This window comes from Megalobrama amblycephala, linkage group LG11 (genome assembly GCF_018812025.1).
Source record: "Megalobrama amblycephala isolate DHTTF-2021 linkage group LG11, ASM1881202v1, whole genome shotgun sequence".
Lineage (NCBI taxonomy): Eukaryota > Metazoa > Chordata > Actinopteri > Cypriniformes > Xenocyprididae > Megalobrama > Megalobrama amblycephala.
This window is the reverse complement of record NC_063054.1, coordinates 369,678-621,329: the sequence shown is the minus strand read 5'-3', so window position 1 is coordinate 621,329 and position 251,652 is coordinate 369,678. Positions and strand designations below refer to the sequence as shown.

The following is a 251,652-nucleotide window of genomic DNA, read 5'->3' as shown; positions in this document are numbered from 1 at the left end:
TTATTAGGTAATGCAGGTTTCCTCCTCGATGATGCACTAGCAGGGGAGAAGATAATCCGCAAAGTGGTGAGTGCGAGAGTGTTGTCACAAGTCTCAAACTCCGCTAACTCGCCCTGCGATCCCTATGACCTGAAATGCCGCACTGACTCGGCAGCAGTGAGACCCGAGCCATGGGGTACAGGCACTTGACTCTCATCTTTCAGGAAGAGTCAAGCGGGATCGGAGCTTACGCAAGTTGAACTTATCGCATTGAACACAGTTAGCCCCCTCAAGGACTGACCTAGCATGATCCTCACCCATACACATCACGCAAATGTTGTCTGAGTTGTCCGCTGTAATGAAGCAAGGCACAGCGTCACACATCTCCTGTACTTTAGTGCTGACATAGATTCTCTAACTCCTGACTAAAGACACAAACACAGGAACAGACACATGCTCAACAAACGTGACTTCTGAAGACAAAGAAGCTGGCGACTTGCTCAAGGGGACCACAGTATTGAGGGTGGAATACTCCCCCACATACATTTTCCTGCTGGTATTGAGAATCGAACCCGCAACCTTCAGGTTACCAGTCTGACTTTCTAAACAGGCTATGGCTGGTCATTATGGTCTCATTGTCATGTTACGCTATGTCGCCACGTCAAAATGTCAACACGCATGCTTCAGACACCGGCTCATGCAGGAGCTTTCCCATAGCGCCAATGGCATGACGCAGCGTTGAAGTTCCACATCAAAGGGGAACTCATTACTGTCACAATGCAAAAGATCTACAGGCACTGAAATAGGTTTGTTTTTCTATTGATTTTGTGGTGAAATGTGACCTGAACAAGTTTTAGAAGGGAACTGTAGATGCAGTTATAGTTTGTTCTAATCCTGAACAGCTGCTGTCCTCTAATCGGGTTGGATTAAGTGCATGAAGTATTAGCAGTTCCTCAGGAACACGCCACCGCCTCAGGATAGTTATGGTGGAAAGCATTACCAAATTGCAAATTGTGTCCATTATATGGTGTATTTGGTGATCTCAGCACCCAAGATACACATCTATATATGAAGAGATTCCACACACAATCAGGTCTTTCAGAGGGTTTATACATTCAAGCAGCTATTAAATGATTATTAAATGAAAATAGCAAAGAACTTTTGCACGCAATGCAGTCTGTGTTCAGGTTCTGTGACTGAGGATTCTCTCTTGGTGTCAAAATTTCATTAAACATTTAATAAGATTATGCATAGGCGGAGCGAAGGGAAGGGCGTTTGGAAGCAGGTCAGGTGCGTGTGGACTGTGCTCACTACATGCTGCTATACAGGGGTCAAAAAGCCCTCTGACCCCGGCCTGAGGTCATGGTAACCAAACTGGTGTGCTACCTGCAGCTCTGGTAAGTACGCCGGGCTTTTCTATTCTCTGTGAGGCTGCTGGGATTATCTAGAAAATTAGGTTTATGTACAGTGGCACAAAAACTATTTAGACACTTCTGGCTGTTTGAGTCAAAGATGTCTTGATTGTAAAGTGTGTTTGTGCATGTTTATTTACTATCAACAACACTTGTTTTGATATAGGCCTATTGTTATATACCGCAACAGCATTCAGACAAATTTCAATACTTCAAATATCTACATATTATTACCAAAACTTTTTCTTTACAGTAGTGTTTGTGTGAAATAACTATGACTTCTTCTCTGGCTGAAACTGTAAATGCAATTGAATTGATTGTCGGACATCATTACAAACATTAATGTATTTGATGATGTTAATGAAATGTGATGCGTGTGCTAACTACACGACAGGTTATGTAAACTTCACGAAAGGAGCAAATGTCGCACATACTCTATCAACAAGAAAAGTCAGCAAAAACAGCACCAAAAAACAGACGCTCATTGAAAATGCATGAAAACCAGCAGCTCTAGCGCTGCAGCATGTGTCGAGCAGCTCCAGCACTGACACCTCTGCTATTAACAGATAACATTTCAGTCTATTCTTCAGCCGGCCTGTATCCATTTCACCCTGAGAAATGAGAAGTGCTGTTTCCTCGAGCAGAGCAGAAAGATTTCTACGTTTAAGCTGAACGCACTGTGCTGTTTATATATTTCAGCCGTCTACCTTGTGATTTGAATCTGCGAAGCTTTACTCTTTTGTGATGTGATGTGTTGCACTGTTGAGTTTGAGTCTAACTGTTGATAATGGCTGTATCTAGTGAACGCACTTTCCACTTTACACAAAAAAGGGTTGCTCTTCACAAATATTACAATGATTATCTCATTGAAATTCAATTCAGTATAGAAAAAGATATCTGAAATGAACTTAATGTAATGACCAAAAATGTGTACAATAGCTGTGTCCTTAACTGAGCAGGCAACCCTGTTACAACATAATGTTCCCCCTATTAAAAAAATGGAGTGTTCCATAAAATTGTGACACACAGGAAGTGAATCATTTGGACTGTTTCTGCAGCGTGACAGGAAGTCAAATAAATAATCTAATTCCATTTTCACCATTTTTTCACTAATTCTACAGCTGTCTGCATTCATTAAGCTCAAACATTCAACCCTGTTATGCATGTTATTAAAGAAAAATGATCCCAGGACAAATAGTTTTCTTTCAATTAAAAATATATGTACATAAAATGATCAGTAAGTACAAACACTTAGTCTCAATAACTAGCCCCTGCTACGCTTAATTTAATTAAAATCGAAACCCTTTACTTAACCCGGTTACCACTCATTATAACACATATATATATATTTTATTAGAACCAATAACATAGGATTGTGTTCATATATTTGATAACACTTTACAATAAAGTCTCATTTGTTAACATTCGTTACTGCATTTGTTAACATGAACTATAAGGTGGCAATATATTTTACAGCATTTATTTTGTTAATGTTAGTTAATAAAGATACAGTTATTCATTATTTGTTTATGCTGGTTAACAGCGCATGTTAACACAGGAGATCTTATAGTAAAGTGTTACCATATGTTTATTTAAAATGTACATATATTTAAGGGTTATTACTTGAAAATAATGAAATCAAACAAATCAGGGTTGTAACTGTATTTAGACACGTCAGAAATGTTGTTAACAGGGTTGCAAAAACGGCAAATCTCATTTAAAGTAAATGTCAAATACAATGTTTAACCTCATTATATAGAGTTTGAAGCTCTATTTTGTTTCCTCGCTGTGGAAAGTGCCTGTAGTGATGCTGGTAATGCTGAACCTGTAGCTCATTTACTCAAGAGCTCAGAGCATTGAACGGAGCTGAGCTTTCCATGATGATGATGATGATGATGGTGCCATCTCTCCTAAATCTGCCCTGAATTTGAAGCTAGAATCTATAGAGCTGATACAGCAATAACACACACCCTCGAACCACGACACCAAACAAATGCTGTGATCACATGTAGCTTCAGAGCTCATGTCATGAGGGTTATGATGTGGACAGACACAAATATAATAATTTAAGCCTATTAAGAATGATAAGGACTCAGCGATGCACCATTATGATAAAACTGACCTGTTACTCTCTAAAACTGACCATGCTGTGGCTTCTGACTGAAAAACGGATATAGATAAGAAGATCTGTAGAAGCTGTAATCTCACTGTTTCCTGCTGTCAGAATGTGAGCTGTGAACACTAGAGGGCAGCATCACAGCTGAAGAGCTGAACGAGCCTCAACCTCAGGTCAAATGTTCTGTGTTTATATGCGTTTTTCCCACGATCAATCAACTATAAATAAGAAATAATAATAGATAGACCTACTGACGATTGTAAACACTCAAAATATTGCACTGATTCAAGTTGCCCAAGATGTCACATCTGGCCTAACTGAAGAACACCAAAAACTCACTGCACTAAAAAACAGACCAAATGCGTTAGCCAAAATAATCCAAATAGGCGAAAAGGCATGCATGATATGAATGCAAGATGAAAAAAAGAGTACTAAAATCCTGTAACTCATCCCATCATGATTCGGACACAAATGCTTCCTCAGATCATGTGTTGTTGAGGATAGTGTGCCGTTACTGATCATCTGCTGAAACAATCTCACAGATGCACACTGAAGGAGGAACACGAGCCACAACTACAGAGCAGATCACTGAGACTGGAAGACTATAAAATAACGCATAAATATAAAAATAAGTAAATATAAAAAAAGAGTCCAAATATGCTGTATTTATACAATGTTATTTGGCAAGCACCCTGATGAGCTACTGTACTTCTGCTGAGCATCCAGTGTATATCTGAATGCTCCCTGTGGTTAATGGTTATTATTGTCACATCCATCACATTTGTAAATGGCAGCGAATCACATCATGACAGATGTTGGAGGTCACATGACGATTTCAACCTGGTGCATGTAGCATGTCCGTACTCACTACATTGTTAGTCTGTATGCAAACTACTCACATACATGCTTTCAACTTAACAAATACAGTTGTAAGAAAAAGTATGTGAACCCCTTGCAGAATCTGTGAAAATGTGAATAATTTTAACAAAATAAGAGAGATCATACAAAATGCATGTTATTTTTTGTTTAATACTGTCCTGAGTAAGATATTTTACATAAAAGATGTTTACATATAATCCACAAGACAAAACAATAGCTGAATTTATTAAAATAAGTATGTGAAGCATTGATTCTCAATACTGTGTGTGGTCACCTGATGATCCACGACTGTTTGTGTGTTTTGTGATGGTTGTTCATGAGTCTCTTGTTTGTCCTGAGCAGTTAAACTGAGCTCTGTTCTTCAGAAAAATCCTCCAGATCCTGCAGATTCTGCAGTTTTCCAGCATCTTCTGCATATCTGAACCCTTTCCAGCAGTGACTGAATGATTTTGAGATTCATCTTTTCACACTGAGGACAACTGAGGGACTCAAACTCAACTATTAAAAAAGGTTCAAACATTCACTGATGCTCCAGAAGGAAACACGATGCATTGAGAGTCGGGGGGTGAAACTTTTGAATTCAAATATCAAGGTAAATTGTACTTAATTTTTCTGCCAGGAAACATGCAAGTATCTTCTGTTGCTTCTGAATGGCAATACCAAAATGAAAAACAATGATATTTAAACAAAATAAGAAAAATTGTGACATCTTCATCCTGTTCAAAAGTTTTCACCCCCCGACTCTCAATGCATCGTGTTTCCTTCTGGAGCATCAGTGAATGTTTGAACCTTTTTTAATAGTTGAGTTTGAGTCCCTCAGTTGTCCTCAGTGTGAAAAGATGAATCTCAAAATCATTCAGTCACTGCTGGAAAGGGTTCAAATATGCAGAAGATGCTTGAAAACTGAAGAATCTGCAGGAGCTGGAGGATTTTTCTGAAGAACAGAGCTCAGTTTAACTGCTCAGGACAAACAAGAGACTCATGAACAACCATCACAAAACACACAAACAGTCGTGGATCATCAGGTGACCACACACAGTATTGAGAATCAATGCTTCACATACTTATTTTAATAAATTCAGCTATTGTTTTGTCTTGTGATCTAAATGCAAACATCTTTTATGTAAATATCTTACTCAGGACAGTACTAAACAAAAAATAACATGCATTTTGTATGATCTCTCTTATTTTGTTAAAATGTTTCACATTTTCACAGATTCTGCAAGTGATTCACATACTTTTTCTTGCCACTGTATGTGTTCTAAGAACATTTTGCTTACGTTCACATTAAAGTCCCCCTGAAGTCAATAATTTTATCCCTTAAAACTCATCTTTGATCACCAAAATTACATATTTAAATGATTTTTCCTTGAAAAAAAATCTTTATGCCTTAAAATAGCTTGAATGTAACTCTACACTCTTGCCTCATTTAGTATACGTGGTTCTATGAATATGCAAATTAGCCCCGCCTCCACTGACTCGCACCAGCTCAGAGATCCACTTGTTGACGATCACACATTGACATGATTGGTTAAAAAGTAGTTTGTGATGTCAGAAACACCAGAGATTTCAAACAGCGTCTGTAGTTCACTGCATTTTTAATGAGAAAATACTTAGCAATGGTGTTGACTGATGAATTTGCCTTAAAGCACATTAAAAACACCACATAGACATATAAACAACATTAAAAACGTGATTTTCATCACAGGGGGACTTTAAGTTAGAAGTTCAAGGCAAGCGTGTAAACCTACTTTTGCGAACTAGTCCTAGGTTTTTGGCCCAATTGGAACCAAACCAATGCAGCAAGATTCTCTGGCTTCTGATTGTAAATAATTATCAAAAGAAAAAAAAAATTTGATTTTTGAATTTCAATTCACGGTCCCTAGGGGCCGCCAAAATGTTAGAAGTGGGCGGAGCCTCTTTTACTAAAATGGCTATAACTTGTGAACGGAATGAGATGTTTTCACCAAACTCAGCACACCTGTGTAAGAGCTCATTCTGTGGTCACATGAAAAAGGAAGTGGAAACTGGCCACTTGGTGGCGCTATAACACGGAAAAAATTAATAAATAAACTTAAATTAAAAAAAAAATACCTATAACTACGCAACCCCGAAGTCTGATGGACATGAAAATTGGCATGCGGTGTCTTTGTCCAGGGTGCCAAGGACATTTTTGAGGACATTAGCGTTTCTTGAAAAACGCAGCCAGTGGCGGCCAATGAAGTTTGAGCATCTATCAGACAAGGTTAACGGAAGCCGATCATAACAAAACTTGCTGGGCCTGTTTGACTCACGACCCTAGAGGCCTGTGAGAAATTCAAAATAAATCAGCCACCGGGGGCGCCTTCACGTTTTTCACACGCGTATAGGATTGTGTATCACTTTTTCACACACCCACGACATTCACACCACATAGTAGAACTCCTCATTCTGAGCGACTTTTCCTCTAGGACCGACGCTGTCCATCGAATCGCTCGTTAAATATTGGAGATTATTTCAAAAACCAACTTTGGCGAACTAGTCCTAGATTTTTGGCTCAACCCCGATAACTGTTAAACAGCTTTATAAACCATATATTTCCTATGGTATATATTAGCTTATTGCACTTCATTATCAGGCGAAAAGTAAATTACAAATTTTCAGTTCACCTAAGGCAATTGATGCTTAATTATTAATTAGTCAGTATTTTAATTGTGTCACTGACACACCATGTATGGTTGTCTTCAAAAACCTCTAAAATAATTACTTATTTTAAATTAGTTATTGTGTTTATGATTAGTTATTATAAACACAATCGTAAAACCATACGAGACGATGTGTGTTTTCTGTCGTTCTCAGTGTTCTCTCAGGCATTATTATTGAAAATCGGTCTGATAACAGATCAGCTATCAAAATAAGCAAGCTCTTCTGTTTTCACTGCACCGTATGCTCACACATGACAACTCCAGCAGCTTGCAGACGCTCATAGAGTGACAGACATGCTGAACAAACAGCTCTGATGGTAATGGAAACGTGTGATTGTGTTCGGAAGAGCGTTAAGGAACTAAACTAAATAAATAATGGTGTCCAGTGTACCTGTGTATACCTCCACTCTCAGCTCGGCCTAAACACAGCCATCAGCGCTCATGGGAACTTCACTGTGGGACGTTTTTCCGGAAGGAGGATGTAATTTAATCTCGACCCTGGGGCACTTTGTTGACACACAAAAGGCAAATTACAGGCAAACTTCAAACCTTCCAACAAAACGCTTACATGTTTCAACTTTAGGTTTGTATTGACTCACCAAATCTTCTGATATGCCCAGAGCTTTTGTGAAATGCTCTTGACTTTATCTACATCTGTATAACAATGACATCAGCAAAAGTATGTTTCTGACTGGAAAATCCCCAGGTGTGTCTGAGATTGAAAACATTCTAGTTATCATTTTGTCTCCAATTTCTACAGAGTACAGTCAGGTTTTCACAACAAAATCCACCCAATTGCTCCTCAAAACTGGGCCAAAACGAGCCCAATCGCATTTCAGGGGGGGTCCCATGGTAAAAATCGCGTTTGGGGGGTAAAATTAGCTTTTTTGGCGGGGATCCCCTGGTAAAATTTGCATTCCAGTGACTAAATATTGTGTTATTTTGGGTTGATTCAACCCGCTGACATGAAAAACAGTGTAAAAGTAGCCCAATTCCACGTGAAAACCGCGGAGCCCAAAGAGCTCAGAACCCAAGAGGCGACACTTTGATACTTTTTGGGAAACAGTCACTAGATGGCGCTCCGGTAGCGCGGCCGCCATTATGGGGTGAAAATACTAACTGGACCATTGAATCCTTCACATCTCACGCACCCAAAATCTGCGAATTTCACTGTCAAATCAGAAGCGCAATAGAACAGTTTTTTAAATTAAGTCATCAGTAAATTGTATGATCCTACAGTAAATGTTGTATTGTCTTAATATATATGTTTGATTTTACCAGTTGTGGAATCCAAACATTCATCCATCTGAGGTAACGTAGTTAGCCTACTTTATTGAGTATTTCTATTTTATGCAACTTTACACATTCATTAATAGTAAATTAATGATAAATTTAAGATCATCATGTTTGCAGCGAACAATATATTTCAGACCTAGTGGAGTAATAATAATAATAGTATCACTAGGTCTGAATTGAAATAGACTATTGTACGTTTTAATGGATCACGCTACAAACATAACGATCTTATAATACATGATGCATTACTGTGTCCGTTATCCCATAATTCACACTTTTGGACACTTTTGCTTTAACGGACATTAGACAACACTGCAAAATCAAGCTGTTATATTCATATATTTATTGTCCAACATTCCCAATTTTTCTGATGCATGTCCTTAATTTAATTTCACATGTTGGTATTAATTCAGTGTTTATAAGCCTTTTAAAGAATTTTAACCCAAACTGACTGGGTTTCTAGAGAGCAAAAGTGGAAGACTTAAACACAAAGTGTGTAAAATAAACTGTTAAAAGGATTTGATGATCACTAGTGATAGTATTTTATTCTGTGTTGTCATCATTCAGGATTTCAGCTTTAATGTACGTTTTGTTTTAACAAAGCAGCTGATATTGCCATAGAAACTAGTGGTTGGATTCCACAACTGGTAAAATCAAACATATATAAGACAATACAACATTTACTGTAGGATCATACAATTTACTGGTGACTTAATTTTAAAAACTGTTCTATTGCGCTTCTGATTTGACAGTGAAATTCGCAGATTTTGGGTGCGTAAGATGTGAAGGATTCAATGGTCCAGTTAGTATTTTCACCCCATAATGGCGGCCGCGCTACCGGAGCGCCATCTAGTGGCTGTTACCCAAAAAGTATCAAAGTGTCGCCTCTTGGGTTCTAAGCTCTTTGCTTCTTGTTAGTGTATATTCTTTGCTGAGCCAAAAGTTGCGCCCCAAATGACGCACTATACACTATACACTTATACACTATGTTTATGCACTATGTACTCATCCATGTAGTGCGTTCTGTATAAGGTTATTTTGTCATTTAACATCAGAGTCTGATGCCCCTTCCCCTCCACTACGTTATTAAAGCTGCGACAGTTGAGTGCATGAAGTGTCCAATATTCCACACTTCGTTTTTTCCGTTAATTTAGTGCATCATCCGGGTATTTAAAGTGTACTTTTTCAATTTGGTATTTTCAGTGTGAATGCACTACTTACACTATTTATACTTAAAAATGTCATAGAATAGTGCACAAGTACACGAATTGGGACGCACCTAAAAATTTCACTCGGCGGCCATCTTAGAAACGGCATTCAAGTGCAGCTCTCCTATCTCTTTGAATGAAGAAACATCAAATTGTCCAAAGCTCATATTTTCATATTTGAAATCACCAATAAAATCAGACAACAACTGTCTCATAAATTTAGTTTCTAAACGCTCGAATCATGACAAAAACGGTATTTTTTCAGGCTGGATCGAGCTAATGCGCCTAACGGCCGCTGCAGTGTCGTCATGACTTTACCAATCAGCGATTGGCTCTTATTTAGAAGGCAGGAATTATTCCGCCATATTGCGCGTTGCACTTTCTTCCATTCAAAACAATACATCTGCCTTATTTTCTAATTTATCCCATTTATAATTATGAAATAATAGTACTGAGAGAATATTGCTTTATTCATAAGTTATTTTTCATAGATATGAGGTGCCATTATTAATTAATGGAAACAAAGTCATTAAATTAACACACATCAGCTGAGGTAAATCACTGGGGATCATGTGCAACAGTATATAAACATGATTTAATCTCTGAGGGACTGACTGAAGTTTACTGAAACGCTTCATCAGTTTTTTTAGAGCAGCATCCACCGAATTCTACTACGATGGATATTATGTGTACGTAACGTTATTAATATTCATGAGCCAAACCAATGTCTGCATTTCAGCCAATCAGGTGGGTAAGCGTGACATAACGTGATTAATATTCATTAGCCGAGTCTTCGCCACGCCAGGATTGGTCATGACACCGCCCAGGGGGTGGAGCTGCATGACTCTGATTATTTATGTTGTTAGGGGAGAGTCGAGCGGCAGTTCGTCCGAAGTTACACCGAAACTTCCTCAATAATGTGGAGCTGAAGATGAGTCGCCCGCAGGACGAGCAGGGTGTCGTGTTAACCGCGTACACCAGCAACACTGAAGCCGTGCTGACCGCCGGCTGTAGAGAGCAAACGGAGTTTCCAGGAGTGAGGTGAGGATCGCTCATTTATTACCCAGAGCAGTGTGCACTATTTATGGCAACCGTATCCTAGGGCTGTGTCTCCAAACCTAGTGCTCAGCGTCACTAGATAGGCAGCTCACTAGCCTAGTGTTCGTCTCTGAAGGGGCTTCATCAGGTGGACAGATCTGTGGAGAGTTTGTGGAACAGTTTGTTAAGCTGGTAATCTAATAATGCTGAGCTTTTAGTTTTTGTGTGGTCAGATCTACTTCTGAGGGATCGTGTAGTATTTTGGGAGCTTTCTTAAACCAGATCGTGTCACTTCTACTACAGGCTGTTTTGTGTTTGCTGCATTTTTAAAAAAGATGTAAATTCTTGTTCCACTTTCTCTTAATGTTGACACAATTTTCAGGTTAAAAGCATTACTTAAACCATAAAGATAACAAAAAATCTATCTATCTATCTATCTATCTATCTATCTATCTATCTATCTATCTAATTTTCAAGCCATTTCAAGTTTGAATGTGCCGTGTCACGTGACATAAAGTAGTGATATCAAGTGGGTGGGTTGTTTACTTTTTTTTTTAAACCAATATTTTTATTAAGCTGGACTTATCACATGACTTTCAGTCCCCTCAAACCAAACCCAGAATGTGTGTGTGAAGTTTCAGCTCAAAATCCCCACAGATAATTTATTATAGCTTGTCAAATTTGCCCCTATTTGGGTGTGAGCAAAAACACGCCGTTTTTTGTGTGTGTCCTTTAAATGCAAATGAGCTGCTGCTCCCGCCCCCTTTCCAGAAGAGGGCGGAGCTTTAACAGCTCAACAACAACAAAGCTGGAGAATCTCACGCAGCCAAAATGAGGATTGTCAGTAACGGTGTTCAGCCTTACATTGTTCAAACCGGAGTCGACACTGATGGAGAGACTCAGGAAGAAGTTACAACTTTTAGACGTTTCTGAATGGTTAGTGGATAAATTGATGTAGTTGCTGTGGAGTTGATTCAACTCATCCACTAGCATGTGCCGTCATGTTCATCTTTTGTATTGAATTGACCCTCGTTTGTGAAGCAGTCCGGCGTAAAATGACGGCATGTCAACAACACTCGACTACAACAACTCTTCCTCTTCTCTAAAGCAGCCCAACATGGCCCCGCCCCCTTTGTTGTGTGTTCTCGGGGGCGGGGTTTATGTAAATTTTAGGGTTTGTGATGTCATTAACCCAGGAAGAAGCTCGTTGTAGTCCCTACCAGCCATTAAAAAGTGATTTCTGTAAAAGAAAATATCTCTCTTTGCATTGAACTTTGAGTGCCGTAACTTTGCAGATGTTGTTTATGATCAAACAGCAACATTACACACTAACTAAAGTTAAAAAAGTCAAATCATAATCAACTAACCCTTTAAGCTCAATTATCTGTCATGGTGTATATTGAGTTAGCTTACTCAATATTACAAGTTAAGTGCAATTATCATGCTTGTTTAATACAAAACCAAAATATAAAGCTCTAATCTTGGAGTTTATCATCTAACTTTTTTTTGAGTTCTGTTATCTTATTAGAGTTTGTGTTCAATGACTAAACATCAGCATGAAGTTCTTCATCTAGATGTCACTGATGTAGCTATTTGTATCATGATTATTAATATCTCAACGTATTTGAGTCAACAAATCATCATGAAAGGGAAGTTACACAAATCTTCTCTATTGTGTTGTATATCAGAGTGAAACGCTTCTCAAACAAGAACAAATGTAGGGCGGGGCTTGATTTTGTCTGTGGGGAATTGATTGGATGGTTGTGGTTTGCTATTGGTGGATCTCATGTGAGTGACAGGTTGCCCCGCCCTCATCATAAGAGAAGAGAAGAGATGCTGCAAGAGGGAGGAGAAGATATTCTGATTCAAGATTATGAGGAACATGAAACAATAATGATGTTCAACTATATAATTTATATTAAACGCATAAACAATAAGTCAGTTTTGATTTCATGGTGATTTTAAGCTGAACAAAAGACAGCTCAGAGATGTGTCTGGACCTGACTGGCAGGTGGTGAAACGGGACGCTGGCTGTTGTTTGTGTCCTCAGATGGAGCACAGGTGTCCTCCTCGCTCCGCAGCTGCGAGCTGAACTCCCGCGTGGATTGTGCCGGCCGGAGCACAGCAGCGCAGGCTGCCTGAGGAGAAGGTTTCTGTGTGTGTGTGTGTGTGTGTGTTTGTGGCTCTGCCAACTGGCCTTTGGCTGTTTGCTCGGGCATCTGCTTTTTGCTAGTTGTTTGCAGACGGTTTAGATTCAGCATGAAAGCATGTTTAAAAAATGAGTTTCTATATTTGGATCTAACAGAAGACTCTTTGTGAGGATAGTGCCCCACAGAGACACGACTGTCATATTTCAGCTCAAAATCAAAGGAAGAAATGATATTTTGCCTACTTTATATAAGTAAACTTTTTTAGTATTAAGATTGTTTTGTGTTGTGACGACATTGCTGTATTATAGTTATTTATTTCCCCACCAAACTTTCGAATGATTGATTTAATTTCATGCATCTTTCAGCGGCAGAACAGGACCCGAATCGCAGAATCCAGTCATAAAAATGGAATTCCTGGAATGGCACAGAATTTGGCAAAATCTGGATGAATAAATCAGATGTAGGGCTGCAGATATCAACAGATACACACAAACTCACAGATCTTCACCGCAACCCGCCAAAATAAAAGTTCAGTTAAACTGTGACAAATATTAGTGCTGTACAGTAGAATGTACTTCTCAGAGTATTAATAATACAAATACAGTTTATTAAAACATTTGTTAAGGAATATCACAAATCACACAATTTTTTTGTCCATGTTTAAATTTAAACTGTTGGGCAGCATTTTTTGCCAAAAACTTAAATTTGTTAATTTCATTTGATTAAATTGTAAACGATAAATTAAATTGTTAAAGTTTTATGTATTCATTTGATTACCACCATTTTTGATAATAAATTTGTAATAAATTATATATAAACAATTCAGAGAAATAAATATGGACAACACTGAATTTCAGAAAAGTCATTGTTAAAGTTTTATGAATTCAAGCGATAAGATTATTGCTATGCTTTTCGATTATTAAAATGTACAAAAACCATTAAAACGAAAATCAGAAAAATGGAAAACAGAATTTGGAAAAAATAAAATGGAATTTGTAAGAAAATAAAGCACGTTTCATTTTGAGTAGTCGTGTGCGTACACTCATAATGTGGTTGAATTTAGGCATCTCTATAATGAACGTACAGTATCTATAAAGGCAAACTGCTCCGTGGATCATGGCATGATGTCGGAGTATCTCTGTGAGGAAGGGTGGAAGGGTGTGTGTTGGTTTTGTGTTGTTGTGTTTGATGGTTTAACCTGTGCTGACATGCTAAACATCGCTTGTCTTTCCATCTTGTGTGTCTGCACCATTACATAATGAATATTTCATAGTGCGCGGCATGCTTTGTGTGTGACGTCTGTGATGGGCGGTGGACATTCAGCAGGTCAGAACTGAAAAATGAACATAAGACACTATACTTACAGCAGTGTCAACAAGCACTATCTATCGTAGGCTGGCCTTTATCACTTTTCCATTGACACAGCACACAGATGTGCTTTGAGAAGTTCACTTCATCACTGTAAAAGCTGAGATTACGTGTGATATGTGACATGGAAATCAAGTCATATCATTGTGTTTCGTGTGCATATCAGTTCTGTCTTTGAGAATTAGCTTTGAGTTCTTCCTGCAGGAAGCAAAGAAACAAAAGTAGGCTGGAAATAGTTTCCGCTCATGCTGAGACATGTAAGCTCTCAGACGGCTGTGAGAGATAGTTTAACGCTGAGTTGATTGTGCAGATGTGATAAACCATAACCTGAGCATCGCATTTTTCCGTCGTTCTTGAATGGAGTAAAGGTCGCTCTACACGGTCCTAATGTTTCCTCAGATCACGCTCCGACTCCTGAGCTTTTTGAGCCGTTCCCATGGAGACACCAGCAGTGAGTCCCACAGGATCAGGAAGCCCAACTCATATTCCACAGCCAAAAAGAGACTTATTTCCTGTAGAGGAGTGTGAATCAGTGATTTTACTACCATTAAATGCAGCTCTGTTTATTATTTATTAAATTTGGTAAAAAAAAAGGCCGAAAGTTAGAATCTTTTTCTTTATAAAACACAATGAATATTAATCATAATGATAATTTCTCATTTAATGAACACATACAGAAGTACAAAAGACTATATAGAATTTCTTACTATTAACTTAGTTATCAACAAGTAAAATAACATACCTTATTAACTAAGATATGAAAATCGCTAATGAGAGTAGTGAGACGATATGAAAAAAAGAAACCGGTTCCATATAGAGAGGCATGATTCTGGACAAACTGAGAATCATACTTTTTTTTGTTTTTGTTTAAAATAGAGATTCTCCCATGATTCTGAAGTAAAGAGAATAGCATGTAATTTACTAGAGATTCAGACAAAATGTTAATTGCTGCAGTCTTAAATTTTTTTTTAAATAATTTGAATTATTTTTTTGAAAATCGGTTTGAGTGAATGATTCAATGACTCGCTCATAAAGACTTGTTTCATTACTTTTTGAACGAATCTCTTGAATAAAAGATTCCATGGCTGCTTTTAAGTCCACCCCTGCGTCCCAATGTGCATACTAACCACCCTATCTGCCCTAAATAGTATTAAATATTACTAATGTTACATACTAGTATTTAGGATGCATAGTATGCACATTGGGGCGAAGGCAAATTTTTTATGCTCTCTCGCTTCCTTCCATGTCTTTTACTAGGATGTACATCAGAGCGCCCACTACTGGCGAAACCCTTGAAACCCTTTTAAATGGAAAAAAAACCCTTGATCACTGAAATCTGATATGTATGGAGCCCCGGACATGACATGCAGGAAAAAAATAGTAGGCTAAAACGTGTGCATGGTTTACTATTTCTTTCCCTCGATTTATAAATCATGCACATGATGATTTATATGCACATGTCATGTGCGGGGCTTCGTAGATATGGGACTCATTTAAATATTTATATTTATTTCCCTTATAAATTGCACCATTCTATAGGCATATGCTTGGGCTGTTTTATTTATATATATACAGTACAGTCCAAAAGTTTGGAACCACTAAGATTTTTAATGTTTTTAAAAGAAGTTTCGTCTGCTCACCAAGGCTACATTTATTTAATTAAAAATACAGTAAAAAACAGTAATATTGTGAAATATTATTACAATTTAAAATAACTGTTTTCTATTTGAATATATTTGACAAAGAAATTTATTCCTGTGATCAAAGCTGAATTTTCAGCATCATTACTCCAGTCTTCAGTGTCACATGATCCTTCAGAAATCATTCTGATATGCTGATCTGCTGCTCAAGAAACATTTATGATTATTTTCAATGTTGAAAACAGTTGTGTACTTTTTTTTTCAGGATTCCTTGATGAATAGAAAGTTCAAAAGAACAGCATTTATCTGAAATACAAAGCTTCTGTAGCATTATACACTACCGTTCAAAAGTTTGGGGTCAGTAAGAATTTTTATTTTTATTTTTTTGAAAAGAAATTAAAGAAATGAATACTTTTATTCAGCAAGGATGCATTAAATCAATCAAAAGTGGCAGTAAAGACATTTATAATGTTACAAAAGATTAGATTTCAGATAAACACTGTTCTTTTGAACTTTCTATTCATCAAATAATCCTGAAAAAAAAATATTGTACACAAATATTTTGTACAATTGTACACATTAAATGTTTATTGAGCAGCAGATCAGCATATTCAGAATGATTTCTGAAGGATCATGTGACACTGAAGACTGGAGTAATGATGCTGAAAATTCAGCTTTGATCACAGGAATAAATTTACTTTGTCAAATATATTCAAATAGAAAACAGTTATTTTAAATTGTAATAATATTTCACAATATTACTGTTTTTTACTGTATTTTTAATTAAATAAATGTAGCCTTGGTGAGCAGACGAAACTTCTTTATAAAACATTAAAAATCTTAGTGGTTCCAAACTTTTGGACTGTACTGTATGTGTGTATATATATATATATATATATATATATATATATATATATATATATATATATATATATATATATATATATATATATATAAGAGAGGAAGTCCTCAGGGAAGTTTGCGGGTGTATGTCTAAAAGTGGAATTAAACACAGCCGATGACTCACTCATAAAGACTTCACTTGTTTCATTACTGGATGAATCAACGTTTTTGAATGAATCTCTTGAATCAGTGATTCAATAGGCTTGTCTGAGATGCATCGGCACTGCGCAGACCGATCGCCGTATGACTTCAAAGTACCTCAAGAAGTGATTGGAGCGTAAACGACTGCTTATGCTTTTGAATCGCTCATGCGGTACATTGTCGTGCATCTCGAACAAACCTATTGACAAATACATTTTTTTTTAATGTATTTCAGTCACTTGTCGCCACCTACTGGTGTAACGATTTACTTTAATTTTGATCACTACTGTAGACATCAGTGTTTATATCTGAACTATAAACTTATAAATCCAGTACTTCTGTGATGATCTGAATGATTGTAATACAGAAATAATGATACTGCGGGTTCATTTTAAGCTAGCCATATAGCAATTTTTAAACAATAGTTGGTTTAAATAAAACTACCCAGCAGGTTGGGCAAACATTTAACCCAACCGCTGGGTTAAAACAACCCAATTCGCTGGGTTTGTCCATTTTCAACCCAACTTGGGTTGTTTTTAACCCAGCATTTTTTAGAGTGATATTAGTGCATGCATGCATACTAAATATAAATAATATGAACACAAAATGACATAACAGATGGAAAATTAGAAATGTATGACCATTGTAATATTAGTTTAATTGATTTGAGTACTGTAAACTCTGATGTTTGACTTATGTACTGTATTCGTTCAAGTATTATTGATACAAATTCCCTTATAACTTAAAAAGGAGATAAAAATAACACCCCCAAAAAGTGGGAACACAAGTCAGTTTAACCTGTATATGCAATATTGATTTAAATCGAAGACCCATCCTGCATTATATCCCATTTTCTTCACTTTGAAACGCATCACATTATTCAAGTTAAGTGTGATTTGAACAGATCTCAGCAGTTCATCATGAAAGCACATGTTTTAACACGGTCTCCAAGCAGCCACATTCCACAGGTACACTCTCGGTCGTCATAGCAACAGCTTATACTCCTGCATTGCTTCTGGCCTCTGGACTCGACTCGAACCACCATCAGTCTGTCCTGATTCACACGTACAGCGCTGTGAGGACACACAATGTGTTAGTGTTTTGTCTGCTATAGACTGCCTCTTTGTTTGTGTATGCAAAACAAGAAACACGGTGACGCTTGACCCTTTCGTCCTCTTTCTCTTTCTTCATCTGCAGCGTTTCAGTCATTTCTACCTGACCTTTAGCATGTAGAGTCCACTGAGAGAAGAGCTCACTCCCCCAGTTCCCCACAACTCCAACCCTGGGTTAATAGCTAAACCATGAACGTCAGCGTTTATGACCGAGGAAAGGTCGTGGATTTTCCCCCTCTCATTCAAGATCCGTGTATTTGAAATGAATTATTTCAGACGTCACTATTAGCCGCAAATGCAAATCACCTCAACCAGCGTGAAGAAGAAGTAGGATTTGTTAAAGAGTAAATGTTTGACAGAAATCAAATGATGCAGGACCTCTGCCACGAACGTTGCAGGTTCAGACTTAAAGCAGCCGTGACCCAGAAACTGGAGAGTTACTTTCTGCTTGGTCACCGTTTTCCAGAGGAGCAAGAGCGACTGCCCTCATTGCATCCTCGGTGTACTGTAATCTTTGGATACAAGCCTGATATGAACCAGAAAACTGCTTGCCGACATCAAGTAGCTCTCGTGTGCAGCAGCGGTGAAGAGTGCTGAGCTTTTATTTATACGTTCATCCTGATCCTGAATAAACTCAGAGCTGTGCGTGTCCTGCCCCAGAAAACAGGCAAACAATCAGCCTCACAATAGCATCTTTATTTCCTTGTTTTTGGGACTTCCTGTCTTGATCCCGTTGGCAGGATAAGCAGCGGGAGCTCTTCATTCCTGCTGTGTCATTCATCCAATGAGAAGAAAAGACTCAAAGAGTCATATTCCACACTTCTGTAGACTAGTGCAATGCTAGTCAAGGTTTCTCGCACCGTTTCCACTTTCAATGTTCTCAGCATGATCTAAAAGATCACACACATTCATAAATGAAATCTGAAGCAGTTTTCTTGCTTTTACATAGTTAAAAAGTCATGCAATTTAGGAATGCAACAACTAATCAATAAAATGGATAATAATCGTCATCGAATTTGATTATCGATTAATCACGACTTCGCTGTGCTTGGAAAACATCAGTCACGCACATTACAGTTCTATGGACGGTCATCAAATTAATTGAAGAAATAATGGACAGATTAATTGATTTATTATCAAAACAATCATTAGTTGAAGCCCTAGTGCAAACTTTGCTTCGCAAAAAGATCATTTGAACCGGAGGAGCCATATAATAATCACATTGTAAAAAACGTTATGGTCACACTTCAGTTTTATGGTCCAATTCTCACTAATATCTATGACTTTTGCCTCAATAAACTCCTAATTACTGCTTATTATTAATAGTAAGGTAGTTGTTAAGTTTAGGATTAAGGGATGTAGAATATGATCATGCAGAATAAGGCATTAATATGTGCTTTATAAGTACCAATACACAGCCAATATCCTAGTAATATGCATGATGATAAACAACTAGTTAATATTGAAAATTGGTCCCCAAACTAAAGTGTGAAGCCCTGCTGTTGTCTTTTTGTCTGCCTGAACTATTAAGACTATTAATTAAGACATTACTAACAGGTAAAGTTAATTTAATTAATATATAAGTGCATATATTTAGTGAAATTCTCCTCTAGAGTTCATTTCTCTAGTGAACCAACATGCTGCGGACACTGAATGACTTGCCTGAGGTAGATGTAACGCTACGAGAGATATTATTCTCCAGCTGTTTTATTGATGTCTTTCTGCGGAGAGATTACACGTTAACATATCTATGCATAGATTGTCTGTTCTTCTCGCACTTTTTCTTGTTGTGGTGTTAGCAAACAGCATTGCATTACTGCACGCGCCCCCTTCTGGACTGGAGTGTGAATCACCTGTGACTGACTGTATTTGTGATGGTTTGGGATGAATACATGTACTGTTACACCCCTATTATATGATGATTTGGTTTGTTTGACATCTCTGTCTCTCTCTGTGTTGATGCAGCCGCAAAACCGGTCAGTACAATGTTCAGAGGTCCAAAGGCCCCGTGGCGGCTCCGGGGTCAGGCTCCGGCTCGGGTAAGGCCCCGTACCAGCGCTGCAGCTCCCAGGACTCTCTGGACGAGCAGGTCATGGTGGACTACTTCAAAGAGGTAGAGATCATCCAGCGCAGTGGAGACGCAGAGACGCAGGAGGACGTGCAGCTGAAGGTGGCTGACGGTGAGTGCACTACAGCTGCAGTACACTTGAGAGTGAACAGAGACGGTGTTTCGGCTGCGGAGCTAATGGGTTATTGCATTGAATACTTGCGTTAATGATATTATATAATTGTTAATGCGGATGAGCTATACTGTGTTAAGAATTATGACCAACCATATCGTCACTAGTCGTGTTTCCATCCACCTATTTTTATGTGCATTTTGGGATATCGTAAATGCATAAATTCTAAATATAATGCGCTCAAATGAGTCAGATAAAAGAAGACATGCACATAAACTACGAATAAATCCCTTGATGCACATCAAAAAAGTCATGTGACTTTGTGATGGGACGGCATAACTGGACTAATCAGTGGACCGATCTCGTTGAAAAGCATCTGAAATGTTGTTTTGGTTGTTCTGAAATGCCTGAGCCAAAGTCTGTCGTCAATTCCCTCCCAGAACTCTCTCACACGACTGCGTTCCCAAACAGCAGCCATCCGTCTCCGAAAGCAAGATAACATGACTGTGTTTATTGCATTTAGTCTGCGCACTCTGAGGTGCAAGTAATTTATTACATACTAAAATTATTAAATACAGTGGCTTCTCCTACTGCAGCAACTTCCATTTTTATTACTGATATTTAGTGCCAGTTTATCAGGAAGTGAAGATTTGTTCTCTTGAACACATAGGATGGAAACGCTGCTTTATTCACAGATGTTTTATGCACTTTTCAAATTTTGCACATAAGTTAAATTCTCAACTTTGGATGGAAAGCACAGCTATTGAATCTAATTACATGAGGAGGACTATCGCATTTAAATTCAAATGATAATTAATCAACACAGAACCCGCAGCTATAAACCAGTGTTGCTTTACGATCACTGATATACTACTTATTATTTAATATTTATTTATTATATAATAATATTCATTTATTTAGTTTTAGTTGTTTTAGTACTTCAAATTTAAATGTATATGAAAAATGTTGCCTTAGCAACTAGCTGAAATAAAACAAGTTTAAGTTATATTTTATTTCATTTAGTTCATGTTTATTTTATTTCAAGTAATGACAATTTAGTTTTAGTAAATGATAATAGTACTGAAAATTTTTGATTTTGATCATTTCTTTTCTGGTGAAAGTCATGCATAAATGAAGAAGAAAACCAAAATATTAAATGTAATGGATGAATATGTACTGAGTAATCCATTATTTTGTCGAGATTTTCACCTGAGATTTGGAGGCAATTTACAGGGGTGTAAAAATGACTTTAGAAAGATAGCAGCATCATTATTTAATTTTTACACAGAGATTGGTAGGTCTATTAGTAAAATCTGTTGACTTTAGCTATTTTTGTTGCATTAAATGCCAACAGTGACAGTTTTCTGCACATTTTCACTTGTAACATATTTATATTATATATTTATTTATATTATATATTTGTTCTTCAGACATTCCTCTCTAAATACAATAAGTATCAGATGTATGCAAAGTGACCCACATTTGGTTTCCGACCATTGAAAATGGGTAAAGTTCAACAATTTACTCATGGAGCCGCATTGCGATACCCATATCTCTGGGATTTAACCATACAGGGCCTTAAAAATCAACATACTAAAAAAAAAAGTTTATTAAAAACCAAAATCTAAAAGGATATTAAGATATCTTTAATACTTCTTGAGTTATAGGTATGCAGACTTGGGGGAAAATTTTCCATTTTGAACTGTCACCATTGACATTTAATGCAACAAAGTTTGCAAAAGTCAACAGATTTGACTAATAAACCTACCAATCTGTGTGTAAAAATAAAATAATGATTCTAATGTTATTTTTACCTCCCTGTAATCTGACTCCAAATCTCAGGTGAAAATTGATATTTTGACCCTCCTCTACAAAATAGTATATTCAATAATCATTCATGCATTTAATATATTTTTTTTATCATCATTTATGTTTGTAAAATCAAAAATTTGAGCCAGGAAGGTTTCAGGAATGATTATTTTTATTTGACATGGAAAGACCCTGCTGTGGGTTCAGTCTGAATAGGAAGTGTTGGTGGGCCTGTCTCTGTATGACTTACAGCTGTTTTTAAGCCATTGGTGAGTCATTCACAACATTATTTTAGTTGCTCCATGTAAAAGCCTTTATTGCAGAAGATTGTGATGACAAATGGGTTTCTTGTACATTTTCAACATATTTTCTGCTGAGTTCAGCATGCCATGCGAAGCAAGATTAAAACATGACTTGCACTCACACTTCTGCCAGACTCCTGGCACACACCGCTCCGCTCGATCCGGACGGTCCGCGTGAATACTGAATCCTGATCCTTAAGTGTTAAACTTCATATTGCATGTCTTACATTCACTTTTACCTTTAAATAAATAATAATTTCTTAGAGAAAAGTCTTGCATGTTGTCTGCAGAGTGGGCTCTTAGGAGACTTTTACACCACAAAGTTTTAATTTTTCTAAAATGTGTTTGATTTGTCATGATTTAACACATATAATATTGTACCAGCATTAAGCAAAGTGTTTAATATTTTCCACGTTTTTAAATTTTTTTAATCTAAACACATTGCACAAGGCAGTGTATGTTTATATTCCACCATGTTTAAAGACAATAGGCTTAACTTACAGGAAGAACCCACAATAAAAACCACAGACACAGATCGGTCATGACATCTGCAGGAATTGTTTGGTCCCTAAAGGAACGGCTAACTGTGACTTCCTCAACTCCTGTGAGCGTCTAAGTTAGCGGAAGAGGAAGATATTTCTGTTTCCTGTCAGAGCTGAATTAACGCCTTCCTCCTCACCACGGCTGTGATGAAAATAACACATCATGACACATATGTCATTTATAATGTCTGATTTATAACGAGGTTTTAAATCACTGATGAAAATAAAACCATCTTGGATGGCCTCAGATCAGCTGACGGCGAGTGTCAGAAATGTCCAGGCTTATCTTCATATCTTCATGTTCTGTTCTGCAGAGGGTGAGCAGGAGGAGGCGTGGCTGATGGAGGCGGGGCTAGCGACGCTGTTCGACGAATCCGCTTCAGGAGGCGAGGACAGCATCGTGCTGCTGTCTACTCTGACCCGAACGCAAGCGGCCGCCGTGGAGAGGCGCGTGGAAACGCTCAAACAGACGCTGCGCAAGCGGAACAAACCGTATAGTGTCCCAGATGTCCGAGAGATCTTTAAACCATCACCTGATTCACAAAGTAAAGTAAGTCATCACAGAATGCCACACATTAATGCTTTTCCTGCCCCAAATACAGCAGGTCATGTGTGTATGAATGACCATACGTGTAGAACAAAGATGTATGAACACGTGCATTACAGTTTCAGTGTAATTTAGCTTAATGAACAGCATCAATTACAAGAGAAAGTAATTTCATCCCTCAGTATATAAAAGTACAAAGTTGTTTTTGGGCTCTACCAGAGCAGGTTTTCCTGCTTGAATGTTGATTATTTTCCTCATATTCTCCATTGTTGCAGCTCCTCTCTTCCCAGTCTGTCAGTAACGCTCTGTTTAGTTCCTGTCTCTATGAAGCCCCTCCTTCTGAAAAGCACAATGCGCTCTGATTGTTCGGCTGGAGCAGTGTGTTGTGATTGGTGTTTGTCCCGCCCCTTACCATAACCGCCAGTTTCATCACACTACTAACTAACTCAACCAGGCCCCGCCCCTTTATTCTGCGTATTAATTATTTAAATGAGGAATATTTTGAAGAAAACTGATGGAGTTCAGAAACACTGACACTGATATAGAGAAGAACTCCTGCTGGAGGGACTTTGGAGGAACTTTTTGATGATCAAACAGCAACATTACACTCTAAAGAAAGATGAACATGTAAAAAAGTAGAATAGGACCCCCTTAAGATGGATTGACAATTCTTTTAAACATAGACCTTCTAAAGAGAAGAAAAACTGAACTTGCACCAGTGTAAATGATGAAGAGCTTTTTCATCTCTGTTAGATGCATAAACAAGTTACCAAACAATGATTTGCTTGACTGGGATGAATGTAATAAGAGACAAATTTGAATCGGTAAACTAATACAGATCAGTGTGTGTCGCTGTCCTGTGGTTATTAAAGAACAGTCAAAAATGGTTTAAAGCATTGCAATGTGATAAAGCTTCAGTAGGAAGTTCATGCAGGACATCCAACTAATGACTGGAGCTTTCTGACATTTTTTTACAGGCTGTTAACACTGTCACCAATTACACAGTAGTTCCCTGTTAATGAACATTTCAGAACAGTGTAATGACTAACTGAGAAAATTCCAGTTTGATGGATCTGCGATAAATCACCAATGTCATTTACTGTGCCATTTTGAGTGGTTTATTAAGGAAAGCCATAAGCGGTGATTTATGTTTCTGCTGAACGCTGCATTAAATAATCGATTTATAAAGTAATGGAAACAGTGCATGAAAACGTCTTGTACATTTACTTCACTAAGCATGACCACAAATGCAGTCAGATGTATTCACTGAAGCAGAAGCAACACTGGAAATGAACCAAACAAACAAAAACATATATGGTGAAGACAGAAACTGGTGAAAAAATTGAGTGAATGTGAGAATGAAGCTACAAGAACAAAGCCTGATGATCATGTTCTCCAGCTTGATCTGAGAAGATCCACACAGCATCAAGAACATTTGACTGTCTAAAGAAAGCAGAGGTGGGGGACTAGCGTCACATGACTTGAGTGGAGTCTGACTCGAGTAGCAAATTTAAGGACTTGTGACTTGCTTGACTAAATGATGAAAATGACTTTGACTTGAGAACCAATGACTCGAGACTCGTCTTGGACTTGTGGAACAGGTGGAACTAATCTATCAAACAATGATAATAAATGAGAAGTTGGAACAAAGGCACATGGAAAACAAGAAAATACAAGAATAAACCAAACATAACATTACCCAGAAGGTGCATCCTCGCACCATAAACAGAAACTACCTTAGTGGTGGGACAAATACAGAAAAAGGTCTGTTAGAGAAAATGGAAGAGTCCATGGGGGAGTCAACCAAAGGAAGGACCAGGGTGGAGACGATGGAGGGAGGAGCCAGGGAGTGACCCAGAGCAGTTTCAAGACAAAGACCCACGGCAGAAGAGATAAAGGGAGGAGCCAGGAGCCTGCCCAACTGAGGTGGAGCCTGGAGAGGAGAACCCAGGTGGAGCCGTGGAGGTAAAGACCAAGGATGACTGAGGCCGAACCACAGGCTTGTGTGGCCGAGGTGGACACGGGCTCGGCAGACCTGGGTGGAGCCAGTGGGAGTGAGGACAAAGGTGGAGCCAAAGGAGTGGAGGGATGAGGTGTAACCGGAGGCCCTGAAGTCCGTGGCGCAACCAGGGTGATGACTGTCCAAGGTGGAGCTGGAGGGACGAGGGAGTCTGGCGGAAGCCTGAGGGATGACGGACCATGGTGGAGACGAGGAAGTGTGGAGCCAATGGGGCGACAGGCCGAGAAGGAGTCCAGGACTCGGAGGCCTGAGGTGGAGCTAGGGGATCAGCACAAAAGGGTGGAGCTAAAGATCCGGAAGCCCAAGGAGGATCCAAGCAGCTGGGAAGAGTCAATGAAGGAGGAGCCGAGGGGCTGAAGAGTGTATGGAAAACACATGGGGAGGAATCAAATTTAGTGCTGGGAGGAAGAACGGAACTCTGCTTTATAATGTCCAACTCCACCAGCGCTCCCTCACAGATGAACGTTGATTCCAGCTCACACACCTGGTCCGACTTGGCAGGCTTTGGCTCCGGGACTGTGGAGGGCTCTGGCTTGTAGTTCATGCACGTAGCGAGTGCAGGTTTGAGCTCTGGATCGAACACTGGCTCAGGCTCGAGCTCCAGGACTGACATTGGGGCCGGCTCACACACCTGGTCAGACTTGGCAGGCTCTGGGTCTGCGGTGGGCTCAGGCTTGAGGTCCTTAACGGGCTTTGGCACTGGCTCTGGGATTGTGGTGGGTGTGTGGAGTTCAGGAGTTCAGAGGTAGGTGGGAGATCACTGGGACGATGATTGATAATGGCAGGATGGTGGACATAGGCTGAGGAGGTTGTGGTTGACTGGGAAAGTCCTCCTCCTCTTTCATTTTGCTCACAGTGAATGATAAGCCACCCAGCCACAATGCATAATCTATGAACTGTGCCAGCATAGCTCCTGCTGGCAGCAATCGGAAAAAGTGGTCATCTACCCTAAACACAGATCTTCAATATACCATTGCTCCAGGACACCAGGTGGCTGAGCACGAGGAACTCCTCCACATAGTCTTCCAATGGACAGCCTTCTTGTGAGAGGGAGGGGGAAAAAACTGCTGCTAGATCCATCTTTTGGGTCTGTTTTTCTGTAAGTGTTGGTTGCAGTAATTAGAGTATTTGCAGGATCTATTTGCAGCAGTCAATTCTATTCACAACTTAGGTTAAAATAACAAACACAGGAGCTCAGGAAAACAGGAAAACTCAGGAGAATAGCAATCCAACTAAACAGTGCCGAGAACAGACAAAGATTGACTCAAACTGAGGACTATGTATACTAGGGTTGTATACTTTTTATGTATACTTTTTGACTGTTTTTCAAACAAAAGATTTCCTGTATCCTAGCTCCAAGAAAGGTGCAATTTGGAGGAGGAGAAATTTAACTTCCTCTTCTTCTATGTGATTGCTGAAATCTCACTATATTATTGGTCCAGATAGCCTTGTTCTTCTGCAAGGTAGTATGAGTTGTTTGCTCATAAAGCTCCCTCTCTCTCTGTCCCTCTCATATGTGTGTATATATATATATATATATATATATATATATATATATATATATATATATATATATATATATATATAATATGGATATATGGATTGTTCTAGAAAATTCCAGAAAGCTCTAAACAGTTATAGAAAGTTTTAGGAAGTGCTAATTAGTTATAAGCAGTAACGTTTGTTATATGGTTGTAAATTTTTTTTTAAACTTAGAGGTATTGGGGCCTTTTTTATTGTTTTTAAGTAAAAGTTCATCCATTTTGTAATACAGGAAATCTTTTATTTGAAAAATAGTCAAAAAGTTTAAAACCCTAATGTATACACACAAGTTGACTGAAAGAAAACAAGAGACAGGTGGGGCTAATCAATCAAACAATGTGTAACTATGACAACAAATGAGAAGTGGGCACATAAAGAATAAAGGCACACGGAAAACAAGAAAATACAAACATAAACCTAACAATATGACATTTACTGTAAAACTAATATAATTAATGTTTATGCATCACACCTGTGCATTTACCAGTCATCTGTTTTTACCTCCTTCTTATAATTATAATTATATTAAGTATTATAATAAATTATTATTAATTATTATTGTGAATGTATATAAATAAATAGATTGTGGCAAATATAAACTATACTTGTTTGTGTTATTTGGTACTCCTAGCAGGACTTGACTTTCTTGGTTTGTGTGACTCGAGACTTGATGTACGGGACTTGTGACTTGCTCCAACCTCTGATAGAAAGAGTCACATGATTAGTGTCACTGATTTACTGACACTGGATTAGTCACCTAAAAATGCAGAATCTGAAAGATTTCCAGATTTCAGTGGGGTCTCTGTCTGTATTGCACACATATTGATGAATGGCACTGAATGAATTTGTTTTTAACGTAACATCACACTCTCCCCTGGGATCATGTTTTGTGCAATGTGTATGTGTGTGGTTCAGTGTTAATTTATTCACCACACATGCTAACAGTTTGCTTCTTTCTCTTGTTCCTCACTCTTTCTGACAAAGCAGGATGAGGCGGAATCCACAGAAAGAAGTGGGAGCAGTAAACTGGAAGTGGAAGGACTGGGTATGTGTCATGAGTTGAAGCTTGTGTTTTATGGCATTCCTCAAAATGCATTTAACATTCAGCGTTTAACTGCAAGGCAGAGCAAATCGAAATGGCAAAGACACCAACACACAGAGGAAAATGCTGGAATGTCCACTCCTTTTATTCTTTAAAGAAATGTAACATTCAGCGCCACTAAAATGAAACATTTTGCTTCATATAAAATGCGTCTGTCAGCGTCCTCACATGATGCTGTCTAATCATACACTCCTGTAGAGATACAGCCTCATTTTTCTGAATGTAAATGATAGTCAACTATAGACCAGTGGAAATGAACACGATAGAGGTGTTGTAAAGTCATTTCCCGTAAGCGTATGAGAATTTTGAAAGTCATTTTTAGTGCTGGGCTATCTTGTTTTACAGTGTTCATACTTTACCCTGGGTTAGTAATCAATCCTGGTTGTCAGGTTTTGAGATTTCACACTGTACATTTGCAAACATTGGGTCAATGTTCTTATTTAACCGTTTAGCATCAGTTGAGGACACCATCTATGGAAAATGATGCTTAAATCCACTGAAACATACTACAACAAAAACAGAAGCAGCAAATTCAAAAGTTTTTCTAGAACTTTAATGACATTTATATTCATCACCGAAGGCGTTTCACATCACTGCTGAAATTAAACAGAGCATGTGAACATCTGAAAATAGCACATGAGACACTGTTTTAGTTAATGATTGGTTGTCTGTTGCTAAACAACTCGCCGTGACGTTCCAGTGCTGTTTTGACACTGCTTTGCTCATAACACAGGGTTAAATGCAGCACTCTTTCACATTTACATGTGAAACGTCGCTGAAATCAAAGAGTCTTTAACCCATCAGGACATCATCATAGTGTGAAAAGTCGTGCGCTTGTAGTACCTGCCAAATAATGGCGCCCATGATTGCTGGACTTTGACTAGCCTGATTTAGTTTAATCAGCAGAGAGTGATGTGAGGTCACTGAAGTACACCAGCACAACTGTGTGTTTGTGACCATAAATGTTGGTCATAGTTTCACAGCATGGAATGTTATTGTGTGTTTATCGTTTGGTTAGGTAACGGGGCGGGGCCTGACGCTCCGGGGGGCGGAGCTGATGCCGAGACGGACATTAACCTGGAGGTATCGTTCTCCGAGCAAGCGCTTATCTACAAAGAAGGGTTAAAGGTTACCCAGCCCCAGAGCGAAGCCGACGACAGGTTACCCGTGAGTCCAGCGCAGTCTGAGCGCTCACTCGTGTGTGTGTGTGTGTGTGTGTGTGTGTGTGTGTGTGTGTGTGTGTACTGAACCAGTGCAGCTCACTCTGATTGGTTGCTTGAGGATAAAGCAAATGTCAGTGTTTATATATTAGATTGCAAAAATGTCAAAAGAAAGATTTAAAGCATTAGTGAACAACCACTCATGTTTTATTGAGTAAAAGTGACCTCTGCTGGTCAGTCTGTGGAACTGCATTCCTAACAGCATTGAGATTGCCATTAACTGAGACTAATAAATGTTCCAGTATTTTCTCATTTCGGTCTTGTTTAGTCTTTAAGAAGAAAATGACATTTAGAACATTCTTAATAAATGTTTTTGGGACATTAACAAATAAAAGAGTTTTATTCTTGAGAATGTTTGGTGAATCCGGCCTCAGAATATTATAGCAGAACCACTGCGAATACCCTAGCAACCCCCTGGCAACCAGCCACAGCGCTGTGCGTCCACCGAATCCTTTCATTTGCTCATTCTGTTGCTCGTCTTTCGCAGGATTTCAGAGTGTCTCAGGATAAGACCGGACAGACAAAAGTGGGCGATCTCTCCGCTGAGGACATGAAGAAAGTTCGCAGACTGGTCCTCATTGAGATGAGTGCTCTGTTCGACACGTGTGGGATCGAGGTGAAGGCCCATAAAGCTCTCAGGGTCAAAGTGAAAGGTCAGTGCCTCTGATATCTGTGGCCATTTAGTTCACACATGAACATGCTGGAGACAAATGCTTGACATGCAACTGAATCATAAATATTGCTCTGTCATCCGTAGAGTCGGGTTTGTTCGGTGTTCCTCTCTCTACGCTGCTGGATCAGGACCAACGGAGGATGCCAGGAGCCAAAGTGCCTCTCATACTGCAGCGTGTAAGTGAGCAGAGATATAACTATAACCAAACAAACAAACTAGTCGAGAGGCGTCAGGGGCGTTCGTAACGAGAGACGTGTCTCTCAGTTCCTCCTCATCAACATTCAGTTTCACACTTTAGTGCAGTCAACTCACTGTAAATGGAAGATTTATTGTGCACTTTACAAATGTGTTTTCACAAGTGTGATCTTGCGATTATAAAGCGAGAGTTTTTGCTTTCTGTGTAATTCATTCGCAAGAAAAGTTGTTTTTCATGAGATTTTGTATTTCATACTTCACCTTGACTAAATGTTTTTTAAATCTAGTGATTTTATAATGTTTAATATTTATTCAAAAGTGAAAAAATATTACAGGAAATGGCTGATATGAGCCATTCGCAAGAAAAGTTATTGTTTTTCATGAGATTTTGTGAGGTCATGGAATTTCTGGAATATCATGGAATTTTAAAGGTCTATTCCAGACATTGAAAGTCAGGGAATTCTGTGTTTTTTTTTTTTGTCCAAGTCATGGAATATCAGGGATTTTTGTTTGTCACTTTAAATTTTAGTTTCCATTTATCAAAATGTAATTTTTCTATAATCTGAATGTTTCAAGGATGAATTGTGTTATTAAATAATTTTAAACGTTAAACTGAAAATCAAATGTGTTAACACATTAATTTTGACAGCCCTAGTAATAATATTTCTCTAAATGTGTGATCCTGTGCTGCATTGGTGAGTAGAAGAGAACATTAAACATCTTTCTGACCCCAAACCTTCGAACGGTAGTGTACATACTGTATGTGACTGAGCTCCAGAAGAGTGAGAATGACTTTAAACTCTTGTTTTTCAGCTGATCTCCCACATCGAGGAGCAGGGTTTGGACACAGAGGGTGTTCTCCGGATACCTGGAGCCGCCACCAGAGTCAAGGTCAGACCGCCGCGCTGCCGCTGATGCTCGCGCGTGTTATTTCTGTAGTCATTACGTCATTGTAACCTATTTATTGGTGTGTGTTTCCCAGGCAGTCTGCCACGAACTGGAGCACAAGTTTTATGAAGGCATGTTTCCATGGGAGAGTCTCAAACAGCACGACGCCGCGAGTCTGCTGAAGCTGTTCATCAGGGAGCTGCCGTACCCTCTGCTGACCGTCGAATACTTCAACGCCTTCATCTCTGTGCTGAGTGAGTCCCACACCAGGACACGGCTCGGACGCTTCGCTCTGTGTGCGGCATAACTCTGTATGGTGAAGCTTAAAGGGATAATTCACTCAAAAATTAACATTAGCTCTTCATTTACTCACCCATTTACAGCATGATTACCTCTAATCAGCCTTGCCAAACGGTTTTGAGCGCGTTCACGACAGTCTGGAGCACAAGCTTCCTGTCGCATAATGACGTATGAGCGGGAGCGACCTCACGTGACGCTGTGTGTGTTTTAGGGGTGTAATGGTTCTTAGTAAAAAAATTATAATAATTTTTGGGTGAACTATCCCTTTAAAGGTGCCCTAGATTATGTTTTTAAAAGATGTAATATAAGTCTAAGGTGTCCCCTGAATGTGTCTGTGAAGTTTCAGCTCAAAATACCCCATAGATTTGTTTTTATTAATTTTTTTAACTGCCTATTTTGGGGCATCATTATAAACGCGCCGATTTATGCTGCGGCCCCTTTAAATCCCGTGCTCTCCGCCCACAGAGCTCGCGCTTGCCTTAAACAGTGCCTTAAAGTTTACACTGCTAATATAACCCTCAAAATGGATCTTTACAAAGTGTTCGTCATGCATGCATCGGATTATGTGAGTATAGTATACTGTTATATTGTTTACTTCTGATTATGAATGAGTTTGAGGCTATGCTGCGTGGCTAAAGCTAACATTACACACTGTTGGAGAGATTTATAAAGAATGAAGTTGTGTTTATGAATTATACAGACTGCAAGTGTTTAATAATGAAAATAGCGACGGCTCTTGTCTCCGTGAATACAGTAAGAAACGATGGTAACTTTAACCACATTTAACAGTACATTAGCAACATGCTAACGAAACATTTAGAAAGACAATTTACAAATATCACTAAAAATATCATGATATCATGGATCATGTCAGTTATTATTGCTCCATCTGCCATTTTTCGCTATTGTTCTTGCTTGCTTACCTAGTCTGATGATTCAGCTGTGCACAGATCCAGACGTTAATACTTGTCTAATGCCTTGTGTAATGCCTTGAACATGAGCTGGCATATGCAAATATTGGGGGCGTACATATTAATGATCCAGACTGTTACGTAACAGTCGGTGTTATGTTGAGATTCGCCTGTTCTTCAGAGGTCTTTTAAACAAATGAGATTTATATAAGAAGGAGGAAACAATGGAGTTTGAGACTCACTGTATGTCATTTCCATGTACTGAACTCTTGTTATTCAACTATGCCAAGATAAATTCAATTTTTCATTCGAGGGCACCTTTAATGCTCCGAAATACTTGACCATATACACGGAACGTTCTTAGGAACTTTCTCAATCATTTAAGCCAGCTGGAAAACTTCTGGTGAAATGTCACTTGTTGGTGTGGCAGTATCTTTTCATTGTCTTTAACAGCATCAATAGTGTAATACTTCGTTTATAATCAGAATATAGTCACTTAAATAGTCAGGCCTAGCGTTAATTTAGTTATTCAAACATAAGATGACATAAAAAGACGTGTCTCTCAGTTCCTCCTCAGCAACATTCAGTTCAACCATTAGTTTCACACTTTAGTGCAGTCAACTCACTGTAAATGGAAGATTTATTGTGCACTGAGTTTTCACAAGTGTGCCAAAATCATTGATCTTGCGATTATAAAGCAGAAAAGTTATTGTTTTTCATGAGATGTTGTGAGGTCATGGAATTTCTGGAATTTTAAAGATCTATTCCAGACATTGAAAGTCAGGGAATTCTATTTTTTTTTTTTTTTGTACATAATTTTTGTTTGTCACTTTAAATTTTAGTTTCCATTTATCAAAATGTAATTTTTTTGTACCGCATTTTTTATTGAGTTTTCATGTGTTTTGCGTATTGTTATGGTTAGACTATTATTCAGCAGCATTTTATTCCCTTCCCGCTCGTCAGCTTAAGTCAAACGCAGTCACCTGTAAACATGCAGGAAAATGTGAATTTCAAGAGCTTTGGACTGTCCTAACCACGACTGCAGGGTTCTGTTTTTGGTTTCTATATTTCTGGGATTTTGCAGCTGATAGTTCAGGTCACAGAGAGGGAACAAGGACATGAATGCACAAAGAAAAGTATTTATTACTTACAGCTTGAACGTTCTTGTTTCCTTGTTTCCGTGGCTATTATAGTCATGCAAAATGATATTCAAGCTCAAACCATTTTAATATTAAGCAAAGCTCAAACAAGTGTATTTCATGACAAAGATTGTATCAGTCACTGTATTTTGAATATATGGTTTAATTTTGTTTAGTTTAGTTTGGTTTTCCTGTTTAGCTGCGAACAGAGCCCGCCCACACGCTGTTATGATTGGCTGTGATTTATGATTGATTTTGTCATCTTGTAGCTTTATCAAGTCTGGTTAGGACACAATAAGCCGCCTTTTCACTGCACGATTGTCACATTTCGCCCCCTAGTGGCAGTCGCACAGAATTTTCAAATTGGTCATGCGAAGCCGTTACCTTCGTTTATTCACCATGATAGAATGAATAAATATGAATAAATTAATAAATGCACATTGGATAAACTACCAACATTACTAATTATTTATTTCAGACATTTACAGAAATAGCCTAGAGTCAAAAGTCTAAGTCTTACAGTCTAAGACGGCCTGCAAAAACTAAATGTGAAGAAATCAAAAGACTGAATGATGAACTTGATGAGAAACAGAAAGTCCTCTAAAGCGTTTAACCCCTGAAAGCATAAAAACTATTAATTAATTTCTTTTTAAATAGTACAGAAAAATATGAAAGTGCATTTAATGGGTAAAAGCGCAAAAAAAGTAGTGTGTATGAGTGTTTAACTTGGTTTTGCACTAAAAACGTCTGTGAACAAGTAAATAAAGCTTGCAAATGGATGGATTCAAAATACTGTCTGAGGCTGATTTTGGTCTCCCGTTCATTATAGGTCATGGAAATTCAGCTTTTTAGCCAGTGAAAGTCAGGGAATTTGGCTTAGAGTGGGAACTCTGTTCATAATTCACCTTGACTAAATGTATTTTTAAACCTAGTGATTTTATAATGTTTAATATTTATTCAAAAGTGAAACTGAGTGAAACAATATTACAGGAAATGGCTGATATGAGCCACTAAATGCTCCTCTGCTGCCATCTGATGGTTATAATGGTAATGTCTTTTTTATTTTTTAAATAAAAGTGTTTTTATCAAATGTTGGATTTCCTACATCTACAAATGGGGACAATCTCAGAAGGATGAACAAATAATGTTTGTGGTCATCACATTAAAATAACATTTGAAGTGCTGGAAAAATGTTAATTACAGACACTGTTTCTTATTCAGACGTTCCCATTAGCTTCGTCTTTGTTGCAATCAATAAAACTGGTTTATTGGCAAATTAGGCAAGTGTGATAATGCATTAAAATATAAATACAACATTTAAAAAGTCCACCATTGATGGTTTTCTGTCGATGTACAGAATGACAGCTAACAGTTCACCGGAAACGCCCGAGCTGGCTTAACCAAAACCAGGAAGTAACCAAAGCGAAAAAGTTCGCTCTGACTGGTAAACACCTTCGAACTCCCATTGGTCCGTGGTGGTGATGCAATAGGTGGGTGTGGCTCTGAGGCTCCACCCTCTTTGAGGTGCAAATCTTCTTCTGTTCAGTCCGTCGAGGTCAGATGTCGCTTTATAGTAGAAACTGAAGCTGATTTTCACATTTAATACTGTAAATCTGCTGCTTTAAAGCAATCTATTGTAACAAGCGTCTGAATCGCAGATCCTGTTTGCTAACGGTATATAACTGTAAACTTCTTTTTACAATTTTTACGTGTGATCTGTGTTGTAATTGATTGTTGTGATGGTGTTTGTGTCTGAGCAGAGCTGCCCACTAAGAAACAGCAGCTCCAGGCTCTCAATCTGCTGGTGCTCCTGCTGCCTGAACCCAACAGAGACACTCTCAAGGTACGACAGCGCGCGCTCACACCTCATGTGACTCTGTTCCACGTTCACATCACTTCACCTCGTTTCCGTGTCTTCCAGGCTCTGATGGAGTTCTTCCAGAGAGTGATCGACCGTAAGGACAGGAATAAGATGACCCTGAACAACGTTGCAGTGGTGATGGCGCCCAACATCTTCATGTGTAAGGGCTTCCGCAGTAAGATCAGCGAGCAGCAGGAGTTCGCCATGGCCGCCGGCACCGCCAACATCGTCAGGCTGCTCATCCGCTACCAGAACCTCCTCTGGACGGTGCGTCTCCTCACGCCTCACAGATGAATAAATCAAGATGCATTTACTTGAGAAGTGACTTGGAAAGTGGAATATCTTGCGTTTGTTATGTCCGACTAACTCAAATGAGTCTTTTTGTGTCTCAGATTCCCAAGTTCATCCTGAACCAGGTGCGCAAGCATAACATGGAGAACCAGAGGAAGATGAACCGAGACAGAGCGGTTAAAAAACTACTGAAGAAGATGGCCTACGACCGCGAGAGAGCCTCTGACAAACAGGAGAAGAACACTGAGGTGAGAGAGCGGATCACACGGTCCGTTACACTGAACTGAAGCACGGATCAAACCCAAGTGTGGCTAGACATCTGCAGTCATGTGTGTGTGTGTCAGTGTTTCCCACCCAGCTGAGTGAATCAGAGTTTGAGAATGTGAGTGACTGAAACAGCAGCAGCTCCACTCTGACACCCGGTGGACACACTGGACAACTGCATGCAGAGCCGGTTTGATTTTAAATGATTAGAATTGCACGGACAGGCTCTCAAAGTGTGTCGTTTCTAAACACCAAATACATCCTGCAGGTACAGACACATGATTTGATTGGTTAACCCTATAATGCTACTGTTTCATAATTGATACTCGTATTTCTAAATGATCTGAAAAACCTGTCACACACATTCTCCTCCAGTCCTTCAGTCTCTGATTGATAGTTTAGACTCTTTTATCAAGTAAAAGTCTTATAGTATGAACATCCTTCAGCTCGTGCTTCTCGTGTCTTTCTGCTGTCAAATCTGCACTGATTTTATTAACTAAACTTTGATATTGTTAGTAATATTTCAGCTGGACTGAAGCAGCTTTACTTGATTATCCAGACATCATTTATTATAAAAATCATGAGATTCAAATATAATCATCAGGTTTATTTGTTCATCTCTCAATCATCTTTGTATGTTTTAAAACTAGAGATTGATCAAAAAACTAAGCATTTAAATATTATCTTACTAAGACACATTATTGGCAGATATTGATATATGCATTTTATGTAAGTATCTGCTGTAATGTTATAAAGATCTCAGATTTACACGACAAACATAGTTTTTGTCCATATAAATATCAGCATCTGCAGCAAATTGCATATTTTTGCTCAGTTTGAGCTGTTTTTTCCTTCATATTATCAAGTATCATATTCGATACTTGAAACACATTTTGTCTAAAGGTTTATGAAATGAGTCCGTTTTTCAGGCTTTACAGGGTTAATGTCCAAGTTTCTCACTAGGGAATCCCCGGACAGAGTGTGTTTTACTGGTACGTGTTTGGCTGTAGTGTAGATGTGTGTGTGTTCAGGCTGATGGAGGCTTCATACGGGTTCAGGCCCCTCAGTTCTCGATGGTGTCCATGGCCGTACAGCTGACGGAGGATCTGAAGGCCTCAGATGTTCTGACACGCTTCCTCAGTCAGGAGAGGTGAGCGGACACACTCATGCAGCTTTAATACACACTTACACACATCTACAGGTACCAGAAAAGTGTAAAGTAGTGGTGATGTGAAAGGTTTGGTGTGTGTTACAGGACTCTGTCAGTGAAAAGAGAAGATCTGTGTCTCTATGAGATGGGAGGAAACATCAGTGAGTATCTCATGAGCCTGAATACTGAATGCATGTGGCAACTAACCAATCAACTTGATCAGCTAATCGTCTGCAAGACCAGCGATGCAAACTGATAAACTCTTAAAACATTTCTGTGTGTTTGTGTTTGTCTAGAGGAGAGATGTCTGGATGAAGAGACGTACATCAAAGCTCTCCTGGAGCTCAACCCCAGTGCGGAGTGGGTCATTAAATCCGTCCAGCACTGACCCACAGCAACACATGCCAATCACGCCACGTGCCTTAAAGACCACGAGTAAAGGGAAGACAGCAGTACTGGGATTCAGAGCCTAACATGAACAATCTGAATATATTTCAACTCTTCAGGCGTACGGTCCATCCCGTCCTCCGCTGCTGCTCAAACGGCACCTCTCTCCCATGACAGAATCCTAAACCATAGCTTACACTAACGTGGTTTCCATCAGACGCTCGAGTGGCAGTTGTACGTACATCATTTGTACGAGAAGCCAAAATGTAGTCAGGTTTATCACATTTCATCGCTTTTGAAGGACGGATTGTTTGATTAGTACAAGAATCAGACATTAATTTTTCACGTTTTCTCAAAATTCTCATAAAAAATGTCCAGGTCATATTTCATATCAGAAGAAAAGAACTTCAAATGATAGATTTGCATTGTTTTTGTATTATTTTCACCACATTACTCTTCAATTTCTCATGCATCTGTAATGCATCTTTTTTTAATTCTTGTTGTAAAGACTAAATAATACATTGTTTTTATCGCTGCATTAAGCATTCTTTTGCATTATGTTAATGAGGACCAGGGAACATGCTTAATTGTCATGAAAAATGTCTCAGTGCAAAGAATGGTTGATCTTATATATATATATATATATATATTTAGAAAATGACAATATACAATTTATTTCTTTTAGGGTGAAATATGACCTGGACATGTTCTTTATAGATTTTGTGAGATAGCCACAAATCTCATTCATATTAAATTTTTATATATATATATCACATGAAAAAATGGTCTCAGATCATTGAAGTACTGAGGTACACCTACATTTCATACATTTCTTCCTTTGATTTCATGTGAGTGATCTCTTAGTATTGTAGCAATCTCTACTTTAAATCAGTCACATGATAATTTCCCCACTCTTACTTTAGCTCTCACTGCCAATAAAATGTCTCTTTATTAGTTGTTCAGCCACTCCCAGGGATCTTGGATATACTTTTTTATTCCTGTTTTGCAATATTGGAGAAAAAATGTTGCTGCAAGTCAGAGGATATTGTAGGATTCAACAGAACTCAGTTCAACACAGACCTCATCTAAAGTACTTCAATGGAGGGAAACACTTGGCACTTAAACTGACCTTGTCTGATGCTAATTACAGTCATGCAGATGTCATTTAAATGAGTAGTTTTGAGGTGTGATTTTTTTTTTTTTTTACTTCCACATCTATGTCTAATGTCATGCTTTTATTGTGCTGGAAACTGTGAACATGGCCGAAAATGTTGCTGTATGTTTTAATGCTTCTAAAATAACCACTAAATGTTTTTGTAAATAAATGTGTAATTCATCTCTGTCCGGTGTGTTTTATTCTCTGGTCTGGTCAGTGATGTTGTGTAGCGTAGAGAAGAAGAATCGTAACATGTTTTGGTCTACTCATTCCTCAAAGGACTGGTTAAGTTTACTTGACAAATAAAAATTATTTTCTTGTTTTTAGGAAAAAAAAGTCAAAATTAAGTGAGTTTTTCCTTAAAACAAGCAAAATAATCTGCCAATGGGGTAAGCAAAATATTATTTCAAACCAAAAATAAGATATATAAACTTATTTTCAGTTTGGATTAAGAATATTTTGCTTACCCCATTGGCAGATTATTTTGCTTGTTTTAAGGAAAAACTCATTTTAACTTATTTTTCCTAAAAACAAGAAAATAATTTTTATTTGTCAAGAAAATGCTTCTTGATCTAAGAATTTTTAGATATTTGGACTAGAAACAAGACAAAAATTCTAAATAAGAACAGCATTTTTTGCAGTGCATAACTTGTTTTCATGACAAATTTATTTAAACATATATTGAATAAGACATTACTAACAGATTAAGTAAATATAATGAATATATAAGTGCATATATGTAGTGAAATGCTCCTCTAGAGTTCATTTCTCTAGTGAACTAACATGCTGTGGACACTAAATGACTGACCTGAGGTGAATGTAAAGCTAAACGAGATCATTCTAAAGCTGTTTTATTGATGTCTTTCTGCACTGGCTGAGAGATTACATGTAAACATATCTATGCATAGATCGTCTGTTCTTCTGCGCTTTTTCCTGTCATGGTGGTTAACAAACAGCGTACCACTATGACACATTTATATTGTTACAGTTCCTTGTTTTATGTCATTAAAGGTGCCCTAGATTATGTTTTTAAAAGATGTAATATAAGTCTAAGGTGTCCCCTGAATGTGTCTGTGAAGTTTCAGCTCAAAATACCCCAAAGATTTTTTTTTATTAATTTTTTTAACTGCCTATTTTGGGGCATCATTATAAACACGCCGATTTTATGCTGCGGCCCCTTTAAATCCCGTGCTCTCCGCCCACAGAGCTCGCGCTTGCCTTAAACTGTGCCTTAACAAAGTTTACACAGCTAATATAACCCTCAAATGGATCTTTACAAAGTGTTCGTCATGCATGCGTCGGATTATGTGAGTATTGTATACTGTTATATTGTTTACTTCTGATTCTGAATGAGTTTGATAGCGCTCCGTGGCTAACGGCTAATGCTACACTGTTGGAGAGATTTATAAAGAATGAAGTTGTGTTTATGAATTATACAGACTGCAAGTGTTTAAAAATGAAAATAGCGACGGCTCTTGTCTCCGTGAATACAGTAATAAACGATGGTAACTTTAACCTAATTTAACAGTACATTAGCAACATGCTAACGAAACATTTAGAAAGACAATTTACAAATATCACTAAAAATATCATGTTATCATGGATCATGTCAGTTATTATTGCTCCATCTGCCATTTTTCGCTGTTGTTCTTGCTTGCTTACCTAGTCTGATGATTCAGCTGTGCACAGATCCAGACGTTAATACTGGCTGCCCTTGTGTAATGCCTTGAACATGAGCTGGCATATGCAAATATTGGGGGCGTACATATTAATGATCCCGACTGTTACGTAACAGTCAGTGTTATGCTGAGATTCGCCTGTTTTTCGGAGGTCTTTTAAACAAATGAGATTTATATAAGAAGGAGGAAACAATGGAGTTTGAGACTCACTGTATGTCATTTCCATGTACTGAACTCTTGTTATTTAACTATGCCGAGGTAAATTCAATTTTTCATTCGAGGGCACCTTTAATGTGAACAAGCATGTGTATCTGCAGACGATCAGAAGAACACAGCATCTACATGATGAGAACGTGTTTGCGGCTGTGTGATTGTACAGTAGCTCGCAGCGCCCGTGTGTAGTGCTGAAATGGCGTCTGGACGCAGTGTGGTGTGGACAGCTGTCCGGCTCTCATGAGGTCACACACAGCATCCAACATGGCCTTCAGCTGGGCTTTATCTGCAGGTGAAACGCATCACAGAACATTAAGATGTGAAACCATATGGCCTGCAGCAGCTCTAACATTATATCTTTGCTTTACCTTCTCTGTGGCGTCTTTTCCACTTGGTCAGCCAGAAGCCCTTTAGAGTCACATTGTGGAATATGAAGGATTTCTGCTCAGGAGGAAATTGAATATAAAGGTCAGATTTTTTTTTTGTTTTTTTGTTTTTTGAGGAATGCTTTGGGTTCAATACAAGTTAAAGGGGACATATCATGAAAATGTGACTTTTTTCGTGTTTAAGTGGTATCATCGGGTCTCCTGTGCGTCTAACACCATGGCAAAAGTTGGAGCAAAGCATGCTTACTGTTCTGTCATTGGCTGCACAGACGAGCACTGAACACTATTTAGAGTCTCGTTAGCTTGGATAGCCTGAAAGTTGACCCTGACAAGCTCGATTGCTAAAAAAGGAGTGTTTCTGTCCGATAAAACGCGATTTTGGAAAAAATATTAGACCATTCACAACATTTGAGAGCAATCATAAACCATCAGCGTCGACTCCGGTTTGAACAATGTAAGGCTGAACACCGTTACTTGATCCGTTACTTCAAGATCAAGATGGCGCCGCGCATGGCAGCCACAGTGCTTAGCTCTTCAGTGTTTGTTCTGTTTTTGTTAGTTTTTCCTGTTTTCTGTTTTTCAAACACCATCAGTTTTACCAGGGATGAACTGCTGAACATTCGGCAGTTCACACCACAAAATCTTTTACCGGATTTCGATTATTCAGACGTTTTGTTGAATGTTGTAGTCGGCGGAGCGGCAGCGCTGTTTAGACGCTTCAGGACGCGCAGACGGGGAAAGCGCGCCGGCGCCCTCGTGAAGCTCAGACAGCGCGGATTAAGAACGCCGCTGCCTAGCATCCATCTGGCGAATCTCCGCTCTCTGCCCAACAAAACGGACGAACTCCTTCTGCTCTCCCGGACAAATAAGGATTTCTCGAACTCGGCTGCTCTGTGCTTCACGGAAACCTGGCTGAACGACGCCATTCCGGACAGCGTGTTATGTCTGCCGGGCTTTCAGCTGTTTAGATCAGATCGCGACGCTGAATCAACGGGGAAATCGCGCGGCGGCGGGACGTGCTTTTACATCAACGAAAGGTGGTGTTCAGATGTAACGGTGTTAAAGAAGATGTGCTGTCCAGATCTTGAAACACTCTTCATTAACTGCAAACCGTTCTATTCGCCGCGGGAGTTTTGCTCGTTCATTCTGGTGAGCGTCTACATTCCTCCGCAAGCGCACGTGAGCTCGGCTTTACAGTTACTCGCTGATATGATCACAGAGAGCGAGCAACAACACCCGGACTCTGTTCTTATCATTCTCGGGGACTTTAATAAAGCGATTCTCTCACGTGAACTGCCCAAATACAGACAGCATGTTACCTGTCCCACCAGAGACAGTAATATACTCGACCATTGTTACACAGCAATAAAGGATGCATATCACTCTGTCCCACGGGCAGCTTTGGGGCTCTCTGATCACTGTTTAGTTCATCTCATACCAACCTACAGGCAGAAACTGAAATCAGCTAAACCTGTAGCAAAGACTGTAAAGAGATGGACCACCGAAACAGAGCGGGCTTTACAAGCCTGTTTCGAATGGACTGATTGGAGTGTTTTTGAAGTTGCTGCCACCGATCTGGACGAGCTCACAGAGACTGTTACATCATATATCAGTTTCTGTGAGGATCTGTGCATTCCTACAAAGACTCATTTATCTTACAACAATGACAAACCCTGGTTCACTGCAAAACTCAGCCAGCTCCGTCAGGCCAAAGAAGATGCTCGCAGAAAAGGGGACAGAGTCTTGTACAAACAGGCCAAATACACACTGGAAAAGGAGATCAAATTGGCAAAGAGGAATTATTCTGATAAACTTCGGAATCAGTTCTCTTCTAATGACACAGCTTCAGTGTGGAAAGGTCTGAAAGACATTACCAACTACAAGACACCATCCCCAGCTCTGTGGAGAATCAACGACTGGCAGACGATCTGAATGGGTTTTATTGCAGGTTTGAAAAATCACCATTCACACCTCCATCAACCCCACTCTCCCCCACACCTGCAATTCAGTTCAGTGAAGATGATGTGCGCCAGGTCTTCAGAAAGAACAAGAGAAGAAAGGCACCAGGCCCAGACAGCGTTTCACCAGCCTGTCTGAAAACCTGCGTTGACCAGCTGGCCCCCATCTTCACACAGATCTTCAACAGATCACTGGAGCTGTGCGAAGTCCCCTCATGCTTCAAACGCTCCACCATCATCCCTGTCCAAAGAAACCCAAAATTACTGGACTAAATGACTACAGACCTGTGGCTCTAACGTCTGTGGCCATGAAGTCATTTGAAAAGACTGGTTCTGGCTTTTCTGAAGGACATCACTGGACCCTTACTGGACCCCTGCAGTTTGCTTACCGAGCAAACAGGTCTGTGGATGATGCAGTCAATATGGGACTGCATTATGTTCTCCAGCATCTGGACAGACCAGGGTCTTATGTGAGGATCCTGTTTGTGGACTTCAGCTCTGCTTTTAACACCATTGTCCCATCACTCCTCCAGCCTAAACTAACTCAGCTCTCCGTGCCCACCTCTGTCTGTCAGTGGATCACCAGCTTCCTGACAGACAGGCAGCAGCTAGTGAGGCTGGGGAAATTCTCATCCAGCACCCTCACCATCAGCACCGGCGCCCCTCAGGGCTGTGTCCTCTCCCCACTGCTCTTCTCCTCTACACCAACGACTGCACCTCTAAAGACCCCTCTGTCAAGCTCCTGAAGTTTGCGGATGACACCACACTGATCGGCCTCATCCAGGACGGTGACGAGTCTGCTTACAGACTGGAGTTGAACAGCTGGCTGTCTGGTGCAGTCTTAACAACCTGGAGCTCAACACGCTCAAGACAGTGGAGATGATCGTGGACTTCAGGAAAAACCCACCTGCTCTCCCCCCACTCACCATCATGAACAGCACTGTGACTGCAGTGGAGTCATTCAGGTTCCTGGGCACCACCATCTCCCAGGACCTGAAGTGGGACAACCACATCGAGTCCATTGTGAAAAAGGCCCAGCAGAGGTTGTACTTCCTTCGCCAGCTGAGGAAGTTCAACCTACCACAGGAGCTGCTGAAACAGTTCTACTCTGCCATTATCGAATCCATCCTCTGCACTTCAATTACCGTCTGGTTCAGCTCAGCTACCAAATCTGACCTCAGAAGACTACAGAGGGTAGTCCGGTCTGCTGAGCGAATCATTGGCACAACCCTCCCCACTCTCCAAGAACTGTACTTATCCAGAGTGAGAAAAAGGGCAAAGAAGATCACTCTGGACCCCTCACATCCAGCACACGCCCTCTTTGAACTGTTGCCATCCGGTCGACGCTACAGAGCCCTGAGCACCAGAACGACCAGACACAGGAACAGTTTCTTCCCTCAAGCAATCCATCTCATGAACACTTGACAAACACGGAACACACAACACTATTACATATTATTTACTTAAAACACTTATTTATATCTCAATTTGCACACATAATTGTACATACAATTGTCTATAATATATATTGTCTTTTGCTTTTTTTGCACTTTGTCTATCTTGTAAATTTGTATATTATTATTTTATTCTTTTTATTATGTGTCTTGTCTTGTCGCTGTTACTCTGTTGCACTGTGGAGCTTCTGTCACTAAAACAAATTCCTAGTATGTGTAAACAACATACCTGGCAATAAAGCTCTTTCTGATTCTGATTCTGATTCTGTTACTGACAATCCTCATTTTGGCTGCGTGAGATTCTCCAGCTTTGTTGTTGTTGAGCTGTTAAAGCTCCGCCCTCTTCTGGAAAGGGGGCGGGGAGCAGCAGCTCATTTGCATTTAAAGGGACACACACAAAAATGGCGTGTTTTTGCTCACGCCCAAATAGGGGCAAATTTGACAAGCTATAATAAATGATCTGTGGGGGATTTTGAGCTGAAACTTCATAGACACATTCTGAGAGACTTATTACATTATAGGTCGCCTTTAAGCTGTCGATTACCACAGAAATTACACTTATTTGCTGTAATTTACTACTTTTACTGGACGTATTGATCAAAACTTTAAAAGTATCGCAACATGCCTTGAAATATTATGTGAACATGGGACTAGTCTGAAAAAATCACTTAGGCTACAGTCGTGACCGTGACATCACTTGGTACTTCTTAATTGGTTAATAGTTCTTAATGATGATAATCTCTTTCAGTAATCATTGATTAGCCAATAAAGAACTGTCAAATTTGCTATTATGTACTCATTAGTTAATCCCAAAGTCCCTTTAAGACAAGTCATTTCACTCGGCGGCCATCTTTAAAAACGCCTCTCGGGCATCCTGGGCATCATGCAATCTCTTTGAATGGGGAAACATCAAATTCTCCAAAACTGTTCGCCAGCCTTACAATTAAATTTCATATTTGAAATCACCAATGAAATCTAACAACAACCGGCTCATAAATTTAGTTTCTAAACGCTCGAATCATGACAAAAAAAACCTATTTTTCAGGCTGGATCAAGCTAATGCGCATGCGCAGACCTAAATGCGCGTCTCTTCGGAGGCGCGCGTCTGACTGTTTCTATAGAAACCGGTGATTCTAACGGCCGCTGAAGTGACGCGATGACTTTACCAGTCGGCGATTGGCTCTTATTTAGAAGGCGGGACTTATTCCGCCATATTACACTTTCTCCCATTCAAAACAATACGAGTCACATGTCTTGTGTTATTCTATAATCTTTGTTAATCCTCTATATTAGTTAATAGCAGTAGATGAAGAATTAATAGCAGCTGTTGCTGATTACACATGATTTGTGTTAATCAGTATTATTATTGAACATCATAAACTCACAGCAGGGATCTGGAGGGGTCTTTTGGCCATCCCTCCGTATGTGACCATCGTTCCTCCATAACTGAAATAAAAGAGGATGTCCGTCAACACAATGAATTTCTCATGAAACTGCACTGTGCGTGTGACACTTACTCAAGATTAGACAGCACAAGTCCTCCGCTCAAGCCCCCGACACAGTTCAGGCCCAGTTTAGGTTTGGGAACCTCCTACAGAAACGCAATGTCTGTGTTTAAGCAATTCTGTAGAAACCGAACGGTTGCAGAAGAGCAGAATCCCCCACCTCAAAGACCTGATGAAGCCCTGATGACATCACTTCCTCTTCTGTGATGACATAATCAGCTCCCAGTGACTGAAGCTCATCGATCAGCTCTGCACAGTTTGGTCTGAGTTCAAGAAATACGATACACTATATGAGCCATTATACCACATGCAATTATTCTAAAGAACGTCTTCCTCCGCTCTCGAGGCCTTCTGTACCTGTCTCTGATGATGTTGATGGTCTTCAGGCCCAGTGCCGCGGCGATCTGAATCACAGCCTGTCCCACTGCGCTGTTAGCGGCGTTCTGAATCACTGTACAGCCTACACGACACACAGATCTCAACAAATCACTCAAGACTTACTGTTCCTTCGGTAAGATAGAAAAACTAAACCACGTATGAGTTTCCATACCAGGGGTGAGCGTTTGGAAGTCGCGCAGCATCCTGTAGGCAGTGCAGGGGTTCACGAAGACAGTGGCGGCCCCCAGAAGAGAGATGTCTTTAGGAACAGATATGAGCTCATCCTCTTCACACACAGCTCCTGTCCTCCATGTGCCTGACACACACAACATGATGGTGATCAAGTTTCTCAGGAGTGTGAGGCATCTACTGTTCCAGCATGGGAATTGGTCTTAGTTCTGGGACCTTCCTTTGAGCCTCTATAAACGGGTGGATTTGTGTGTACTCCCTCTTAAAACTGTGATTTTAGGGAATGCCTGTTAGGAAACAGAGGCTGTCACAGTGGATCATAGATGTGATTGTCCTGGCTTAGAGTCGGGGTGTTTCCTGTGTTTCTGAGCAAGAGAGCTGCACTGACCATAATCTCATCTTCCAAGCCCCTGTTGTGAAGAGCTTGTGTAAACTCCCTCCCTGGTTCATACCGTGGTATACTACCATATTATACCTTATCTGTTTTGGTAAACACTGGCGATGCCATCGTGAACATTACTGGTGTTATTTTCTTTATCCTGCCCACTGAGACTGATTCAAGTTCTAGAATGCGGCATGATTGGATAATGCAATGACGAGAGAACCACAATCGAAAGGGAACGCCATGTGACCTTGGTCCACGGAGATGTAGGGAACAAGAGTGTATTGTCCTAGTCATATGATTATGAGCTAATGGTATTTTTGCCTGCAGCTCATATTTATATGAAAGTGCCTGACTTAAACACCATTGGCCAATGCACCTGCATCAGTGGGATTCAATCAGGATTGATAAGGAGAAAGGATTTCCTCGTAGCTCAGCTATTGTCACGATGTCTCGTTCCCTAAATCTCAGAAAACCGTAAACGTTTTCATCAGTGCTCCAGGTTGAAATGTTGGTAGTGAATTTCACTTTGCACTGTCACTGTGTTTTATTCAGTATATTGGCAGCAATTTATACTTCTTACTTTGTAATTATTCATCAGAATTTAATCACTTTCTCCAACTCTTGAAGGACTTTCCTCGGAGCTCTCGCTGATCAACTGCCTGTCATCAAATTCCAAAGGATACAATCAAGTCCCACATTAAATCTTTCGCTCACTGAATGTTATTGAAATGCATTTGGAAATACACATTATGGTATTATATTCCATGTTGAGGGGGGGGGGGCAGTTGGACCTGCTTTCGATTTCCCAACTTCTTTAAATTTCTGAATATTTTTCATTTAGTTTGGACACGCAGATGTGTAGAAGTGTTTTAACAACTTTTGTGTTGGGTCAGATTGAGAAACAGAAAACCTTTAGTTACGCTTGTCAAACACTAAAATATACAAATCTCTTATGGAATTTGAAAATGTAAGACTCTTCTTCTGAATCATCCAAGGAAAAGTCACTTTCTTTATCTAGAGTCAAAACATCTGTCAAAGGATGTTTTTGGTTGTTAGTTTTGGATCTCAATTGCTATTGCAGCACTGAGAAGAAGCATGAGAAACCCATTTTCAAGGGTTTGAGAAGTACAAATAATGTTAGAATCTATTTATACTTAGAGGTATTTGCACCTCAGTGGTCATGGCAAAAACAAACAAACAAGGGTTTTTAGTGTTTTTCATAATGTAGATTTTTGGTACGTTGCAAGGAAACCAGTGCAGGTCTAAATGACCTGCAACACAAAAGTTGAGTTGTACTCAGTATTTAAGGATTTAAGATTTTGATGTTGAAAAGTGAATATCTCCTTACCAAAGCCAGCATCTATGGGCACGACCCAATCCCCAGGTCGGAGAGATGTGACATCACTGCCCACCTCCAGCACCTCTCCCACGCCCTCATTCCCCCCCACCGCCGGGAGGGGGCACAAGATTTGGTACGAACCTACAGTATGGACACATCACCAATGACCCGTTATAGTCAGTTCATCTTCTTCAGCCAAAGAGTACAACAGAAAGTCTATAAAGCATCTGATTTAAACAGCATTAGACAGAAGGAATAACAGACATGAAGATGTGTGTGTCATGACTTTACCCTGGATCATGTTCATGTCTGCAGGATTGACAGGAGCCGCCAGCATGCGGACTCTCACGGAGCCGTCTTTCACTGGAGGCAACAGCAGCTGCTCCATCCTGAAGACAAATGACCGGCGGTCAGTGAGCTCTTTCACAAGTGTCCAACAGATAATCCACCGCTTACCAAAGAGCAGAACTACAATATACAGTTGCAAGAAAAAGTATGTGAAAAACTTGCAGAATCTGTGAAAATGTGACTAATTTTAACAAAATAAGAGAGATCATATAAAATGCATGTTATTTTTTGTTTAGTACTGTCCTGAGTAAGATATTTTACATAAAAGATGTTTGCATTTAGTTCACAAGACAAAACAATAGCTGAATTTATTAAAATAAGTATGTGAAGCATTGATTCTCAATACTGTGTGTGGTCACCTGATGATCCACGACTGTTTGTGTGTTTTGTGATGGTTGTTCATGAGTCTCTTGTTTGTCCTGAGCAGTTAAACTGAACTCTGTTCTTCAGAAAAATCCTCCAGCTCCTGCAGATTCTGCAGTTTTCAAGCATCTTCTGCATATTTGAACCCTTTCCAGCAGTGACTGAATGATTTTGAGATTCATCTTTTCACACTGAGGACAACTGAGGGACTCAAACTCAACTATTAAAAAAGGTTCAAACATTCACTGATGCTCCAGAAGGAAACACGATGCATTGAGAGTCGGGGGGTGAACACTTTTGCAATTTGAATATCAAGGTAAATTGTATTTAATTTGTCTTCTGGGAAACATGAAAGTATCTTCTGTTGGTTCTGAAGGGCAGTACTAAATGAAATAAGAAAAATTGTGACATCTTCATCCTGTTCAAAAGTTTTCACCCCCCGACTCTTAATGCATCGTGTTTCCTTCTGGAGCATCAGTGAATGTTTGAACCTTTTTTAATAGTTGAGTTTGAGTCCCTCAGTTGTCCTCAGTGTGAAAAGATGAATCTCAAAATCATTCAGTCACTGCTGGAAAGGGTTCAAATATGCAGAAGATGCTGGAAAACTGATGATCTGCAGGATCTGGAGGATTTTTCTGAAGAACAGAGCTCAGTTTAACTGCTCAGGACAAACAAGAGACTCATGAACAACCATCACAAAACACACAAACAGTCGTGGATCATCAGGTGACCACACACAGTATTGAGAATCAATGCTTCACATACTTATTTTAATAAATTCAGCTATTGTTTTGTCTTGTGAACTAAATGCAAACATCTTTTATGTAAAATATCTTACTCAGGACAGTACTAAACAAAAAATAACATGCATTTTATATGATCTCTCTTATTTTGTTAAAATTATTCACATTTTCACAGATTCTGCAAGTGATTCACATACTTTTTCTTACCACTGTAGCAATATTTTCAGATATTTCATAAGAAAAGGTGAAAAAGAAGGGGTCTGAATACTTTAATAAACTCCAGTCTCTAAAAAACACAATCACCACCAACAGAAAACAACAATCTGATTCAGATGGCTGGATAAAGCCAATCATGATTGCTGTGGTCAGTTCATTTGACCTTGGGCTGAGGTGTGGATGTTACAGTCTCTTATTCATTCATCACAAAATAAGTCACATTTACATTATAATTAAGACTAAAAATCAACATACTGCACTGCTATGAACTTGAATGAGTGGTTAAAGAGACTGATATGTCCATACCTGACAGTATCGATGTCATGTGAGTGTTCTCTGTAAACTAAAGCCGAGCAGTGATGAGTCTCTCTCCACACTGAAGAGCATCTCTGACGGACCTTCAGCAGGATCGTCCCATCATGGGCAGCTCTGAGCAGCAGACTTCTGATGAGCATGACTCTCTCTCTTCTGCTGTCCTCTAACTGTGAGCTTAATAGTTTGTAGAATGAGGAAAAAAATTAATGCTTCCTTTTAACAGTTCTGCTTTCAGTCTTTCAAGCAGGAAATCACTCTTAGTTAACTATTTTTTTCTCAAGGAATCCTTGGGTTGTGACTGTGAGGAAGTTTTCACACTGGTTAATCGATGTGTGACGGCACGGGTAATACTGATGTCAGCGGGGCGGGGGGAATGGAACGAACTGATAACGCTCCGCACAAATTAGACTATGAATGCTCATGCAGATTTTACTTTTGCTTTTCAAATTCAATTGCTTGAATGGTGTTATTATTCTTAATGAAAAACACAACAACTAGAAAAACACAATCCTTTGCAGGTTCCCTATTAGCACTGGGTTCGATTCCAAAATTTTGCAAAAATCTTCCGCCATCGTCTCGTCAGTCGGCTCCTCACTCTCATATCTTTAGGTTCATCAGACTTTGTGATATATATAAAAAGTATCATCCATTTCATGTTGCATGATAAATAAAGGGGCCGAGAACAAACCCTTGTGGAACACCATGTGATATATCATACAGTCACCTGAGAAACTGTAATAGTAGTAATAACAATATGTAATATTGAATATGATGAAATGGGTACTGTAATCTAAACTCAAAATATTAGAGAGAGTTGTCCTCCTCAGACTCAACACTCAGATTGAGGACACGCAACAGGAGCGAGGAATTGACAATGGAAGGCGAGGAAACTTACGCTGTAATTTCATTTATCTGCATTTTAAAAATGCTCCCATACATGCCGAGGCTTTTGGGTGGGGTAGAATCTGTGATCTGTGACCCAGTTTGTTTGCTGGCTTCCAATACACTGTGTTTTCTGTCAAATGGCAACCCAAGGTGTCGAACCGAATACTATAGGGTAAACTGGCAGTGGGCGGGACCACACGAACCAAAACAAAAACAAAAACATGAATGCACATTTCAAAGCACCTGCAGCTTTGTTTTTCAGAGAAACGAGTATGTGAACTTAGTATGTTTTTAATTAATAGCCACATGTAAGCTTTGAAATGACCAAAACTGCATCTAGTAAAAACAACTTGATCATACCTAGATTTGAAAAAATCGATACACGATTATCTGCTTTGGATCCCTCTGTGAATACAGGTCTTAAAGTGTTAGTTCAACCCAAAAATTAAAAGCTTCGGAGCGTTATGAATCTTTTGTGTCGAATCAGCGGTTCGGAGTGCCAAAGTCACGTGATTGACATGCGATCCGAATCATGATTCGACACACTGATTCATAACGCTCTGAAGCTTCCTGAATCAGTGTTTTGAAATCGGCCATCACTATATAAGTCGTTATTTTGTTTTTTTGGCGCACCAAAAATATTCTCGTGGCTTTATAATATTAATATTGAACCACATGAACTGATTTAAATATGTTTTTAGTACATTAATGGATCTTGAGAGAGGAAATGTCATTGCTCAGGCCTCACTGAGCCATCGGATTTCATCAAAAATATCTTAATTTGTGAAGATGAATAAAGGTCTTACGGGTGTGGAACGGCATGAGGGCGAGTAATTAATGACAGAATTTTAATTTTTGGGTGAACTAACCCTTTAGATCCAAACATTTCTGCTGATATTCATGAGGGTGTGTTGATTCAGGGTTAATATAACATTTTGCCTTTTCAAATCCCAGGGAGTAATAGTGCAAAAAATGTTGTCCAAATGAATGTCCAAGTAAGGTTTTATCCTCATTCTAAAGGTCTAACATACTCAGGTCTGGCTTCATATTCCAGGGGAAAGAGCATATTGTAAATCCAGTTTCAGACGTCTGTTCTGGAGTGAAGCTTCTGTATGAAGACTGAACAGATCCTAAAAGCTCATAAGGTCATACTCATCCCTCGATGATGAACAGTATCCAGCATTTGTATGTATGATTTCCTTGCTGAGCCATATCCAATACTTCCAGAACCTGACTCGGTCTCTGTAAAGGCGCAGGAGTTCAGTGAGTTCTGATTTTACCAGTATCTTTATAAAATCCAAAGTTTTAACATTTTCTTTAAGGCTTTCATATGTGGAGTTTATCATCAAGCACAAGACCTTAAAGTGTAAGTTCCTTAACAGTTTTGATAAGAAGAGAAATGTGTTTCAGAAAGTTCCTAATCTGTTTAAAACACTGATCTATTTAGCCTAACACTAAAACTGATGCTGGAGTTTTTCATTAATATTATTCTCATCTAACAGCTTGACAAATACATTTATTAACATTTTTGATTCATTTGAGGTCAGGCTGTTAAATTGCTCAATGCAATGATCATTTCGACACAATGAAAGGAAACACACACAGCCGAAATGAAGTGCCATCAGAGGGGATATTTCTTTATTTTGAAATACTGATCATTACACAGTACATGTAATCACTCCATGCAAATCACACACACCGAGACCTCAAGAGAGGAACGTCTGTCGACTTCTTTGGCAGTGCTCTCAGATGAAGTGTGTCACAGCCGCCCCGATTCCTCGAGTCTACTTTGATATTTTAGGATATTTTAGGCTACATTCATACTGTGGTCACAGTCAAAGTGTGGCCTACTTTCTTATGTTTGACTTTTCATTGTGAACAGGCTGCAATTCATTCAAATTTTACATCAGTGTAACTACTTGTTACAAGTTTATGAAGATTGTTGATGATGTGGTGATGAATATGACAGAGTTTTAATCAGACCTCTTTGATATGGGAACATCTGAAAGATCTGAGCAGAAAATCATGTAATCAGTTTTATAATGAACTACAGCATTAAAAGTTGGCAATAAGGGTCCATTGGTTAACATTAGTCAACTACATTAGTTATTAATTTCAACATTTACTAATGCATTATTAAAAAGCGGCATCTGTTAATATTATTTAATGGACCTGAGATAACATGAACCAACAATGAATACTTTTATTTTTATTAACTATCATGAACAAGGATTAATGCATAGTGTAACAAATGTATTTAGTTAATGCATTAACTAAAGTTAACTAACGGGACCTTATAGTATAGTAAAAGTTCTCTGATGACATCAGACTGTAGTTTTTGATCTGGTTTGGGAGGGTTTTCTTGTTTTTTAGTATTCCTGTGAGCCGTGATTCAGTTAGTTCTGTGAGTTTACTTTCTGTTCTTTGTCATGTAGATTGTTACTGAACTGATTCACTTTGACAAATGAATCAGGTGACACTGTATTTGGTTAAAGGTGTGTGTGTGTGTTTAACTAGCAGGGCAGGTGAGCGGCTGAACTCCTCTGAGCTCCAGGACTTTGTTCATCTGAACCTCCAGAGTTTTCCCAGCTTTAGTGATCTTCAGGTTTCTCATGCAGCCTTTAAACGGAGTGTTTATAGTGAGTCCGAACTGCTTCAGACCCTCTGCAACACACACACAAACACCATCTCAGACATTTATCAGCAAATATTCACACGGATTCAGTTATGTGAATGTTTCTGGCCGCTGAGATGATCTAAACACTAGTTTAATGTAGTATGTTTAATAATAAAAACTGAAACTTGTAATTGTCCGTTCCTAATTTTTAGGAGTGTTGAAATGATGCATTTTCCAGAACTTCTGTATTTTGGGATTGTCCCATCAAACTTCTCCTCTATAATGCATTGAGTTAAACTCACAATAATCATATTTTCAATAGGGTGAATTCAAGTTCATTGGGATATTTTTTTCCAAGTCATCTCAATGGCAAAATCACCCTGAATTCACCCTACGTTTGGTGTTTGGTACTGCTGTCATGACCATCACACCAGTTTTTGAATGAGTTTGATTGACGTACCGGGGTATCCGCCCACATACACAGGGTCATTGGTATCGGCGGAGGCAGAGCGCACGTCTGGACTCGCTGCCTCGGACTTCCTGCCGTCCACGATGAGCTCCAGGCGGTGCTTCAGCTTGTGGGCGGAGACAGAGTGCCACTGTCCGTCACAAAGCCCCGCCTCCTGCCCGGGCTCGTACGCGGCTGTGAAGCGTCCCACTCCATTATCAGCATGGAGCAAAAGCTGCACAGACACTCTAATGAACAAACTATTCACAAGAAAACAACTTAATGTTAAAACCAAAGGAAAATCTAGAAGACCTTTCCATTGACAAGTTCAATGCCCAGTCCGTCCATCTTCTGGCTGCTGACGCCGAACAGAACGCCGCTGCTCTGCGCCGTCCTGAACTCCAGATCCACCGACACGTCATTTCCCACTCGATACGCGTCCACTGTGCGACAGACACCATCATCGCACTTCTACGTCTGCTACAATATGGTGTTTTTTAAATGACTAGCTGAAATATTGAGCCTCACCAGCTTTGGCGTAACCCGTGCCATCAAAATAAGTTCCTTTCTCAGGGTTGGCGAAACAGGAGCCCACGCGGTAGCTGGACGTGGGCTTCTCCATGTCCAAGGGCAGATTCATCATCTTGAAGTTCCTAATGCAAGCGTCGATACTGTACAGCACCTGCAAAAGCACAGGCAGCGTCACATGGTGCCAACTTATTACATATAGCATATAGCGTACAGCGACCCCAAAAGCTATTAGAGCTCGACATCGGCACTGATAACTGATTGCTGAAACTGGCAAAAATCCATATCGATAGTGTTTCTGGGTTGCATCTGTTGCTGGAGAGGCTGAGACGGGTTCGCTGTCATTATACAGCACGAGAGCGACCTCTAGAGGTGAAATAAAAACCACCGACGCCTCGTGGAGTTTGTTTTGACACGTGAGACTGAGCTGCACAGAGTGACTCTTCAGATGCGGATTTAAAACAGACAGTGAAATTGTGTGTTATACACTACTGTACGTGTTTTAATATCATTATAAAGTAAATTATTTGTTGACTAGATGAACAGCAGTGTTCGCCGTCGAGACTGAGAGGACGCTAACATTAGCAGTACCTCAAACGGTTAAAACAATGTGAAAAAAACACACAAACCAAATGTTTAATGATCGTTACCATCTATTTGCATTCGTTTATATCCAGCTGGTCACTTTTTTGCATTTGTTATCCAGCGAAGTTGCATATTTAAAGCTAGTGACATTAGAAAGCAAAGCTGGCAGAAACAAATCAGAAATGCATTCGATTTCAGTTCTTTTACATAGTGACTGTGATACACATTTTGTTATTTTGATCAAGTGTTCTTAAATACAAACTAATACTAACTGTGAGTGTATACATACAATATACATATGTATCTAATTTCAAAGCTATGGCTTTGTGTAGATGTTTAAAGATGGCCATCTGTAAGCATGACTGATTGGATTTATATAAAATGGAAACACTTTACAATAAGAGTCCATCTGTAACTTTAACTAAAGTATTGTTCATTGTTGATTTCAACATTTACTCATGGGTCAAAGACATTTAGATGTCTGCATCAATAGAAATTTACAAAAGTGATTTTATATACATAGAAAGCACACTAAATGCAGGAAAAAAAATCTACTTTTAAGGTTTCAAATAAGTTTTGGGGGAATAAAATGTCAAAATGTGGGTGAAATAATGTTCCGTTGTCATTCAGTGTAACACTTATATTTATGTCAAAATTGAAACAGCACACTTATTCTGATCTGTACGCATTAAAATATATAAAAGCATACTAAATTTTATTGCATTTTAAATGAGTAAAGAATTCTGGCCAAAACCTAGGATAGTGGCAAAGTTTAAAAATGTAAAATTACAAGTAATTAGCATTAGGGATAAAAGTAATTAGTCTTTAATATGGCATAAATAGATTTTTGTTGTAAATATGCCTGACAAGATTTTTCTGTAAATCATGGTAAAAAAGTATGATATTTAATTTTTGCTCAGAAAAAAAACAAACAAATTATACATTCTGATGTACTGAACAACAACAACAATTCAAAGCTGTATTACACTTATTGTTTTAATGCTTGAAAACACTTTTTTCATCTTTGACCCATATACATTTTGACATTTTAAAGTTGTATCTCTTAACATTATTTAATGCACTATGAACTAATATGAATGATCAAGGTATAATTAATATATTCATATTTTTTAAATTTAAAAAGTACAGTACATTTTCATGGTTCAGTGCTGTTTTTTATTACTATTAAAGCTCAGCACTATTTTATGTGTTATGTTTGTTTTCATTCAGTATCATCAGTAAAATCCAGACCTCTCTTAGTTAGTAGTACTGTATTGTTCAGCCTTAGCTGAAAATGGGTCTTTGGCCTCACCATACAATCAACGTGAACACACTCTGACTCTTCTGAATGTGTTTTGATGTGTGTATGAGGCGTCACACTCACGGGCCCGATGCGTTTGGTGGTGTAGTTGAGCGGTAAACCGCCCACATACAGCATCCCCACCACATCCAGAATATCAGCTTTCTTCGGGCTGGTGGTGTGTTTGGAGTAGCGGCTGTCGATCGTGAGGATCCCTCTCTGCTTCTCTCTCATCACACGGATCTACAAACACACGAAATGACTTATTCTATTTTTATCTCACAATTTTGACTTTTTTTCTGAGAATTGTGTGATATAAAGTCGCAATTGCGAGTCAGAATTATGAGATAAAAAGCCTCTTTTTTATTCGGTGGCAGAAACAAACTTCCATAGTTTTCTATGTGAATATATAGTAAAGTGTAATTTATTCCTGAATTTTCAGCATCATTACTCCAGTCTTCAGTGTCACATGATCCTTCAGTAATCATTCTGATATGATGATTTGCTGCTCAAGAAACACGTATGACATACATCAGGGGTCAAAGGTCAAAAGCTCTGACCTTGTGCCACTGCCCGTCGTTGATGATGCGCGGCACGCTGACGGAGGTGTTCCCGCTGCCCAGGTCGAAGCTCAGGTGAGCCATTCCCTCCTTCAGCTGGATGGTGGCAAAGTCGGCGTGATTTATTCTGGCCATGTAGAACACCAGCCCAAAGTCTGCTCCGGTGCGCATCTCGAACTCGATGATCAGCCTGACGAGCACATGCACACAAACACATGAGGAGGATGAGGAGGACGAAGATGATGATGATGATGATAACTCACACTCACCTGTTCTTCACCTTTCTGTCGTCAAACTCGAAGGCCATGTGACTGTTTCTGGAAAGACCAAACTGTTTGGCCAGTTCCAGGACAACAGGCTCCGCCTCTGCTGCACATGAAACCTGTGATTGGACAGAGCACATGTCAATCAAACTCATTCCAAACATTCCATGAGTTTCAGAAATGTTTGACTGCTATTTTACACTTTACAGGCAGTAGATGGAGCCAGAGAACAGCGAATGGAGGTCCTGTCTCATGTGCTCACATGACTGGACTCCTATCATGAGCAATTCAATCGTCTTGTGAGATAAAAGAGCTTGTTGAACAATACTGGGACTCAGAAATCGAAACTAAGCTGCAGAAACAGCAGAAGCAGCATAAAGCAGATGAAAGTTCACTGCTACAGTCAGTCAAAGGCCAAGAGCATCATTCAGTGTGCCTCTCTATAGAGGAACTGCAATATTCAGTGTGTGTGTGTGTGTGTGTGTGTGTGTGTGTGTGTGTGTGTGTGTGTGTGTGTGTGTGTGTGAGTAGGTTAATACCACAGGCTCGGTGGGCGTGTCTGGGATGGGCATGGCCTTGGTGGGGGGCGTGGCCTGAGAGCAGCAGAGTGACAGCAGCAGAAAGAGACAAAAGAGCTCAGATGAAGCTTCTACACTCACTGTCAGTCACTGAAGCACTAAAGCATTGTGATGAGGAAAGAAAACAAACACGGCTCCCCTGATTTGAAATAAACATGTTAAAAATGTGATGTAAAATACTGCACATATAGAATCCCTCATTCCTACAGTAAACTATTACAATAGTACGGAAGAGGATTAGGGCCAAGTAATAATAAAGAATAAAATCATTAGATTAGAGATTATAATGCTGGATTAAATTTATTATATTTCTATAAAAAAAGTGTAAATATAATGTTGATAATAATATCATTCAATTTCAAGAATAAAGTTTAAATAAAATGTAGAGAATAAAATCATTACATTTTGAGAAAAGTGCCTATTTTGGGGCATCATTAACTATGCACCGATATATAGGTTGCGGCCCCTTTAAATCTCGTGCTCCCCCGCCCCCGGAGCTCGCGCTTGCCTTGAACAGCATAAACAAAGTTCACACAGCTAATATAACCCTCAAAATGGATCTTTACAAAGTGTTCGTCATGCAGCATATCAGATCATGTGAGTACAGTATTTATTTGGATGTTTACATTTGATTCTGGATGAGTTTGATAGTGCTCCGTGGCTAAAGCTAACATTACACACTGTTGGAGAGATTTATAAAGAATGAAGTTGTGTTTATGAATTATACAGACTGCAAGTGTTTAAAATGAAAATAACGACAGTCTTGTCTCCGTGAATACAGTAAGAAACGATGGTAACTTTAACCACATTTAACAGTACATTAGCAACATGCTAACGAAACATTTAGAAAGACAATTTACAAATATCACTAAAAATATCATGATATCATGGATCATGTCAGTTATTATTGCTCCATCTGCCATTTTTCACTATTGTTCTTGCTTGCTTACCTAGTCTGATGATTCGGCTGTGCACAGATCCAGACGTTAATACTGGCTGCCCTTGTGTAATGCCTTGAACATGAGCTGGCATATGCAAATATTGGGGGTGTACATATTAATGATCCCGACTGTTACGTAACAGTCGGTGTTATGTTGAGATTCGCCTGTTCTTCGGAGGTCTTTTAAACAAATGAGATTTATATAAGAAGGAGGAAACAATGGAGTTTGAAACTCAATGTATGTCATTTCCATGTACTGAACTCTTGTTATTCAACTATGCCGAGGTAAATTCAATATTTAATTCTAGGGCACCTTTAATACCACTGTCTTAATACATTAAACCACATTAAGCATTTTAGATTTTAAATTTAATGAGTTTTTTATCAAAACACAACTTTATTCTCAACATTTTATTTCTAATTTTTTCTTGAAAATTAATGAGCTTTTTCTTGAAACACGACTTTATTCTCGAAATTTAACGAGTTTATTCTCAACATTTTATTACGACTTTTTTCTTGAAATTTTACAAATTTTTTCTTGAAACAGCTTTATTCTCAAAATTGAATGAGTTTATTCTAAAAAAATTTTATTTAGACTTTTTTCTTTAAATTTTATGCGTTTTTTCTTGAAACAACTTTATTCTCAAAATGTAATGAGTTTATTCTCAACATTTTATTACAACTTTTTTCTTGAAATTTTATGTGTTTTTTCTTGAATCGCGATTTTATTCTCAAAATTTAATGATTTTATTCTTGACGTATTTCGGCTTTTTACTTGAAATTTAACAAGTTTTTTCTCAAAACACAACTTTATTCTCAACATTTTATTTCTAATTTTTTCTTGAAAATTAACGAGCTTTTTCTTGAAACACGACTTTATTCTCGAAATTTAACGAGTTTATTCTCAACATTTTATTATGACTTTTTTTCTTGAAATTTTACAATTTTTTTCTTGAAACAGCTTTATTCTCAAAATTGAATGAGTTTATTCTAAACATTTTTATTTAGACTTTTTTCTCTAAATTTTATGCGTTTTTTCTTGAAACAACTTTATTCTCAAAATTTTATTACAACTTTTTTCTTGAAATTTTATGTGTTTTTTCTTGAATCGCGATTTTATTCTCAAAATTTTATGATTTTATTCTTGACGTATTTCGGCTTTTTTTCTAGAAATTTAACAAGTTTAATCTTGCATTATAATGACTTTAATCTCAGGAGTTTTTTTGTATTGCTTGGCCCTAATCCTCTTCTGTACAAAAGTAATATTTCTTATTTTGATTAATATTTTTATTTGAATAATAATAATAAATATGATTATTACTGTTATTAATATTTTATTGTCATATTGATATATAATCATACATTTTTTGGCCAAATTGTGCAGCCTACATGCCCTACATGTGAATCTGAAGCCGGCATAGCAGCGTTGTGTGATAATTAATTTAGCTCTTAGTTCTTCCATGAAAACACAATTGGTACAGGACAAACGGCTCTGGGGCAAATGTATGTGCCAACATTTACATCAGAGTACAGACTGAATAGTGAATAGTGTAAGTATGTGAACTTTAACTACAGGATTCACACAGCACTCTCTACCCACAATGCCTTTGTTAGGACGTACAGTGGAGGCTGGAGGTCGAGGTCGATCTACTTCTTTATGTGGCAGCGCTGGTTTGGGCGGAGCCTCCTCTTCCTCCTCCTCCTCCTCCTCTTCAGGGATCTCGGGCGGGGCTGGAGGCGGGGCCAGGTCAGGGCACTGACCAATCTCTGCGTTCTCAAAGGCCACGGGCTGAGAGAAGTCCACCGGGCTGTTTCATTGACACACACAACACACAGCCGCTCTTGAGGGAATGATGACACAACGTGACTCCAATCAGGTGAATAATGAACACAGTTATGAGCAAGGACAGACTCATTTAAATGAGTGCAGTAGAGGGCAATGGGGTTCGCTCTAGTGGAAAAGACGCACAGCCCACTGGCAGAGATTCATACTCCTCATTAGAGCAAGAAAAACTGTGATTATTAATGTCATACAGCGTTTAGCTTATGACTGCACCTCAAAACTGCACTGGAAGGAAAACAAGACCTTTAATCTACAGCCACGGGAGGCTGGGAAAAAATGGGTCAATGTTTACACCAGTCGCTGGTGTTCAGAGTCACTACAGCACAATCCAGTGACATATTGCAGTGAATTGTGCTCTGGAGGTTGCTACATTTATCTTGAGCTGTTAAAGGTGACCTCGAAAAGCATGGAAGGCTTGCTAACGTCTTTGCCATGCTATTATCTGTATAAAAGAAAGCGGTGATTTGCTGTTAGGAGAAATCTGGTGCTTAAGCTCTGGGTATACTTCGTTTTTTTATGTGTATGCTAGTGTATAAGCACAGCTTTGCAAAGTATACTTCATTCGACTCGTATGCATACACAGGCGTGCGACGCATGCACAGTTTTCAATCTGTCGTCTATGTAGGCCTCCACTGTCGCTGTAGCTTGCATGCGTTCCGGCCTGTTCTGTTTATGCAGTTTTTCTTTGACTACCTTGTAAATTGCTGCTCAAAACTAACCCAATCAAGTTTCAGGGGGGATCCCTTAGTAAAATTCATGTTCTGGGGGTAAAAATTTCATTTTTGGCAGGGTTCCCCTGGTAAAATTACTAATCCAGGGGCTAAATATCAATTTATTTGTGGTCGCTTCAACCCGCGAACAGGAAAAACAACCTGCGGCAACAGTGTTAAAGTAGCCCAATTCCACTGGAAAACCATGGACTTTGTGGATAAACTTTGTGGACTTTGCAAAAAAAATTAAATGTGCATGTGTCGCATGTGTGCATTTCATTTCTTTTGCAGTAATTAACTTATCCACAAGGTGGAAACCATTCTCTTGACGAAATTCACATCATGCGCACTGTACGCAGACCCTCGCGTACGCGTAAAAAGTGAACTATACTTTGGGCTTAAGAGTGAACAAAACTAGTTTTACCAACCGAAAGGAATACCAAACTAATGAATGAAACGATTCTGTCACTCTATATCTAACACCACTCTAAAAAATAAAGTACTGATTATAACCAAAAAGGGGTTTACAGACTGATGCCATTGAATCCTGAGTAAACAACAGGGCGGTTTATGACTAGGTTTCTTATGTGTAACATAAACAAGGACACTTTTGCATGAATTTGCATTAAGCCATTAACTCCAGCACAGAAGCTGTGTTTGCACGAGATGATGTGAGGTGCTGACGGATGGAGTTTGGACTTACACAGTGTTGATGAGAAGGTTCCAGATGCAGCCCTCAAACGGCACGTTGGGCCGCTGTACGCCTGTTTCTATCTCGACCGGGATCCCGCCGACGAAGAGCCGATGGATGCTTAGAGGGTGATCGCTGGGTAATGCCTGCTGCATGAGCGGCTCCTCATCCACCTGCACAGAGAAAGATCTGCACAAACACAAGCTCTATGAGCTTTGAAGAGGCCTGAGAAACACGAGCGCAGAGAAAGAGAGGGTGGGCTTACGCTCCCGGGAGTCTCAGGATGCGCAGCGAATGCTCTCTCCCATCATGCAGGATTCCCTTGTCGGGTTTTCTGACAGCTCTGCGTGGATTCCTGCTGCCTGTGAACACCAGCACCTCCAGAGCTCCTTTATTCAGCTGCACAGACAGGAAGGGCTGCAGAGAGACAGAAGGACAGACGGGATGAGGTTTAGAAACCGACCTCACGTTCTTGATCTCTGGGCTGTGTTCTCATGTGTTCATCTCCTACTGAGTGAGTGATTACAAGAAAGAGTTCTCATAAGAAAAATCAGTGGAAATCACTATCACAATTCACCTTTACTAGTTACTAGTGATGTCAATTTACATAAATTCCCATAATTACTTTACCGAAAGGGTTAGTTCACCCAAAAATGAAGTTTCTGTTATTAATTGCTCCCCCTCATGTCGTTCCAGACATGTAAGATCTTCGTTCATCTTCAGAACACAAATTAAGATATTTTTGATGAAATCGGTTCAGTATTGGCCGAAGCTAATCACGTGATCAGCATAACGCATGCGAAGCCGGCCAATAATGAGTCGCCGTTCTGACGATGAACCTGAAGCGCTGGACGTAAACAACGTATGAGAATGACACAGTAGATGTTGTTGAATAAAGTCATTATTTTTGTTTTGTTTTTGCGCACAAAAAGTATTCTCGTTTCTTCATAACATTAAGGTCGATCCAGTGCAGTCACATGACTGTTTTAACGATGTCTTTAGTACCTTTCTGGACCTTAAAAGTGTTGATTATAGACATTGAGTCTTGGATTTCATCAAAAATATCTTAATTTGTCTTTCCATTTGGCGATTAACACTATTTCATATACTCGCCAACGCTGATTTTTACTTGCATTTGGTACTTGGTGAGTGTTAATTTTAGGCCCTGAGTGTAACACTCTAAAACCACTCAAAAATACAGCTGCGAGCAGCAGTCATCGGGGTTCAAGCACTTTAAGGCCTTTAAGTACATGTGTAAAAAAGTATCATATTTATATTTCATTATAGCATGTAAGCACTTGGATCATAGATGGAAATATAATTTACAGCTAATACAGGCAATTTAGTAAGGAAAAACATGTTTTTTAAAGGTTTCTTTGACAGAGCGCCAACTTTTGCCTGATCTCCACCACTTTTTTGGGGTGTCCTCTGAGTGTATCCATACATATGTGTGCTAATTTTGGTGAAAATATCTAATTTCGTTTTGAAGTTATAGACACTTATATATATATATGAGAGCATAAAAAATGACCCGTGAAAGACTTTGATTGAATTTTTTTTGCCACTTCCTATCAAAATTTTGACATTTGGGCATAAACGTTCCCGTGAAAATAAGTCAACCACACCCTTATTTATATAAATTTTAGGCAAAACCATTAAAAACATACGTTTTGTAAAAGCTTTTTCACAGTTAGAGTGCCACCAATGGTCTGATCTCCATAAAAGTTGGCATGCTTCTTTAGAGTCATATGCTGCATGTGATCCCTTAATTCCGTGAAGTTCTGAGTTTTCTTTTATAGGATTTATAGGCTTTTGGGTATATTTAGCCATGCCCATTTTCTAAATGACCCTGTTATAGCGACCCAAAGGGTAAAGTTCAAGAGAGTCTAGAGAATTGTCCTGCACTGGTTTTGGTCCGATTGGGCGAAAAACCTAGGACTAGTTTGCAAAAGTAGGTTTTTCAGCTATTTGTAAATAATTAATGAACGATTTGATTGACAGCATTGGTTCTTGAAGCAAAGTTGTTCAGCATGAGGAATGTGATTACTGAGGTGTAAAACTCGTTAGTGCCAACTAGTGGCTGATTTCTTTCAAAATTCTTACAGACCTCTAGGACCATGAGTCGAACATGCCCACCGAGTTTGGTTCCGATTGGTCTCCGTTAACCGTCTAATAGGTGCTCAAATTTCATTGGCCGATGGCCGATTTTTTTAGATACGCCAGTGTCCTCATAGACTGTCATGCCTCCTTGGACCAAGACACTGCATGCACACTAATGGATGTGTAGTTACAGTTGTTTTCATGCTTTTTTCAAGTTATAGCGCCACCTAGTGTCCAATCAACTCGTTTTTTTATCATGACCAAAGATTGAGCCCATACACGTGTGTACCAAGTTTGGTGCAAATATCTAATTTCTTTCTCGAGTTATAGCCATTTTAGTAGAAGTGGCTCCGCCCACATCGTACGTTTTGGAGCCCCTTAGCGACCATGAACCAAAATTTCGACTTTTTTTGATAAATATTTATATTCAGACTCCAGAGAACATTTCTGCACTGGTTTGGTTCCGATCGGGTCAAAAACCTAGGAATAGTTCGCAAAAGCAGGTTATTCAAAAAACCCAAAATACCCAAAAATTTCGCTTTGAGTTACGAGCCATTTCGTACATTTGACCGCTGTAGCGCCCCCGTCAGGCCGATTGGGGTGAGCCTTGGTGACATTGTAGACGGTGTGAGTACTACCAGCCCTCAAAGTTTAAAGTCTCTACGACTAACAGTTTGGTCTGCCTGATCACTTTTAGGGGAGAATTTCCTTGGAAAATTGAACAATTACAATAGAGTTTCAGAGCTACACACGCTTGAACCCCTAATAACAGCTTTGCAAGCACCGCTCGCATTTTCTTCAGAAAATTTCACATTTCTTTATAAAATGTGAACATTTCGTTTTCATTGTATTCTGATGCAGAGGGTTAGAACTTTAAATGTTTGCCTCCTTTACAAAGGGAACATCCCGAACACAAAATATCTTTGAAGATAAAAGCGAGCGAGCCCTTCTGATAAAAATGGTACGCTCAGGCGTCTTCACACTGAGAATGCCTCACAGTAATATATTCAGGGGGAGCGAGCGGAGCCGGTAATCAGACAGACGGCTCTGAGAGCACACTCGCGCCCTCTCCACGCCGCACTGGAATTGAGGAGAGCGATGCGAGAGCAGGCTCCTCTCTCCGAGCCCACGGAGCCGTTCAGGCGGGCCGCACGCAGCGCAGGTGACCCCGGACACGCCGTAAATTGGAGGAATGAATGAGGAGCGGTGGAGAAAACCCTTGGCCTCTTCGAAGTCGCACTCGTGCAAAATGACACCCACTTAATTTACGAGCGATAATGATTTTCAAAAGGTGGCGGTCCGGCACCCTCTCCCAAGAGGGTTATCGCAAATTGGACGCGATCCATCAAAACAGCGGCTTGTAAATCTATTTTTACGAACGGGGAGGTGAGAGAGAGCGCCGACTGCTTACTACAGATACGCCGCATAATTGATGTGCTGCCCCTGAGCTGGAGAGAGAGGAGGATGATGAAGACGTTACAGACAAAGATGTGGAAAGTCATATTATAATTAAAATGATCGCCGCGCCCCTGGCCTTTAGTCCACCTGGTAACAGAAAAAGATCAACTTTTGTTTGCTGAAGGGCAGAGGCAATTACAAACCTGCCCGGATAATAAATCTCTTTTATGGGCTGTGAGACCCCCGTAACCCCGTGGATTCATTATGATCTCGTACTGAAGGCCGCGACTCCCTGGACTTCCACCATTACCCATAATCACCTTCCTCGGCGCTCAGACAGGCAGGAGGAATAGCGCACCGGACCGTCTCGCAGCCTCCTGTGTGTCTGCGCTCGCAATCGCCTGGAAAAAGTGGGATTTTGCAAAACTATGCAATGCAGTGAACTCTCATCTGAAAGAGGTTTAAAAGGCGATTCATATTTAGTAATGTTATCTTTTTGAATTGCTCTCTTTCACAATGAATTGAATTCAGTAATAACTTCAGATTTAATGAACTGTGCCCACTTGATAGGGTTTATTGCTGCAATTACCTAAAGAACAATTACCTAAAGAAATCATGCAAATCTGGTAAGACTGAAAACAACTTGTGCCGAACGCAAGTGCAGTGTTAGTTTGAGGCGTGTGAGGTGTGTGTGAGGTGTGTGAGGTGTGTGTGAGGTGTGTGTGCGCACCTCTCCGGTCTGTCTGCGTGAGCGGCGGGGGTTGTGGACGGGCGTCAGGCCCTGCGTGTGCTGCGTCAAGGACATCACTCCTCCTCTGCCAAACAGGATGATGCCGTTCTCACTTTTGGTGCTGAAGGAGAGCGTGATCTCGGAGCCCACGTCAAACGACATCGGCTTCAGCTCCATGTAGCCGGGCCTGGGGAAGCTCACGGTGTGGAGGTTCTGAGAGAGAAATTATTTTTATGAGACTTTTACAATTTTACAGCTCAGGTGAATCTGTAATCTACAGGTCATCACTTATTGACCCTCATGTCCTTCAAAACCTGCATGACTTTATTTCTTCTGCAGAAAAATGAGGTTCTAACAACATTAGACACCATCATTGTATCGAGAAAAACACTCTTTCAAAATAACTAAGTCATACAGGTTTGAGTAAATGATGTCAGAATGATCATTTCTGGGAAAACTATGCCTTTAAGTAATACTAGCCACAGATCTTTTTTTTACTCATGAATTGAAAACCGTCTTTCTAAAAACCCACAGAGTATTCCCGAGGGAAGCGACGGCTCAGAAATGCTAATCCTCTTCTGGTTTCAGGACTACACACTGAACAGCTCTGTCTCTATTATTGTCCCAGGTTAAAAGAGAGAAGCGTTTAATTTGAGCCACTGAGAAAAGAGAGAATAACAGACTGGAGGGAAGGCATCGTGTCTTCTGTTGTCTCACCTCAATGGAGCAGCCCTTGATCAATCCCGTGTAGTCTGGGCTGCTCAGCAGATTGTACGGCGTTCGGGAAACTTCTATGTCTTTCATACAGCCAGAGTAGCTCTTCACAACCACCTCTGACCTGAGGAGACACGCGAGACAAAAACTCATCCAGCGTTAAAACAATATGAAATGTAGGAGCAATTTGTTCAATAACATTCTGTGAATGAACATCTCCATACCTGTATCTTCCAGCCTTGGGTAAACCTCCAAAATACATCCTCTCATCCTCCCTGAGGTTGAGCCCTGTAGCGCCACCTGGAGACGTCATCTGCATCTGCTCGTCCTCATTAGTGTCGATGTTCACTATAGTGATGGTTGCTAAGTAAATGTAAAAGAGGAAATAGTCAGCTTCTTTTAAGTCATCCGCACACTGATTTCCCAGACAATGAAAACAGTGTATTTAATTTAGTGCATTTCATCTATTTAGTATTATTCATCTATATAATATTGTTGAATATTAAGTGTCCCCACTTATTCAGGAAGTAAAGCATACGCTTTAGACAATGACAACTTCATTAGTTCAACAAATCACATGTACAGTAATTGTGCACCAGTTTTAACCAAAACTATTAAAAAATATTTTCATGTAGTTCTTGGAAGCTTTGGAATACAGACCTAAGATATACTGAACAAAACATTTCTTATTTTATACAAAATATATATTTTACAAATTAATTTCGACTCTGAAATTGCTAGAAAACCAAAGCCATACATCTAAACATGTTGTGTTCCAAATTTGAAGTTAATATCACAAAAATTGAGCCTGCTAATACAAACCCGATTCCAAAAAAGTTGGGACACTGTACAAATTGTGAATAAAAAAAGAATGCAATAATTTACAAATCTCATAAACTTATATTTTATTCACAATAGAATATAGATAACATATCAAATGTTGAAAGTGAGACATTTTGAAATGTCATGCCAAATATTGGCTCATTTTGGATTTCAAGAGAGCTACACATTCCAAAAAAGTTGGGACAGGTAGCAATAAGAGGCCGGAAAAGTTAAATGTACATATAAGGAACAGCTGGAGGACCAATTTGCAACTTATTAGGTCAATTGGCAACATGATTGGGTATAAAAAGAGCCTCTCAGAGTGGCAGTGTCTCTCAGAAGTCAAGATGGGCAGAGGATCACCAATTCCCCCAATGCTGCGGCCAAATAGTGGAGCAATATCAGAAAAGAGTTTCTCAGAGAAAAATTGCAAAGAGTTTGAAGTTATCATCATCTACAGTGCATAATATCATCCAAAGATTCAGAGAATCTGGAACAATCTCTGTGCGTAAGGGTCAAGGCCGGAAAACCATACTGGATGCCCGTGATCTTCGGGCCCTTAGACGGCACTGCATCACATACAGGAATGCTACTGTAATGGAAATCACAACATGGGCTCAGGAATACTTCCAGAAAACATTGTCGAGAACACAATCCACCGTGCCATTCGCCGTTGCCGGCTAAATCTCTATAGGTCAAAAAAGAAGCCATATCTAAACATGATCCAGAAGCGCAGGCGTTTTCTCTGGGCCAAGGCTCATTTAAAATGGACTGTGGCAAAGTGGAAAACTGTTCTGTGGTCAGACGAATCAAAATTTGAAGTTCATTTTGGAAAACTGGGACACCATGTCATCCGGATTAAAGAGGACAAGGACAACCCAAGTTGTTATCAGCGCTCAGTTCAGAAGCCTGCATCTCTGATGGTATGGGGTTGCATGAGTGCGTGTGGCATGGGCAGCTTACACATCTGGAAAGGCACCATCAATGCTGAAAGGTATATCCAAGTTCTAGAACAACATATGCTCCCATCCAGACGTCGTCTCTTTCAGGGAAGACCTTGCATTTTCCAACATGACAATGCCAGACCACATACTGCGTCAATTACAACATCATGGCTGTGTAGAAGAAGGATCCGGGTACTGAAATGGCCAGCCTGCAGTCCAGATCTTTCACCCATAGAAAACATTTGAGCATCATAAAGAGGAAGATGTGACAAAGAAGGCCTAAGACAGTTGAGCAACTAGAAGCCTGTATTAGACAAGAATGGGACAACATTCCTATTCCTAAACTTGAGCAACTTGTCTCCTCAGTCCCCAGACGTTTGCAGACTGTTATAAAAAGAAGAGGGGATACCACACAGTGGTAAACATGGCCTTGTCCCAACTTTTTTGAGATGTGTTGATGCCATGAAATTTAAAGTCAACTTATTTTTCCCTTAAAATGATACATTTTCTCAGTTTAAACATTTGATATGTCATCTATATTGTAATCTGAATAAAATATTGAAATTTGAAACTTCCACATCATTGCATTCTGTTTTTATTCACAATTTGTACAGTGTCCCAACTTTTTTGGAATCGGGTTTGTAGGTTTTAAAGAAATGTTTCCATGGTAACACAATATCAAATTTCAAAACGTTTTTCACAGGATGAATTTAGAGTGTTTAAGCTTCCGAATGATGCCTGATCTATGATTACTACTAAAATATGCAATAGGGGAAAAAAGGCAATAAAAGCATGTCAAGTGTCTCGCTACTGAGACACTGACAGATAACAGGCTATAGCTAAATAAAAAAATATTTTAAAATACTAATAAAAATGACAAAAGCACAATTTTTTTAACTAAAACTACAATTAAAACGGAAAAGAAAAAAAACACTAATTCAATGTACTATAACAGTATATAAATGCCTAGTTCTGTCACAAAACTCTAGATGGCACAGGGTCCTTAATGCAAACTGATGATATTTTCAGTGTTAACTACTCGGCACAAGCTGATTGGTTCACGTCACATCTGCAGCCAATGAGCTTACTGCTCACAACTTTTAAATGACTGTTTAGCATTCACTATAGCAGTTCCTCAGAAACCCTCCACCTTCCCCAGCTCCACCTGTATAGATCTGCTCTGGGTAATTTATAAATATGAAAGAAACACAGGTTTGGAATGACATGAGGGTGAGCAAGCAATGCATGTTCATTTTCAAACCCTTTACAGACACGTCTAGATCCGCTCGCACACATCTGACGGAGAGCTCTTCTGTTGGGATCACGTTACCTTCTTTCTTCATGCGGGACATGGTGAAGGACTTCCATTTTCCATCATTATAGCGTTTGTTACTGATGGTGGAGCCGGTGCCTGAGCCCAGATCATAACTCACTTTCAGCTTCCCGTCACTCAGTTCTGCACTCATGAAGTCTTTCTGCTCAGAGAGAGAGAGAGAGAGAGTGAGATTGTACACAGATGTGGAACGCATGTCAAGTGTTGTAAAATGGCTCATTTTATTGGTCATGTACAACCACATTTACATACGGGAGTGAATCCCCTAAATTATTGTTGTGTGTGTATGGAACAGGACCTGAAATTGCGATGACTGACACCGATAACAGATCGAGGCAGCGTGTTTTGTTTATATTTGTAAGGCTGATTTGCAGAGCGCACTCTCGCAGTGTAACCACTTATTATAAGTGTTTTGGGGCTTGTTGTTTGGGTTTAGCTCATAAAGCGATCAAGTTTTGGAGTTATTAAAGTTATATTAGGTTTTGGATTTATTTCCTTGCATTGCACATACAGAAGTGAGACACATCTCTGATTTTTGTTTAATACATCATTAACCGCTAGTTGTTCTGTTCTGTAAACGCTGAATTTTTGCACTTTCACAAACGCATTTCTTGGGAGTTAATTCGGCTGTTGAATTCAGACTGGCTGCTGGCCTTATGAATGCATGTTGTGTAAGAGCGTGTGTGCGTCTGTTACCATGTCTTTGGTGGCAAAGTACATCATGACTGCGTCTGTGGAGAACGTGCGGAACTTGAACATCACTGTGGAGATGTTGGGGTTCCATCTGGTGGGGCGACTGACGGCTGCGTAACCGTCTCCGTCAAACTGAACCGTGCCTTCAGTGTCTGCCGGCTGAGGACTACACACACACACACATCATTACATTGAGCTCCTCACACTGAGACCACAGGTGTGTGTGTGTGTGTGTCAAGTCAAGTCAAGTCACCTTTATTTATATAGCGCTTTTTACAATGCAGATTGTGTCAAAGCAGCTTTACATTGATAACTGGTAAATTATTTGGCTGCACAGCAGCAGCTCTTAAATAATAGTGTCAATGCAGGCAGATCAAAGCACTGTTGAATAAATGTCAAGAATACTATTGAATATCAAATGTCAAGTGTCCCCAACTAAGCAAGCCAAAGGCGACAGCGGCAAGGAACCCAAACTCCATCAGGTGTGTGTGTGTGTGTGTGTGCGCTCTCACCTGACTACACAACCAGCACAATCCCCATCTCTCTCTTTGTAGTTCCACAGACCGATGGGTTTTCCATCCAGAGACGTCTCTCCCATACAGCCTGAGAACGTGATGGTTTTCACAGCATCTGCCTTCTACACACACCAAACACACACACACAAGGCAAAATCAGTGTGTATTTCACATGATTAAACAATAGCTCAGAGTTGGAGAGTTTCTAGCTGTTCATCAGTACTGGTGTCCACATATTTTGATCCCCTTTTCTGATTCTGTTATGAATATAAATGGTCTTTACCGGCAGTACAGAGTCAATAAATATCAGCTTCATCACTGATAAACAATAGAAAACATTTCCTACAAGCTAGTGAATATCCACCTCATCTGGTGCTTTTGTTTTCTGTCTTATAAAGGATACTGTGACTATTTTAGTGTGAGAAACTGCTGCAAATGATTCAGTGCATGAGTGAACTGTCTGAATGAATCAAACTGAATCATGAACAACTTTTTGCAAACCTGTTTGATGATTAGATTAAATGAGTGATTTATTTGTGAATCTGACATTCTTAACAGCTGATACAAATCACACCATGTGATTATTCTCAGTGAAAATGATTCTCAGGTCATTATATGGTGATCTCTATGAGGTTTTATCACTAATATTTTACTGGGATTATTGCACGTGCCCCAATAAAAACTTTATACCTGGTCCAGACATAATATTCAAAAATTCAAGATTCATTCTTTCAAAACAAGCCTCATTGGGGCATTTTTGGAACTTCAAAGGTTCTTCACCGCTGGCAAAATGGGCTTTCAATAAAATTTGGCTGCCTATCCAGTAGAAAGGCAGGGAAAAAATTAAATCGGCGCTACCTGACTGGAGAAAACAAGAAAATTGGAGAAAAAAGGCTCTTGCTAAATATGTAGAAAAACTTCAACACCCATAATGCACTGGGCATGCTGCCGTCGAAGGCCACGCCCACCAGTCTGCTATGGATATAGAGTCAAATACTGCCTTGCTTTAGTAGGAAATACTTCTTAGCAAACTTTTAGTCATAGTGGTGTCGACTAGTTTTTTTCTGAGCGTTTAGCGGGAATGAGTTAGCTTCAGTTTCCAGTGAAGGATCCAGTGCGATGTAGACAGTGGATAAAGACTGCAAAGAATCATAAATATGGAGAGACGGAAGATCTGAAAAACCTCAGTGTTTGTAGTCAACATTTCAAACAGGATGAGCACGAACAGTGTTTTAGGCCAAACAGAGGGGAAGACTGAAAAAGGTTATGTATTTTTCCTGATCAAAACGCTAATGAAGAAGATGCAGTGCAGAGGATTTGTGAAGCGATGTCTCTCACCTTCACCGAGCCCAGCATGCCACCGACGAACAGGTAAGCGTTCTGGTCCACGTCCAGCACAGTGTAGCTCTCGGGTGATCTGGCACTTCTGTGGGTTGGTAAGATGCCAGTTTTGGGTCCCTCCAGCGCGTGGACGGAGATACTGCCGTTCAGACCGATACTGGACAACACCGACATGAGAACAAGACCAACACTTACAGCACTGATCATAAACTATACTAATACATAATAGCTGCTCTCCCTTTCACTCATGATTAATGAAGGAGTGCAGCTATTTGATCAATGATCACCCCAAAATAACTATTTACCTTTACTACTGACATTAGATGGACTTTAGTTTTGTAAAGAAACTCTAACGTCTACAGAACGACTGTGCTTTAGATCAAACATAGTAGTGAAGTTTAAGCTTAAAATAAGTAAAAGAATATGCCAATAGAGTAAGAAAAATAAACTTAAAGGTATAGTAACAAAGATATTTTGAAGAATGTTGATGGACAAACAGTTGATGGACCCCATTATATGTGACCCTGGAGCACAAAATCAGTCATAAGTCACATGGGTATATTTGTAGCAATGTCCAACAATACATTGTATGGGTCAAAATTATCGATTTTTCTTTTATGCCAAAAATCATTAGGATATTAAGTAAAGATCATGTTCCATGAAGATATTTTGCAAATTTCCTACCGTAAATATATCAAAAATGTATTTTTGTGAGTGGATATGCATTGCTAAAGACTTCATTTGGACAACTTTAAAAGCGATTTTCTCAATATTTAGATTTTTTTGCACCCTCAGATTTTCAAATAGTTGTATCTCTGCCAAATATTGTCCTAACCTAACAAACCACACATCAATGGAAAGCGTATCTATTCAGCTTTCAGATGATGAATAAATCTCAATTTCAAAAAATTGACCCTTATGACTGGTTTTGTGGTCCATGGTCCCATTTTTTCCCCAATACTATGGAAGTCAATGGGGATTGTCCATCAACATTCTTCAAAATATCTTCTTTTGTGTTCAGCAGAAGAAAGAAACAAGGTTTGAAACAACTTGAGGGTGGGTAAATGATGACAGGATTTTCTATTTTGGACGAACTATCCCTTTAAGATGATTTATTTCAACAATACACAGAGTACGTGAACCCTGAATTACCGTGAGGCTTCGATTCGATGCCAGTTTCCATCGTTGATGACGAGATCAGGATATTCTACACGGCCGACCCCTGACCCAACATCCCACAGGAAGTTCACCTTACCCTTCCTCATCTCAATCGCCAAGAAATCCACCTACGCACGACCAAACATGACATTATGTGTTCGTGTGTGTGTGTGTATATGGATGTAATAAGCTATAATTATTTCCTTTTCCCACTCAGAGTCAGGTTTACACTCACATATTTGGCCGATCCGAGGTAGAAGAGCAGGTTATCAGCAGTGACGGTCTTCACATGGAGGATAACGGTGTTATAGCGGCCCTTCTTGATCTCTGGCCGATAAGTGCGGATACAGTCTCCGCCGGACGACACGGACACCTTAATCTAGGGTTCAAAGGTCATGAGAGGTCAAGACAGAGAGCGCAGAGCACATGAATGATCTCATTTCTTTTCTTGCAGCAAATTATGCAGCAGATTCAAAGCAAGTCACTGCAAGTGAATAGGGTGAACTAATAGGTGATTAATCACAGTACACAACTGTTTTGTAGGTTTTCAGAAATGTAATGTTTTAAATATGCACTTAAATATGCAATAATTTGCAAACATTTCCAGAACATAAATCTGAAGATTGAATAAATATGTGCATTCATAGCAGAGTGTTTGAAATGCACTGTCTTCAGGAGTTTTACGGGCAGCACTCACAGAGTTGGCCTGTTTGCGAGCCTGGTTGATGAGTTCTTTGATCTGCGAGATGTTTTTCTTCAGGTTGTCCTGGAGTTCCTGAATGGGCTTTAGTTTCTCCAGCAACTTGTCAGCCTCATTCTCCAGATCCTTCACTTTAGCACCTGCCGCATGAACTACAGACACAGAGGAACGGCCGTCACGAACGCTAATACGTGAAAACGTGACGGAACAAAATAAATATGGCATTAGAAACATGCATGATAGCATAGCCATGAGTAAAGGAGGATGAAAGGCTCTAAAACAAGAGCACAAGAGACCATGAAAGAATTCAGACACAAACGAGAAAATGGGAGATGGAGGAAAGAGAGTGACGTTATATATCTCTCATTTGCAGCATAGGAAGCGAAAGACATGGAGCTGTTATTTCAAAAGAGAAGATGAGAGCAAAAAACGACAGAGTTTTCATCTGTAATTAGCTAAAGCGCTCATTAGGATAACAAGCTTAGTGAAGCTTTCAAAGGCGGCGTTTAATCCTGTTGGGCTGAAACAAAGACGGGAGAAATGGAGCGATTGGGAAAACACTCTCTCTGTACATGCAGCTCTGGATGAAAGCACCATGCTGAAGCCTCGGGGAGCAGAGAGAGCTCTTCAAACCATTCGCACAGATGAAAGAAGAAAATTCTGTATACATACTTATTGCTGTTGACGTTCAAAATCAAATGGGGGGAAAAATATGAAATAAGCATTTAAGTGATCTTGTAACACAAACATTTCAATTAAGAAATCAAATCTTTGTGATCCATGCAGCTGTTGTCTCTATCGAGCAAGACTATGGCTGGAGTTGGATGGATGTCGTACTGTTTTTCTCGGGGTCTTTGATGAGGTTGTTGGCTTTCTTGACGTCGTCCTCCAGTTTGCTGTAGTTCCTCTTCAAGCCCATCAGGTTCAGGTTCATGTCCTTCAGACGGTTGAGGACGTCTATGGCCGTGTCGTTGGCCTCTGCCGCCTTCGCCTTGGTGGCCTGGATCTTCGCTGCCAGATCTACAATCATCCACAGAACAAGAACGTGAAAAAAAATCATTTTCACAAAGGAAAATAAAAACTTTCACAAGAGGGGAAATCTCACACAGAATACGCACAGGTCATATCACTCTATAATCTAGGAAAAACCATGATCATTATTTGCTAAATTTAAACGGGAGCATTATGTTTTGTTTTTTTCAGGCATTCAGTTTTTATTACATTTCTATTCTTCTCAATGATTCTCAGTAAATATTTGATAGAGTGATACTATGATACAGTAAAAATACTGCAATAGATTGATCTTTATCTAAATTAGATGCTGCATCGGATGATGACGCTATGGGGACACATCTGCAGTTCCCGGTGTCTGAAGCATGTGTGAAATTACACCAGTCCTGTTGGCTGATGGCCGTCCTATGGCATCACATGGAGCAGCCGTATAAAGAGATATAAAAGGGTGCCTGCATTACACGTCATCAACTTTAGACTGTCTGAAGAAGGACGCACAGGCATGCCCGAAGCATGGCAACGCGACGCAGCATCTCATTCCCTTCTCAGGGAACCGGGTTACATATGTAACACAAAGATGTTGCCTTTCGAGGGAACTAGACGCTGCATCAGAAGCTGATGCAATGAGAATGTTAATACCCACTAGGGCATGCTGACCAATGCCTGCCACTAATCTGTGAAAGTCATCAAGCTTGAACTCGATGGGCCTTGACCCAGAGTTAGACATAAGCATCAACACTACATTAGGACACATCCTGTGACACTGCAGCCTTGTATCTAAAACTAGATTTCATTTCTCTAATGAAGAATATTAGCAAAATCAAAACAAAAGCACGCACATCACCTGCAAAAATATGCTCAAAAACGGGTGCTCGACCAAAAAAATATTGAAAAACAGGGAAAAAGTCGGCACACCAAAGCTCCAAAAAAATAGGCAAAACTTATTTAATGTGAGACTCACACCGGTGGGAGTCTTGCCTATGTTTTGGAGCTTTGGTGTGCCAACTTTTTTCCTAAATTTCATAAATTTCTGAATTAGCTTTTAATTTTTTCAGGTTCAGTTTTCATTTTAATTTTAGTTGAAGTTTTAGTAATTTTGTTATGTGCTTTTGGCAGTTTTATTAGTTTTTGTTCTATTTAGCTTAAATTTATTTTTATTTCAGTTTTAGTATTTCGGTGTAATTTTTGCCCCCATATCTTGAATTTGGGAGGCATTTTTTTGTAATTTTTTGGTGTAATTTTGCATTTATTGCCCCATATCTTGAATTTGGGGGGCATTTTTGTACATTTTTGTGTCTTTTTTGCATTTTTTGCCCCCATATCTTGAATTTGGGGGGTATTTTTGTGTCTTTTTTGCCATCATATCCTGAATTTGGGGGGTATTTTTGTACATTTTTGGTGTCTTTTTTGCATTTATTGCCCCCTTATCTTGAATTTGGGGGGCTTTTTTTTTGTACACTTTTGGTGTAATTTTTGCCCCCATATCTTGAATTTGGGGGGAATTTTGTACATTTTTGGTGTCTTTTTTGCATTTATTGCCCCCATATCTTGAATTTGGGGGGCATTTTTGTACATGTTTGTGTCTTTTTTGCATTTTTTGCCCCCATATCTTGAATTTGGGGGGCATTTTTGTACATTTTTGTGTCTTTTTTTGCATTTTCTGCCCCCATATCTTGAATTTGGGGGGTATTTTTGTACATTTTTGGTGTCTTTTTTGCATTTATTGCCCCCATATCTTGAATTTGGGGGGCATTTTTGTACATGTTTGTGTCTTTTTTGCATTTTTTGCCCCCATATCTTGAATTTGGGGGGTATTTTTGTACATTTTTGGTGTCTTTTTTGCATTTATTGCCCCCTTATCTTGAATTTGGTGGGCTTTTTTTTTTGTACACTTTTGGTGTAATTTTTGCCCCCATATCTTGAATTTGGGGGGCATTTTTGTACATGTTTGTGTCTTTTTTGCATTTTTTGCCCCCATATCTTGAATTTGGGGGGCATTTTTGTACATTTTTGTGTCTTTTTTTGCATTTTCTGCCCCCATATCTTGAATTTGGGGGGTATTTTTGTACATTTTTGGTGTCTTTTTTGCATTTATTGCCCCCATATCTTGAATTTGGGGGGCATTTTTGTACATGTTTGTGTCTTTTTTGCATTTTTTGCCCCCATATCTTGATTTTGGGGGCATTTTTGTACATTTTTGTGTCTTTTTTTGCATTTTCTGCCCCCATATCTTGAATTTGGGGGGTATTTTTGTACATTTTTGGTGTCTTTTTTGCATTTATTGCCCCCATATCTTGAATTTGGGGGGCATTTTTGTACATTTTTGTGTCTTTTTTGCCATCATATCTTGAATTTGGGGGGCTTTTTTTTTTTTTTTTTTTTTTTTTTAATTTTGGTGTTAACATTTTTGCAGTTTTTGTATTTTAGTACTTTCACTTAAAGTTTTACTTGCTGAGAATGATTTCACTTTTCATATTTTGACTTTTTTTTTGATATTTCACTATGATACTGCACTGTCAGCTCACAAACGCACAGACTGAAAGCTAAAAAGTCACGTCCAAATCCAACGTCCCATACAATACTGTGTGTGAGATTCGGCCGTTGGTGGCAAAAACAAAAATCAGGCTTGGAATTGTTTGAGATCATTGGAAGTGACATTATGGTGCTTTAGATGCCTGTCTAGATGCAGTTTCCTCAGGAGGAACCATACGAGTGCTGTGGTGTTGGGCAGTGAGACACACACACACACTAACACACACACACTGCTCTCAGTGATAACCTTGTCCTGACAGCATCAAATGTATGACATACACACAAACACACACCTCTCTGTAACCATAGGAACAGAAAACATCAAACCCTATGAAGGTTTAGGATGCCAGATTCAGTGTTTTCAGCAGTCAAGCTGGTGAGGATGACCCTGACACACACACACACACACACCCACCATCAGGGATGGCGTTGAGTTTCTCCATTGTGTCGTTCATGCCTTTCTGTAAGTCTTTGTTCTTTTTGTTGGCTCCTTTCAGTCTGGACTGAAGAGCACCCAGATTGTCTGCATTTTCTGAAAAAAGAACAAAAATGACATGGCAAAAATGCTGCTCTTCCTTTGGCGTCTTGGGAACATTCATGAGAATCTGCAGGACAGTATTACTCTGCTAGTAATTTTCACCTTTCACGTCGTTCTGCAGTTCTTTGGCCTCGTTCCACAGGCGGTGGCTCTTCTGAGCCGAGCCCTTGGCTTGATCTTTCAGAGATCCTTTGGGTCCTGAGGCCTACAGACAGAACATGACACACACACACAAGAGCGAATGTCTCAGACGATACAGATCTCTCTACTGAGAAGCAGATGGTACTATAGTGAAGGACAGTTTTGTGTTTTAAAATAAATATTCTATTTGCAACATGAAACATAACACAAAACCCGTCCATTTAGCTGAATGTGATACGATTACTGTGCACTTGTCATGTAGTTCCATGCAGAGAAATGGAAAGCTCATTTTTAATATTGCTGCATACTGTCAGGTTTGACACTCTTGTGTGAAGCACCATTATTCGGTGTTGACCTTTTGACCTCCTGTTTCTGTGAGGGAGGGTGAACGACAGCAGAGAGAGGGATGATAATGGAAGAACAGGAGGAACGCTTTGATCTCTGAAGCAGCACGAATAGAAATGAATTAAACAGATTTAACGCCGTCAGCCTGAGGTGAGAAGAGCGTTTCTAGACATCACAGACTCCTGACAACCAAACGTGTCCTTGATGGATGAGGATTGGTGTAAAAACTAGTGTCGGTGCGCAAATTGTTTATAGTAGTTTGACAAGATTGTTTCTGTGTTGCATGTTTTTTTAACTCTAGCATCACCAGACACTCCCCCTGTTTGCTATTGGTTGGGATATGAACTGCTGCAAAATGGAAAAGAGCTGCAAAAAGAGTCTCCAAATTATTGACTTTTGTTCCAACACATAAAGACGAGTTGAAAAGACATGCGTGTAAGTAGAAAACAACAGAATATAAATTGGCTGCTGCCCATCAGTCACTGGTGTAGTCTGTGTGTTTCCTCACCAGCTGTAGAGCCTCAACGCTGGTTTTCTTCGCCTCTTTGGCCACCTTATCGGCCTCATCGATGTAGTTCTTGATGTTGGTGTATGCGTTGAAAGCAGCGGTGGCGTTGAAGGACAGGTTCTTTGCCTCAGCTAGAATACTACAGAAACCACAAACGCAGGTTCAGATTGGTGAATTGGTGACAAAAACAACAACAAACAAACAAACAAAACAACAACATATTGCTCTTGCATGTTTCATGACACTTTCAAAGTGAAATATCAAAATGGCAAAGTAAATTTTTTGCCCCCATATCTTGAATTTGGGGGTATTTTTTAAATTAATTTTTGTGTCACTTTTTGCCCCCATATCTTGAATTTTGGGGGCATTTTTAAAATGTTTTGGTGTAATTTTGCATTTTTGAATTTGGGGGTCTTTTTTGTTAATTTCAGTGTAATTTTTGCCCCCATGTCTTGAATAAGGGAGGCATTTTTGTTAATTTTTTGGTTTTATTTTTTGTGTTTTTTTGCCCCCATATCTTGAATTTGGGGGTATGTTTTGTTAAATTTAGTGTCATTTTTGTCCCCTTATCCTAAATTTGGGGGTAATTTTTATTAATTTTTGTCATTTTTTGCCCCCATATCTTGAATTTGGGGGGCATTTTTGTTCTTTGTTTTGTCTTTTTTTTTTTTTTGCTTATTTTTGCCCCCATATCTTAAATTTGGGGGTATTTTTTTGTGTTAATTTTGGTGTCATTTTTGCCCCCTTATTCTGAATTTGGGGGTATTTTTGTTATTTTTTTGTCCCAGTATCTTGAATTTGGGGGACATTTTTGTTAAATTTTTGGTGTCTTTTTAGCTCCCATATCTTGAATTTGTGGGTATTTTTTTGTTAATTTTGGTGTCATTTTTGCAGTTTTTGCCCCCATATCTTGAATTTGGGGGACATTTTTGTAAAAAAAATGTTTTTGTCTTTTTCATTTTTTTTTCTTTTGATTATTTTTGACCCCATATCTTAAATTTGGGTTTTGTTTTGTTTGTTTTTTTTATTAAATTTGGTGTCATTTTTGCAGTTTTTGCCCCCTTATCCTGAATTTGGGGGTATTTTTGTTATCTTTTTGTCCCAGTATCTTGAATTTGGGGGGCATTTTTGTTAATTTTTTGGTGTCTTTTTAGCTCCCATATCTTGAATTTGGGGGTATTTTTTTATTTATTTTTGGTGTCATTTTTGCAGTTTTTGCCCCCATATCGTGAATTTGGGGGGTATTTTTGTTAATTTTGGTGTCATTTTTGCCTGAAGCCCCCATTAATTTCCAACCCTTTGACACAGTATTGTGCAAGTTGTTGGTGTTTTACTGACACTCCGAAACTCAAATAAACACAAACACACCTGTCGAGTATGCCAGCGGACTCGTTGAGCTGACCGGCGTGATCCTCCGCTCTCAGCAGCAGATCCGGGATGGAGTCGTCCAGACCGCGACCCAACTGCGCCACCTTAAAATCCAGCTTATCATGCAGAGGTCCCAGCTCTCTCGCCATCTCCTCCAGCTCCTACAGACGCCAGTCAGTGAGCCACCACCAATGATTCTGTAACATTTCTGTCAAGTGTTTAGTGTGAAACTGACCTCTTTGCCCTGGTTGATGCTGTCTGACAGAGCGTTAGCTTCGTCCAGCATCTTCTCTCCTTCTGCCAAAATCCCCTCCATCTCCTTTTTCTTTTCACCAGCCACCTCCCTCTTCCCCTGCACAAACATAATGAAACGCTTTAGACTTGACACGGAGCGCTTCATAAGTTTCTGTTTGTGTATTTGCGCACCTGCAGGCGGTCGAGGTTCAGTTGGTTGGTGACAGCCAGACCTTCTGCCTGTTTGGTTTTGTTGTGCGCGTCCCTCAGCAGATCCTGAGCTTCCTCCAGTTTCTGCCTGTAATCACCCATCTTATCACCCACCTCCTTCTTCAGGTCCTCTGTGGCCTGGTGTGGATCTCCAAACAAACGCTTCACTCTTGCCAAAAGAGCCTCTGCGGCCCTGAAAGACAGAGAACCAGACTCATGACACAGGAAAACCCTTTAAAAGACCAGACAGAAACCCAGAATGACCAACTACACCGCTGTTTTGGGTATTTGTGAAATAAATTAATACTTTTAATTCATCATACGTAAGTGATAGTAAAGACATTAATAATGTTACAAAAGATTTCTATTTCAAATAAATGCTGTTCTTTTGAACTTTCATCAAAGAATCCTGAAAAAAAAAAAAAAAAAAAAAAAACATCACACTTTCCACAAAAAATCCCAGGAATAAATTACACTTTACAATATATTCATATAGAAAACAGCTATTTTAAATTGTAATAACATTTCACAATATTACTGATTTACAATCAAATAAATAACTTTCTCTTTGTGTGTTCCACAGAAATATTTTGGAACGACATATGGGTGAATAAATGATGACATGATTATGATTTGATTGAATTTTTGTTTTTGTTCTGATCTGCTTTAACCCTGAATGAAGATGTCAAAATCAGAGCTGAATATTGTATTTTTGGGACAAAGTTTGTCTTGGAGATCTCTGATGAGACAGGAGACAGTGAAAACCACCTGATGGAGCGGAGAGCTCCTGAACCGCTTCACTCCCTCCGTCCTCCTCTAGGTGTCTCTCTCTGTTCTCTCATAGCCGCACACACAGAGGAATCCATTACTGAAGTAATTTGATTAGGCTGGAATAATATTCCTCCCCTGCCCAACCGCAGGCAGTTTTTAATTAGTTCATTAAGATTTTACATAAGAAAGAGAAACTTTCTTCATTTGAGCTGTGATCCAGTGAACCACAAAATACGACTGAGAAACATAATGCCACCAACACAATTATTCCAACCTGTGAGCTTGAGTGGCATCCTCGCCGCTGTTCGGCTGGATTTGCTCTTTGTGTAAGAGGTTTGTTGTGGTATTTGAACTGAGTAATATTCATATGATCTTTACATTTGAACAATACGCTTGCAACAAATCACAATGCTGTTTCATACCCACCTGTGCACCACACTGCATGATTTTTCCAGTATTGCAAAATTAAAATTAAAATTAAAACTAAACATACAGTTGTGACATCATATATATATGATGAGGCTAATTCACTAAATATTGAGAATGCAGCAGCACATATTATATTTTTCTAACTGCAAAAGATCCAGCTGATAATCACTTCCTTTGATCTGACATGTCTCTTAACTTGACGCTCAGATAAACCAAGCACCAGTGTCTCAGTCTCCCCCGGGCTTCAGTGAAATAATAGTGCGGTTACAGGGTGTGTAATCTAAACTACTTTATTAAATAATTGTGCTGCTGTTCAGTTTGAACACTGCTGCTCTCCTCTGAACTCTCTCCTCTCTTCATTAAAGATCCAGTGAAGGGTTGTCAGATAACACAAAACAAGCCCACAATATGATAAACAGACATGATAAAACTGTACCAGATTAACAATAACATTATTACTTGTATATCCAATATCCTACACAATTAAAAGGGATTTATTATGAATAAAATAGTTCAATATAAAATGTTTAGATATTATAAATTGATTGATGAAGTAAAACAATAACATGAGACTGAATAATAAGTTTAGTTCAGTCATGAAACTCTAGATGGAGCAGGCTGATGGTCCTTTTAATGCAATATGATAGCAATTACATCATAAGCACAAGCTGATTGGCCTCTGCTGATTCTGTAGCCAATGAGATTGCATGCTCAACTTTCAAATAGTCTAGTTTAGTGTTTTCTGCTAGTCCTGCAGTGCTATCAGAGTTAAAGGATTAGTTCACTTTCAAATTAAATTTTCCTGATAATTTACTCACCCTCATGTCATCCAAGATGTTCATGTCTTTCTTTCTTCAGTCAAAAAGAAATGAAGGTTTTTGATGAAAACATTCCAGGATTTTTCTCCTTATAGTGGACTTCAATGGGCACCAAACAGTTGAAGGTCAAAATTAGTTTCACTGCAGCTTCAAATTGTTCAACACGATCCCAGATGAGAAATAAGGGTCTTATCTAGTGAAACCATCGCTCATTTTCTGAAAAAAATTGAAAATTATATAAGTTTTAACCAGAAATGCTCATCTTGAACTTAGCTCTCTTCTTCTTCTTCTCTATTAGAATTCCAGCAGTGTAGACGCTGTTAAGTGTATTACTGCCCTCCACAGGTCAAAGTTTGAACTAATTGTTAAAACTTATATAATTTTCAATTTTTTTCAGAAAATGAGCGATGGTTTCACTAGATAAGACCCTTATTTCTCATCTGGGATCGTGTTGAACAATTTGAAGCTGCAGTGAAACTAATTTTGACCTTCAACTGTTTGGTGCCCATTGAAGTCCACTATATGGAGAAAAATCCTGGAATGTTTCCATCAAAAACTTTAATTTCTTTTTGACTGAAGAAAGAAAGACATGAACATCTTGGATGATATGAGGGTGAGTAAATTATCAGGAAAATTTTATTTAAAAGTGGACTAATCCTTTAATCTGAACCCCTCCACCTCCCCAGCTCCACCTGTCTAGATCATTGCCACTACATCTGTGTGTGTGTGTGTGGGTGTTTTACCCCAGTTCTTCGTCAGCGATGTGTTTCTTGCCGGAGAGCTGTCGTTTGCGTAGTTCTGCGAGCATGGCTTGGATTTCGTCATTCATCTCGTTCACACTCTTCTCTGGAGCCCCTTCCCTCATGCCCAGAGTCGCGTTCAGCTCACGAGCTTTGTCCCGTAGAGCTGGACAATACACACACACACACACACACACACACACACACACACACACACGTGAGCAGCAGGGACACAACACCAAAGTAAAACCATAAAATCCTTTGTCACTCGAATGGAATAAATTAGAACTGAAATAAATTAAAATGTAAGAATTTTCATGTATTAATCGCTTTTTATATTGCCAATGTGTGAACAGCTCGTAACGAAACATGAAAACCAAGACCTTCCACGGCTTTCTAGGTTGTCTATGAAAGTCTGCAGACTGATTTTTATGTGAAGAACTCAAATCGGTTTCGCCAGGAAAAAGGATGTGACGTTTACACTCTTCTGACTCTCTTCTGTTCAATTGCACATGAAATGAACAAATGCATATACAGTAATCAAGATGATGTTGAAAGAGCCATTCATGTGTCATACAAGGGAATAATTTAAACTATAATCTCACATAGCCTGATCTATATGGTCTCAAATATACTTCATAATCAAACTATCATTACAGTGTCATTTTGTCGTCATGATACCGGTGAATCTCAGAGCTGGTTTAAACATCCACATCACTATGATCAGATGCTTTCTGAACTGCTGTTTTCTCATTTTTGTTGTGTTTATTTTAGAGCGTGCAGCACATATTTACATATTCATCTAAATGTGGGCAGAGTTGAGATGTTTGTTAACAATATCACTGCAAAGGTACGTCTTTTTACTTCTAAGTAAAAACGAAAAATAACTTCGCCATGAGTATATTTTGGTCTTGAATCACGTTCAGTCTCTTGTGCGTTATGTGTGCACGAGCACGAGTTGCTGCTGCAGTTCACTTAATGGCCACTGGTGTCGCTAATAACAAGAGTTTCTGAATTCTAAATATAGTGCATTTAAAATTATTTCAGCTTAAAATTATTTAGTTTAAGTCAATGTACTAAAATAACTAAAACTAAAGTAATAATAAAAACTACATAGACATATTAAAAATAAATCTAATGCAAATGACAAAAACAACTAAAGTACTACAACTTTAAAATGAAAATGAAAATAGCAAATAAATTATACAAACTATAGATCTAATTCAAAATGATATTATCTGAATGATACTAAAATAACACTGAACAACACACACGATACTGTAAATATTAGTAAACACACATCACATTCTGATTGGAGCTCTGACTCGTGCAAATATCATCATCATGCACCTGCCAGAATCCTCCAGAACCCCCGACAGACAACAAACTTAACTTTGCCACACATTTCTTTTCACTTCCTTTTCATTTTCATGGGTGTGACTGGCTTCAGGTTGATTCAAGGAAGTTCAAATTGGACTCAGCAGAGTTAATGTTCTTTAATCAAATTAAATTAGATTCAGAAATAAAATCCCAATCAAACGGGAGCGAAATAAAAGAGCGAGCAAGCTTCTCGGCATATTCTAATTTAAATAAAAATCATTAAATTGAGATGAAAATGAGCTATAATTACATGCGTTTCTGAAATTCCTCGAGAGTTCAAACGTAAACAGTCGATAGACTACAAAGAGCGCAGTATATACCTGCCAACGAGCCGAGCTGGAAATAATTGCACAGTGAGTTTCAAACGCAGCTCGGGTCTTTGGGGTGGACAGAATCATTTGATTCCTACTCGTTTAGCGTGCGAGAGGAGATGAGAGACGAGGCGGTTTACTGGAGCAGGGAGCTCATGCACTGAATGGATAATGAAGCTCTTCCTCTGTCTGCTCTCCTACACTTCTGCGAGCAGTTTTTTGGAAACGCTTGTTGGACACTTATCAAAATCCAGAGGACCAAAGTGCAATATGCTGGCTTTAACTGCCAAACACATATCCAAGAAAATAAATTAACCACTTTTTTGTGTGTTTATGGCTTTAATCTGCATGTATTGGGTGGGTGAGAGTGTCCGTCTGATGTTTAGATGTCCAGAGACGACACCATCTGTTGTGAAAACACCTCTCAGGTATGAACTGCATTCACATGATAGCCGATCGGAGAAATAATCTGGAAATAATCTAATGGTATCTTGATTTAAGAATGTTTAGATATTAGAAGTAGAAAACAAGACAAAAATACAGTGTAAGAAAATCAGTTTTTGCAGTATAAAGAGTTAAAAAATGTGACATGACTTGAAGGATCCCACTACTACTACACACACACACACACACACACACACACACACACACACACACACACAGTCAATGGCTGGAGTATCTGTTTAAGTGATTATTTTTCCAGTAATTAATTTTGTCTCTTTTAATTAAGGCATCACATAGTGTGAGCTGAACCTTCATTAACTAAACTATCTTCTCATTTACTACCATGTACAATTACACACACACACAGACAGCTTCTCCTCAACTACATCCCAAGCTCAGCTTCTACCATTATACACTCCTACAAAACCTCACCTAAACATTAAAACCTTTATTTCAGTTTCTGGAGTGTCAGATGGACCAATCGAACGTGTCTTCTCAGCAGTTTCTCATTTGTCATTACCTTCGGCAGCCAGGAGTGTGTTCCTAACGTAAAGCTCCAGGTCCTCGGCTCCTTTGCGGCTCCTCTCAGCATCAGCTGCCGTCTGCTCTCCATCAGCAGACACTTTAGTCGCCTGCACGGATAGAGAAAAAACCCTCTGAAATCTCAATGAGATTTTACTGAACAGCCTCAGATCAGCCTCACATGATGCTGTGTGAAGAAGAAACAAACACACAAGCAACCGACCTCAGTAACACCACACGGAGGAGGAAAACAACAAGACACATTAGATCTGACATCTCAGGGGCCAACGTGAACAAAAACGGAAAGAAATACTGCTAATATTTCCAGTTTGGCAAGAGTATTTCGGTTACACAAACCCAACAGGACAGAAGGAAGAGGTCTTCCTATTTAACTGGCTCTTGAACTTCTGTTATTGGAAAAAGCTGCTTTAGAACTGGAATATATCGATTTTATCAAGGACTACTATTCAGAAGATGCTGAAAGGTTTCCTTCAGCACAAATGAGCAGAACTGATGCAACACTTCAGACTTCAACAAGTTAATGTTCTGGCTTTCTGTCATGTTCAAAAACAAAACAACAAGGTCAGCATCTTACAGGAGTGATTCAGGCGGTGTGTAAAGTACAGCTTCACCAATAACAGCAAATTTACACAAGAACCAACGGTGCACAGAAAGAGAAAAAGCTACAGTAGCCACGCCCCAAACTCTGTCTGCTAAGTAGCCACGCCCCACACAGCTAGCCACGCCCCAAGCTCCCAGTCTGCACAGTAGCCACGCTCCAAACTCTGTCTGCTACAGTAGCCACGCCCCAAACTCTGTCTGCTACAGTACACAAGAACCAACGGTGCACAGAAAGAGAAAAACTCTGCTGACAACGTGGCTACAGTAGCCACGCCCCAAACTCTCCACATGCTTCAGTAGCCACGCCCCAAACTCTGTCTGCTACAGTAGCCACGCCCCAAACTCTGTCTGCTACAGTAGCCACGCCCCACACTCTGCATATGCTACAGTAGCCACGCCCCAACCCCACACTCTGCATACTCTGTCTGCTACAGTAGCCACGCCCCAAACTCTGTCTGCTACGCTACAGTAGCCACGCCCCAAGCTCCCAGTCTGCTACAGTAGCCACACCCCAACTCTCAGTCTGCTTCAGTAGCCACGCCCCAAACTTTCCACATTCTACAATAGCCACGCCCCAAACTCTCAGCCTGCTACAGTAGCCACGCCCCAACTCTCAGCCTGCTACAGTAGCCACACCCAAAACTCTCCACATTCTACAATAGCCACACCCCAAACTCTCAGCCTGCTACAGTAGCCACGCCCCAAACTCTCAGCCTGCTACAGTAGCCACACCCAAAACTCTCCACATTCTACAGTAGCCACGCCCCAAACTCTGTCTGCTACAGTAGCCACGCCCCACACTCCAGTCTGCTACAGTAGCCACGCCCCAAACTCTCAGCCTGCTACAGTAGCCACGCCCCAAACTCTCAGCCTGCTCAAGTAGTCACGCCCCAATCTCTCAGTCTGCTACAGTAGCCACGCCCCAACTCTCAGCCTGCTACAGTAGCCACGCCCCAAACTCTGTCTGCTACAGTAGCCACGCCCCACACTCTCAGTCTGCTACAGTAGCCACGCCCCAAACTCTCAGCCTGCTCGAGTAGTCACGCCCCAATCTCTCAGTCTGCTACAGTAGCCACGCCCCAACTCTCAGTCTGCTACAGTAGCCACGCCCCAAACTCTCAGCCTGCTACAGTAGCCACGCCCCAAACTCTCAGCCTGCTCGAGTAGTCACGCCCCAATCTCTCAGTCTGCTACAGTAGCCACGCCCCAAACTCTCAGCCTGCTACAGTAGCCACACCCAAAATCTCTCCAGTCTGCTACAAGTAGCCACGCCCCAACTTCTCAGCCTGCTACAGTAGCCACGCCCCACTCTCCAACTCTCCGTCAGCCTGCTACAGTAGCCACGCCCCAAACTCTCAGCCTGCTACAGTAGCCACGCCCCACATCTCTCAGTCTGCTACAGTAGCCACGCCCCAAACTCTCAGCCTGCTACAGTAGCCACGCCCCAAACTCTCAGCCTGCTAGAGTAGTCACGCCCCAATCTCTCAGTCTGCTACAGTAGCCACGCCCCAATCTCTCAGTCTGCTACAGTAGCCACGCCCCAAACTCTCAGCCTGCTACAGTAGCCACGCCCCACACTCTCAGTCTGCTACAGTAGCCACGCCCCAAACTCTCAGCCTGCTACAGTAGCCACGCCCCACACTCTCAGTCTGCTACAGTAGCCACGCCCCAACTCTCAGCCTGCTACAGTAGCCACGCCCCAAACTCTCAGCCTGCTACAGTAGCCACGCCCCAATCTCTCAGCCTGCTAGAGTAGCCACGCCCCAAACTCTGTCTGCTACAGTAGCCACGCCCCAAACTCTCAGTCTGCGGGACTATCTGATTGATTGACAGAAGGGGGGAGTGTTCAGGAAACCTGTTTCAAAACTGTCATTATATTTGCAATGCCATTTTGTGACATTAGCCATATGGAAACTACACACTTGAGCTACACTAGTAGTACATTTTGAATAATAACTGCATTCATGTGTTTTGAAGGAGGCGTGGCTTTGGAGACACTTTAAAGGGAGGGTGGGATCTTATGCTTTCAAAGCTAGCTTGCTATTGCTAGCCTCTCCGAAATTTTTAACTAATGCAATGTCTATAAAACAACAACAACACGCACATTAGACTCAGCTAAGGTCAGCAGATGTCACATACATGTGCTTCCAGTTATTACCAAATTTATGCTGAATTTAGAAAAGAAATGCAAGTGTGAACTTTTGCACAGACATATTTGTGAACGGTTAGTGAAGAAGTGCTTGTGACCCAGTGTGTCTGTTGCAGACCTCCACACTCCTCGCTGAAACCACACTGAATAACTCAAGAAAGCGCACAGGACCTGGAGTTTAACGTGTGTTTCTGACTCACCCGGCTGAGCAGTTCGTCCATCTCAGTGACCAGACTGCCCAGGTTACTGTCGGCCAGCTGCAGCAGTCTCTCTGGAGCTCTCTGTGGGGAAAGCATGTGCTGCCAAAGACAGGAGGATGAGATATGATTATCGTGAACATATGACTGACAGGTGGAGTCATGTCACCATGGAAACCAGGATGACACCGAAGTGACGTCCATGAGGTTTCCGGCCTACGGGCTTAATATGACATCACTGAATTATGAATCATTTGATGAGGAGCCATAAATGCAAAACTATTTTCTATTTTGTAAACAACTCAAATATAGATGCTAATTAGCACTAGATCAACCTGTAATTGTTACCTGAAACAGCTGTTTTTTTAACTTGATTTAACCCATAAAAATGTATTTTGTTGGGATAAATTAGGTGGATTCAGCAATATTAAATAATATTTTGGACCAGTTAAGTATATCTGACAGTTTAATGCTCAGGATGGCTCACCTTCAGCTCCTCCGTCATGTTCTCGAATCGATAGAGCACTTTATATGGCAGGGGGAGGGGCAGAGTGAGATTGACACTGCCAATCAAACGCAGCAGACGCTCCATGTCTCGAATCAAGAGCCCGGCGCAGTCATCGTCACACGCTGAAACACAGAGACACATGACATCAGACAGTATCACATGCTCACAGACTCCCACAGGCAGCGTTCACACTACAAACTCTTCACACTGCATGCAGGGTCCATCAGAACCACCTCACACGAAAAAAAGCCCCTCAGAAACGCATATACATGCTCAAGGGTCAAGGTTCAAAGGTCAATTTGTGCTGCGTCAATATGGGAACGTTAGTGGACGGTTATAAAGTATTTTAACTCACCTACTGTAAGTGCTTCATTCAGGTACTGTACTTAATCACAGTATTTTCATCTTGAGAAACGTTTACCTTTCCTTCACTACACACAAACATCTGCTCCACATTACTTGATAATAATGACATCTGACTCGTAAAAATTCTGTTGAGCCAATTAATTTCAGCTAGTTGCCAAAGCAACATCTCTCATTTTCATTTAGTTTAACTTGATTTACTAAAATAACCAAAACTAAATCTGAAATAAAATTAATAAAAACTAAATAGATATAGTATTTAAAAAAAATCAATAAAAATGACCAAAAAATAAATAAAACCATCTTGAGATTAAAGTCATTATAATGCGCAATTAAACTTGTTAAATTTAAAAAAAAAGTCAAAATACAAGGTTGAGAATAAAATTATATTTCGAGCATAAAGTTGTTGTGTTTCTAGAAAAAACTCTTAATGAGTTTCGGTGAGTTATGAGTTAATGATTTTATTCTCAACATTTTATTTTGATGTTTTTCTCAAAATTGTAACGAGTTTTTTCGAAACATAATGACTTTATTTTCAAAATTTAATGAATTAATTCTCAACATTTTATTTAGACTTTTTTCTCGAAATTTAATGACTTTATTCTCAACATTTTATTTCCACCTTTATTTGAAATTGAGTTTTTTTTCTTGAAACACGACTTTATTCTCAAAATTTAATGACTTTATTCTCAACATTGTATTTAGACTTTTTTTCTTGAAATGTAACAAGTTTAATCTTGCATTATAATGAATCTTGAGATTTTTTTTTATTTTTTTTTTTTTACATTTTTTTGGCCCTAATCCTCTTCCGTAGACAACAAAATGACTAAAACTTAAAAAATAAAATGAAAACAGATAATACAAAAATAATAAATAAATAAAACAAGAAAAACATCTCAGGTCATGACTATAACCATAGTTCCCTGAGAAAGGGAACGAGACACTGCGTCCGATAGGATCGCTTTGGGAACGCTCCCAGCGTTCCTATCGAATGCAGTGTGGAGTTCCCTCAAAAGGGAAACTTCAATAGTATCTCAATGATACTAAAACAAAACTGCGTTCTATCACACGGATCTGTTTGAGTATCACGACATAGCAACACTCACTCGGCCAATGGAGAGAGTTTGGGGCGGAACTATCTGATTGACTGACAGTAGGGGGGAGTGTTCAGAAAAAACCTGCTTGAAAACACTCATATTTGCAGTGCCATTTTGTGACATTAGTCATATAGAAACTGGAGTACTTCAGCTTTACTCATATTTGAGCAGGGCATAACTATATAACCACGGTCTGTGAATGTGTGTGTGTGTGTGTGTGTGTGTGTGTGTGCACGTGCGAGAGAGAGAGGGCACACGCAGTCTGAAAGGACAAGCATGTTAACGGCCAAGGATGGACAGGTCCTGGGGCAAGAATGCTGTTAACGAATGTTATTGGCCTCTTTTGTCTCCCATCCTCTGCTATCACAACATCACTTGCACTCATCCAGTATCCCTCCATCATCTCCATTCACCTGCGTGGAGGGAGCGTGTCCCAGAGCACCTCTCTCTTTATTTCCCTCTCTCTAGATTAAACGTGAGTGCGGTGAAACTCCAGGGAGAAGGACTTCTCAAGCGTGAAATTTAACATAGAGTGTGAAACAGCTCCTGGCCGCCTATTATGAGTGTCTGACACGCCACGAGCGATAGTGGGAGGAAAAAAGACACCGACAGACGTGTGGCTTTCGCCGCGGCCGGAACGCATCGCTCAATTTAACCTCCTGAAAAAACGGAGCTATTAAGATTTCTTGTGAGGAAGACTCTTCACGCAAAACACTGAGCGAGTAAAGGTGCGAAAAGACCTGAAAAGAAAAACACTGCACTGAAGAGTTCATGAACGCCTCTCGATTCAAACATTATATTTACACTGTGAATCTGTGTATACTCTAATTATTGAGTTATATTAACATTTCTGACTTCAGTGATTTAGATTTTAGCACACGAACCGTGTTTTAAAAGTAAAATGACGTTGGATTATGTAACACAAGTCACACAAAACACATCCGCAGAAAAACACATGCATAATTACCCAATCTGTCCGGTCGACCAACACAATTATCATAAAAAACATGATCGCTGAAACATAATTTCAAACACAGTGGTGAGGAGCAGGTGTTCCCGCAGACATCACAGCAACACAATCTGATCTCTCCAGCTCCGCCAACAATTACAGCACAAGTAAACAGTCATTTTGTGAGGGGAAATCTGAGCACGTCTAATTAAAATGTTGTTTGTTTTGGCTGCATCTCTCCTCTGTTATTACTGGCTGTTTATGGCAGAAGAAACAAATATTCATTTACATATGGAAGTCTTAAAGGTACAGTAGCAAATGAAGGTCAGGGTCAGAGAGAGGCCGGAACGTGCAGCGGTCATACGTACACACGATGCCCTCAGGGCCACACACATGCCTCTCCATGCACTGGTCACACTTCAGTCCGCTGGCGCCGGGACGGCACTGGCACTGTCCGGAGCGCGAGTCACACGCTGTGGGAAATGATCCGTACGCATCACACTTACACTCCTCGCACCGGCCGCCATACACACTCGGGTTACCATGGAAACCAGGGGCGCACCTGCGGAGACGTGAACGATATTAAACACATTAAAGGCCTAAATTACTGCAGCTCCTTTTGATTCGCCTCACATGAAACGCAGCAGAAAAGGCATGCTCACTTTCAACACATTATTGACAGATGCAGCCACATAAGTAACGACTTGTTTTTCATCATTTAGAAACATTTCTTCACCTTTCACAGTGTTTTCCCTCGTAGCCTTCAGGACAGGCAGTGCAGCGGTAGTCATTAAAACCCTCCGTCTGACAGGTGGGACTGAAGCTGAGAGAAGCGGTGGGAAAGTTGGTGTGTGTTCAGACTTATCACAGTTAAAGTGTGTGTGTGAGTGTGTGTGTGTCACATACTTGTTCTCAGGGTTGAGCAGGGGACACGCACAGGGTTTGCAGTCATCAGGGAAGCCGCGCACTACGCCGTAAAACCCTGCAGCACATCGCTCACACTTGTCTCCCACTGTGTGATGCTGACAATTCTAGAAAGAACAAAACACTAATAATGCTCTATAACAGGTAATAACTAAGGCTGTCAATCTGAATCATTTTGGCTTCGTTCACACCGCAGGTAAATGTGGCCCAAACCTGATTGTTTTGCCCACATGTGACTCACATCTGTTTTCTTCATGAGAGTGTGAACAGCACAAACCACATCTGATCTTTTCAACTCCGATTTGTGCCACTTCCATTTGTGGTAGTAACTCCGATACAGGTCAGATGTTTTGTAATGCGACCGCAGTGTGAACAGTCATATCGTAATTCATGCGATTTTTACGTCACTCGAGATCAACATTCGTCACGATTCTGCGCTCATGGGAGTCTGTTCAAAGATTTTACATACCCAACTTTATTTGAAATTGAGTTTTTTTCTTGAAACGCGACTTTGTTCTCAAAATTTAATGACTTTATTCTCAACATTGTATTTAAACTTTCTTTCTTGAAATTTAACCAGTTTAATCTTGCATTATAATGACTTCAATCTTGAGATGTTTTTTTTTTTCTTTTTGGCCCTAATCCTCTTCCATAGACAACAAAATGACTAAAGCTTAAAAAATAAAATGAAAACAGATAATAAAAAAATAATAAATAAATAAAACAAGAAAAATGTCTCAGGTCATGACTATAACCATAGTTCCCTGAGAAAGGGAACGAGACACTGCATCCGATAGGATTGCTTTGGGAATGCCCCCAGCGTTCCTATCGGATGCAGTGTGGAGTTCCCTCGAAAGGGGGGAGTGTTCAGAAAAAACCTGCTTGAAAACACTCATATTTGCAACTTCCGATTTGTGCCACTTATTAAATCCGATACAGGTCAGATGTTTTGTAATGCGACCGCAGTGTGAACAGTCATATCGGAATTCATGCGATTTTTACGCCACTCGAGATTAACATTCGTCACGATTCTGTGCTTCATGGGAGTCTGTTCAAAGATTTTACATACCTGACGTTATCAAGACAGTTGTGAAAGGTAGTCAGTAGAGGGAAGTGATGTGTTAGAGACAGCTCTATAATACTCTGCTCTCTTTTGTCACATCATTGTCTTTATTTTTCATATTGCCTGCACATAATTTCGGTGGCTTCCACAGCAGATCACACCAAGCGTTAGATTTACTAACAGCTTGCACCAGCGCAAACCCTCTTTTGGCATTAGAAGAATACTGTCAGGATTTACTAAAGACACGCAATGCAAAATTAGCACTGAAAAGGCAAGTTTTGTGCATGATCAACAATTGCAGCCATGTCGCAAAATGGGTTCAGACATGCTTTTTTTGGGCGTTAAATAATGACGCAAATACCAGTAAATTGACGAGCGCAAACATTAGTAAATCACGTTACGTGATTAATTTAAATACTCTCCCATAAATTTTGTGTCTGAAAGGGAAGCTCCTACAAATGCATATTATGCAAATGCACAATGCACATTAAAATATGGCATAAAGAACATCTTTTGGGGACTTTTCTTAGCACATAGATATATGCAATTAATTGAAGGCATGGACTGAGTTGTTTTTGTGGCTGACCTTATTGCATATGCATTTGTAGGAGTTTCAAAATTTGTGGGAGGAGAGTATTAAAATGAATCACACAACACAATTTTTTAATGTTATTTAACGCCCCCAAAAAAGCATGTCTTAACACATTTTGCGACATGGCTGCAATTGTTGATCACGCGCAAAACTTGCCACTCCCATCGGCGCATTTGTGGAAATGCTCTCTGATGCTATGCCCCGTTTAGTAAATCTGGCCCTATAAATAAACACATAATCGATTTCTTTTTGCAATTTACATATGACAGCGCGCTGTGTGTGTTGCCAAGTACACGATTTTCCCACAGAATTGGGTTACTTTTTCACTATTGCCGCGGATTGTTTTGCAACTCCGTGGGTTGAAGCGACCGTGCTAACGTGATATTAAACACTCGGAATGCAGTTTTTACTGTGATACCCCTCAGAACACGATTGGGCTAGTCTTGGACTAGTTGTGAGAAGCAATTGAGTGGATTTTGTGGTAAAAACCTGGCATCCCTGTTTGTATCGTTCTTTTGTGCATGCAGGTCAGTTCAGAACCATGATCTGTTCACACTGGAAATCTGATATAAAATCTGAAAAATCATAATAAACAAGGGCTGTCAATGTTAACACGTTAAAATAATATAACACAAATAATGCAAATAAATTACTGAAGCACATGAAATTCATCATTAACGTAATTTACATCACGCAGTTAGATGATACACAAACCATGTTTCTCGGCTGGATAAACAAACCAGCGTCTTGCTAGTAAAGTTTTGATTTATGCGGATTGTAATCAAGGTAAAGACGATTGCTTGGTTTCTTTTGTGTCCTGTTTTGGAAAGACACCTACATTTGCCTTACCAGAAAATACAGTTTTGTAAGAATCACCCTTCAATCTGATGGTTTACTTCGCTGGATATTGAAAATGATGACAAAATTAACATTAAACAAGATAATGGTGTACGCTTAATTTCACAATAAGTGTGCAATTAATACACATTTTTAATCTTTTGACATACTAAAATTCCATAATAGGGATTGCATGTTATAAAAACAGAATGGAGTAGAACGCAGTGTTTAAACTCGATTTTCAAAGTTTAATTACCTGTAACTTCATTTGCCCACCAAATGCATGCTAATGTCTGTGTGTTATCTTGATTTGGGGACTTTTCTTAGCACATAGATATATGCAATTAATTGAATTCAGTTAAAATTGTTAGCTGATTGACAGCCCTAGTTATAGTGTATAATACATACAAGAACACAGTTTCATTTTATGACAGAACGAATGAATAAGCACATGAAAACATTCAAACAAAGCTCTCTCTGAATCTAATTATCAATACATTAAAACATTAAAATTTGACATAAAGAATATAAATTCCCCCCAATACAGAGATCTGTATTTCTCAAGTTACACACAGGGAATGAGAAGAAGAAACAGAGTGAGAGAAAGAAGCAGAGAGCAGGGAGGAGGAGTGGCAGCGTTCAGAGTAATCAGACTGCTGAAGCTGCGCTTTACTGGCCCGTGTCGCTCTGAAACTTTCATTAACTTCCTGTGTACCTCAATTACTCAAATTACCCCCCTACACACTCGTTTACCATTTTCAATTTGCAAAAACCCGTAAAATGCAAATGACATTGCTATTAGCATGCATGCAACTGAACACAGAGGGCTGTTCTGCACAGGGCCGGCCTGAAGCTTCACAAGAGCTGTTAGGAGAACAGTTCGACTGTGTGTCCGCTGCGCACTGGACTGATGTACTCAATCTTCTGATGTGCTTTCCCACTAACATGCTGCTGGATCCAGTCTGGCTCATTTCCACAGCCAGTGGTGGACAGTAACAAAATACATTTTTATCAGTTTTTATTTGGTGAAACTTTTACTTCACTACTTTCCAAAGCATTATATTGTACTTTTTACTCCACAACATTCCATAAAAACATGTTGTTCCTCGTTATTTCAAACTGAAAACCGCTCTGAGACGTGATAAAGTCACGAACAATTCATTCCAATGAACCTGCTGAACTGGTTCACAAACATTCATTTGTGAATCAGACTGATCCATCTAATGGATTTTAATATTGATTATTGTAAATGAAATCATTTTAGGTCATGACTGTCAGTTTTATGTGAACTAAATCTCCTGTGAAAGGGTGAGATACTTAAGCCCATTGAAATGCTTAAATGTGGACATGTTTGCATTTCACACAGCGATTTTAGCTAAAATAATGCAAATGAACACCTGAGCATCTTCCCTACACTCCTGTAGCAGTTTCAAATAATATAAAACTAGAATGTTTGCATAGCATTCCTCTTAAAACGCATTTTGCCCCATGTGACATCTTTACAGTATTTTTATACTATTTGTTCCCACGTATTTGCACAAATTTAGTTTTTCCCCAATTTTAAAACACTATATTATTTTCAGTGTTGGGGGTAATGCATTACAAGTAATGCGAGTTACGTAATCGGATTACTTTTTTCAAGTAACTAGTAAAGTAATGCATCACTTTTAAACTTACAACTAAATATTTTACAACTAGTTACTTTATTTACTTGATTATTCATTTTTTTGTTGCTAGGTGGCACCCATGGGCATCTAAAATGGTTAGATGCATTAAAACAAACATGGATGGTTCTGGGAACATCGGATAACACATTGCATCCCGGAAAGACAAGAGACATGTTTTTAGTCAAATATGTTACATCACTCCGTGAGTAATATCTTGTGATCAATGCAATGGATTATGTTGATTTTGTGCTCATTTTAATTGCAAGAATCTGCTGTAAATAGTCATGTGCCATCTATGATCTGTGCATTTTTCATGAAGTTATGAGCAATAAAATGCCATGATAAATCTACATATTTGTTTTCGGTTATCAGCTGTGTGCTGTTTTTGTAGTAAACTCACTTTGTGCTCATTAGAGGGTGAAAACAACGCGACAGGAGCATGTTGGAGGCATGATCTGAACGTGTACAGTCTCTGATTTTGTATGCAAAAAGAATCATTGTGTTACCTACTTAGTTTCAGTTTCTATTGGCTCTTAAACAGAGACACAGAAAGGGGAGTGTCAGTCATAAAGGGTTAAAGCACTCTGATTAAGAAGGCTGTACCTGGCAGACGGCCGTTTCAGGATCACATGAGTCGCTGTGTCCATTGCACTGGCACCGAACACAGCTGCCAAAGCCGGCTCTGGACGCGGCACCACCGGTGTGAGCAGAGAGCCTGTAGAACCCGGCCGCACATTCCTGCACGACACATCACACACAGTTACTCACACACACACACACACACACACACCTCGACGAGACTTAACAGCAATTAACAATGCAAGGAGTAACCCTGACAGCAACATAATGTCAGCTCAGATCCGGCCCACATCTGCTCCGCGTGTAATCCACATATACCAGATGTGGGCCGGATCCGGATGTTGCTGTCTGGGAAGTGATGATGAGCCTTATTAGAAACATAACCTGAGGTGGAAATCAGTCACAATGTGAAGTGATTGTGCACTATTTGGTGTTATTAGGATACATCACATCCTGTCGGGTGCTTGCATACGGCCTAGCCACAAAAGTCTGAATCTCAAACATGATGCATATGATTGATTCTTTTACAGATGCACATAATCACAACTAGTGCTGTAAATCCACACTGAAATGTAGACCAGCACGTCCATACAGGGAAAAAATAGTCCTCCGCTGAAACCATAGCAACACTCCCTCTCACCCTCGCTCTTCAAAATTAATCGCGTCAATTTAGTACACCATCTGCTCGGGGTGAACTTGCTAAACGCCTGTTTAAAAATACTTTATTAAGCACAGTATGAAGCGTTTGAGAGTTGCGGCCATCTGTCTCCACGCGGCCTCGTCCAGCCTGAATGTGAACAACTGACACTCGCTGATCTGTAATCGTCTGTCTCGCACACTCGAGCTCGTTAAAGATCTCACACGAGCAGTTTGTGGGCGGAGACTGGCGGCGAGAGAGCGCTTTCACACGTTAACAGTCTGAGAGGCAGAAACACTTGCTGTAATGATGAGCGCTGAGCAGCGATACTCCCAGCTGTTCGTCTCTTGACACTCGGCTGCTGGTTTTCTAGAGCCCTGTTATGAAAGGGCACATCGCCACCTCTCACACGCAGCTTAATTACTGTGACAGGGACGTCGCCATAAATCTATGTGCAAATTTCATTACTTGGAATTTTAAACGGGTCATGAGCTGCATTTTTTTTTAAAAAATGTATCATTTTCTCTGAGGTCCACTTATAGTGTTATTTTTACATCAAAAACACACTCATTTTGAAGTTTTCTCTCCTCTCTCTCTCAATTTGATGGGTGTGTCTCATTCAAGACCCACTTCTGTGATTGGCTAACAGTTTTGCATATTAAAATAATTTTCAACATCCCCACCATTACACATGTGGAGTTGTTTTGAAAACTTCCGATGTTGAAAAATATGATATGGACACACATTTTTCATGAAAACATTATGAGTTAGGTAATGATTACATTTATGTCACGTCTGGCACATACACTGCCCTCCAAAAGTTTGGAAACACCCCTGGGAAAGTGTGGTTTTGGACGATATCAGCATAAATCCTTATCGTTTTTTGGTGCAAATACATTACAGTAACTTGACATTATCATTAAACACCAGCAATAATAATTTTCATTTTGATTACATAATAATGGCAATATATACATGTCAAAGTCAGACATGCTGTGATGCTGGTTACTGGTTGAATCTTGGCCCAGGTTTGTAAAAGATTTTGGGTCAGCACACCTTAATAGCTTCAACAATTGATTGCCAATTAAGTTTAGAATACAATGAACCAATCAGAACCCAGTTTAGGTCAGATAGCTGCTAATGCTAATGCATCGAAAATTTAAGTTTTGTCTCTGTATAAACTGTTTATGCAATAAAATATGTTTTTGTAGTTTGTGTTGTGCCTTATCAGAGCAAAATTATCACAAATTAAAAAGGATTCATGCCAATATTGTCCAAAACCACACTTTTCTAGGGCATTTCCAAACTTTTGGAGGGCAGTGTAACGGCTCTTACAAGTCAAATATTGTGTGCAAAAGCCATTACCTCACAGGAGAGGCCGGCGTATCCCAGAGGACAGTCACATTTCTCAATCTGATGGGCGATTTCACTGTCCTGTGATGGCGTCCCCACCTCAGCCACCTCCAGAGTGATCTCAGAGATTCTGCACATCGAACACGTTCACACTTCAGATCTATTCTTGTATCGAGAAACTTCTTCCTCGTGACTTGAGTGATGTTTGAAATCGAGGATCTCTGTTAAGGATGTGTCTACCTGCTGTGCCTCATGACGCTGCCGTGTGAGGCCTTTATTAGGATATATTCAACATGAAACAGCACGTCCATGAAATCCTCACGAGACATCTTCCTGCCGTCCTTGTGTTTCCAGTCGTGCTGCAAAACATCAGTGTTGAAGTAAAGTTATGAGATCATGTGACACATTAAACTAACACATCAAACCTGATTGGCTCACCTCTGTTATGTCAATCTCATGACGGGTCAGCTGGCCAATCTGAAGCGCTGGCATGTGGCGGACCATGACCTTGTCCTTGTTGGGGCCGCCCTTTATGATGACCTGAGGCTCATAAGAGGTGCGGCCCGTCTCATCGCGAGCCTCGTAATAGATGGCGTACCGTAACTTCCCGCCATAGGCTGTTATCTGAAAGAACAAGCTCTTGCTTTAATGAACATTAACAATTCAACAATATTATTTAATATGACTGAATCAATCAGACTGTACATACTTTTTTTTCATCAAGGATGCATTAAATTGATCAAAAGTGACATTTATAATGTTACACAAGATTTCTATTTCAAATAAATGCTGTTCTTTTGAACTTTCTATTCATCAAATAATCATAGAAAAAACGGTTTCCACAAAAATATGACTGTTTTCAACATTGATAATAATCATAAATGTTTCTTGAGCAGCAAATCATCATATTAGAATGATTTCTGAAGGATCATGTGACACTGAGAGAGGAGTGATGAAATAAGACTGATGGTTAGACTATGCTTTGAGACACTTTCCACAAATAAGGTACAAATAGTTTTACAAAGTCATGACAGCACAAGTCATTATTTCGACATAATATCTTGTTATTTCAAATTATTAAGTCACTTCAACATAATATCTCGTTATTTTAACATAATAACTCTTTATTTCGAGATATTAAGTCATTATTTAGAGATATTAAGTCATTATTTCGACATATCTTGTCATTTCGACATAATTTATTATTTTGAGATAAATCATTATTTCGACATAACTCGTTATTTTGAGAAATTAAGTCATTATTTCAACATATCTCGTTATTTCGACATAAGTCGTTATTTTAAGATATTAAGACATTATTTTGACATATCTCGTTATTTCAACAATTCATTATTTTGAGATAAATCATTATTTTTACATAAATCGTTATTTCGAATTATTACGTCATTATTTCAACATAATATCTTGTTATTTCGAGATATTAAGATGTTATTTTGACATATCTTGTTATTTCGACAATTCATTATTTTGAGATAAATCATTATTTTGACATAAATCGTTATTTCGAGATATTAAGTCATTATTTCGACATATCTCGTTATTTCGACATAATTCATTATTTTGAGATAAATCATTTCGACATAATATCTCGTTATTTCAACATAACTCATTATTTCGACATAATTCATTATTTTGAGATAAATCATTATTTCGACATATCTCGTTATTTCAACATAACTCGTTATTTCGACATAATTCGTTATTTTGAGATAAATCATTATTTCAACATAATATCTCGTTATTTCGACATAATTCATTATTTTGAGATAAATCATTATTTCGACATAATATCTCGTTATTTCGACATAACTCGTTATTTTGAGATATTAAGATGTTATTTTGACATATCTCGTTATTTCGACATAATTCATTATTTTGAGATAAATCATTATTTCGACATAAATCGTTATTTCGAATTATTACATCATTATTTCAACATAATATCTTGTTATTTCGAGATATTAATTCGTTATTTCGAGATATTAAGTTGTTATTTCGACATATCTCGTTATTTCGACATAATTCATTATTTTGAGATAAATCATTTCGACATAATATCTCGTTATTTCGACATAATTCATTATTTTGAGATAAATCATTTCGACATAATATCTCGTTATTTCGACATAATTCATTATTTTGAGATAAATCATTTCGACATAATATCTCGTTATTTCGACATAATTCATTATTTTGAGATAAATCATTTCGACATAATATCTCGTTATTTCGACATAATTCATTATTTTGAGATAAATCATTTCGACATAATATCTCGTTATTTCGACATAATTCATTATTTTGAGATAAATCATTTCGACATAATATCTCGTTATTTCGACATAATTCATTATTTTGAGATAAATCATTTCGACATAATATCTCGTTATTTCGACATAATTCATTATTTTGAGATAAATCATTTCGACATAATATCTCGTTATTTCGACATAACTCGTTATTTTGAGAAATTAAGTCATTATTTCAACATAATATCTCGTTATTTCAACATAACTCATTATTTCGAGATATTAAGACATTATTTTGACATATTTCGTTATTTCGACAATTCATTATTTTGAGATAAATCATTATTTTGAAAAATCGTTATTTCGAATTATTACGTCATTATTTCAACATAATATCTTGTTATTTCGAGATATTAATTCGTTATTTCGAGATATTAAGTTGTTATTTCGACATATCTCGTTATTTCGACATAATTCATTATTTTGAGATAAATCATTTCGACATAATATCTCGTTATTTCGACATAACTCGTTATTTTGAGAAATTAAGTCATTATTTCAACATAATATCTCGTTATTTCAACATAACTCATTATTTCGAGATATTAAGACATTATTTTGACATATCTCGTTATTTCAACAATTCATTATTTTGAGATAAATCATTATTTTGACATAAATCGTTATTTCGAATTATTACGTCATTATTTCAACATAATATCTTGTTATTTCGAGATATTAATTCGTTATTTCGAGATATTAAGTCATTATTTCGACATATCTCGTTATTTCGACATAATTCATTATTTTGAGATAAATCATTTCGACATAATATCTCGTTATTTCAACATAACTCATTATTTCGACATAATTCATTATTTTTAGATAAATCATTATTTCGACATAATATCTCGTTATTTCAACATAACTTGTTATTTCGACATAATTCATTATTTTGAGATAAATCATTATTTCGACATAATATCTCGTTATTTCGACATAATTCATTATTTTGAGATAAATCATTATTTCGACATAAATCGTTATTTTGAATTATTACATCATTATTTTAACATAATATCTTATTTCGAGATATTAAATCGTTATTTCGAGATATTAAGTTGTTATTTCGACATAATTCATTATTTTGAGATAAATCATTTCGACATATCTCGTTATTTCGACATAACTCGTTATTTTGAGAAATTAAGTCATTATTTCAACATAATATCTCGTTATTTCGACATAACTCATTATTTCGAGATATTAAGATGTTATTTTGACATATCTCGTTATTTCGACATAATTCATTATTTTGAGATAAATCATTATTTCGACATAAATCGTTATTTCGAATTATTACGTCATTATTTCAACATAATGTCTTGTTATTTCGAGATATTAATTCATTATTTCGAGATATTAAGTTGTTATTTCGACATAATATCTCATTATTTCAACACAACTCGTTATTTCAAGATAAGAGGTGGGCCTCGTAATAGATGGCGTACCGTAACTTCCCACCATAAGCCGTTATCTGAAAGAACACACTCTTGCTGTAATGAACGTTAGCTGGCCATTAAATCCAAAAATATTATTTAGTATGACTGAATCAATCAGACTTTTTTCCTATAAAATTAATATTTTTTTCCATCAAGGATGCATTAAATTGATCAAAAGTGACATTTATAATGTTACACAAGATTTCTATTTCAAATAAATGCTGTCCTTTTGAACTTTCTATTCATCAAATAATCATACAAAACAACGGTTTCCACAAAAATATGACTGTTTTCAACATTGATAATAATCATAATGGTTTCTTGAGCAGCAAATCATCATATCAGAATGATTTCTGAAGGATCATGTGACACTGAAGACTGGAGTAATGATGCTGAAAATTCACCTCGTGTCTTTCCACCTAATTTTGGCAAATAAAAGGAGAAAGAGAAAAGAATAAAAGTAAAAAAGAGCTGGTTGTGTATGTGAACAGACGGACCATGGAGCGTTTGAACTGTTTGGGCAGTCTCCAGTAGTACGGCTCGCTCAGGTGCTGCTGGACCACATCAGCGTTGGCAATGATGTCCGGATGCTGGAAGCTCACGCCCGCTGTGCTCTCCTGACCGTTGGATTCGTCCACGAGAGGAAGAACGGTCTGTTCTGGCATCAGCGTCAGCTACAGGACAGAAGGGAACAGATTTCACTCTCACACGGTCGGTGACTTAAACACCTGCACTTTGAACTTACAAAGCGAAGTCAACATGAAACAGCATTCACCGTTTAACTTCAATAATGTGACGTATTTACAAATGAAACACAATATCAGTGGGTTCTCGTGTAGATTGGATTGTGAGAACATTATTATTGTTATTAATGTTTGTCCTCGCCCACGCAGCAGAGGTGGAGAAAGTTATTACATCTCAATGAAAGATTATGAAAGATTTAGTGCACCAGAGATATTTATGAAGTAAGAAGATAAATTGGGTATTTTCAGTCCTGCTCAAACTGTTAGACAAAATAGTGTAATAGTGTTGTGTTTCAGCGTCAGCAACTTCAGGATTCATTTTAGTGTGTGTATTGAGAGGCACATGTTGGTAAATGCATGCGTGTGTGTGTGTGTGTGTGTGTGTGTGTGTGTGTGTGTGTGTGTGTGTGTGTGTGTGTGTGAGGATCCCCACAGGGCAGCTAAACTACCCTCACCACATCAACACACAATCTCACGACTCACTGACTTAGAAAAAATCTCTCGTTTTCCATAAATGAGCTAAAGGATTCCAAACTCCTCTCCGACAGCAAACAAACTTAGATTAACTTTTGGACCGCAACCTTTGTTTAATTCGTTTGTCGATTTCGTCAGGTTGGAGAAGCATCCCTCAGCCATATTCTGCTGTTGTCTCCATGGACACGCTGAGGATTAAGGCGAGTTAGTGAACGAACAGGAAACCCTTATTAAAAACAAACAAGGGCCGTCTCTCTCTCTCTCTGTACGTCAGGCTTTCTTTCCATCTTTGTCTCTCCTGCTCACTCAATCCTGGCCTGTTGTGAATATGGTTTAAGGGAGAATGACAGCTAGGAAGCACTTGATATTTATTAATATTTACTGTTTCCCTGGTAACGGAGCATCTCAGCCCACCTCAGACAAGATGATTGAGAAAGCCATCAAAACACACAGAGTCACATGTGTCCTCACCGCATCCCACCATCGCTAGAGGACAACTGACATTTAAAGCAAACCTAAAACATGTCCTTTTGTTAACAATAAAAAACACTCATAATTCTGTAAAATAACAGATTATGCATTAAAAATGATGTCATCTCACCTGTGTGTGTGTGTGTGTGTCACTCACCCTCATGCGGATGAGTCCTGTGGCCTCTGTACACGAGCTGCTCAAGCCGAAGCAGTAGCACTGACTGCAGCCCAGCGGATTGGTGTGACTGAGGCCGAACGAGCCCACCTTACAGCGGTCACACCGCACTCCCTCCACATTCGCCTGAAAACACACTCGCGTTAGTGCTGTGTGCTGCTGTCCCTCTCACGGCTGACACATTATAAACAGCACATTTCACCATTTCAATGAATTACACACAAATAAACACCACCAGTTAAAAGTTTTTTTTTTACTAATTTTACTACAAATTTTTCTCTTTTCCACTTTAAAATAATTGTAAAGTGATAAAAAGTCTAAAAATGTATTTTATCAGATTGGAGCATCATACAGCATTTCACTGTCAGTGCACTCCTATACCTGACATGTATATAATATGACGGTTTTGATAAAAAAAAAAGACCCCTATACAACTAAAATTTCAAAACTGCCATTTTTATCAAAAGTATTGGAGAAGGCTGTTTTAACCCTTGTGCGGTCTTCGTTTGGGGCTACACTCAGGGTCTCTGGGGTCTCCAGAGACCACAGGCAACAAAATGTAATTTTGTAACAAAATATATATATATTTTTTTTTAAACAAATTTAATTTTACTCTGTTTATTAATGTTTTTACTCCACATGTGTGCAGTTTTTGGAGGATTTATCATATTTTTTAAATTTATATAAATAAATTAAAATATATATTTTTTAAATAGGTTTTTATACAAAAACGGCTTTTTATGTAAAATTCACTTTATAAAAGACCCACATTTCTAACTTTCATTCATGGGGACAACATGGATAATTTGACATGGTTTAGTGTGAGATTTTTGCCCATCTTTTGGAAAATGCAGTTTTAAAAGTAAAAAAAATATATTGTTTTTCAATATTGTTACATTATGATGAGACTCCACTTAGAAAATGGACAAAATTCATCCTCAAAATCAACATTATTGAAAAACTGTTTTTTTTTTTCAGTACAAAAAAGCTAAACTTTGACAGAAAGTAATTTTTATTGTCATAATTATGATTTCATAATATTTAGATATGAATCCAAATGAACAATACTTGTGAAAAGATGTCTTTCAGTCAGTCAAAGAGCAAATAGTGGAGCTCTGCTGCCATCTACTGGATAAAGTGATCAATTTTTTACTTTTAAAACTGCATTTTCCAAAAGATGGGCAAAAATCTCACACTAAACCATGTCAAATTATCCATGTTATCCCCATGAATGAAAGTTAGAAATGTGGGTCTTTTACAAAGTAAATTTTACATAAAAAGCTGTTTTTGTAGAAAAACCTACTCAACAAAATATTTTTTTATTTATTTATATAAATTTAAAAGATATGATAAATCCTCCAAAAACTGCACAAATATGAAGTAAAAACATTAATAAACAGAGTAAAATTACATTTGTTTTTTAAAAATAAACAATTATTTTGTTACAAAATTACATTTTGTTGCCTGAGGTCTCTGGAGACCCCAAAGACCCTGAGTGTGACTTTTTTTCTACACTAACATAAAAACAAGAGATCACTCCATTTTTTTATTTTTTATTTGTAGATCTAGAAAGTGTTAAAAACTGTACAAAGTTTCATGTCATTTGGACAAAGAGATCTTTTTTTTTTATTATTTTAGCAAACGTTGTTTGGGGTCTAAAAAGACTCCAAAGACCTCATAAGGGTTAAACCAGTTATCCCTTATTTAATTGCTAATAATATACTGGATCCTTTTCAGTGTGGGTTCAGAGCTAAGCATAGCACTGAATCAGTCTTGATGAGAGAGGTAAATGATCTGTTATTATTTATAGATTGCGGAAATTGTGCCATGTCGGTATTGCTGGATTTAAGTGCAGTGTTCGATATAATGGATGACTGCATTTGGTTAAATAGGTTAAAAACCGAGGTTGATATCTGTGATGATGCAGCCTTAAATTGGTTTGAGTCATATTTTACTATGTTTCTCTGTAGAAATTGGTAAATTTTCTTCATCCCCAGCTTCCGTCAAGTGTGGGGTGCCACAGGGCTCCATATTGGGCCCAATATAATTTGCTTCATATATCATCCCTCTACGCTCCAACTTCAAAAATCACAAGGTCCTCTATCATAATTACACTGATGACACCCAATTATACTGACAAATAATATCTTCTTTATTAGCTTGTGTAAAAGACATCAAAGGTTGGATGGGTGATAACTTTCTTCAGTTAAATGATAATAAGACCAAAGTCAATTTATTTGGCTCCCCTTCATTTTTTAGAGAGTTTTAACTCTAATTTAGGACCGTTGCGATCTAATATCTGCTCTCAAGGAAAGATATTGGGTGTCATTTTCGACAATTGTTTTTAGAGCCAGCTTCTTCCAACTTAGTGGCACACAGAATCTTAAATCTTTTCTAACTTTTAATGACTTTTAATGATGCTTTTATTTCGACAAGGCTTGACTATTGTAATGCCCTATATGCTGGTATCAACCAGTTTTCTCTTTCACGCTTGCAACTGGTTCAAAACTCTGCTTCTTGATGTGGAAAAAAGAGGGAGCATATCACCTCTATCTTAGCACATTAACACTGGCTAGCAGTAGCATTTAGAATTGATTATAAGGTTTTAACTTTTGTATTCAAAGCCTTGCATGTCCTGGCTCCAACTTGCATTGCAGATCTTATTTGTCCCTACTCCCCCCAGAGATCATTAGATCTTCTTCTTCTGATAAGTTATTAACCATCCTGTTGTCTCGCTTGAAATCTTGCTTCACTACCTGCATTCAAATCGTCCTTGAAAACTTAGCTTAGTCCTACTCATAACTTGCCTTTGTTTGCTTATTTTAGGCTTATTTTATTGTTTAAATCAAAGATGGGTTTCGGTGTGGTTCGGTACCTTGCAAGAGCACTGCCCACTTCTGTCTGCACAAGCGCAGAGGCCAGATTCTGAATCGCAGGCGTCCACTGACGAGCCTGCTGCGGAGCACTGGCAGGAAATGCACTGTGGGAAGTCTCTGTAGCCCAGCTTACACTCGTCACACTTCTCGCCCCTGAACTGCTCACGGCACATGCAGCAGCCCGTGTTCACGTTACACTGCTGCGCCACGGACCCCAACGCGTTACATCCGCATGCCTACAGAGAAATAGAGGAAAAAACACACATTCAATTCATATTATCTAAAATATTTACATAAAATAGCATTCACTTTCACTGCATGTGACTAAACATTTTAGAAAATAAAGGATCCACTCAAAACAGTCCGATCAAGGGAAAGCGAGGGTGACCACACAAAAAAAGCTGTCTGCCCACTCAATAGAAAATCAGTGGGAATAAAATGCAATTCTCGACACTGCCCTAGGCTGCTTCTCTTCCTACCTCAAGGCGAGAACCTTTCCACTGAAATTGAGAACTACTCTTTTTCCTCTGCACCTATCACCTGCGGGGTACCTCAAGGCTCCGTTTCGGGCCCGGTTCTTTCATATACTGTAAATGCTCCTGTTAGGTATTATTTTTCAGAAACAAAATATCTTATACTGAGTTCTGCCTTACAATCTCAGTTTGCCATAAAGACATAGTTAGATGGCTACCAAACGTTTGGTAAGATGCAAAGTTTTACAAGAGATTGCTTTATGTAAGGAGGTGATGTTAACCTGTGTGTCGTATATGTGCCATTGATGAAGAAAACAGTAAACAATGCTTATGAATCACATTTGATATATATATATATATATATATATATATATATATATATATAGTGGAGTGAAAAAGTGCTTGCCCCCTTCTTTTTTTTTTTTTTTTTTTTGTCACACTTTAATGTTTCAGATCATCAAATAAATTTAAATATGAATCAAAGATAACACAAGTAAACACAACATGCAGTTTTTATTATGAAGGGAAAACAAAATCCAAACCCACATGGCCCTGTGTGAAAAAGTGCTTGCCCCCTAAACCTAATGACTGGTTGGACCACCCTTAGCAGCAACAACTACAATCAAGCATTTGCGATAACTTGCAATGAGTCTGTTACAGCGCTGTGGAGGAATATTGTCCCTCTCATCTTTGCAGAATTGTTGTAATTCAGCCACATTGGAGGGTTTTCGAGCATGAACCGCCTTTTTAAGGTCATGCCACAGCATCTCAATAGGATTGAGGTCAGGACATTGACTAGGCCACTCCAAAGTCTTCCTTTTGTTTTTCTTCAGCCATTCAGAGGTGGACTTGCTGGTGTGTTTTGGATCATTGTCCTGCTGCAGAACTCAAGTTCACTGCAGCTTGAGGTCACGAACAGATGGCCGGACATTGTCCTTCAGGATTTTTTGGTAGACAGCAGAATTCATGGTTCCATTTATCACAGCAAGTCTTCCAGGTCCTGAAGCAGCAAAACAGCTCCAGACCATCACACTACCACCACCATATTTTATTGTGAGTATGATGTTCTTTTTCTGAAATGCTGTGTTAATTTTATGCCAGACGTAATGGGACACACACCTTCCAAAATGTTCAACTTTTGTCTCGTCAGTCCACAGAGTATCTTCCCAAAAGTCTTGATGTTTTCTGGCAAAACTGAGACGAGCCTTTATGTTCTTTTTGCTCAGCAGCGGTTTTCGTCTTGAAACTCTGCCATGCAGGCCATTTTTGCCCAGTCTCTTTCTTATGGTGGAGTCATGAACACTGACCTTAAATGAGGCAAGTGAGGCCTGCAGTTCTTTGGATGTTGTTGTGGGGTCTTTTGTGACCTCTTGGATGAGTCGTCGCTGCGCTCTTGGGGTAATTTTAGTCGGCCGCCCACTCCTGGGAAGGTTCACCACTGTTCCATGTTTTCGTCATTTGTGGATAATGGCTCTCACTGAGGTTCGCTGGAGTCCCAAAGCTTTAGAAATGGCTTTATAACCTTTTCCAGACTGATGGATCTCATTTATTTTCTTTCTCATTTGTTCTTGAATTTCTTTGGATCTCAAATGATGTGTAGTTTTGAGGATCTTTTGGTCTGCTTCACTTTGTCAGGCAGGTCCTATTTAAGTGATTTCTTGATTGTGAACAGGTGTGGCAGTAATCAGGCCTGGGTGTGGCTAGAGAAACTGAACTCAGGTGACTCAGGTTATGTTTTAACGGGGGGTTGCATGTGAGTTTGGATTTTGTTTTCCCTTCATAATAAACACCTTCATTTAAAAACTGCATGTTGCGTTTACTTGTTTTATCTTTGATTAATACTTAAATTTGTTTGATCATCTGAAACATTAAAGTGTGACAAACATGCAAAAAAATAAAAAATCAGGAAGGGGGCAAGCACTTTTTCACACCACTGTATATATATATATATATATATAATTTTGAATAAACATCATGTTACTGAGTACATGTTATTAGTACATTATTTAATTCAGCACTTGAAGGTATTGATTTTTGAACAGTTCAATGGATTCTGTTGTAATTGAATCGTAAGGCAACAATCAAGACATTTTGCTGCTGTTCTGCTGCTCTGTGGCATTAACTCAGAGATTCACCTCGACGTGACATGATGAATAATAATGATGTTTTGGCAGAAGATAAATATACACAGCGAGAGCAGACAAGAGTGAAGAGGAGAGATGAGGCGTACCTTACAGCCGCTGCTGATGTCGTGACCCCAGTGGTTGGGCGCACATTTGTCACATCTCTCTCCCACGGTGTTGGGCGGACAGATACACTGACCTGTGTTAGCGTCACAGTTATTTCCCACATGGGCACACTGGCACGCTGCGAGACAGACAGAAACAGAGAGCAGGTTAATTGCAGAGCGCAGCTGAGCACCTGTTCTAAATGTCAGCGCCGGCTCTCCTCTCTGCTGTCTAATATCAGAGAGAGAGGGTGACAGAAGGAGATGAAATAAACACCACAGATGAAAACTGTAGCGCTTAGAGGTCAGGCTTGTTGACAACCACATCCAGGAGCTGAGCTGGAATTTACAAGGCATTGTCTGAAATCTCACAAGCCTTTGCTCTTTCATATCTGAGAAGATGTGTCACTTTGTGTCTGTTATGTTTCATTTACAGTATCAACTTTATCTTATACAGAAGTCAAGTCACCTTTATTTCTATGGCAATTTATTTTTGCAAATTTACATGCATCTAAAGCACATCTGGATCTGGACTGAATGAGACCTCTCTGTTTCAGAGGTGAATTCTTACGTGTACAGCCGCCTTCCTGGAAGCTGAAGTGTCCGGGAGCGCAGCGGTCACACTTCTGTCCCGTCACACCGGGCTGACAGCGACACTGACCGCTCTCGTCACAATCAAACGACTTCGATCCGAATGAATTGCAGTGGCACGGGACACAGCCCTGAGCGCCCTGCATGTGTAAACCAGACTGAGAGCGGAGAGAGAGAGGAGTGATGAAATAAGAGTGATGGTTAGACTATGCTTTGAGACACTTTCCACAAATAAGGTACAAATAGTATTACAAAGTCATGACAGCACAAGTCATTATTTCGACATAATATCTCATTATTTCAAGATATTAAGTCGTTATTTTGACATAATAACTCTATTTCGAGATATTAAGTCATTATTTCGACATAACTCATTATTTCAAATTATTAAGTCACTTCAACATAATATCTCGTTATTTCAACATAATAACTCTTTATTTCGAGATATTAAGTCATTATTTCGACATATCTCGTTATTTCGACATAACTCGTTATTTTGAGAAATTAAGTCATTATTTCGACATAATATCTTGTTATTTCGACATAACTTATTTTGAGATATTAAGTTATTATTTCGACATAAGATCTCATTATTTCAACATAACTTGTTACTTCAACATAATAACTCGTTATTTCGAGATATTAAGTCCTTATTTCGACATATCTCATTTTTTCGACATAACTCATTATTTAGAGATATTAAGTCGTTATTTCAACATATCTCGTTATTTCAAGATATTAACTTGTTATTTTGACATAACTCATTATTTTGAATTAAGTCGTTATTTCAACATAATATCTCGTTATTTCGACATAATAACTCGTTATTTCAAGATATTAATCCGTTATTTCGACATAATAAATCATTATTACGACATAATTTGTTTTTTCAAGATATTAAGTAGTTATTTTGAGATATTAAGTTATTTCGACATAACTCATTATTTTAAGATATTAAGTCATTATTTCAACAATATCTCGTTATTTCGCCATGACACGTTATTTCGAGATATTAAGTCGTTATTTCAACATATCTCATTATTTCGACATAATTCGTTATTTCGAGATATTAACTCGTTATTTTGACATATCTTATTATTTCGACATAACTCATTATTTCAAGATAGTCGTTATTTCAACATAATATCTCGTCATTTCGACATAACTTATTATTTCAAGATATTAAGTTATTATTTTGAGATATTAAGTCGTTATTTTGACATAATATCTCAATATTATGGCATAACTCGTTTTCTCAAGATATTAAGTAGCTATTTTGAGATATTAAGTTATTTTGACATAATATCTTGTTATTTCAACATAATTCAACATAATAACACAACTACATTGGAAAAACAGTTTTTTCACATTGTGAAAAGGTTAACCTCAAGCTCAATTAAATTAATTAATTGGTAACTACTACAAAAAAAAACAAAAAAACAACAATGCTGGTTCCAAACTAGCAATCCCCAACATTAATTTTAAATAAATAAATATTCTACATTTATTTGCTACAAAATAAAATCAGACCAATTAGATAATTAAACTCTTAAAAGGGGAATTTCCAAATGTACCAAACATTTTGGCATTAGGTTTCTAGAATTGGCAAATAAAAAAAATCCTTCATTTAATATTTAGTTTGACCTGCGGAGGAGAACAAATAACAAAATTTAAAAATTGGATTTCATCAGGCTTAATTTTTGCACCTATACTTGTGGAATGTGTCTTGTGGTGATACAAACAGTGCAATATCTTGTGAATTAATAAACAATCTCCATTAGTTTCTCAGAGAGCCAAAGAATTCAGATCACAGCACTGAACATGCAGATGGTACAGATCAAACCAAACCACAAAACAATGTTTTACACTCTCCTATAACTCACTTCAAACACCGTCAAGACATTATGAAAGGTAAACCGCCAACAATTTCATTTTAATGATCAAAAATGATCATGCAGCCCTGATAAATCTGCACACATTGCTGTGGGGTGATTGACAGCCATCTGTCCGCTAGGAACAGGTGCGCTGTCACCGTAGCAACCAATGACAACTGGTCCTGGCACACGCCGTCAGTGCCGCCCGACGGATGCCAAATATATGAAGAGACACACACACATCCCATCATGCAAAGCTGCGAGCCAAAGTGACAAAACTCTCCTCCAAGAGAACTCAAATCCGTGCCTTTTAAAGATTAAGAAAAGACTAAAACATAAGAAAGCGCAGTGGCATGAGCTTTCTGCCCGCAAAAACAGATTAACTCCCTAAAGCGCTACTCAACTAATGTTACATGTAAATGTATAATTAAAAGCCAAAGCAAACTGTGCACATTATGTTTCATCCTCCTTAAAGCCAAAGGCTGTGTTTTTGAATGATGTGAACTTGTATTGGGTCTAATTCGCTAAAGTTGTGTACTGAAGCATGAAAAGTTTCTCATGTAAACAGGATTGCATGTGAATTTGTTCTTCCTCTCATGATGTCGGAGAGTCTGGAGAATGTTAGACGTGTGAGGGCATGGACACCTGGACAGAACTTCAGTTCAAGCGCTCAAACTTTCCCTGATCTTTTGACATTTAAGGCCCTGTTTACAGCTGCTATTAAGATCTGAAAAAACCCTTACATGTGTCCACCCATAGAACAGAAAACTGTAAAAACTTGCATAAAGTCGGCATAAAAGGGAAGTTGCGCTCATCTTTTCTTCTCTATTGTGACGTATATCTGAGTGAAACTGCTTCTCAAACAAGAACAAACGTAGGGCAGGGCTTGATTTTGTCCATTTGGACTTGATTGGATAGTAGATATTAGATCCTCACAGAAAGTCACACACATGCACTGTGCACCCATCATGCCGTGCGTTTACCCCTGTGCCGGGGCGGTACGCCCCTCGAGGGCATCCCCCTCTGCTTTCCCATCTCTGGATGTGTTGGATGGGAACCTGTTGGACGGGTCTCCGGGTCTCCCTGCGGGCGTGAGCCGGCCGTATCAGGTCACACCTGCGGCCCACGTATCCGGCCCGACAGATGCACCTGCCCTCAGAGTCACAGCGCTGGGACACGGAGCCCCGAGCGCTGCACTGACACGGCCGACACAACTGAGACTCGCCATCCCACCAACAATTCGGCTGAACACACACACGGGTTGATGAAGAGGCAGAGACAGAGAAATGAACGCATGACTGCGTCTGCTGTAGCTCCTGTAAGGAATTTACTCATACTGGCCCAGTGAAAAAGAAATGTGGCTCTAACAATGACAGCATTCGGTGTTGTTTACCCACCATACACTCGTCACACTGCCGTCCCACCACATGTTGTCGACACTGGCACTGCCCGGTCTCCTGATGGCACAGCTCCGACACCGACCCGTTACTGTGACACTGACACGCTGCACAGACAGAGAGAGACAGAGATGGAGCGTGAGGGTCTGGAGACAGAGTAATGGAAGAAACACTGACAGCTGAACAGCAGAATGAGGAAACAGCTGACAGTAGTGAGAAAGCGCGATCTCCTTTACTTAAGAAGCAGCTGGTCTTGGGATCTCAGAGATCTCGGTGAGCAACTAAAATGTATAAGCTCAGAAATATATTTTGGTGCCAGTCCGTGCAGAGCTTTAAAAATATATATATTTCTTAAAAATAGAACCTGGAGGAAGCATATATAATGAAAATAACATTGGTCCCAAAATAGAACCTTGAGGGACCCCACATGTGATAGAAGCTTTAAAAGTTTCTTCTGCTCACCAAGACTGCATTTATTTGATCAAAAAATACAGTGAAAATGTTAAATATTATTATGATTTAAAATATCTGTTTTCTATGTGAATATATAGCAAAGTGTAATTTATTCCATGCTGAATTTTCAGCATCATTACTCCAGTCTTCAGTGTCACATGATCCTTCAGAAATCATTCTGATATGATGATTTGATGCTCAAGAAACGTTTACAATTATTATCAATGTTGAAAACTCTTGTGCTGCTTCATATGTTTGTGGAAACTATCAAAAGTCTGGAGTAAGCAACAAAAAAAGATAAATGAATTTCTTCATTCAGCAATGCCATATTCAGTTGGTCAAAACAGTGACAGAAGAGACATTTATGTTACAAAAGACTTATTTTTTCAAATAAATGCTGTTCTTTTGAACATTCATCAAAGAATCCTGAAAAATAAAATGTATGACAGTTTCCACAAAAATATGAAGCAGCACAACAGTTTTCAATGTAGGTCATTCGAACGCTTCTTAAGCATCCCACTGAGCGCTGTGCTCCCTGAGCATTGTTCCGCTCTTCACAAGTCCTTATTCCCAACAGAAATAAAGTCAGTCCTATTTTCTTTCATTAAATATAGACATGCTCCGGAAGTTAAAAACAGTTGAGGACTGAACGACAGACGTGATGTCACAGGGTTCTACATTTTAGGAGATACTAAAGCTTGGCGCACATTTTTGTGCAATATGAATATGTCTGATAGTAGGGAAAAGCTTCTTTCAATCTGATAATCTGAGTTAATTCCATGAATTATTTTACCAGTACAACAATTTATGTGAAATTAAACTGAAAAACTAATATTTGAGAATATCTCAACATGAAAAATGTCTGTTTATGCAATTTTTCACATTACAAATTAAAACATTAAAAATCCTGAAACTTTCTGGTTTAAATTAGAGTTTGAATCCCAGACGTTTGATGTGAACCACACCATATGAACATGTTTTGCAATATTATATCTAAACGTACTGAACTGAAAGTCTGCAGGAACACATCAACGGTTTCATTGTCTTGTTTCATGCACAGTCAAGGGAATGTGTTCTGAACTCGCCTCTAGCGTATATACAGTAACAGCTCAAATTAAAAACCAGTGAGATTATTCAACATCCCACGACCCCGTTGCATGCTAATCAGCGCTCAGTGTGTGTGCCAATCAAACAGAACGACTGTATCCTGCTTCAGATGACAGTGCGGTGTGACCGTGGGCTGCAGGAGGACAGATTGCATTTCAATATAATGCACACACTCTTTCTGAGCCGAGATGAGCGCAGATGGTGCTGCGTGAGGCCTGCTGGAGGGAATCTGTGTGCACTGTCCTTGAGGGGAGACGGCCTGAGCTTGATCCTGGATCAGCTCACCTCTCTCTCTCACACACACATCTGCCATACAGGCTGTCTGGAAGTACACAATTTAATTTCTACAAAAATTGACACATTAACAACTTTTAAAGTGACAACTAAATATGGCGTTTAAAGAAAGGAAGCAAAACATCCTGCAGATTGAGTGTACAACAATGTCGAGTAATGTTTAAGGTTACTTCCTATACTTGAGTATTATTTTGTTTAAATGCACTTCTGTTGAAATTAAATACTGCACTCAATTACATTTACAAAGCTAAAATTTTCATTTTTACTGATTGCAACATCATTTACACCTTTAAAGTATACACTTCACAGGTTATCTTAACTTTACAAAAACATTATTGAATTATATATGTCTAAATCAACTAATAACAAGCCGATGAAATTGCATTTTCATAAAAATTACTATGATCATGGTAACAGTGACTTCTCTGATTGGTGGATCATGTGTCATAACTGGATCTTCCGGTGAAACGACAAACTGACATACAGGGATTTTCCCATCATGTTGTCCGCTTTAACCCTGCCCCTTTCGTACTCACATTCACTTCTGAGTAGGGATGTGTATCGAGAACTGGTTCCAAAACTTGAAGAATCAGTGATTCGATAATAAACGTGCATTGCAATTCCGCTAGTCGGTTCCTGTGTGTGATTTTAAACCTTTCAAGTGCAAAGAAGACTCACGCGCTGTTGCACACGACGTGGGCACAGAACGACTTCTCATACTGAATAGTGCGTGATACTGACCTGTGTTCTCTACCTCTCGTCATTTTGCATGGACAAATGCACAAAAATATTTCAAAATATTCTCATAACACAGTCGGTTATGTCTTAAATAAATGTAAACAGCTGAGCTGACAAAGAAAACGCATGTGTAACAGTATACTGGATCCGTGCATCTCTTAAAGTGACAGCAGCCTAATATTCTTGCTGCCGTCAAGAGAAAATTCACTCGCTGTTCTAGACTGAATAACTATATTTGTAATGTAGCCTATGTATTATACATAAAGTGCAATTATTTTGCATTTTATTACAGTTTCTGTACCTGAATACCTGAAAATCTTAAAACACTGTTTATGTATCTTTGTTCAGATGTATTTATTTGTGCATTTGATAATTTGTTTATTTATTTATTTATTTTTAAATTACTGGGTGTTTAATTGTCTTTAATAATGCTTGAAATGTATATTAGTAAAATAAAGTGAGTTTTTGCTTAAAACAAGCAAAATTATCAATGGTGTAAGAAAAATAATCTGTTTGTATCTGTTTGAAATCTTGTTTCTTGTTTCTGTCCCAAACTGAAACAAGATTATTTTTCTTACCCCAATGGCAGATAATTTTGCTTGTTTTAAGCAAAAACTCACTTCATTTTAAAAAATTTTTCCCCAGAAAACAAGAAAAAGTATCATATGTAATTTTACTTATCTAGTAAAAGCATATGGATTTAAGGATTTTTAGACATTTGGACTGGAAACAAGACAAAAATACTAAATAACAAAAGCATTTTTTTGCAAGTTCCTTGTGTAAATGTTCTTCAGCCTGTTGATTTTTGTTCATGGTATTCAGCTGCAATAAAAAAAATTGCAATAAGACTTAAAATAAATGTGTACGATATCTAGTGCTGCGTCCCAATTAGCCTACTTCTACTACGCCCTAAAAGTATGTACTCTTTCTGTGAACAAAAAATATTTACTTTTGAGTGTGTAGCAAAAGAGTAGACAAGCTTTGGGACATACTATCACGTCATACAATTGCGTCTTTGCTCTCTGTCGCATCACCGTAAACTGGCCTGTCAATCATCTTACATCCTCCACATTTCATTTAGCTAATTTCCTACCGTATCGCAGAGAAATGCAGCACGCTGATCTGCAGTCACGGGTCTTTCATGTGGAGAACTCTCCTCATATTAATGCATAATGATACATTTAAAAGTTAATGGCCAATCAGATCTTTATAAAAGTCTGCATTGGTATTTGCAGATTAAATAAATATTTTCTATCAGGTTGAACTGATCATTCATTCAAACCTCGCATATCCTCCATGTTTTGTAGTTTTTTTAACACTTTTTACTCATGTTTGTAGTTCTGAACTGAATCCTCTTCCAAAGCGCAATGGGTTGTGGGCAATATTAGCCTTTATAGTGTGCACGGATCCACACTTCAAAAATCTACTGGAAATAGTAGACCATCCGGGGACTTTTGGCATACTCTTTTCAACATACTATGCTTTGGGACACACTTTATGTTTTTTTGTTTTTTTTACCTTATTGGAATTGAAATTAGAAATCAATAAGAATTGGAATCTTTAAAATTCAAACATCACCCAACCCTATTTTTGAGTGCCAAACCCGCATTTCAACATCTAATCAACAACCGAACTATAGAATCAACTTCCTGCCCTACATTTTTTCTTATTCAATAATCCGTTATACATCAGAGTGTGTCACAATACTGAGGAAAAAATATGCCACTACTTCCATTACATTAAAATGATGTTGACAGTTTCCCCATTCAGATGGGTCTAGTTTCCCAGAGGAAGTCAGGCAAATACATGTTTCTCAGACGTACTTTGTGATTTTAATCCTACCTGAATCAAACACGTCTGTTTTTCGGTGCCTAGTGTTTTTCTCGCCTTTCCTCTGAGAAAACGAATCCCATTCGAATGGGAATGTCTGAGATAGAGATTTATTATTTTTTCACAGTGCTTCTCCTTCTCCTTTCTGAGCCTGACAGACACGCTCACTACTATCTGTGATGAAAGGTCTTTTAAAATCAAAACCCTAAAGTCAGCACTTGGTTTTAGCCATCACGTATTATTGTTAGCTAAAACAATGAAGCTCGGCTCCTTCACTCACCTTGGCAGTTCTTGGCTATGAGGGCATCTCCAAAGTATCCGTCCGCACACCTTTCACAGTCCGGCCCTCCGTATCCCTCACGACAGCGCAGACAGGCTCCGGTCACCGGGTCGCAGCTGAGCGCTGCTGTGTGATCCAGGTTACCGTTACACATACACGGCTGACAGGAACCCCCAAGAACGTCGGGACGCCCGAAATAGCCATTAGCACACCTGCGGTCATCCAAAGAAGAGAGAATGCATGCTCAAGAGTCTGATCACACTTCAGGCCTTCTACAGTGACACAAAACTGTAATTTGCACCATTTAATTATCTGTTTTTCCTCTCACATTATAAAATAATGTACGCTTAAATCAATTTCTCACATGCATGTGTTTTATTAATTGCTATGCAGGCATGTAATTAGCTGGATAATGTACAGTCAGCCAGTTTGGGGTCCTGGTCGCCATGTGTGGGTTTGTTTTGAGATAATGAACATTTATATCTTATGTACAGTATGATGCATAGAGATATATTTAACTTCTAGCTTGAGGGTGGTGCAATGAATTCAGAGGTCGTTCAGTACATGTGCACTAGAAACTAAACTTTAACTGAACTCGTCTGAGCTGAAACAGATGTAGAGAATAGCTGGGGTAAAGTGGGATGAATGGACACACTTAAGGAAAGCGTTTAAGTATATTGCATTTCCTGACATGTCCTGTTTCTCTTTTAAAGGAGCTGTGTACACACTGAACTGGCTCCATTACAGTACGTCTGATGAACAACCCTCGTTTGATCATGAAAAGAGCACCCGAGACTTTTCTCGCCAAAACAAAGCGCAGACGATGAGAATGTGAGAGAAATATAAGGGGAAGAGACGCTATCACTTCCTCCGCTCGCTTCGCCCACCCGCTCTTCTTATCTGCTGTCGGTGCGTTCGGATCCTATATCTCTACTGAAGCAACTTGTGCTGCCGGCAGATAAACACGCACAGTCTATCCACTCCCTTCATGTTAAATGGATTCCTCTGCGCTTATCTGCACACGACTGCGCTATCTGCATGATGGTGGAAAGAGAAAGTAATCACTGCGTTTCACTCGTGCTCAGCGGATTCCGCGAGCCACCGTAGACTTATTAATTGAATGTGGTATTGGTTGTGACTGTCTTTACAGGCCCAGCGGCATGCTGGTGCAGAATCTAGTTCTAGCTGTTCATGTTGGAGATTTCAACATTTAAACAAAGTTTCAGATCTCACAATAACTTTAAAAGACATAATATCCCTTCAGCAGTACAGATGCTCTGGGATAATGTCTCATTTAAGGAATATTGGATTGGTACATTCATATACAGTAATATCTGCATTCATAATTGTGTTACTGTATGGCGGGCCAGATTACAAAGTGTCATTTTTACCATACTGCTTGTCATTTAACATAATTAGTGGATTTCAAGTTGCTTTGGTAGCCCCAGATCACAGTCCAAACGAATACTTGCACACAAAACCTCTGGTGGTGCACAGATCCAAAAATAACTCCAAGATCAAAAAACATAAAATATCCGCTAAAATAAAAGCTCCAAAGAATTTAGGCCACAGAAAGTGCAAGAAGTGCAAAATGTTTTCAGGATCAACCCTTCATCAGTGCCATAGCATACACCTGCAACTGCATTTTGTAGTGTAAAATACAATGCGCTGTAATGCAATTAATAAAGCAATTTCATATCTGAGAATATGAAAGAGAACCTTTGATGTGTAACATCATCACAGCATCTCCAATAACGGATACCTTTCTTTTGGAAAAGCTGGAATCCTGGAAAATCTAAATCCAAATGCTTCTTTCTGAAGACTAACACAGTGCATAAAGAATTTCAGTCTATGCATAGGTCCTTTTATCATCTGAATGTGAATATATTTCTCTGCTTGTATTATTATACTGCAGTTTTGTTACTGACGCTATAGTTCAAAATATTATTTTGGAAAGGAGAGGAACCATGTTAGCAGTGGTCTTGTTTGTTTAGATTCTACTTTGTGACAATGTCAAATTGAAATAAATTGTTCCTACAATTGTGTGTAAATGTGGAGCGGTCTCGGTCTAAAAGATCAGTATGGAGTGCCACAAGGCTCTGTCTTGGGTCCTATTTAGTAGGACATCCTACTAGGCCATGTTACAAGGAAAATATGATGGCACAGTTTTATATTTCCACTATTTTCATAGTTTATTGTTATTATTATTTATAATTAGGGTTTTAATAAATGTAATAAGGCAGAAAAACTACTACCCATTAATCTTTTGCTAACAAGTTTTGGACAACTTCTTACTCACTGGGCATAACTATTACTTAGCAAAGATGACAGAATTTTCATTTTATGGTGAACTATCTCTTCAAGTAACATGCAAAAGTCCCCACCTACTGTTCCAAAAAATACATAATCCCACCCCACTGCCACCCCTGCACTGTTTCGGTACCCTTTATAGGGTAACTGAGCCTCTTCCTGCCAGTCTGGTGCCAGCTGATCATTTCTCCTGTCGTCAGCTCTGCTGTGAGAAAGCCATCTTAAGCACTGATGACTCGGGCCAGGTGTCTTTAACCCAGGCCATTTATATGGCCAAGTTCCTGTCTGTCTGCACACCAGGGAATAATTACTAAAAAAAAAAAACCTGGGACTGCTCCAAACTCTTATTTCCTTCCTCTCTTCACCCTTCACCCTCAGCCTGCTCTCTCTGGCTCGCTGTTTCAGGTGTCGCCGGGCTCGCAGGGCCACGCTAAACATAAGCACTCTATTTCAGAGCAGGACCAGACGCCACGGAGGGACTGAGCTGAATTAGGTCAGAGAGAGGGGTGGAGAGAGCCGGGCACTGGTTTTCCTGTCGTGGGTCAGTGATTCTTAAACTGAAGAGACCCTCCTTCAATCACTGAGCCCATTACTGCTACCACACACTCAGAGCAAGCTTACAGAACGCTCCACAACAAACACAAACATAGTGAATGAAGCAGAGGGGCAGGATGATAAATATCTGTTTCACAGAGCTTGAACAACTGCAGCGTAACTGCAACAGCCTGCTCTGAGCTTTCACACTGAGAACATTTACATGGACACCAGAACGTGACGTAATGCAGGAAAACAGCTTGAGAAGTTGCATTCCCGTTTGCATGCAGCTTTCTCTCTCTTTGTGTTTGGAATAAGACATTTTTAGGTGCGTGTGATGTAAAGATGGACTCACAAACCTAGCTTAAATGATAGTTTTTCCAAAAATTTATATATTTTGAAGAATGTTGGTAACCAGTAGCCATTGACTTAAAAAAATATTATGGAAGTTAATTGCTACTGTTAACTGTCTGGTTACCAACATTCTTCAAAATATGTTCATTTGTGTTCAATAGAAGAAAGCAGGTTTGGAACAACTTGAAGATGCGTTTTGGTTGAACTATCCCTTTAAACTATATATAAACTACAAATATCAATCCAGCCTTCTGGATTCAGTTTGTGTGGCTGTTAATGCATGTGGAATTAGATCATCAATTTATATCACCAGTCTTTGAAGACGCTTCTTAAGAAGATCGAGATGTTTCAATATTGAAGGAAACAGCAATTGTGGCACTTGTTGCTCATCTTTATTACAGGCTTTGGTAGCACTCAGTGTGGCTCTACAGATATTGGATAGAGCTCCTCTGATTTGCTTAGATGAAAATTGCCAAAGGGATCTGGGGTTGAAAATTATGCATGTCTCATAGTCTGAGACAAGATTTCTGTTTCTGTTTACCGGATATAAGCACATATTTAGGATTTGTTTGGGGACTAAATGTAATAACCACTGAAAATCACATTTGTTGACTGCTAATCTGAATACTGGAACTGACGTTTCCTCTTCGATGTGTATAGTGGTTATGGCCCTGTTGGAAGATGTTGAGCTCTTAAGTTTCTTTTAAATATCACCTTTATCTCAGATGTTTCTCCTAAAATTCCACAGGAGACTCAACTAAAAATGCACAGGTGAGACATAATAGTTGCCTCAAGTAGATCATAGAAACCAATGGCACCAAAAGTCTCTACTAGGGGTGTCGCAATATTCCGGTATTGACGATAACAATGATATTTAAAAAAATTAAATATCATTATCATGTTAGAGTTGTCGCAATATACCAGTATTGGCAATAACCGTAATATTTCAAATGAACAGTACACATATGATAATATAGCACGTAAATAATCCTGAGCCAATATCTGATTGACATCCCAACGGTATTGCACCTTAATGCTGGATGCCACATAAAACACAAGCAGACACAGCGGTCAGCTGCTACTGCCGCGTAAAAGCATGTCATCGGATGTGACAGACCAGACACTCTACCCACACTACAAGAAAATTGCTCGCCAATGTGGAAGTTTTTTTGGATTCTGCGAAAATGACTTGTTAATCACCCCAGTCTGCAGGACCTGACGATCAACAGTGAGGGAGCAAAACCTCCATTATCTTGCAGATTTGGCCACTGTAAGTTGCCATTATTTTCCTTGTCCTGAAACAGGAAATGTTACATTAACCTGTTAACTGCTGACGCCTTTCTCTGGTTTATTATATTTACATCCCCCATGCTTATAGTCCAAAAGTGTGCTCATCTGGATAAAAACTTCTGGATTATCGTATGTTTACTCCAAATATCTTTAGAGAGCAGTCATTTTTTTTCTATTTTTACCCAAATCAGGACAATGTGGTCATTATGGAGCGCTAAACTCTCACATGTAATACATGATTCATTCATACTAGACACAAGAGGGCACCCTCGTGCAGAAAGTCCACGAGAGACTCTCATGAGTAATAAGTTAAAGGAAATCCCTAATAACGTCTCCACACGGCTCCGGGGGGTTAATAAACACCTTCTAAAGTGAAGCGATGCATTTGTGTAAGAAAAATATCTATATTTAACAAGTAATGAAGTAAAATAACTAGCTTCCGCCAGACCATCTTCCGTAGTCAACTTCGTCACGTCAGTTGCGCTTTTTTTGTAAGCTGAACATAGTACTTTTAGTGTAAGGACGTAATGTAAGCGTTTTGAACTGCGAGCGGCGTTACACTTTCTTCCTAAGCTGAATACGGAAGGCGGTCACAAACGCATCGCTTCAGAAGGACTTTATTAACCCACCGGAGCCGTGTAGAGTACATTTATGGTGGATGGAGACGCTTTCTTTAGCTCATACTCGTTGGTCTCATTCACTGCCATTATAAAGCTCGCATACGTCAGAATATTTATTAATATAACTCCAATTGTGTTCATCAGAAAGAAGAAAGTCATTTACACCTAGGATGGCTTGAGGGTGAGTAAAGCTTGGGGTAATCCTTTAATAAATCTCAGAAAGATATTTTGACTGATTAAACATGAAGAGAATTAACACACCATAGCGACAGTATATGGTTTATCTCTGTTCTTCAAGCCATCTCAGGTATTTTCATAAGGATAATGTATATTTATAACGCAATGCCAATCGACTTTATCACTGTATATAATACTGTGAAATAATATTTCTTTTTAATTTCCAGCATTATTTTTTTTTTTTTTCAAGATCTCTATAGATATCGCAATATATCGTTATCGTGAATTATTTTGGCCACGATATCCGCATCAACAGCCTTGGTCTCTACGATCTACTCAGGCATACAATGCTTTTGGGAAACACAGCCCAGATCATTTAGTCCTGTAAGAATTTAAAATGTTCTTCCAGATCATACTGAGATTTCTGCCTTGCCATTGTAGACAACGGTATCCGAGTGCACTATGAGGCATTCTTGAGATCTCCTCTGAAACTCCTTTGGGACGTGTGAAAATAATCATGCTCTCCATTTGATCTCACTTTATTTGTGACTTTCCTTGACACAATACGTTTTTAGGAACATGTTTTAAGAGCGACGTGCGCCGCCTGACTGAGTTTGTGTGAAGTATGTCCTTCACATCTCTTTCAGCGAGTGTCTCCGGGGACAGACTGGGTTTGAGCTCCGTCTGAGCACTGATGGATCGGTCCCATCTCGCCCCATTAACGTGAGTCTGTCCCTGGCTTTTCCCAGAACGAGAAACCTTTCCATTAACTCTCTTTCTCTCCTCCCGAACTTTCTCTCTGCTTGTCCTCCATAACACACCTCCAGCTCCCTGGTTTCTGTTCCCTCCACCTCGTTTTCTGCTAATGGCTCAGTGCGGAGAGCTTTGGTGCCAGCTCGCGTGTACCAGCACTGGCACTGCACCGGTCCCTCTCCATCTGTTTCAGGGGTGGGTCACAGCAGAGCCCAGACCTTTCTTCCAACCTAGACGCCGTATTCCACCACACCACTGTGATTTAGCTGGAGCGACTGCCAACGCAACCTACCCAGAATGCAGCATATGCTAATGCTAACCCATCAGCATACCAAACCTTCAGAGAACGAGAGAGATCGACGCCCACTGGGGGAACGCGAAGGGTTGAGAAAGAGAAATAAACAGAGCGACTGATGGAATATTGCGCATGATACATGAGCAGAGTGATTGCTGATGCTAATGAAATTAAGACGGTGGCATCAGTGCCAGAGCTGCTTTGTGCTCTGTTGCATTTGTGGACACTTTACACTGACCACAGAGGATCAAGCCATTTGCTCCAACTTATGCCAGATTTTATTTCATATCACACTGGGACAGAGATCCATATGGCCTAGAGATTAAGATTTGTTTGACTAGTCTACTCAAACACATTACAGGCTCAGAAAACATATGGTGTTGTTCAGCACATCACACACACACAGAGAGAAAACAAGGGTTAAATCAGAATGGGAATACAGTAGAGGACAGACACATAGCCTGCGTCCAAAATCACATAATGTACAGTAGGTACTAAATTTGGCTTTAAAGGGGTGGCTGATTATGATTTGACTTTTTTAATTTTAGTTAGTGTGTAATGTTGCTGTTTGATCATAAACAACATCTGCAAAGTTACGACGCTCAAAGTTCAATTCAAAGAGAGAAATTTTCTTTTACAGAAATCACTACAACAAACGGCTGGTAGGGACTACAACAAGCTTCTTCCTGGTTGGTGATGTCACTAACCCTAAAATTTACATAAACCCCGCCCCCGAGAACACGCAACAAAGGGGGCGGGGCCATGTTGGGCTGCTTTAGAGAAGAGGAAGAGTTGTTGTAGTCGAGTGTTGTTGACATGCCGTCATTTTACGCCGGACTGCTTCACAAACGAGGGTCAATTCAGCACAAAAGATGAACATGACGGCACATGCTAGTGGATGAGTTGAATCAACTCCACAGCAACTACATCAATTTATCCACTAACCATTCAGAAACGTCTAAAAGTTGTAACTTCTTCCTGAGTCTCTCCATCAGTGTCGACTCCGGTTTGAACAATGTAAGGCTGAACACTTTCGTCATTTTGGCTGCGTGAGATTCTCCAGCTTTGTTGTTGTTGAGCTGTTAAAGCTCCGCCCTCTTCTGGAAAGGGGGCGGGAGCAGCGGCTCATTTGCATTTAAAGGGACACACACAAAAACGGCGTGTTTTTGCTCACACCCAAATGGGGCAAATTTGACAAGCTATAATAAATGATCTGTGGGGGATTTTGAGCTGAAACTTCACACACACATTCTGGGAGACTTATATTACATCTTGTGAAAGGGGCATTATAGGCCTTTAAATGTACTTTGCCACCATTAAAAAGTATGTTATATATAGTATAAATGTGTGTAGTATGAATGTAATCTGGACGTCCTAAACCTGCTATGTTGTCACTGTCATGTGATCTATGGCATCAGTTGCGTCGCTTCACCATCATTCACAAATCCTCTCCTGTGGCCTCATTGGATAGTAAAGTGTCCATCATATGCACACTTCCGAATCTAGTAATTGGTCATCCGGGTACTTTTTGCCTACTGATTTATGAATACTATAAATTTGGACATACTGCTTGGCTCACATACTGTGCCCGGCCAAAAAAAGTTGCTGTTTGGATTTAAATAGGCAGAGTCTATGATTGGATCATTATTACAGTGATTATTATGTTTCTAGCATGTTATATGTTTGGCAACAGTTCTTCTAACTCTAACTGATGGATTGTGTAGATTTTCATTTCATAAACAACCATGTAGGAAGACACATCATGGCCATATTCCAGGGTATAATAACATTTGATTCAATCAAGAGGTCCATCAAGTTTTGTTCAAGATCTTGTACTAAAAATGCAAGAGGCACATCCCAAAGACTTTCAGTGAATTTAAGGTCTGGACTCTGAAGTGCCAATTCCTGTGTGAAAATGATTCTTCATGCTCCCTCCCAACCATTCTTTCACAGTTTGAGCCTGATGAATCTTGGCTTTGTCATCCTGGAATATGGCCATGATGTGTCTTCCTACATGGTTGTTTAGGAAATGAAAATCTACACAATCCATCAATTAGGGCTAAAAGAACTGTTGCCAAACATATAACATGCTAGAAACATAATCGTCTCTTATAGACTCTTAAGCATTTGCCTATTTGAATCCGAACGCCCTTCTCAGTTGGCATCCTGATTGAAATGGAAACACAAAAGACTGATTTCATAAGTGATTTCTACATAAGCAGCAGAAGCATTAGAGCATTAGAGCATGACGTTAGCCACGCCAAGGTCGTGAGTTCAATTCCCAGGGAATGCATTAAGTGATCAAATGTATATGCCGAATGCCATGTAAGTCGCTTTGGATAAAAGCTTCTGCCAAAATGCATAAATGTATGTCATAGTGTTCAGATGAGTTTACTATTATGTTTTCTAAGCTAAGAATGTGATACTCTAACAAGCATGAAATACATACTGTAGTTTCAGTTAGATTTAACTATTTTTATGCATATTAGCATGCTTCTTATCACCATTTCTTATGCTGCCTACCTTTTGGCAATGAAAGTCAGGAGCACAACTACAGTACGAGGCCTGTAGACGGCTCATTAGGTGTTGGAACAATGCCATCACACAGATGACATTCTGGTCAAGCTTCAAAACTGCATAAAAAATGGATCCACTGTGTCGGCAGATATTAACCCAGTTTAGGACTTACCCAGTTTGACATTACATTTCACATGGAAACGATCTCTCCTAAAGATGCACATTACTGAGGGAGATGTATTTATTTAGTTTAAATTTAAGGCCAATTTAAGATGTAAAATAACTCTGTTTTGTCCTAAAATGCAATGAGTCTGGAGGTGAAAACTCGTTGTCTTACCTGTCACAGCGTGTTCCGGTGTAGCCCGGCGGGCATCGGTCGCAGATCACCTCACCCCTGGCATCGACGTGGCACGTGGGACTGAAACTACGGTGTTTTTGAGCCAACAAGGGGACAAAGAGAAAAAGAAAAGAGCAGCGAATCAAAAACATCATAAGCACTCGCTCTGGTTCTAACCAGAGACCGTCTGAACCCCGAGATGATGAAGCAAACCCTTCACAGCGAGGTGAGCGTCAGGTTCTGCCATTAGCTGTAATGACTGCACGGCTATTTCAGACGACACTGGAGCCTGGCTGAGGGGCATGCTGGGAATGCTGAGGGCAGGAGGGGAGCGACGCTTTCTTTAGCCCGCTTGAGGATGTGGAATGTTCAGCTGTTGCATTCTGGGACACGTCAACTCTTTCTGGATTAGCCACTAGCATGCTACAGCCAATATTAGCCTAGTGCTGAAATCATGTGCCAGCTACAGAGCTAAAGTAAGACTCTACAGGCGCTCCTTATAGATGCCATCATGCCAAAAATGAAACTGAATCACGGACTTTACTGGTTTTAGTTGAGTCTGCCACCAAGATTGGTAAAGGTGATGTGCGCAGTTTTTTGATACAAAAACTTTAGTTTGGGGTCCAATTTTCACTATTAACTATTGCTTATTATCATGCATATTAGTAGGATGTTGGTTGTTTATTATAAAGCACATATTAATGCCTTATTCTGCATGACCATATTCTACATCCCTTAATCTTACTCAATACCTAAACTTAACAACTACCTTACTAACTATTAATAATTAGTAATTAGGATTTTATTGAAGCAAAAGTCATATGTGAATATGTGTTCCCCATACTAAAGTGCCATCTACAAATGCACTGAACAAAATTGTAAAAGCAACACTTTTGTTTTTGCCCCCATTTTTCATGAGCTGAACTCAAAGATCTAAGACTTTTTCTATGTACACAAAAGGCCTATTTCTCTCAAATATTGTTCACAAATCTGTCTAAATCTGTGTTAGTGAGCACTTCTCCTTTGCCGAGATAATCCATCCACCTCACAGGTGTGGCATATCAAGATGCTGATTAGACAGCATGATTATTGCACAGGTGTGCCTTAGCCTGGACACAATATAAGACCACTCTAATTTAGACAGATTTGTGAACAATATTTGAGAGAAATAGTCAAGTCAAGTCACCTTTATTTATATAGCACTTTTTACAATGCAGATTTACAGTGATAACTGGTGTATAATTTTGGCTGCACAGCAGCTCTTAAAGAATAGTGTCAATGCAGGCAGATCAAAGCACTGTTGAATAAAAGTAGGCCTTTTGTGTACATAGAAAAAGTCTGAGATCTTTGAGTTCAGCTCATGAAAAATGGGGGCAAAAACAAAAGGTTGCATTTATAATTGTGTTCAGTGTATTAGTATAAAACCTATTCAACTTTTCTGAAGCTGGTGTTCCCATCATGCTCTGGAGTAATACAGCTGTTTTCCAGCTGTATTTACACTGTTTTATCATTGCTGTTGTTGTGTTTAGTAACTTGCTGTTTTGTGACATCTGGAGTTCATTTTCTACTCAAAATGACAAATTCTTCCTCAAAAATGATCAAACAAATGTTACTGTTATTGTGTAGCAAGTATTGAGCTGGATACCACATTACTTATATCATGTAGATATGTTGTCTACACAATATCTACTGTATTATTTACTATTTATAGAGTATTGCAAAGTAAACTTTTACTAAGTAGAAATTAAGTTAAAGTTACTTTTTTTTTTTTGTTAATTTTACTTAACTTAGTTAAGTAGATTTTACTTAATTGCACATATGTGAATATATGCAAAAGAAAAAATAATTGTTTTTTCAGTGTACGATCGTTGCAGCAGCACTAACCGACAGCATCAGCAGATCTATCGATGAAAGCCTCACGATGCTGAGTGTTTATTTGTAGAGTATGATGTCAGTATGATGTATGACGTACTTGTTTGACGGGCTCAGAAGAGGACAGGCACACGGCTGACAGTCATCTGCAGTTCCTCTGGTGGCGTCTCCGTAGTAGCCAGGAGCACATCGGTCACAGTTCGGCCCTACGGTGTGATCCCTACAGCCCTACAATACACACAAATACATTCATACTGGGACAGACCATATGAAAAAAAAAAACCCACATGACTAATGTGAGGACATGGAGGTATGTTAACATACACAAAACATCTGCAGATTCTGTCTGAGGAAATGAAAACACATCTTAAACTGCATCATTGTCACAGTTATGTTCAGTTTGTCTTAGTTATCATGGACTTTTAGTTTGTTTTCATTTTATTCTCATGTGTTTAATTTTCCCGTCACTCCTTTGTTACCATGGTCACCATCATTATGAGTTCGTTTGATTCAGCTGTGTTCAATTAATCCTCTTGTTTGAGTTCCTATATAAGTATGAGTCCCCTCACGTTCATTCTCTGGTCACGTTTAAGATGATGTCTTGCTACCTTCTGTTTACCTTTTGGATTATTGTTATTAAAACTCGTGTTGGAATCTGATTCTTCATCTCACCTGCAACCACCTTCTGTGCCACTATGTAACTCAGTTGTATCAAATATGTTAGTTTCTATAAAAAAGTAGCAATGTACCAATTGTTTACGTTCTATTAACTTTTAAAAGCACCATTCCTCAGCAGGGACACACACTTTTCATCAGCGTTGGCACGCAGTAATGGATCAGAGGGACGGCGGCAGTATTTCATGTTTGAGAGGTAAATACACATGCACACGGTGATAATCACAGCGCAATCCATCGACACAATCACGGTCTGACAGCACAGGATGAGCTTCAGCAGCTCTATATGTCTGTGTTATATTGCTCGTGTCCTTGGCAGGCTGTAGTCAAGAAGAGGGTGTTCAGCTCTCGACTGCTCAAACCAGCGCAGGAGAAACTGTCTGGTGCCATGGAAGACTGATGTTGTTTCCTCACGAATGGAGATTGTGTTTTATTTTAGATCCAAAAAGATGACAGTTTGAGCATACAGGTCTAAACATCACCTTACTGAACAACAGTGAACGTCATGTACTACCAAGGCAGGGCTTGACATGAACGTTTCTGCTTCATGGCTTGTGGTTTTCCAAAGTTACTAGCATTTTCACTGGTCGTAATTTTGACATCAGTACCATGTGGAAAAATTCATAATTTGTCAGCAGGTTTATTAGGCTGCTGTCACTTTAAGAGCTGATGCACGGATCCATTATACTGTTACACATGCGTTTTCTTTCTCAACTGTTTACATTCACTTTAAACAGAACTGACTACGTGAATACTCACCAAGACTGGCATTTTGACATTATTTTGTGTGTATTTGACTGTTTAAGCATAATAAGCACCAAAAAAGAACTCAATTTAGTACTGAGAGGCGGCTTTATGTGTGTGTGAGAACAAAATCTGCAGGAATGAGTTAAATTATGAGCAATACAACACTGAAATTCAAGCCCTGAAACACCAACAATATTCATCTGGATCAAATGAAACGAGTGACGGAGGGTTTGTGTGTGTCGAGAGAGAGAAAGAGTATTGTGTGTCTGTTCTGGGGAAAATGAGTATTGGAAGTGTTTCAGATATTTCAGTATCAATATTGAAAAATCAATATTTTTGACAACACTACATTGCACTTAGTTTATTATTTCAGATGAATTTTAAAAGGCTTTAATTCAAATATGTATATGTTATATAAAAATTCAACCTGCTAAAGTTGCTTGTAGGACTGTGTTACACACTACTGCTGAAATACACACTCTCACACACACACACACACACACACACAGGAAATGGAATGATTCTATTTTCCGTGACTCCATCTGAACTGCATTCACAGCAGATTGTGTTATTATAATGCAGTTCTGTTATTATGGGCAAACAGCTTCAACAACAACAACAGAGCAACTCAATTCTGTACACTCATTCTGAAGAAACAACAAAATACAGTCTTTCATCTTAACAATGTGCACACACACACACACACACACACACACACACACACACATTACCAGGCAGTGTCCAGTGACGTCATCGCAGCGCTCCGCGTGTCCGTGGCATTGACAGAGCTCACACACGCCACGATACAGCATCCCGTTCACCCTGCGGTAGCCCACCGCACACATCTGCAAACACACACACACACACACACGGTTAGTGCATCACAGAAACATCATTCATCATGAGGAAATGAAGGGTTTGGTCAGGTTTGTCTGAACGTGCGTCATGAGTTTAACAGCGTGTGAGCGTCAGCGCTGCCAGTAATTAATCTGTGCTGTGCTAATTGGCGGATCATTGTAGAGCACAAAGTGCTTTGATTTACTAAACGAGGGAGAAGATTTGTTTCAGTCAACTGAAGCGCAAGAGAAGTTTATAGAGCCGGCTGATAAATGAGTGTGTGTGTGTGTTTTCTTAAGATGTACTTCTTCAAACCTTTCTGTCTTGTTTTGTTTCATTAACGTGTCTGAAGGCCTCACAGGCCGCTGCCTTTTACAGTCGGCATTAAAACACAATAGCTCTATTTATTTTCTAAATGCATGATACTGGTCTTATTGTGAACAGTTCAATCATCATGCATATGTTTTTACCTCATAATCTTTGTAATTAAAATGCCATAACTTGCTCTTTTTGCGATGCAATAATCAGACATGGAAAAATACTATGACACTTAATTGTCTGCAATACACACAGGATAAACCATGAACCTGAACTTGACTCATTTAACAAGTTCTACTGCTTTTGATTAAAGTCACCATGAAATATAAATAGGAAGCTGCTGATTTTGCAGTGTTTATCCATCATTATTATGCACATCATGATTGTTTCATGTTCCTCATAATCTTGAATCAGAATATCTTCTCCTCCCTCTTGCAGCATCTCTTCTCTGATGATGAGGGCGGGGCAACCTGTCACTCACATGAGATCCACCAATAGCAAACCACAACCATCCAATCAATTCCCACACACAAAATCAAGCCCCGCCCTACATTTGTTCTTGTTTGAGAAGCGTTTCTCTCGATGTATGGCACAATAGAGAAGAAAACACTTGTTTAACTTCCCTTTTATGATGATTTTAATCTTTTCCCAAGAGAGATTGCCATTTTCCCCAGCTGTTGTAATCAATATCAAGTAAATTATCCGCTCACAGTGAGACGAACCATATGATGCTCTAATGAGCAGGAAATATACAGCACACAAACACTGGGGTAAATAGTACAATTTAAATTAAATTAATTATTTATCTATACTTCTATACTAATTCACCTTAGTTGAACATTTCCAGTGAATTCCAAACATAAACAAATGATCATTAATAACTGATTTTGACAGGCCTTTGACTATCTTCAGCTTAATGTGCTTGTTTCTATGCAAAATGCTGTGAAACCCATGATCTCTTTAATCAACACTTAATCATAGCTTTTCAACTTTTAAACTGATTATGTTATGTGCTGTGTAATTATCTGAGGACTAATTTAGCTAATCTGTATGAAATATTTAAGCAATTGTTTATTAAACAAAACTTTTTAATTTGTTATTAATGAGGCACAATCGTGTGTAAGAATGTCACATTGGAACAAGTGATGCACATTAGCATCAGCCTCTGTGCGATGACGTTAAGTGCGTTCCAAATGATGCTTATTTTCAGCGTTATTATTCGCATGATCACTTCCGAATGAAACGGTCCCTTTCACTGGGCTCATTGCATTTGGGATTGACTTATTCATGGAGAATACATGTGACGCTGCCTTAGAATTTGGTCAAAGCGAGATATCTAATGAGGCAGAATAATTGTGCTTCCTACTGTTTGGAACTGCCTTCACGTGGGGATGATGCCTCAGTGTGCTGTCGAGATGGGCAGATCACTAGGGTTTGGCACAGAACTGCTGACTGCAGAGATGCTGAATATGAAGTGGAGAGTAGAAATGACTACAGCAATAAGCATCACACTTGTTTTTCTGCTGTCTTTCAGTGACCCCGCTGACCCTGTCACTCTGAGCACAAATACATGAGGAAACACATTCAAAGGGATAAATCACCCAAAAATTAATATTCTGTCATCAATTACTCAATACTTGATGCTCACTTTTTAATTTTAATCATATATATATATAGTGTGACACTTATTCTGAAACATATGTTCATTCAAAAAGATAAAAGATGAGTGAGGTCAACTATGCACACTTACAGCCATATACAGCATTCAATATAAACACCATGACGTAAACATTGTCATAATTCATCAACAGTACATCAAAAGCGATCACTTGACATTAATGCACAGTATTCATTGATTGTGATCTGCTCTGAAACTGTGAGTTTGTAGAACAAGCAACAGTGCTGCGTTTTTACTTTGAAACATGCAACGCTCATATTTATCACATTTTGAAGTTGATCACATCAGGCCATATCACGATTACTGTTCTTCAATCTTCAATTTAAAGACTTCTTAAAATTATAATGAAGACATTTGTTTATCATTTAAGATATTTAAGACTTTATGACCTGATGTTTTTTATTACAATATATTATTTTTTTCTCATTTTTAGTTAAAAAGGCTTGCACTGTCGAGTCCTGCCATCATGTTCTTCCAAATCATCTTCAAAACATAAATGAAGATATTTTTTGACACATCATTTTTGTCCATCCATTCAAAGTCCACACGTCTCGATTACGACTGTAACCCTGGTTCCCTGAGAAAGGAACGAGACGCTGCATCAGATGTTGACGCTATGGGAACGCCTCAGCGCGATTGTGTCATGAAGTTGAACCCAGGAGGCTATAAAGGATACATCGCCAGCTTCTGAATGGCTGAAGGTTACAGTCGTAACCGAGACATTCCATTTCGAGGGAACTCCACGCTGCGTCAGATGTTGATGCTATGGGAACACCTTTGCATGATTGTGTCTGAAACACATGTGTAATCACTCACTGGCAAGACATCATTCCGTGACGCATGACGTCAAAACCAGGATGCTATAAAGGATACTTGGACCAAATTTTGCCAGCTCCTGATTGGCTGAAGGTTATTGTCGTAACCCAGACATTCCCTTTAGAGGAAACTCAATGCTGTGTCAGATGTTGATGCTATGGGAAAGTTAATACCCACTATGCTATACTGACAAGTGCCTGTCCTAGTGTGAATCATGGTGAGCACAAGCTTAGGTCATCAGCACTCGAGAACCTGGTGTGGAGTCATTGTCTAGGCTATAGAACCTTATAAAAGTGTTCGCAGAAGCCCAGCCCGCCGCATATATTTTTTATACACATTTCACTTTATATAATGAACAGATTTAATGTGGGATTTAATTCACATTTAAATACTGATCAACATACACACATCAAATATGGTCAACAGAAGCTCAACTGTACTTGAAGTATGAGAACCAATGAGGTTCATTCTCTAATCAAAACCCAGTATTGTACACTCTAAAAAATGCTGGGTTAAAAACAACCCAAGTTGGGTCGAAAATGGACAAACCCAGTGGTTGGGTTAAATGTTTGCCCAACCTGCTGGGTAGTTTTATTTAACTCAACTATTGTTTAAAAATTACTGTATTGCTTAATTAAAATGAACCCAAAGTATGTTGGAAATGAACATTTATTAATGTTCAATGAATAATTATTAAACAATAAACATTTATTAAATTGCTTATTAATACATTTATATTAATAAACTATTAAACTATTAAATTTATATTAATAAAATATTAAAGCTTATTAATAAACATTCACCTTTTGTCTATTATTGTTGCCTCTAATTGCATCTGGTTTTTAATTTCCCAACTATTTTGGGTTCATTTTAAGCTAGCCATATAGCAATTTTTAAACAATAGTTGGTTTAAATAAAACTACCCAGCAGGTTGGGCAAACATTTAACCCAACCGCTGGGTTAAAACAACCCAATCGCTGGGTTTGTCCAGTTTCAACCCAACTTGGGTTGTTTTTAACCCAGCATTTTTTAGAGTGAAGACTTAATAAGACAAAATCTCACTTTGGGAACATTTTGGGACTGCCTCAATTATAAAACCTATTTAATGCATTTTTACTGAAGTTTTCTATTATGCTCTAAAAAACAACCCAAGTTGGGTTGAAAATGGGCAAACTCAGTGATTGGGTTGTTTTAACCCAGTGGTTGGGTTAAGTTATAAGTTTAATGAATAATAATTAAACAATAAACATTTATTAAATTGCTTATTAATAAATGTTTACCTTTTGATTATTATTGTTGCCTCTAATTATGTGTCTGATTTTTAATTTCCAACAAATTTTGGGTTGATTTTAATCCAGACATATAGTCATTTTTAAACAATAGTTGAGTTCAATAAAACTGCCCAGCATGTTGGTCAAACATTTAACCCAACCGTTGGGTTAAAACAACCCAATCGCTGGGTTTGTCCATTTTCAACCCAACTTTTTAACCCAGCATTTTTTAGAGTGTATGATTAAGGTTGGATTAGTCTGCAGTCATAATTAGCTTTTCTCCGGTGTGTCCTCGTTCAGGAATAAAGATGTGTGTTATTTTGAGGGTTTATCCTGCATTTGAGATGATTGCAGTGTCTCAATTCTGTCTCTTGGCCAGTGGTTCCTGCTCACATCAGCATAAAAAATCTGCTCACTCAGAAATCAATAGCCACTGCAGCTTTAATAGAGCAGACACTTATGCAGAGAGAAAGATTGAACACAGTCAGCCGCCCCTGCTGCTGATGCACACAGAGCCGAGCAAAGGCCCTGAAACAAACCAGATATTCATCCCACTGCTGACGGAGTGTGATCAGGGTCTGTCTCAGGAGCCGTACGTGAGGAAGGACACCCGGCGGTACAGAGCAGGAGACGGCGTCGTACACGGATTCATTGCTCCGATGGGAAGGAGTTTAAAACACACCGCGCTGCTACAATAAACACCAGCTGGAATCCTTGAGAAAAGAGCTCTGTTTGAGAATGCTCCTAATCAAGTGTGCTGCACACGTCCTGAAAAGTGAAGTCAAAACGCTTTGATCGCCTCTGCCCTCTCCATGTAATCGAATGGGACGTGAGCCAAACAAAAAAAATCCAATTACACTTCAAATACATTTTTCCAAAGATGGTGTCTGGTTTCACGCTGACGTATGTTCAAGTGTTTGTTTTTCCGGTAATTTGATTTTAGGTTGTTATTTGATGCTATACAACCGAGGTGTGACATCATGATTGACAGCTGTGTTTGCGAGTGAGTCTGCGGGAGCAGGAGTGTGGGCGGGACCTTAAATCCACGGCTCCACCTCAGGATCACTACCGCGCAAAGACGGGCTCCAAATCGCCGCATGATGTCAACTGCCATTTCTAGGATATTTTGGCTTCATTTTTCTAATAGAAGGAAGTGGAGACACGTTGTCCATCTTTTTACAGACTATGGTACAAGTCCATGAGCAGAACTGTACTCTACTGTACTGTATATTTCACTCTGCTAATGTCTGTGAAATAACCTGTATTTATTTTGGATTGACAGATATTCTAAAACACATTTCTGTTAATAGAGTGCTGCAGGGATGATGTATTTCTGTAGCTCAAGATATTTTCACATTTTATGTCAAAATTTTAGGGAAACTGCTTTTAAAGGGGACCTATAATGCCACTTTCACAAGATGTAATATCAGTCTCTGGTGTCTCCAGAATGTGTGTGTGAAGTTTCAGCTCAAAATCCCCCACAGATCATTTATTATAGCTTGTCAAATTTACCCCTATTTGAGTGTGAGCAAAAACACGCCGTTTTTGTGTGTGTCCCTTTAAATGCAAATGAGCTCCACTTTCCAGAAGAGGGCGGAGCTTTAACAGCTCAACAACAACAAAGCTGGAGAATCTCACGCAGCCAAAATGAGGATTGTCAGTAACGATGTTCAGCCTTACATTGTTCAACTTTAAGTGCTGAACAGGATATTTCTCACCCATCTCTTCTGGACACTTAGTTTTGTAAGTATTAATTTCTTTCTCAGAAGTATTTTTAAATTATGTAGCTTTGTTTTTCTTGCTTACCTCACAGGACGTTCCATCATATCCGGGCGGACACCGGCACACCTCCACAGCACGAGCCTGTTCACCGCTGCGAGAGCCTTCGTCCGCCACACTCATGCTCACACTGCCCAACCTGAGAGTGTGTGTGTGTGTGTGTGTGTGTGTGTGTGTGAGAGAGAGAGAACATGCTCCAGTCACAACATGGCATATTGATATTAGGGCTGTCAATTGATTACAATGTGTAATTGTGATTAATCCCATCATTTAGCTGTAGCTAAATGCAGTAAGTTAATAACAGGCCTAGTGTAATAAATAGGTCTGATGCAAACACAACATGATACTATATAATATAATGAAGTAATACAGAAGTTTCCTCACACAGCAGCGCTCTGCTGGTGTTCACAATGATGTTCCTGCGGTAAGAGTGTGTGCACTGCAATGAAGATTAAAAGATTTTCCAGCCAGCGTTTTGTTTTTAAAGTGTTAGTTCACCCAAAAATGAAAATAATGTCATTAATTACTCTCCCTCATGTCGTTCCACACCCATAAGACCTTCGTTCATCTTCAGAACACATATTAAGATATTTTTGATGAAATCCGATGGCTCAGTGAGGCCTGAGCAATGACATTTCCTCTCTCAAGATCCATTAATGTACTAAAAACATATTTAATATTAATATTATAAAGCCACAAGAATATTTTTGGTGCACCAAAAAAACAAAATAACGACTTATATAGTGATGGCTGATTTCAAAACACTGCTTCAGGAAGCTTCGGAGCGTTATGAATCTTTTGTGTCGAATCAGCGGTTCGGAGTGCCAAAGTCACGTGATTTCAGCAGTTTGACACGCGATCCGAATCATGATTCGACACGCTGATTCATAACACTCTGAAGCTTCCTGAAGCAGTGTTTTGAAATCGGCCATCACTATATAAGTCGTTATTTTGTTTTTTTGGCGCACCAAAAATATTCTCGTCTCTTTATAATATTAATATTGAACCACTGTACTCACATGAACTGATTTAAATATGTTTTTAGTACATTAATGGATCTTGAGAGAGGAAATGTCATTGCTGGCTATGCAGACCTCACTGAGCCATCGGATTTCATCAAAAATATCTTAATTTGTGTTCTGAAGATGAACGAAGGTCTTACGGGTGTGGAACGACATGAGTTTTTGGGTGAACTAACGCTTTAAGTTGCCAGCCAGAGCCACCATTTTTGATCATATTCACAAAACTTTCATGGTCCCCAGAATATTTCGTTGTATGAATATTTAAACAGTCAGTACATCAACAGAAAACCATTTTATTCTAGCTTCTTTCATTTTTTTTGTTTTTATCAACACTTAAATTTGGGTAATCAAAAAAAAAAAAAAAAAAAGCTGAGAGAAGAAGAAGGCTTCGTCCAGAACACAGATGGAGTAGATCGAGTCCATCAACACCTCAAATCTTCAGTTGTTTCCTCTTCATGGGTTCAACATTTTATTCAGTAATGTTATATATATGCTGCTGAATGTTTGATGATCACATTATTTTACATATGCGTCAGCAATGCTTCTATTGCTTGTTTCTGCTTCTTCTTCGCCTGTGTTTTGATCCGGAGATTCTGCACTCTTTCAGAAGATGCGTGATAGCGCCCCCTACAATATAACTGTGAAAACATGGACTGGCGTAAAATTCTGTCAATAGTGGGAAGTGTTGTGTCATAAATGATGGAAAAACTCATCAGTGGCGTGGGAGAAGTTAAATTTCACCATACAAAGACTTAAATGACTTGACTGTAGTTAAACATCTCATCTGAGTGATTCATGAATAAACTGTGAAAGAGACACTTGAACTGCAGCTTTGATTGGTTTCAATCAGCTCTGAAAGGTCAGATCAGTTCTGATTGAAAATAACACAGAAAAGAATGAGTTATGAGACAGATAACATGTTCAGTTAATCACATGTTACCATCTTTGGTCTATGGCCATTCAAGCTATTTTCCATCAAGTTCAGTTTCCCGGAGAAAGTCAGAAACATTAGGATTTACACTGCAGGCTCATATTAATGGCAGGAGTGATTATAGGACATTCATTGATTATAGAGAATAACCTCATATTACTCATTTATCCTCATGCTGCTCCAAACACATATGACTTTCTTTCTTCAGTGAAACACAAAATAGGAGAAAAGAAAATTCTGGCCATGCATAAGAAAAATTAATGAAGACCTGAGCTGTCAAGCTCCAAAATGACAAAATAATAATAATATATAAAGGTAGTCTGACTCTGAAAACTGTAAAGCGCTTTTGCATGGAAAAGAGAGACCAGAACAACACAGAACAATATACCACAGGTTTGAAATGACACGAGGGTGAGTAAATGAAGACAGAATGATCATTTCATGTTGTATCTTCTTGTGATATATGGTGACCTATGCTGTGTGTGTGTGTGAATCCTGCAGTAGTGAAGCAGACCTGTAGATGGCGCTGTGTTCCTGAACGTAGGAGGCCCGGAGGAGCAGACGCTCAATGTTGTTGAGGACGGCGTGGAAGTCTCTCTTACTGACGGCCAGTCCTGAGGCGTGATGCTGAAAGCTTTCCGGCAGCAGATCTATCCTGCGCTCGGCTGTGGAGAACGGATACAGCGCGAGCCCGGAGCTGCTGTCAATCAATCTCAGCCCACCGCCCTGAAGAGAGAGGGAACATGTCAGACGTTCCTCCTGTCCGTCAACACATCAGATGCAAAATAGCTGTCGCTCTCTAAATGATACACTGGCAAAAGAACAAAGAAACTGTGCCATTTATACGTTTACTTCGCTTTAATTTGTCCTCATAATTGAGTTGATAACAAAACCTCCCTTTCAAGACATGTAGTCTGTCATAATTATAATCAGATTTATATACAAACAATAGAAGTCTTTGGAATGCTCTCAAACTAAGTAAACGTGTGTGTGTGTGTGTGTGTATTCAGTTCCTATGCTGACATTGAGTTAATCTTCTGTCCTTTGTAGATTTGAAGGAAATGTTAGTGTGTTGTGAGGCTGCATGTGTGTGTCTGTTTGCATGTGTTGAGGTGTGTGTGTGTGTGTGTGCTCATGTGTGTATGACAGGTAATTATTGTTCGTTAAGCCCTGTTTTGCATGTGCATACCTCATTAACTCTGTGCAAATAGAGAGTCCGGCACCCATAAATCCTCAATCTTCTAGCGGTGTGTGTGTTTGTGCATGTGCATGTCAATAAAGCCTGATTTTCTCAGCAGTCAGTGTGGTTGGGTGGTAAATAAACGAGCTGAATGAATCGCGTCCCATAATGCTCTAGGATGAGTCCACTAACAGTGTCAGAGCTGAGATATATGGGTTACCTGTTATTGCATCAATGCACACACACACACACACACACACACACACACACACACAATTCTTCACAATTTATTAAACATAATTTTCTCCTTCCATCAAAACAATCTCATCTTTTTTGCGCACATCACATGCCTCTTCATAAATCACCCTATTCTCCACACATTCACACACACACACACAATGTTGGGTTTTCATGTTTTATGGGGACATTTCAAGATTTTGAGGTCAAAATTTGGAGTACATTATACAAGAAAATACTACTTCTTTATGTAACACTTTAGTATGGGGAACACATATCCACTATTAACTATGACTATTGCCTCAATAAACTCCTAATTACTGCTTATTAACAGTTAGTAAGGTAGGTGTTAAGTTTAGGTATTGGGAAGGATTGAGGGATATAGAATATAACCATGCAGAATAAGGCATTAATATGTGCTTTATATGTACTAATAAACAGCCAAATATGCAAGATAATAAGCAACTAGTTAAAAGTGAGAATTGTACACCTTTCTAAAGTGTTGCCCTTCTCTCTTTCTTTCAAAATGTCACATTTGATTCAATGTGGATTCAATATTTGCAATAATAATAATATTATATATACATATATATGTACAACAGTTCTACACGGCTGAGAGCAGTGTGATATTAGTGATCTAGTTACTTAGTAACGCGTTACACTCAACACTGTATGTGACTCATATTTATTCATAGTGCCTATTTTACAATTTGTTTAGATGTTTTCAGAGATGCGAGCTCCAGGCGGTCAGCGGTCGTTCAGTGCTCGAGTACCCGCTGAGAACAGCTTCATCTCGGCCAGTGCTTTGGTGATTTGCCGCTGACTCTTATAATGGTTAAACATGAGATATAATTCATTTTGGGTACATAAAATACCCAATTTGGTATTAATCTATTGCTTGTTCCTGAGCAAATCAAATTAGGCTATGTTAAATATCGTTAGTCATTTTTTGGCCAAATTGTGATATCTGCCTTTGAAATATGATCTGGGCAATTATGCTATGAGGCTAACGATATGATAATTTAATATTAAGGCTATATTTAACTTACATCTTGCAGAGCACTGCTTTTGTATGTTTGACTGAATTGTACAAATGTGTTTATTTCCTATTGTCATGTATAATGGCTATTGTTGTTAATATAAATATTGTAAATTATATTAAAAAACGAAACTTTCATTTATTCTAGATTCCCTACATGTAAAGTAAAACATTTCAAAAGGTTTTTTTTTTTTTTTTTTTTTAATTTGTTGATTAGAGCGTACAGCTCATGAATGTCCAAAATCCAGTATCTCAAAATATTAGAATATTTACATTTGAGTTTCATTAAATGACCATCCCTACAGTATAAATTCCGGGTATCTCTTGTTCTTTGAAACCACACTAATGGGGAAGACTGCTGACTTGGCAATGGTCCAGGAGACAATCATTGACACCCTCCACAAAGAGAGTAAGTCATGGAGTAAGATGGTCATTACTGAAGGTGCACAAGCAACAGGGATGACCACAAGCTTGAGAATACTGTCAAGTAAAGGCGATCAAACACTTGGGAGAGCTTCACAATGAGTCAAATGAAGCCGGAGTCAGCGCATCAAGAGCCACCACACTCAGATATCTTCAGGAAAAGGACTACCAAGCCACTCTGAAACAGAAACAACGTCAGAAGCATCTTACCTGGGCTAAGGAGAAAAAGAACTGGACAGTGAACAGTGGTCGAAAGTCCTCTTTTCAGATAAAAGTAAATTTTGCATTTCATGTTGAAATCATGGTCCCAGAGTCTGAAGGAAGACTGGAGAGGCACAGAATCCAAGCTGCTTGAAGTCTAGTGGGAAGTTTCTGAAGTTAGTAATGATTTGGGGGGGCGTGACGTCTGCTGGTGTTGGTCCATTGTGTTTTATCAAGTGCAAAGTCAATGCAGCCATCTTCCAGGAGATTTTGGAGCACTTTATGCTTCCATCTGCTGACAAGCTTTATGGAGATGCTGATTTCCTTTTCCAGCAGGACTTTAGCACCTGCCCACAGTGCAAAAACCACTTCCAAGTGGTTTGCTGACCATGATATTACTGTGCTTTATTGGCCAGCCAACATGCCTGACCCCTGAATCTATGGGATATTTTCAAGAGAAAGATGAGAAACAGTCGATCCAACAATATACAGATGATCTGAAGGCTCAATAGTGCCTCAGCAGTGCCACAGGCTGATCACTTCCATGCCACACTTCACTGATGCTGTAATTTGTGCTAGGAGCAAGTCATTTGCTGTAATATGTGCTGCCAACCAAGTATTGAGTGCACAAATGAACATACTTTAAAGAACTTGAACTTTTCTGTTTTGAAAATCCATTTTTTGATTGATCTTAGGAAATATTCTAATATTTTGAGATATTGGATTTTGCACTTTCATGAGATTGTACGCTCTAATCATCAAAATTAAAAAAAAAAAAAAAAAAACTTTTGAAATGTTTTACTTTACATGTAGGGAATCTAGAATATATGAAAGTTTAATTTTTAAAAATAATTTACAATAAAAAATGAACTTTTTCACGATATTCTAATTATATGACCAGCACCTGTAAATAATATGTTGCATTTGGTATTGAGAAAGGGTCCATTAGTGCATAACATGGATTGAGTGAAATTTACATCAATACGCCATTAGATGACAGCAAACTACGAGTGAATGAGTCAGTGCAAGAGACTTTTAAATTGAAAGGGACTTTTGTAAACAAAGGACATTGTTTTAGCGCTGTATGTTATGGAAAATTACCTTAACTTTAAAAAGCACAAATACAAAGATTGCTTTCTTTAGCGGACATTCAAACTGACTTTTATAACGGATATAATATTATGGACATCAACCTGAAGAATGAATGTTATATCAGACACAAGTAATGCTCGCTCATGTGATCTCTCTCTCTCTCTCTCTTCAATGAAGTGACTTAATGTTCATTCGTTACTAGTTCTAAAGTGACATTTTATAATCAGTAACGGAGGCTTGGTCAAACTGTCAGCATGAGATTTGAATCCGTGGCGGAAGTTCTGCACAAAAGAAGGTTTTAAAGACACTCCGTTGTTGTTTCTTATTTATTTACACACTCGTGCCATTGAACTGTTGTATAAACGCAATATTATACATGTAGCTGTGCGATATGGCTGTATATCAGCACTGTGAATAACTATGGCCGAATCACAGCCGTGCTGATATACAGCCATATCGCATGGCTACTCGTGTGATATTGCTCATATATATACATATATAAATAATGCAAATGAGCTCTAACCGTGATGAAAAGTAAATGACGATAATGAGGGTTGAAGCTTTACTCTGTAGGACAGTCACACTGATTTACATGGAGTTGAGACTAAAAAAGCATTCTTCCAAAAAAGAAAAAACATTCTTTAACACAGCATGAATAAACCAAATATTATGAGAGTGCTTTTCTCTGGAGACTAAATAAAAAAAGAACATGACTTGCGTCGGCTGAGCTAAACAAATTCTTGCTTGCACACAAGCAGGTATGTGAACACACACTCATTTACACACATGCAGACGTAAGCGTTCTGAGAGCTCGTGAAAACGCTCGCACAAACATAAACACACCGGTGCGTGTATACAAACACACTCGCAGACATAAACAGCTTCAGTCCGGTTACACATCGACGCTATCATTCTGACCAATTCTAGACCAAACAAAGAGGGCCACGCTGTGCTCTGGACGCCCACATGACTGAATAGATGAGCCGAGGTGTTAGTGAATGGCAGGATTGTGCGGCCAAGCTCAGGTAATGGGATCTCTGGGTAAAGGTGAGGTCATTTAGCCTCGAACACGCTGTTACAGTACAAACCCTGTGGCGTCTTGCATTTCAAAGCATCCAAAGGCTAAATTAAATATTGCAATGGTTTCTTTTATGTTAGAACATATTCTTCACACAAATACATTCATTTGATATGATGCTTGCATATTACAATGTATTCATTCCCTTTTTTTTGTGCAGAAATTGCTGTTTTGACATAACAAGCTTTTAATGAAATTTTTGGAGAGGAAGTTTCTGTTTAGTTTTGAGGCCTAAAGGTTGGGAAAGTCATGTTTCACAATGAATCGCAACAGCACTGAGTTTTAATTTATTTCATTCCATCCTATCAAACCCAGCGCGAATGTGTTTGCGGTTAGACGTACCTCTATGATGACATCAGGAGCGCTGATGATGCGAACCGGGTCGTCTCTGCTCTCGGTGTCATAAGAGAGCGTATACTCCAGCCTGCCTCCATACGCCAAGAGCTGCAGACGCAAACACACACAAACAGGAGCGAGGGTCAGCAAACGTGTCTGTTTTCAAGAAAAGGTTGAAAACGAGTTCAACACGCAGTGATTATTGATGAAGCCACACACACACACACACACACACACATCTCTGAACAAAGCAGAGCGCTTTCTCCTCTCCAGGTCTTTCCTGTTATTGGGTAATGTTAGGCCGCGGGGCAGATCAGTACAGCTAAATCAGTCCAGCACACCGAGGGATGAACTGAAGCCTCGCTGGGGAGAACAACACTTCACCCTGTGTTTTTGCATCCAATCCTGGCTTTTATTCACACACGCACGCCCACACACACATGCATACTCCTACACGCTCCTACACTTCAACTGCAAATGAATCTCCCCAGATTCGGCAGGGTTTACTGCGGCGAGTAGAGGTCAGAGCTCATCTCTCCAACACAACCCAGACTCATCCGGCATTCACGTCGAGAGCTACTCAAAGCAAACATCAAAATGTCCTGCTTGTTCCACTTTTATATGTTCTGACTGCTCATGTCTAAAGGAAGGAGGGAGACGTTTGTCTCCAGACCGACACGTGAAAAAACTATTGATTTTTCAGCACTGCGGCTGTCCGGCCAGCCAGAAATGACATTTGGGCGAATTGCCCAAGAAATGCCATATTTCACGCCAAAATCAATAGGAACAATAAGAAATGATGTTTCGCTTACACAAAATGAAGCCTATTTAAGGGCCATTAAGATTTTTCTGTATTGTGACTATTAAGTGCATTTCCTACCAAATTAAATACACAAATATATTTTATATACACCACTTTGCAAAACTTTTTGGGGTTAGTAAGATTTTTTTAAAAGAAATTAGTACTTTTATTCATTAAAGATGCATTAAGTTGATCAAAAGTGACAGTAAAGACAATGTAAAATGTTACAAAATATTTGCATTTCAAATAAATTCTGTTCTTTTGAACTTTCTATTCATCAAAGAATCCTGAAAAATATGTATATTTTTGTTTCCACAAAAATATGAACTGTTTTCAACATTGATAATAATCATAAATGTTTCTTGAGCATCAAATCATCATATTAGAATGATTTCTGAAGGATCATGTGACACTGAAGACTGGAGTAATGATGATGAAAATTCAGGAATAAATGACACTTTACTATATATTCACATAGAAAACAGCTGATTTACATTGGAATAATATTTCACTGTTTTACTGTATTTTTGATCATATAAATGCAGGTTTGGTGAGCAGAAGAGTTTCTTTCAAAAACATTTAATAAACTTTACCAAGCCCAAACTTTTGAACAGTAGTGTAGGCCTATATATAGATGCAATGAGAAATTATGTTTTGCTTAAACAGAATGAAACCTCATTTAAGGAACATGAAGATTTTCTGTTTCTTGACATTATTTTCACAACAATTAAGCAGATTTCCCCCACTATAATATAATGTAATGCCACTAATGTGGTGCCACCTGGGTTAACAAACACTATTCCTGCTATCAGTCGAGCTCTTCAGCTCTGTGTTCAGGAATCACTTCATTCTGAGCAGCAGAAATCAATCACGCTCGGGTCAACAGAGTCGTTTGTTTAGTTAGCTGAAGTCACTTAAAAACGTGTATTAATTCACATAAATTTAGTCATTTAATAGGAATGTAATAACAACTTCCTCTTGCCATTAAATCATTAGTTCACTTTCAAATTAAATTTTCCTTATAATTTACTCACCCTCATGTCATCCAAGATGTTCATGTCTTTCTTTCTTCAGTGGAAAAGAAATGAAGGTTTTTGAGGAAATCATTCCAGGATTTTTCTCCATATAGTGGACTTCACTGGGGTTCAACGGGTTGAAGGTCCAAATGTCAGTTTCAGTGCAGCTTCAAAGAGCTCTACATGATCCCAGACGAGGAATAAGAGTCTTATCTAGAGAAACCATTGGACATTTTCTAAAAAAATAAACATTATATACTTTTTAACCACAAATGCTCATCTTGCACTGCTCTGTGATGCTCCACGCATGACGTAATCATGTTGGAAAGTTCACGCGTGACATAGGCGGAAGTACCGATCCAGTGTTTACAAAGCGAACGTCAAAGACTAAGTCAAACGACCTTTACAAAAAAAGGTAAAACAACGATGTTGGACGATTTTGAAGTTGGAGGAGAAAATGAGATGGAGTTTTTCGCCTACGTCACGTGTGATCTTTCCAACATGATTACGTCATGCGTGGAGCATCACAGAGCAGTGCAAGACGAGCATTTGTGGTTAAAAAGCATATAATGTTTATTTTTTTATTAAATGTCCGATGGTTTCTCTAGATAAGACTCTTATTCCTCGTCTGGGATCATGTAGAGCTCTTTGAAGCTGCACTGAAACTGACATTTGGACCTTCAACCCGTTGAACCCCAGTGAAGTCCACTATATGGAGAAAATCCTGGAATGATTTCCTCAAAAACCTTCATTTCTTTTCGACTGAAGAAAGAAAGACATGAACATCTTGGATGACATGAGGGTGAGTAAATTATCAGGAAATTTGAATTCTTTAGTGAACTAATCCTTTAAGAGGTCTAGTGAAGTTGATGAATTGGGAAAAAGACCTGTGGTAGTCTTGTGGTATGAGATGAAAATGCTGTGCAAGGTTCTTATTGTTCTCATTGGTACTTCAAAGAACATCATGCTAATAATATGCTGCGTTGTAGAAAACAAGTCCAAAAAACAATGGCACTTCTTTATAGTCAGTAACCTAAATATAGTCAAAACCCAAATACTATGACTGAGCATGAACGCAGATGTAGACTCAATGGGAAAAATGAACAGAGAGAGTGAGAGTGAAAATCAGAGCATCACCGTCGCAGCTTCTTACAGGAAATGAGAAACAGGCCGTCCGCCAGGCGTCTTCAAACTAAAGACAAGCAACTCCAGAGCTTTCTGCCCTCCAACCTCTGCTGTGACCTCTCTCTCTCCATGAAATCAACCCCGCTACGCCCTGCTAACCCCCGCGTCTCAGCCCGTTTATTTTAATATCCACCAGTACGAGTCTGATATGACAGAGCCCACCTACAGAGACACAAACAGAGCTGGGTTTGCTTGTGTTGAGCTGGTGACATCCAGTTCAAAAGGCAACACACATCTGGACAGAGCTGAGATACAATCAGAGAGAGGAGGAGAAAGGAACATAAACACACACACACACACACACAGTAACTCATACCATGTGTGAATGCCAAAGACCAGTAAAACTGCAGGCAGATCTGTTGAGACTAATGACAGCACACAACTGAGGATCGACTTGAATCGGGACACACCCCTCAGATCGCTGGAGGTTGCAAATCGGGCTTAAACCACACCAAAAATCTGATTTTGGGAATATTACATGTGAAAAAAAATATTTCCAAGAAAAGCACTGTACAGTATGTTTTTTCACAATCTCACCACGTGAAACAGCGCTCTCTGTGTGAAATCTGAGCGCGAATGTTGTAAAGACCCTCAATTTCCAGGTAATGTGTACTTTCTCCACAGCAATTTAAACTCTCAGTGGAAAAGCGTCTGAAAGTCTCTGCAGAAGTGAGCGTGAGCTGGTCTCTCAGTTAACATTGTCTTACCAAAAGAAGTCTGTTGCCATAGAGACAAACTGTATTTCCAGACACCTCATCAGATACGCAGATACTCGATTTAAAGAGCAAATTCATATGAACCTGTAGGATCCAGCATTTAAGACAATAAAACTTCACATAACCACTAAAATGTCTACTAATGTGTGTTGAAGCGTGGCGTGCATGACTCTGACGGCCTTTTTAAGGGAAATCGTTAAATGTTCCAGTGTTAAAAACAGCCACAAAACTGATCAGTCTTTCTGCATTACTGCAAATATAACAGTGAATCTCATGAAGAAGAGTCATATTACACCACAACAGTAAAGTAAGAGGTTATATATTTTGCATAAAGAACATAAAGTGCTTTTTTTTTTTTCTTTATGGTAATGTGAATTTGTATTGATCAAATAATCTCACAATGCAAGTAACCTTGATAATCCTAAAAAAAATATATATATATGCTTTAAGAGAATTATTATTGTTTTCTGGGTAAAATATGACCTGTATGTTGCGAAACGTTTGTCAACCTGATGAATCCTTCATTTAAAACTTTAAAAGTCAATTCAATGTACAGCCTGATATAAACCTGTTAGATGAGTGCGGACAGTGTTAATGGCATCATTAGCAGCGGAGAGAGTTCAGAGGTCAAAGAAGTTTAACAGATCAGGGTTTATTCCCACACCACACATCTGAATATTCAGGAAAATCAGATGCATATTCATCTTGATCAGTGTGTGTGTGTGTGTGTGTGTGTGTGTGTCAGTCAGCAGAGAGTTACATGTGTGGAAAAGAGCGTATGAATTGATGTTGACCACATTTACAGTGCTTTCTTAGTATGTATTCCTAGTCTTTATTCCATAAAATGCATGTTTCAGTATGACTGAGGATGAGTTAAGTGCTTCTTCGGCTGTTTTCTGAAAGGTCTCAACACATCTGCGCATGTTTAAACAGGAATAAACACAAAAACACGTTCGGTTTAAACGGCAGTTTATTCACATCACAGCACTAGTTGAAGTTAATCTTTGAAGGTCTTTGAATTTTGCCTTGCAATTCTGTAATCGAAGCTTTCTGTAATCCCATGTTACACATCAGTCAATCCCACACCGGCTAAACACCCTCGGATACATATATATATATCAGTGTCTGAAATAAAATGGTGTTTCTCAGACAGATCAGTGCTGTATACTCATCTGATTTCATTTTTCATACTCTCATTAAGCGCATCTTTAAAGTCCCCGGCTCTCTCTCTCTGCAGACAGTAAAGTTAAATCAAGGGCAAATGAAAGGCTAAACGAGCCTGTAACATAACGATGATGAATTATGTCTGTATTATGGTCATGTGACGGGCATCATTACAGCACATTATACGTCAGCATAGTGTGCAGATTAATACTAACACACACACACACACACAGACTCACTTTCTTGCGCAGGTACGCAGACGGGGCGCTCCAGTAGTAGGGTGCTGTCAGGTGAGTCTGAGCATCTGATTGGCTCACGGTGAGCTGATGGGCCGTCTCTCTACTCGGCACCGCCCACACAAGCCCCTCCCCATCCGCTCCTGTCAGAAACCATCCGGACATATCCGTCACCTGCAGACAAACAAACCAAAACACACAGATTTATGAGACCGATGTGAGTGTAGGGGCAGTAATGAATTGTCGTCATATGCAAATAACAAAAGTTTTCAAAGTTTAAATTCAGGAGTTCTTATTAGCTATATAAATCAATATTCTTGCATGCTAGATTAAATAATTAAAATGGGCTTCATTTGCTTTATGTGAAATCTGAGATTTAAAATTAAAACGTTCTGAAAAGGAGCAAAATGTTGTCGCAGAACATAATGAATCCAGAGTGACACAATAGTAACCAGTAAATATAGATATTATTTTGTGCTGATATTTTTCCTTAAAACAAACCAAAGTATTTTCAGGTACACTTGACTTGACAGATGCATGTATAATCTATTTTCATTCTTGATTACTTAAATGTACTGTAAGACAAATGTTGATTGATCTTCCAGCTGCATCTGTTCCTGAACACATTTAGCAGTTATTGATTTCATGTCATTGTCACTTTATATCAAAGCTTATTAGCACATAATGCTCTCATTATACAGCAAACATGATTAACCGTTTCTCTTTCTATCTAGTTCTCCTTTGGAAAGGACGTTGTGAAATGCCTGAGCTTGACATTTATATGTGGAATAAGACAGACACAATCACACACGTCTTTGTGAGATTCACCCACTTAAAAGAACACACTGCAAAGCACTGTTCTGTGTATAAAAATAAATATTTTCTATAAAAGCAAGTATTTTGAATTTTTCTTTTGCTTTTTATTTGAGTGGGTAATGGGGGTGGGTTTTATTTTACACTTATTTAAAAAAAAAAAAAGTAATGACATCATGCTCCTTTTCCGTTTTGTGGCTGTGTCATATTCATATTTTTGCTTTTAACAAATATTTAAAAGTGTGCCACTTGGATGCTAGATGGTGCTACATGGTCATTTTCATTCTGTAAAAACCTACACTATAACACAAGGTGTTTTGATTTCAAACTTTGAATTTAATTTATTTATTTGAACTAAAAATTAAAATGAAGAAAAAAAAATGGAATCCTGATATGAAATTTTATATTTGCTATTTAAACTTGACTCACTCACCATGTAATGAAGAAGTAAAGTACACACGTGATGATGTTTGTTTTGTTACACTTCACCAAACCCACACTACAAAATGACCAAAGAATCAGGTAAAATCCAGTAAACCTTGAGATTATTACTTGTGACGTAAGAACAAAATATATGGATATGAGAACTGAAGTACATTAAAGTTTAATCTCTTAAATATTGTCATTTTAATTTAATTTCATTTCATTTTTATTTCATATTTATTACCCATGGACCTTTAAAAAGTCTACGGAAGAGGATTAGGGCCAAGCAATAATAAAAAAATAAAACCATCTCGAGATTAAAGTTGTTAAATTTCGAGAAAAAACTCGTTAAATTTCGAGAAAAAAGTCAAAATAAAATGTTGAGAATAAACTCATTAAATTACAGAAAAAAAGTCATTAAATTACGAGAAAAAAGTCATTAAATTTTGAGAACAAATTCGCAATTTAATGTCATTTTTTCGTAATTTAACGACTTTTTTCTCATAATTTAATGACTTTATTCTCAACATTTTATCTCGACTTTTTTCTCGTAATTTAACAACATTTTTCTCATAATTTAACGAATTTGTTCTCGTAATTTAACGACTTTTTTCTCGTAATTTAACAAATTTGTTCTCGTAATTTAACGACTTTTTTCTCATAATTTAACGAATTTGTTCTCGTAATTTAACAACTTTTTTCTCGTAATTTAACAAATTTGTTCTCGTAATTTAACGACTTTTTTCTCATAATTTAACGAATTTGTTCTCGTAATTTAACAACTTTTTTCTCGTAATTTAACAAATTTGTTCTCGTAATTTAACGACTTTTTTCTCATAATTTAACAAATTTGTTCTCGTAATTTAATGACTTTTTTCTCATAATTTAACGAATTTGTTCTCGTAATTTAACAACTTTTTTCTCATAATTTAATGACTTTATTCTCAACATTTTATCTCGACTTTTTTCTCGTAATTTAACGACATTTTTCTCATAATTTAACAAATTTGTTCTCGTAATTTAACAACTTTTTTCTCATAATTTAACGAATTTGTTCTCGTAATTTAACAACTTTTTTCTCATAATTTAACAACTTTTTTCTCATCATTTAATGACTTTATTCTCATAATTTAATGCCTTTATTCTCAACATTTTATCTCGACTTTTTTCTCGAAATTTAACAACATTTTTCTCATAATTTAACAAATTTGTTCTCGTAATTTAATGACTTTTTTCTCATAATTTAAAGACTTTATTCTCAACATTTTATCTCGACTTTTTTCTCGAAATTTAACAACATTTTTCTCATAATTTAACAAATTTGTTCTCGTAATTTAATGACTTTTTTCTCGTAATTTAACGAGTTTATTCTCAACATTTTATCTCGACTTTTTTCTAGAAATTTAACACGTTTTTTCTCGTAATTTAACAACTTTAATCTCGAGATGGTTTTATTTTTTTATTATTGCTTGGCCCTAATCCTCTTGCGTAAAAGTCTCATTTCTGCTATTGTAGGCTCACTTTGTAAATTTAAGCAATTCATTTGGACAAGCACAAACTGTTCCTGCTCGGCCAGAATCGCCTCAGAGTCGTGCAACTTTAGAAGCAAAGTCATCGCCTGATAGGGCAGCGAGGCAACAAGTCACTGCCTGAGTTTCAGACGCAGTCCAGGTCTCGCACACGACCGCCCACACCGCATGATGATGTTTTCACAGGACGCAGCCAGTATAAACCAGGCTTAACGGGGATTCACTTAATGAAATTACAGCCTGACAGAAAGATTGAAGATTGTTTATCTGTGTGGATTCATTTACTCTAATATACAGCGAATAAATATTTACAGGAATTACAGAACTTGTGGAAAAGAGTATGTTCAACACACTCAATCCCGCGCCAACTTTCAGGGCCTGATGATTTCTTATTTCAGTGTAGTTTAGCAATACATTTCTAAGAGTGTGTGTGATTGGACAGTTTCATGAATGTGTTTAGCCACTTAATGACATTTAAAGTTATTAAGATCTGCCTCTAAAGCCACAGAACACACACACACACACACACACACACACACACACACACACACACACACACACACACACACAAGCAGCCGTAATTAAAGCTAGCAGAGCTCTGAAAACACAACTCAAGGTCAGCTTAATTGTACAGACAGATGCTGTAGCCATCTCTCTCACACACACACACACTCACACACGCTCGTGCCGCTGATACACACAAATTCACACACACAAATTGATGCCCCGTACACTATTCACCTTTCACCCTTCTTAACATGTCCTCTTTGTGTGTAAAAACTGCGCTCATGACCGTTCGCTTTTAAACGTGATGACCAGCGACTTTTTATTCACTCATTAAACTGGAAAATATCCATGTGAATCGTCTGTGTGTGTGTAAGAACAGCCATTACTGCTTAATAAGACTGAATCCCACTAGCCAAGCAGAGATTTGAGATAGTGTAACTAATGAGAACACACACACACACACACACACACACACACACACTCGTAGTGAAGCGGCTTGTCTCCTACATTACTGTAGTCCCAGTGGGATTCAGTACACAGGCTGGCCAGCCCAGAACAGTAGCACTTCTCGCATCCACGGGGATGGTCTCGACGGAGATGATAGAATCCCTGTTTACAGCGGTCACAGTTCCGTCCCTCCACATGCTCCTGAAGAGAGAGAGAGAGAGAGAGTGTTGAGTGAAACTGGGCTGCATGCACTATTAAACACTGTTAAAGCAGCTCTAACCCATGGGAAGCGTGTTACTTAAACACACACGCAGGTGCGCAAACCTCCACAGACGAGGAAAACTCATTATTCTTCTATTTCATTTATTTCAATAGCTGCAGGACCTCTGTAACAGGGTTTGTGCACCATTTAGAATTCAAATAAGTTGAAATAAGCTTGCCAAAATATAGCCTATACACACTACTGTCGTGAGTCGGTATGGGGCCGGTTTAATGTTTTTGAAAACATTAACAGTCTCTTCTGCTCACCAAGGCTGCATAATTTGATTAAAAATACAGTCAAAACAGTAAAAACAGTGAAATATTATTATGATTATGATTAAAACAGCTGTGAATATATAGTAAAGTGTAATTTATTCCTGTGATCAAAGCTGAATTTTCAGCATCATTACTCCAGTCTTCAGTGTCACATGATCCTTCAGAAATCATTCTGATATGATGATTTGATGCTCAAGAAACATTTATGATTATTATTCTTATCAATATCGATTATTATATCAATTCTTGTTTATTATCAATTTCTTTACAAATAAAATGGGGTGTCAATAATTTTTTAACCCAGCGATTGGGTTGTTTTAGCCCAGCGGTTGGGTTGTTTTAACCCAGCGATTGGGTTGTTTTAGCCCAGCGGTTGGGTTGTTTTAACCCAGCGATTGGGTTGTTTTAGCCCAGCGGTTGGGTTGTTTTAACACAGCAATTGGGTTGTTTTAACCCAGAGGTTGGGTTGTTTTAATCCAGCGATAGGGTTGTTTTAGCCCAGCGATTGGGTTGTTTTAGCCCAGCGATTGGGTTATTTTAACCCAGAGATTGGGTTGTTTTAACCCAGAGATTGGGTTGTTTTAACCCAGAGATTGGGTTGTTTTAATCCAGCGATAGGGTTGTTTTAGCCCAGCGATTGGGTTGTTTTAGCCCAGCGGTTGGGTGGTTTTAACCCAGAGATTGGGTTGTTTTAACCCAGAGATTGGGTTGTTTTAATCCAGCGATAGGGTTGTTTTAGCCCAGCGATTGGGTTGTTTTAGCCCAGCAATTGGGTTGTTTTAACCCAGCGATTGGGTTGTTTTAACCCAGAGATTGGGTTGTTTTAATCCAGCGATAGGGTTGTTTTAGCCCAGCGATTGGGTTGTTTTAGCCCAGCAATTGGGTTGTTTTAACCCAGCGATTGGGTTGTTTTAACCCAGAGATTGGGTTGTTTTAATCCAGCAATAGGGTTGTTTTAGCCCAGCGGTTGGGTTGTTTTAGCCCAGCGGTTGGGTTGTTTTAAACCAGCGGTTGGGTTGTTTTAGCCCAGCAATTGGATTGTTTTAGCCCAGCAATTGGGTTGTTTTAACCCAGTGATAGGGTTGTTTTAGCCCAGCGATTGGGTTGTTTTAACCCAGAGATTGGGTTGTTTTAGCCCAGCGGTTGAGTTGTTTAAACCCAGTGTAGGGCACCGCTCGACAGAACTTACAAATGGCTTCATCAGCCAGAGGCATGATTGAACAAAGCTTCATGTGGTCCAAAAGATCCATTTCCTGAAGTGATGACGTGACTTCTTTTAACAAAGGACTCTGTCTAAAGGACTTATTAGCTCATCAGCAATAAACTAATCAGAACCCATCACGTGGATCTGATCACATTAAATCTATTGATTCTCTCACAAAACCCTCTTGTATTAGCGGACGGAACAGGAAAACACCCATCAACGGATTTGAAGACGAATCTGTCCTATCAATACCTCCCTTGTATTGAGCAATCCATCCTGACCCGGTCACTCGTGACTCCGGTCAAAGTTTAAACTATGCTTGAAAACTGTGCAATGAACTTCGAATGGACCATCATTAAGAAATCATTTTAAACTATATACAGAATAATACATGCCATGATGTAATTACTAACATGTCTATTCAATGTATTCAATATGTGGGTTTTCTTCAAATGCATTATTGTAATCATTGTTTTAATTAGGTCAGTCTCGTAATATGTGTGTGTAAGAAGTGTGTCATGTTTGAGCTCTAAATACAGAGTTTATAATTCTCTGTAATTCTGTGTGAATGAAACATTGAAATTCAGTATCAGGAAAATATTAAGAAACTTTATAAAGTTGTTAATCAAACAGGAGAATGTTCTGCAGATATCACGCGGTGTGATCAATGGACAATAGACGAGGCGTGTCTAATCTCCGTAGCAACGTCTCATTGGAGGATCGCATCTGAAGGATGGACCCAAATTGCTCCTTTAAAACTATGCTTTCCCAATAGCCAGTTGTCAAAAGATATGTAAAAGATACGTCAAAGAATCGATACGCTGAAGAAGGGTTGAAGAACCCATCTAACTGCCGTGGCTGATTTCCATCTGACAGTCGCTGACTATCTTCATCCACGAGCCGCAACAGCCGTCACATCCCGAACCCTGAAACACTCCGTTAAACCTTTTGACCAAAGTCTCCAAAGAAGAGAGCCGCTCCAGCCAGACTCTCAGAACAGCGCGTTTCACCAGCCAATAACCTTCTTCAAAGCTTCCGCGCAGCCCAACGAAGGGCTTTCCCGAGAAGACGTCACCTGAAAGACAGCCAATCCAGAACGGGATTCCGCTGTACACGAGTCACGGAACAACCCGATTACCTCAGCTGTCACAGCAAACGCAGGTACAAGCAAACTTCTCTCTCTCTTGCTGGGAACTGGTGAAACTCCTTTAAACCTAAAGAATCAAGCCAAAGCTCTGCTTTTGTGATTTTCCTCAGGTTATGAGTTAAGTTAGCACTGAACTTGGGACTTTTCATAACTCATCAACTCCGCGAATGTGTGTGCATGTATGTATGTGTGTGTGTGCGCGTGTGTTTAGCCTTAGTTTCCTGTAATCATTAGAAGTAGTCAATAAATCTTGTTTTGATTTTCACATATACGAGTTTCTTGTGCTGTGTGTCAAATTACTGCCTTAAACGTAAAAGATCAAGTTACCTCTTGCTTATAATATAATAATTACAATAATAACAATAATCATAATATTGTTACTGTTGGCCGCAGAATAATATTTTATCCAGAATTGGTAAAATACTCTAACCTCAATTTTCGCTGGACGAATAATTGATGAAGTGTTAAATATTAATTCTGAATCATTTACAGTGAATCATTTACAGTTGATTCAATTCTTATTCCCTGTAACAATTAAATTGAGCTAATAAATAGGCTAAGTCCTTACACCAGCGGTTGGGTTGTTTTAACCCAGAGGTTGGGTTGTTTTAGCCCAGCGGTTGGGTTGTTTTAGCCCAGCGATTGGGTTGTTTTAACCCAGAGATTGGGTTGTTTTAGCCCAGCGGTTGAGTTGTTTAAACCCAGCAGTTGGGTTGTTTTAACCCAGAGATTGGGTTGTTTTAGCCCAGCGATTGAGTTGTTTAAACCCAGCGGTTGGGTTGTTTTAACCCAGAGGTTGTGTTGTTTTAGCCCAGCAATTGGATTGTTTTAACTCAAAGGTTGGGTTGTTTTTGCCCAGCGGTTGGGTTGTTTTAACCCAGCAATTGGGTTGTTTTAGCCCAGCGATTGGGTTGTTTTAGCCCAGCAATAGGGTTGTTTTAGCCCAGCGATTGGGTTGTTTTAGCCCAGCGGTTGGGTTGTTTTAAATCCAGCGATAGGGTTGTTTTAGCCCAGCGATTGGGTTGTTTTAATCCAGCGATAGGGTTGTTTTAGCCCAGCGATTGGGTTGTTTTAATCCAGCGATAGGGTTGTTTTAGCCCAGCGATTGGGTTGTTTAGCCCAGCGATTGGGTTGTTTTAACCCAGAGATTGGGTTGTTTTAATCCAGCGATAGGGTTGTTTTAGCCCAGCGGTTGGGTTGTTTTAAACCAGCGACTGGATTGTTTTAGCCCAGTGACTGGATTGTTTTAGCCCAGCAATAGGGTTGTTTTAACCCAGCGATAGGGTTGTTTTAGCCCAGCGATTGGGTTGTTTTAGCCCAGCAATTGGGTTGTTTTAACCCAGAGATTGGGTTGTTTTAACCCAGAGATTGGGTTGTTTTAGCCCAGAGATTGGGTTGTTTTAACCCAGAGATTGGGTTGTTTTAATCCAGCGATAGGGTTGTTTTAGCCCAGCGGTTGGGTTGTTTTAAACCAGCGATTGGATTGTTTTAGCCCAGTGATTGGATTGTTTTAGCCCAGCAATTGGGTTGTTTTAACCCAGCGATAGGGTTGTTTTAGCCCAGCGATTGGGTTGTTTTAGCCCAGCAATTGGGTTGTTTTAACCCAGAGATTGGGTTGTTTTAACCCAGAGATTGGGTTGTTTTAGCCCAGAGATTGGGTTGTTTTAACCCAGAGATTGGGTTGTTTTAATCCAGCGATAGGGTTGTTTTAGCCCAGCGGTTGGGTTGTTTTAAACCAGCGATTGGATTGTTTTAGCCCAGCGATTGGATTGTTTTAGCCCAGCAATTGGGTTGTTTTAACCCAGCGATAGGGTTGTTTTAGCCCAGCGATTGGGTTGTTTTAGCCCAGCGATTGGGTTGTTTTAACCCAGAGATTGGGCTGTTTTAACCCAGAGATTGGGTTGTTTTAGCCCAGCGATTGGATTGATTAATCCCAGCAATAAGGTTGTTTTAGTCCAGCAATTGGGTTGTTTTAGTCCAGCAATAGAGTTGTTTTAGCCCATCGATTGGGTTGTTTTAGCCCAGCGATTGGGTTGTTTTGGTCCAGCAATAGGGTTGTTTTAGCCCAGCGATTGGGTTGTTTTAGCCCAGCAATTGGGTTGTTTTAGCCCAGTGGTTGGGTTGTTTTAACCCAGAGGTTGGGTTGTTTTAGCCCAGCGATTGGGTTGTTTTAGCCCAGCAATTGGGTTGTTTTAGCCCAGTGGTTGGGTTGTTTTAACCCAGAGGTTGGGTTGTTTTAGCCCAGCGATTGGGTTGTTTTGGTCCAGCAATAGGGTTGTTTTAGCCCAGCGATTGGGTTGTTTTAGCCCAGCAATTGGGTTGTTTTAGCCCAGTGGTTGGGTTGTTTTAACCCAGAGGTTGGGTTGTTTTAGCCCAGCGGTTGGGTTGTTTTAACACAGTGGTTGGGTTGTTTAAGCCCAGTGATAGGGTTGTTTTAGCCCAGTGGTTGGGTTATTTTAGCCCAGCGATAGGATTGTTTTAACCTAGCGATTGGGTTGTTTTAGCCCAGCGACTGGGTTGTTTTGTTAGAAGTTTATTGACAGCATGACAAACTCTCTAAATGAACTTTTGTGTTCCCGTCACCAGACTGAGTTCTGACACTTTCATTTATTTCTGTATATTACAGCTATTGGCGAGTTTGGCGTGCGAGCGCAGCACCTGGAGCGAGTCCATCCCGTCTGTGGGTGTAATTTACTGATGTTCCTTAATGTTCCATTTACACTGGCGCTCTGCCTGAGCCGAGCCATTACTGAAGAGAGCTGAACGCTTGCCTCTATAATCTGACCATCACAGCCTCTTCATGTGGGTAATGCCAAACACACTTCACCTCCACTCACTCTTCATCTGTTCATCCATCCATCCGGAGTGCTGAGAGAAATCCTGCGAAACTCTTCTCAGTGATCTGTAGTCCTGCATTAAAGGCCGAAGAGGCTGATTTATTTATTTATTTAATTTTTTCCTTCATTTTAAAGCACTGCACAGTTTGTTTGCGCACCAAAGATTTGAACATGGGGAAATTGATTCAGGCTGAAACAAATTTGACAGCTGACGAAAAAAAGATGCATGCTGGTTTCCAGGATAACAGCAAAGTGTAAAGAAGCTTTGAAGCTGTATTTCTTTTACACAGAATAAAGATACTGTGTCTGATACTGGGCCAGCATAGCAACTTTCAAATGAAGCATTGCATTCTTACACTGAGGTGGCAGAGAGCCACTTTAACATCATATAACGTGTTTCTACCCACAACTACAAAAACAATGGCTGTTGCTGTTTTCTTGGAGCTTCTGTTCTTTCCCAAAAGCATCATTACCCAACTATGGTCGCAAGTTCCATCGTTACTAATGCAGTTCCAACTAACATTCACAAACAGCTGGGGTTGAAGGTCCAAATGTCAGTTTCAGTGCAGCTTCAAAGAGCTCTACATGATCCCAGACGAGGAATAAGAGTCTTATCTAGAGAAACCATCGGTCATTCCTTTTAATCCACCTACGTCACGTGTGACCTTTCCAACATGATTACGTCATGCATGGAGCATCACAGAGCAGTGCAAGATGAGTATTTGTGGTTAAAAAGTATTTAATTTTTATTTTTTTTAGAAAATGTCAGATGGTTTCTCTAGATAAGACTCTTATTCCTCGTCTGGGATCATGTAGAGCTCTTTGAAGCTGCACTGAAACTGACATTTGGACCTTCAACCTGTTGAACCCCAGTGAAGTCCACTATATGGAGAAAAATCCTGGAATGTTTTCCTCAAAAACCTTCATTTCTTTTCCATTGAAACACATGAATATCTTGGATGACATGGGGTGAGTAAATTATCAGGACATTTGAATTCTGAAGTCAACTAATCCTTTAAGTGAGGTGACCCAAATTCACGACACCGTACAGAGATCCTTCATGTAAGTGAGATGTCCACCTACATTGGAAAATCTGAATCACTGGCTCTACTACAGCAGCGGATTCACTCCTGTACTCTGCTTTTGGAAAACAGATCATTTTAAAATCCCATGATGACTACAAATCAATCATTAGGGTCCTCAGGACTCCCACCTGCCATCTTCACAAGAAGAAGAGGCCGTCCAGAGTGCAGCTCTGAAGTCTTATTCACTGTCCACAGCAGTGTTTTTCCTCACTGAATGACTGGACTCTGGAAATCTACCACCAACGCTTTTGTCCTGTAGATGTCCAGCTGAAAGTCCCAGGGTAACAAAAGTCTCTAACACCCTGTGGGTGGTTTTGTCAGGCCTCCAGACGCTGTGGACCACCTGAAGCCTCGTTAAGCCAGATGGCTGAAGGGATGCTTCTTGAGACATGTTCATCTAAACCTTTTTCCATGTTCCTCTGCACTACCAGCTTACTTTTTGGAAATGGTAACTGATCTCTGTCCACTCCAGACATCATTGTTCCTTGATAAACTCCTCACTGTAGTGTTTTTCACCGCTCAAAGTGAACTAAAGACCAGATTTAAAGGCCTCTACTTTCATCCTTTAGATCCTTCACAGTGGCCTTTTGTTGAAGCACATCACTCATTTTGGGAACTTTTTGATGTTTTCATCTTCTGTATCTATCTGTCTCCAAGACATTCTGCAAAATGTCCTTTACCAGCCGTTTCCTCACAGTCCCGGTTGTGACAGGATTAGTGTGCAGGAATATGGCACACCCGAACGGATCAGAAATCACAAAGCCAACAGAGTTTTCTGTGTTCTTCTTAGAATATCTGGAAGGATGTCTTCTGGAGCATGTGGATGTCTGTTTTCATTTCTACATATTGAGATGACATGCCACCACATGCTTGTGTGAGATTCCTTGTAACCTGGATGATGGCCTTTCTGATTCAGTGCTCTCTTACGTAATTGGTTTTGTTGTTCAGCCTGAACAGTCTGTAGAAAGTTAATGGTGCCTTAAATTCTTGGAGATCACTGTGATCTCCATACAAGTAATAGAAGTAATAGAAATAGTGAATCTAAAGTGAACACGTGAATCTAAAATAGAGAAACATCACTTCACTTGATTGACACATGTTACGTTTTCTAATGCCACCATAAGATGCCGTTCACACAGAGCGGACTTTTCCATTCTACTGCTCTACACACAATTCACAAGCGCAATGATCAAACACGCCTGTCTAGTGTGCGTTTTCACAGAAAAACAATGGAAACAATTCTATGAAAACGCACACTAGACAGGCGTGTTTGATCATTGCGCTTGTGAATTGTGTGTTTTACAGCATTTTAAAGTGCCATTATGCTATTTTAAACGCTCCTAATTACATTTTTCTTACAAAAACTCATCGCTTCACTTCAGAAGGCATTTATTAACCCACTGGAGTCGTATGGATTACTCTTATGATGGATGGATGTGCTTATTGGAGCTTCAAAAACTCGGACACTATTCAATGCCATTACAAAGCGGGGACTGTGTTCGGCTGAAAGAACAAAGTCATCATTTTTGGGTGAACTATCCCTTTAAGAGTCAACATACAGCTAAATCTCTATGTGTGAATACTCTCACAAAAGGAACTATGACTGCATTTATGTCCCAAAAACTGGCCTTGATAGCAATTTGTCCTGGGCTGCACCATCTGTCGTTCACAAAATCTGCTAGTTCATCACCATTTTCTTACCACTCTCGCTTTCATGCGCAATTTGAAAGCCATTCACTGCAGTTGGGAGTATCAGCTCCCTGCCAAGCGTCAGTGGGACACATGAGATTATATTGTTTGTGTTACCCACGGCCAATGGTCTGTGCTGTAAGCTTGTCCATTTACTATGCTGTGACCATAATGATTGTAGGCCAGGTCTGATTTCTTGTATTTGTTTTGTAGCTCAGCACTGACAACTCTACAGATCCTCTGGAGGACGCTGGACCAGAGGATGAAAGAGGATCACCTCAACATTACCAGCCGAGCAATATTACAGTACTAGTTTATATATTTTGTATAAACTAACAGTAACACTTTATTTTGATTGCCTACTTTACACACTCTACTTACTTAATATAAGTAACTTTGCAACGTCATGTCAACTAGCAGTCATTAGAGTATTAGTAGAACATCTGCTTAATAGGTTTTATGCTAATCATACATATTAATATTTTTCAGAGACACAGATTGGCATCCATAAATATCTAAACAACACGACCCCAACCTACACGCCCAAGGAATCACACTGACCTCCATGAAACCGTTTCTCCAAAAAAAAAAAAAATTAATCAATGAATTTTGTAAGGCAAATTTTGTAAGAGAAGTACTGTAAAAAGTTAATTTAGTAAAAAAGTTTTTAGTTAATTTAAAATGACCGAAGGAATCAGAGAGGGAAAAATCAATTTCTAGAACTCATAATTAACTTTTTAGAAAAGTGCGTACACAAGTGACCACATGGGCTGCCACAGACTCTGAGCCAGAAGCAAATTAGACAAAGAATAATTTACTTATACCATTTTTGCAGCTTCTATTTTAATACATACCCATGATATAAAATGACTCGTACAGTAGCGTTGTGGTATTACAGTAGTGTGGTATTACTATAGCACTGTGTGATCGTGAATGTATAACCAGAGCGAGGTCGGTGGTGATGTGGAAATGTTCGTACCTTACACACACAGGGCGGCTGGCAGGGATCCTGGTTAACGCTGCCCTCGCTGCTGCAGTCGCACCGCTCACACTGAGGGAATCCTGCGTATCCGAACGCACACCCGTCGCACTTCTCACCTGCGTAGCCCTGCTTACAGATGCACGAGCCCACAGCCAAACCTGCCACAGACAAGAAAACAGCATTACTGCAACCATTTCCACCTGTATTTAGTGCTGAAAGCTTGTGATCAGATCACCAAAAACAATAGGTGGACACCGGGCTGCTGACCCATCATGTGTGGTGTTGTACCTGTGGTGGCCCGACTCTCATCTGGAACACATGCGGAGTGAAGTGAACCTCTCAGGTCACATGAGCAGGGTCTGCAGGGTCTGCTCTCGTCTGGACTCACCTGTGGAAATATGAGAACAAATATCATTCACTAAACCCTGCTTTCAAAATGATGTTGACCCATGGCAACTCAAGTCTAAGGCCTCATTCAAAGGGAGATATGGGACGTTCTGACTATCCGAGTTGAATAAAAGGCTCTGAAAGTCCTATGCGTTTGAATAGTTCCACACAGAACTGTACGAAAATTATTCAAAAGCATGGCAAAAAGTTGTTGCTGGGACACTAAAGATTATATTAGGAAAGCTTGACATCAAAGTAAGGAGGTCGAGCTTAAATGAGCTTAATTTCTCAATTTTTCCCCTAGAAAAAGTTGCTTTTAGAAGTAGCACAATGAGGACCAAACACTTTCTCAGACAGAAATAAGAGAAAACTCACCCCATTTGGTCTGTAGTATCCGTCTACGCATGATTGACAGTTAATTCCTCCTGTGTTGTCAGAGCAACCAAGACAGACTCCGCCCCCCTCATACGCCCCATTAATATTCATGCTCAGCTTAGCATCGGCCACAGTCTGGTTGTAATAGCATTCCTCTGATTTACCGTGACAGTTACACTCTGGCAAATAAACACATCACACAATAATACAACATAAGAAGAGAAGTACAGTTCCTGACACATGAATATACGGTTAAAATACTGAAATACCACATGAGGAAGAGTTGATCTGAATGCTGGCATCAGACCAACAGCACCACTGCAAGAATAATAAATCAGAAGCTAACATTTCCACCACAATATCACAAGTTATTTTGCATAAATTGACACTATTCAGCAGACACATCTATGCAAAGCGACTTCCAGTGTGCGTGTTTCCTGAGGATTTAACCCACATGCTGTTCAATGCATGGATCACTGGGATTGATCTTATAATGGAAGGATACCATTAATGAAAGCTGGATTGAGTGATTTTGCTTTAATGCAAGATGTTAAATAATCAAGTCAATATTGAGTACATTTTAGACATAATATTACTGATTACTTTGTAAAAAATGGTTCCACACACAAACACACAGTAGCAGTGTTTCGTTCCTGAATGTTTTTAACAAATCGGTTGAGTGAGTCATTCAATGACTTGTTCATAAAAACACTCACCAAAAAGTGTTGCATAATTTTAATTACTATGCATTCACTTTTACATAGCTGATGTGAATATAGTCACTCATATAAGATGAACTGATGTTCCTATTGTTTATAGAACACACTTAAAATAAGACAAAATTGATCAGATCTGCGGGACATTGTTGAGGCCTCTTACGTTCACAGACGTGGCGCGTGAGGAAGGTTCCCGCCATCCAGGGTTTCTGGTTGTAACCAGGGCAACAGCGGTCACAGCTCTCCCCACAAGTGTTGTGTTCACACTCACAGCTGAATTTCTGACATTGAAACCAAAAGTCAATCAAACCAACTGTGTGCCATTCAGAATTGATTTGAGAATGCATTCCAAATTTAAACTCAATTTTAACTGGGAGTTATACAGCGCATTTCCAAAAATAGATGATCAACATTTAAAATGATACCTACAGTGCTCAGCGTAAATGAGTACACCCTCTTTGAAAAGTAACATTTTAAACAATATCTCAATGAACACAAAAACGATTTCCAAAATCTTGACAAGACAAGTTTAATATAATATCTGTTTAATCTGTTTAACATGAAAGTAAGGTTAATAATATAACTTAGAGAACAAAAGTTTCAGTTTTACTCAAATTAGGGTGATGCAAAAATGAGTACACCCCACTGAAAGTCTCTGGAGCAGAGCTAAATTTTAGACTACAAATGTCTAATTTAACAAATTAGACATTTAAACCAATTCAACCACAGGTGAGTCTAATTATTCATTACACAGGTGTCCAGCAGACAGCTGAGTATAAAAGGGTGTTAAAACCCCATTTCTTACTGTCAGCAATGGCACCACATTTTGGAAATTGTTTTTGTGTTCATTGAGATATTGTTTAAAATATTACTTTTCAAAGGGGGCTGTATGAGCACTGTATGAACATATTTATTTAATCTATATTTGTCAGGCTTGTTTAATTTGATAAAGTTATACACACACACACACACACACACACACAGGCACCACAAAATACAGCAGTTATTGTTTTTTTTAAACTGTTGTGAGTGCATGCTTCAAGTGATTAGTCTCTAATTAACACCTTAATAATAAAGCTCAAGCAATAAACCTAATTAAAATTGCACACATGAGCTTTAGATGACAAACCTTGGTGTCTGTGTTGAGAGGGCAGGCCTTAGCGTGACCGTAACAGATGCACATGCCACCTACTGATATATCCTTAATGGAGTAGTAATACTGAAAAACAAAAGCATTACAATCATATTTGTACTCAAACTCTACTGTAACACAAACTGCAGTAATGACTGCATCCCAGACTGTAAAAGAAGATATACAGATGCAGATTGCCCTTGGCAAACCTTCTGCAGATATATGACGTGTGGTCTGGACTGAGAAGAACTAAGGATCTTGCAAGCTATATAATTCCCATTACCCCTCACATAACAAAAGTAGAGTCTGTGAAGCACTCCCCCCCCCCCCCCCCCCAAAGCTGCCAGAGTGTTTTTTTTAAACATGAATCTAAATAATGAATTGATCTAGATGCTGATGCAAGCGGGTCTGTGGTAAATATATCACTATTTTATGATGCACATGTCCTAAAACTACACCCTTCAAGGTACTGACTTTGCATCACCGTTGTGTCAAGCTGGTTGTGAAGCTCAAACAAACAGATCAATGAATTGAAAATTCTGTCATCAGTTACTCACCATGTTGTCATTCCAAACCTGTAAGAAGTTTGAAACACAAATAAAGATGTTTTTAAAGAAACCTGAGAGATGTCTGTCCCTCCATTGACGGTCCATGCTTCAAAAAGTTCATAAAGAGATGATAAAACTTTGTCCACACTAATACATTTTCATTTGAAAACTCATCTTTTTCTCTATGTTTTGGCCTTCATTCTCGTGTTACGCAGCACGTTTTGAACTTTTTGAAGTATCAAAGTGGTAGTTGAGTGGATTGTCAATGGAGGGACAGAAACCTCTCAGATTTCATTAAAAATATTTGTGTTTCGAAGATGACCAAACGTCTTACGGGTGGGTGAACTAACCCTTTAAACGTACTAAAGTCGCAATACACTTTACACACACGAGAATGACACACATCGCCTTCAACTTAGCCTTTAATTTAGCCAGCTTATGCCTCTCAGACTACAAAAAGACTCTTTGAATGAAATAATTTGGGTACATTTATCCAAATTGCTCAATGCACGTGAGAAACATAATCCTGCATTTCATAACGCAACTCTCCTTTGATGGAAACAGGTCAATCAGAGAGTTAATGAGTTTGTAGGAGGAAGTGGGCGGGTGGAGGCGTGTGATATGGTGTCTTAGAGGGAAAGAGCGGGCCGATTTGTTAATTACTGTGTGATTTTAATTAAAACCCATCTGTCTGAGGAGGAGAGGCTGGTAATAGATGAGGCGGCCCGGGCAGTATTAGCTCCAACCATCCACACACAGATGGCGCATGAATGGCACTGTGCGACGACAAACATTCTCTCTGGTGTCAAAGCATCGCACTAGCGCTCCAGCAGAGGCACATACCCGTCTGGTGACGATGGGGTCGATGTCTTTGGGGTCATTGAGGTCGAGGGTCATGAGGTCAGCGTTTAGGGTGCGGATCCTCTGGAACTGCAGGCGGATATAACGTGCCGAGGTGAAGTTGAGTAATGTGGGCGATGGATCGTCCGCGCTGGGACGACCGTTTATTAGTGAGGTGTGAATCTGAAAGAAAACAAGAAATGGTGAATTGCGTGCGAGTGACTGTCTCTATGAGTGAGTCTTTGAATCATTCCCTCAACTGTGGTTGTATATAAACTTATATACATGGCTGATTTGTAGATTGTTATCTAAAAATGGTTTGTATTTTTGTATTTCCCATTTATTTTCTATGGCGTTGATGTGACTGCGAAGATCACAAGTGTGACTATTTTAAAGGTGCCCTAGAATGGAAAATTGAATTTACCTCAGCATAGTTAAATAATTAGAGTTCAGGACATGGAAATGACATACAGTGAGTTTCAAACACCATTGCTTCCTCCTTCTTATATAAATCTCATTTGTTTAAAAGACCTCTGAAGAACAGGCGAATCTCAACATAACACCGACTGTTACGCAACAGTCGGGATCATTAATATGTACACCCCCAATATTTGCATATGCCAGCTCATGTTCAAGGCATTACACAAGGGCAGCCAGTATTAACGTCTGGATCTGTGCACAGCTGAATCATCAGACTAGGTAAGCAAGCAAGAACAATAGCGAAAAATGGCAGATGGAGCAATAATAACTGACATGATCCATGATATCATGATATTTTTTAGTGATATTTGTAAACTGTCTTTCTAAATGTTTCGTTAGCATGTTGCTAATGTACTGTTAAATGTGGTTAAAGTTACCATCGTTTCTTACTGTATTCACGGAGACAAGAGCCGTCGCTATTTTCATTATTAAACACTTGCAGTCTGTATAATTCATAAACACATCTTCATTCTTTATAAATCTCTCCAACAGTGTGTAATGTTAGCTTTAGCCACGGAGCACTATCAAACTCATTCAGAATCAAATGTAAACATCCAAATAAATACCATACTTACGCGATTAGACATGCTGCATGACGAACACTTTGTAAAGATCATTATGAGGGTTATATTAGCTGTGTGAACTTTGTTTATACAATGATAGAGTCGAGAGCTCTGGGGGGCGGAGAGCGCAAGCAATTAAAGGGGCCGCAGCCTGAATCGGCGCATTTCTAATGATGCCCCAAAATAGGCAGTTAAAAAAATGAATTAAAAAAAATCTATGGGGTATTTTGAGCTGAAACTTCACAGACACATTCAGGGGACACCTTAGACTTATATTACATCTTGTAAAACGTTCGATGGCACCTTTAAGATCTTTTTGACTTTTCATGTTCATGTTTTCATGTCCACTTTTTTGTGTGTGTTCATATATCAAGTACCACGTACAAAGGTCACCAAATTGTTTAGCATTCTGAAAAATGTAAAAATGTAAAAAAAATTCAAGATGTAAAAAGACCAATGACCACTAGAGGGTTAATAGAATATAAACCAATAAACAAATATATAAAATAAATTATTGCAATGTATTGACTACCATAGTGGTAATGCAAATGAAGCTCAAGGAAGTGATGCGTGTGTGTGTGTGTGTGTGTGTGTGTGTGTGTGTGTGTGTGTGTGTGTGTGTGTGTGTGCAGTACTGGGCTGTTTTTCTTGGGTTAATGATGTGTGCTAATTAGTGCTGTGTGAGTTTATGATGTCTGCTTTTAAAGGAGATAGAGTGACATTTGAGTCCAGGCTTGATCTCCCCACCCACCTCCCTCATTAGTATGGTACACACACGCACACACACACACACACGCAGTACAGTTCAGTATAGTCCTATGATCTCACAGCTGTAAATCTGACTTACAGAAAACACACACACATTAAAACTGCTGCTGTCGGAGAACTTCCATCTCATCTATCATGCCTGTGTGGGTGTTCGTGTCAGCCCGCTATTAGCTGTTGGACGAGCTGTGTGGGGAAGTTAGCAGCTGTAATAATGCAAACATGCATAATTCTACATGTTTTTGGTTTGTATGTAAATTTGCTGTGATATCTGTGTAAATGAGTGTGTGTGTGTGTGTGTGTGTGTGTGTGTGTGTGTGTGTGTGTGTGTGTGTGTGTGTGTGTGTGTGTGTTATTGAGTGGGCTCTGAATGAGAGGGACACAGGAGTTTGTTTGTGTGTGTGTGTGTGTGTGTGTGTGTGTGTGTGTGTGTGTGTGTGTGTGTGTGTGTGTGTGTGTGTGTGTGCTTGTGAATATATTTTTCTCTTGTCTATTTTCTCTAATTAAGGATTACAACTAATGAGGTAACTTAAGAAGCAGTCGAGTGAGGTTCTCAGTCGCATACATTCAAATGCATTTAAAGAGACAGTTTACCCAAAAATGGACAGTTGTGTCATCATTTAGCCTATTCTCCCAATTCTCCAAAACTCACTTTTAAAGTGTGAAACTTATTGGATTTCTATTTTCGACACAGTATCATCTTAATGGTCTTAATAAAAAGTTTAACATTCCTCCTTTTCTTTAAAGGGGACCTAAAATGCCCCTTTTGCAAGATGTAATATCAGTCTCTGGTGTCTCCAGAATGTGTCTGTGAAGTTTCAGCTCAAAATACCCCACAGATCATTTATTATAGCTTGTCAAATTTGGGTGTGAGCAAAAACACGCCGTTTTTGTGTGTGTCCCTTTAAATGCAAATGAGCTGCTGCTCCCGCCCCCTTTCCAGAAGAGGGCGGAGCTTTAACAGCTCAACAACAACAAAGCTGGAGAATCTCACGCAGCCAAAATGAGGATTGTCAGTAACGGTGTTCAGCCTTACATTGTTCAAACCGGAGTCGACACTGATGGAGAGACTCAGGAAGAAGTTACAACTTTTAGACGTTTCTGAATGGTTAGTGGATAAATTGATGTAGTTGCTGTGGAGTTGATTCAACTCATGTACGTGGCCATTGTATGTTTGTATATTTTATTAAATCACGTGATGTAATACTCTGTTGTATATAAGGGCCTAGTTGTGAATGGCTAAGTGTCACTTCTGATGAGTACATGCAATGCTTTTTTAATTTATGTGAACTTTTGTGGTGTGCCAACTTTTTCCTTTTTCTGTGTTTTTTTGTGTTTGAGCTCATTGAGCTTTCTGCCTGCTGGATTTGTGCACTTTTTTGTCTAATTCATGGTAAAATGGGAATGGAAATCTAAATGATGAAACCTTGATTAACATTATAATGAATTTAAAGGAAAAAGGTTAAATGATAAAACAGTTCAGGATATGACCCCTTCAGAAGTCAATCATGGCATTAAAACCTTCTCATTACGCAACTTAATTCTGTTGACCCATGAGTCCAGGAGTTTCTCACCTCGCCGTTCTCCAGAGGATGGATCTTAGAGTAGAAGGAGGTACAGATGACCTCATCATCATGCGTGTAGGACGGCGGGCCTGTTCTGGGGATGATGTCGAAGCGTGTGATGCACTCTGTGTCTGTTATAGCGTAATACTGCCACGGCATGAATGTTTCACCGTCCAGAGAACGTTCCAGAATCCAGTTTCCAGGCCGAGGCGAGTTTGCAGCCTTCAGGATCACATAAGCGATCTGGAAGATCTGTGTAAGAGGAGAACGTGGAACAGAACATTAATATTCTCGCAAATATATACTTAAATGTATATATACACTGTTTATATAGCCTTGACAGAATCTGTAAAATCTTTAGCATTTTTTGAATAAGAGTCAAACACAAAACACCATTACGCAAAGATGAATATGATATGTGCAGACTCTCTCTCTCTCATAATAGATGAACAGAAATGAAAGAGAAGATCTGAGAAAGAAAAGTAAAACTTGATTCCCATGATTCCAAAGTCTTTTATTCAGCAGCAAAAGACTCGAGGCACACATGCACACACACACACACACACACAATAAATGAGGACGGTGTGTGTATCGCGGTGTGACACGTTAAACACAGTCCCTGACAGGTTCTCGGCTGCCTTCAGAAAGCTTCGGGGTGCAGTGACATTCCAGCTTACCTGAAGAGCTGACCTGAATAAAAAGAAAACATGAGAAACGGGGGGAAAGAAGCTAGGCTGAAGTCTCTATTCATTTCTGTTACCTTTTCAGCTAACACTGCCCCATGAGAGACACACACACTCTTTCATCTCCAGCAGATAACAGGCTTATGTTACAGTCTCTCACAGCAAAGCTCTGGACGCTGGTTCACGCAGCACAATGCTGTTTTGTGTGCTGTGTTCAGAGAGAGGTGAGGCGGGAGTGACGCAAGGACATCTGAACAGCACAATCATCTGACTAAACTATGAAAAACACAGCGAAATGAAGGCCACACCAGTCACACTTCAAACTAGACACTTTAACACAACACTCATAAACATGTACACATATTCTGATTGGTCAGCTGTAGCATGCAGTGGTCAGATATAAATTTGAATGATGTCTAGGGAAACACTCAAACTCTGGTACAGTACAGTCTGCTACAGTAGCCACGCCCCAAACTCTCAGTCTGCTACAGTAGCCACGCCCCACACTCTCAGTCTGCTACAGTAGCCACGCCCCACTCTCAGTCTGCTACAGTAGCCACGCCCCACTCTCAGTCTGCTACAGTAGCCACGCCCCACTCTCAGTCTGCTACAGTAGTCACGCCCCACACTCTCAGTCTGCTACAGTAGCCACGCCCCAAACTCTCAGTCTGCTACAGTAGCCACGCCCCACACTCTCAGTCTGCTACAGTAGCCACGCCCCACACTCTCAGTCTGCTACAGTAGCCACGCCCCACACTCTCAGTCTGCTACAGAAGCCACGCCCCAAACTCTCAGTCTGCTACAGTAGCCACGCCCCACACTCTCAGCCTGCTACAGTAGCCACGCCCCACACTCTCAGTCTGCTACAGTAGCCACGCCCCACACTCTCAGTCTGCTACAGAAGCCACGCCCCAAACTCTCAGTCTGCTACAGTAGCCACGCCCCACACTCTCAGTCTGCTACAGTAGCCACGCCCCACTATCAGTCTGCTACAGTAGCCACGCCCCACACTCTCAGTCTGCTACAGTAGCCACGCCCCACTCTCAGTCTGCTACAGTAGCCACGCCCCACACTCTCAGTCTGCTACAGTAGCCACGCCCCACTCTCAGTCTGCTACAGTAGCCACGCCCCACACTCTCAGTCTGCTACAGAAGCCACGCCCCAAACTCTCAGTCTGCTACAGTAGCCACGCCCCACACTCTCAGTCTGCTACAGTAGCCACGCCCCACTCTCAGTCTGCTACAGTAGCCACGCCCCACACTCTCAGTCTGCTACAGAAGCCACGCCCCACTCTCAGTCTGCTACAGTAGCCACGCCCCACACTCTCAGTCTGCTACAGAAGCCACGCCCCAAACTCTCAGTCTGCTACAGTAGCCACGCCCCACACTCTCAGCCTGCTACAGTAGCCACGCCCCACACTCTCAGCCTGCTACAGTAGCCACGCCCCACACTCTCAGTCTGCTACAGAAGCCACGCCCCAAACTCTCAGTCTGCTACAGTAGCCACGCCCCACACTCTCAGTCTGCTACAGTAGCCACGCCCCACTCTCAGTCTGCTACAGTAGCCACGCCCCACACTCTCAGTCTGCTACAGTAGCCACGCCCCACTCTCAGTCTGCTACAGTAGCCACGCCCCACACTCTCAGTCTGCTACAGAAGCCACGCCCCAAACTCTCAGTCTGCTACAGTAGCCACGCCCCACACTCTCAGCCTGCTACAGTAGCCACGCCCCACACTCTCAGCCTGCTACAGTAGCCACGCCCCACACTCTCAGCCTGCTACAGTAGCCACGCCCCAAACTCTCTGTCTGCTACAGAAGCCACGCCCCAAACTCTCAGTCTGCTACAGAAGCCACGCCCCAAACTCTCAGTCTGCTACAGTAGCCACGCCCCACACTCTCAGCCTGCTACAGTAGCCACGCCCCACACTCTCAGCCTGCTACAGTAGCCACGCCCCACACTCTCAGTCTGCTACAGTAGCCACGCCCCACACTCTCTGTCTGCTACAGAAGCCACGCCCCAAACGCTGTCTGCTACAATAGCCACGCCCCAAACTCTCAGTCTGCTACAGAAGCCACGCCCCAAACTCTCAATCTGCTACAGTAGCCACGCCCCACACTCTCAGTCTGCTACAGTAGCCACGCCCCACACTCTCAGTCTGCTACAGTAGCCACGCCCCACACTCTCAGTCTGCTACAGAAGCCACGCCCCAAACTCTCAGTCTGCTACAGAAGCCACGCCCCAAACTCTCAGTCTGCTACAGTAGCCACGCCCCAAACTCTCAGTCTGCTACAGTAGCCACGCCCCACACTCTCAGTCTGCTACAGTAGCCACGCCCCACACTCTCAGTCTGCTACAGTAGCCACGCCCCACACTCTCAGTCTGCTACAGAAGCCACGCCCCAAACTCTCAGTCTGCTACAGAAGCCACGCCCCAAACTCTCAGTCTGCTACAGTAGCCACGCCCCAAACTCTCAGTCTGCTACAGTAGCCACGCCCCAAACTCTCAGTCTGCTACAGTAGCCACGCCCCACACTCTCAGTCTGCTACAGTAGCCACGCCCCAAACTCTCAGTCTGCTACAGTAGCCACGCCCCACACTCTCAGTCTGCTACAGTAGCCACGCCCCAAACTCTCAGTCTGCTACAGAAGCCACGCCCCACACTCTCAGTCTGCTACAGAAGCCACGCCCCACACTCTCAGTCTGCTACAGACGCCACGCCCCAAACTCTGAGTCTGCTACAGTAGCCACGCCCCACACTCTCAGCCTGCTACAGTAGCCACGCCCCAAACTCTCAGTCTGCTACAGTAGCCACGCCCCACACTCTCAGTCTGCTACAGTAGCCACGCCCCAAACTCTCAGTCTGCTACAGTAGCCACGCCCCACACTCTCAGTCTGCTACAGTAGCCACGCCCCAAACTCTGTCTGCTACAGAAGCCACGCCCCAAACTCTGAGTCTGCTACAGTAGCCACGCCCCACACTCTCAGCCTGCTACAGAAGCCACGCCCCAAACTCTGAGTCTGCTACAGTAGCCACGCCCCACACTCTCAGCCTGCTACAGAAGCCACGCCCCAAACTCTCAGTCTGCTACAGTAGCCACGCCCCACACTCTCAGTCTGCTACAGTAGCCACGCCCCACACTCTCAGTCTGCTACAGTAGCCACGCCTCAAACTCTCAGTCTTTGATTTTATTGTGAAAGTAACGTTTTAGAGAGCGCTCAAATACTTTGTTGGCGAATATCTTTGTAAACATAATCGGTTATGTCTTAAACGAACATGAACAGTTCACTGTGTAACAGTATATTGGATCTGTGCAGCTCTTAAAGTAACAGTAGCTTAATATTCCTGCTGCTGTCTGTGTTTTAATGTAAAAAAAATCACTTACAAAAGTTTAGTTAAGAGTAGTAACTTTAATTTAATTTACACAATGAAGAATATATTTTACATTTGATTACTTCATTTCTGTTCCTGAAAACTACTGTTAGATCTACCTGAAAAGCACTGTTTATTTCATATGCATCATTGTTCTGTTGTGTTTATGTTGCCCTGTTGATTGTTAAATGGATCGAATCCATGTTCAATAGAAATTATTTTACAATGCAGCAATAAACTAGCTAGTATACCTTAATGTATACGTTGAACATGAAACAATAAAACACTGATGTATTTTAACGACAAAAGTTCAAAAAAGAGTGACAAATATCGATATCGGAATCGGCCAGTAGTTGTTTGTTAAAATCGGTATCGGCATTGGCCAAAAAAAATGTTTTTTAAAATCCTGTCATTGCATACCTAATTTAACATAAAAAATTATTTACCTTTAATAAAAGAAGTCCCCTGTTGTCATTAGTTGTTGTGTATTGTGTGTGTGTGTGTGTGTGTGTGTGTGTGTGTGTGTGTGTGTGTGTGTGTGTGTGTGTGTGTGTGTGTGTGTGTGTGTGTTTGTACTGCCCTCAGGTGTTCATTTACTGCAGCGGTTCTCACAAGCAAAGACCACAAATTTCATAGAAGACAAACAACCATTCCTGCAGTATATGACAGAGAGAAGAAGAGCTATAAAAATCATGTCATAACCCACAACCTGTCAGAAATGGCACGAATCAAACACAGATGTGACTCCCTTATCTGCCTGTGTGTGCTGGCCTCAAGACCCTGCCTCCTACACACACACACACACACACACACACACACACACACACAGATATATCCTCCCCGCTCACAGATGACAGTGTATTCTCTGCGTGTCACATCTCTTCTGTCAAAGATTATTCTCAGAGGCTTCAATAACTTTCAGTTCAGATGAACAAACTCCAGCAAATGTTCAATAACTCAAAAGCCAGAAGGGTAAACACACTTGGGAGTGAACGCGTTGTTTTGCCACTGTCTAATTTTTCTGATTTTTCAAACTGAATCCGGCATCATGTTGCATGATTTGACTCAACAAATTTCAACTCAAGCTTATGCTAAAATATAAATAATAATAATAATTAAAAAGAAAAATCAAATCATTTTTTTTATTATTATTGTAAAAATGCAGAATGTTTTCTGATAGGAGTAGGATGTGGTTTGGCACAACTGCACTTTTCAATGAATAAATATTTTCCATATGAAGTAAAATGTAGCTTAATTAGTTTAGTTGATTAACACAATAATGTAACACATTCCTCCAAGCTGAGAATGAATAAACAGAACACCTGCTCCTCCAGACTTCTGCCTGTCAGTTCTCCATGATGCAGGAATGATAATGAATAACGAAGCATAAAATACCATACTTTGCTGGTCTCGCGAGTGAAAGAGAGAAGCAGTGAAAGTAAACTTCATCTGCTCCAGATAACAGCTCTTAAAGAATTGTATCGTTTATTGATTTTCAGACAGTAATTACAGTAGCCTTTCTAAAATATAAAGCAAACATACAGTGAATGTGTAAATAAAATGTCTAAACTAGTCAAAGAATAGATGATTAATCTGTTAATCGTTAACTGTCCACAACAATCAGAGCTGTTTTAGTTAGGTATGTTCTGTTTGTACAGGCTATTTTCGCTCATTCCTCCAGGTATTTGCTCTAGTTTAGCTTACACTTGCCCTTGAGCACAATTATTTTAATAATGCAAACAATGCAAACGAAACAAAGACTGATGTTTGTAACATGACTAACTTTGTACTTTAGATTTTGAGTAACATATTTTCAAAGCTTCCAGTTATTTTAGCGATGCAAAATCAGTCTGTTATGCTGCTTGATTGTACAAACTAGTACTTTTTTTAATGTATTGTCATAATCATAAACACCCTGGTTTGTAGCGCAAATATTTTTACTGTTTACTGCACTTATTCTTGTTATTCTTCTAGTTATTTACCTGTAAGGGCCAATGAAATGAAGTCTCGCACATTCACTAAAAATAGCTTACATCTGAAATGCAAAATAAGGTTTTATAGCTTGACATGTCTGTCATAATCTCATCTAACCACACAGTTTTCAAACTCTAGAGGCCACATTCATTGTCATCATCTAAACTTTTTAGTTCCTTTAAAGGGGTCATAAATTGAGAAATCAACTTTTCCTTGAGCTTTTGATATATAAGAGTTCATCGTACTATAAGAATATCCTGTAAGTTTCAGAACTGGAAACCTCCTTGTTAGTCCAATAAGAGCTTTTATTGACACCAGACCCAGAGAACGACTGATCCTGGAATGTGCCTATAGATAGTGAAACTCCGCCTCCACAGAAGAAATCAACGCCTACTTCATCATTGCATCATTAGCCCCGCCCACTGGTGTGTCAGTGAGATGAGGAGGAGAGAAGAGCGATACAGGACTAAAATAACATTACCTTTCAAAGGATCCTAATGCAGGGATATGGTTATTTATTTTAAACTATGTGAATGTCTCAGTTGAGCTTTATTTATTTGTGTTCGGTTCATTTCACTGTGGATTCTTTGGTAAATCAATCGCATTTCAGTGCAAACAGACTTTTACGATCTGAACTCGACAGTAATGCAACAACATGTCAGTAACTGTGTTCATTCTAATGCCTGATCTGATATTAATGATTCATGTACAGTCAGATGATCTTTGTCTGTGTGTCAGTAAATCAAACCAGTGACTAAACGCTCAACTTCACCTTGTTTCTCTTAGTAGGATGAAAATAATCTGTTATTTAAACAGCGATCAAAGAACGCTTCCTTTACAATCACTGGAGCTGTCAATCAAACAGAGTTTATCGGTGACTGAGTTCTGGACTCGCACCAAAACTCCCGTTTTATTCAACAAATCTCTTATTTACATCGTGTTTGCATTGTTAGTTATGATGAAAGCATTCGTTAGTGTGCAGAATGACGAGATCACTGCTTTCATGAGCTCAACAACATGTCTGTGATCAACTACAATGTTCATCACTGCAACCTTTCATGCCACGATCTAAATATAATGCAGTACTTTTCACGATTAGTGAACCTTGAGAGCTGTAATAGTAAAAACATGCTAAAAGTTTTCAAGAGAGTAATACTTAGTAATAGTTATTTCATATGCAAAGCTGTCAGCCAATCACAGCAGTGGGCGTTTACACTGAAGTCTAACAGCAGACACGCCCCTTAAAACAGAGCGTTCAAATCAGAGGGATAAAATCAGGGTAGGAAAAATGCCTTTTATTTCTAAATTATGACCATTTTTGATGTAAAAAAACAAACTAACATTATAAGTGCACTCCTGGAAACATTATAAAACAACGCAGCTCATGACCCCTTTAAAGTGATCGCTGGCTTTTCAATGGTTTCCTTTTAAGTCTCATTGTAGTTTCTGCAGAGAATTATTGGAGAATATGTTTTCAAAGTGGTGAAGGTGGTTGGATTTCCACTTCCTGATAATTGAACCAAATGAGACATCCAAACATCTGGATATTGTTTTTTATTCTTTTTCCATTTCAGCATTTGTTTAACTTGGGGATTTTATTTTCACCATTTGTTCTCTTTACTATGGGAATTTTATCCAGAAAATATTTTAATGATTCACAGACCAATACTTCTGTAAACAACATTTGCAATTTTTATATTATTTTAATTTTGATTATTATTATTTTGTCACACAATTATCAAGCAAGATTTGCAGATGACCCTTCATTAAACTCTGACCTTTTTCTTACCGTTCCTGTTCAGACACACACATCCCACAGGAAATTTCAATGAACAGTTTGATTTTCTGTAAAATGTGCTCATAAAATGGTAAGAAGTGATTGCGTGCATGTGTGCATGTGTTTGTGTAGGGCTTCAGTATGATTATTCACATTTATAAAGAGTATTGAGGTCAGGTGAACATCTGCAGTGATTGGAACATCACACACACACACACACACACTAAAGCTCATACACAATCATTAGACTGCAGTGAAAAACAAAATGTGCAGATGTGTGCAAGGCTATAAAATGTGGAAAATCTGCACAGTTCGATCAGACTCTTCTGATGACTAAATGCATGTGTACTGTGTGCAAAACATCGAAAACATATTCCACATGAAGCGTGTGTATATCAGCCTGCTGTTTATAAATAAGCGCTTAATTCAATCGAATCAATTTCCTCAGTTCAGGCGGGGTTTGCTCTAGTGCTCGGCGTGCTGAATGAGAGACTGTAATGTGTTAGTGCACGTTTGTCATCGTGACGACAGGTTGTCAGCGAGTGAGTGATGGTAAGATGGCAGTCGTGGCCCGATGCCGTACGTGTGATTGCCGTCAGTAATTACACACCCTCTCGTCTGATTTATTAACTCTAAATGTCCTCTACAGCCTCTCTAATGAATACTCAAACCCTGTCACACTCATTTGTCTTCTCTCTCTCTCTCTCTGTCACCTTACCGTGTTACACTCATTGTCATATTCTTCAGTTCAGGAATTAAAGGGATAGTTCACCCTTAAATTAACATTCTGTCATTCTTTATCACCATCATGCTGTTCAAAACAGTCTTCCTTGAATTGTTTTAGTTGATTTATGTTTTTGAGAGTCTCTAAAGCTGCATTTATTTGATGAAAAATACAGTAAAAATGATGCATCTATGATCCTATCTATCATAGTCCCACAGAATCATGCTTCAAATATCCCGTTTTCTCATCTGTTAACTCGTTTCATTTCTCTCTGTGCGCTGTACTTCCCATCGCTTCTATTTTTTGATATCATTTTGCCTCCCATCTATTAATTTGCACGTCGCTCCTCGTTCTGACCGCCCTGCTCCCGGTGTCATCTGTTGACTGCATTAATTGCGTGTCTGTAGGTGTTTGTGTAATTTCCTGCGGTTGGGCGGCAGAGCTCACGCTGGCCTCAGATCATCATCTAATAAGGGCTGATGGGAGCATTCTGCCCACACACTACTGCAAGTCATTCAACTCCTGCATTTCACTGTTCTGCCAGAGTTAACCTGCCACTGCTTCTGCACACACACACACACGCGCGCACACGAAAAGAATAAGAACAGAGAGGCTTTTCAAGACTGCAGTGCATCATGACAGCAGAGCACTATTTTTTTCCTCCTAAGCATTAAAAATAAATAAAAGGAAGAAATTATAATTGAACAATTTTCTCAAGTGGACTGTAGTCTCTATAGTACATTTGTATAGATCATTTTATGATAGTTTGTTATGGTTTTGTGTCTGTTTTGAACATTGACGGCTCCAGTTCCCATTCGTTGTAATTGCATGGAAAACAGTGTGTATGATTCTTAACACAGTTCTGCAGGAGGAGGATAGTTGAACAGGGTGGGAATAAAATAAAATTATGACAGAATTATCAACAATCCCTTTAAAAATGTGTTTATAAATACAGTTTATTTTAGTAATAAATACAATTAATACAATTTATTTTAGTAATTCTTCTTTAAATTGTTCAAGTTTCTCACCAAAGACAAAAACTATAACTCTAAAGTTTTAATAATTATTCTACTTCTACACTCTAAAAAATGCTGGGTTAAAAACAACCCAAGTAAGGTTGAAAATGGACAAACCCAGTGATTGTTTTTTTTAGGTTGTTTTGACCCAGTGGTTGGGTTGTTTTGATCCAGTGGTTGGGTTGTTTTGATCCAGTGATTGGATTGTTTTGACCCAGCGGTTGGGTTGTTTTGACCCAGTGGTTGGGTTGTTTTGACCAAGCGGTTGGGTTGTTTTGACCAAGCGGTTGGGTTGTTTTGACCCAGTGGTTGGGTTGTTTTGACCAAGCGGTTGGGTTGTTTTGACCAAGTGGTTGGGTTATTTTGACCCAGCGGTTGGGTTGTTTTGACCCACTGGTTGGGTTGTTTTGACCCAGCAGTTAGGTTGTTTTGATCCAGTGACTGGATTGTTTTGACCCACTGGTTGGGTTGTTATGACCCAGTGGTTGGGTTGTTTTGACCCAGCGATTGGGTTGTTTTGATCCAGCGATTGGGTTGTTTTGATCCAGTGACTGGATTGTTTTGACCCAGTGGTTGGGTTGTTTTGATCCAGCGATTGGGTTGTTATGACCCAGTGGTTGGGTTGTTTTGACCAAGCGGTTGGGTTGTTTTGACCAAGCGGTTGGGTTGTTTTGACCCAGTGGTTGGGTTGTTTTGACCAAGTGGTTGGGTTGTTTTGACCAAGCGGTTGGGTTGTTTTGACCCAGTGGTTGGGTTGTTTTGACCAAGCGGTTGGGTTGTTTTGACCCAGTGGTTGGGTTGTTTTGACCAAGTGGTTGGGTTATTTTGACCCAGCGGTTGGGTTGTTTTGACCCAGCGATTGGGTTGTTTTTTTTTGACCCAGTGATTGGGTTGTTCCAACATATTGTTTCCAACATATTTTGGGTTCATTTTAAGCCAGCCATATAGTCATTTTTAAACAACAGTTGGGTTAAATAACACTGCCCAGCATGTTGGGCAAACATTTAACCCAATCACTGGGTTTCTCCGTTTTCAACCCAACATTTTTTTTGAGCGCATGAGAATAGTGAATCCACACAACAACTATAACGATGACGACACTTTCACTGGAATCACTTTCAGAAGGTTTTTTTCCCCAGCTAATGAACAATACAAACCATTGACAGCCAATCAGAATGCATCCTGCACTGTACAACAATGATCGTGATTTTAACAGCAAAAGACTGTAAAACTCTTGCGGTAAAATACAGTAAAATACTGTTAAATTTACAGTTTTTGGAAGTGAAATATAAAAAGTCATTGTATAATTTACAGTGAAAAACCATAAATTGACAATCCCAGAATTCCCTACTTCACATTTGATGTATTTTGGTTGAAATAATTATGTTTTATCTTAGTTATTTTCTAATCAGTTATGAACATTAGAGTTTTATGTTACATCTAATGTTGTTAAATCAGTGTTTATTGCATTACTTCAGTGTCATGTGTGTAACCATGATGGTGTTCAGTGTTTGTGTGAACGACACCTTCTATATATTAGTGTTAACGTTCTCAGCTTGTGATGATCTTTGATTCATCATGTGACTCTCATTAACATTTACTTGGCAACCACAACTGCTGTTTTTTTACTGTAGCATTTGAATATGCCAAACGACCTGTATGGATTAGCTAGAGAAAGATTGATTGTGATTGGCTGTAGTTGAGGTTTACCTGCTGCAGGTCCAGAGTCACAGTGACGTAATGGTATTCCATCCCGTTCATGATGCTCGGGCTCTGCCACCATCTGTTGGTGCCGTCGATAGCGTACTCGATGGGATGCCGCTCTACACACACGAGAAACAGTCATGAGAGATAGATCACACCTCCTTCATCTTTGTGTTTGGGCTTTTTCATCTTGAATTAGTCAAAACCAAATGAAGTTGTCATTGGCAAAATTGGTTTTACCTGTTCTACATATAATAAACCTCACTATATTTTGTTATATTTATGTTTTATCCAATTTTGCATCAATGTATTCTGCATGTGTTTTAAGGACGTTCAAGACAAGCAAACCGATCTGAAGTTGTCGCTGTTAATCGCTGCATTTGACTGATGCAATCACACTCCTGCATGTTTAAGGGCCTTCAGATGAACTAGATTGTGCATAAACACGAGTAAATCACAGCGTCTGATGCATCGAAATCTACACCGGAAGAGAGAGAGACGCCGTGACGACAGCAGATCCGTCCTGTTCATAATGACCGCTTGACTTTCTAATCCACCTTTAAGAGGTCTGTGTATACGTATTACTCATATATTTGAATTTGAATTTCATTTCATTCTAATAAATGGTGTTTTTGCACTGGCGTAGCGTGTTTTCGTAGCACATCAAGCTCTTTTATCTGAAGAGATCAAGAGAGATTTGATTCCTCATGACACGAGCACCGAAACAGCTCATATTAAACCACGACAGGACACGGCGGCGCTTAATAACGTGTCTCCGCTGGCTTTTACCTTCGCCAGCCGACTGGGGTTAAATAAAACCGTCTTTTGAAATAAAGCTATCTGCTCTAATGAGGGATGAGTTTTATAAGCGCTGAAATACTCACATTTATCTCAGCGCAGAGCCTGTGAAAGCAAACTATATGAGACTAACTCCAATCTTTCTTTACAGCCAGATCCTTAATCAGGCAAAGATGATTAAAGTTGTCCACTTAATCATTTATTTGACTGCATATATTCTTTTCTAATTTATGAGCGAGATCTAGGTTTCATTTAAAAGAACTCCCCCGCTGGTTAAGTCACATCTCTCTCTCTCTTTCTCTAATTTTCTCTAATTACATGTTATATTAATCACTCAGTGTCTGGGAGTGTGTGGGTGACTGGAGCTCAGATTAGAGCGCCTGACGCGTGTGTGAATGACAGCGCCGCAGCCGCCCGATTCTACACACACTTCGTTAAGAGCTTTCAAACAGCTTGTACACATCAGAAACCACGACACAGACACCTGAAACTACTGCTCTGATGAAGACAGCTCATATCACACCACAACATCAGAGGAAAAAATACGTGCATTTTACATATCAATGGACCGTTAAAGAAGCAGCTGACCCGAAAGTGAAAATTCAGTCACTTCCTGTGGGTTTGTTTGTAATTCACACTCATCTCGATGCTGATCTTCATTTGATTCAGTCTAGCCTGTGAATGAAATTTTCAGACTCCAAAGAACATTTTTGTCATGAATCAGACATTGTTATTAAAAACACACTTCCTATTCTTTCAAAGAGGCCTGTGAAGTGAAGAATAGAGTCCATGTGTGTTACATGAGCGACTGTGCCAGTGTTTTCTGTGCAGAAACAGCCTTTGATTAGAGCATATCAAATGGATTATGCATAGCATGAGAGCAGTGTGTGTGTGTGTGTGTGTGTGTGTGTGTGTGTGTGTACCGTAATCATGATCACTCCTCAGGTTGCAGGTCCTACACTGAGGGTTTTTCACGGGCCGTCCTGGTACGTGCTCCACTAGTTTGCAGTACATTTGTGGTCCTGTTTCTCCACACGTGGCGTTTGTCTTGATCTCTGCCATGGAGGCCAGGTTCAGCACAGCTGGGAAGAGACCTGCACACACACACACACACCGCTAGCTGATGATCGCTTCTACAGATGGCTCAACAGCAACAGCAAAAACAACACTCACAGATCTCAACATAAAAACATTCACATTCATCGCCTCGATTTGAAATGGACATTTTTGCATGCAATAAAAATAATAAAATGAAATTGTAAATTCTTCACTCAGAATACACAAATAAATTGGACCATTAGTGGAATAATATGCATTTGGGGTCAGCGATTGAATGGCTTCCAGCAGCAGCAGCTCTAGAGTCTAATGTTGCACTGCTGCAGCTTCACTGCAATGCCTTGATTTTAACGGGTGTCATCTAGTGTGCATTCCCTCCTTCATGATTTTTTGTTAAAAATGAATAAGAAGAAAAATATGCACCAAAATGAATTTTTTACTGAAAATGAAATTAAGTTTAATTATCTATAAATTAATCAAATTTATTCAATTATCAACATTCAAATAAAAACTGGGTAACACTTTACTTGAAGGGGTGTGCATAAGACTGACATGACACCTTCATAATCTTGACATGACGCGTGTCATGAATATGAAGGAGGTTTTATGAATGTTTATGACAACTGTCATTAAGTGTCATTCGCTCAATTATGTCATTTTTAATGCAAAGATGACATTGTTTGAGATGTCTTTGTTACGACAACTTGACATAAACCAACACATCATAACCTGTCAGTGTCTTTGTCATGACAACTTGACATTAGCAAAACATCATAACCTGTCATAAACATGACATAGCAGATTAATTATCAAACTTAAAAAACTACTTAGCTTTATGGGTTAACATTACATTACATTATTTTGGTAACACTTCAGTATAGGGAACACATATATAAACGATTAACTATGACTTTTCCCTCAATAAACTCTTAATTTACTGCTTATTATAGTTAATTGTTAAGTTTAGGTATTGGGTAGGATTAAGAATGTAGAATAAGATCATGCAGAATAAGGCATTAATATGTGCTTTATAAGTACTAATAAACAGCCAATATTTTAGTAATATGAATGCTAATAGTAATAAGCAACTAGTTAAAAGACCCTAAAATAAAGTGTTACCATTATTTTGTAACAGTGTCATCTTTTTTACAAAATTTGAAATTGTCTATTATCTGACCTTCTGTTGGTGGAAACTTAAAAAAACAAAAAACAAAAACAAAAAAAACATGAAATGAAAAATAGTCATGACGCTGTTATAAAAGTATTTGTCAGAGTATTGTCACTTAATGACATTTTAATGACAAGTTCAATTTGTACCACTGTACTTGAGCTCAAGATACATATTTATGACACTATTATAATGGCCTCATGACAGCCAATGTCAAAACCAACCACATGACAGTTTAATGCAATGTTAACCCATAAAGCTAAATGATGTCAAGTCGTCATGACAAAGACACTGACAGGTTATGATGTATTGGTTTATGTCAAGTTGTCATAACTCGGACATCTCAAACAATGTCATCTTTGCATTAAAAATGACATTATTGAGCGAATGACACTTAATGACAGTTGTCATAAACATTCATAAACCCTCCTTCATATTCATGATACGTGTCATGTCATGATTATGAAGGTGTCATGTCAGTCTTATGCACACCCCTTCAAGTAAAGTGTTACCAAAAACTGTGATAAACTATAAACTACATGTATAAAAAAAATTTAAATTGCACCAAAAAAAAAAAAAAAGTATTATATAAACTTTTTTAATTATATAATTATGTTTCTACACCAATTTGTTGTTGAAATATGAACATTTAAACAGTGGCAGTTTCATGACAAATTTATTCAAACATGCATTAAATATTGAAGGAGGGGTTCAGTAAAAATATACCGAGACTGTAATATAGTGCATATATTTATCAAATTTCTGTTTTTCTAGTTGACTATCAAGTTTATGATCATTGAATGTCTTTTCTGAGGTAAATGTGATGTATATTGTTCACAAGCTGTTGTATTTGATGTCTTTCCGCAGTTCAAACACTGATTGATCGATTACATGAGACATGATTCATTTCAGTAAGTTGTTCTGTATCTTCTGATGTTCATTCATGTTTATTTGCTGCTGTAACTAGTAGTAAAGAGGAAGAGATGATCTCTTCAGCTACAGGAAATACATCATATAAGTAGAGTCGACAAGTGCAAAGACCACATGTGTGGGTATCTGGACAGGCCTTGAGATAATTTAATTAATCAAAATACTGCAATACTGCCTGTGTTGATGAGCTAAATGAGCTATGGGAAAGTCTTATTAGAACAAACTTGTGGACGTTTTGAAACAAAAGGATGATTTCAGTGTGAGAGACTTTAAAGCTGCACTAACTCAAATCAGATTTAATGCACCTTGTTTTCAAATCCAGCTTCTGTTTCATCACACACATCCTTCATCAAATTAACACAGCGACAGTTGTATTATGAAACCTGAGCTGATCCTCTTTGTGAGAGCTGCTTTGCTTTTCCTCGTTTCTGTAATTAATACTCTCTTAGTATCCACTTCCCACATTCCCTGGGATTTCCCAGGATTCAGATATAGACACTATGGAGTATGATGTCACTTCAGCTCATGTTCAAATGCTTTCAAGTGTTTGAGTTTTAAGAATTTTATAGTATATGATAGTTTAATTCACAATAGCATAGTAGCTTACAACTATTATTATAATAAATGCACAGAAAATTAGAAAACATTTCAATATTCATTATGAACTGTGAAAAAGTGTTGGTTACGGCATTATCTTTCTGATCTTGCTAAATGAGTTCTACACTTCATGAATTCTCTCACTGTAATCAACAAAGTCTAAACATGTAGACGGCTCCAGTGATTATAACAGGAGTTTTCATGAAATCATGAGCACGCTCTGAACTGAACTGATAACCATATCATCCAGAAAACAAGCCGCACCTGACTATAAGTTGCACAGGGTCAAAATTACTTAGTTGAGAGAGAGAAAAGATAAGCTGCATCAGTGTATAATAGTCATATTTTATTATTTCATTCAGAAATAAAGCAAAATGCAAGTAAATAAAACAAAATGTTTACAAACATTATAACCACTATAATATGCATTTTAGTTCCCCATACACTACAGCAAATCCTTTAAATTTAACAGTATTCAGAACAGAACAGGAATGGAAAAATATAAGTATAAAACAAAAATAAATTATAGTGGTATTCATTATAAACAATCTTTATCATAAATGATACATTTATTTTAAAAGAAACTGAAACTACCAGCGTGCGGCAAATGCGCTATACAAATAAACTTACGGCTCACGTAACGCTCTCATTCGACACAAATCTAAATCTGTGCACTTTGCGGATGTTTTGCAGGCTTGACAATAATTGCATTTCATATGAGTTGCTTTTAAACATTAAGTCCAGCAATATTAATGCTTTTAAACATGTCGATTCAGTTAATCAACCTTAATCATCACAATTACAATATCAAAGGAAATAATCAACTATTATGATTTTTTTTTCCAAAATAGTGGAGCCCTACTAGAGGTAGTACAGGTGCTGGTCATATAATTAGAATATCATCAAAAAGTTGATTTATTTCACTAATTCCATTCAAAAAGTGAAACTTGTATATTATATTCATTCATTACACACAGACTGATATATTTCAAATGTTTATTTCTTTTAATTTTGATGATTATAACTGACAACTAAGGAAAATCCCAAATTCAGTATCTCAGAAAATTAGAATATTACTTAAGACCAATACAAAGAAAGGATTTTTAGAAATCTTGGCCAACTGAAAAGTATGAACATGAAAAGTATGAGCATGTACAGCACTCAATGCTTAGTTGGGGCTCCTTTTGCCTGAATTACTGCAGCAATGCGGCGTGGCATGGAGTCGATCAGTCTGTGGCACTGCTCAGGTGTTATGAGAGCCCAGGTTGCTCTGATAGTGGCCTTCAGCTCTTCTGCATTGTTGGGTCTGGCATATCGCATCTTCCTCTTCACAATACCCCATAGATTTTCTATGGGGTTAAGGTCAGGCGAGTTTGCTGGCCAATTAAGAACAGGGATACCATGGTCCTTAAACCAGGTACTGGTAGCTTTGGCACTGTGTGCAGGTGCAAGTCCTGTTGGAAAATGAAATCTGCATCTCCATAAAGTTGGTCAGCAGCAGGAAGCATGAAGTGCTCTAAAACTTCCTGGACCTCAGAAAACACAGTGGACCAACACCAGCAGATGACATGGCACCCCAAACCATCACTGACTGTGGAAACTTTACACTGGACCTCAAGCAACGTGGATTGTGTGCCTCTCCTCTCTTCCTCCAGACTCTGGGACCCTGATTTCCAAAGGAAATGCAACATTTACTTACATCAGAGAACATAACTTTGGACCACTCAGCAGCAGTCCAGTCCTTTTTGTCTTTAGCCCAGGCGAGACGCTTCTGACGCTGTCTGTTGTTCAAGAGTGGCTTGACACAAGGAATGCGACAGCTGAAACCCATGTCTTGCATACGTCTGTGCGTAGTGGTTCTTGAAGCTCTGACTCCAGCTGCAGTCCACTCTTTGTGAATCTCCCCCACATTTTTGAATGGGTTTTGTTTCACAATCCTCTCCAGGGTGCGGTTATCCCTATTGCTTGTACACTTTTTTCTACCACATCTTTTACTTCCCTTCGCCTCTCTATTAATGTGCTTGGACACAGAGCTGTGTGAACAGCCAGCCTCTTTTGCAATGACCTTTTGTGTCTTGCAAGGTGTCAGTGGTCGTCTTTTGGACAACTGTCAAGTCAGCAGTCTTCCCCATGATTGTGTAGCCTACAGAACTAGACTGAGAGACCATTTAAAGGCCTTTGCAGGTTTTTTTTTTAAGTTAATTAGCTGATTAGAGTGTGGCACCAGGTGTCTTCAATATTGAACCTTTTCACAATATTCTAATTTTCTGAGATACTGAATTTGGGATTTTCCTTAGTTGTCAGTTATAATCATCAAAATTAAAAGAAATAAACATTTGAAATATATCAGACTGTGTGTAATGAATGAATATAATATACAAGTTTCACTTTTTGAATGGAATTAGTGAAATAAATCAACATTTTGATGATATTCTAATTATATGACCAGCACCTGTATAGCAGTATGCTTTTCCAAATTTTACATACAGTTTTTTAAAATAGGTAGCTTGTATTTAGTGTATATTGTGCAGTATGCAGTGGTATTTCAAAACTCTGAAATATAAGGACAGGGTTGGACAGGAGTCCATGGTGTAAATCTGTACACCAGCAATATTAAACTGGGTTTCCTATTGTGTGTAGTGTATTTATGCACCCAAAAAAGAGAGAGTGTGTATAGTCAGAATCAAAGAGCACTTGATCTCATGAAATCAGTCTCAGCTGCTCCGACAGATGTTCCATATGAGTTCTCAGAGACATGCGAGCTGGACAGAAGTGAGGTTCTCCTCTCTGTCACAATCACTTACACTCTCTACAGTAAATTCTCTGGATTCTAGTGCTAGTTCTGCTGTTTAGTTGCAGGGATAAAGTCTTTTCACACCGCACTTGATCCAAACACATCAGAGCTTAGCAGCTGCCACTGGAATGTCCACAATCAAACGGATATTATGCTCAATATGGGACACATTTGTAAAGCATAACAAGGACATTTTCCCAGGAAGCATTAACAACTTCCAGCTTGGATGTTTTTGAAACTGGGGCTTAACAAACCAATTCATCATCTATTTTAGTGTTTGTACTCATGTTCCTCACACGTTCTGCTCAGGGTTTGTTCTAAACCTCCAAGTGCTAAACTTACGGTACATGTTTATTCTTTTGAAAATTTCCCATTGACTTTATGTGATAGATGGGGTGAAACTCTCGTCAACTCAAAACCAAACTCGGAACCAAAATTGTGTGTTGTTTAGCAATGGTTGGTGATATCTAGAAAACACATTTTAATGCAAAACTAGTGTTGTCATTTTTATTTTCATTACACCACATTGTCAAAATATGTCAGGAATTGTATAAATAGGGAATACTGGGTCAAATTGTCACAAGGTCTGCATCTAAGTAATTATAAGGCTTAAAATCATATCCTAAGTGAAATTGCTCAGTTGAAATCACTTATTTGAAATCGCTCAGCTGAAATTGCTTGGTTGGTTGAATCACTCATTTGAAATCGCTTTGTTATTTGAAATCACTTGGTTACTTGAAATCACTCAGTTAAAATCGCTTAGTTGAAATTGCTCGGTTGAATCGCCCGGTTGAAATTGTTTGGTTGAAATCGCTCAGTTGAAATTGCTCAGTTGAAATTGTTCAGTTGAAATTGCTTGGTTGCTTGAAATCTCTTGGTTGCTTGAAATCGCTCAGTTGAAATCGCTTAGTTGAAATCGCTCAGTTGAAATTGCTCGGTTGGTTGAAATCGCTTGGTTGAAATCGCTTAGTTGAAATTGCTCTGTTGAAATTGCTTGGTTGCTTGAAATCTCTCGGTTGAAATCGCTTAGTTGAAATTGCTCTGTTGAAATTGCTCGGTTGCTTGAAATCGCTTAGTTGAAATTGCTCTGTTGAAATTGCTCGGTTGGTTGAAATCGCTCGGTTGAAATCGCTTAGTTGAAATTGCTTGGTTGCTTGAAATCACTTAGTTGAAATCGCTTAGTTGAAATTGCTCTGTTGAAATTGCTTGGTTGCTTGAAATCGCTTAGTTGAAATCGCTTAGTTGAAATTGCTCGGTTGAAATTGCTCTATTGAAATTGCTCGGTTGGTTGAAATCGCTCGGTTGAAATTGCTCAGTTGAAATTGTTTGGTTGGTTGAAATCTCTTGGTTGCTTGAAATCACTTGGTTGAAATTGTTTGGTTGCTTGAAATCGCTGAGTTGAAATTGTTTGGTTGCTTGAAATCGCTGAGTTGAAATTGCTCTGTTGAAATCGCTTGGTTGAAATTGTTTGGTTGCTTGAAATCGCTGAGTTGAAATTGCTCTATTGAAATTGCTCTATTGAAATTGCTCGGTTGGTTGAAATCGCTCGGTTGAAATTGCTCAGTTGAAATTGTTTGGTTGGTTGAAATCTCTTGGTTGCTTGAAATCGCTGAGTTGAAATTGTTTGGTTGCTTGAAATCGCTGAGTTGAAATTGCTCTGTTGAAATCGCTTGGTTGAAATTGTTTGGTTGCTTGAAATCGCTGAGTTGAAATTGCTCTGATTTTTTCAACCGAACAATTTCAAGCAACCAAGAGACTTCAACCAAGAAATTTCAACTGAGCAATTTCAACCAACCGAAGTGATTTCAACCGAGCGATTTCAACAGAGCAATTTCAACTGAGCGATTTCAACCTAACAATCGCTTGGTTGAAATTGTTAGGTTGAAATCGCTCAGTTGAAATTGCTCTGTTGAAATCGCTCGGTTGAAATCACTTCGGTTGGTTGAAATTGCTCAGTTGAAATTGCTTGGTTGAAGTCTCTTGGTTGCTTGAAATTGTTCGGTTGAAATCACTTAGTTGAAATTGCCTGGTTGGTTGAAAACGCTCGCTTGAAATCTCTCTAGTTGAAATCGTGGGCCCTTCCGAAAGTCCCTAGAATCATTAAGACCTTTCACCCCTCTAACGACGGCCCTGCCTATAGCATACACAAACACTGACACACTCTCTAGTTGTTTTGTTGAACGGAATGGCCATGCTGTTCTGTGCTGTTAGCCAAATCTTTTTGCAACCCCCCCCTTTTTTTTCCTTCCTTTTCAATCTGAAGTTACAGCAGCAACATTGAAAGCTGCAATCCCCTCCTATGACTCTATTTGAGAGTAGAAACCTTACTAATTTACTAGAGTAACAGAGAGGCAGCTCGATTGTGTGATATTGGTTTCATACAATAGTTCGATAAGCAAGAAGTTAATATCGAGTAACTCACATTTTAGACATAACATTGCTGCTTACATTGCCTGATGTTCCTCCACCACTGAAATAAGTTCCAAACATAGGCACAGCTGTTCCTGAATGATTCAGTGTTTTTGAAAAGAAAAAAAAAATCGTGTGAGTGATTCAATGACTCATTCTTGTTTTGTCCCTGAATGAATCAACGTTGTTTAAGTGAATAATTCATCATAATGTCTATTATCTAATTGCCATTTGCAAAAAAAAAGGTGACATATTAGATCAATCACGGCACACATTCAAACATTCAGATTGACTCAAATGTGTTGATCTTTACCACTCTCAAAGATGATCTGAACACAAATGCATTGAAAAGGGAAAATGAGAGATGTAAGAACACTGGAAACGCTGTTCACATGACACTTGAGCTCCTGATAGCTGAAAGTGTTTAATTATCAATCCAGATGAAATAATGTTTCCCAGAGCGTTCAGATGCTTCTATGGCTCTGAGAATGAAGAGGACACAGCTCAGGGTCACAGCTCTTTCTCTCTGAGCTGGGCCAGATCGATATCAGCGCTCTTTCCTTCTTCATTCATATCCTGATACGGCTGATCCTTCATTCAGCTTGACAAAACTAATTATTCTTTCATGGCGCGCGGGGCGTCAGGAGCCGTAAGCCGTCTGCAGGCCCCGCAGCCGATAGACATGCCTTTCAAAAGATGAATTCTCCACCGCTCCTCGTCTTCTCTGTGCATTTCTGATGAACAGCACAGCTCTTGTGGGTTGAGCCCAGCTGTCGGTTCAGACATACAAATGTTTCACCTAACACCAACAATCCCTGCAGAAGGAAATAATACACATGACGCCTCCGGATGAGCTGGGAAACATTGTGAAAAGACCTGTGCATCAAGAAAATCACACAGACAGGCTACAAACAAGATCCTGCCTTCAAATGATGTCAATGAAACCTGCCGAAAGATTCAAAACTGAAAGAAACCATCGCCTTAGTACATGTACTTGAAAGGCAAAATATAAGTTGTTTTCTTGTTTTAAGAATAAAGATCTCTCGCCAATAATCAGATCATCTGAACTACTCACCACGTTAGCTCTTGTTACTAAATGCCAACCATTAGATGTTTATTTCACCTGTGCAAAGTTGATAACTGAAACACAACTAAAAAATGCGTTAAGTTGCCTGAGGTTTAAAAGAGCAACATTTGAGCATGTTTACTCTGGGATCTTGTGCAATTTTGCTTATCTTTTTAAAGATGTTTCTATATTCTGTAAGAAAATGATTTTTTGCAACATCACACACACACTTGTACTGAAACACTCATGATGACACACTCGTAATACCCTGCAACATAAACCCGTCAACCTCTGTGCTGCTTTAATCACAGCCTCTGAGCAATGTGTGTGTGTGTGTGTGTGTGTGTGTGTGTGTGTGTCAATCACACTGGGCCTCATTGATGAAACACAAACAGAATGAATTCTTGTCTAAATCGTTCATAAAGTTGTTCTGACATAAATTTTCAGATTCATGAAACTGTCTTATTTTTTAATGTTATTTGGTGCAGGGAAAAACTCTACACCTGCTCTAGTGTGTAAATCATCCACGGATCTGATGAGTTCACTCCTCACAGAATTGTTTATTTCATAGTTAGAGTTGTTCATTCATATAATAACAAAATTAATTACCCAATTAGTTAACTAGCTGATTAATTGGTTAACAAGTTAGTTAAAATAAATGATGATAGATTACTGTTATTCTGAGAACCATTAGTAATTTTCTGCAAGCTTAACACTTTGATTGAATATTGTTTGCATTTTTGCAATATACTGGAGAAGGATCTCATGATGTTCCTGTAGTTGTAATTAATGTGCATGGACCCTAATTACCAATGAGTGTAAAATCATTAATATACACATTTAACTACTGTATCAAATCTGATGTTAACGATGTGTTTGTGAATCCGGAGGAGGGTTTTCGGGAAGGTCCTTTCTTATGCACAAATTACTCTTAATTTATACATTTATTTACGAATAATGTCACACTAGAAGTTCTACCTCAGTGTTTCTGTCTTGTTTTCCATTACAAACATCTAAATATTCTTAAATCAAGATACATTTACTGGAGAAGCAAATTGACTGAAGATATTAAATCTAGTTTTCTAGAAGAAAAAAAAAAAACATCAAAATGAAGTGAGTTTGTGCTTAAAATAAGAAATATCTGCCAAGGGGGTCAGAAAAATAAACATTTTTCTTTTTGAATTAAGATTATTTTTCTGACCCCTTTGGCAGATACTTCTTTTTTTTTTCAGACAACAAGATTTAATATCTGAAGTAATTTGCTTCTCTAGTAAATGTATCTTGATTTAAGAATGTTTACATCTTTTTCATAGAAAACGACAAAAAAACATGAAAAAGCATGAAAAATATTTTTTGCAGTGTGTTTTGCTCTATGTTAAGAAATACATTAATGTTCTTAGCCAGCTCTTTCAACACAAATACATCTATTAGAAGTGTGTGTGTGTGTGTGTGTGTGTGTGTGTGTGTGTGTGTGTGTGTGTGTGTGTGTGTGTGACTTCAACCTTTGTTTCTGTTATTCTGTTCAACACATCATTATGTTTCCATGGTGACAAAACACGGAATAGCACTTAGAGATGAACGACTTCCTTAATAGAGGATAATGACACTTGTCATTTGCAATTGGCCATGCTTTTATTCCCTTTTTACTTCCTTTCTTCTATTTCCTCATTGCTTGTTTATGAAGCAGGCTTGCACTGGTTCTGTTGGCTCTGGAGACACACACACACACAGATCTCTCTATTTTTATTTTATTATGTAATATGAGAGATAAACAGGACATAAGCAGAGTTGAAATTCCCATCAGAAACCTGTTCCACTGCTGCCCAAGAGTGTATGTATGTATGTGTGAGTTTCTGTGTGATTCTAGATGAAACTAGTGGCTTTTGACTACCAGTATGACATCTGGTCCACACTAAGACATATTCCAAGAACTGCCCACTTAGACAGGAAGAGACTGCCTAGACACAGTGTCCAGCAAGAGTTTGCATTTTGATGCTCAGAATTTATTTATCACCAGCGCTGCGAGAACACAGCAGCTCAGAATCACTAAGGACAGATGGACAGATGTCCAGCACCATGCCAAATCTTATTGCCTGGTCAAATACTATCACATTATTATCTTTAAATTCTGATGCCTAATATTAATAAACACCTTTTGAAAATTGAACATTACTGCAATATTAGAAGAGAAACGAGTGCAGTATGAATGGTCAGTGGAGGAGACACAGCTAAAAACATACGGAAACAGTCAGACTGACTTAGATGTGGGTGAAGCAATTTTCTCTGGAACGTTTTGAGGGTTGTATGCTCTCAGTAACAGCCTTTGATATGTTTCACCCATTTCACTTGAAGCGGGCCTCGCAATAGAAGGGGCCTCCACTTAAGCTCGAAATCATGCTATGAACGTCTTGAGGCAAAAATGCCACCAAAATAAATGAAAATGCCTCAAATTTTTGGTGCAAAAAAAAATGCCCCAAGATATGGTGCAAAAAAATGCCTCTGTTTTCTTGTTTTTAATATTTATAAGCAAATACCATGTAAGCAAGAGTGCAGTTTTCCCGAATATCAGCAGCATGTTTTCAAGTGTAATATTGATTTACAACAGTTCATTAAACAAGTAGTTAATATTGACTATTGGCTGTTTTTGCTCTATTTTGCCAACAAAAATAATTCCAAACAGAAGAGCCATTGACGTCTCCAAGCAACAGTTTCAGTTTCGTAACTGAATGAATCTGTTTTTGAACGAATCAGTCTATGGATGACTCAACGACTCACTTGTTTTGTCCATGAATGAATCAGCCGTTTTGAACAAATCAGTTGACTAAATGATTCAGTGAGTCACTCGTTAAGACAATGATTGGGGCTGAGAGAGTGATGAAGATTGAATACTGTTTTGTTTAGTTTTGGTCATGATTTTAACAAAACTTCTGGTAAAATGCATTTATAAATAGACTATTAAGAGTGAAATTTAATGTAACATTGTTAAATATAACAGGGATAATAAAGTAATAAAAGCATCAAATGTTTTCTCTCATTGGTTGGGCCTCCGACAGTTTCTTAGAAATGGGCCTCTGCTTCGTTTCAAAGGCCTGCCTCTGCGTATGCTACTTATATTTTGTTGGTAATTTATACATATCCTGTGTGTATAAATTACCAACAATTTTTTTTTTCAATAATATACAGTATGTAAAATCAGCAATCCAAAATCTTTCAAAAATAGTGGGACTTCCTTCCTACAGCCACTTTATTGAGTGTTATGATTTCTCCCATTCTTGTAATAGCAGTGGTCTGTTTATATTAATTAATAATGTGTCTGGTTACACTCTTTTGTTCCAACCAACAAGGAAAGGAGAAGAAAAACCAAATAAAAGAGCAAGAAAATGGAATTTACAATTTCATTGGTTACACTTTATTTTAACAGTCCACTTTAGATTTTCTTCTAACTATAAATAACTTTGCAGCTACATGTTGTAACATGTTGTATGTTCAGTTTTGGTTTCGTTTCTTTGTGTTCTGTTCTTTGTTTTACCTGCCTGATTTCCTCCTTAGTTTCCTTGGTTCTTAATTAGTTAACAACTGTTCTGTTTCAGTCATTTATCCTCTGTGTATTTAAGCCCTCAGTTTCATTGTCTGGTATCATCTATGTTAACGCGGCTGTGTTTGTTAGTTCTCCAGCGATCTCCTGAGTGTTGTGTTTTAGAATATTAAAGACAGTTTTTTTAATCCATCTCCTTCGTCGTGCAAATTACTATAGCCACACTGTGACACATGTCAACTAACTCTCATTATTTCCAACTACATGTCATCTAACTGTCATTAGAGTATTAGTAGACTGTTAGGTTAGGGTTCGGGTTAGTAGAAAAAGTTGACATAGTTGCAAAGTTACAGATAGTCAGTAGAATGTCTGTTGGGGAGCATCAAAATAAAGTTTTAGCAGATATTAAACAGACAGTTTACTAATACTCTAATGACTGCTGGTTGACATGGAGTTGCAAAGTTTCTTATAGTTAGTAGAATGCCTAAAGTGGACTACTGAAATACAGGCAACATTTGATCCTCTTCTTCATTTTTCAGCTGTATTTTCCTCTCTGCTGCTCGTCTCTCGACCCATCTTGATCAGGGTTTGATTCAGTGGAAGTAAGCGTATATTGATGGCAGCTCTGTGCTTTATCACAGTCAAGGTTGCAGCTCCTGGCAAACACACACATCAGTCATCACACAGAGCTGCCACACACGGACATCAATCTAACCGGCCAGCAGCCAGCGCTGAGAAGAGCTCCATCACGGCCAAATACAGCAGAGCGTTTCACACAAACTCCACACAACTCAGTTCCATCTTTAAATGGGTAAAGCAGTTTGGCAGTTCATTTGATTTCGTTTTTCTTACGAGCACTGACAGCTCAAGTATTTTTCTGGCTCTTTCCACAAACAGGGTACACACTGGTGTTCTGCTACATGTTTATTTTTTTAATATATGTATTTAATATTACTAATTTTTAAAGAAGAAGAAATAAAAGGAAAAATCCTATGTTCTTGAGAAATAGATATGCTAGATCGGTATTTTTTCAAAATGTGAGAGGCACAGAGAATGATGATAAAGGCTCTATGAAAAAAACTTTAAATAACATACAATTTTATTCAGTGAGAACTGGAAATGAATAGTAGTGAAATATTTGTCTGCTTATATGTGGGAAACCTACTTGTGTTGGGCCCGAGCTATTTCTTAATGCTTGCTCCATGTAAGCATATGGTCATGTTTAGTGTGGTATTAGTAAAATGCATGACAGAATATACAAACACGGAAAATAATCAACTAAGGAAACTAACAAGGGCTCAGTGAAGACTAAACTAAAAGGGTAAACATGAAACCAAGACACATGAACAAAAACACAACTAAACTCAGCATAGCCCTGACATAACTCCCCCTCTCACAAGGCACATCCTCGCGCCGTGCAGTAATGTCCATTTGTGGAGGGAGGGGCTTTGGAGGAGGAAGAGTGGCTGGTGAAGGACAGGACACAGGAGGAGCGGAGTTAAAGGAGGGAGGAGCCAGGGTGGACCCTTGATAGTTCAACTGACTGAGGCGGAGCTGGTGACTGAGGAGACCCCTGCGAAGCCATGAGGACGACGGACCATGGCAGAATCGCAGGCCTGGAAGTCCAAGGTGATGCCGCCGACTAAAGAGGCCGAGGCGATGACGTGGGCCTGGTAGAGCGGGGTGAGACTGGAGGCAGCGAGGAACAAGGCGGAGCCGGAGGAAAAGAGGAACCGGTGGAGCCAAAGAGGTGGAGGGCTGAGATGCTGAGTCCTGGAAGTCCGCTATGGAAGCAGGGATGAGGGAGCCCCGGTGGAGCCAGAGTGATGTTGGACTACAGCAGAGTTGAGGGAGCTCAGAGCCAAGGTGGAGACAGAGGAACGAGGGAGCCAAAGGGGTGGAGTGCTGAGATACAGCCAGAGGCCCAGAAGTCCGCAGTAGAATCAGGATGAAGAATGACCAAGGTGAAGCTGGAACAAAGGGAGCCTGGTGAAACCCGAGCGATGTCAGACCACAACAGAGCTGAAGAAGCGCAGAGCCAAGGTGGACCCAATGGACTGACAGGCTGAGGTGGACTGGATGGGGATTGGATGGAACTAGTGGTGAAGGAGACAACATAATAAATATATCCCTTGGAGTAGATACTGGGGTGGGAACAAGGGTGAAAGCTGGCTCCGCTGGGAAGTTAATGAGCCAGTGCTCCTAAACTGGCTCGGGAGTGGACTGCCCCCACAACACATACTCCAGGATAGACCTGATGGCCTCCGGAAGGAGGAGACTTCTGGCTCTAGCTCTGGGATGGACATCTTGGCTGGCTCTGGCTCAGAGATGGGAGGTGTCTCTCACACATGGTATTTTGCGGCCATTGGCTCGGGCATCAAAGTCAGGTCCGTGGTGGAAGATCTCTCGTGGCGTCTGGGACACTCTGGCCTGGGACGACGAGTTCAGTCTGGAGCGGGAAGAGAGATGACTGCTCGTGATGGAATATGCACCGAGGAGTTGGAGTTGATGGGTCATTCTTCACGACTCCCACGGTGAGGGGGGATCCGCATAGCCACAGTGTGTAGTGAATAAACTTGGCAAAGGGACAGTGATCCTCCCCCAACAGCAGCATCTGGTCAATCTACCCACTCGAGAAAAGATGTTTCAGAGTCTCGTAGTCCCAGCATGCCTTGTTGTAGAGTTGCAGATAGCCCTCCACATATTCTTCCAGATGACTATTTTCACATGCAATCCAAATGTCATTGCAAATGACGTTATCAAATTAAAAATTATGGCAAAATACAAAACTATTCATTTAAAAAAGTTGATTATATCTATAGAACCAATATATTTTAAGTTTATTGAAAAATATGCATATATGCACAAATATTTAAGTATTTTGTAAGCATAGGGATTACATCATTGGCAGTGCTTCATGGGAGTGGGCGGAGCTAACAAGCACTTTTGGAACAATTCATGTACCGCAATCCGCTGATTGGCGGAATCTTCTGCACAGCATCATGGATAATGTAGTTTTTTCAAATTAAACTGTTAAACAATTATTTTAAAAATGATGGCTTCAGCAAAAGCGTACACCATCAGTTAACAACCTTGGGACTCACAGTAGGTCCGTCTTTAAAGGTTTGTAAGTTATTATTAAAAATCAATTTCCCTTTGGAGAAAATTAATTGAGTTTTTACTTCTGGAACCTGACTGTTGTGCTTTGACTGCAATTTTAACTGAACATTCTTCAAGTTTAACCATTCGTCCCTGTACCAAAGTTATAACTGTTCTTACAATAGTTTCCTTTAATTAAAAAATACTGCTCGTGTTACCTTTATTTTGTTTATGGAATAAATGAATAGCAGCTGACTGTGAATAAAGCATGCACTGACATCTGTAAATGAACATTTCTGCTTCGGTTTGATCTGGGATAAATGAACCAAATGGACATTTGGGTGTGTGCCCAGTGACATCACATCCAGAGAGGAAGCAAATCATGTCCAAAAATAAACAGATCATATAATATTTATTTTGACCCCCTGAGGTGGATGATAAAGAGTTTCTGAAGATAAAGCACTGACCATTTGTTAAAAAGGAGAAAGAGTTTCAAGCCTTTTGTACCCTGTTTTCATAGAAAGTGCATCCTAACAGTCATAACATGAAACATACACGATAAATGATAAAGAAACATCCGCAGGTCTCCACTGAGCATGTTATCTCGCAGGAATAAAACGGGGTGTTTTTTACTGTGCCATAATTTGATGGGTTTATGATATGACTGGGGAAGGAAACAGACCTAACAACTCCCCCTGGGGCTCCTGACACCATCCGCACTCCCATAAACAGGAAACCACGCAGATTAGAATTGCAGTCTGGGTAGCAAACACACACACAGAGGGCACAAACTGTCTAGACATGTTTTTTTTTTAAAACTTGGGGTTCAGGACAATCAGGTCAAGTATTTCTGCAAGTGAAGCAATACATGCATATAAACACACGTGCAGCTGTGGAGGCGCGCACACACACACACACACACACACACACACACACACACTGTCAAACGTATGAACAAAAGATGCAATTTGCCTTTGCTGTGGAGCAATACCCCTTTGTTCAAACCCCTTTAGAGGATCTTCAGATATCGCACATCTGCACGACTGCAACAGTCCACAATGAAGTCACTTCCCTATAACTAGATTTACATATCGCTAGTGACACAGTGACACACATAGGCAAAAACCAAAGGGAACAGAATGCAAGTCATCTTAAAAATTCAATGCTCAAAAACAGAGCTTCATGACCAAACAGCCATTGTATTCGCATATGTAGTATCCGGCTCTGGGAATATTACGTTAATTATTATTATTTTTTTTATACTGAAAGTAGAAAAATGAGAAATCAAAAATGAAATAAGGGAAAAACAAGAATTCAGCATGTTTTTTTGTTTTTATGTTCAAGGGTAGATAATGGACACTGGGGGGACGAGAATGAAACGCCTCTTTTTACTGATTGGTCAACCAAAGATCAAACCGTGTCATCATCAGTTGTTCCTCAGTTTCACGCAACAGAATAATAGTCAGCTGCTGCTACAGTTGTACAGATTTTAATATTAAATTCAGCTTGTCACTGGGGCAGTATCCACAAAGGGACATCTTTGTACTGTATTTACCCCTACTAAATGCTGGAGGCGTAACCGGTCCAGCGATTGCCCACTTGACAAATAGAAACAGGGTTGAAAGTGTCATCATGACATGGCTCTAAAACCCATAGCTGATGGAGATGGACAAATACGCTCCGTTTGCTCAGACCTAATCAAAATTAAAGAGGAGTCGAGCTCAGGATGAGGGGTCAGAAACAACTTCACCCATACGGCATCGCAAACAGAGAGGAGAGCGTATCAGAGCCATAACCACAAGATGATTCAATTCTAATGAATGCTTGTGGCTCAGCTGTGCCATATGGAGAAAAATGCACATCAAGTTCAAGTTCAAGGGTTTTTTTGTCAATACCACATGTACAAACATACAGAGAAATCGAAATACCGTTTCTCTTCTCTCTCATCAAGTGTTTGCATTATCATTGCACTATAGAAAAAAATGTACACATACTTACATTATAATATTTAATACTACAATCAAGTTTTGTTGATGAATAACAAACGTCTGTTTAAAGGAATATTTCGAGTTTGCTTACAGCTTAATATTATTTACAACTTATTATCTTTGTACAGCATCTGTTACAATATTATGTCTCAGTTTGTAAAGAAGAGAAAATGTGTTTACAGTGATGCAGTTGAAGCAGGTAAAGGTTTAAAAGCTTCCTTTTTTGTTCAAGCATTTATATAATACATCCCGTTCTCACTGCGAAGGCGTCAAAAAATGGCGTCCAAAGTCACTATTAAGAAACCTTTGGCATCAGTGCACAGACGCGAAGGGCATGGGAATTTTATTGTAATGAAATTATATATTTTGGTATCATTTTCTCACTATGACATATATGATAGGGTATGATTTTGAGTTTGAACAGGGAAATGCATATGACGTGAAACACTACAGCTAATAAATCTGATATCAATCAGCCTGTACTGTGACCGGTAGAGTTTTCAGTGAATTGCTCCACAGTTCCAGAGGCGTTGATGGCAGTAAATCAGGAGTGTGTGTGCGTGTGTGTGTGTGTTTTGTGATGGTGTTTAAGTGTGTGATGACAGCCTCTAACAGCACCCTTGCTGAGATTTACTGCATCTAACCGGTGTCTTTTTCATTAGAGACTGTGAGCAGCACCCGATTACGAGAATCCACTATAAATGCCGTGCTGAGATTGCCAGTAGCCATGTTTCCATCCACCAATTTTTATGTGAATTTTGGGATATCACATTGAAAAATGCTAGATGGAAAAAAAACAAAAAAACAAATGCACTCAATTGAGGCGGATATTTTTTTTTATCAAATAAGAAGACATGCGCATAAACTACAACCTGAATTCCAGTTGGGATGTTTTTTAAATTTGAATAAAATGAAAACTAAAAGACTTTCAAATCACATGAGCCAATATTTTATTCACAATAGAACATAGATAACATAACAAATGTTTAAACAGAGAAATTTTAATTTTTTTATCCACTAAATGAGCTCATTTCAAATTCGATGCCTGCTACAGGTCTCAAAATGTTGGCAAGAGGGCAACATAGATTCAGCTTGGAGAACATCTAGCAACTAATTAAGTTAATTGATATCATTTCTGTAACATGATTAGCTATAAAAGGGATGTCTTAGAGAGGTAGAGTCTATCAGAAGTAAAGATGGGCAGAGCTGTGAAGGAGTGCGTAAAAATATCGTGGAATACTTTAAAAACAATGTTCCTCAACGTCAAATTGCAAAGGCTTTGCAAATCTCATCATCTGCAGTGCATAACATCATCAAAAGATTCAGAGAAACTGGAGAAATCTCTGCGTAAGGGACAAGGCCGAAGAACTTTATTGGATGCCCGTGGTCTTCAGGCCCTCAGACGACACTGCATCACTCATCGGCATGATTGTGTCAATGACATTACTAAATGGGCCCAGGAGTACTTCCAGAAACCACTGTCGGTAAACACAATCCACCGTACCATCTGCAGATGCCAACTAAACCACTGTCGGTAAACACAATCCGCCGTGCCATCTGCAGATGCCAACTAAACCACTGTCAGTAAACACAATCCGCCGTGCCATCTGCAGATGCCAACTAAACCACTGTCGGTAAACACAATCCGCCGTGCCATCTGCAGATGCCAACTAAACCACTGTCTGTAAACACAATCCGCCGTGCCATCTGCAGATGCCAACTAAACCACTGTCGGTAAACACAATCCGCCGTGCCATCTGCAGATGCCAACTAAACCACTGTCTGTAAACACAATCCACCGTACCATCTGCAGATGCCAACTAAACCACTGTCGGTAAACACAATCCGCCGTGCCATCTGCAGATGCCAACTAAACCTCTATCATGTAAAAAGGAAGCCATATGTGAACATGGTCCAGAAGCGCCGTCGTGTCCTGTGGGCCAAGGCTCATTTAAAATGGACTGTTTCAAAGCGGAAAAATGTTCTATGGTCAGACGAGTCCAAATTTGACATTCTTGTTGGAAATCATGGATTTCGTGCCAGTTTCCCAGGAAGTGATGATTTTGTTCTCTTGAACACATGGGATGAAAATGCTGCTTTATTTGCAAAATGTTTTATGTGATATTCCAACTTTGTGCATAAGTTCAATTTGCAAGTTTGGATGTAAACACAGTTAGTGGCATTAAAGATGCAATATGTAAGATTTTCTGTCCGCTAGAGGTTACTAGAGGCCTATTCAAAACAAAGGCGTAGCTTGATGACGCCAAGTTTGAGTGCGGAATCTTGGGACACGTGGTCCTTACATCACAGCTGGTGGAAACAATCGGGATTGGACTCGCGAAGAAATCATGTTCCTGGATGCGATTATTAATGTTACTGTAGTGTGAAGCAGAGCAGGAGCGAGTGTTGTGGAGCTGAACGAGGAGCTGACGCGATTGATCAACACACGCCTCACGAGCAGCGGGACTTTTATTATGACACAGTCACCGGCCCCGCTGCCGCTTTTCCGGTCATGAGTATGAGGTAACGCAGCTCTGTTTATCATATTAGATACATTTGAGAGTGTTGAAATGATGTTATAACGTCACTTTGTGCGTTCACTCGGCGGCTGCTGTGAGACACTGTTACACACTGCAGTAAGATAGATCGATTTTACAATATCATATTAAATGCTGGATGGCTTGTGTTGATAAATGGCATGCAATTAATTATATAAAACGCATTGTATGATGGAGAAAATGCTGTATTACTGTTACTAAAAATAAAGCTGCATCTGATTATGCTATGTTATCTACTTCACAAAATAGTGTTTATCTCTGAGGCATGGTAAAGCATGAGACTCGCAAAAAATCAAGAAAATTAGATTTAAACAATAAGACTAAACGTGTTGAGCTACATAACAATTAGTTTTCTGTCTATAAATGTAACCAAACAGTTGTTCCCTTGTCTATTAAAACATAAATATTAAAGTTGCCCTAGAATCAAAAATTGAATTTACCTCTGCATAGTTGAATAACAAGAGTTCAGTACATGGAAATGACATACAGTGAGTCTCAAACTCCATTGTTTCCTCCTTCTTATATAAATCTCATTTGTTTAAAAGACAATATTTGCATATGCCAGCTCATGTTCAAGGCATTAGACAAGGGCAGCCAGTATTAACGTCTGGATCTGTGCACAGCTGAATCATCAGACTAGGTAAGCAAGCAAGAACAATAGTGAAAAATGGCAGATGGAGCAATAATAACTGACATGATCCATGATATCATGATATTTTTAGTGATATTTGTGAATTGTCTTTCTAAATGTTTCATTAGCATGTTGCTAATGTACTATTAAATGTGGTTAAAGTTACCATCGTTTCTTACTGTATTCACGGAGACAAGAGACGTCGCTATTTTCATTTTTAAACACTTGCAGTCTGTATAATTCATAAACACATCTTCATTCTTTATAAATCTCTCCAACAGTGTGTAATGTTAGCTTTAGCCACGGAGCACTATCAAACTCATTCAGAATCAAATGTAAACATCCAAATAAATACTATACTTACATGATCCGACGCATGCATGCAGCATGCATGACGAACATCTTGTAAAGATCCATTTTGAGGGTTATATTAGCTGTGTGAACTTTGTTTGTGCTGTTTAAGGCAGTTGAGAGCTTGGGGGCGGGGAACACAAGAATTTAAAGGGGCCGCAGCCTGAATCGGTGCAAATTTAATGATGCCCCAAAATAAGCAGTTAAAAAAATTAATTAAAAAAAATCTATGGAGTATTTTGAGCTGAAACTTCACAGACACATTCAGGGGACACCTTAGACTTATATTACATCTTGTAAAAACTGGTTCTAGGGCACCTTTAAAGCATCTTTGGTGTTTTCATGGTTTCTACAAAATAAACCGGAAACCGAGGGTAACGCAGGTATGACGCCATTGACAGGTGACTCCTCACACGTCCCGCAGCCTTGGTTAAAATTGCAATTTTCTCACGATTTACTAATAGTTGCAAACATTTGGGATATTGTAAGTGCTCAAGTGAACAAAATATATAACACTGGCCTAGTGGTTTTTTGGATATTTTACTGCAAAAATTCTTACATATTGCACCTTCAATGGGTCAAATATGGACATAGTCAACCGTTGGGTTAAAAATTTAACACAAATTTGGAGTTTTTTAGAGTGACGTACGTTAAACAGATACTAGTTTAAATTTCTATAGTAGGTATATTATAGTATATACTGTAGTATGTATATTGTATAATTTCAACTGCATTGATGACAGCCAGAAAGTTTCTACACTCTGAAACATACTGGTTAAAAACAACCCAAGTTGGGTTTAAAAAATGGACAAACCCAGCGAATGTTTTTTTTTTTTTTTTTTTTTTTTTACCCAGTGGTTGGGTTAAATGTTTGTCCAACCTGCTGGGTTTGTCCATTTTCAACACAACTTGGGTTGTTTTTAACCCAGTATGTTTCAGACTGTAGTGTTGCTGTAGTCCTTTAAAAGGCACTTTTACTCAGCAGTTACTCTAAACGCTGCGACTGTTCTCTTGGGTTCAGCGCTTTCCTGAAGGGCAAATGCTAAAGACATTTCAGTAATTCTTCTAAGAACAGAACAAACAAGACTGTATGAAAAGTAATTTTCTTTCCTGCGTTATTAACAGGTCCAACATACTGTTGAGAGAGCAATCCTTTTGTGTTTCCATTCTCAATAGCAGTTGCTCAGCTGGCTCAATCTGCATGCTGCCGTCTCTGCTCACGGACGCTCAGAAATCTTTATGTAGATCAGCTGAGCCGTGAATCCATGAGACGGATCACTCCTACTAGCAGAGAGGGAAAAATACAGACTACAGCACTCTCCGAAAAATCAGCTGGTGTCTATAATTTAATCAACAGGTTTCTGAAGGTAGACATGTTTTCCTCATACTGCCGTCTGGCCAACACAAACAATCCTATAGACTTGAGTCTTTCCTATGGGTTGGACTGAGGAAATGATTTAAAACATTTCTACGACTTCCTCTGCTGAGAGACTTGTCACATCAGCTTTAGGATCAGAACTCTCTCCGGACGCATTAACTCACACAGGAAGGAATGGGCTTCGGACATGACATAAAAAGAAAATATGGAAACTATAAACATGCATGCTTTGGAACAGTTTCCAAACCTCTTATTTCCATACCATGCTGAGCTTGGCACACATGTAACTTTAACGAGGGATTTCAAGATGTCTTGACTTTAGAGTTAAAAAGAAACTACATCTGGATAAATACAGCTCTGGGGGTATCTGCAATGAAAACAGTGGTAAAAATGATACATTAACTGGTTTTATTCAAGTAAAAATATTATTCAGCATAGTTTAACCTATATACATTGATTTTTATGGGTTAACTTAGGTGGAAATTGCTCTTTAACGATTTCAGGTCACATTTACTCATGAATAATGACAAGAGTTTATGACATTGCAATGGATTTCTTAAATGATTCATTGTTTGTGCTTTATCTGTATTATTTCATTCTCAAGCTGCCAAACGAATGACACAAACTACACGCCTATAGTGATTTCTGGTGACTTCACTGCCATTCTTCAGCAACAGTACAAGAAAATTTTGCCCAACTTTATAGTAAATGTCTTTAAATACACTCTAAAAATATCCCAAATTGGGTTGAAAATGGAAAAACCCAGTGATTGGGTTGTTTTAACCGTATCCCTCCTCAACAGCAGCACAAGTGTTTTACAATACAGCAAGTGCACTAACAATGTTTTCATGTAAGAACATAATAGTTAAAGACACCTAATATGAAGTGAACCGAACATGTGTAAAACAACTGTACAGTCAGTATTTACACTTAAAACTGAAGTACTGTTAGAGATCTGGGATCTCAGTCTGGGATCAAAGGAAATTTCCCACTCACAATTACTCTGTGGTTGTCTTCATGTGTGCTCATCGTAAATACGATCGCTCTTACATCTGCTCTGCTAAACTGACCATCCTATACAGCAACATTCATCTTCCCAGCGAAGCATATGAAAGATTTCTTGTTGCAATGTCTCCTGGTTAACTTTTAATAATGTTTCATACTCCGAGGACAACAGAGAGAAGAAGCGTGATGGTACAAGAAAGAGAAAATATTGGATCACACACTCTAAACCGACTTTCCTTTCATCTGTTTCTTTTTGGCTCCTCAGACGAGCAGAACACATATCAGCCTATAAAACACTTCCATAAGAGAAGCCCTGACAATTACGGCAGGATGTTCAGCGGTGAATTGATTAACATCAAACGCTGCGTTCTAAAAGGAATGAATCCACTGTTTAAAACGCTCTGTCACATGACTTATGGCAGAGCTTCAACCCTTTGAGCTCCACATAGAAAGTGTTGCATCACAGACGGCACATTTTACTACCTAACTGTGGTTTGCATGTTGTGACGTGTCTCAGGATGAGCTCTTTTGATTTGAGTTTGGCACCGCGCTAATGATGACACCTCAATCATTTCTGTGCATCTAAATCTCAAAGGCAAATAAGTGCTTGAACATTGAGCATCATGTTACAGCGCTGACCTGTACCAAACAGCAGGATCCTTCACAGAGTTCAGTGCACGAGGGAATGTGGACAGCATGTGAAACGACCTTCAGAGCTGCTAGACTGCGCGGTTTCTCTCAGATCCAGTCTTTTCTTAATGGGGTCCATGTGGAAGAGATTTGGGAGAAGTCTGGCATGTTGGGAAGTGAGAGGATCTAGCCTTGTTTACTGGGACCAGGCTTATATCAGACACAGGTCTCTCCCACAGGACGAATTCACACAAAAAAACTGAACATTTCACTACATTCTTCTTCTGCACAGATTATATTAGTCTTCTAAAGCCATATAATGCCTTGTAAGTCTTTATTCATTGATGCTTTGCTGTAGCTAAAGTCAAAGCTCATTCTCCTTCCAGATATTCAAAACTACAAAAATAATAAAAGCTGCTGGTGAAGGTTTCAGAGCTTTGGTGAAGGGGAATATTGTCCAAGAATAACATTTCAAACATCGGTCTTGGCAACACTTTATTTTACAGTGTCTTTGTTACACGTTGCATGTGTTTAATTTCAGTAAATGATGAATAATTACATGCAACAAACCCTAATCCTACCCTAACACTGCACTCTATAAATGCTGGGTTAAAAACAACCCAACTTGGGTTGAAAATGGACAAACCCAGCAATTGGGCTGTTTTTAACCCAGCATTTTTTGGAGTGTAAATAATAAGTACATGTTGTTTATTGATATTACTCAGTACTTAAGTATATTTTAGGGATGTGTCCGAATCTGAATACTGTGTTCGGAAAGCCCTAATATACCATGTCCTAATATATAAAATATATATTCAATGCTTTTGTGTTCTCTCGCAATTGTATAGTTGGGTAATTATATTGTATATCATTTGCAGGCATCAGGGAGCCATATGTGGGATATTAAAATCGCTTTTGAATGGTTGAATTCCCTTTTGAATTCGTGATTATGTGTGACATGAGGGTGAATAAATCGTGACGAGAGCTTCATGCCTTTAAAGCCAAATTTGACCAAATGCAGTTGGTCTCCAGACCACTTCCTGCCTTGAAAATACTGCCTTCTTTGGCGAGTTGCAAACAACAAAGACATTTCCACATCTTAGAGACAAACATTTGTTCTCGTCTCCTGGCCCGTACTGTTCTCCAGCTCTCTGGCTCTTTGATCTGGCGGTTGCGAGATGCTGATCTTACAGGGTTGGTGGTAGCAGAGTGTTTTGATCTAGGCTGAAGACCTGAAGGTGGATGGACTTTTGAACTTGCTGAGACCTCCTCTGTGTCCTCCATAAAGTCCACATGCTCCAGTGTGATTACTAAATTCAGGGGATTTTGTTAATTTGTGCACCAGATCTAACTATATCATGGAGGTGTCTCAGTGGCATCATGGGATACTGTGACTGTTATGTCTCTCCAATGGATTTCTCATTAAAGCACATATTGATGAAAATCTCTAGTTGAATGATTTGCTACTTTGTTAAACCATATCATTTTCTTCATACAGAACATTTACTGAAATTAAACTGAAAAACAATCTTTTCAAAAATCGATGCAATTATGGCATCACAACCCTGAAGTTATTAACATATGACGGCTCACTTTCACATGTGTTACCCAATCATAACAGAGGTCATTTACATATCAAAGTCTTAAAGGTGCCTTAGCAAAATATCCTGTGGACGGGAAAAACAAAACATTCGGGGCCAGATTTACTACAAAGGGCGAATTAGCGATGGAGCGGAAAGTTCTGCGATGATCTACTGATGAAGTGCAAATTAAAAAACACAGACACAGCCGCTCATTTCCATAATGACCAATGCAATCTACCGAGAGCAGCTATCACAAGCACCAAATGTGTTAAGACATGCTTTTTTGGGTGTTAAATAATGGCGCAAACACCAGAAAATTGATGAGCACAAACATTAATAAATCACATTACACGATTCATTTAAATACTCTCCTCCCATAAATGTTTCGTCTGAAAGGGAAACTCCTACAAACGCGTATGCAATACAGTCAGACGCAAAGAAATGTTTAGACTGCGTGTCTTTAGTAAATCCCGACTGTAGTATTTTTAACACCAAAAGCGGGTTTGCGCTGATGCAAGCTGTTCGTAAATCTGCCCTATGACTGTTTTTGATGCACAAAAGCCTGGATGACATTAAAACTGTGTGTGTGAGAGTGTGTGAAGACACTTCATTGTGTTTTACAGAAACCAGTTCCTGCAGAGAAAGCCACAAAGCCACCTACACACGATTCTATATTCACAACATCATAACACGCTTTGGGCTGGTGTACAGTAGTCGTGTCTCCTGTATTGTGTGTGTGTGTGTGTGTGTGTGTGTATCTCCCAGCAGACACACTCTCCCACACACACACACCGCATATAATAGGCCCTTGTGAGAAGAGCAGAACAGTGCACATCTTGGACAGTCTGTTCTTGTCAAGCCCACCTCCTCCAAGAACACAACATACATCCATCTGTTAAACCCATTACAGCAGGCCAGAGCCGCACAACAAGAACTCTGTCATTTCCTCCTCCTGCGTCCCCGGAGCTTCAACCGCGTGTCTGTGAGGTGAATCACAGCGCCGATCGCTCTGTCGATGCGTCAGGCCGCCGTTTAAAACAACCTACCTTCAGATATGACTGACAGGTGCACAAGAAACATGAAGATGACACTGAACAAAGAACGTTCTAGTTTCTAGTCGTTCACTCTTACATTACACCAGGAGAGGACAAATGAGTCACAGTTTTCAGATAATCAAACATACCTACGCTACTAGTCACAGGACTGGACACATCTACTCATTCTGACTGTTTCCACATCTAGAATACTTAAAATAAATAAAATAAAACAAAAATCGGTGAATAATGCAGTCACATGAATGAAAGCTCTCTTATATTTGAGCTAGATTTCAGCTTTGTTTTAGTTCACTTTATTCTTAAAGGGTTAGTTCACCCAAAAATGAATGTCTGTCATTAATTACTTAATGTCATTCCACACCCGTAAGACCTTCAGTCATCTTCAGAACACAAATTAAGATATTTTTGATGAAATCTGAGAGGTTTATGACAATATAATCAACACTTTCAAGGTCCAGAAAGGAAGTAAAGACATCGTTAAAACAGTCATGTGACTGCAGTGGTTCAACCTTAATGTTATGAAGAGACGAGAATACTTTTTGTGCGCAAAAACAACAAAAATAACAACTTTATTCAACAATCTCTTCTCCTCTGTGTCATTCTCATACGTTGTTTACGTCCAGCGCTTCCAGGTTCATCGTCAGAACGCCGACTCATTATTGGCCGGCTCCTGCATCAGCTGATCATGCATGTGTCGTGCTGATCATGTGATCAGCTTTGGCCAATACTGAGCCGGCGTTCGGACATAAATATGGAAGGATGCGTCACCTGTGTAAGGATAATGACAGGGAAGAGAAGAGATTGTTGAATAAAGTCGTTATTTTTGTTTTGTTTTTGTGCACAAAAAGTATTCTCGTCTCTTCATAACATTAAGGTTGAACCACTGCAGTCACATGACTGTTTTAACGATGTCTTTAGTTCCTTTCTGGACCTTGAAAGTGTTGATTATAGACATTGAGTCATAAACCTCTCGGATTTCATCAAAAATATCTTAATTTGTGTTCTGAAGATGAATGAAGGTCTTACAGGTGTGGAACGAGTAATTAATGACAGAAACTTCATTTTTGGGTTTAAAAATGTAATATAATCTAATTACAAGTATTGTTTGGAATCTGAGTAAGTACTTGTATTTATATTATATTACATTTTAAAATGCTCCTAATCAGATTACAGTCACATTTTTTTTATATGGATTACATAATTAAATATTATTCACACCATGGCAGCAAATTGTTCATAATTGATTGATCTCCCTGATTCTTCTTCTTTTTTCTTTGTTTAATTCACTTCATGATGTTGATGAACAAAGAATGGAACATTTTTTCTTTCTCGTAGTTTTTTCTTCTATGGTACACAACAATCCCATTCAAAATGAGTTAGGTCAAAAGTCATCTAAATGTAGTCCAAATAAATCTAATAGATTCCGTTATTAACTATAATTTCTGTCATGTCATTTGTAATCTGTACAACTGAGAATAATATCCTCATATGCTGCAAGACACAATTACTGACAGACGTTTAAACTCTCTTTTGGACAAATTAAGGCCATTGGCTTTTTAAAACACTTTTTAAGTTCTGAAACAAGGTCTAATAAATGAAACAGCAGAAATGGGCTCTGGAAATGTGCACTGAATGGTGTTCGGGATACAGGCACACGTTTGTGACAGAAATCCTTTTTGTGGACATTTTAGACGTGAACGAGCCATGAGGTGCTTGTGTGTCGATGATACGTTTTTATTTCCCATGAATCAAGCATGTGATTCCCGCCTTTGGAACTGCTGACTGGCTGGACGGGAGTGTGAAAGTGAGGGCTGCTGGGTAATAGACCCCTGACGGCCTCGGCCACCGCAAGCTGAAATATACAGCAAGAGAACGCTAAATAGCTTTACAGCCAATGCAATATTCCTTTTACAGAGTTTTCCTGCGCAATCGATTCTGACAGAATGTGCTGTTACATGAGATCTTCTGATCTATCATGAAATATCATCAAACTGAAAAGGACGTGTTAAGGATAAGATAATGTGTTATGAGAACCGTTCTACCATTTATTAGGCTATTATGTGACGTGTAATAAATGCTAGATAAATGTTATAATGTGGTCAGCAGGTGCAAAGACGAAGGATATTCAAATACAAACCAGGCTTTATTAATAATCCACACACTCTGAATGAACACGCAGGAGAATAACGCAAACCACACACTGCATAAGCGAGAGCTGACCAAGGAAAACAGGGGTAGAACAAATGAAAGTAAACTAGAGACATGTGAAACTAATGCACAACTATAGCAACAAACCATCAATAACCAATGAAAGCGAAACTAAACAGAGCGGGGAAACAGGAACTAAAGGAAACAGAGCAGAGTGTCATAATAAGGGTCCACATAACAACATAAACCTGACAATAATCTCGTTGGGCTGTTGTGTGTATATCTGTTAGTTCCCATCCTCAAATCTACCAGAGGATTTCTAACACTGCTGATATTCATGGGAAATACCCTTAAACATTGAAATGATGCTACGATAAAGATATCGCTTTCCTCTTCGGACATTGCAAACTTTTTTTTGACCTAAAGAAGGACAGATGCAGGTAAAAGCACATGCTCATTTGATCTCTTTCTCACTGTCTGTTTGTTTGTTTAGGCTTGTTTAGTGCATATCTACGGAGCCTCTGTACAAATCACAATCATTAAGTAAAAACAGAGCCAGTTGGTGGAAAAATGACATTGTTATTGTGACTTGTTATCATGAACTTATTTAACATTCAATACACATGCATGAAGTGTAAAACAAGAAGGGCATAGCCTTATGAAAAAAGAAAGCATGTGAATGTCGCGGTTACTTGCGTTCCTCTGCCGTTGGCTTGTCAGTATTGCTGTATTTTCACGACAGCACTTAAAACATCTCCCAGTTTCAGACATCAAGACACAGAACTGTGTATTTGTGTGGTATTCTTTCAAAAAGATTTGGAAGGACATGAGTGTGGGTAAATAATGGCAGAATTTTCATTTTTAAGTGAATTATTCCTTTAACCTTCACAACTGAATCGCACAAAAATACCTAATTTAGGGATGAATATTGGCTAGGTCAGTGCTGGAATGAACAGCAGAGCAGAGAAAAGCAGAAAGCCGAGACATTAAAGCCCACATGTGTCCTGAACAATAACACAATCCATTTAACACAACACAAAGCTCAGAGTCGTTCAGAGCCGGGCAAACATGAAGAGTGTTAAGACTGTGTCTTAAGAACTACACTCCCAAAATGATGGGTTAAATTTGGGTCAAATATGGACAAACCCAAATGTTGGATTGAAAATTTAATTTAAAAATTAAACCCAACAGTTGGGTTTATCCATATTTGACCCAATTTTGGATTGAAACATCCCAGCATTTTTATAGTGTAGTTTGACCAAGTAGCATTTAGTTAAGAGGTAATCAGTCTTACTTTTCCAATTCAAATTAGACTAATTTACCTTTTTATGTAACTTACTTTAAAAAGTTAGGATCAGTCTTGAAGAAAAAACTTAACGACTAACTTTTAAGACTTTTAAGAGTGAGGGCGGCGGTCTGAGTTTCCCCGCTGAACACGATACAGCTCCGGCACGAGATCCGGCGCCGTTACGGTGGAAACTGGTCGATTACACACTCTAAAAAATGCTGGGTTAAAAACAACCCAAGTTGGGTTGAAAATGGACAAACCCAGCAGTTGGGTTAAATGTTTGCCCAACATGCTGGGCAGTTTTATTTAAACCAACTATTGTTTAAAAATTACTATATGGCTGGCTTAAAATGAACCCAAAATAGCTGGTTTATTTTTAAAATTAAAAACCAGATGCAATTAGAGGCAACAATAATAGTCAAAAGGTGAACATTTATTAATAAGCAATTTAATAAATGTTTATTGTTTAATAATTATTCATTGAACATTAATAAATGTTCATTTCCAACATACTTTGGGTTAATTTTAATTAAGCAATACAGTAATTTTTAAACAATAGTTGAGTTAAATAAAACTACCCCAGCAGGTTGGGCAAACATTTAACCCTACCACTGGGTTAAAACAACCCAATCGCTGGGTTTGTCCATTTTTAACCCAACTTGGGTTGTTTTTAACCCAGCATTTTTAGAGTGCACTTGAATTACTTCTAAATGTTTAATTTTTACTTCTAATATTTGTTAAACAAACTTAAATGTAGGCAATATGTATTAAAAACTATATAAAATATTCTATACTGTAAAATACACTCTAAAAATGCTGGGTTAAAAACAACACAAGTTGGGTTAAAAATGGACAAACCCAGCGATTGGGTTGTTTTAACCAGTGGTTGGGTTAAATGTTTGCCCAACCTGCTGGGTAGTTTTATTTAACTCAACTATTGTTTAAAAATTACTGTATTGCTTAATTAAAATTAACCCAAAGTATGTTGGAAATGAAGATTTATTAATGTTCAATGAATAATTATTAAACAATAAACATTTATTAAATTGCTTATTAATAAATATTCACCTTTTGACTATTATTGTTGCCTCTAATTGCATCTGGTTTTTAATTTTAAAAATAAACCAGCTATTTTGGGTTCATTTTAAGCCAGCCATATAGTAATTTTTAAACAATAGTTGGTTTAAATAAAACTGCCCAGCATGTTGGGCAAACATTTAACCCAACCGCTGGGTTTGTCCATTTTCAACCCAACTTGGGTTATTTATTATTGGTATTTTTAGAGTGTATCGTCGAAAATAAAGGAATTATCATATTATCAAACAGTGGTTGTGTGAGTATTTTTTTTTTTAAAGTGTAGAGGATTTAAGTAAATCACATTATTTCATGCAGTAAAAAAATAAGCTAGTATTATAATAAAAATTAATCAACCCTGTATGCTGGGTTAAAAACCCAATTCGCTGGGTAAAATGAACCCAACATGTGTTCTGTGTTATATATATATATATATATATATATATATATATATATATATATATATATATATATATATTAAGCAGAGTATAAGCAGTTTATGCAACCAGCCAGAACATTGGTATTCCATCCTGGTCTGGTGAGGTCTACATCTCTGCATAAAAGTCCTTGTCAACAACAAGAAGATCAGATGAAGTGATGCAATACTGCATAAATGATTTACAAGAAATGCCACAGCAAATATAACCAATGTCACTGAGATCTGGAGTCAAGCAGCAAGGTTACGTAAATGAAAAGCTTCACACTAGCTGGTCATTGTGAATATACATCAAATATCATATCTTTTGAATGGCATTGTATATTTTGTACAATTTCTCTCAACAAGGATTGTGAAAGTTTTTCACAGGGCCAAATAGTCAAATGTCCCGATTTCATCTCTGATCATCTTAAGACAAGGAGGAGCCTCTGAAGAGACCCTTTAGGACCAAACAGGATCTTAATCCCAATGCATTCTGGGACTGCCTTAGCTCAGATTTTGCTATAGTTTAGAAATGCCTCTGCGTCTGGGCAGAATCTGCCCTACCTGCATTTACAGTCAGGAGCCGCTACTGTATTTAGCAAATATTTTATTTCGGAGATGAGATTTGGTCCCCCAGTCACATGTCTCTCTGACCACTTCCTGTCTGCTGGTCAATGGCCCTTGAAATATCAAACTTAAATAATGCATGGACCAATCACAGCATTGGCTTTAAGCAGCCTGCGTCACATGACATTTCCACTGCAGTACATCACCTCTGATAAATGGCGAGAAAACCACGCATGTAGACAGCATTCATATTTCATAGCTCCGTGTCTCTTAACATTTGCTTTGTCGTGGGTCTCCGGCGCGGCGCACCCACATTACATTTGTAACGCGTGGCAAAATACATAAGCCAAATATAATAAGCATTTTCTCTCCTCGGCTAACAGCGTGACTGCTGTCTCATTTATCTTGTGAAGCATTATGAATTCAATCACAGTTTCTGAAAAATGAAATTGAGAGTAATAACAACGTTAGCCGCGCTCTCACTTTCACACACACACACACACACACACACACACACACACGGGCTGCTGGAAGTACACGCTGCTTACTGACTCCACAGAATCCCTCAGCCATGTTTATACTGACAGTCTAGAGCTCCTTTACCATAGTAATAAACATCACAAACCACATGTGTGTAATATCATCATTATTCTCCCTGTGAAATGACATTAAAGAGCCACTGTTATGCTTTCTGGGATATGACCTTTCGTGCAGTGTGTAATACAGCTGATTATGAGTGTAAAAGTGCAGATGAATGGAGTTTTTGTCTCCTAAAAGAAACCTGCGTAGGTTTGTAACTAATTTGCATAATGCCAGTCTTGATTGGCTGATCAGCGTCTCTTTGCCCCGCCCTCAATCACTGTGGTTGTATCTGAGACTGGAAGAGTTTGGTTTGTGTTGTTCACGTCGAGAAGAAGCTGTTTTCTGCTGCCAAAGCAAATCCACTTTGATGAGATTGATACGGTAAACCCGACGCCATCGTTACTGTTCGTATCAAGAGCTGAGATTCAGATATGATAATGAGCGTTTGGTTTCTGAGCAATCACAGCAGAGCAGCTCTCAGAAAGGCAGGGTTTAGAGAGACCGAATCCTTGATGGAAGTGTTTCAGACTCTGAGAGAAAAGAGCTGATGCTGCAGTGGATATTATGAGAAAATTAAAGTGTTTTTGACCTTGAATGAATGTTATCCTGCTGTAGAAAACGACAAAACAAAATGAAGAGACTTTAAGATGGCATAATATGACACTTTAACTGGAAAACACATGGAAAAGGGCCCAGTCTGAGCTGCCATTCACAATCATCTTCATCATTGTTTTTATTGTTTTAATAATATTCCATTTTATTATTTGTGTTCTGTTCTGGATGATGTGGAAGATTTTATTAAATGTGCACATGTAGTATAAACATTGTTATAATACTAGATTATAATTTTAACTCTAATGTGTTTTGAAATTACATATAGATTTAATATATTTTAAATGTACTAATTTGCAACTTTATCATTACAAATGTGTAATTACAAATGTATTTAAGTACATTTCAATAGAAATGACATTAAAGTATATTTTAGTTTCTCAGGGGAATGCAATTTTTTTCTTCGACCACCGTGTCCCTTTAGGGCTTCAACATGTTCTCCAACCAATAAGACCATACAGGTTGTTTGTCAATTCCCTGAAATACGACACATAGGAGCGTTTGCTATAGTTGCGCCCCTACTGACAACAGGACACTTTCATTTTAATGCATTGTTCCCTTTTATCTGCATCATTTTTCGGGTTTCATGTAGCTCAACTGGTAGAGCATTGCAATCATGTGATCACGCGAGCGTGGGTTCGATCCCAGGGAGCATGTGCTCATAAAGAGTATATGCACTATAAATCACCAAGGGTAGGTTTAGGGGTGGGGTGTATGTAGTCATTAATAAAAATTAGTTTTGGTAAATGGAAATAGGTCAAATGGTGTAAAAAATCCACACACTGCATTTAAATGAACACGCATTTTGATTGGTAATGACAGTCATACAGACGTAACACGACACTGTCATTATTTTTACGCCCACTAGAGGGCGCATGACTTCAAAACGTAAATATAGGTCGTAATCAGAGGTCGCATTAACCGAAAATTATCCGTCATTGACGGAATTTTTTTATCAATGATGGAAAAATCTGAAGGCCGTCCGTCACGTTGACAGATTACACTGAGGGTGATCTATATTGTAAATTGTAACTGTAATTCCCACCCCTGTCCAGTTGGTGGCGAGTGCGCTCCAATGTAGCAGCAGAGCTCTGGATTCAGAATAAAAATGAAACTGGCACGAATCTTTTGCTATGCCTTTGATAACGCACAGGCGAGTACCCAGAAGCTACAACTATCTATCACGCCACATTAAAGAGCGCCAAAACGGTATTTATTGCTTGAATTTCTCAATGAAATGGACAGAATTTGGTCTTATGAATGTGACCAAAACAGCAAGGAGACATTTTAATTGTTTATTAATAAAGTAATGTTTTCTGAATCAGTGTCGGCGGCAAAGATGAAGTTGACATTACTGACTCTCATCATCTCCTCATGGTGCAAGTGCCTAGAAAGAGAATGCACTTCATTCGGTTTAGTCTACATAATCAGAGTAGCCTATTTCTTTTCGGTATGAATTATTTCGTTTTCGTTAAAGTAGATATTTAAAGCTTTCTATAGATATATTTCTCATGTCTCTGAGGCAGAGTTTCGGTTCATTTAGCCTGTAAGACGCACTCCAGTTCACGCGCCAGTGATCGCGCCTGCGCCTCCATGATTATATCGTCTGCTATATTTGCTTCTTATTTATTACATCCATGCAATTGGTTAATGAAACATTGATTCAAATTAAAATACAATTTTTACAAAACGAAATGAACAAAATGACAGACAATGTTAAAGTCTAACGCAACTTCTGGTCGTAATATACCTATAGGGTCGGGTTTTTTTGGAGAACAGTCTCGAAAATGATGTTTTAAAGCACAAACTGAGTGATCAGAGATCATCATGTCAACATTGTCCCAGACACATTACACTTTATGCTGACTCATCCCGATTCACACTGTTAGCGCGGAGCGGAGCGACGGCAGATTGATCTGGAGTCAGTGGACACGTGTGTTAAACTCCACAGAGAGAGAGTCAGCACACAGATGGACAGATACAGAGCAGAAACTGGATACATCATCAAAGACAGAGAGACACACGCAGGGAAGAGGAGGAAACCAAGCGGAGCATCAAAAGGAGAAACGAGTGACTTCCTGGAGAGTTTATGAATCTCGGGAGTTCAACGAGCCACCTGTGAAAACACTGATGGAGTGTGTGTGTGCGTGTGTCAGTACAATTTATTTTTCCTCCATATGACTCTAACGTGCCACTACGTGAGGCCGAGGTCAAAGGTCAAGACCCTTCATTCGCTTCATATATGACGCAGAGTTCATTCCTCGATGAAGAACACTAGCAAATGTGCTTTCTGAAAGACATGGTTCATCCAAACATGAACAATCTGTCATAATATTATTGCTCAGTCGGAGAAATTCAGAAGAATCTTCATGCTGCTCTTTTATACAATGAAAGTCTGGATTGAGGACAGATGCTGAAGCTCCAGTAATGACACTGGCCATGTGCTCCACATGTGTGCTGGATCACAAGACTTCATCTGAAGAACAGAAGAACGAAAGTCATGCATGTCTGGAATGACGTCCAAAACGGTTTAATTGAATATTTTTATTCTCTTGTTCTGTAAAACCATAAATGTGGTGCCTTAAAGAACCCAGAAACCAAACCCTGATCTGAAGAAGATGAAATGGTTCTTGTGTAGATCTGGAGCACACCTCAACCCATCCACCGCACGCTGGAAATCTCTCTCTCTCTGTCATCGTACTCACACCATTCTCTGCTCAGACGTAAATAAGCTCAGAGGCCATTGGTGTTGGGCGCAAATCAACGTCAAGCAATCGGTAAAACATTGAAAACAATCCATCAGAGCGCTCTTTTTGCATCTGTTCATCAGCGTGAGCAGGATAAAGTCAGACCTGAGCGGTCAAGGCTATTCATCGGCGGCGTTGTGGAATTACCTATTGATTTTCCTCCTCGAGCATTCGCAAATCTTTCTCTTTTTTCTGACAGAGGTATTACTGAGATAAAGCCTGAATGTGCATAATATTAGCCACAAAGATGCTTCTCTCTCTCCATTCACATTATCATTTAGAATATTTGGAGTTAGTAAGGAAAGGACGCATTAAAAAGTGACAGTGAAGACATTTATAATGTTACAAAAGATTCTATTTCAAAAAATTCTGTTCTATTCATCAAAGAATCCTGATGCATTAAATTGATCAAAAGTGACAGTAAAGACATTTCTAATGTTACAAAAGATTCTATTTCAAATAATTATGTTCTTTTGAACTTTATATTCATCAAAGAATCCTGAAAAAAATCAGTTTCCACAAAAATATGACTGTTTCCTACATTAATAATAATGTTTCTTGAGCATCAAATCAACATATCAGAATGATTTCTGAAGGATCATGTGACACTGAAGACTGGAGTATGATGCTGAAAATTCAGGAATAAATTACACTTTACTATATATTCACAGCTGATTTAAATCATAATAATATTTCACAGTTTTTACTGTATTTTTGATCAAATAAATGCAGCAGAAGAGACTCTTTCAAAAACATGAAACGATCTTAAAGATTCTAAACGTTTGACCAAACACCGGTTCTGTCTCATCAGTGTCCTCTATTCCTGCACTAAAAATACTCCCAACATCCTCTTTTAGCTCCCAGACACACACACACACACACACACCTGTTGATGGCACACACACCCCGGTGTGTTTGAATGCAGGACTCACACACTGAAAGATGCTTCACAAGAGCCTTTTCTGGGTTAATCGTCTCTGCTTCATTAAACGCTAAACAGATATCATTCACACCAGCGTCTCTGGAAGATTCAGGCATTTCAGAGGTTGAAGAAATGAAACAATAAAGCATTTAAAGCAGCGTGATATTAAAGGCCACTGATGCTCACAGATTGATTTCTTCGAGGGTTTCTCTGTTTGTTTTAGAAAGCTGAAGGAGGATCACTGCTCATGTGTCAGACTGAGAGTTTAACATATTTAACACTATTTTCATAAACTATGAATCACATATCCAACAAAATATTGTGTGTGAGAACAATAAAAATACATTTACTGCTCATTCTCATCAAACGGTAAGTAAATAGATAATAGATAGATAAATAGATGCACATTCTGGTAATATCACTCATTTTGTGGCTTCAGTAACAGGGTTGAAGATCACTGCGAAAATGACTAATAACAGCCTTAAATAGGAAATATCACTGACCACACCACATTATTCACTGTTAATAATCTTATACTTTGTGCCCAATTAAAATTGTTGTTTTAAACTTTTAAGCCAGTTTATAAAAGATTAAAAGTAATGAAATACTAGTTAAAACTGAAGAGAATCTGGTTTAAAGAGGAGATTGACACAGCAGGGTGGAATAGAGAGCAGAGGCGAGACCAAATAATAATTAATTATGTTATTATGATGATAAAAGGAGACATGCAAATTGTTGATTCCAATGAAAAACAGTTTTAGCAATTAAAAAAAACTAAGTCTATTCGATGCAACATCTCATCAGCAGCATGTCATGGACACACACTTTAAGACACAGACATTTATTTCACAACGAAACGAGTAAATCGCCACACGAACTCGGAGAGCGCGTAATGCGCGCTCACTCCCCGCTGGCTGCGCGCGCACTCACCTCTCTGCTGAGCCGCGCAGCACCGCCACAGCAGCCCGACGAGCGCGAGGAAACACGGCGTGTTCATGTCCCAATCCGCCTGTCGATCATGAGCGCTCAGGAGAACACCAGAAGAAGTCCAGGAAGCTTCAGGAACTCCTCGAGTGACTTTAGGAAGTTTGGGACGCTCGTCTGGTGATCCCTCCTATCCCGCGCGCTGAGGAGGGGGCGTCCCGTCCCGAGATCACATTCCTCTGCGCTTCCTCTCGTGCAGCATCATCTCCCTGCAGGAAAACACTGAAATAATCTCAACTCCAGATACTTGGCTCATATTATAACTCGATATGTCAGGACAAATTACATTTGTTCCCAGTTTTGGATAAATCGGCATCCCTGTTACCTACAGCTTTTATTGTTATGTTTTAATCATAATTTTCTGTAGCCAAATAACCCCATACAGCAAATTAAAGTGTACTGACACATCCCAAATTTAGGTGTAAAAACCTAAATTTGAAAACAATTAGTTGAAAACAAAAAAATTGTTTGATGTTTTATGTCACGTTTTCCACCGTTTGTTGAATAGTTTTGTGTTGCAAAATAGTTTTAATGATTAAATGTGAAAAATATCATTAAATAAACTTAATAAAGCTTTTATGACAATTGCATAATATTTACTGTATTTGCAGCTTTTGAAGCTTAAAGGGATAGTTCACCCAAAAATGCAGATTCTGTCATCATTTACTCACCCTCAGGTTATTCCAGATCTGTGTAAATTTCTTTGTTCTGCTGAACACAAAGGAAGATATTTTGAAGAATGAGAGAAACCGAACAGTTCTGGGACACCATTGACTCTCATAGTATTTTATTTCCTACTATGGAAGTCAATGGTTCCCCAAACGCAGCCTGGTTACAAACTTTCTTCAAAATATCTTCCTTTGTGTTCAGCAGAACAAAGAAAGTCAAACAGGTTTGGAACAAATGATGACAGAATTTTCATTTTTGGGTGAACTATCCCTTCAAAAGGTCATTGTTATTGAATGGAAAAGAGTGACCAAAATATCTTCTTTTTGTTCCACAGAAGAAAGAAAGTCAAACAAGTTTAGAGTGAACGAGTAAATGATGAACTAAAAAACAGCAAAACTAAAATCCAATAACTGCATCATTTATCCATGCTGTGATGCATGCTGGGAGCTCACGAACCCTAAACTTAAGCACCAATCTTCCACACAACTGTTTGTTCAGACAGTGTCTGCAGGAGTGAGTTTGAGTAGATTCAGTGTAACTCTGGACACACGTCCGGTCTTTTCCCCAGACTGAGTGGCTGTGAATTCTTCAGGAGTTTGTGGACTTCCTCTGCACCCTCTAGTGTTGGACTCACAGATTTGGTCTCATCTGTATTCACTGAATCCAGACGGTGCTCATTTTGACAAAGCGGAAAGCAAGACCTTTTCTAAACAGACACCTCTAGACAAACACACATCGTCAGTGATTATAATGTTTCAGTTCATCGGTCTGTCAGTCCTCAACACTTCTGTGTTGCTGTTGGCCAATTTAAAATGGATGCAAAGCCAGTTCCTCCTCACAGGGTCGATGGCCCGGATCTCCGTTATGCGCCCGCAGTGCTCAGACTGACATCCAGCCGGACGGGACGACGTTCTTGATGGATGTCAGTTGAGTTTGGTGGGATTGAGACACTTGGTGTGAGTTGTGAAAGCCGAGCAGTTTGGTCTCCTGCGCTCTCTCCTCATCGAGTGCCCGTCGAGCTATGTCACATTTTCAGCTTTCTCAGGTGAAGGCTCATGCGGAGGCTCTCTGGATGAAGCGCTTCCACGCGGCTGCGGAGGAGAACCGAGGTCTGGTGGTGAGGGACGAGCTGGCTCAGACGTATGGAGACTCTCAGGCTTCCAGTCCAGAAGACCCGGTCCACTCGGACCGATCCCATGAGGACGGCGCTCCCGGCACACGGCCCAGAATCACTACTTGGGAAGCGGGATGGAATGTCACCAGTGCCATACAGGTGAGCACACACACACACACACCTGCATGACGTACCTGTACGCACACTGTCATTTGGAACGATAAAGATGAAGGAAATGCAAAAAACGTAATGAAAAGTTCTAGGAAATAGTGAGAATCTAATGTGCAGCTGGTCACAGGTGCGACACACACACACACACACACACACACACAATAAAAATGAATTACTCTCACTGCTAGTGTCACTTATTTGCACATGCTGTCTGTGTTGTTTTAGCAGCCGATTCAGAAAATGAATTATGTAAATCAGATGACGGTGCAAACGCTGCCAAAATAAAAGAAGCTTGTTGGGTTCGAGGATGCAGCAGACCAACACAATCTCCAGCGTCGACACACTTCTGAATATATAACCACTCATAACCACTCATCCCCAACATTAAGTCATCAATCATCAGCAGAAAACATAAACATCAAATCTCTGTTTACCTCCTGTTCTTGTGGGCCGTATTAATGCAACATTTATTGCACCAGAAAAACTGCTTTTACAAAAAATAATAAGGAATATCTAAACATTTTTAAAACAAGGATTTACTTGTGAAGCAGTTATCTAAGATAATTATTATGAATTATCAAATATGCAAATAGTTTCTTGTTTTAGGCATAAACCTCCAAACATTTTGTTAATTTATTTTTCAAAAAAATCCCACTTTTTGACAGTGAAATAAGAAAAGTATCTAAACTAGATTGTATTGATTTTAAAGTTCTTATCTTCACTTATAAAGCAGTCCATGGGATGGCCCTCGATTATGTTAGTAATTTGGTGACAGTGCCCACGCCATCTCGCTCTCTCCGCTCTGCTGGTTCTCCAGCCTCGTTGTAAACTCAGAGCTATGGTGGGAGGTCTTTCTCTTGTATTGCTCCCAGGTTGTGGAATTCTCTGCCTTTTCCTATTAGGAATGCTCCATCTTTTGATTGTTTTTGATTGTGTTTGTCATTATGGAGTTGTGCTGTTCTTTTGTTGTTGTTTTTTTCTTATTGTTGTAGTGCCTTGAGTGTAATACAAATAAAATGTATTATTATTATTAGATTACACACTCTAAAAAATGCTGGGTTGATGTTACGTATGTAACCCTCATTCCCTGAAGGAGTGAACGGAGATGTACATCGGAACTGACCGACTGAAAGGAAACAACCCAAGTTGGGTTGAAAATGGACAAACCCAGCGATTGGGTTAAATGTTTGCCCACCCTGCTGGGTAGCTTTATTGAACTCAACTATTGTTTATAAATTACTGTATTTCTTGCTTAAAATGAACCCAAAATATGTTGGAAATGAACATTTATTAATAAGTTTAATGAATAATAATTAAACAACAAGCATTTATTAAATTGCTTATTAATAAATGTTCACCTTTTGATTATTATTGTTGCCTCTAGTAATTGCACTCTAAAAAATGTTGGGTTAAAAACAACCCAAGTTGGGTTAAATATGGACAAACCCAGCAGGTTGGGTTAAAGGGCACCTATTATGCCCTCTTTCACAAGATGTAATATAAGTCTCTGGTCTGGTCAAGTTTCGGCTTAAAATACCCCACAAATTTGCCCCTATTTGGGGGTGAGCAAAAACATGCCTTTTACTATATTACTATATTGTTGGCTAAATTTTTTTTTTTAAAAATCCAAAATTGGTTGAAAAAAATGGCTGAGTGAAAACAACCCAATCCCTGGGTTTGTCCATATTTAACCCAGCATTTTTTAGAGTGTTTGTGTCTGATTTTTAATTTCCAACCTATTTTGGGTTCATTTTAATCAAGTCATATAGTCATTTATAAACAATAGTTGAGTTAAATAAAACTACCCAGCAGATCGGGCAAACATTTAACCCAATCGCTGGGTTTGTCCATTTTCAACCCAACTTGGGTTGTTTTTAACCCAGCACTTTGTATGGTGGTTAGATGCAGATGAAGATGCAGGTTTGGGAAGTGTCTGTTATGCTCCTAAATTAAAATATTAAGTAAACAAATTTCTCCCCTCAGATGCTGCATGAATGATTGCACGAATGTTTGTGTGCGTTTGAATATGCCTTATTTACTTTATAGCAGCATAAATCCTTGTTTATGTGAATGACACCCCATTACCTCATCTGTTCGCTCCCATTTGAGCTGAGGGAAATATTTAGAGCTGTTAATGATCACACGGCTCGTTATTGCTGCTTGAGCTTGTTAATTCATCCTTCTGCTTTACTTGTAGTGTAATGTGCCTCTCTTCACCCATCTGTCTCACACGCACCTGTCTTACTCTCTTTCCTCTGACAAACCCTGGTCACCGTGATTTTGCCAAGTAAGACATGTTCCTGGAACAACATTCCAGTCTGAAAATTTAGTCTTAACCCCCTAAACCTAACCCTACCTATAACCTATCCCTAAAATCAGAGGGGAAAGATAGTTGATGTAGAAGCACCTAACCCAGGTTGCAAGCCTAAACTTGACATAAACGGTAAACTTGTCCCTCAGATCTGATTGGTTGATTGGAATGTTGTTCCTGGATCAACATCTTTGTGCAAAATCACGGTGACCGACAAACCCTATAGTGAGCTTCCTCGCTCTCTGCTGTCTACTTAGGCAGCGTCTTCTAAGGCAGCATAAGTTCACACACTGCTATGATTCGGTGCCGCCGTCAGAAGTGCGTTCGTGTCCGGGTAGGCCGCTCACTAGCGTCTGGACTCCTCTTTCTCTCTCGTCCGTGTGTGTGGATGATCCGCTGTCATTTGTTCACCAGAGATACAGTCATTAGGACCCTGAGAGGAAATGAACGCAGTGCTGTATCTTTATTCATTGTGTCTAACACAAAGCAATTTACAAACAATTACAGTCAAGATAAAATATCTGTCACTTAGCGCCTCTTTAGAGATGACTGTGACTTCATTAGTGGAGGGGTGTGTGAGAGGGTGTGATTTCATTACTCCCATCTGCTGTGCGGCTGTGACTGTGTGTTTCACACAGCTGTGTGTGTGTGTGAAATCTCTCCTAGTCGTCTTTATATGAATTTGAGACTAGAACCAAACCTGTATGTGCTCAGAGGTGGAGTTCTCAGTTGTGGTTCATTCAAGACTCAACTTTGCCTCTCGTTTAAATGATTTGGAAGTAGTGTGTGTTTTCCTGCCTTCAGCCTGAGAAGCTGATAGACTCCAGCCTCCCTGCGACCCTACAGAGGAGAAGCGTTTGGAGAATGGATGGATGGTGTTTGATCCAGCCCTAACCCTCAGCACATTCTGATAGATTGAGCATTACTGTCTGATCCAACCCCATCTTGAGAAAATATAGCTGTTTTAAGAGCAGTGTTGGGGAAAAATACTTTTAAAAGTAATGCATTACAATATTGAGTTACTCCCTAAAAAAGTAACCAATTGCATTACTTAGTTCATTTTTATAGAAAGTAATGCATTACGTTACTTTTGCATTGCTCTTTCGAGGCTCGAGACTGTCTACACTGGATGCGACAAAGCAAAAATAGAACGGCGCATCAGTTTACAGTCGGGAATTTGTCCTGTCGCGCCACATCCAGTGTAGACAGCATCAGCGATTATAATGGATTCTGTTTGCTTTTGTCGCTTCGCACCGCTCGCGTCTGGTGTTACCCTCCGTGAGGTCAGCTGATCATATGAAATTATATGAATGATATTGAATGAATTAATATGAATTCACCACCAATTCACCCCCAAAAAGTTACAAACTGTAATGACAATGAGCTGGTTTGATCACATCAAGTAACAGCAATAGTAGGCGGAATTGGGGTAAGATGACCCACCCCTTGTATCTTGGCAACCGTACCCTTAATTATCATGTGACCATATATTTTGGAATTTCTGCTAGACTGTGAAAAGGAGAAGCACATTGGAGGAGTGGAAGGAATAACCATGCCAAGAACCTTGTGAATAAAAATATTCTGATTTAGTTTTTATTTAATTTTACTCAACAAACTCTCCGTTTAGTCCGTTTTTTTAGAAGGTTACAACTTTGCAAACTTTGTTTAAAGATTGAGATGGTCGGTTTACACCCAGATGTGGTAAATTGAGCCACAGGAACACTCTTTTTATAAGAAGCCATATTTTAGAGTCCTTTGTCATTGATTCTAATCATTTAAAATGATAAGAAACATCCTGAAATTATTTTAGATACTTTCGTATCTATTTTATATTTTTGCTTATCTTGAGAACCACATAAGTTAAAAATGGCTCATCTTACCTCACTCTCCCCTAATACTCATGCTTAACTTAATATAGGTGACTCTTTATGGGATTAATATCCTGCCATGATTCAAAACTGAAAATAAAGTTCTGAAAGGTTGAAACTAAGTGTTCGAAAACTCAAAATCTTACAAAAAAAAGTTTTGCAAGATCGAAAAATAAGATTTGCAAGCTTGCAAAATGTAAAAAAATAAAAATATCTCTGCAAACATTATGTTGTTTTTGAGATTTCCTTCTTCAGAACTGCAACATTTTTTTTACGATGTTGTGCAAAGAGTTTCAAATTTGTCAGTGTTCACTGTATTAGTTTGTTTTCAAAACTTTTTTTTGTAAGATTTTGAGTTTTCGAACACTTAGGGCCCTATTTTAACGATCTAAATGCAAAGTGTAAAGCGCACGGCGCAGGTGCACTCAGGGCGTGTCCAAATCCACTTTTGCTATTTTAACGACGGAAAAACGGTCCGTGCGCCGGGGCGCTTTTTTGAAATGGGTTGTCCCTATTCTCTTAATGAGTAATGGGCGTAACGTTCAATAAACCAATCAGAGTGTCATCTCCCATTCCCTTTAGGAGCGAGATGTGCTCGCGCCACGGCGGATTGCTATTTACATGGTGGAATTTGTTGGTGGAAAAGCTGAACGCTTTTCAAGCGAAGAAACCGATCTGCTTGTGTGCGAAGTTAAAGTCAGTTAAAATATATGTGTGTGTATTGGCACGATTGTTCAATTAATTAGCCAATTTCGTTCATCATTATAAGTAGTAATAGGCTGAATTGAAAATAGGTAGCCTAATTCTAATACACGCAATGATTATTCATCATTACATTTTTATATTTATGTAGCCTACACAATAATATTCTTTTACACTGTAATCCTTTTGTTTTTAATATTTGGCATGTTTGTGTGATGCGCATCCCTGTGTGTAATAAGCAAAGTCAACGCGCACTGTGGACGCGCCCAGAGGTGCAGTTTCTACCAACGCGCTCTAACAAAAAAATATTGCGCCATTGACTTTAGACTTTAGACCAGGTTTGAGTTGGTCTATGGCGCAGTCTATTTTCAGCTCCTTAAAATAGCAATGCGCCGGCAATGCGCCTGAACACACCTCTTTTTTAGACCAGCACGCCCATGGGCGCACTAACTGGCGCAAATTCATTTACTAATTTAAGGACGTGGCGCTGAACGGGAAAACGCGCAAACACGCATGCAAACTAGCAAACACACACCGTTTCAGGCTGCTTCCCCTTTAAATTCTCGTGCTCCATACCCCCAAGCTCGCAACTCTATAATACATTGCATAAACAAAGTTCACACAGCTAATATAACCCTCAAAATGGATCTTTACAAAATGTTCGTCATGCATGCATCAGATCATGTGAGTATAGTGTTTATTTAGATGTTTACATTTGATTCTGAATGAGTTTGATAGTGCTCCGTGGCTAACGGCTAATGCTACACTGTTGGAGAGATTTATAAAGAATGAAGTTGTGTTTATGAATTATACAGACTGCAAGTGTTTAAAAATGAAAATAGCGACGGCTCTCGTCTCTGTGAATACAGTAAGAAACGATGGTAACTTTAACCACATTTAACAGTACATTAGAAACATGCTAACAAAACATTTAGAAAGACAATTTACAAATATCACTAAAAATATCATGATATCATGGATCATGTCAGTTATTATTGCTCCATCTGCCATTTTTCACTGTTGTTCTTGCTTGCTTACCTAGTCTGATGATTCAGCTGTGCACAGATCCAGACGTTAATACTGGCTGCCCTTGTCTAATGCCTTGAACATGGCTGGCATATGCAAATATTGGGGGCGTACATATTAATGATCCCGACTGTTACGTAACAGTCGGTGTTATGTTGAGATTCGCCTGTTCTTCAGAGGTCTTTTAAACAAATGAGATTTATATAAGAAGGAGGAAACAATGGAGTTTGAGACTCACTGTATGTCATTTCCATGTACTGAACTCTTGTTATTCAACTATGCCGAGGTAAATTCAATTTTCCATTCTATGGCACCTTTAAACAAAAACATGCCAAAACGAAGTTCATTTGAAGTCTCAGGGAAAGTTCGCTCTGGCTGGTTAACACCATTTGTCCGGGACAATGATGCAACTGGTAGATGTTTTTAATAATTTTGTTTTATTATTGAGAGGAAAGTATGTTGCACATATTTACATATTCATCTAATCTTCGCTCTCAGCAGTGTGAGTGGTGTTAGTGTTTGTTAATATTGAGATCTCGAACTCAGACTTTCTTATCTGAACACATTGTTGAAATTCTGCTGGAGACACGTGGGATAGTCAGGGTCTGAGAAGCAGGAGACTTCGGTTAATCTCACCTAGATGTATCATTTGAGCTATTGAGCAAGTCTTCATGTGTGCCTCTGTTTCCTCAGGGTATGTTTGTGCTGGGTCTGCCCTACGCCCTCCTGCGGAGCGGGTACGTGGGTCTCCTGCTGCTGGTGTCAGCCGCACTCATCTGCAGCTACACCGGAAAGATCCTGGTGTCCTGCCTGTACGAAGAGGACGAGACAGGCCACTCGGTCCGCGTCAGACACACCTACGAGGACGTCGCTAACGCCTGCTGCAGACACATCTGCCCTTACATCGGGGGCAAGGTTGTGAACGCCGCACAGGTTGTGGAACTGCTGATGACCTGCATCCTATACTTGATTGTCAGCAGCAACCTGATGTGTCACAGCCTGTTCTTCCTGCCTCTGACCCCGGCGGCCTGCTCCGCCATCACCTTCCTCATCCTGGTGCCCTGCATGCTGATCCGTGACCTGAGAGTGGTGTCGCGCCTGAGCCTCTTCTGCTCACTGGCTCAGTTCCTCATCACCTTCATCGTGATTGGCTACTGCCTCCGTCAGTCGCCGCAGTGGGCCAGTAGGAGACTGAGTGCCGTGATGGTGGACTTTGATGGCTTCCAGGTTGCGGTGGGGGTGATTATCTTTAGCTACACATCTCAGATCTATCTGCCCACGTTGGAGGAGAGCATGACGGACAGGTTGGACTTTGACAGCATGATGAACTGGACTCACGCTCTGGCCTGTGTGCTGAAGACAGCGTTCTCCGTGACGGCCTTCCTCACATGGGGAGAGGAAACCAAAGAGGTGCACTGATCCCACATGACACTAGTTGCTCTTATTATTACCAGCTTACAAATACATACAGAACACCATAAAAATGTGTGCAATGTTTTACTACATGTACTGTTACTGACAATCCTCATTTTGGCTGCGTGAGATTCTCCAGTTTTGTTGTTGTTGAGCTGTTAAAGCTCCGCCCTCTTCTGGAAAGGGGGCGGGAGCAGCAGCTCATTTGCATTTAAAGGGACACACACAAAAATGGCGTGTTTTTGCTCACACCCAAATAGGGGCAAATTTGACAAGCTATAATAAATGATCTGTGGGGGATTTTGAGCTGAAACTTCACACACACTTTCTGGGAGACTTATATTACATCTCGTGAGAAGGGGCATTATAGGTTTGGGTTAGATACAGGGTTAACCCTGGGAACATAAGATTTTAGATTTTTTACCAAAATATATTACTTTTCTGAACACCTCACAACATTAATGACATATTTAACTTCCAGAAAAACATATTTTCCCATCTCAGGCACCCTATTATTATTGGTCATTATTTTAAGTTATGGACACTATGGGAGCTCTCTGAATATTACTATAAAATGTATTTGTGATAAAATCAACATTTTCCTATTAATCAGATGTCCCTCACACGAATTCAGTAATTGCAAATATAAAAGTTACATAAAATCTCACACTTTTGCTACTAAAGCCTGAAATGGGCACTTTTTGTGACAGAAACCTCATCATTTCTGATCAAAGGCTTAACTTCAGAATTTGAACTAAAATCAGTTTTCTTATGATTGCTCTGAACATTTCAGAGTTCAACAAACTTTAAATTACTTTTTCATAAACTTAACAAAAATAATAATAAAAATGTAGGTGTGACGGGGTTGTGTTTTTTTTTTGCCCAAACTGGCCACTGCTCTAAATATAGTGAATAAATGGAGAGCGCATGATATTAAGAAATCATGAATAATGTTGAAATAACAAAGATAATTTTCACAAGTAATAGTTTTCTATCTTTAATTGATGTAACGGGGTTGAGTTGTTAAGCTTGACAAACACAATTTCACAACATAATTTAGTTATAATTATTAAAGAAGGTGGTAACTTGCTCACAATGTTGACTTCACTTCCTATTAATGATGTCACATAGGTATCAGATCATTATGGTTTGTGTAACGGGGTTGAGGGGTTACTGAGGTACGGGACTAAACGATGTGATTTACTTAGAAAAAAAACATTACCTGCAAAAAAGCACAGATGGATATTTATGGGAATGGCAAAATGAATGGACTTTTTTCGCATTTTATTATTCATATCCCAAGTACACTTTAATAGAAGGCCTTGAGGGACGTGACAAAATAGGTGGTGTCAACTGGAAAAAACTAAATAATTTCTAATATGAAGATAAAATGTATGTCATGTTTTTAAACATTATTAAAGGAGACATTTCGATTAATACAAAAAGCTTGTAAAAATATATTTTGGTGACCCAATAGATAAAATACACTGAAAAAGGTCAGAGGGACTCGGTTTCGTGGAATGACTCCATTTGTTCTACTGTGGAACACAAAATGATGTGTTTAGCAGAATATCCAAGCTGGTATGGTGGCCACTGTCGGTCCACTGCCATTTCTATCCAGGTAAACAATCCTTTTAAGGGAACTTAATTGTTTTTTTTTAATTTCAGGTGATAACAGATAACCTGCCCACAGCGTTGCGTGTCGTGGTGAACCTGTGTCTGTTGGCGAAGGCTCTGCTCTCGTACCCTCTGCCGTTCTACGCCGCGGCAGAGATCCTGCAGACCGGCGTCCTGAAGCTGGACTCGTCCGCAGACCGGGCGGAGCGGTGGACGCTGCTCCTGCGCGGCTCTCTCCTCCTCATCACCCTCATCATGGCGCTGTACGTGCCTCATTTCTCTCTCCTCATGGGCCTGACGGGCAGCGTGACCGGGGCGGCCATGACGCTCCTGCTCCCGGCGCTTTTCCACCTGCAGCTGAAATGGACTGAGCTGGACATGAGCCGGAGGCTGGCGGACCTGCTGATATTACTGCTGGGCTGCTTCTGCAGCGTCTCGGGGGTTATATGCTCCATCAAAGGAATGGTGACGGCCTTCGAGGACAAATAGGTGACACATAATCCTGTGTGTCTGTAGTTGCGTTTGCTCTGGTTGTTAATAAAGCTAAACGGAGCCGAGTCTGGAGGTTAATGAGCCTGCTTTGCTTCCTTCCACAAATCTGACTGTGAAATGTTATCTGTTGTCATAATTCACCATGTTCATTGCTCAGGCACTTACTAGGCCAATCATGCATGAAAAGCACACGAGATCCTGTTCTACAGTGTGTTTATTATTCCCTCGTTGTCTCTGGAGCGCAGTAAACAACTTCTGACAGTCAGTTAACTTTATGTAAAAAAACAAATCATAAGCATACTGCTAGCAACTAATAGGCTATTAAATTATGAGCTTCTGGAACAGCTCTTTTTCACAACCGCCTCAGTTTGTGTGTTTCTGTCTCTGCGTTGATGAGAATATCATAATCAAACAGTCAGATCAAGTGATCAGTTCTGAATGAAAACTTCTTTAAGCAATGCTTATGTAACTATATAGCCAATGGTGAATGTTGCCATGACATGAGAAGACACAAAAAGGTTGTTTTAGCAGAAATAAAAAAGTTTACCACAGAGAAAATAAAACTCTGCAGCATGAACTTTCCTAATTTACAGTCTGGCCTTTTTCCTGTCACGTGCTTTGGTCAGTATGGATTTTCAGGTCGATGCAAAGTGTGTAATTTATTAAGTCTAGTCTAGTGTCCCTGCATCAGGACTATGGCCCAATCCCGCAGGTGATCCTGGGAATCTTCTAGGGTTTTTCAGAGTCAGTATAAGAGTCTCTTTAAGTTATTGTAACTGTGACCTTAATCATCTACTGTTAGTGTCTGAAGAACTGTTCCACAGGTGCAATAATTGTTTATGGTTCATTGAACAAGCATGAAAAACACTGTGGTTTTGTAGTCTGGAGCTACAGCTCTCACACTGATGACAGTGCAAGATCATCTTTGATGAACGATGAACACAAGATAATAAAAACTTCATTTCATACTAGCTTTTGAGTGGAGTTTACGTGACGTCAGCGTCGGCCGGAGTGACTGCGGTTACGCAAAATGACTGAGCGGCAGCATTGGTTTTCAGCGTCAATACCACAAAAAACACACAATACACATTCAGAACGGAAAAGAGCTTTGTGATTGACTGTACAAAAATCGATTTGACAAGAAATCTGAGGTATATTTTTACAGCCGAAAGCTAAAAGAGAAGCAAATGGATCACAGAAACAACTAGAGAAACATGTTTTTGCAGTTATCATCTTGTGTCAATGTGCTGAATTTTGAAGTAAAACTCATACCCTATATGTTGTATTGACAACTCATCAATTAATTAAATATTTACCATCTTATATTCTGCATAATTGGGTGTCTTTAAATAAACAATACAAGTTTTAGGGCTGGACGACATATATAACACCTATATTGTATTTATATAAAGCGTTCACAGGCAGATTTTCTTTATGTATGTCAAAATCAGGCACATATAAATGTCTGGAAACACGAGTCCTGCTGCATGTCAATATACATGGATCACTGGGTCTTTGGTAAGTTGTAACAGGAACACTGTCAAGTCCAACCTTTAGTTTATTTATTTGTTTCACTCGCATTTTCACAGTTTCCCCTATTAAATCCAGTCATGCAGCAGCTCTTTTGCCTCTCAGTCCAGCTGAGGAAGCGTGTTCCAGCAGGAAAGTGACGTCAATACCCTCTATTACTAGTTATCTAGCTATGAGAAAGGCCACTGTATACCTAGTAACACTTTAAAAAATATTTTAGGTATTATGAACATTTTGCAGTGTTTTTTTAATGTTATTTTATACGTTTGCAATTGTTCACAAGTCATTTGTGGTTTAATACCATGCCAGCTTATGGCATAAAAAGGGTTAAAACATTAAATCTCATAGTAATTGTAACCCCTTGTGATGGTTATTGTCGGTAGATGAACTACTTTTGTAAATGTAACACAGGATGGGGCCCTGGATCTGCTTTTAAAATATATAATAATAAAAATAATAACTCGGGTGCTGCATTTCTTCTATCACTATTTGTTTTAAGCACAGCTTTGTAAACACGTAATTTTGTAAATGGGGATTGGAGAAATGATAACAATGCCAATATGAACCCTCAGTTTAGAAAGATAAATGAAATGGCAATGTCAATAAATCAAGTAGGCCTACAAACACACACCCTGCCTCTCGTTCACTCAGTCTTAAACAAATAAAACGAATGGTGGCAGGCCTGCCGTGGCTTGACAGCGTGGTGACCAAGAAAAGCATAAAAACAACTGGCCGCTTCACTTTAAAAGCAAACAAAAAGAAAAATAGTTTAACTGCAGGTGCAACCACTGAGAAACATGGACGTATAATTCTGACATTTTTAATCACAGGACTAAATAAACTATTGCATGCCCACTGATGTTTTGAATGCGCTCAACAACTAACCAGAAACGTCAGGAACAAAGATGCCACGTCCATAACCCAATGAATAGCTGCTGAAATGTCTCTAGTGTTGAATATTTTTTAACATCCTTGCCTGGGGTCATGCATGAGCATCTGAGTCTGTTCTGTTCTAGAAGAAGTGCTGCTTTGCTTTCTGAGCTCAAAATAAATCATGAATTTGTAAGTCTGTACCACCTGTGAACCTCCGAATGTGACTCATCGAGTCAAAATATGACACTGTTGTCTATTACTTTACTACGGAGTAGTGTGCACAATATTTTTTTTTTTTGCATGTCATGTGCAAAGCTCCATACTTTCAGCTGAAATGAATTTTCTTACTCCAGATCTTGTTTGTTCAGAGTCAGAGAAGGTCACGCAGAGCCGATGTGTGCATCATGACTGATATCCAGCTATGCCAGAACCAGTGGCGAATGTCAAACCCGCCGTGACGTGAATATGTGAAAGTGTGAATGAGATTTGAGTCCTTCACCAGAGAGGACGATTAACAGTGAACATGCACTTTTATTTTTGTTTGCGTTTTTAAAGTTTGATAGATTCAGTCTCATGTTTGATCGTTCAAACTGTTGTTACAGCACTGACGAAATCCTCATGTCTGTTTGCTGTGGAAGGAGTCGCTACAAAACACACATGCACACACTCACAGTCACTCCCCCTGTCTGCCATTGGTCAGTCAAACAGACAGTTATGTGATGAAATCTACAGGTATAAAGTTTCTCCCAGCAGTGAAGAATCAGCAGCACTGGTCGAAAAGCAGAAAAGGGATCTTTAACAGTTCCTACAGATGGTTCCTCTGGCTCAGCCGGGACTCCAACATTAAAGTTTATCATCTGCATGCGTTTTAAAGCGTTTTCTGAGCTGTCTGTCAGAAGGAGCGTCCTGTGAGTATTAAACTAATTTCTCTTTCATGTCTTATTGCACTTGAACTGTCAAATACACACAAGATTATGATCAAAATCACACAGAAACACAGTTATGTATGTGAATGTAAACAGCAGGGAAATAAATCACATGTGTATATTAGATCTGTGTATTAAAGTGACATATGAATATGTTAATATGAATCAAACAACAAAAGAAAAACAGAAAGTCACTCACTGCTCTTGACTGAATAACTTAAGTAGCTTTAATAAGAATAAATTTCTTACTTGAATGCTGCTGTTAAACGCTCTGGCGAGGAGATGAACATGGCGGACTGTGTACGGCTCACTGAGGGGAGGAGCTAAGCTAAAGAGTCCATCGGCAGTCGTGGGCGGGGCTTGTGACATGTGATGTCATACTGCATAGAAACGGCTTGTTCTGAGACATTGCTTATGATTTATGGGGATTAAAATAAAGATGTGGGTGTATTTTTATCATTGCAGTGTGGTTGTGTACACACACTGCCAACACATTTATGTTCAAAGACCCTGTAAAAGTGGATTTTGCATAATAGGTGACCTTTAAATAAAATGCTGCAGTCAGTGTTGTGTTAACACTGTGGTAAAGCAGACAGCTGCATTAACAGCGAGTCAATGAGGGCAAGCTTTCAACTGAACCATGCACGTGCATTTTAAACACTTACATTATGTTCTTGCGTATTTAATTCAACTGCTCAGGTCATGTCAATTTATGACCCATTTAAGGGGAGGTCAAAATTACACTTTAAAATCAATCAGAGCTATAGAAATTAATCATGTAATATTTTATTGTCATTTGATTGTCAGCCTCTCCTTTTCTGCAACAGATTAAAGCCGTCTCGTGGATAACGCACCGTAACCTTTGGCTAATAAAGGAGAATACAGCAGTTTTCTGGTGTTATGTTTGGTCAGCTTCAGCCCTTCCTCAATCTTTTTAACACACAGCCCACCTCAGATTAATTTGAATAAATGTACAAATCATAAAAAAGATCAAACTTTATCTTTACCTAAAGTCTGATTTGGGCAACAGGGCCATCCATAGGGCAGTGCAACTTGTGAGTAGGGTTGCCAACTTCTGGAAAGGAAAATAAGGGACAATCGTGGTTCTTTATAGGAAAATAAGGGACAGAATAAGGGACACTCAAAATATTTGTATTATACCACACAGTGTATGTCATTTAAAATGACTTTAGAACAATATATATTTACACAGAGATTGGTAGGACTGTTAGTTAAATCTGTTGACGTTAGCAATCTTTGTTGCATTATATGCCAACAGTTCAAAAATGGCAAAAAGCACTTTTAGATTATAATTCTTAACAAACTTTTCTTTTCTTAATTTTTAAGTCCCAATATGGTTAATTTCCAGAGAAAGGGATCTCAGTGCACCTCCAATAGTGAAAATTGGTGCACATTTTTTCTGAAGAACAAATAATGTTGAAACTATAAATGTATCTTGTTTTTTTTCATTCCTGTCTGAGTGCCATAAATAGTATTTTTCCAAAGTTTGTGTGCCTGTAATTCTAAAAGTATTAAAGATATCTCAATATCCATCTATATTCTCATTCTTAATAAACTTTTCTAGGCCCTATATGTTTCAGTCCCATATAATGTGGCTCCATGTTCAAATTGTTGAATTTGACCCATTTTCTATATATATAGCTACACCAACAGATATTAAACATCAACCTCTATTCAAAATCATAAACCATAAACAACAACAACAAATCAGCAAGATAGGCCTACATAGATGGCATAAAATTTGAAAGCATAATAACTGAACATCTTTAAAATTTCAGCCAATAAAGCATTTTTTTAAACAATGGTACTAAAAGTTTGAACTAAATGTTGTTGCAACCATGTATGAATAAATACAAATGAATATTGATTCGTAAACGACAATGGGCGAAGGGACGCTAGATTTGATCGTTTCAGCTGATGCCACATCTGCGATGCTTCACGACAGAAAGACTAGCATGTTTAATATTTTGTTCCGTCACATGGGTGACACTGGCCAACAGAAGCACAGAAGCACCTTCCTCCCTGCTTTCAAACATGCAGAAATGAAAGAGAGATAATGCTATTGTTCCTGCTAGGTGGAATTTACAATGGAGGGACTAGTTACCGCGACAGAGTGAAAAAAGGTAAAGAAAACACGGTTACTTCAGTTCTTTTTGGAGGAAATTCAAATATCCGTGCAATCCACTTTTGGGCTTTCCTGACGACAAGACAGAGCAAAACATGCTGCTAGCCATTGTTTGTTTACGCTTATAGCACTTTCTGTCAGATAGTCCCGCCTTCTCGATGACAGCGCGCGGGCGGTTATGGACAGCATGCGACGAGTATAGTCTGACAACGTGCAGTCTGACATGTTTCTTGTCCAGGACACGACAAGACTTTAGGAGTCAAAATCGTATAATTTGACACAATGACTATCGTAACCGACAAAGATAGCTGAACCTGGCATTACACGTGTCCTAACCAGGCCGTGACGCGCAATAAAAGGTAGGCTATTTTTCCATGTTAAACTGAGTTTTTGTCCTAACTAGCCGCGACACGCGATGATTCTATTTTAGAAATGGTTTCTATTTTTCTGTGACGTTGCGGCTGGAACAACAACACAAAGTGTGGCAATGATACTCTCAGTCACTGTTTATGTGCTTTACTTAATGTTAAACGCATCTAATGTGAGTTTGAATATCATTTTGTGTGTCTTTCATAGCCCTACTGAAAGCAAGAAACAATTTACCTCAGATTTCCAAAATTACTGAAAGGAATCAAGAACAGGTCAACTCATTGTGAACACACAAGTGTATTCTATGACAAAAATTGTTTCAAGATATAATTTTAATAAAGTTAAAATGGTGTAATATTCATTCAACGCAATCTCACGACCAGTTCGTACTTATTTTACGAGGTGGCTAATTCATACAAAGTCATACGATTTGTCTAAACCCCAGTGACAGGTAGGTTTAGAGGCGGGGTTAGGGGTAGGTCATTTGTACCAATTCATACGAATTTGACAACTCATAAAATACATACGATTTAGCAAAAAACATGAATTCGTAGGAGCGAGGTCATATGAATTAGCCACCTTGTAAAATATGTACGAATTGCCGTGAGATCGGGTTGATTTGATTATGTCATTGCGAATGCTGGAAAGACTGAGAGACTCCGCCCACGCACTCTTCTGATTGGCTGTGATTTTTGATTGATTTTTGATCATAGCTGTCAACATTGAACACTGAAAATAAGGGAGATTTCCCGGAATCCATCCCCAAAATAAGGGATTTTTTTTTTTTTTACACGATTATTACGTTGGCACGGGGAACAGGGGGTCAGGACCCCCACAGTTTTGAAAAGACAGAAAACGACCCCCGCACTTTTGATAAGGGCTGCTTCAATCAGTCACACTATATCATCTTTTAGCTTAGGATATTTTCTTTCAAATGAGACCATTTTCATTTTCACGTTTCTGTGAGCTTTCGTTCGTAAACAATCAACGGAAATGCGCTCTCGAACGGAGAAACACGCGATCTCCAAACCATCGATCAAAGCGTGCTAACGTTTTAGGACAGGTCGATGATGGTATATAAATCATGCCAGAACATTAGCGTTTGTCAATCAAGCCAAACCGCCCATTCAGAAACCGAGAAATTTGGAGGCTGATCTCTCAGGTTGACGCGCGAGCTGGCTTGACTGAAGTTTTCGTGAGGATTTATAGTTTATGGACTGTTTTGATTTCGGTAAATACATCTAGAAAGGTAAAAGCATTGATGGCATCTATAAAAGATATATCTGAAAGCGAAACGAAAGTGATATTGCCTCGTCCAGTGAGGAGGACGCACGAGAGGAGAACTACGCGTTTAATTGGTATGTGTATGTTTTTGATACTGGGTTAGAACATGGTCCCCACTCCTGAAGGTGATCGGTGAGGAAGGCCCTGGCTCTAGGCTACACCCCATTCTTGGGACGGCCCTGGTGGGCAAAACAGATGTTTGTGTGGGCTCAGACACCCCTGCCCATGCCTAGATCCAGCCCGCTGTAAAAGCACATATCTTGCAGTGAATTTTATGCTTTTAAAAAGAAAAAAAGAGTTTGCCAATGTGGGGTCAGAAAAAAAATACAATACAGTCTCATTATCTTACGCAATTTTGCTTCTCAAGTTCAAATTGATTTTGTTTCATGATTATAATTTTTTGAAGTGTGTTTCTAATGTCTAAATGAAAAAGAAAAATCCCTGCAAAGTGTGTAAGTCAGAGAGAAACACTGTAATAAATGTCGATGAGGTCAGTATGTCGACACTAAGGTGCTGGCTGCTGCTATGTGTTCCTTCTAATTAGAATAACATTATCACCGCGGATCCGGCTAAAGCTGCTGGGACTGGAGCGGGTCTGTGAGAGTATATCTCATTAAGCCAGCGCAGACTCAAACGCGCAAACAGATGTGCACGGATTTGTGAACTTGGCACGGGCAAGCGAGCCTTTCAACGCAGCCAAATCCGCAGGCATGAGATTCAATACGCTTTACTTTTTCATGGCAAAGCGCCCATGTCTCAAGTGCATTCACTCTATTTTCTGTCGTTTTTTTGCTTTTCTTTCTTTCTTTCTTTCTTTCTCCAGGTCTTTGTTTAGCAACTTCCCACCTCCATATAACTCCGGCAGCCCACGCGCGGTGAGCGCACACCGGCCAGCGGGTCGGCTTATTATCCGCGCGGCAATGTGACGAGCTCTGATTTGAGGAACTTTGCGCTGCAGGAGGACTGAGATTAGAGAACCTTGTGAAACAAGAGGAAATGTAGGCTGGTGATTTTAAGCGGCTGGAAAAATACCTCAGCTTTCTCGGGGTCGCAATGTGAGCTGGAGGAGACCGGGGTCGCGGGCGGTCTTGTGTCTACCGGCGCGAGCAATAATTTGATGTAATGGCCCTTCATCATGCGTTATCAATAGCGAGAATAATACAGACACGGTCAGCAAACGTACAGCAAACTCTTTGAGCGACTTGGAGGACAATTACTCAAGATCTGCGGCAGACAGGCCGTAATTACAAATCCATTTACAGGGCGCTGAGAATAATGAGGAAACTGCGGAGGTGAAGAGTTTTTCCCCTCTCTCCAACGCAGCCGGTTAATGTCTTTAAACGAGGACAAAAGCGCATGTGTTCAGCAAACGCAGCAGAAGCTTTATGATGAAAGTCCTGATAACATATCGGTTCCCTGTACGAGAGGTTATTAAAGGTGGAGCTCTGTAAAACTTCACTGAAACTTGCTTCATGAAATGTGCGGCTGTAAAAACCCAAGTGCTCCTCTGAGGGGTCTGCCTTCATTTCAGAGCAGTGCTGTCAGTCCTGGGATCTGTAGGACGTGGGAAGTCGACAGTCATGGAATGTGTCTGAATCTTCAGCCCATGTTAGTTTAGCTCTGAGGAAGTGCTGCAAACACTTTAGCTTGGCCTCACAAATTTCATTTTCCAACTATTTCGGACACTCATAACATTGACCGATTTATCAAAGCATTTTCAAATGCACATTCAAAACACTGCAGACAGTGGTGTCATGTGGATAAATGCACAGCGAATGCACATAATCTGTGATTGCTTTCAGTAATCATTCAATAAACCATCATACTGTATATATGCACAATTACAGCTGATTGATCCAGCCACAGAGAAAACAACCAAATGCCATTTGAAATCTATTTGCCAGGCTCTCCCACACACATCTGTCCGACTCTTTAATAAGCATAATTTCATTTTAGTTCATAACTTTTTTCATTAATAACTCTGAATACTTGAGTCAAGGATCATCAGTCTGATTTGCACAAAACTTAGCATGCATCATCTCAAAAACCTCATGATAAAAAGTTATCAAATATTTTTGATTTATCAAAGTGTTTGCATATGTGTACTTTTAGATGTGTGTGAGAGAGAGAGTGTGTGTGTGTGTGTGTGTGCTTGTATACATGGTTTATGAGGACACAATTGCACATAATGAGATTGTTATTACTTTCTGTGTCCCCGTAAACCAAATGACTTAAAAAACAGACTGTGAAATTCAAAAAATTATAAACTACACTGTATTGCCAAAAGTTTTGGGACGCTTGCCTTTACGTGCACATGAACTTTAATGACATCCCATTCTTAATCCGTAGGGTTTAATATGGAGTTGGCCCACCCTTTCCAGCTATAACAGCTTGAACTCTTTTGGGAAGGCTTTCCACAAGGTTTAGGAGTGTGTTTATGGGATTTTTTGACCATTCTTCTAGAAGCACATTTGTGAGGTCAGGCAGTGATGTTTGTGAGAAGGCCTGGCTCACAGTCTCCGCTCTAATTCATCCCAAAGGTGTTCTGTCGGGTTGAGGTCAGGACTCTGTGCAGGCCAGTCAAGTTCCTCCACACCAAACTCGCTCATCCATGTCTTTATGGACCTTGCTTTGTGCTTCCCCAAACTGGAACATCCCCAAACTGTTCCCACAAAGTTGGGAGCATGAAATTGTCCAAAATGTCTTGGCATGCTGAAGCATTAAGAGTTCCTTTCACTGGAGCTAAGGGTTCAAGCCCAACCCCTGAAAAACAACCCCACACCATAATCCCCCTCCACCAAACTTTACACTTGGCACAATGCAGTCAGGCAAGTACCGTTCTCCTGGAGCCGCCAAACCCAGACTCGTCCATCGGATCGCCAGACAGAGAAGCGTGATTGGTCACTCCAGAGGACACGTCTCCACTGCTCTAGAGTCCAGTGATGGCGTGCTTTACTCCACTGCATCCAACGCTTTGCATTGCATTTGGTGATGTAAGGCTTGGATGCAGCTGCTCGGCTATGGAAACCCATTCCATGAAGCTCTCTATGCACTGTTCATGAGCTAATCTGAAGGACACATGAAGTTTGGAGGTCTGTAGCTATTGACTCTGCAGAAAGTTGGTGACTTCTGCGCACTGTGAGCCTCAGCATGCGCTGACCCCGCTCTGTGATTTTACATGGCCTGTCACTTCATGGCTGAGTTGCTGTTGTTCCCAATTGCTTCCACTTTGTTATGATTCCACTAACAGCTGACCGTAGAATATTTAGTAGTGAGGAAATTTCACGAATGGACTTATTGTACCACGCTTGAATTCACTGAGCTCCTGAGAGCGACCCATTCATTCACAAATGTTTGTAGAAGCAGTCTGCATGCCTAGGTGCCTGATTTTATACACCTGTGGCCATGGAAGTGATTGGAACACCTGAATTCAATGATTTGGAGGGGTGTCCCAATACTTTTGGCAATATTGTGTATTTCACAATTGTATGATGTTACATTAAGTGCACAAACAACAAATGAATGCCTATGTACTGCATAATAAAACAACCTGGAAACAGATAAGCAAAAAACATATCTAATATAATATATGTTAAGCTAGCAGGATAATCGGGTAGATGTATGCTATGCTAGTACATAAGCTCACTAAAAAACAGTAAGAACGAGAAATGCTTGTTTTCACAACCTATAGCTTCAGTTATATACTAGTATATGAATCATGTAATTTAAAAGACATTAATGATATAATAATATATAAATCCTATAATGTCATTCTGCAGGAATCATAATCAGGTGCTAAAAATACTACCCATTAAAAGTCCGTTGAACCAATGGGATCACTCTGGGAGACCCGATTCCTGGGGGGACTCGATTTCTCTCCACACCGGAGCTTCTAACGGCAGCTGCAGTGACGCGATGACTTCACCAGTCAGTGATTGGCTCTTATTTAGAAGGCGAATTGCACTTCCTCCCATTCATAATAATACACCTTCTTTCGATGTAAAGGCTGTGTGAAGGCATGTTTGAATGAGCATGACGAATCTGTTCAGCATAAATCAAATATTTCATCCCAGATGGTATATGTCTTATGTCATGGAAAATAGCACATTTCCATTGTCTTGTTTTGATGTTCATGTCTTTTGTCTGGAATATTCTTGAAAGCCTTGTGATGTCCAACAAGGAGAACTCTCAGAGATCCAACAGAGGGCGGTAGGCCTCAGTCACACACACTCCCAGTACGACCCAATTCAAAAAGCAATTATCTGAGTGTGTACTCCTGGGCCGATGAATAGACTGCTTCTAAAGTGCCATATTAACCTAGTTGAGAAGTATCGATTGGGGTCCCTGTCCAAACGAAGAGGCAGAAGAAAGTGCTGGAAACAGAGACGGTGAGAGAGATGCATCTGTATTCCACTGGGTTCCATCCTACAGTCGTAATGAGGTCTTGATCAGGCTGGGACTCTATTCTTCAGTGCTGTTTGTGTAGGGGATGCTTTCCTCCTGAACTCCAACAAATGTCTCACTTTCCCTCATTCACTCCTCTATCTCTCTCTTTATCTCTCCCTGTCTCTATATTCAGACTGCAGGTAAATGGGATTTTCTCTCAAATCAGATCTTTTCAGGCAAACTGTCTGCACTATTAAATGAGATTTGTATGTCCAGACATAATCAACCTATCTGCATAGGTATTGCATTTCAAGCCACCTCCAAATATGGTTTGAATCAGTTTTGAAAAACAATATTTGCTTTCTTAAAAAGATTTCCAGTGGTATTTTTACCTTTTATATGGAAAATTTATTAAATTCTAATCTCATTAAATGTATGTGTCATCTTTTATGTAAAATTCTTACATTTAATCAATCATTTCAGTTAGAATAATAAGACACTATGGGTTTTTATCAGTTAAAGGGGACCTATAACACCTCTTTCACAAGATGTAATATGTGTCTCTGGTGTCTCCAGAATGTGTGTGTGAAGTTTCAGCTCAAAATCCCCCACAGATCATTTATTATAGCTTGTCAAATTTGCCCCTATTTGGGCGTGAGCAAAAACACACCATTTTTGTGTGTGTCCCTTTAAATGCAAATGAGCTGCTGCTCCCGCCCCCTTTCCAGAAGAGGGCGGAGCTTTAACAGCTCAATAACAACAAAGCTGGAGAATCTCACGCAGCCAAAATGAGGATTGTCAGTAACGGTGTTCAGCCTTACATTGTTCAAACCGGAGTCGACACTGATGGAGAGACTCAGGAAGAAGTTACAACTTTTAGACGTTTCTGAATGGTTAGTGGATAAATTGATGTAGTTGCTGTGGAGTTGATTCAACTCATCCACTAGCATGTGCCGTCATGTTCATCTTTTGTGTTGAATTGACCCTCGTTTGTGAAGCAGTCCGGCGTAAAATGACGGCATGTCAACAACACTCTACTACAACAACTCTTCCTCTTCTCTAAAGCAGCCCAACATGGCCCAAAATTTTAGGGTTAGTGATGTCACCAACCAGGAAGAAGCTCGTTGTAGTCCCTACCAGCCGTCTGTAAAAGAAAATATCTCTCTTTGCATTGAACTTTGAGCATCGTAACTTTGCAGATGTTGTTTATGATCAAACAGCAACATTGCACACTAACTAAAGTTAAAAAAGTCAAATCATAATCAGCCACCCCTTTAAATTCTAACCTCGTTAAATGTATGTGTCATCTTTATGTCAAATTCTTACATTTAATCAATTATTTCTATTAGAATAATAAGACACTGGGGCTGTTACCAGTTAAATGAAATCAGTATAAACATGCAGCTCAGACGTGGCATGAGTGCATTTACACTGCAATTACAACGGCATAAATAATATTAAGAGATTAATGATTAAAAATGAATACTGAAATATGAAAGGATTTTAAAAAAGAAAATGATTAAAAACTAAAGCCACCAGTAGGTGGCAGCAAATCACTGTCTTAATAAGTGAGTCATTGAATCATTAATTCAACCATTTTGTTCAAAAATTGGATTAGAGTGAGATGCACAATAGTTCTGCCGTGGCTTTGTTTGGGACTATTTATGGGCAAAACAGCAAAAAAACAGACAATATTGTTTATTAAATGTAGCTCACTTAATATTAACTTCTTGCTTATTAAACTGTTGTATAAAATCAATACAAAAAATAAATAAGAACCCAAAGGAATTTCTTGCCCCCATATCTTCAATTTTGGGGAAAGTTTTTATTAATTTTGGTGGCATTTTTGCCCCAAGCCCCTGTTAATTTCTCACCCTGCAAAAATTGTCCCAAATCTGTTTAACTTCTATCTTCCATTGATCACACACACACACACACACACACACACACACACACACACACACACACACACACACACACACAATGTGAATGCTATGCTGCTCTTTTCCATATAAAAACAAAAAAACTGAATCAATGAAACAATCATTTTGATCACAATAGTATGGTGTGTAGTGATAATTACCAAATTAATCAAGTTTTATAAGAGCAGACCAGAGAACACAAATGAAACAAATTACGAACAAGCCAATTAACTAATGAATGTAGCCAGTGCGAGTCAGTGTAACAATAAGAGAGCAAGAAAACATGAGCGGGGATTCAACATTCACCGTTTCAACCAGCAGACAGGCAGAGCTGATGACCTCCGTTCCTGCCCTGTCAATCAAACGGCCCCTCCGCCCTCCCTGAACTGATGGGGGTCAAAGATGGATGTGGACAAAAAGAAAAGTCCATCTGACAGACAACAATCTCTCATCTGTGCTTCACGAGGAGGGAGGAGAGCAAAATGAAGAGTGGATGAGCACAGCGGGATCAGACGGATGACAAGGTAGTCCAATTAAAGATGGCCCAGGATCACAGCGCTCTCTCTTATCACATCAGTAACACACACACACACACACACACACACTTCCGCTCTTCCTGGTTTATAAGGCCAATTTTGCAATTAGAGATATTGGTGACAGCAGATGTCAAAGAATGAGAGCAAGAGAGAGTAATGCAGCTGTCTGTCTACACAACAGTTATTATCCTGTGTGTGTGTGTGTGGCAGAGAGATGATCTGCAGTGTGTTTGCATGTGCATGATGGCATGAGTGTGTGTAGTGTTGAGGGTTTGCTCTAGCATCGCTGCTTCTAAACACAAACACACAGTCAAAGATAACCTTAAAGGCCCACTGAAGTTCCATTCGCCTCAATGGAAATCATATTTACACTGTCTTAATTGTTCCCTATCCCCTACATAGTGCATTCAAAATTGTAGAAAATAGTAAACGTGTGAACAAGCGATTTCTGCAGCATTTATTTATAATGTAGTGGGCGGGACACTTCAGATTCTGAGAGCATTTGATTGGACAGAAGATCTGATCAGAAGCTGATGAAAACATTGATTCATAGGGTTAGGGTTAGAAGTGAGAGAAGAAGTTTTGAACGCTTATATCTTCGAAATGCGAATGTTGTCATTGTTTTGGAGCACACTAGCTTATAGATAACAGTACGGCGAACATATACTAAAAGCAAAAAACTTCAATTTTGATTTCATGGGGACTTTAAAGTTGACATGAAATTTTCTAAATGCACGAACGATTCATCCATGCAAGTGTTTCAGTTTTGTTTTTTAATCGACTTCATAAATTTTCATCTACAAATGTCATAATTGGATCTTCTGGTGAAACGTCAGTCTTGCTAATCATTAAGTCTGATTAAGCCCCGCCCCTTTTTTTTTACAATTGGCTGCAAGCTCACATTCAGATCCGCTCCATCCAACCCCTTTATTTTTGAAACCCTTTTCACTCTGGTGTACTTGACAAGAAAGAAAACATCTGAAAAAAGTGAAACGTCTGTGTCATTTATTTAAAGTGCCTTTTTATATTGGTCTAAGTAAAAAGCATGGTTTAAACCTGATTTGTTCAGTTAACAAATAGCACTCCCCTTAGAAAAACAATAGAAGAAACAATTTTCTTTAAAAATAGTATTTTGGTTTGATACCGGAGTGTTGCTCATTGATTAGTCAAAGTAAACTTGATTTTATGAGTGGAGGTGTGTGTGTGTGTGTGTGTGTGTTTTCTCTCTCTCTTGATCTTCCCCTGTCCCGCTCCTCACAGAGAGAAGACCAAGTGACTCCACGTTGTTGACTGTTCTTGAAAGTGTGTGTTATTGTAGCTTCTGTGGTCGTTGTGATTTGTGAAGGGTTGAGTGAGTTGCTGACAATATTTTTTTTTCTGTTTTCGGCCACTTAAGTAAATCGTGAAAATAATCTATTCTGATCTAGGACAGCTGTAGGGGCTATAGGAGTCATATATTCCTCATGCCTTGTCTGGACTTTCGTTATATTTCCTGTCTTGTGTGCCGTTTGTAGTTCATTTGAGTTTTTCATGTTGAATCTAACCAGGTGTTTCCTTCATGTCATCCAAGATGTTCATGTCTTTCTTTCTTCAGTCGAAAAGAAATGAAGGTTTTTGAGGAAATCATTCCAGGATTTTTCTCCATATAGTGGACTTTACTGGGGTTCAACAGGTTGAAGGTCCAAATGTCAGTTTCAGTGCAGCTTCAAAGAGCTCTACATGATCCCAGACGAGGAATAAGAGTCTTATCTAGAGAAACCATCGGACATTTTCGAAAAAAAAAAAAACAATTATATACTTTTTAACCACAAATGCTCATCTTGCACTGCTCTGTGATGCTCCACGCATGACGTAATCATGTTGGAAAGGTCATGTGACGTAAGAGGAAGTACCGATCCAGTGTTTACAAAGCGAACGTCAAAGACTAAGTCAAACGACCTTTACAAAAAAAGGTAAAACAACGATGTCGGACGATTTTGAAGTTGGAGGAGAAAATGAGATGGAGTTTTTCGCCTACATCACGTGTGATCTTTCCAACATGATTACGTCATGCGTGGAGCATCACAGAGCAGTGCAAGACGAGCATTTGTGATTAAAAAGTATATAATTTTTATTTTTTTATTAAATGTCTGATGGTTTCTCTAGATAAGACTCTTATTCCTCGTCTGGGATCATGTAGAGCTCTTTGAAGCTGCACTGAAACTGACATTTGGACCTTCAACCCGTTGAACCCCAGTGAAGTCCACTATATGGAGAAAATCCTGGAATGATTTCCTCAAAAACCTTCATTTCTTTTCCACTGAAGAAAGAAGGACATGAACATCTTGGATGACATGGAGGTGAGTAAATTATCAGGAAATTTGAATTCTGAACTGAACTAATCCTCCAAGCTTGTTTTCTCCTGTGTATAGCTCTTGTGTTTCTCTTGTGATTTGTCAGTCGAAGTTTGGTGTTCCTTGTGTCTTCCCTGTTTTGGATTTGTTTAAGTTTGTATATTAAATGTACTCTACTCCCTCTCTTTCAATCTGTGTCTGTGAGGTTTTTTGTGTTTTTTCTTTCAAAACTGAGAAACTACTCAGAGATAACCTCACCAAAAGAACGCTGTGCTACACCTGGAGTGCAGTTCATGAAAATTTCATGTGTTTATAGTCAAGCGTCCGGTGCAGGACGTACAGTGTGTGTGTGTGTGTGTGTGGTGAGTTTATGGTGATTGGGCTCATGGGGAATCGCTTGTTTTGAGTCTATATGTTTTGACCCATCATATTTACATATTTTCTCCTCA

General features: G+C 39.2%; 4 protein-coding genes across 14 annotated transcripts; 2 read left to right on the top strand and 2 right to left on the bottom strand.

Annotated features, from left to right (window-relative positions):
* Nucleotides 1-10,440: 10,440 nt before the first annotated feature.
* Nucleotides 10,441-38,591, top strand: arhgap18 (Rho GTPase activating protein 18). Of its 3 annotated transcripts, none has more exons than XM_048208201.1 (15): nucleotides 10,441-10,615; nucleotides 19,892-20,106; nucleotides 23,074-23,309; nucleotides 27,856-27,913; nucleotides 28,989-29,137; nucleotides 29,678-29,843; nucleotides 29,948-30,039; nucleotides 30,872-30,949; nucleotides 31,041-31,200; nucleotides 35,057-35,139; nucleotides 35,218-35,424; nucleotides 35,550-35,696; nucleotides 36,723-36,862; nucleotides 36,968-37,023; nucleotides 37,159-38,591. In XM_048208201.1, exons 1-15 carry the CDS (start codon nucleotides 10,506-10,508, stop codon nucleotides 37,248-37,250), a joined length of 1,989 nt encoding a protein of 662 aa, XP_048064158.1. In that variant the 5' UTR covers nucleotides 10,441-10,505; the 3' UTR covers nucleotides 37,251-38,591. The 3 variants fall into 3 exon arrangements, with proteins under 3 accessions (XP_048064158.1, XP_048064159.1, XP_048064157.1); XM_048208202.1 differs by having other exon boundaries at nucleotides 27,853-27,913; nucleotides 36,744-36,862; XM_048208200.1 differs by having other exon boundaries at nucleotides 27,853-27,913.
* A 1,761-nt stretch (nucleotides 38,592-40,352) lies between these two features.
* LOC125278842 (enoyl-[acyl-carrier-protein] reductase, mitochondrial) lies at nucleotides 40,353-50,163 on the bottom strand. The gene is made up of 10 exons (XM_048208199.1): nucleotides 49,868-50,163; nucleotides 48,183-48,280; nucleotides 47,901-48,032; nucleotides 46,151-46,294; nucleotides 45,958-46,060; nucleotides 45,761-45,863; nucleotides 45,613-45,686; nucleotides 45,481-45,541; nucleotides 40,666-40,738; nucleotides 40,353-40,583 (listed from the first exon to the last, which is right to left on the bottom strand). The coding sequence occupies exons 1-10, from the start codon at nucleotides 50,014-50,016 to the stop codon at nucleotides 40,423-40,425; spliced, it is 1,098 nt and encodes a 365-aa protein (XP_048064156.1). The 5' UTR covers nucleotides 50,017-50,163; the 3' UTR covers nucleotides 40,353-40,422.
* A 2,209-nt stretch (nucleotides 50,164-52,372) lies between these two features.
* On the bottom strand, nucleotides 52,373-223,681 carry lama2 (laminin, alpha 2). 9 transcript variants are annotated; one of them, XM_048208189.1, is made up of 66 exons: nucleotides 223,462-223,681; nucleotides 185,264-185,434; nucleotides 183,549-183,661; nucleotides 172,304-172,546; nucleotides 168,925-169,104; nucleotides 167,531-167,620; nucleotides 166,565-166,682; nucleotides 165,686-165,864; nucleotides 165,212-165,311; nucleotides 164,921-165,081; nucleotides 155,503-155,643; nucleotides 151,727-151,897; nucleotides 146,611-146,712; nucleotides 141,533-141,744; nucleotides 139,093-139,204; nucleotides 133,098-133,211; nucleotides 131,045-131,172; nucleotides 129,073-129,159; nucleotides 119,886-120,097; nucleotides 115,184-115,290; nucleotides 114,770-115,030; nucleotides 111,893-112,070; nucleotides 111,325-111,461; nucleotides 108,621-108,857; nucleotides 105,728-105,871; nucleotides 104,380-104,556; nucleotides 100,549-100,734; nucleotides 100,351-100,469; nucleotides 100,123-100,240; nucleotides 98,145-98,279; nucleotides 93,365-93,489; nucleotides 93,195-93,281; nucleotides 92,827-93,020; nucleotides 90,029-90,171; nucleotides 89,545-89,643; nucleotides 86,573-86,684; nucleotides 83,921-84,083; nucleotides 81,142-81,352; nucleotides 80,951-81,067; nucleotides 80,716-80,876; nucleotides 79,348-79,486; nucleotides 78,456-78,558; nucleotides 78,231-78,347; nucleotides 75,110-75,292; nucleotides 74,945-74,950; nucleotides 74,270-74,424; nucleotides 73,808-73,951; nucleotides 73,567-73,700; nucleotides 72,412-72,571; nucleotides 71,071-71,195; nucleotides 70,562-70,724; nucleotides 69,863-70,007; nucleotides 66,991-67,129; nucleotides 66,770-66,890; nucleotides 66,053-66,265; nucleotides 62,090-62,241; nucleotides 61,837-62,013; nucleotides 60,181-60,388; nucleotides 57,602-57,655; nucleotides 57,069-57,181; nucleotides 56,800-56,989; nucleotides 56,324-56,482; nucleotides 54,355-54,508; nucleotides 54,139-54,269; nucleotides 53,839-54,061; nucleotides 52,373-53,425 (listed from the first exon to the last, which is right to left on the bottom strand). In XM_048208189.1, the coding sequence occupies exons 1-66, from the start codon at nucleotides 223,526-223,528 to the stop codon at nucleotides 53,271-53,273; spliced, it is 9,675 nt and encodes a 3,224-aa protein (XP_048064146.1). In that variant the 5' UTR covers nucleotides 223,529-223,681; the 3' UTR covers nucleotides 52,373-53,270. The 9 variants fall into 9 exon arrangements, with proteins under 9 accessions (XP_048064146.1, XP_048064148.1, XP_048064150.1 ...); XM_048208191.1 differs by having other exon boundaries at nucleotides 60,202-60,388; nucleotides 223,462-223,680; XM_048208193.1 differs by having other exon boundaries at nucleotides 92,965-93,020; nucleotides 223,462-223,680.
* Nucleotides 223,682-231,998: 8,317 nt separating this feature from the next.
* On the top strand, nucleotides 231,999-235,466 carry si:dkey-126h10.1 (vesicular inhibitory amino acid transporter). Its single transcript, XM_048208086.1, has 2 exons — nucleotides 231,999-232,786; nucleotides 234,458-235,466. Exons 1-2 carry the CDS (start codon nucleotides 232,073-232,075, stop codon nucleotides 234,893-234,895), a joined length of 1,152 nt encoding a protein of 383 aa, XP_048064043.1. The 5' UTR covers nucleotides 231,999-232,072; the 3' UTR covers nucleotides 234,896-235,466.
* The last annotated feature ends 16,186 nt before the right edge of the window (nucleotides 235,467-251,652 follow it).

Excerpts from the sequence above, each read along its gene's own strand:
- LOC125278842 (XM_048208199.1), bottom strand. The coding sequence starts at position 50,016 with ATGCTCATCAGAAGTCTGCTGCTCAGAGCTGCCCATGATGGGACGATC. Across the intron at positions 45,864-45,957 it reads ATCAACATCATCAGAGACAG|ACCAAACTGTGCAGAGCTGA; the intron begins GTACAGAAGGCC and ends TCTTGAACTCAG. Across the intron at positions 45,542-45,612 it reads CTTGTGCTGTCTAATCTTGA|TTATGGAGGAACGATGGTCA; the intron begins GTAAGTGTCACA and ends CTTTTATTTCAG.
- lama2 (XM_048208189.1), bottom strand. The coding sequence starts at position 223,528 with ATGAACACGCCGTGTTTCCTCGCGCTCGTCGGGCTGCTGTGGCGGTGC. Across the intron at positions 112,071-114,769 it reads CGTACCGCCCCGGCACAGGG|TCTGGTTTACACATGCAGGG; the intron begins GTAAACGCACGG and ends CTCCGCTCTCAG. Across the intron at positions 98,280-100,122 it reads ACGCCGGCCTCTCCTGTGAG|GAATGTGCGGCCGGGTTCTA; the intron begins GTAATGGCTTTT and ends TGTGTCGTGCAG.
- si:dkey-126h10.1 (XM_048208086.1), top strand. The coding sequence starts at position 232,073 with ATGTTTGTGCTGGGTCTGCCCTACGCCCTCCTGCGGAGCGGGTACGTG. Across the intron at positions 232,787-234,457 it reads GGGGAGAGGAAACCAAAGAG|GTGATAACAGATAACCTGCC; the intron begins GTGCACTGATCC and ends TTTTAATTTCAG.
- arhgap18 (XM_048208200.1), top strand. The coding sequence starts at position 10,506 with ATGAGTCGCCCGCAGGACGAGCAGGGTGTCGTGTTAACCGCGTACACC. Across the intron at positions 10,616-19,891 it reads ACGGAGTTTCCAGGAGTGAG|CCGCAAAACCGGTCAGTACA; the intron begins GTGAGGATCGCT and ends GTGTTGATGCAG. Across the intron at positions 35,697-36,722 it reads AACAGGAGAAGAACACTGAG|TGTAGATGTGTGTGTGTTCA; the intron begins GTGAGAGAGCGG and ends GTTTGGCTGTAG.